Source organism: Crinia signifera, chromosome 6 (genome assembly GCF_055691185.1).
Source record: "Crinia signifera chromosome 6, ASM5569118v1, whole genome shotgun sequence".
In the NCBI taxonomy this organism is placed as follows: Eukaryota; Metazoa; Chordata; class Amphibia; order Anura; family Myobatrachidae; genus Crinia; species Crinia signifera.
Genome location: NC_139222.1, coordinates 158,952,875 through 159,241,232, shown reverse-complemented (window position 1 = coordinate 159,241,232; position 288,358 = coordinate 158,952,875). Strand labels below are relative to the sequence as shown.

The 288,358-nt window shown below is 43.8% G+C and overlaps 5 protein-coding genes across 8 annotated transcripts; 2 read left to right on the top strand and 3 right to left on the bottom strand.

The window, feature by feature from the left end:
- The first annotated feature begins 53,793 nt into the window (after nt 1–53,793).
- Nucleotides 53,794–90,875, top strand: TGM2 (transglutaminase 2). The gene is made up of 13 exons (XM_083147807.1): nt 53,794–53,920; nt 60,025–60,204; nt 64,102–64,344; nt 68,392–68,510; nt 72,692–72,820; nt 73,064–73,241; nt 73,320–73,455; nt 73,670–73,773; nt 74,369–74,608; nt 79,376–79,660; nt 84,974–85,134; nt 89,722–89,858; nt 89,960–90,875. Exons 1-13 carry the CDS (start codon nt 53,911–53,913, stop codon nt 90,114–90,116), a joined length of 2,079 nt encoding a protein of 692 aa, XP_083003933.1. The 5' UTR covers nt 53,794–53,910; the 3' UTR covers nt 90,117–90,875.
- A 5,608-nt stretch (nt 90,876–96,483) lies between these two features.
- RPRD1B (regulation of nuclear pre-mRNA domain containing 1B) lies at nt 96,484–151,942 on the bottom strand. Its single transcript, XM_083147806.1, has 7 exons — nt 151,462–151,942; nt 138,600–138,729; nt 125,673–125,809; nt 111,836–111,945; nt 102,226–102,352; nt 101,587–101,762; nt 96,484–97,191 (listed from the first exon to the last, which is right to left on the bottom strand). The coding sequence occupies exons 1-7, from the start codon at nt 151,730–151,732 to the stop codon at nt 97,042–97,044; spliced, it is 1,101 nt and encodes a 366-aa protein (XP_083003932.1). The 5' UTR covers nt 151,733–151,942; the 3' UTR covers nt 96,484–97,041.
- TTI1 (TELO2 interacting protein 1) lies at nt 151,763–164,379 on the top strand. 3 transcript variants are annotated; one of them, XM_083147804.1, is made up of 8 exons: nt 151,763–151,893; nt 153,619–155,859; nt 158,821–158,976; nt 159,214–159,347; nt 160,728–160,868; nt 161,038–161,242; nt 162,081–162,168; nt 163,801–164,379. In XM_083147804.1, exons 2-8 carry the CDS (start codon nt 153,666–153,668, stop codon nt 163,973–163,975), a joined length of 3,093 nt encoding a protein of 1,030 aa, XP_083003930.1. In that variant the 5' UTR covers nt 151,763–151,893; nt 153,619–153,665; the 3' UTR covers nt 163,976–164,379. The 3 variants fall into 3 exon arrangements, with proteins under 3 accessions (XP_083003930.1, XP_083003931.1, XP_083003929.1); XM_083147805.1 differs by lacking the exon at nt 151,763–151,893 and adding an exon at nt 151,957–152,136; XM_083147803.1 differs by lacking the exon at nt 151,763–151,893 and adding an exon at nt 152,843–153,377.
- A 1,818-nt stretch (nt 164,380–166,197) lies between these two features.
- Nucleotides 166,198–218,299, bottom strand: VSTM2L (V-set and transmembrane domain containing 2 like). Of its 2 annotated transcripts, none has more exons than XM_083147802.1 (4): nt 218,075–218,299; nt 176,710–176,879; nt 172,120–172,164; nt 166,198–168,247 (listed from the first exon to the last, which is right to left on the bottom strand). In XM_083147802.1, exons 1-4 carry the CDS (start codon nt 218,163–218,165, stop codon nt 167,975–167,977), a joined length of 579 nt encoding a protein of 192 aa, XP_083003928.1. In that variant the 5' UTR covers nt 218,166–218,299; the 3' UTR covers nt 166,198–167,974. The 2 variants fall into 2 exon arrangements, with proteins under 2 accessions (XP_083003928.1, XP_083003926.1); XM_083147800.1 differs by having other exon boundaries at nt 172,120–172,167; nt 218,075–218,291.
- Nucleotides 218,300–233,517: 15,218 nt separating this feature from the next.
- Nucleotides 233,518–265,085, bottom strand: CTNNBL1 (catenin beta like 1). The gene is made up of 16 exons (XM_083147799.1): nt 264,424–265,085; nt 247,369–247,539; nt 245,750–245,856; nt 245,493–245,632; nt 245,164–245,261; nt 244,962–245,055; nt 242,403–242,494; nt 241,853–241,925; nt 241,509–241,567; nt 239,468–239,616; nt 238,105–238,286; nt 236,594–236,691; nt 236,408–236,488; nt 234,859–234,996; nt 234,451–234,523; nt 233,518–234,006 (listed from the first exon to the last, which is right to left on the bottom strand). The coding sequence occupies exons 1-16, from the start codon at nt 264,451–264,453 to the stop codon at nt 233,918–233,920; spliced, it is 1,674 nt and encodes a 557-aa protein (XP_083003925.1). The 5' UTR covers nt 264,454–265,085; the 3' UTR covers nt 233,518–233,917.
- Nucleotides 265,086–288,358: the final 23,273 nt, after the last annotated feature.

The following is a 288,358-nucleotide window of genomic DNA, read 5'->3' as shown; positions in this document are numbered from 1 at the left end:
TTTAAACATGTTACCTCAAACCATATTTGATCCTTATTTTTATGTAAGGATATCAATATGCTTATCCCAAGCATGTTTAAATTGTACTACTGTATTTGCGTCTACCACCTCTGTTGAGAGGCTATTCCACTTATCTACTACTCTTTCTGTGAAAAAATTCTTCCTCACATTTCCCCTGAATCTTCCTACCTCTAGTTTCAGTGCATGTCCTCGTGTTCTGTTGCTCCTCTTCCTGGAGGTTATTCTGGTTGGTGCGTAAATTTCCGAATTCTTTCGGAGCGGTCCGCACGCCACGCTGTGCGGTGGTGTGCGGATATCGTCCGTAGAAACGCCCACCGGTCCTCCGCATTCGGACGGACTCCTTCTCTAAGAACAGGACGTGTTCACGGACGACATACAAACCATGCGTGTGCGCTGGAAACACACAGAATCTGCACGGTTTGCCCGCGTATGCACGGCCTTCCCGCGTCAGAACGGACGCGAACCGGCCAGTACGCACAGATGCGGTGTACTTACGCACAAAACCACACTACTCTTATCTGAGTTCCCAAATAGATCACATGACACACTTAGGCAATTATCAAACCACTTTGAAAAGGGATTGTTGCTCCTGGTCATCTATTATTAATCTAATTGATCCTTAAACACTTACAAGCACTATACATTAACCCTAACATTCCCTATGGGGATAAAAATGTGATCTACCCTTTTGCAGCGTACATAACTAAACATCACCATGATTTTATTTTATATGCTATTTATACTTTTAATGTAAAATACTAAAATAACACACAGACAACTTCTTAATTAAACGGTAACTTTTATTATCAAAATCATAAAAAAAAAATAAAACTCTTAATCCAGGAGCAGGTCGCAGAGGTCCTGCACATGGCCAGCCATCCGCATGAGGTCCTCCCGCAACCTCATGAGGGCCCCTCGCACACCCTGGGCTGCCTCCTGGTAATCTGTGGGCATGAGAAAGGGGGTACAACATTAATTATGCTCAGTGGCGTAACTAGATACATGTGGGCCCCATAGCAAAAGTTTTTAAGGGCCCCTATTTATCACCTAATGCTGAAAAATGTATTTAGCATATGATGCTTTGACAGGCAAAGTGGGCCCCTTTCAGCTCTGGGCCCCATAGCAGCTGCACCCCCTGCACCTATGGTAGTTACGCCCTTGATTATGCTACTCAGGTACACCTTGTACAGTCAATCCTAAGTACCTACACCATGAGAAATCATACATACAAACAAATACTTAGGCAATCCTGTATCTAATGGCAGCAAATATATGATCATGATGCTGCCACCACACACACATACACACACACACACACACACACATACACACTTGTGTGACATATACATTTCACAATGTATATATCAAAATCACAACCACACTTGAGGATCACTCACAGTTGTCCTGGCCAAAGACTCCCCAATCTACTCGAAACCTACACCCACTACAACATGCCACATTCAGCCATACATATATACCTGCATGTTACTGCTTAATAGCTAAACTGCATGATAGATAGATAGATAGATAGATAGATAGATAGATAGATAGATAGATAGATAGATAGATAGATAGATAAGAGATAACACATTAAAAGCCTACGCTAGTCACTCTAACCTATTACTTCATGATTCCTTGTCACATTGCCAGACAGGTGAAAGTGCATCACTAATCTGCTTCCATACACCAAACAATTTCTAAGTTCAATACATCCTACATAAGTACATTCAAAAATACATGGCAACAACACAGGACCACTGGCTACAGGGTGGCCCAGGAGAACTGGACACTTGAGACTCCGTTAGAAATCTTGCCTGCCGATATTCCATTGATGTTTTGTTTGTCTTCTATACAAAGACCCTGCTTAAAGAAACACTCATCACCTACATGAGCCTGCACATTGCACGGTTGCAGCATGGCCCTATAAGGCCAAAGTGTGTCAGTTGTTTTACATTTCTTTGGACTACTATTTACTCTATTATACCAAAATTTCATCATCTTTGCCACATAACTAACTGTCCCTAAGTTAGTCATGAGTCATTACGTCTACTTACCCCTGCCAGACACCTCCACCGGCTCTTCTTCCTCCCCACTTGGAGGCGGTGGCAGCTCTTCAAGGGGTACGGCCTCTTGAATACACGGGGGGGGAGGTAGAAAGTGGAGGTTGTTGATTGGCTAGGGGGAGGGGTGTGTGTAGGGGTGGTGGAGGCGAGGTATTCCACCTCATGGTGGCCCTCAACCTCCTCCTCCATCTCCACCTGTCCCGCCTCCTCCTCCTCCACCTCAACCTGGCCCTCAACTTCCACCTCCAGGGCGACCTCCTGGACCTCCAGGGCGTCAGATGTTTCCTCCTGGGCCACCTCGGCGACCTCCTGCCCCTCATCTGAGGCCTCCTGCCCCTCATCTGAGGCCTCCTGCCCCTCATCTGAGGCCTCCTGGCCCTCCTCGGCCGCCTCCTGGGCCTCCTCGGCCGCCTCCTGGGCCTCCGCCTCTCTGGCCTGTCTGGCTCTCTCCCGTGCTGTGGGTTAACCAAACAAAAAGGGTCAGTGTCATTTGGCATTGTAATTGACCAAGTACATATCCTAACCACATTATATATGTGTTATATATCACACATATAGTATATGGAATTTCTATGTCATAAACACCCAACTGACCTCATGTAATGTTATTAATCAATAATGTGAAAATGCAAACACTCACTGGGCTAGATGCACTAAGCTTCAAAAGTGATACAATGGAGAGTGATACACAGGCAGCCAATCTGCTCCTTCCTGTCATGTCACAGACTGTAGTTGAAAAATGACAGGTAGTAGAATCTGGCCCACTGTCAATTATTTGTTTTTTGCGAAAATACTTACAGCGTTGAAGACGCCGCCTCAGAGCCTGCAGCCGCTCCGGCTCCCGCCTCCGCAGGTCGGACCATCGCCTCTCCAGTTGGGCGATGGTCCTTCGCACATTAGTGTGGGCGAATATGCGGTGCCGGGCCGCAACATATGCCCGGCGCTTGTCCCTGTTGCTGATGAAGGGGCCTGCCTGCCCCAGTCTCCTCTCCATGACTGCCACCAGCGACAGCAGCTCCGCAGTGGAGAAGGATGGTGCTCGCTGGTAGGCAGCCATTTTAGCAATGGCACATGAAAATACTTCCTGTCCTGTGATTGGTTGTTAACTTTACTATTTGGTATTAACTTTATTATCCATATTGACATGGACGTTGTGTATGCGCCCAAACATCGGCGATAACATCGCACCGCCAAGCAACGCGTGCTATAGCTTGGCATCGCTTAGCTGTACTTCGCATTACTTACTGTATGCATTTATGTGTATGCGTACATTTATGAGAAAAAACACATACACATACTAGCACTTCTCCTGATTATACCATTATATTGGACACCTGCCTGCCTGCCTGCCTGCCTACCTCCTACTGCTTAAATATTTTGAACTAACCCCCCAAAATCAACATATATATATGTGATCATAAAAAATACATCTGAACCAAAAATTTTCACACACACATCCCACACATACATGGTGAAAAAAGTAAGAAATTCAATGTACTCACCAGACTTGGATGATAAGCTCAGCTAAAAAAATTAATACATGAAATATGATTTCAAATCTATGGACAATACGTGCAATATTGGCCTTAACCCAATACACCTCAAACACAATACTTAGTGCTATTGCTATTGCCATTAAGAGGCCAAGCTGCCTAATGTTTAATTCGGAGGACACAAAATTTAAGTCATTGTCAACCTTGATGGGGATAATAGATCCGAAACATGTTTGGTCTGGACAACATTCAGAAATGTACCTGAAGTATCTCAGGGCCACAGAGTCCCGCAGCTGGTATCCATGTCTGCTTTCCTGGGAGCGAAATGGGCGCATGGGCGGGTCTTGCGGCTCAGATGGAACCTCCCACTCATCAAAGGGTATCTCACGCCGCACAGCTATGTTGTGAAAACAAACACACAGGCCCACAATCCTCGACACCATTTCAGGCGCATACTGTAAGTCACCACCAGTGCGGTGGAGCACTCTAAATCGATCCTTCAACAGGCCAATTGAGCGCTCCACCACTTGCCTGGTGGCAACATGCGCCTTATTGAATGCCTCCTGTGGGCCAGGTGCTGGGGAGCTGTACGGCGTAAGTAGCCAGGGCGTACATGGGTAACCGGAGTCACCCAGAACCCACGCATCACGGCCTTCAAGCTCTTGGAGTCTTTGCCAAATCCCGGTTTGTCGGATAACATGCGAGTCATGGGCACTTCCGGGAAACTTCGAGTTGAAGGCGAGAATTTCCATGGATGGGCCACATACCACCATCACGTTCAGTGAGTGGAACAATTTTCGGTTCCTATAGATCTTCTCACTTCTTGATGGAGGCACAAATGGTACATGGGTGCCATCCACAGCCCCTATCACATTAGGGAAGCCAGCAATTTGATGGAATGCCTGCTGGCTTCCGTGAAGGGTCTCTTGTGCAAAAGACATGGCCACGAAGTGCCCCTTGCGCCTAAACATGGCTGACGTCACACGCCTCAGGATTCGGCTGAAAGCCGGCTGAGATATTCCAGCAAGTACTGCCACTACTTGTTGGAAGGATCCCGAGGCGCAGAAATGCAACACCGCCAGCAGCTGTGTGTGAAAGGAATTGCTGTCGTGAGCCCATGAAGAGGTTCTAGATCACTCTCAATTAAAGAGAGTATATCTAGAATTACATGTGGGGATAACCTGTACCTAGTAAGTACCTCATCATCGGGCATCCCAAAGAGTGTCACCCGTGTGCGGAAGATTCTAGCACGTCCTGGCCTCCTTGGGCGACGAGTGGGGTGAGCCGCAAGTGCCCTTAGCCTCTCACCCATGTACTGCATGACAGCTTCAGCAAGCTACAACAAAAAGTTAATAAATAAGGATAGACCTATGCAAAGATTGTTGATGTTCCAAAATTTGACACATTTGATGAAAATATACGTACAATGCAGGGGCGCCCAGTGTAGTCCCACAGATCCATATTAATCTATAAAGAAGTTACAATAATATTAGCTCACCACACACCTTGTTAAAGACAAATGTCTTTAAAACATGTAAGAAGTAAACACAAAGTAAGTATTACAGGTGTGCTCAACAACTACATAAAAACAATTCAAATTACGCTGGGACATGTAGTTCACAATTATATGGTGCCACACACGTTTAACATCTGTCAGTTAAATGGTGGCCAGGTAACATGTTTCTGTAATGCTGTACCAACAATCTGGAGCAGCAGAATGCTTACCTTACAACCTGGCCCAATACAGCTCTGGAGACAAATGCACCTAGCTGCTATGCACTATTTATAGGCCTAGCACATGTGTTGTGCATGACATCAGTGATCACTATTGCATGACTTCTGGGCCGGATTTGAAAATGGATTGGGGAAATTTATTTTTATGGACAATCTCCAGACTAACACAGTGCTACTGAACATTGACAGATAGCATTTAGGATTGCATAACGTTACAGGTGTTCATGGCAACAAATCTTTAAACAGGTCACCTACATTACAGTTTGATCTGACGCCAGGTTTTGCACAAGCGAGTTACAGCTACTATGGGCGTGGCCTATGCGCCGCACACACACCACGGCGTACGCTGCCGTACGTGACGCTGCCGCACGGAACGCAGGTTGTTGCTGATTTACGCCTATTACACAAAAAGTATTTAAAGTTGTGCTACAAAGGCACACAGTTGTTTCTAACATGGCTGGCTCTGAATCAGAGGAAGACCAGGTGTTGCAGAACCTGTTAGCCCGCATGGAGTCCAACACCACCTTTGTCCCCCTCAACCCAGACCAGCCAGTGGGAGAACAGCAGCCAGCTGGGCCATCGACATCAAGCCAATCGGCAGCAGGCCCATCTTCAGCATCAGCAGAATCATTGGGACCACAACAGGTGGCTTCCCAACAGAGTAGCCTGGCCAGCACTTCGAGTACAGCGACAGGTGGCCGTGGCCGTGGGCGTGGCCGAAAGAGGACAACAGAGGAACCAAGCAGCAGGAACATGGCATACGAAGCGCAGGAGCTAGCCATTCTGGTGCCCCGGGCACGGGATTGGATCGACTGTCCACAGGACAAGTTGACACACACAAGGAGATGGAAGATCTGGGAGGACATAACGGCGGAGATTAATACGGTGGCTCCACAAGTTCGTGAGACGGAGCACGTTAAGAAGAGGCAAGTTCATGTGTGTTACATTTGAGCAGTACAAGTCCAGTAATGTTTACATTAGATATTAGATGGAGTTGGTCAATGGCCGGTCACGTTGCTTGGAGGCACAGACATGTTTGCCATGTCATTGAATTGATAGTTATTGTAGGGTGAGTGTACTGTAAGTGTATGTACTAAGGGTTGGTTTTCAAAATTTATATAATGTAAGTTTGGTGTCAGGAGGCACATGTTGTATTATGTTGCAGATTGCAATGGGTGCTACAGCAAACATGAGGAGTGACATGTATTAATATGTATACTTTTGATTGCAGGTGGCATGACTTCAAAGCGAACCTCAAGAAGAAATTGACCCAGCGGTGGGAACACAGCCACACCTCTGGGGCTGGCCCCATGCCTGGAAAGCTGCAGCTCACCCCCCTGAAACAGATGGCAGAGTGCTGCATTGCAGTCGAGGAGCTCCGGGGGGTGAGCACCATGGACAGCGAGTCCCCAGCGGAAGTCATGGCTTCTTTGCTTGAAGGTAATTATTTGCCATGGCAGAAGTAGCTGGTTCTAATTTGGCATGGAATGTGTTGTAATTGTAATGTTCTCTTTCAACAGCATCCCCACCGCTTGGTCAAGCATCTCTTGAGGAGGTTGAGGAGTCTGTGCCACCTGGCCCCAGTAGCAGGCCCGTGCAGCAGCAGCAGCAGCCAATGTCCGCGGCTGAATTGTCCACGTGGGGGCATGTGCTTGGCAATATTCAGCAGCAGGGAGAGTCGGCATCAGAGCGGGTGCGTAGGACCGAGGAGGTGTTGCAGGGTTTGATCAGCAGCCAGCAGAGTATAGCTGAGAGCCTGCAGGCTATGAGTGCCAGCCAGCAATCTATTGCTGCTAGCCTGCAGGTGCTGGCTGATCAAGCCCTGCGGCAAAATGAACTCCTCCTCCACCATAATGATCTTATGGTGGAGCTAGTTACCAGCAATAGGGTCCTGATAGCATCCGTTTCTGGTGCATTACCAACATCAGCACTCCCTGCTGCCAGAGGGGGAAGAAGATCCACCCCCTCCCCAGCATGTGCTCCACCTGGCCCACCATCTGACCGTGGCCGTGGCGGAAGAGCTGCTGCACGTGGCAAGGAGCCTGCCAGGGGAAAACGTGCCCGCAAATGAACTTGTGTCCACATTAATCTCCACCCTTATGTCTTCCCAAATCTTTCATTGAGCTGTGTGTGTCAGCTTCCTGTGTCCAATTCCGTGCCGAGGGTACCCACATTTGCCCTCGCTTCGAATGTCATGTTTGGTTCCCCTGTTGCCCTGTTTCGGCTACCATTACTGTCTGCTGTACTTGAAGTGTTGGTGCTATACTTTTGTTGTGAAGCCACCTGATGTGTTCCTAATGATTCTGCTGTGGCTATGTATGTCTATAATACATTTATTATATATTATTTACTTTTATTGCTGGTATGCTACCTTTTATTTTGTGATGATTTCTAATTTATTTTATAAGTTCATTTAATAAATGTTTTTTTGTTTCCCCCAAATGTGTGATTTAATTGTTACATGTAGAAGTGACATGTGTATTTGTATTATTTATATTAAGTTGGGTTCATTATTTGCAGTGTAAAAGTGTGTGACAAGTGCAGCATGTAATGTTCTCTTTAAGCTGCAATGGTTCCAATTGAAGCAGTAAGAAGCGTGTAATTAACAAGTAATGAGTAAAGTAGGTGATTGTATTAAGTTCAGCTGACATTGGTTGAGGTGCGTCCGTCCTGATTAGGCGTTCCGATTGCCTAGCGCATGACCGAGTGGTGTCCGCAAAGCAATACTTGCTTATGGACACCGCACATTTCTTGCCTTTTTGTTCGCGTGCATTCGGCGTGCTGTCCGAATGCACGCCCACCAAAATAAGTGCACTCCCACGTGTCCGCCCATGTTTCCGCCCTGTTTAGCCCACTTTGAAAGTACGCCCCCTGTGTCATTCCGAATGACGCCCATAACACGCCCATATTTCCCGAGTGATTGCGGTGCACATTTCTGTGCGGTATTAGTGAGTACAAGTACGGAGACCGTGCGTGGCACATGCGCATAGCGTTCCCCACGCATGCGCAGATGGCTAAAATACGCCATCCGAAAGAATACGAGAAAGTACGCACCAACCAGAATAAGGCCCCCTGTGAAGAATGTCTCCCACCTGTACCTTGTTAAAGCCCTTGATATATTTGAAAGTTTCTATCATGTCCCCCCTTTCCCTTCTCTGCTCTAAAGTATACATAATAAGATCTTTTAGTCTTTCCTGGTACGTTTTGTGATGTAGGCCATGCACCATTTTAGTTGCTCTTCTTTGTACAGTCTCTAATGTATTTATATCCTTCTGGAGATATGGGGTGACATTCTATGAAATGAGAAAAATAGACTTTTGCAAATTTTCTCGCAAAAACGGCCGAAATCGCATTTTTTTTACATTTTCGCATATTTAATGAGGTCCGAAATTGTGAAAAAAATGCGATTTTTGCCCACAAGTTGGACACACTGGAAATGCGATGGCTGCTTTTCGCAGCACATCGCATCCAGATGTTTTCACATGGAAAAGTATACAAATCGCATATTTAATGGTATGCGATTTGTATAAAGTGTGACTATAATTCGCCCAAAAATCAGACCAGGTTCTGATGGGCGAATTAGCCTGAACCCTGCACAGATCGCAATGTTCTGTGCAGGGTTCTGGTGTAAAAATAATAAAAAAAAACAGTTAAAATAAAAAAAAAACGAGCGCGGGGTCCCCCGCCAGAGCATAACCAGCCCCGGGCTCATTGAGCCGGTGCTGGTGACATAAAATCAGGGTCCCCGACAAATAGGGGTCCCCTGGATTTAATGAAACCAGCACCAGGCTAAAGGTCCGGCGCTGGTTCCCAAAATACGGGGGACAAAATGACTAGGGGTCCCCCGTATTTTAAGAACCAGCACCGGACCCAACCAGCCACCAGGGTAATGCCACAGCCGGGGGACACTTATTATATAAGGTCCCACGGCCAAAGCATTATCCCCGTGGCTGGTCAGCATGGGCAGGGGTCCTGGGGAAGTGGGGACCCCCCCAATGAAGGGGTCCCCCCCTCCAGGACTTACCAGCCCATGCTGAAAGTCCGGGGCTGTCCCCGATGCCCCTGGGCGGTGGGCATCGGGCTGATGGATTGTGTAAAAAAAAAGAAGATAAACTATTGTTTTCTACTGGCGAACTATGAGTCCCAGCAAGCCTACCCCGCATGCTGGGACTTGGAGAACCACAAGTCCCAGCATGCTGGACATTAAAGGGCCCGCTGGCATTTGTAGTTCTACAGTACAAAAAATAGTTAACAAAAACACACTGACACCCTGTAAAATAAAAGTTTAATACACACATAACACACACATACTGATACTTACCTACCTTGAGCCCGTAGGTCGGTCCCTGGATCCTGGGTCCAGGCTCCGGTGCTCCAGGGCTGAAGAGTCCGGTTCCGGGGCCTTGGTCCTGGTTCCGGGGCTGGTCCTGGGGTTCCGGGGCTGGTACGGGGTCCAGGATCCGATGAAGTCCACAGGGGTACCTGAGGAAGGAAATCCTACTCACCTGGTCCCCGGCGACGACATCGGCATCCTCTCCGGCAGACGCGCTGCTCCCGGCTGCTGTGGTACCTGCTCTCGGACTGAAGAGGCGCAGAGATGTTAATCTTCCGGATGATTCTAATGGCCGGCTAGCGGCCAATCAGGAGCCGAGAAAGTCAGCTCCTGATTGGCCGCTAGGCGGCCATTAGAATCATCCGGAGGAAAGGCGCGGAAGATGAAAATCTCTTCGCCTCTCTAGTCCGAGAGCGGGTACCACAGCAGCCGGGAGCAGCGCGTCTGCCGGAGAGGATGCCGATGTCGTCGCCGGGGACCAGGTGAGTAGGATTTTCTTCCTCAGGTACCCCTGTGGACTTCATCGGATCCTGGACCAGCCCCGGAACCCCAGGACCAGCCCCGGAACCAGGACCAAGGCCCAGGAACCGGACTCTTCTGCCCTGGAGCCCCGGAGGCTGGACCCAGGATCCAGGGACCGACCTACGGGCTCAAGGTAGGTAAGTATCAGTATGTGTGTGTTATGTGTGTATTAAACTTTTATTTTACAGGGTGTCAGTGTGTTTTTGTTAACTATTTTTTGTACTGTAGAACTACAAGTGCCAGCGGGCCCTTTAATGCCCAGCATGCTGGGACTTGTGGTTCTCCAAGTCCCAGCATGCGGGGTAGGCTTGCTGGGACTCATAGTTTGCCAGTAGAAAACAATAGTTTATCTTCTTTTTTTTACACAATCCATCAGCCCGATGCCCACCGCCCAGGGGCATCGGGGACAGCCCCGGACTTTCAGCATGGGCTGGTAAGTCCTGGAGGGGGGGGACCCCTTCATTGGGGGGGTCCCCACTTCCCCAGGACCCCTGCCCATGCTGACCAGCCACGGGGATAATGCTTTGGCCGCGGGACCTTATATAATAAGTGTCCCCCGGCTGTGGCATTACCCTGCTGGCTGGTTGGGTCCGGTGCTGGTTCTTAAAATACGGGGGACCCCTAGTCATTTTGTCCCCCGTATTTTGGGAACCAGCGCCGGACCTTGTGCTGGTTTCATTGAATCAAGGGGACCCCTATTTGTCGGGGACCCTGATTTTATGTCACCAGCACCGGCTCAATGAGCCCGGGGCTGGTTATGCTCTGGCGGGGGACCCCGCGCTCGTTTTTTTTTTTTTAATTTGCGCTTTCCTGCAAACGTGCGATTTTCAGACATGAAAATCGCACGTTTTCAGGACTAAAGACATCGCACCACCTCGCACCTATTTGCACTATTTGGCCCGTTTTTCGCATCTCATTAAATATGCGAAAAACGGGCCAATCTTGCGATTTTAAAAAGGGTGAAGTGGTGTGATAAAAAAAATGCGCATTTATGACAATCCATAGAATGTCACCCATGGCCTCCAGAACTGAACACAATACTCTAGGTGAGGTCGTACCAATGACCTATACAGTGGCATTATTACTTCTTTCTTTCTACTGTTGATACCTCTCCCTATGCAACCAAGCATCTGACTTGCCTTCTTCATTGCTTTGTTACATTGCCTACCTGCTTTTAAGTCCCCTGAAATAGTGACACCTAGATCCCTCTCTTCCTCTGTAGTTTCCATTATAGTGCCATTTATACTATATTGAGTCTTTGGATTTCTGAGACCCAAGTGCATGATTTTGCATTTTTTGGCATTAAACTGTAGTTGCCATTCTCTTGACCATTTCTCTAATCTGCCTAGATCCTCAATCATTTGTTTTACCCCTCCTGGTGTGTCTACCCTGTTGCATACCTTTGTGTCATCTGCAAAAAGGCACATTTTACCCTCAATTCCATTTGCAATATCACCAATAAAGATATTAAAAAGCACCGGTCCAAGTTCTTCCACTCTGCCAAAGAATCGCTTACAGAGTTTCCCATCTCTACAAAATCAGCCTTCCTAAAATCTAACACCTTTGTTTTTGTGTGCGATGAGTCAGTCTCTGTCTTTATTTTGAACCATACTGCTTGATGGTCACTGGATCCCAGATTTTCACCCACATTTATGTCAGATATTCTGTCACCATTTGTAAGTATTAAGTCTAATATTGCGTCCTTATGAGTGGGCTCCCTCACCAATTGCTGGAGGGATGCTCCTTGCAAGGAATTCAGCATGTCCCTACTTCTGGTGGAACTTGCAACAGGCAGCTCCCAGTTTACATCAGGTAGATTAAAGTCTCCCATGATTATCACCTCTCCTTTTAATGCCATTTTATTGATGTCCTGCAATAGGCTCTTGTCTAGTTCCTCTTCCTGACCTGGTGGTCTGTAGATCACCCCTATACGAAGAATCGCCTTCTCCCCTGTTTCTATGGTCACCCAAAGGGCCTCCGTTTTTTCTTCAATACTTTGTATTAAGGTAGTCTTTATATATTTTTTCACATATATTGCAACCCCTCCTCCAATTTTTCCCATTCTGTCCTTCCTAAATAAAGTATATCCTGGTATAGCTATGTCCCAGTCATGATTTTCATTGCACCATGTCTCTGTAATAGCCACAATATCCAGTTCATCCCTTGTCATTATTGCAATTAGTTCTGGGATTTTATTTCCTAAGCTCCTAGCATTTGCACACATAGCTCTTAAAGTTGTGTTTGTGCTTCTCCTGCTGCTAGCTATGTTCATCTTTCTGCCTATATCTATTCGTTTTTGATCGGCATTATCTTCTGTTGCAGTGGATAGGCTTTCTGTTCCATTTGCCTGCAGAGACAATACCTCTAGGTTGGGGGAGCAGATTTCTTCATTCTTATTTGGTTCACTGCCCCCCTCTGCTAGTTTAAATAGTTGCTTATGAAGCTTCCAAACTTCTCACTTAATATTCTCGTTCCCCTTGAAGATGGGTGCAGTCCATCACTTTTATATAAGGCTCTGTCTTGCCAGGTAGCTTGACTTTGACCTAAATATACAAATCTCTCCTCGTTGCACCAATTCCTTAGCCAAACATTGAAGTTTCTAATTCTCAGAGTTCTATCTTCCCCTTGGTGTACTGGCAATACTTCTGAAAAAGTTACAGTGGTTGCCACCTGTTTTAGAGCAGTTCCTAACTTTCTAAATTCATCTTTTATGGCCATGACTTCAGCATTAACCAGGTCATTTGTGCCTAGGTGGACGATGACATCCACCTCCCCATCTTTTCTTGCTGCCTTTACAATTCTTAGCATGCGTTCTTTATCTCTTGGAGCTGTGGCTCCAGGTAAGCACCTTACTTGTTTCTCTACTTTAGTAGCATTTCCCAGATTAACTCCTCTAATTATGGAATCTCCCAAAAGAAGTGCAGTCCTTTTTGGAGGTGAAATTTTCCTGGTCCTACAGTTAGAAGAGGTAGAAGTCCTCATATCTTCCTGTTCTTTATTGCCTATGTTGGTCATACATTCCAACCCTGCAAGAGCAGCATATGAGTTTTGCAGTGTGACCACTTGGGGAATGTGTCTGATGCCCTCTGTCAGTCTCTGCCTTTCAGAGCCCACAGCAGTCCAGGCAGAATGTCTTCTGGGGGCTCTCTGAGGCAGTGGTGGTTGCAAGAACACAGACATCCTACGTAGCTCAGCATGCAGTTTAGCTATCTCCTCCGGCAGCAAAGAAAATTGTTTGCAGATTGGACAGCAGCCGAGTCTCCAGAATGTCTCCCTCAAAACAAAACAAATGATTGCCACAATTAATTTTAGATGTGTGGGCTCCCCCTTTTGGCAATCCCAATCAAAATCGCCAATCGATTGCTTAATCAGGTTTTTAAACATGCTTAATAATCTGGTACTATCTGCAGATCTTTTTTATATGTGTGGGCATTCCCAATTCGTCTTCTTCATCTATTTACATTATGAACAGCTGAAATGACAATAGATTGGGCAATTTCCAGATATGAAGATGCAATCTTTAGATGGAAAAAATTTGCCGATCACTGAAATAAATCTGTAATGTGTGGGCAAAGTCAGATAGATTGTAAAATCCATTTATCTGGCCAAAAAATCCCTGGATCTGGAAATCCATTAATTGTGATTGCTGATGTATGGGGCCCATAATCTGTGTATGCCAATATCACGTCAAAATGACACTGCCATAACTCCTACAACTTGTTGGACCCACTTCAATCAGGCTTTCGCTCTCAACACTCCACAGAGACAGCACTGACTAAAGTGGTGAATGATATGGCCACTGCTAACTCTAAAGGCCATTTCTCACTTCTTATTTTTCTAGATCTCTCTGCTGCCTTTGACACTGTTGACCACTCTCTTCTCTTCTCATATCCCTTAGTCTTCAGAACACTGCTTATTCTTGGTTCTCATCCTACCTATCTAACCCCTCTTTCAGTGTTCACTTCTCTGATTCTACCTCCTCTTTACTAATTCTCTCCAACATGACCCATTCCATTAGGTACAAAATGCTCTGTTCCTGGAATTCCCTGCCAGTGCAGTTACAGAGGTTGGACTCCAGCACAGTCCAAAATTCAAAGAGGGGGAGTCACATCAAATGCCAGTGTGTCCAAGACAGTGATGTTTGGTGTGGCTTCCCTATTTGAATATTGGACTGTGCTCAGGGGCTGGCTGGCAACTTTTAGCCTAGGGGGCAAGTCCAGAGCGCTGGCCCATACCACCCCCACCCCCCCAACTTTACTGAAGACAGAATGCTTGTGCGCGTCTCCGGTGCGCTGAAAAATTAGGCGTGTGGCCTATCATAAGGGGGCGTGGCATGTACCGTGATTGTATTGTGTACCTGCAGATTGCACATTGTGATGCTAATTACACATTATGCCGCACACCTTGATGCCCATTACACCCCATACTGTGATGCCCATTACACCGCACAATGTGATGTCCACAGTGCCAGATATGCCCCCACAGTGCCAGAGATACGTGCCCCCACAGTGCCAGAGACACATGTGCCCCCACAGTGCCAGATATTCCCCCACAGTGCCATAGACACATATGCCCCCACAGGGCCAGATATGCCCCCACAGTGCCAGAGACACATATGCCCCCACAGTGCCAGAGACACATATGCCCCCACAGTGCCAGAGACACATATGCCCCCACAGTGCCAGATATTCCCCCACAGTGCCAGAGACACATATGCCCCCACAGTGCCAGATATGCACTCACAGTCCCAGATACACAAATGCCCCCACAGTGCCAGATATTCCCCCACAGTGCCAAATACACATATGCCCCCACAGTACCAGAGACACATATGCCCCCACAGTGCCAGACATTCCCCCACAGTGCCAGATATGCCCCCACAGTGCAATGGGTTACTGCCAAAATATTCAATATTCTCCTGTAGTGCAAATCAGATATATTTACCACTCCCAGGAGTAATTTATATTCTCCAATACGTCAAAGCTCTTCCAGCAATTTACACTGGAACCAGTTTTGTGCCCTCAGGTCTGCAAGCATCTGCCGCGCATGAAGGGATCGGGTGCTGAAGTGCTGACCGGCCGAATGTCAGTGAGCAGAGAATGACTGACGAAAAATCCCTGGAGACACGCAGGCGGGGAAACGCGTCCTCCTGCGCTGGCTGCGGCAGCCAGAACACGGCCGCGGCTACAGAAAAATGGCCACCGGCCCCCTGCACTGAGGACATCAGTGCAGGGAGCCGGCGGCCATTTTCCTGTAGCCACGGCCGTGTTCTGAAGCTGCGGCCAGCACAGGAGGGCTGGAGGAGGTGGTGATCGCAGCCAGTGAATGGGTAAGCGGCCCGGGGGGCACATGGCACCCTGCCCCCCGGCCCAGCCCGCCCCTGACTGTGCTGCAGCCCCACCTCTGCAACTGCCACTGGCAGGGAAGTCCAGAAACAGAGCATTTTGTACCTAATGGAATGGACCATGTTGGAGGGTGTGCTTACTACCTCTGATTAGTGCCGGATTATCCACGGGGTGACAGGGGCCCCCACACCAGCACTACTGCGGCAGGTCTCTCCTCTCCCCCATTTCATCTTGAATGTCATCTCGCCACCTCAAACTCAACATTTCCAAAACAGAATTAGTTATATTCCCACCAGCCAAGAGTAGTTACCAACCTGATATCTCTATCACTGTTGAGAATACAACAATCAATCCAATTTCACAAACTCGCTGCCTAGGGGTCATCCTCAACTCTGAACTGTCCTTTGTTCCACACATTCAATCTGTCAATAAATTATGTTAAAAAGGATGGGGGGTACGTATAATAAAGTTGATGTCGGAGTACAGCGCGGGTAGCTCCCAATGGAGTGCTGGTAAAAGCTCGGGTAAAAGCACAAGAAGATGCTGATGATGCTGCAGTCGGAACCGGCAGTGACGTGGTTCATCTCCATGGCCACAGTAGACTTCTTCTGCCATCGGAGACATCTTCCTCTTCTGCCACCATTACGAACATTCATTTCAAGTACCCCCAACCGATCTGCAGTGTATCCGCCAGTTTGAAAACCACTGAGCTATGGGAACTTACCGCAGCTAATTGGATAGATTTGTAAAGCAAGCCCTAATATTTAACACCTTGTTCATTCTTCTATGGATAAAGATAACTAAGATTGAACATTCTAGGCAGGGGGAGGGGATTTACTAAAATGGGAGTTCTATTTCTCCTGTGATGTTGCTATGACCAATCAGAATCTACTTCTTATTTATTTAGCACCTTCTAGAAGATAATAGATAGTATCTGATTGGTTGCCCATAGCAACATCCCACGAGAAAAGAAATCCTATTTTAGTAAATCCCCACCCCCATGGTATCTAATAGTTAATAGCATTAGGAGAATCCTCCCCCAAAAAATACATGACCAATCTAGCACTAGAATGGGCAGATAAAGGAAGATTTGCAAACATTCTTACATTCTCCAGACTCATGCTCCTTGTTGCAATGGTTTCACTCTTGCCACTTAAGCAAAAAACTCTGATACTGTGCTACATTCCTAGTTAATCTTACCAGGGCCGAAACTAGGGTTTCTGGTGCCCGGGGCAAGACATTCATTTTTTTCCGCTATGAGGGCATGGTCAGCTCTCTAAGAGCTGTAGCCACATGGGGTGCGGCCATAGAAAATGGAGGTGTTATACACATATGCCCACAATAGTGCAGTGCCAGATACACATGACCCCAAAAGTGCAGTCCGTGATGCCCAATATACCTATGCCGCATACTGTGATGCCCATTATAAATATGATCCGCACCGTGATGCTCCATTATACATATGCCGCACACCGTGATGCGCCATTATACATATGCCGCACACCGTGATGCCCATTATACATATGCCGCACACTGTGATGCCCATTATACATATGCCGCACACTGTGATGCCCATTATACATATGCCGCACACTGCGATGCCCATTATACATATGCCGCACACTGTGATGCCCATTATACATATGCCACACACCTTGATGCTCCTTATTAATGAGTGGGTGGATCATGGGTGGAGATGTTTTACCAAAGGCATAATGCCATGACACCACAGGCTGCTCCCCCTGTACAATAATAATGACACCACAGGCTGCTACCACAGGCTGCTCCCTCTGTATAATATAATAATAGTAATGCCATGACACAAATTATTATACAGGGGGAGCAGCCTGTGGTGTCATTGCATTATTATTAATATACATTAAACAACAGATATTTCGTTTTAAGTGTTTAATATTAACTTACTGTGTGTAATTTCAATTCCCACGCGCTCCTGTCCTGCTGTGGCTCCACTCCAGGAATTTCAACTATCCTGCGGTCTGCGGCCTCCTGCTGCGGCCCCCACGATTCTTCCTGCAGCCTGTGCCTGCCTGCCTTCCTGCACTCTCTGCAGACGCGTGGGTGGGAGGCGTCATCGTCATGACGTCCCCACCCAGCGTCTGCCACTGCCGCTGGCCGGGGAATAGAGGAGCCGTGGAGCCGAGGCCGGCGACCATGTTCCTGTGGCCACGCCGCATACACATCATGTAAAGGACCACAGGAACATGGCCGCCGGCAGACAAAACACTGTAAGGCGGCCTCGGAAACGGCCGCGGCCCGCGCAGACCTGCCAGTGCGGCCTGGGGGGCAAATGGCACCCTGCCCCCCGGCCCAGCCCACCGCTGCTGACAGCGCCCCCCCCCCCCCCCCCCTCCAGCGCCCGGTGCGCGTGACCCCACAGCCCCCCCTAGTTACGGCCCTGATCTTACCTGGTAGAATGTAAAAGTGTTTACATATACGTTTTGTACAAACAATCTCCTTTTTCTTTCTCTTGGGGAGGGATTTGGATTGTCCTAATAGATATGTACAATTGCTAATTGTTGGCAATGGAACACATACAATAATTCAAAAAAAAAGTTTAATAGAAGCTGAGCACTAAAATAATTTTTCTGCGTCCATCGTCAATTATGTGATTTCATTATCCACTTGTAACATGAGGCTCGCACAGCTGGATATACATAGGGGAGGAGAGTACTAATTAATTCCATCCTTGTAATATTATGATTGTAACATGCTTCAAGCATTGAAATCCATTCATATACTGGGTTATAGAGAACAGTTATCCTATAAAATGTGATGGCTGGGGCACTGGATAAAAGAAATGCCAAGGATGGATATGGAAGGAGGTTATGACTGTATTTATGTCTATTCAAGAATACAAATCTGCTATATACCAGGGTTATCAAGCAGTCTCTTATGGGGCCTACACATGGGGCAATTTTAGTGCATTTTCTAAGCGATCGAACTAGATTGTTTAGGAAATGCCCCTACATCGCTCCATGTGTAGGAGCATAGCGATAGTGATGCACGCCGTTATTGCCCGGCGATTATTATCCAGCATGCTAGTAATATGGACCCCCTTGTCAGATCATTATGGATAGCATTATTTTTGGGGGCCACACCATGGATGAACATAACATGAGTTTCTACAAGGTCTTCAAAATAATCCATGAATCAACAGGATGCAGTCAAAATCCCGACGGGCAAAATCCCGACAGGGTGAAAATTCCGAATGGGTCATATTACAGACAAAAACCCGACATTTAAAATCCAGACAAGGACAAAAATCCAGACATTTAAAATCCCGACAAGGTCAAAATACCGACATATAGAATGTACAGGTGAAACAGTCAACATGACTTTCCGTCGACAGGTCGCGAGGTTGACATGGGTTTTTTCACTGTTTTTTGACCCGACATGTGCTGACAGGCGGTATTTCATGCTAGGGCGTGGTGGGAGAATAAAATAGTGTGTGGTGGGAGAATAAAATAGTGTGCCGAGCGCAGCGAGGCACCATGCCCGAAGCAGCAAGGGGCTGAGGTTCACTTCCAACTGTGTCCATGTCGACTGTGTTGACATTCGGGTCAAAAAGCAGTGAAAAATCCCATGTCGACCTCGCAACCTGCTGACGGAAAGTCATGTTGACTGTTTCACCTGTACATTCTATATGTCGGGATTTTGACCGTGTCGGGATTTTGTCCTTGTCGGTATTATGACCCATTCGGGATTTTGACCCTGTCGGGATTTCATAACGAATCCGAATCAACATGCAGTTAAACTCCAACAAGTGCTGCTTCACATTAACGGAGGTCCTTAACCCTTTGAGTGTCAATGTTGCGGTGAGAGATCTTCAAAATATCTGATTCATGGATTCTTTTGAAGACCTTGTAGAAGCTCATGTTGTGTTCGTCCATGGTGTGGCCCCAAAAAATAATGCTATCCATAATCATCTCACAAGGGTGTCCCTCAAAGCGGTACTTCATGCAGTGTTAGAATCCTTCACTGCTAGCGCATATTACATATGGCAATAGGTGGAAAGTGTACTTGCCCACAGGTATCATGAACATGGTGGACATAGATGATTCTTTGTCCAATGTGATTTAACAGAGGGGGTCATTCTTGTTGACTTGCAAGGCTTAGAATTCGCAACCTTCGCAAACCCCGCCCAGTGAATCCCCCCCCTAACAGCACTGGGTTCACCCGCACTCTCTGCAAATGGATGTTTAACATAAACATCCATTCGTACACTCTGGGGACACACATCCATCATTTGATGGTTGACGCCTGTCCGTCATGCCATCATCACCATAGGAACGGCCAGCTTTCTCATGGGAATGCCCATAGAATGCTCATTACCATATGAGAACGCAGAGCATTCCCATATGGTAATGAGGCTGCCTGGCGCCCCCCACCCCTCTCTGTCCCCCGCCCACTGTGTAGGGTACGTGCACCCTGCTTATGCACACAGCCCATTCATCAGTGAGGATGCGAACCCAACCAGAATGGGTTCCAGAGTCCAAATTTGGCAATTGGAGTGATAAATATCTGCATTTGGCATATCAGTGATTTCTTTCTCTACAGTTCTGAGGGGGTGATGCAGTCAATGACAGAGCTTCGTTCAGATGTGCAGAGTCAATGGACAATTATACCTCAATATCTTCTTTTTACTTCAGCACGCATAGCTGACTCCCACGGGTTGGCTTCTACCACTGGACCAATGATGCTCAATGCTGTCATTCGATTGAACTTTTCTATAGGTTTGTCCATCATGACCGGATTGACATGTCAGGAAACACAAACTGTGGGAGAACAGCCTCATTTATATGTATGTAATAAATGACTGGAAGTTTCCTAATGGTATTACATCACTATATTTCCCTTGCTAATATACGGTAATCACATTTCTTTGCTAATAGTTTCAATCTGGCAGCATAAGACGGGATACTTTCAAAGGGGCTCAGCACAGCAATGTTAAAAGCATGTCTTTCCGTTATAACATTTTTCATTGGTAGACAATAGACAAATATGTTTGTTTTGTCAATAGCTTCAGCACCAGTCAGGTTGTTCCTTTAATTGATTTGTCTGAGAGCCCAGCAGAGCAGTATACGCACCATTTTTTCTATAACTTGCGCTATGCAGCCACTATAAACCAGCAGATCTATATGTTGAAAATCTTGTGCCTTGACATGACTTCTCATATCATGTAAAGTAGTTTGTGTGCAAATCGCCACAGGATTCTGAAGAACTGCAGAAGTGTAACTTTACTAGCTGAACTCATGGAGAAAATAAGGTATTGCTTGTGATAAATACAGATGTTATACCTCTTCTTCAATACAGAGGACATAAGTGGTTAATCATAGTGGCTACTTAATGCTGCTTTCTATTTTCTCAATACATAAAAAACCTAATTACCTATTTTCTCCCAACTAGATGCATCTCAGTATAATCACTGATAAGAATTTATGAGAAAATGTTATTGAATCTATTATGTTTCAGGGGAATCTCTGAGCTCAAGATCTTGTTTTACATTTCTAAACATTTAAACTCTTAAAAAAAAAAAGAGCATGCAGCAACATTGAGGGCCTGATTCAGAGGTGGATGCAGATGCGTCTATTGGTGGTCACTTGTCTGTGACTTTATGCAAAAGCCGCTGCAAGCACTGAGACTTCCACTATGTGCATCTGTAGATGCAGTAATATCACCTGATGTGTTTTTAGAAATCATTGTTGTTTGCATCATCGAAAAATGTACTATCCCCGCAGCAGGTGCAGTTTTCCTGTGTGAGTATGGCCACAGCAGCTGCTATAGGGCCTGGGGGCTTGGGGGGCCCAGCAGGCAATCTCCTGAACCCGCTAGTTGTTTTCTTTGGTATTTTTTAGAACTTTAAATAGTGCTGCGCAGGTGTCCCCTGCCCCATCAGCAGTGGCAGGAGTAGGCGACAGGTGGCATCAGAAGCAGGAGACCAGCGGCAATTGAAGCCAGGGACATGGCGACCTGAAGACATGTGATCATTGCCGGCACTAACCGCTTAGGTTAGGCATGCAGAACCGGGGAGCCACCAGGAGGGAGAAGCAATCTCCCCGCTCTGCTACGCTGCTGATGTGCACAGTCGCTGTTGTGAGTAACTTTCCTTTAACCCTGTACTATCTGGGCCATGCCCCCTCTACTGCTCCTACAGCAACACAACTTATACCCCTTTTTTACTAAAATCCTGCATCATATCCAGGATTTTGGCAGGTCCCTACTGACATATCCCCATTTCCACTGCCCTGTTTTAATGGGTTTTTCCCAGGTTGACACCGTTTCCATTGAAACAGAAAAATCGGGAAAGCAGAGCAGCGTGCGGGCAATGACAGGTGGGTGGTCAGTGGTGGGCAGGAAAGTAACTGGTGGGCAGGCAGTGGAAGGTGGCTGCACAATGGCCAGCCTGCCCTGCCCGAGTCAAAAATCCCATTCAAGAGCGGTTTCCATTGCTCTTTACCCGGGAAAGACACGGTAAATTCCCTGCTCATTACATGGGTAAAAATCACGCATCCCTTTACCCGGGAATTTGACCTTGTTACCTTTCCGAGTGACAAAAATCCCAAGTAGGCGCGCTTCATGTGCACAAACCTGGGATTTTTATGTCAATGGAAAATAGGTAATATACTCCATATGACAAAGGCTATTCCCCCCAACTAACACAAACTTATAACCCAAATACTGGAATCTTTAATATTATATTTATGCCTCAAATATAGAAATTAAACATAACATCTAATCAATAAGCTATGGCTACAACAAAAATAGGTGTTCCACATGTTAACCCCTGCAACCCCTCTCTCTCCCTGACACTCACACTCTGATATCCCCTCTCTCTGCCTTTCGCTTCCTGACACTCTCTCGCCCCCTTCTTGACTTCTCTCACTCCTGCACGCACCCCTCCCTCTCTCTATTGCTCATCCCTCCTCTCTCACTCCTCACTTTCTATCTTTCCCTCTTTTTTTCATAAAGCGGCCTAATTTTTTCCTAATATCCTCTTTGCCTCTAACTCTTTATTCTGCCCCCCTAATGGGCATTGTAGGGATAATGGGGGGGGGGGGGGCGCTTTCAAGAGTTTGCTAATGAGCTCAAAAAGTTTTAGCTATACCCCTGCACTGCTCTCTCTCCTCTACAGCTCCAAAATAATCCCCCCTCCCTCCCTATTTGTGGTATCCCCCTCTCCACAACTTTCCCTTCGAAGTCAAACCTTCACTTTATGAATACATTTCCTTTACAGTTCTCTCAATCAACACTAAAGCTGGGTACACACTTCTACAATGATATTTTAACAAAAATACTCTATTTGATTCCAAACCAGTAAAATTAAAATAGTAGGTTATTCGTATATAAAAAATGCTTTTCACTTCTCCAAACATGTTTTGCTCATCCAATTTAATTAAATATAATGACTATGTGGAATAAAAACGGATACATGAGCCAGCAAGAAGGGACACTGAGACTGAAGAAATCTTGTATGTACTCCCAGTGCCCACATTGGCCTCTATATTGTTTGCTGCCACTGCTCAAAAATACACTGGCAGGTTGTGTATGTGTGGTATCTACTCTGTAAACAGCACATATTATAATAATGTTCTTTCAGGGAGATCTGGAGAGGACTACTCTACATGGAGGGACTGATTGGGACCTGTTCGTACAGGATCGAATTTGGCTACTGGCTCATGGTTTGTTGACTGCGCTTGTGCATTTGCGAGGTCCAGCTGTAAATGCCATTAGTAAATTTCTCGGTTTGCAAGGCACTCGCAGCCTGAGTGACAGGGCGTGAGCACCCCGATGTTCCATGGGCGTGCCTGCAAAAACGGTGGGTGTGCCCAATGTAACACTGGGATTGCCTGGCTTGTGTATGCCTGCTACGAGTGATCAAATAATTTTTAATCTGTGCTGCCCCATATGAACAGATGTGTACCCATACACATCTGTCCGCAGCCCTGCAAGTCACCTCATAAGGTGAGATTTGGCAAGGTAGGGGGGCTACTCACAGCCTAGTGAGCAGGTCTGAATCAAGCCCTAAGTGTGTCCAGTACTGTGTGTAAAGAGATCTCCCTGTAGATTACCAGAGAACTATGGAGAACTGCAGAATTATAACTTTATTGCTGCAAGTCATGCTGAAAAAAGGCTGCAGAGGAATTGGTTTTGAACATCAGGCAGTGGTATGCCCAGCATTAATTTAATCTAATAAATCCTCTCATAATTATCTCAATATAATGTCCCACCAAACCTCCTCCCATATCCACCTTCTAACCCGCATACACAGGGTCCTCAAGAGGGGGTATAAAGTACCCAGTCCCTCTCTTATGCCATACAGTAGAACGCTCAGGATGATCTATTTTATTTTATACAAATGCAAATTACTTACCTCACAGTTAGAAGATAACTATGGTGTGAAGTAAAGAGAATGTTGCAGCTACATATGCATGACACACTCACCAACACTGTCAACTCATCTGAATGTTGGTGGCACCATCCATTTTGAATACTGTATATACTCAAACTGTGCTTATTATGGTGTGTCACACGTCTGTGACTGTAAACTCTATTGGGGGACTCAGTGATAGAACTTGTGGTTGTGGGCCCTGGTGAAAAAAATATAATTTGGGCCCCCTTCCTCCACCCCAACCCAAGATTACAATATGCAACACGGCAGTGGGTGACAGGGAGATGGTGACAGGGGCAGCAATGGGCCCCGCAGTCACATTTACTGAATTCATGCGCACACCTTAACTGCTTAATAACAACAATAAAAATGTATAAAAATGTTTATGTTATAAAATAAAAAAGTGTGTTTATTCACTATTACATAAACAGGATATAAAAATCAATTGATGTGTCACATTTCAATAATATGGGGAAATAGTGCCGCCTAATACCGGTATACACTAACAAGACAAACTGACAAGAAACATAAAATTGTCTATGGCCCAAATAAATACTGGGAATCCATACAGGTGGCCCAATTTGGTATTGGCAGTCCAGAAGGGCGTATGTAAGGGGAGATGTCCTGCCATAGGAGTCCTGAAGAAAAAAAGAAGAGGGGTTACCGTATGTCCAAACACCCGGGTATCGATATCGTCTGCCGGCAGACTTTACTCCTACTGTGATGTTCTGAAGACAGATAGATTTCTCTGTGCTTCAACGCGTTTCACATGTCAACCAGGCTTCGCCAGGAAAAAATTGCAACTCTGCAAGAGGATATCGATACCCGGGAAGTGGGTGTTTCGGGACTCCTATTGCAGGACATCTCCCCTTACATACGCCCTTGGACTGCCAATACCAAATTGGGCCACCTGTACGGATTCCCAGTATTTATTTGGGCCATAGACAATTTTTTTCTTTTTATGCAATCAATTTTTATTGAGGAAGAATTGCAAGACAGCATCAGCATAAGGCATTGCAGTGCATAGCCAAAAAATACAAAAGTATTAGTATAAACAGTGTGCAAATAGGACAATAAAATGCAATTATATTGAACAGTAGAGTCAAAAAGCAACCTAGTATGGGCCATAGACAATTTTATGTTTCTTGTCAGTTTGTCTTGTTAGTGTATACCGGTATTAGGCGGCACTATTTCCCCATATTATTGAAGTGTGACGGATCAATTGATTTTTATATCCTGTTTATGTAATAGTCAATAAACACACTTTTTTATTTTATAACAAAGTGGCTATATCTTTTTATTGTTGTTATTAAGCAGTTAAGGTGTGCGCAGGAATATCCACGATTTCTTTGTCTATGCTCTCGTAACTAGGGTGGTATTGTAGTACCCCCCAGGATTTCCTGCAGCAACCATTTGATATACTGCGAGTTCAGCACAGTCTTATTTTCTTTTCCACATTTACAGAATAGCATTGCATAATATGTTTTTGTTATGTAAATTAATTGTTTATAATAGCACTTTAACACATACAATGAGGCATACGTTTAGCTCCAATTAGCTCCTATCTGTCATTTTTCAAATGCCTGTAATGTGGCAGTTAGGTTGGTTGGTACTTTATCTTTCTCCATGCATTGATGCACATGCTACTGGCAGTCTCTGTATTTCCAATATAATTATTGATGTTACAGCCTGGCAGTCTCACAGCTAATGTCCCCTTCGTTCTCCCTGCTAGGGTGGCCGGACGCCGGGACACCAGTATTTTTTTTACACCCCCACCCCGGCCTTCTGGCTAGGGCCTCTTTTTATTTTCTTTCTTTGATTTGCACTTTTGAGCACTTCACGTTTTTCGTTAGTTTGTCACGTTTTTTTGATTTGGGTAGTGCGGCTGTCCCTAACGGGCCTTCCGTTCCCCAAACGTGACTGGGACTCTTCACCTTTTGGGGAGAGTCCTGGTCCCCTCGAGGGCAACCCCGAGCCGCAAGGCGGAGGGAAGCCTATGCGGGTCTCTCCAAACCTTCGGGTGCGGAGGACCCACCGTCCAAAACCCTTCCGGGGGTGGAGGAAACGCGGGTCTCTCTGAGCTTCGGCGAAGAGGACCCACCGATCCCTTTTTTCCCTTCCTCGGCCTTATGGTTGAGGGGGGTTAGGGGAACCATGGGGCCTTTCTCCTTTGGGAGAGGGTCCACACGTTCGTACGGCTGCCCCCTTTGCACGTGTTTAGGCACAGCACTGGTGGGAGCACACCTCGGGCTCCCTGAGTTTCTTCAAACTCAAACACCAGTATCGGCAGTCTTCCCCAGTGGCATGCAGGCACGACGTCTCCCCGCAATGTCTGTGCTCAGCTTTGGGGGTGCCTTCAGCCGCCTCCATCTTTTTGTGGCATTCAGTCTCTTTTCCCTGGGCCAATTGTCTGAGCCCGGGACGTTTAAAGTCTGTGCACAGATTCAAGGCTGAAGACAGCACAATGCTATTTGCCTGCTAGATGCAAAGGTGCAGCAGCATGAGCTCCTACTATCTTCACATCTATCCTGTAATATTGGGGTAGAGTGATAAGGGAGAAGAGAGCCAGAGAAAACGTGGCCCATGGCAACCAATCAGCACTGAAGTAACATCTATAATTTGCATAATATTATATAGAGCAGCTGATTGGCTGCCATGGGCCACTTCTTCTCTGGTTCCCTTCTCCCTCATCACTGCTTTACCTCATTATCCTTCAGCTCCGGTCTAAGTTTCTGGTTATTCTCCGGATAAAGTTATATATTATTCTTCAGCTCTGGACCAAGTATCTGGTTATGCTCTGGATCAAGTTATATATTATTCTTCAGCTCCAGTTAAGTCTCAGGTTATTCTCTGGAACACGCTATATATTATTTTTCTGCTCTGGTCCAAGTATCTGCTTATTCTCCAGATCAGGTATATATTGTTCTTCAGCTCCAGTCTAGTCTTTGACTATTCTTCAAATACATATTCGTTTTCAACACCCATCTATCCTTCAGCTCTAGTTATTATTCACTTTGGTCCACTCAGTCTGGAAGATTATTCTAAACTGTATCATCTGTGTAACCACTCAGCCTGGTCCTCCATCATCCAGGGGCAAACGCAGAATTTTCAGAAGGGGGTTTCCAGAGGGGCGGAGCAAAGCAAGGAGATGGAAACTTAGATGACCCAGTATATGCCGTGTCAGTTAAAGTATTATATATAGACCAAATGTATATAAATAATAATAAAATAAATATATATATATATATATATATATATATATATATATATACATACAGGGGCGTCAACAGCAGTGTAGACCCCTGGGCATAGCAATGTATTGGGGCACCTACCAATCCTCCAGCGGTAGGGGTGGGGGAAGCTTTGATACTGCACAGATGGTGGGAGAAGGGGGCATTTGGCTGAATGAAGGGGCCCTGATACATAACTTCCAGGGTGGTAGAGGATGTTTAATATGCAGAGGAGGGGTGTATAGTGGAGTGGGCTTATTATTCATAATTTTCTGTTGGGAGGACAGCTTGCTTGACTGAAGATATCTCCAGTTCTCATAAATAGATTTCTACCAAATGGTGTTGGGGACTAGGGGATCAGAGTTCAGGAGGCAGAGCAATCTGCCATGAGTATATAAAACTACATACCAGGTGTGTGGAGCTGGAGCAGTAACCAGCTGCTGGAAGGCTGATATCTCTGGTTCTGGGAACAGTAGAAACAAGCTGCTAGTGTCCATCAAAGGGGGAGAGTCCCAGCTTTTGGAATATATCAAACTCTAAGTCAGACAGAACCTGAAAAATCTGACTGGGAACAGCAATTAACAGGCTTGGATGGGGACCACTGCTTTGAAATCATAAATAACCCGGGTCCCAAGGGCCGATTTTTAAAATTATTGTACCCATGGAAAGAGGGGACCCTCAGCTTTCAGCCTAGGGCTGTTAGACTCCTGGGGGGGGGTTTCTGGGTACTCAGAAACCCCCCTGCGTGCACTACTGATCATCAGTTACCCCTAAAGTGTCTAGGAACTTCTTTTCTCATAGCAAGTGGGCCCAGGCGGGGGGGGCCACAACCTACATGCCAGGGCAGCTAAGTCCATACTACATTTCAGAGATTCCTGATGAAGACCACCCATCATCATAGACTCCATGTCCCCACTCTGGGTCTAGCCAAACCCCATCACTATCAGTCATACCTTTATGCGCCAAATTTACATCCATCCCATCAAGCTACAAGTTCATGTTTCTGAACCTACTCCAACCCAAGTGCCTCAGCCAAATCCACAACAAAACACTCACAATGATTTTTCCACTACACTTATTTAATAAAATACACTTTAAACAGTGCTTAGTAAAATATATTTACTGGGTATTCTTAGGGTCCAATGGATAATTCCCAAGTGAACAGGTTTCCTGGGGCCCAATGGATGATACTCTAGATCAGCGTTTCTCAAACTGTGGGTCTTGATCCCAAAGTGGGTCCCGACCTTTTCACCTTGGGGTCACGAGTTCATGTTGCTGACCATCAGGCTGATGACTTTTCTAATCTCAGTCAGTGATTCAAGGTGTCTGAAAAATCTATTTTGTCTGTTATTTTAGACTCCTCCCATCATTTTGTGCCTCCACAATGCTGCCATGTATGTGGTGTCTGCTGACTGCACATGTGATGTGATGACCTTCTGCGGTAACTTGCTGGGGTCCTGTAATTATTTTTATTGTCTGATGGGGTCCCAGAGCAAAATAGTTTGAGGACCCCTGCTCTAGATCAGTGGTTCTCATCCTCAGTCCTCAAGACCCCCACACAGTTCACATTTTCCAGCTCACTTCGCAGGTGCACTCATTACTCACTGACACATTTTAAAAGATCCACAGGTGAAGATAATTATTTCACTTGTGATTCTGTGTGGAAACCGTGGGGGTCCTGAGGACCGAGGTTGAGAACCATTGCTCTAGATGAACAGGAGTGTTCTCTTGTGCCAAGCCATGGTTCTGCAAATTAAAACATTTCTCTCAACACAGCATCTGCTATCTGAGCATTACTCCTTTTATCATTACAAGCCATGCATTGTACTAGCAGGAAACAATATCTCAAACTAAATGTCAGTTTATCAGTTTTTATGGCAGTGTTTCAGGAATTCAGATACATTAATCCCATGCAACACAAACCAGCATTTAATTCCCCTCTTTACACTCTTCTGTTTGTATTGTCTGATTCACACTTGTTAATTCCTTCATATCGGTTGATAGGAATGTATTAAGGCAGAATATCTAACACTTGACCTTTGATGGACACATACAGACTGCTGTGGGTGCAATGGGTGGGTTAATTACTCCTTTACAGACAGGTTCTTGTATAAACCAATGACTGCACGATTGTGTAGGTGAGAGTCACACAGGATGAGACACAGAGAAAGGTGCGGTTCTGAATCAGAGACCAGGCTTGAAATAAACAACCAAGTCTAGCTTGTGTGTGAACACTACAGACAGCGGCATACAAGGAGTACCTTGTAGCATGCCCTCAGTCTACATTACCTTTGTAAACAGCTCTACAAGACCAAATTAACTCATTGGTATCTCAATGTTTCCCATGTAACTGGGATACAGTTGTGCTCCCTGCGTCCATACACATCTCATATACTCAGAGATCAAAATGGATTGAAAGAGGAAGATATCATGGGCCTAATTCAGACCTGATCGCTGGGCTGCTAATTTTTAGAGCCCTGTGATCAGGTATACGCCGCCCCGCCAGAGTGAAATCCCGCCCCATGCAAGCCTGCAAGTTGCTTAGAACGGCTTTCGAAAAGTAGCTGGAATCAGCAATTAGCTGCAAATCCATTCACCACCTAATGATTTTTCCAATGTGTGCAGTCTGTGTAGCCCTGGACTTACGTGGCGGGTGCAATAGAAACAGGCTGATCAGGGCCCGAGCGAACGTTACATGCCTACCCCTGAAATGCCTGGTCATGCCTGCGTTTTCCCTGACACTCCCAGAGAACAGCCAATTCCCCTCCCCCCCCCCACTATTGTGTCTTTCTGTCAATCACTTTATTGCAGGATGGCCTTGCGCATGGGTGCTATGGGTCATACACATGTGCAGAGAGGGATTGTGGGCACTGGAGGGTTTTTAGGCTCCTCCTCTGTCCACAGGACCTGGCGCTTTATATGATACGTTTAAAACAGGATTCAGAATGAAGGACAAGAAAAATATATATCTCTAAATTGACAGCTGTGTTAGTGAGTCTGCTGAGAACTCACCATAATAGTACAGAGAAGGATTGTTAACACTGTGCGCTGCTCAACTTAGAATAATGCTTGGTGAACTACGCTGAATAAAAGGACACTTGGACACACTGTAATCCTTAATCTTTATGTTTTATATATGAAGAAGCATATCGATAAAAGTAGAATATACACACACAAGTATAATATAAAATAAACACAGTATAAACATTGCAACTTCCCATATAGTGGACAATTGCAATAATAGAACAAGCGCTTGAATAAAGCAATATATATGGCAAACTCTATTGAGGTCACGAGTAGCAGGTAGATAGAGGGTTAATTTTCAGAGCAATATGGAGTCAATAGTGGGTTAGACAAGCCAGAGTGTTGGTAATGGAGTGGTTTGTTAGACGGGTTATGCACGTGCAAACAAAGTCAGTCAGGTGACCAAAGCGATCAATATAGGTGTATCCTGTTAGCGCATATAACGCAAAGTTGCAGTCTTTCAGGAACACAAAAGATCCTTAAGTAAATGCTCACCCTCCTTAGTGGTGTAATCTGGAGGGCCGGGGAGCCCGATGACACAGCGGCTTGACCCTGTATACGTAGCGTGGTCGACACTCCAATGGGATGCGGCAAATGGAAAAGTCGTAGTAGTAGTACGTTTATTTATAAGGCGCCGCAAAGTGTCCGCAGCGCCGTACATAGCAAACAAAAAACAAATGACAAGGTAACGTACAGGGTGTGTTGAAAAATACAGTATAAATAGGGGTATAGCTGTTAGAAATAAAATCAGCATCAGTTCAGAAGTAGGTGTCAAAATTGTCGAGGAGACTGAAGATGAAGTAGAGGAAGGGAAGAACAGGACAGGAGGACAGGTGAGGTAAAGAGGTAGGGTGAGTATGTGAGGCAGGAGGACCCTACTCATAAAAGAGTTAACATACTAAAAATAGGTGGGTGGACGAACGAAAAACAACAGGATAAGTAGGAACGTAGGGGAACGGAGGCAGGATAGGAGGATCAAAAGAGGTTAGGAGGAGGGATAGGCTAGTCGAAAAAAGTGGGTTTTGAGGGAGCGCTTGAAGGAGGTAAGGGAATCAGAAAGCCTGATGGGTGGCGGGAGGTTGTTCCAGTGCAGGGGGGCAGCGCGAGAGAAGACTTGGACACGGGAGTGGGAGGAGGTGATTAGGTGAGAGGTCAGTCGGCGGTCAGCGATAGGATGAGACCCCTGGTGCTGGTAACTGGGTGTTGTAGCGAGCTCCAGTGAGTTTGCAAAAGTGGATGGAGCAAGCCGGCTCCGTGTGAGGGAATCGTGACCTCAGAGATGCGTTGTTGTAAGGGCGGAAGTGACGTTGACGCGTTTCGTTTCCTAGGCAACTGGAAACTTTTTCAAGACGGGTTGCTGGCGTCTACCCCTGTACTATTTTAAAGGCATATGCGTAACTTCATAATTAACACATAATTAGTCAAATATCGACATATTAATACCAGCAAGTGTGTCCAGTGTCAGAATACTATATAAAGATGGAATACAGATCTATAAAATGAACATATATTAAACGAGAGGGATGAATAATAAAGATGAGATATTAAAAACAGTTTTATAGAGAGAAATGGTTCAATTACGATCATTTAGAAGCTTAATAATAATCACTCTGGTTTGTATCATGATAAATATTTTGTACATCAAGGCCCCCTTATTAATATTAGTGTATAACACAAAGTCACATGTGAAAGAGAAGGGGCTAAGTTTTTATATATCAAGTGAATTAACAAGGTATAGTTCAAAGACTGATTAATTGGTTGGTTAGCAGACCTATATGTCGGAATGGTCTCAAAATCAAATGAGAGTGCTAACTAGTATTCATTGAGTATACATAGCGATACTTCATTAGCTATTGTTTGGTGGATAACGATTTATAGTAGATATGCTGAGAGATACATGAGAGCAGAAGGAAAATATACACAATGTTAATTATCTAAGATCAAAAGACCATTACATAGTCTGATAACACATATTAGCCAGTCAGGGTTCGCGGCGAGTCTGTAGGGGGTGGGGAAAGCGGCGACTGCAAACCCGAGGTGTCATGATGATATCACGTACTTTAGGTAGAAGACAGTTACCCCCAGCCTGTACAGAGCAGTACAATACCCTTAGGTTGTATGTAGTTTAAATGGATTAGCCCTGGGTAATCTGTGACTCAAAAGGACTAGATGTTTTTAGATTGTCTTATAGGGACGAAGTGGGAACATATGTATGGAATTAGACAAATAAAAATAAATTAGTTTATCCCCAATATTCCAATTCGCGCTAAAGCCTATTACACAAAATATGTTTACAATAAGATTTCACAGTTATAAACTCGGCAGCCTCACCACTGTGTTCCCTGAGGGATAGGGAACGAACAAAGCCCAATATTTTTACCCAATAGTGGTATGGCGCCTAAAATAAAGTCCACAATGCACTCTTGCAAGATCCAAAATCCAGTGAAGTAAACAGGAGGATTGTCAAGGTAAAAAAACGCTTGTAGAGTACCAACGTGTTTCATCTCATAGAGACTTCATCAGGGGAATATAATGGTCTTGTGATCTTGAATTTATGAGATCAGAAGAATGAATCCTTCCTTATAGAGATGCTTTCCAAAGAGATTTATTTTTAAATATAAGGACGTGGTGTCCCTTGAACCTATATTAGGGATATACAACATTAACAGTTGATTGGATATTAGTATGCCTAAAATGGTGGCCTATAGTTTAACAGGACTAAGTATTCCTGTTAGCCTCCTCTGTGTCGGAGCTAGAAACGTACCTAAAACACAGAGGATAATCCTTCATCCAATATAAAAGCAAATAAATCTTCAATGAGACTTCTGGTTGCTTCAGAGAGGTTAGATCCAGGACTTCATTAAGGCCTAAGGGGCTAAGGGTGTCGAGTTTGAAGATCCAAGAAGATTCAGCTATGCATAATTTTCTAAACCGGTCACCCCCTCTTTTAGTATTAATAAAGTGATCAATACCCATAACTGTGAGGCCACTAAGGTCTCCGTTATGGTGCTCGGAGAAGTGGTGCGGGATGCTATTATTAGCGACTTTTGAGGATGTTATTACGGTGTTCCCTGAATCTTGTTTTTATGCTCTGGGTCGTTCTCCCCACATATTGTAATTGACATGGGCATTCAAGGATGTAGACACAGTATTCTGTATCACAGTTCATGAATTGTTTAATGGCAAATGTTTTATTGTTTGAGGAGGATACTATCTTATTAGTTTTGTTGCGCATATGTTTACATGTTAGGCATACATTTTTGTTGCACCTGTAGTTGCCTAAGATTTGTTTGGAAGCCAAGAAGACTGAGGGTTTTGTGAAATTGGGGGTAGAAGGCTGGGTGATATGTAGTCTTTTATATTTATATTCCTTTTGAATACTATTCTAGGTTAATAGGATAATTGGAAGAATTTTGTCATGTTTAAGAATCTCAGAGTTTTTCAGAATAATCTTTTTAATGACTCCATATTGCTCCGGGAATTAACCCTCTATCTACCTGCTACTCATGACCTCAATAGAGTTTGCCATATATATTGCTTTATTCAAGCACTTATTCTATTATTGCAATTGTCCACTGATGGGAAGTTGCAATTTTTATACTGTGTTTATTTTATATTATACTTGTGTGTGTATTGTCACAGATCTGCTTAGTCAAGCTTATCTGAATGTTGATTCTGCTCTGTGTCTCAGTCTGACTCAGTTCTGTCTCCATTCATGCTGCCAGACAGTCTGTGCATTGCTGGTTCATTGATTGGTGCACCTGATGGAAATCCAGACAGAAGCTGGAATCACCTGTAACCCTTTGCTCTCCTGTTCCATGTGGCTCACCTGTTTAGTTCAGACTGAAGTATTCTGGATTCCTGCCTCAGATTGCAGATTGCCCTCTGTCATTTCCTCCAATCAATACAAGGCAGGGGGGATAAATATCTTGCTCACAGAGGCAGAACTGACTTCAGCAACTTGTCTTCCTGCTGCATGTGCTGGATGCTCTGTGCAGTTCAAACCTGCTTCCTGGAATCCCTGCGTGAGTCTTCAGCGTTCAGTTCCCAGAGGCTCTGCTTTTCCAGCGCTCCCGGTCTGGTCCACAAATTGTCCAATTCCTGCTCCAGTTCCTGCTCATCTAGTTCCTGTGTTTATACTCGGTTTTCTTCAGTTATTTGTTATATGCCAAGTCAGCCATTTCAGTTCTGTTATCTCCGTCACCTGTTCCTGTGTCAACGCCAAGTCGCTACCCTGTCCTGATACCAGTTTCCTGACCTGCCTGCTACAAGCTGCATCCAGCTATTGTGTGCTATGTCTCTGCTGTAAGCTTCCAGTAATTATGTCATTCAGCTGTATCCTGATCCCAGCCATCCAATCTTCAGTCATCCAGCCGTCCAATCTTCAGTCATCCAGCCGTCCAATCTTCAGTCATCCAGCCGTCCAATCTTCAGTCATCCAGCCGTCCAATCTTCAGTCATCCAGCCGTCCAATCTTCAGACATCCAATCGTCCAATCTTCAGTCAGCCAATCGTCAGTCAGCCAATCGTCCAATCTTCAGGTATCCTTTTCTCTAAACTCAAATCCTGAACATTGCCTTATCCTCCCAGAACTACCGGCACATATCTTGTTTATTTTGAACGGACTGCCATCTTGTTTATTTTTGAAAAGGACTGCTATCTTTTGTTACTTGTTATTTATCAGAGACTTGCATCTATTTATTATTTGTCCAATCAAGAAGTATTGATCCTGGTTACATTATCTGTTATATGAGTTCCTTCAATAAACCTGTTTGTGTTAACCCATCTCCGGCTGGTCACGCCTCTCTTCCTGAGATCCGCACCACTCCATCAATCCACCATCTGACCACTCCAGTCACGACTGATTCCACACACCCATTTCGTGACATGTATATTCTACTTTTATCGATATGCTTCTTCATATATAAAATATGAAGTTTAATGATTACAGTGTGTCCAGGTGTCCTTTTATTCAGAGTGGTTCACCAAGCATTATTCTAAGTTCAGCAGCGCACAGTGTTAACAATCCTCCTCATACACATGTGCAGTCTATAGATCGTGAGATCAGGTCTGAATTAGGCTGCATTTTGGTGAAAATGACACGACAGACAGACCTCCCCATATTACATTACTAGCTGACCCACCTTGTGTTGCCCGGTAAAACCTTGAGGGTTTTAAAATTTCCAAAATTTCTGTAAAGTTTCGTCTTATGCTGCTACAAAGGCCCAAGATAGTAATTTGTTAAAACCTCCACCATAATGTTAGAATGTGTTTGCATTGATACTCAATGACAGCAATAAAATCAGGTGTGGTGGTGTTGTATGAAAAACACAGCTCCTCACTTGATAGCTTGTGCGTGTTGGTGAATTCCACATCCACTCCTGAGATTTAGCACCTATGATGCATTTATTTTTTGTGTGTTTTCCATGTTTGCTGTACTAATTTTGTGTATGAGTTGTAGTGTATGTGGGTGTGTGTTGTACTGTGTGTGGTGTGTTATGTATGTGTTGTGTGTATCTGTCCAATGTGTAAGTGTGTGAGGTGCGCTACGTATATATATGTGTGTGTAGTGTACTGTGTGTATCTGGGCAATGTTTAAGTGTGTGTGTATGTGTGTTGTACTAAGGGTTACCTACCTGGCCCTCTCCTTCAGGGAGAAAATGCTCCGTTCCTGGACTTCCCTGGTAATGTATGATTGCCATCACCTGTGGTGAAACACCTTTCTTATCAATTACCTAGCTCCCGACAGGTGATGGCAATCATACATTACCAGGGATGTTTGCGTGCTAGGGGGTTCAGCGCCCTCCTGCAAACTATAAATTTGCGCCCACCCAAACTTTACAAAGGGAGGGGCGTGGCCTCACAATAGTACTCCCACTCCAAATTACAGTAGCACAGTATTATTCACCAGTGCCGTAACTAGCCATTTTGGTGCCATGTGTCGAAAAACAGGGAGATACAAAAACAGAGTGCAGGTGTTATTCCCAAGTGGCGCCCTAATAAGAAGAGTACGTCCCTGTAGATAAAGGGACGATCCTCTTCTCCGTAAATGTGAGATATAATATAATACCAACACGCTCCTTCTGAACGGAAAAGGGGTCCTCTTCTCCGTATCAGACAGACCAACAAGCTGATTGTGTGTTCCTGGACAACCCGAAGGTAACCAAATTTCCTCCCCGATTATGGATACCGTAAAAAATGGATAGAAAATGGCACATAGAGTAATACCATTTATTCAACAAGAGCAAAAAAATACAATAAGTGAGGTAGACAGTGGCTAATTACCAAGTTGGTGGAGAACTAGGACAAACCAAGTTCTCTAAAGCGCATGGAAAGGAAGGTAGGTACCCGGGATGTACCTCCACGTCCAGGCTAATCGGTAATAGATCCAAAGTCCAATCCTCAATAAAAACAACAGGCAACAGGAGCTCCAAGCGCGCTTTCGATCATCCACTGTGATCTTCTTCAAAGGGAGTGCTCCTGTTTGCCACTCCTTCCTATTTAACATAACAGCATCCAATCATACTTAAGCAGTGTGTCTGGCCCACCCTAAATATACACCAATAGAAATGTAGCAGCTTAAAATAAAGTCTGTGCGTTATATATATCTGTCCGGCCCGGAAGTGCCCCACTTCCGGGTTGCGTTCCAGTTACTCATCCCATAGACGCTAGACCGGAAGAGACCGACTTCCGGGTTGCGTCTCATACACTCCGCTCCCCAAGCCTCAGGGAACATTGTTGTGATGCCGCGTCACTTCCTCCGGAAGTGTGGCTCCGTATGGCACTCAGCGCCATCTTAGGGGTGGAAAACGGCAAAACGATCCTAATATGAGTAAAAAAAGTGTCTCCTCTGTGCTCACGGGCGCCATTTTGTTGGTTGGACACATCACTTTATATTGTATTCCATACGTCCCAACTTAGATGTTTTCATTTGGTCTGGAGACACATCAGAGTGAATGAGGTTTTGATCATCACCATAAAAGTATCCCAATGGGGCAAATGTCCTCAGAAAAACAAATATAAACAATAAGGTCAGAAAGTGCACTTAATGTGCAAAATAGCAAATAGTATAAAACACATCACAAATAAATATGAGTTTAAAAAGATGAGTTTAAAAATATGGCATAATGCATATTATTTTATTATTTTTTTTTAAATAGAATAAAATATCAAAGAAACCATTTCACTTCAAAGTCCATGTTAAGTCCACCAGGTGTGAGGGTATTCAATTCATATATACATTTCATTTCTTCCCTCGCTAAGGTGCTTGCCAGATTTCTATTTCTAATATTAGTGTTAATTTGTTTTAACCCCAAAAATTTAACAATATGATGGCACGAAGAATTATATTTGGTTTTAAAGTGTTGTGGTAAGGAATGCGATTCCAGACCTTTCTTTATATTATTCAGGTGTTCACCTATCCTTTTTTTCAAAGGTCTGGAGGTGCGTCCGATATAAAACAAGTTGCAAGAACATTCCACAGCATATATAACGTTCTTACTATTACACGTGATGAAATCATCTATTGTGAAGGAGACCCCATTAATGGTCACTGTAGTATTACTTTTGATTTCACGACATCCTACATAGTCCACACCTGTGAAATCCTTTTGTCAGTGTTCTCCCCTTATTTGGGGCGGTTATTAATGCACTGCGGACAATTTTGTTCCTCATATTAGGAGCTTTCCTATATATAAATTTAGGGCGATCTGGTAGCCCTAAATTTATATATAGGAAAGCTCCTACTTTGAAGTGAAATGGTTTCTTTGATATTTTATTCTATTTAAAAAAAAAAAAAAAAATAATAATATGCATTATGCCATATTTTTAAACTCATCTTTTTAAACTCATATTTATTTGTGATGTGTTTTATACTATTTGCTATTTTGCACATTAAGTGCACTTTCTGACCTTATTGTTTATATTTGTTTTTCTGAGGACATTTGCCCCATTGGGATACTTTTATGGTGATGATCAAAACCTCATTCACTCCGATGTGTCTCCAGAATACAAGTGTTCCAAAGACCAAATGAAAACATCTAAGTTGGGACGTATGGAATACAATATAAAGTGATGTGTCCAACCAACAAAATGGTGCCCGTGAGCACAGAGAAGGAGACACTTTTTTTACTCATATTAGGATCGTTTTGCCGTTTTCCACCCCTAAGATGGCGCTGAGTGCCATACGGAGCCACACTTCCGGAGGAAGTGACGCGGCATCACAACAATGTTCCCTGAGGCTTGGGGAGCGGAGTGTATGAGACGCAACCCGGAAGTCGGTCTCTTCCGGTCTAGCGTCTATGGGATGAGTAAGTGGAACTCGGAAGCGGGGAACTTCCGGAATTACGTCCACTCTTCTAGTAACTGGAACGCAACCCGGAAGTGGGGCACTTCCGGGCCGGACAGATATATATAACGCACAGACTTTATTTTAAGCTGCTACATTTCTATTGGTGTATATTTAGGGTGGGCCAGACACTGCTTAAGTATGATTGGATGCTGTTATGTTAAATAGGAAGGAGTGGCAAACAGGAGCACTCCCTTTGAAGAAGATCACAGTGGATGATCGAAAGCGCGCTTGGAGCTCCTGTTGCCTGTTGTTTTTATTGAGGATTGGACTTTGGATCTATTACCGATTAGCCTGGACGTGGAGGTACATCCCGGGTACCTACCTTCCTTTCCATGCGCTTTAGAGTACTTGGTTTGTCCTAGTTCTCCACCAACTTGGTAATTAGCCACTGTCTACCTCACTTATTGTATTTTTTTGCTCTTGTTGAATAAATGGTATTACTCTATGTGCCATTTTCTATCCATTTTTTACGGTATCCATAATCGGGGAGGAAATTTGGTTACCTTCGGGTTGTCCAGGAACACACAATCAGCTTGTTGGTCTGTCTGATACGGAGAAGAGGACCCCTTTTCCGATCAGAAGGAGCGTGTTGGTATTATATTATATCTCACATTTACGGAGAAGAGGATCGTCCCTTTATCTACAGGGACGTACTCTTCTTATTAGGGCGCCACTTGGGAATAACACCTGCACTCTGTTTTTGTATCTTGTTCAAATTTGATATTGTAGGGATATCAATTTGGTGTAATTCCCCTTAGGCTGCCCAGGCGCACAGAAGGTTTAGTCTCACTCCACTTTGTTCAGAAAAACAGGGAGAGTGCGCAAAATTGGAGAAACGTGGCTTCATGGGGAATTGGCATGGTCACATAAAAGTACCAATAACACCATAATCCCCATAACACATTATGCTTCACACCTCAAAGCCCATTACACATTATACCACACACAGTAATGCACATTATTGGTTATGCCACACATCATGATGCCCCTTACACATATGCAGAACACCATAATGCTCATTACACGTTATGCCACACACCATAATTCCCCTTACACGATACGCCACACACTATAATGCCCATATGACATTGACACACATTATGCTACACAATGCCCCGAGTACTCCTGCATATGCCCACATCTGTAGCGTTGCTTATTCATAACACCCACACCAGTTGCGAAAAAGTAGTTGCTCTGCTTATACGTAGTGCCCACACCAGTTGCCGAAAGTAGTAGCACTACCTATATGTAAAGCCCACACCAGTAGCACTGCATAACGATATGCCCAAACCCATTGGTTACATTAGTAGCGCTGCCTATACACGTGCCCACACCAGTTGCATGAAAGTAGTTGCTCTGCTTATACGTAGTGCCCACACCAGTTGCCGACAGTAGTAGCACTGCTAAACCATATGCCCACACCAGTTGCCGACATTATTAGAGTTTTCTATACACATGCCCACACCAGTTGCCAACATTAGTAGCACTGTGTAATCATATACCCACACCAGTTTCTAACAAAAGTAGCGCTGTCTATACAAGTGCCCACACCAGTTGCCGACATTAGTAGCGTTGCCTACATACATGATCACACCAGTTGCTGATAGTAGTAGCACTGCCTATACACGTGCCCACATCAGTTGCCAACATTAGTAGCACTGCCTATACACGTGCCCTCACCAGTTGCCAACATTAGTAGCACTGCCTATACACGTGCCCTCACCAGTTGCCAACATTAGTAGCACTGCCTATACACATGCCCACACCAGTTGCCCACATTAGTAGTGCTGCCTATACACATGCCCTCACCAGTTGCCAACATTAGTAGCACTGCCTATACACGTGCCCACACAAGTTGCCAACATTAGTAGCACTGCCTATACACGTGCTCACACCAGTTGCCGACGTTAGTAGCGCTGCCTATACAGTTGCCCACACCAGTTGCCAACATTAATACACTCACACTTTACAATGGTGGCAGCTTGTCCTCTCCTGTTTCCTTGCGTCTTCAGTTCAGTCAGTCTTCTTGCTCCCTTGTATTTCCGCCCCTTCTGGACCGTGTAGCCACGTCCCCTTTCAGTCACTGCCTATGACCAAGTGATCAGTTGCTCTGTGTCTCCGACGCTGCTGCCTGTGATGAAGTGTGACAGGCGCAGCAGCAGCCAAGGAGGACAGCAGAGTATGTACAGCAGGGAGGGCACCTCTCCTGCCCGGCACCTCCCTGCTTTGCATCCTCTGCTGAGCGGGTAGTGCCGGCCCTGAGGGAAGTCCAGGAACAGAGCCTGGATGTACTGCATGTGGTGTGTTAAATTTTGTGTTTGTTTGTATCTGACCAATGTGTAAGTGTGTGGTGTGCGTTATGTACTGTATACTGTATGTGCGTATGTGGTGTACGTGTGTGTGATGTGTGGTATATGTGTAGCCACAAATATTCCTAATTGTTTAAAGCCTCCATCCACCATGTTATAATATGTTTGCATCAGTGGCAGAACTCTGGGAGGCAATGGAGTCATCTGCCGCCAGGCTCCTGCACTCAAAGGGGCATCTCTACTCCCCTGAAAGTTTAAATACACTAATTGAAAGCCATAAAAATAACTTCTGTGGCTGAGTTCTGAAATAGATATGCGCTCTCTCTCTATATATATTTTTTTTTTCATAAGAGGCATAGGTGTATATGTATAATTATATAAGGTTGTGTGTGTGTGTGTGTGTGTGTGTGTGTGTGTGGATGTGGATGTGGATGTGTTGGGGGGCACCAATATACAGCTTGCCTCCAGGCAACTGGGATGAACTTACGCCACTGGTTTGCATTCATACTTCATGACAGCAATGAAACATGTTGGTCCCTCATCACATGTTTTCCAGATCATCTTTTTCCCAGAACATCAATCAAGGCAAATAGAAATTTAAAAAAAAAACCCACCAAGGTTCAAAGTGCAATTTCCCAAAAACAGCTTTGAGGCGCACATCACCGGGTCCAGAGGTACCTTGTTGCCACAGTGTCTCCAAAATGTGACGGACACGCACAGTGGAGTAACTATAGTCCCGCAACCCCCGCGGTGGCGGGGAGGCACTGAGAGTGTGTGGGCGTCGGGGGGGGGAGCGGGGGCTGCGGGACTATAGTTACGCCACTGTTCAGCTGGTGGTAAGGAGGTTGGGGGACCTGGTGGCACACATGGTCAGGGCTGCTGCTGTCTGTCTTCTGCCAGTACCACCACCACCCCCCCCCGGCCGTTACCTCTGACTCCTGCTGCCAGCTCTCCTGTCTGTGCGAGTCCCGGCTCTCCCGGCCATTGATGCTTATGATAGGTGACACTCGGAAAATGGCTGCCCCCATACAGCAGACCATTTTTAAGGTTGCTAGAGGAGGCCACTGCCTCCTTAAAAATGGTCTGCTGTATGGGAGCAGCCATTTTTCGAGTGTTACCTCTCATCAACAGTAGCCGGAAGAGCCGGGACCCGCACAGACAGGAGCACTGGCGGCAGGACTCAGAGGTAACGGCCAGACCGGGGGGCGGGGTCACGGGTTTGTGTACCCTATGGGTGGGGGTGGGGCGCTGCCAACATTTTGTAAATTATTAGTTACGCCACTGGACACGCACACACACTCTTCAACTTATTATATAGATGTAACACTTTAAGCACATAGGTGCTACTTCTTAATAATGAAACACCTAACATTTGAATCTCTATTTCTCACTAGTGTTATGCCTTGGGGTGGTTGGATTGTGCTGAACTTGAACCTTAGGAATATTAGAGATCAGTGGATGATTTTACCTATGGCCTGTAGGACTGCAGCTCCCCCAGTAAAATCAGCTATCTTGCTCAGTGTCAGGAAGTGGCTTCCAGCAATTGGGAGCTGGAAACCACTCCCTACCTTGCCATGCAGCCCTACCCAGATTCTATGTGCTGCAGCCGTTGCAGGTGTTCTATGCAAGTCTGGAATGGAACCGCAATAGCATACCTCCCAACATGACCCTCTTTAGGGTCAATCTGCTCTGCTGATGGGCTTCCCTTTTAATTTAGGATTGCCATCACCTGTGGTGAAACACCTTTCTTATTACTTAACCTGTTGAAAACAGGTGATGGCAATCATAAATTAAGAGGAAAGTCCAGGAGCAGACCATTGTGTCCCACCTGGCATGGGTCATGTTGGGAGGTATGGAGTAGACTTTGATCACCTAAAGGGAGACAAATATCCAGGGTGCTGAGGAGCAGGGGCGGATCCAGGACAAAATGACAGGGGGGCACCATGATAGGAGAGGGGAGGGGAAGGTAGTGGGGTGTTAGTGGTGCCAGCGTATATGCTCAGAGAGCGGCGAGAGAGGGGAGGAGAGCAGAGAGAGGGCAGGAATGGGATAAAAAAAATAGGCCCTGGCATTTAAAGTACACAGGCCCACCTTGGTGTAGAAAGTGAAGGATGCAGCTCTGTGCGCGAAGGTGCTCCGGAAATGGGTGCGTGGCCACTCAAAAGGGGGCATGTCCTTGGGTGTAGTGTACCACACCATATACTACATATATACTTGCCCCTTACACATGATGCCAAACGGAATAAGACAAAATTCACAAAATGCCACACAGATTGAGCCAAAATTCACATTTTGCTGTATGGGTTGAGCCCAAATTCACAGAATACTACATGGATTAATTAAAGGTGCACGTAAAAAATTTACATTGTAATGCCCATTACGTGTTAAGCCACACACCATAATGTCCATTACGTATTACGCCAAACACCGTAATGCCTATTAAAAATTATGCTACTTAAGTGCTGCTTACCTACTTGCTCATTACCGGGGGGTTCCATGCTCATTGCCAAGGAGGAATACATACTCGTGGGAAACTGGGGGACAGCCGTTGCCGGTCAGAAGTGACAGCCAGCGGGGGGGTTGTCCGTCTGTATTCAGAGCACTGCAGGTCCCGGCTACTGGAAATAATACCCCTTTTACACCAGAAAATGCAGGGTCTTACCTGGGAATATGGTCCCTGGATCATAGCCTCTTTCTCACTCATTTTATAGTGAAATAACCAGCTATGTTGTTTAACGGCTATATCTTCAGAACCAATGGACCCATTTACACAAGACCAGTATCATATTAAAGAACTTTCAAGTTGGGTTCGAATGATACTGGTCCTGTTTTGTTCCAGAGAAATCTGCCCTCAGAGAACATGAACAGTCTTGAAATTACATTTCAGAAACAAAAACAAATCGGTTTACGTGCAATAGCTCTGGAACCAATTGACCCACATGGACTAGCCTGGTATCAGATTTAGGGCCTGCCGATTTAGGTTCGAATGAGCTTCTGTGATGCTGGGGGGGAACCAGCAGCCGTTGGAACCGGGTGGGGGTCGGAATTCGCGAGTACCATGTTATCCTATGGGGAAAATGTTCCAGGTTTGCCCGGTGGTATCTCCGGTTCCCAAGGGTTAGCAAAACGAGGCTGGGCTCGTTGGAAAGCCCTGGTCCTCAGCTACAAAATGAGAAATGACAGGGGACCATGTGCCCGGGTGCCCCCCTCCCTGAATCTGCCACTGCTGAGGAGTGCAGCACTGCATGTGTACTTCAGCAGATGTACAAGCAACTTCCCTCTTGGCTGGACAGTCTTTCTAGGCAGCATCATGACGGGATCGGATCAGGAATATACTCTGACCAGCCATTGGTTACTGGTAGTCATCTATTCTAGTTCGGATGTGCGTTCATTGGGAAATGACCGAACGCAACGCACGTCGGACCTTCAAAGAACACACTCCTACATGTCATCCGCATCCGTTCGGACGGACTTTCAAAGAAGAGAGAGTGTCTTCGGACTGCATCCACACGTCCGTGTGTGGTCAGAACTCAAAGATTCTGCACGGTCCTACTGCGTCTGAACGGACGGTAAGCTGACCATACGCACCGAGTTGGCGTTTTTGCCCCCCACCTCACAAATCTGTGTGTGCTGTTTCACACTAATGTAATCGCCAGATTTACATATAGATTTGGGTAACACAGTTGTGTCCATTGAGTGCAGTGTAAATGTGGGCGAGATACCAACAATAAAGTAAATGTGTTTGCACCATATATTCAACTATTTTGTATTGCCCCATTTAGCCAGCAATAACTTAGTTGTTCCAATTGAACGTGTGGAATGTGTTTAATTAATCACTAATGACCAGAGGAATGGATTGTATCGTGCTCATCTGCGAGTATTTAAGGTGCGGGTGTACTAATTGGGCGATCCGAATGCCTAGCGCATGAACCATTGCCTTCCGAGAAGTGAAAGCTGCTTGTTTTCACCGAAGATTTGTGCCATGTTGGTTTGCTTGCGCTCGGTGTGTGGTCTGAATGCATGCCTACCTCTGTTCGTGCACTCCCACGTCTACACCCAGTTTTTCCCACTTTGAAACCGCGCCCTTATACACGCCCACATGACGCCCATATTTCCCGAGAGTGTTCAGTGGGCATTTTTAGACTGTATTGTTGAGAACGAGTGCGGAGACACAGCGTTGCACATGCGCATTGCGTTGCTTACGCATGCGCAGTTAGCTAAAAGTCGCCGTCCGAAAGAATTCGGAACAGTCCGCCTTAACCAGAATAAGGCCAAGTGTCACATAGCGCATAGCAGCATGGATTTCAAAACATGGCTATAAGAAAGTCAGAAAACTTTGAAACCAAAGGTAAGAAACTGAGCAGATATACATGAAATAAGTCAGGTTTGTGACACTATACCTTTGTGTTGAGTATCCAATTAAACAAATTCCTGATTTCTATGATTAGCTGTGCAAAATGTAATGTGTTTCTTGTTGTGAGATGTGTGCTCTGAAAGGTAATCTCTCACACTTTAAATTCCCCGCTGTCCCATCTATGTCAGGATTCAGTTTAGGAAAAGGTGACTAGTGGAGAGAATAAGCCAATTTGTGTTCTTGAGTTTCATACAAATAAGTCTGTTGTGAGTGTTTAATAACCGCGTACAGCCTTCATCTTTCAACAGGATGTTGCCTCTCATTGACGTTTCAGGTCACCTCAATAACCAATTGTCACAAATATGGGCTGGTCATGCAGCTGAAGAAATCAGTGCAGCTCTTTTAGAGTAGCAAAAAAAATAAATTTGCCAGAGCTCTGCTTCATAAAAGGGGAGCACCAGAAACAACTGTTTCACAGTTAACTTCAGTGTGTTCCAACAAGAAAAACAGAGTCGTTTGGTGAAAATATATAAGGATACTTCCCAACTGTCCCTATTACAGTGGGACAGTCCCATTCCCCGGCTGGCAATATCCCATGCGCAGGGGGCAATCGGGAGGAGACTGTGGATCAAGTGCATGGCATCTCTTCAGTGCAGATAGAGAGAGGGGGAGGGAGGTCCGGGAGGGGTCTGGGGCTTCTCAGTTGTTACTGGAGTGCTGGGCACACCCCTGAAAACGATGTAAAATGTGTTTGTGGCGCTAGGCCATGCCCCTGCACCATGCCCCTGTACCAGAGATTACACCCACTCGCTCGTTGTCTCCGCCTCCTTTTTGGGACTTGGACGGTCCCAATTTCAGCAGGAAAACAAGGTGGGAGGTATGTATACACTCCCAAAATTAGAAAATAAAAATAAAAAACTACACCATAGTTGCTAACTTTTTAGCTGCTCTCTCTGGTAGAGCAAAGCCAGGTCAGCACATCAGGAGAGGGGTTGAAAGGTGGTGTTGTGACTCTTCACAAGGGGTGGATGACATGGCACTGCAGATGAGGTGGTACAGGGAGTGTGGTGGCAAACCTGGCATATTGGCCACACCCCTGCTATAGGGGAAGCGGTCATCTATTAGAATGAACTTAGGTCTTCAGTCATTAGGTCGACCCCACTAGGTCGACTGGCAGGAAGGTCGACCTGACTTAAGGTCGACATGACTTAAGGTCGAATTTGCATAAAGGTCGACATGAGAAAGGTCGACTGGTCATAAGGTCGACATGGGTTTTTCACTGTTTTTTGATCCGACATGTGCCGACAGGCGGTATTTCATGCCCTACCATCCACTAGGGCGTGGAGGAGGTTATTAAAGCTGTGGCGAGCGAAGCGAGCCACCGTGCCCGAAGCATTGCGAGCAAAGCGAGCGATGCGAGGGTCCGATTCTCATTGCCAACTGTGTCCATGTCGACTGTGTCGACATTCGGGTAAAAAAAACAGTGAAAAACACATGTCGACCTTATGACCAGTCGACCTTGGCCCATGTCGACCTTAAGTCCGGTCGACCTTCCTGCCAGTCGACCTAGTGGGGTCGACCTAATGACTGTAGACCTAAGTGTGGTCTGACAGATGTACCGATTCCTGCTATAGAATGTGTGGCTACGACAAAGCAATTCAGTGAGAATTTCCTGGACCGCTCATTTCACTTGCAAAGTGGCCAGTCAGGGACTTGCCCACTCTTCCGTGGGGCCAGGAGGGTAACTTACTAGGTTCTCAGGAGCCTCTTGGCCATCCAGTAGAGAAGTCGAGTATGTACTACAGAAGCAGTGAGAAGTCTGGCAGTAAGAGCTCAGTAGCTAAGAGAGCCAACTATACAAAAATAATGCTGAGAGACTTACTGGAAACACAATTGTGAATAAAAATCTTTGTTTTTGTTGGAAAACTCACAAGGATTATTTCACTCACTGTGTTTCAGTGAGTGAAACTAGACCGTACTTTCTAAAAGGAATTAGATCTAAAAGTGTATACTATGCTATTACATAGTAACGTATGTAGGAAAGACTGCTGCTAAAAGTTTAGCCACTTTTGTTGTGCAGACAGAGCCTCCGCTGTCATACGCCAGTATAATCCAGAGTTTTGCGTTTAAAGATGATTAAAATAACACAGAGAAGATATTTCTAACTAAAAATATCATCTTTGCTATTCTAATCAATGTTATAGACTAAACTCACCAGCAAATCATACACGCGTGTGTAAATGTGGTGATAGCAGGGCTCGATTAAAGCTTTTATGTGTCCTAGTCTAATACACATGCAGCTCCCCATGTAATCAGGGCCGGCGCCACCACTAGGCAGCTCTAGGCATTTGCCTAGGGCGCCGGCCACTGGAGGGCGCCAGAGTGCAGCAGGGAGCAAAGAGGTGAGTGGCACCGGCGGCCCCTATATCACCCCGTCACCCCCCCCCCCCCACTCCGGGAAATGACGCGGCCGCCTGCTGCTGCGTCACAACGGGCATAACCCTCGCCCGGAATGCCGCGGTAGCCTGCCGCTGCAATCACCAGCACCCCCTCCTGTACAGCGGCCAAGGGGCGGGTGAGCACCGGAGCGCCCCCCCTCCCCCCCCGCGCGCCTGGGGCGCTCTGGTGCCTCGCACCGGCACTGCATGTAATGCTGCTAGACAAGGGTGCTCAGTAACTCGCTATTCATACTGCACATGTGCATTCAATGAAGGTTATATAACTGGCATGTAAGATCTAATGCTTGTAGTGTGTGAAGGAGACTTTGGCATTAGACTGCCCAGCTGGTGCTGTAGCACAATGTACATAAAGTATTGTTTCTATCAGTGTTAAGGTGTGTACACACGGCAGGATATGCTGTGAGATGCAATCTGATCGCGCCGGGACTTGCATCGGGACTTGCAGCTCACGGCATGCTAGAGGGGCACAATTTACACTGTATAGATCTGCACTATATAGTGTTGCCTGCCCTCTCTATCTGGCTGCCAATTTGTGCGCATCGGGCTCACAAGCCCTAAAAAAGCATGCGATTTGGCTTCCGATGTTCGGGAACATCGGAAGCCAAATCTTTTTTTTTTATTAAAGTATTTTTCTAAAATTTTTACATAAACATACAAAACACAAGATAGACTTATAAGCAAGCAGTGCAAGGCCCTCCATCATACTATACACATACAATATATAAGAAATAAGGGCAGATACGGATACATAAAATATCTCGCTAGTAAGAAAGTATCAACCAATCCACCTGGAGGCGCCATCCAGGTCGGACAGGTTATATATATACACAAAGCGGTATAAAACGAAGGATTATGCAGTAAAGTGTACATAAGCTACTGTTGGTAAGGATAGGCAAATTAACACTGCACTGACTCATGAAGCAAGGGATACTGCAGTCTATCAACATAAAAAACAAAAACCATACCCCAAAAGCAAAACAACCCCCCAAAAACGCCCAAAGTAACCCCCCCCCCTCAAAACCCCCCACCCTGTATAACCTAACCCCAACTTAGGATATACCTGGATCCCTAAACTTTAACCCTTAAACCCACTAAAGCTATATCTATATAGAGGGAGTAGATTAGTGGTATTTAGCTAAATCCAAATTGAATCTGCATCAAAAATAGGATATGACCTTACTATCTTAGCTAACCTATACCTAAAAAAAACTAACATACCCCCTCCCACCCAACCCAACCCACACTAAACTAAACATACACCCCCCCCCCTCCCCCATATAAAGGAAATTAAACGGATAATTGATAGAGCCAAAGTAACAGGATGTTCTGAGCCAGGTGAAGACCAGCCCCCCCTCAGTTAAAGGGCACAATTAAGTGGGTCCATTCCATTCAGGGTATAATGGTAGAGTAAGTTATAGGCATTCCGTACTAGACACGAGAAAGTGCCGTAAAAAAACGGTAATACCACAACAGGACAAAGTTATAATATACCAGCACTGCCTCTCCACATCCAATTGAATATATAGCATGTTAAATAAAATAGCATTTGACAGAACCATATGTAGCAGGTATAATATATACATAGAGAATATAACGAAAGTGAGAACGGCAACCCACAAAAATATCAGGCAGTGGTCTGGTCAGAATCACAAAACAATATTTTAGACCAGTGGTTCCCAACCTTTTTTCGCTCCCGTACCCCTTGATTAGGCTTTTCATTGATGAGTACCCCTCCTCTCAATATGAAATATAGACAGAACTTATGAGTAGAGTGGAAGTGAGCGGTATGTGTATCCTTATATTAAGGAGTAGCGGATAGGAATCGTGCCCTTTCATGTCTGGCTGCTGGTTGTGTATTGTCTCCAGGGTTCCCAATTACACCTGTAGGATTAATGCCGCTGCTTCCTCCACCTGTGTCAGTGCAGGGCAGATGATTGCTGAGGGCAGCATCGGAGTGGATTGCTAGTCAGACAAAAGCACAAGGAGACACTGATGACGCTGAAGACAGAACCGTAAGTGACAAAACATGGTTCTTCTCCATCAAAATACTTTTTTTCATCTTCCGCCATTACCAATATTATTTTCAAGTACCCCCAATTGGTATGCAGAGTACCCCCAGGGGTACTAGTACCCCAGGTTGGGAACCACTGTTTTAGACAAACACAATAAGTAAAATATTGGGGTGAACAGAGTCATTGCACTAGTTTACAACAAGTTATTAATCTGGCCAATATTCAGTCCCATGGGAAAGCAAAGCGCGTTTTTTGTAAGCAGGACTAGTCTCGTAAGGACAACCATAGAGATAGCTGGAGCAGGCAAAATACAGGGGCCAGGAACAAACATGTCCAGTCACTTGGGATTGTTCAGAAGTAGAGAAAGCTGTGAACCTTGAGAATGCACTGTCGCTAATAGAAAAAATAAATGTGATGGGACCGCATCCTCATTTAAACAAGCAGCTTCAGGGTACCAAAGAGTCACAGAGAGTCCCACCAAGGCATATGTATGGAAAGATGCTGAAGAAGGAGTCTCAGGGACATGGTGTCTAGGCAGAGTCTTCTTATCTTCAATAGTAGGCTTATCAGAAGCACAGCACATAGAGGAGACATCATTCTGCACAGCGTCAAATTTATTAAGTAGCCGTTCCGTGGTAGCATGTATTGCCATCAGAATATGATGGACAGTCGCTTCCATATCAGAGGTTTGAGCAGACATAGCTGCAGGAAGATCTTGAAGGAGAGCCTGTTAACGACCACTGGAAGATGTGTAGTATATTGCAGCAGCGGCTAGCACACTGCCTGGCTGGAAAGGGCAAACGGTGAATTCAGTATTTCTCTCGCTGCAGCGCTGTATATGTAGGTGCCCACTCACCGCAAGTTTGTGCAGGCTGGAAGCAGGGAATGAAGTCTGCCACCCCACACTAACCAAAATGGCTGAAGTTCCTCTCCCTCCGCAGCGCCACTCGGCGGAACCGTTCTGACCGGGTGCCAATATATGGGTCGGGGCGTGCAGAGCGGCACCGCTGGATATCACTGCTGCCCAGTGCCAAGCAAATCAGCAAGCGAGCCCAGGAGTCGGGAGCACAGAGGGACGACCTGTAGAGCCTGTGGAGCCAAGCAAGAGCCTGGATCAGCAGAGGATTGCAGGGGAAGTAGCTCCCAAGCAAGGAGCCGCACTCACAACCACAGCCGACAGTGGAGCACCGCCCAAGCTTCAGCGGCACCTCCAACAATGCAGCAGCAGCAGGGCAGGTCCAGGCCGGAGCTATGCAGCCGGGAGAGGTGGATCTAAGATGGCTCCCGCGGCCGGCGGAGAGGGAGCACGGAGCACAGCAGGCCCAGATATTAGTCACAGTTCCCACAGGCCGTCAGCGGGTGCCGAGGCCGACACAGATGATACAGGAGGGACTCCGGAGGACGGTAAGGTGAGTATAATATACCAATGGACCCTGGGGCAGGATAATAAATCAGGATTTAAACTGAGCTCTCACCCACCAGCGTCCGCTCGCTAGCCAGGTCAAGCCACGCCCCCGGAAGCCAAATCTTACCGTGTGTACACACTATTACATTGCACCAGACATCTGGCAGTCACCTTAAGAACTTTACTCCCAACATCACATCGGGACGGTTGATAGCTAACAAGCATGAAATAAATTAGGCCTTCATTGTATTCCTCGTCTGTCACCTGCAAGGTGCCCCCCTCATTCCTGGCACCCTAGGCAGCAGCCTAGTCAGCCTATTGGTTAATCAGGTACTGGGTACTGACCACTACCTCACCAGCCATGGCCCTAACTTCACTGTTCACTTCACTGTGTCTCATCAATGGTTACGATCAATTGTGATGTGGTAAATAGCCATTGATGATTGCCAACTATGCAATGGATGACCTTCGATCATTTCACCAATCTTCAACCATTGCCCGATCAGAACCTGGCAGCAGAGCTTCACAGGTGATGGGGAGGAGATATGCTGCATGTCCTGGCATTCATGGCAGAAGCATTTGACGGTGGCCACAAACCATTGATGATTACGAATCAGTAGGTGATTGAAATGAACCCAGTAAGCAAACCCCACTGTGTCAAGGACACAGTGGGCAGTGGGATGTCTGGATTTCTCAGTCTGCGGATTCATGTGTTTGTGATAAAAACTGATCCCAAACTCTATGCCGTGGCACCGTGGGGTGCCTCAGGACCCTTGCAGGGGTGCCTCAGGATGGTGGTCCAGGACATATTCAAATTTATTATTCTCAATGTAATAGGTTAAAACCAGCTTTTGGCTGCCAGTCATAAATTATGTGGACATACAAAAACAAACATTGTCTCATACTACATAAATAAACTTAAAGATGTAATATACAGTAAATACAATTTATTTAATTAGTCAATAAAAAAAACTTTTAGCATAAGGGGGCCATGTATAAATTGGGATACCAATGGTGCCTTGGTTTTAAAAAGTTTGGGAACCACTGGCCTAGTGTGTAGGGCTTTTGAAGACGTATGCTAGCAGATCTTTCCCTGCCATTAGAATGCGAGACTGGCGTCGGTGTACACCTGTGACCTCAGGCCATGTAGGTGCAGTCGTCCTGCATCACCTTGCAAACACTGCTATTGCATTGCCCTGATACTACAGTAACCACCACAGCATCGCCCTCCAATAAATAGGCCCATATGTGAACTCAAAACTCCCAGGATTAAAATACATATAGCAAACCTTCCACCATTTAAAATGTCAGCCAAGGCTCCCAAAAAGGGGGAGTGGTGCCACTATTGCTAGCCACACCGTCCTTTTGCCATCACTGTGGGAGCATTTCAAGCTCTCAGTGAACTGGTGGTATGCCCCCAGTCTCTCTGTCTATCAATGTGAGTATCATCTATTCACAGCTGCACTGCTATATAGAGCAATGATGATAAAAGGTACAGCCAACTGTCAGAGATACACTCGCATACCTATTCGCAACCCTGGAAATTTTTCCCATACCAAATAGCGGTGCACCAGGAGAATACAGGATTGTCCCAGGGGACTAAGTAAAAACCAGACCCGGACAAGACGCCAGAACGCCAGACCGGACATCAAACTCTGCAATCTGGAGACGGGGGGTGTTCCGTCTGGGGGGTGTCTTATCCAGGGGTGATGCCTGTGTGATAGCTTTCACTGAGGACATAGGGAACAGCCTCACCATGTGATCTGGACCGTTCTGGTTTTTGCTACATGCCCGAACCATACAGGGAGGCTTTATTCTCTCCCTCCTCCTCTTTCTGGTGACAGCTGTCACAGACAGCCCCTCCCTGGTCTTGCATTCCCGGGTTGTGTCCGGGTCTGCTTTTTACCCACCCCCCTGTCCCAGGAACAGTAAGCATATTGTACTGGGATGCGGTCATTTGGTCTACAGCACGATGGTCGACAGTCATTAGGTCGACGGTGAAAAAGGTCGACATGGGGTTTTCACTGTTTTTTGGAGCTGACGTGCCAACAGGCGGTATTTCATGCCCTACCATCCACTAGGGCGTGGTGGGAGAATAAAATAGTGTCCGACGCATTGGGAGCGATGAGATTTGGTGCACTTTAAACTGTGTCCATGTCAACTGTGTTGACATTCAGGTAAAAAAAAAAAAAATCCCATGTCGACCTTTTAACTGTCGACCTAGACACTGTTGAAGTAACGTCCTGTCGAACTAATGACCTTTAGACCTAGAACCATGTTGACCTTTTCCCAGGTTGACATTTTCCCATGTCGACCTAATGACTGTCGACCAAATGATCCCAACCCTTTTTTTTCTCGTTTATACAATGTTAACTTGATGAAATAGTCTTAATATTACATGTTCTTAATAAAAAGCTGGAGCAGGAATAAGAAGTGAATACGAAGCTAACTTCAGCCTCGTCTGTGATCATCTCTGTATACGTCTGCTTGCTTAGACCTATATGCAGGTTAGCGTGTAACAATTCAAACTGTATTCTGTTAAACCAAAAGATTTAGAACCTATGGTAAAGTTATATAAACTGTGGGATCTTTTCTATCAATGTTTAATGGCATGCTTGTAAATGCTTGCAATAGTTTACTTTGACTTAATGCACTGCATGGGTTAATATAAAGTCCCCCCTCCCTAGTAAAGTGTCACCCTGAGCTCTGTGAGTAAAGTTCTCCTTGGGCTGCCAGTCCCACCCCCAGGGTGTGTGCAGGAGGAGATGTATAAAAACACATTGCTATAGTTAGGATGTCATTACTTTACTACGTACCAGGAGTGAGCTCAGTGAGGGACCTGGACCATGGCAGAAGGTAACACATGGAAGACTTTCTGTTTGTCTTTTGTTATGTAGGCAGTTTGCGCTAGCTGGAGCAAACAGTGCTGCATACTGACAGTCATAGGATATAGCACAAGACAGTCATAAGATACCATAATTATATAGATAAATACACATTTAGAAAGATATATATCCACAATTGGTGCGCAATTGTGTTTGGCTTGATGAGCAGGTATTTACCCTGCCAGACAGTCCTTAGTTAGGACTGAAATGTGTGACCGTTTCAGCCTTGCTATGTCTCCTATCAATGATTACTGCTGTACAATATACTGCAATGCCCTGCACTTCTGGACTTTGGCAATATATAGACGACATAAGGTGTACTCTATATTACTGTGCTCAGAAAGTGACCATTATAAATAGCATGTGTATGCACTAAAATATATATAGTAAGACAGTACTGTATAATCACTTTCTAAACTCCCGAATTATGATTTTTGATAACGAAGTAGGGTGTTGAAGCATTGCAGTATATTTTTCGACAGACACTGTATGGAAATGTCAACATTTATCCATAGAAATCTGATTGCGGGTGCTTTATCACACATACATCAGCGATCAGATATATAATGTAGTGTTGGGAGTCTGCCTTACCTACATAGATACATCTGGATAAAGTGATGTAGACTTGCAGTACTGTAATGTAGTATCAGTGTTGTTACTTTGTGGATGATTCTATTGTGGGCAATGCAAATGGAAAAGCCAGTGATGGCACGTCATATCACAACAATTGCACCCCAATTTCAGTCTGACGTCACAGGTATTAGTTTGCAGCCCTTCAGTCGGCACCCAAAAATAATCCATGGTCTCAGGACTACCATAAGTGCAGTGTCAGCGTCCACTTACAGGCCTTGCCACCTACAATTCAATCAACTCAAGTACAGAGGATTTATACACTTTCTGGGACTTAAACCCATACACACGTTGCGATGAAGGCAGGCGACATGCACAATAATTGTTAATGAAATTATTGTGCATATCCTTCCGGGTGTACGAACATTAATGACACGCGCACCCGTGGCCCGTTATCTACCCCATTTCTCATCTGTGGATACATTTTGCCTATGTCGTTTATGACTAGTACCATATAGTTCAGTATGTACAAAAGATAAAGATACAATTTCAGAGAACAAGATGGTCAGTGGTAAAGCAAACAAATTATCTTTTGAAATCGCTCAGTGTGTATGCTCTGTATCGTTCATTCTGTAGCTCTGGGAAGGTCAAGGGAAATCGTTACTATTGTTGTCTGCCTTTTTCAAATATTGTGTATAGGGCTCTGTAAACGACATATATAATACTCCTTTCACATCGCAATGCAAGGTTGGAGGGTCCGGCTCTTTTATACATTATACAAATTATACAAAAGGTTTAACCTTTTTTATAACCCAGCTTGAATTGCTGGGTTGGTCATCTTGGGTTATAAGCTTTGGTGCTTTCACACTGCACCTAGACCCAGGTCGACGCAACAACCACCCGGCAATTACCTGGGTCCGAGGTGCGGTATGAACGAGGTATTAGTAATCCCTTCGCTCTGGGTGGACATTCCTCCCACCTGTTGTTCTGTGGCAGGACATCCTTATGAACCCAATCCCACGGTCCCTCCTTCATTCAGATCTGTATAGAGAAACTCCTTTACTGCGTATCCAAGTGATGCCCTCTACTCTATAACATAATCCAGGTTATGTATGCTTTGGTGATGTACTTATTGCTCTGCATAGTAACAGGGGTTTAAAGTTTGGGCTTAAAGTCTACAGGGGTCCATGAACAAAGTCTGCCTTTTATACAAACTCATACACCCTAAGCGCTCCTCTTAGGTGAGACCAATTGTAGAGGATATGTTTTTAGTATGTTTCAGTGTGTACAGGTAGTAGGTGTCCTGATGGTGGGAATGTGAATCTCCATGGTTCCTGTTGATAAATCTAAAGATTCTAGATAGACCGCCGAAAGGTCAACACGGTCAAAATGTCGACATGAAAAAAGGCAGACATAAAAAGGTTGACATGATGTTTTTGTTTTAATCCGGTTTGTTCTTAACTTCACCATCCATGTCGGAGGGAGAATATATTAGTTTGGTGAGGGTACGTGTTACACTTATTGGGGGACCTTGTTGACAGTCGACAATTACAACAACAAAAAATATGAAAAACTCATTTCGCCCTTTCCGTGTGTCTACCTTTTTCATTTTGACATTTTATCCTGTCAACCTATTGCATGTTGACCTTTTGCCCCTGTTGACCAATTGCATGTCGACCTTTTGGGGTAGACCTATTGAATTAATCTAAACACGGTCTATCTAATAATCCGCCCCTGAATCCCTGCTATGTGGAATAATGCATGTTTCTGCAAATGCTCTTTTGAAGTTCTATAGAAAAGAAACACAAGCAAATATTTCCATTAAAATTCCACACACTGAACACACTAGGAGCAGTCACAGTGACTGAAGACCTCACCATCTCTTAACACCACACAGAGGAATGTTAAACCTGTCACTGGATAAGACCTAGGACACAGACAAGAAGGGCAACCTGTTGGTGCTGGGTATAGGTCAGAAGGGATGGGTCACAGCAAGGATAAATAATTACACAGCTGGTGCACAAAGCTGTACACAGAGCTTTCCTGTTTATTTAAGCTTACATTATATATTCATTTTATTATATGGTTTTCATATCAGGATTGGGAGTAAGGTATGGGGATTTCTGTGCAGTCACTGTACATAGCCATCTACCAACAGATGAAGCACGGGAGTTAGGGGGTTATTCTTATCAACTCACTAAGCAGCGAAGACACATCCCCTTGAATGCCGCCGCGGCTGCAGAAGAAATCATTCGATGGTCGCAAATCTGACTAGGTCTACTTGGAGATTTTACTCATTCTTAAAATATGTTTGTTAGTATTGTCTGTGTTACTGCTAGCCATAATGTGTTTTAATGTTTAATAAATAATCAAATTATTCTGCACAGCGCTGGTTCAATTGTTTATGGTCACTTGCAGGTAACACTGCAACAATGTGCTCCCTATCAAATTTGACCCCTAGTGTCTGTCTTCTCCAAGGCTCCGAGACCCCTTGGCAATAAGCATTAACCCCTGGCAATGACCAATAACCCTTGGCAACGAGCACTGACCCCTTGGTTGTATGCAGCAGCTGGATTGTACGACAGATTGTGTGTACAATGTGTCCAAAAACCACCAATTCTGCAGGGGAGTTGAAGGAAAATCTGAACACAATCATGTTTGGTTCAACTAAAGCTGGCCATACATCAGAAAGACCTACAGTCTAATTAGATGCCTAAAGACAGTCAGACCACATCTAGATCGACAGTAATGGAATTTAGATGCCAGAGTTAGAGCGTCATGTGAATAACTCATGTTGACCATGCAACGTCTAGCACGCTCCTATCGCTCTAACGCTGGCATCTAAATTCCGATCTAGACTTGGTTGACTATCTTTAGGCGGGTTCGACTAAGGGTGGTCCACTATAACATGGTCTATCTAGACATTGTAGATCTGTTGCCCGGATACCCTTGTCAAATGGTGGGGCCAGTATACAGGAGGTTTGAGGTAAAAAGTGCAGACCTATTAAGGGGGAAGAAAAATAAAGGTCTACAGATCAGGCAATGAAGATCAGGGCCGTCTTTTCGTATGGGCTTAATGGGCACTTGCCATGAGGCCCCAGGTGTAGAAGGGCCCTATGCTGATAGCTGAGGATCCCCTTTTTCCAGGGATACCAGAATTTTGAAAATCGGCCCTGCTGGGAACTGGAGATCTCCAACTTCAATGCAGCAGTCCACATCCGACCTGTTAATTGCAATTTCCAGTCACATTTCTCAGGTTCTCTCTGACTTAGAGTTTTTTTGAGAGTATATTCCAAAAGCTGGGATTCTCCCCTTTCTGTCGACACTAGCAGCTTGTCTCTATCATGCCCAGAAGTATCAGCCTTCCGGCAGCCGGTCCCTGCTCAAGCTCCAAATGTCTGGTGCACAGTTTTATATTTGTCAATGGATTGCTCTGGCTCAGTCCTGATCTCTGATCCCCAAGTCCCCAGCACCTCCTGAAAGTTAGGACTCTAGGTTTTTATACTAGGCTAAGAAACGTATTTCCAAATGATGACGATATCTGCAGTCAAACAAGCTGCCCTTCCACCGGAAAATTACGAATATTAAGCCCACTCCATTATCCAACCCTCCCTGTGTATAAACCCCCCCCCCTCTAACTCCCCTCATTCAGCTCAGTGCCCCCTTTCACACGTTAGTGTTCACCCTCCCACCACCTGTGCAGTAAAGAAGTAATTAGCAGAAGTTACTGCTCCAGGTCCTACATGTTGAATGGAAGATAGAGCACCCCCTGCCACCCGTGGGACATCAAAGCTGCTGCTGATAGCACCCCCACACACCCCTCGGATGGGGGGGAATGGTAAGGGCCCCAGTGCATTGCTTTGCCCAGGGGCCTACACTGCTGTTAAGACGGCCCTGATGAAGATAGACACAGAATCCAAATACATGGATAGATGGAGGGGTATGGGTCATTGGGACAACCTGCATTAGGACAACCACTGAAAGTCAACATGGTTTAGTTTGACACCTGAAATAGGTCGACACCAGCCTAATGTTGACAGTGGCTCGGGTAACAGTCAAAAGGTCAACGTGTGCTTTTCACTTTTTTTTTCCCCGAATGTTGACATGGACAACTTATTGGTGCACCGCTGCACTCGCCATGCTTTGGGCACGGTGCCTCGCTACGCTTTGCATATTCTCCCTCCACACCCTAGTGGATGGTAGACCATGAAATACCGGCACATGTCTATATAAAAAAAAAGTTAAAAACCCATGTCGACCTTTTTACTGTCAACCTAATGCTTGTGTTGACCTTCCATCCATGTCGACCTTAGGCATGTTGACCTATTTCAGGTGTCGACCTAAGCCATGTCACCAATCTGTGGTCAACTTAATGCATGGCGACCTTTGCTCTGTCGACCTAATGACCGTATACCAGATGGGGAACTGGCATAGGAATATGCTGGAGCAGTCACAGTGCTGACAATAATATGGTCATTTGTTATGATGCAATGTGTAGTGACATAGATGCAGTGTAGAACATGCTTGTTAGTACAGAGCACTGTGTATGCCTTGTAGCGTAAGTGTATTCTGTGTATGCCTAGTACTAGAAGTTCAGCCTGTGTACGCCAGGCTAGCACTTGATGTCCTTCCTGATTGAGAATGACATATTGGAAAACTGTGCATTACCCTAACACCCACTAATCCATTATACGGTGTCCAAGTGTCTATAAACTAAGGGTGTGTACCCAACACACTAAGGTCTCTCTACTTACAGATGCCTCCTGCTTTCAGACATGGGGCAGATGTGCTAAGGCTTGGAGAGAGATAAAGTGAATGGAGATAAAGTACCAACCAGCTTCCAACTGTCACTTTTTTTTTTCAAACACCACCTGTAATATAACAGCTAGGAGCCGATTGGCTGGTACTTTCTCCACTTTACTCACCCTCCCCTCAAAGGCTTAGTGCATTTTTATTTGGAAATTTCAAATTGCTGCATTTTTTTAACCTAAATATCTACAGTATGTAACTTATTTTCCTTTCCAGCATGAGCATTTAGATCATTAATATTAGTCCCTACCTAAGCTACATAATAATGTACATTGTGATTTACTTTCTTTACAATGCATATTGGTTGCATTTGGTATATTTTATGGCTAATTATTCAGTGTTATAATCACATATCCAGTAATATACAATGTTGGTAAGACCTAAAATCTAATGACATCTTTGCTGAAATAATAAATCACTGGGTAAAGAATATTTATGTAGGTGCACTGATCAAACCCAATGCCATCTCTATGTGAGATTTCCATGCTCCAGAGGTTACTAGCCCATCTCTAATGACTTCGTCTAATCACTTTTTTTTTTTCATTAATTGAATTTACTGGGTAACATTCTCATTTTCTCATTTAGCAGAAACGGTCATTGCGTAATAATTTGTGTGAATGGTCATTTCAAAAATAGCTGTGTGCACAGGAAACCTGAATATATGTGTACATAATACTTGTTTTACTTTTTTTGTAGCTCTAGTTCTGGAGAACTGTGACCTGGATTGTAGTTCCAATAACCGCAGCCACCACACCGGGGAAATCGGATGTCAGAAATTGGTTGTCAGGAGGGGCCAGGCCTTTCATATAAACCTACAGTTCTCTCCCCGGGGATATGAAGAAGGAGTGGATCAGTTGACACTCATAATTGAAACAGGTACTAATTGTGGTTCTATTAAGATCTATTATGTTTCAACACCGAAAAGTTGTGTGGTATATCACGGCATATCACAGCAACATGGAATGACTTTTCAGGGCTGTCAGGAGGGGCCAGGCCTTTCATATAAACCTACAGTTCTCTCCCCGGGGATATGAAGAAGGAGTGGATCAGTTGACACTCATAATTGAAACAGGTACTAATTGTGGTTCTATTAAGATCTATTATGTTTCAACACCGAAAAGTTGTGTGGTATATCACGGCATATCACAGCAACATGGAATGACTTTTCAGGGCTATCTATTAAAACTGTCAATTGACAGGACAGTAGCCATGATAAGAACCCAACCTACTGGAGATGACTAAGTAAAGTGATATCTATTACTACCACTTTGCTGCAGGGATCAGGCCTGGCTGACATAGTGCCCTGCAATCTGGTGCTGCAGGCACACAATGGGGTGTATTCAATGCCGCGGTGAGCGGCCAGCGAGGGGGTTAAACGGTGAGGACTGCAGAAAACCAGCGATCCTCGCTGTTTAACCCCCGCGCCGGCCGCTCGCTCTATTCAATGTTCCGGGGGAATCCTCGCCGTCACAGAACGGCGAGAATTCCCCAAAACAGCGAGACCCGCGGCTAATGCAGGAAACTCGCAGTATTTAGCCGCGAGTCTAGCTGGTTCAGGAGCCGCATACGCCAATTCCCCCTCGCTCAAAAAATGGAGCGAGGGGAAATTGGCGTATGAGGGAACTGCGTTGAATACTGTCAGGGTGAGTGGTGACAGCGAGCAGGAAGCTCTGCTCGCTGTCACCACTCGCCCACAGCATTGAATACCTGCCAATATCTGCCAGGGCAAAGCATCTTACAAGCTACAATGGTTAAAATCATCTGAGGATGGCCCTATCAGGATCAAGCTCCACAAAGCCAAGCTTTTGTAGCTTGGGGAATTACCACTAAAAAATAATGGGGACAGCAATACTGAGCGGTAATTTGGTTAAAGACGTATCTGCAATATATATTGCTTTAACCTATTGGTACATTGCCACAATAGAAATATTTGCCTTAATCATGTAAAAAACTGCTGTTTTCACATTCTTTATGGCAAATACATCATCCTCACAGATAGACTGCTTTGTGCCATAGGTTTTTAATGGAGACAGATTTTCTAACTGTGAGGAAGTAGTTGCCATATGGAGCATGCACAGCTGACAGCTGTCTCTAATTTCCAGGTGCAGCCTTAGGTTTTCCACATTCCTTAGGCAGAGCTTGCCTCCGACAGTGCCCTATGACATGGCCAAACGAGAGAGAAAGGCAGGTGTGAAGGCCCCTATACATTACTGCGACTTCCCTCAGGGGAGAAGAAGTCGCAGCCGATCCCCCCCTTGAGCCGCCCAGGACCTTCCCGGGTGGCAGGATCGCATGCGATATATATCATGCAGTGCTTTTGTATTCAAACTCATTGCTGATGGGAGCTCCGATCTCCCACTCCGATCCACATGGGGCAGACATTGGATCTAATCTAGCATCCAACACATGCAATTTGGACACTTTTCATCCATTTTCTCAGCTCGATGCGTCACAATCAGGTGAAAAGTGGCCAAATCACACTGTGATAAAATGTAGCAAATAATATCTCAACCAAATTACAACCTTTCTCGAAGTGATAGTTGTTTGGTGAAAGCCATGGGCCCAATGTATTCTCTAATGACAGGTAAATGACATGCAGTAAGTATACAAAATTACCGGTTGAAGCAGTGGAGGGACAGACTTTCTAATCAGCTGACAGATAACAGCTGTTACTATGGGGGTTATTCTAGTTCATTCTTTCTGACAAAATCCTTCTTAGATGGACAAAACCATGTGCACTGCAGGGGGGCAGATGTAACATGTGCAGAGAGAATTAAATTTGGGTGAGTTATTTTGTTTCTGTGCAGGGAAAATACTGACTGCATGATTTTACACTTCAATATAGATCTCACTTTGAAGAAAAACCCCACCCAAATCTAACTCTCTCTGCACAAGTTACATCTGCCCCACCCGCAGTGCACATGGTTTTGTCTATCTAAGAAGGATTTTGTCAGAAAGAATGGACTAGAATAACCCCCCCCATGTGAGGATGTAATTTATTTTGGTGTGGGGCAGCTGACAGGAGTCCGTATGGAGAAAGAAAATTTGTGAACATTTTTGACTCGCATGGGGATAATGAAATGTCTGGTTATAAAAAAATTTTGGGGACAAAATCACAATATCTGATGTGGTAGGTGAGTGGTTTAGTGACTTTAAGCACAACGGAATATGCTGCGCTATATAAGAAACTGTAAATAAATAAGGAGTATGGCTTTGTAATGTTATTATTGAGCCCTGTAGATTTCGGTTATTTTATACTTTCTCCTTTATTTTCCATTTGCACTACCCTAGGGTGAAGTAATTTATTTACTTAAGTTTTTAACATAAATTCAGGTTTGAGTTGGAAAATAAGTTATTATTAAATCGCAGTGAGGTATATCCTGAGATGTGAACATACAGTACTTTTGCCATTTCCTAATTGTGGCCAGTGATTAATGTAACGCATGTAGCTTCATACGTCTGTGTTAATGACTGTGCATAGGTTAAGGAGGGGGGAAGAGTTCATGGCCAAGTTATTTCATTTTTTTGTATCACTTCCCAGTCCCATAAGACAATGTCAGGAAGTAGAGAAAGACAGGGTGTCACAGAGTCACATCTGGTGGTTAGACTGCCTCTTATATTGTATGAATGGTAAAAAAAAAAAACACCTCATTGCAGCTGCTTATATCATATAATGGCATTAATTAATGGACATTATAAAAAAGTACGGTACTTGTGTAGTATCACGGCTCCCATTGCATGCCATCGCATGCCATATGTTGTTTTGATCACAAAATGCATCCAAATGCATTTAAATTAGTAGGAAACCTGTTAAATGCACCCCAAATGCCATTTTTCACACTGTATCACCCCCACTATCAACGCCAACCCGAAGCGTGGCGAGCGGCGGCGGTACGCGTCCTATGACCTTTACATACCCCCACTATCCATGTCGGCGTGGAGTTGAGAATATAAAGTGTGGCGAGCGCAGCGAGCCACCAAGCCCGAAGCATGGCGAGCCCCGCGAGGGGACGCGGATACCTTCCCAGGTATCCGCGTCCCCTCGCGTGCTTCACAGGTGTCCGCGTATGGACCTTTTAGGGGCCCTTGACAACAGATCAAAATATTGATTTGATCTGAAAGTTTTCTGAAAAATTCCAAATGATGGGGGGAAAAAAATGATCAAACTATACAAGACTCTACTGAGAAAACACTATATTGATGTAATGTACCCATTAACAACTTAAAGATTCACATTATTATTTCCATAATTTGGACATAACAAGTTTGAGTGCCCTAGCACTGATCTCAATCTATTGCCTCAGTGCCGGAAGTCCCTTTATCAGACAGGGTGGTAAAGTATTGGTACAGTACATGAAGAGATGTTTGGATGGGAGTAAAGAATCAGCAGTTTCTATATTTGATAACTTAAAGTTACCCAAAATAAAAGTACATAATATGAAAAAAGGGTAGTTTAGTCAAAACAATATTGCAGCGGTTCTCAAACTGTGGGTGTTCCCATGGCAATTTGCTGATGATGAAAAGTGCAAACCAACCGTGTCCTAACTGCCATGTTACACAGGATGGGTTTGAAAAAAATGACAGTTATTTTTTAAATTAGTTATAAAATGACAGGAGCTACTGTAATTGGTTGGTACTTTTTCTCCAATCCAAGTAATCTCTCCCCAAGGCTTAATAAATAGGACCCCCAATCTCTTGAGTCTAATTGCTAGATAATTCATTAAAAGTGAATATATGATTGCCTTTACCAGCAGAGGTTTGTTGTTCATTTAGGTCCTTGTCCCTCTGAAGACTCTGGCACTGAAGCTCACGTTAAAGTGACAGACACCCTACAGGATGGAGTATGGAGTGCAGCTGTGAGCAGCAGCGAGGGGGAGTCCCTTGTTCTCTCTATCTCCAGCCCACCTGATGCTCGCATTGGAACATACACCCTTGCCCTGGAAACTTCCACAGGAATGGAGGAGAACAGCTGCAGTGTTGGGGAATTTATTCTTCTGTTTAACCCCTGGTGTCCTGGTAAGTTACTGAAGGAGTTATTTATGGGCAGCTAAGTATCTACTTTGGTGACACAGAGGGCCTGATTCAGAGGTGGCCACTGCTGCATTCGCACTTGCATCTGGTAGCGGCTGCTGTAATATGCAAATGCTAGTATCAACTTTGCCCTGGCGTAGTAGCCAGAATTTAATTGTTCTAGGCCTGAGATAATCACTTTCAGCACTCTCCCATTATCGATTGACTGCACATGTGTGCGTGAGGACAATCGGAAAAAATCCAGTGTCTTTTCTGATCGCAAGCTGTCCGAAGTCGACTGACAGGAACTAAGTGTTTGTGGATGGTAACCGTCTGTTTTCTTGGAGTGTCATGAAAAACGCAGGTGTTCCTAGGTGTTTGCAGGCATAGTGTGTGGCGTTAGCTTCTGGGTTACACACAGACTGGGACAATCATTTGATGGGGAGTGGCTTGTAAATGGATTTGCAGCTAATCACCAAACAGCCTGATGTTCACAAGCCATTCGCAGCCTTGCACTCTGCATTCTTACCACATTCCCAACTGATATTGGCACAACTATGGGAACATTGGCATTGCTTGCACTTCTGAATCAGGCCCAAAAGGCAGACAATATACAATGGTATGTATGTATCTATCTATCTGTATACACACACACACACACACCTGTTTTGCTTGGCAGTAATAATAACAACAAAAATAGTTGTGAGACGGATATAATATAATTCAAATACTTGCTGTAATTGGACTAATATTTTGGATATTCAAGTATTAGTTAGAACAGGCATGTCCAACGTTGGCCCTCCAGATGTTGTGAAACTACACATACCAGCATGCTTTGCCACAGTTTTGCTATTAGAGAAGGCTAAATCTATTGCAAAGCATGCTGGGATGTGTAGTTTCACAACATCTGGAGGGCCAACAATGGACATGCCTGAGTTAGAATAATCCATTTCTGGATATATCTTTAATGAAATTGGCAGCTGCTGTAATTTTATTTTGGTATATTACTAGCCCATGTCGGTCAATCCAACAACTGTTTCAATCATATTGATTTACATCAAGGGCACATATTTTATACAAATTATAGTTTATATTGTTTTGTGGATATTGCTATCCATCCATCTATCCATATATAAAAATGTTGGCTCTCTTTTTCTCCATTCATAATTAGATTCAAAATCTCATACATGAAACATTAATATAATCACATACTCTTCAGTCTTGACACTTCTTTGCAATTTTGTTAAATATTAAATATTATGATCTGAATGACTCACCGTCAAACAAAAAAATATATACTTTAAATAGATTTTATCATTAATTAAAATGCTAAATACTGTGGATAGGAGTTAATAGGTTTCAAATAACAAACCAGTTAATGTATTCACTGTTCCATTTGCTGTGCGGTGACATTACGGTCATGTGTTATGTACCAGTCCACCAAACGGTACAAGGCATTCCCACCTGTAATGATAGACACAGATATAGCTATGTGATATTACAATACATTATATTTATTTAATTGTACAATTATTGCGTGGGGCACAGGGAGCAGAGAGCAAGCTGATCACCTCTCCTCCGCTGTCATACCATTACAGAGACATGGAACACTGTGCAATGTGCTTTCTGCATAGAATTAAGCATACGGTATCTGCTTTTAGTGATTGAATATAACATTCTAAGGGAGCCAACACACGGGTAGTTTTGCTGAGCAATGCTTGATCGTTTAGAACGCTCAGCACACAGCGATGTGTCAGCGTTGTGTGCTGAGCGATCTGTCAGCGCCAGTGTTCTCCAGTAAGAACACTGGCCCTGACAGGCGATCTCATTAGATTTATCCTGCATGATGGATATTGATCACCAGGCGATAGCGGCACACAAGGCTGTGCATCGCTATCGCTAGGGCCCCTACAAACGGAGATGTAGGAGATTTTTCTAAGCATTCTAGTTAGATTGCTTAGAAAATGCCCCGAAATCATGCTGTGTGTTGGCCCCATAAGTATTAGGACAACTCCACGGGTAATAAAATCACATTTTTACAGTGAAAAACTCTATTCCTCATACAACTGCCACCACTAGTGTGACCGATTCATAATTAAACCACAGCACAAAATAAACCCCATAGATAATACTGTCAAAATAGCTGCATCTTCTTGTATCGTTATCCTTAATAAATCAACCTACTTGTAAAGTCAGTAATGGAATCGCCTTCCATGAGACAAGTTAGTATGAGTGTGTGTGTGTACGCAAAATAGATAGATTCAACTACCAGAATGAACTCTAGATTTTCATAATTTTATTGCAAGATGCGGACATCCTGTGGATGCATCTACATAAAATCGGCAATTTGTGTAACATGGTCACATTTTTTTAACCACTTTACACCCCCCCCCCCCCCCCCCGCCACTGCTGCCATTTGCAGCAGTGAGCCCCGCTCAGGAAAGTTCGGGGGTACTCGTAAGTTTTGGCACCCGAGCCTGCAGCCTGGTCAGTCCTGTCTGTGAATGGCGACAGGAGAAAAGCGGTGATCCGGGGTGGGGAGTTGGGACTACACTGGCTTGGAGATGAGCAACAAGCCAGTGTAGTCAAAAGTACCAGAATCACCAAGTGGGTAATAATTATTGGGCAGAAACTAGGATCTTTGTCACCCTGGGCAGGCAGTAATTTGGTGGTAAGTTCCCTGTACAGACTCGGTCACACAAAAGTATATGAGTATTGCATATCAAGCAAATCCGCACCATCATCTTATGGCTAAAATGCCATTTGGGGGAAAAAAAATGCAAAAAAAAAAGACACTAGCAGAATTGCACAGGACTTTGGGGCTCACTTGTGCCAGGTGCCTGGTGTCACATGGCGTATTGAGGCTAGTTGTATGAGGACACATCTGTAATCTGATTTAGTTTACAAAAATATGGTTATTCAGGTACCTCAAATTACAGCCTGGTAAAACATTTTTTATCATCATCCCTTTTAAAAATTCGATATTACATAATCAATTATTTTTTCACCTTTATCAACAATGGAATGACCTTTATGTTTTAAATTCACCTGGTGGCCCAACTTGTCTTGAAAAACACTCGATAACCTTTTTCCTTTTCTATTGTTCATGAGCATACGTCATTTGTCAAAACCAGTATATTTATATGTATATCTATCTATATATACAGTATATCAGTATATATATATATATATATATATATATATATCAGTATGTATATATATATATCAGTATGTATATATATATATATATATATATATATATATATATATATATATATATATATATATATATATATATATATATATATATACACCCAATATTCCAATTTGCGCTATGCCTATTTACAGAATATTTTCAGTATAGCCTATTTTACAATTATGCGTTAGGCAGCCTCAACACTAAGTTCCCTGAGGGATAGGGAGCAACCAAAGCCCAATGTTTTTTACCCAATAGTGGTATGGCGCCAAATCGAAATTATAAATGTCCAAATACACTAATTCAAAAATCCACATCCAGTGAAGTGAGCCGGAGTTGTTTTTTCCAATATTTCTTTATTCAGCTTCACAGGATTGTCATGATAAAAAACGCTTGTAGAGAATCCCTGTGGGGATTTTCTACAAGGGTTTTTTATCATGACAATCCTGTGAAGCTGAATAAAGAAATATTGGAAAAAACAACTCCGGCTCACTTCACTGGATGTGGATTTTGAATTAGTGTATTTGGACATTGATAATTTCAATTTTGCGCCATACCACTATTGGGTAAAAAAAAAAAATATATATATATATATATATATATATATATATATATTATTTTGTGTCACACATTACATACCTATGTTTATATTACAATGAGATTTATGATGCAATTAAGAACACACCTATGAACTTAAACAATGCGAAAATAGTGGCATATACAAAAGTTGCAAGTAAGCTTTGTTTTAACAATATAATTTGTTTTAATATGCAATTGCGCTTATACATTTAAAAATGTAGATTGCCCATTACTTCAATGCAAATCTTCACTCCATTCTAATTATCCCCTTTTCTCAGCGGATTCTGTGTACCTGGAAAATGAGGAGGAGCGGGCAGAGTATGTTGTAACTCAGTTTGGGATGATCTTTATGGGGACCAAGGACTCAATCACATCTGTTCCTTGGAACTATGGGCAGGTAAATTATTTCTTACCAACACACAATTTTGAAGTGTAACTAAAGTCATGAAAGTAAATATTAAACTAGACTTATGTATTTTGCCATGATAATGAAATATCGTCAGCAATGCCAAGAAAGGACTGAATCAGAGTAAAAGTTAGCATGTAGATGGTTACATATAGTTCATACATCATGAAAATAGAAAGTTTTACTGACCATACAGTATTTTCACCATTATCATGCCCTTAACCATTCCCTCCCGCAGCCTAAAGGTGCCCATACACTAGTAAGATTTATCTTCAGATCTGGCTGGTTGGAACAAAAACATGGTTATGGATTAGTGACAGTTTGTCAGTTTTCCAGCATTTCCAAGCAAATGGTCAACTGTCATTTGCTCTCATCCATTACCATGTTTTTGTTCCAACCAGCCAGATCTGCAGATAAATCTGCGTGTGTATGGCCACCTTAACTCTATCCGCAGCCTAAAGGTGGCCATACACACGCAGATTTATCTGTAGATCTGTCTGGTAGGAACAAAAACCTGGTTATGGATGAGAGCAAATGACAGTTGACCATTTGCTTGGAAATGCTGGAAAACTGACAAACTGTCACTCATCCATAACCATGTTTTTGTTCCAACCAGCCAGATCTGAAGATAAATCTTACTAGTGTATGGGCAACTTAACCCTCCCTTCTAGTGCCTAACCCCAAGGCCATTACTTATCTCTTTGATCCTGGCTGCTGGGATTTTCACCATATCCCATATGAAATGGCCTTTCTTCCTGTCATGGTCGACCTCCCGCTATCCCATCTAATAACATTCTGCATAAACATCTATATTTCACTAGACACAAAGAAGAATGTTTTGTGCATTTTACATATACAATTTAGAATATTGCTGATCATTTTAATTTTACTTCCTCTGTTTTATACCTCTGGTCTTAAACTTAACCTCATTGAATATTATCACAGTGCTGCCTAGTAAGCACACAAGATCCTTCATAGAGTACATACAACAAGCAGTGTTTGTTCTCCAAGGACTCTCAAACTGTAATCGTATGTGTCCTTAATGTACTGACCTCAACTGCCATCAGTGTGTGTGTAGTATGGATGCTGGATTGCAATGACACACAGCAAATATTCAGTGTAGTTTTTAGGATTGATGATAAAGTCTGTCCCTTGTATTACTTATCACAAATGCCTCAGCATTACCCCCTCCTGAGGCTTCTTATCTCCCTAACACATGCTGCAACATTCTGTCCCTGCCCTTCCCTTTATGTTCAGTGTTTTCTCAGGACACATATCAGCCTGCGTCTAAGACGTGCAGCAGGGACTCATGGATTTGGCATCTTGCCACGCAGAGAGAAAGCGCTTTTATTCCATAAAAGGTTTAGCATAGCAACAGGAGTCACATTGGGTTTATCCATTGCGATGTTAAGGTCTCACTAAGACGTATGACCGTTTGTTCCACTGTTAGTTTCTTATATTATAGGTTGAAGTAAATGTAGATGTTAGGGTGTATACTAAATACATTATACACCCACTAAGGGCAACTAGCTTAAATCATACTGGTGTATTTACTGTAGACACCAATGACACGAAGAACAGGTTAAATGAGCCAATATTTGCAGCACAAATCACAGGGCAGGGTGCACAGCTGACCACACATCAGACCAACTTTCATCCAACTAGTTGGTTGGATGGAATAAAAATCTGGTACTGGATGGAAGCAAATGTAATTTGTAAATCAGTAATTTGCTCCGAAAATCTGGAAACGGACAAAACCTGTCGCTCAGACAAAATACTGTACTGTTGTATCGGATTTAAATAATTTCACTGAATGTTTTTGCCCATTTTCCTGGGTTTGTGAGCAAATTGCTCTTTGTCATTTGCTCCCATCCAGAACTAGATTTTTATTCCATCCATCCAACTAGTTGGATGAAAGTTGGTCAGATGTGTGGCCAGCTCTGCTGCAGACATGATTGGTGACCGCTTCTACACCAGCACGTGGTTCCTGTAACAGACTCTCATGATAAATTACGTGTAGCATGTGGTATACTTGCGCAGTGACAATATCTTTGGGTCAAACTGTAAAACTCATTTGACAAGCGTGTTTCTACACATCAGCAAGATACGATAGTCTAGAAAAGAATTGAAAAGATCTGTGTTTAGAGAATACCTGTGTGTAATATATGCATACATTTATCAAACTGTATATAAAAATACAATGTATTTACTCATTAAGATGAAAAGTAAAATAAAGCATTGCCTGTATAAAGTGGAGACAGACATCTTGTGCCAAGGCCTAATTATGGGTTCTAGTGCCCTAGGCCAATACACTTCTAGCCCAACAACTAGAAGTGTATTGGCCAGTTTAGGTATAACCATCCTCCAAGCTGTTCTTAGACAAAACCAAGTTGCAGATTAAAGCTGCGATAATACATATATCTGCATTTTTTTGCACAACACAATTGGATACAGAGATTAAAAAAAAGTGGAAAAAAGGCTAATAGGATATTGTCCAATGCACAGATGTGTCCACTCCGCATACTGTACTTCTATCCTCTGTGCGCTGCAAGTTGCGTTACACATCTTTGCATGTGCCTCTTATATTAAAATGCGTCTTATAAGCAAAATAAAGCACAAGCACTTACTGATTAAAATATGCCTGCGTTGTGGGTGACCACAGCTGTATTGGAATACAAAATGCTTCATTACATTGTTACACTGTAACACTGCATGTCATATGCCGATACAGCCACACACAGGAGTATAGGCGTGCCGCATTTTTGTTTAAATCGGCAACAGCTGCTTGTGCAAATAAGATGCATTTTAACTAAAAACAGTTACCCGTAAAGCCACTAAAAGCCATGACCGGAAAGGCTGTTTAATGCGCAAGGAGGCTTGATTTATGTAGACACATGTATTATACTACTGTGTATACTCTGCCATCAGGGGTGGATTTAGGGGTCAGGCCGCCCCTAGGAATAACATTTTTAGCCACCCCCCACCACCACCATATTATGCATGTGGTGTGATACAGTAAACACATCCTGCCCATCACCTTCTTTATCTGTCAGCCCCTGTGCCACTACTGATTGCTCCCAGGCCAGAAGCCGCATAGACACAACCAGAGCCCCGGCCTGCAGTAGGACAGCCAGCGGCAGGAGTGGGCCCCGGGCTGCCATAATATGTAGTGTGGAGAGCATGTACTCCTGTAGCACCGGAAGTGCACAGCCTGTGTACTTCTGGTGCTACAGGGGTCAGTGCGGCAGCCTTTGTATCACAGACAGCAAGCTCCTTTCTTCAGTGGGGTCCTTCCTTCTGGTGACCCATGAGGGGAGGGGAATGCCTTGCCGCCCCCAATAGCTGCCACCCATAGGCCCGTGCCTCACGGGCCTAGTGGGAAATCCGGCCCTGTCTGCCATATATTCCACTGGGACAAGATGTCCCTAACACAACAACTCCAATCATTCAATGGCAGGCCCTCCTTATTGGCTGACAGAGGACAATATTCCTCTATGCTTGTTCTGCCTCCAGTTTCCTTGATAACTGGTGGTTTGCTTGACACTGTGAACTGTACAGGAACAGCTTTACACTCGACCTTACATACAGATCTCTAGAACATAATGACCCCTTTTGCAAGATGGCAGCTCAACCAGAAAATAGAACAAAGGGAGGTTACATCTGCCAAAATTACTTCTTTGCTTACTGATAACTGTAGTTGTTTGTTATGGTGTGTACACACCGTGGGATTCCTTTACTATTCGACTAAGTTTCGAATCGGGATAGAAAGCTTAAAAACATGTTCATCTCCATTCGATGTCTATGCGATTCCGATACGATTTTGACTATATAGCCCAAATAGCCCGAAAGTCAAATTGTACCGTGTGTACACAGCATTACACTAATAGTGGGTACACAAGTTTACCAGTTTCAGCTGCACTTCCACCAGCATGGAATGAATTAAGTCTTTGTTTTATTTCCTAGTTCAGAGTTTTGATACAAATCAATTTTTTTAATATACCATATAATATACCATACCATGATATCAAAGATATATTGGGAATTGGGACATGGTCTACTTGAAACAATATTTACATATGGGTGCATATTAAACAATTGTGTTCAAACCCCTTATTAGCTGAATTTATAATGGATACCATTTATGTTTTTCATTCTCTTTCTATTTCTATCAGTTTGAAGATAGTGTTCTGGAAGCCTGTCTCCAGGTGCTAGATGCCAACCCCAAATACAATGAGGATTCCAACAAGGACTGTTCCCGACGGAATGACCCAGTGTACATTAGCCGCATCGTCAGTGCAATGGTGAGTGCATAAGCAGTGTTAACATTGTAGTGTTATACGTAGCCTTGTAACTTGTTCTACTGATACCGTATTTCTGCTTTTTGTGCTACATAGAAGTATGATCTTAGATAAGTGTCTGAACCTATATTGTAGTTTGGTGGCTCCAGGAACGCGATTTCAATGTGTCGCACCTTTTATGGTATAGAGCCTTACTGGGCAAGCCCAGCATGTTGATACCTTTGAGATTCGCCCATGGTCCTGCAGGTGAACTTTAATGGTGACAAAGGAGTCCTGTATGGGCGATGGGACAACTGTTACGACGATGGATTCAGCCCCATGTTCTGGATCGGCAGTGTGGATATCCTGCGGCGCTGGAGGAAGTTCGGGTGTCAGGCGGTGCGATACGGGCAATGTTGGGTCTTTGCTGCAGTTGCCTGTTCAGGTGAGAATATTGACAAAATGGTTACAGTACGGTTATTCATTATACTGTAAGGTAATTCATGTTGTATTTTTGTTTCAGTTTTAAGGTGTCTCGGCATCCCAGCACGCGTCATCACAAACTATAACTCTGCCCATGATACCAACCGGAATTTGTTGATAGAACAGTACATTGATGAGCAAGGAGGAACACAGAAGAAGCAAAAAGAGATAATCTGGTAAGGATTTGAGTGGCTGACATTAGAAGCATGAAGGCACTGTTCTACATACACATTCTACATAGATAGACATCACAGAATGTACAATATACTACTACTTTATGAATACTGTATATTTATTATGAACCATGTACATGGTATTATGGATAAAAATCAATACAAAAATATTGCTTAAATGATATGCAATACATTTTCTTTCCCACTTTCATTGAAGGAACTTCCACTGTTGGGTTGAAGCCTGGATGAGCCGTCCTGACCTAGGTGAAAAATACAATGGATGGCAGGTTATCGATCCAACGCCTCAAGAGAAGAGTGAAGGTGGGAATGAGACCTGATTATCTCTTCTCACTGTGGTTTCAGGCTTTTTCTCCTGATCTGGACATAATTTCCTTGTGTCAGCTACTGGCAAGCTATCATATATTGATATTGATGTGATATTGACTCTGCCGGTAGCTTTTCTAGCAATAGTGATTGAGGGGGAAATTTACTAAAGGAAATTTGTAAAAAATAGGTGTATTTGTATCCAGAAATACCGTTATTTTTTACATTTACTATCCCGAAAATATGGCAATTCGTATTGATAGCACATCAATACGAATTGCCGTATTTTCGGGATAGTAAATGTCAAAAATAAGTGTACTGTATTTCTGGATACAAATACACCCATTTTTTTACAAATTGCCTTAAGTAAATTTCCCCCTACATGTCTGTTTGTTTTAGGTCTGTATGAGTTTTGAAACACAAAATTGGTACACCCCGGTGACACAAGGTTTTCTCAGTCTACAATCATTTATAGAAACCATTTTGAGTGTCAAATCCTACCTGGACCTTTATTGGTAGAATAGTGTGGATTATATTGATATTTCCCTGTATACTGTACTTCTTTCTAAAAATAGCATTGTCAATCTTGCAGGCGTTTACTGCTGTGGTCCTACGCCTGTTATTGCCGTTAAGGAGGGTGACCTTGATCTGAAGTATGATGTCCCATTTGTATTTGCTGAAGTAAATGCGGATCTGGTTTACTATGTGAAACAAAAAGATGGTACCAACAAGCAGACAATCTACACCGCGCAAATTGGAAAAAACATCAGCACTAAAGCAGTGGGGAAGGAAAGCAGAGTAGACATCACAGACAACTACAAGTATGCTGAGGGTAAGTGAAACAATGTGATAAACTCACACAGTCCTCAGGGGTTTGGGCAGATTTCATTCTGTTAAGTGTAATTAATAACTTTACTTGGGAAATAGGAAACCTAAGAGTCCTAGATATATATTATTAGTGTTACGGTGCCCATACATTGGTGCGATTTGGCCTGGTTTTGATCAGATTCCAATGCATCTGGAAGAGAAATCGGATGAAAAGTGGCCAAATCACGGGCCTTTGAAATCTGAATGGATCTAATGCATGGTCCCGTGCACATCGGATCTGAGTCAGAGGTCGGACATACAGCACATAGGATAAATCAGAATAGTAGCCCTCTGTGTACATTGTGGGTGCTTTTTAGCACATGCTATGTATTGCATCCGAATTCCCTAGAACTCGACTGGCACCTCCCCGGGAGTCCTTTTACATGCGTTAAATCCAGGGTTTAAAGTGAGGGGGAACGGGGTGGAACAGAGTTCCACCACCTCTAATGGTGAGGTGGAACATTTTAAGCTCCACATTGGCCTTGCACAGTAATTCTCATAGTATAGCACTCTATTTTGCACGGGACCATGCATTAGATCCATTCAGATTTCAAAGGCCCGTGATTTGGCCACTTTTCATCCGATTTCTCTTCCAGATGATGAGATAATGAGAGTGGGGTAATTAGGTGGCATAGAGAAATTAGTTCCCCCACCTCTGCATGACTCTTTTAAGCCCTGGTTAAATCACATGCGATATATTCGATGTAAAAATGGCACATCAAGTGCCAGATCAGCTGTAAGCTCTCCTGGGCCCTTATTCTGTTTCGTGCGGTACGGCCCGCGTGCGGCCGTACCGCCGATGTTTTTACTCTGCACATGCGCAGAGGTCAATCTGCGCATGTGCAGCCCCCTTCGCCGCAGACGTATTTCGTCCGCCGCAAAGGGGGCGTATAGGGGCGTGAGAGGCTTCATGCCCTCATTTCCCTATGTGTACGCCCCGCGTTTCATGGGCGTTCCCATGCAAACGCGGGGCGTATGCATGGTTATGAGGGCATGACGCAACTCATGGGGGCGGAAAGCTGACGTCGCCGGATGTCAGCTTTCAGCCCCCATACAAGCTACCACACGGACGATTGTCCGTGTGGTCTCAGCTTGCGGGAGCTGCCGGGGCGTGCGGACCTGCCTTCGATGGTCGACGACCATCGAATGCAGGGGGCAGCTCCCACCATGGTGGAGGCGTACGCCTCCACCATTTTTATGCGGATCGCCAGCCGTCCGTGTACGGACGGCCGTGGCGATCCGTAGGGTGGGCGGGGATTGGTTTGTGCGGCCGGAGCCCCGTGTGCGGCTCTGGCCGCACCAACCAGAATAAGGGCCCTGGAGAGCTGCTGTTGAAGTTCAAGGGAAACTTTCAGACCAGTGTATGGGCATCTTAAGAGCAGTAGCACAAGGTGGCAGCAAGATGTATCGGAGTGCAACTAGTATCTGCCCTATAGGAACACAGGTCTGCCTGTGCCCGGCTACTGGGAAGGCTACACTGTATACCAGTCATCAAATGAGTGCAGTGCTTTATGCTAGAAGGTGCTGTTTTGGGCTGTATAGCATAGTAAACTACCTAAAGTGCCAAAGTATGTATAACATATGTCTGCAGATCAGTGAGTATGGAGAAATTACCTCTCTGCTGTGGAATGTTTAAATAAGTGTCAGAGTTGGCTTCATGGAGAATAAAGCGAATGGAGCTGGAACTTTAGAAAGGAGACATTATACTCTGTTCTATTCTGAGCTGGCAGCAGATTTATTTTTCTGTTTAAAACACTCACATGACAGAGGGGCTTGTTAGGTTCCTCAATGTTTCAGCAACCAGGTGCCAACAGCTGTAAAAGTCTGTTTTATGATTTATTTATTTTTCTATATGCTGGTAAGGGTCAGAGTGACAACAATACTTGTTTTGTATAAGCATTATTACTGTACAGTAGCTGCCAATAATTGGGAACATTCGGCTACATCAATGAACATCTGTCTAGGCAGTGTTATGTATGGACTATTTCACTCTACTGAAAATCAGGTGTAGTATTTGATGACAGTAATCAGGTGGACATGAGAATGTCGGCATGGTCGAACAGTCTACATTCATCTGTTAGTGGCCCTGGTGGCCTCTTACATTACCCAGTGGCTTCCTGTTCTTGGCGGTCATGTGACTGTTACTTCAAGGTCAAACTTCTGAGGGACCAGCGGTTTTTGTAAATATTTCCACATTATGCACTAATCCCTACCGCTAATGCCTAACCATAACTGTTGATATTTTACATGGTAACTGTGAACTATGTATTCATATCACTATTCCGAAGAGGTAGAGATGTTGCTGATTGACCATATAGACATTCTAATGTTGACATTTTTAGATCAACAAGGTTTATGTTGACCATATGACCACACGCGATACTCGGCACTCTCAAGGAGTGAAAATATTGTCACTTACAAAATGGTGGATCTGCTTAATTCTCAGATTTATGTGCTGAAGGAGCAATGGTAATATATCTGGTATGATGCTCAGACAGTCGGGATTCTGACAGTCAGTATAGCAACATCAGAATCCCGACTGCTGGTACTCACACAGGGAGGTGAGCGCTAAGATTGCCCTTCCAGGCTCGCTGTGCTTGCCACAGGTTCTATACTCCCTCTATGGAGGTTGTGGTCCCCACGAGGGATAATAGCCCATCAGTCAGGATCCTGACTGTCGGGCATTTAACAGTCTGAATCCCAACTGTCGGAGCATCATCTGGCACCCATATATGTGGTGTTCTTTCTAGCAACATGGACCTTGTAAAATTATTGCAGTTCCTCCTTCCTGCCTAGAGTGTGACTGTCTGCTGTAGTACTTCTAGCTCAGTCTGGTTTGTATCTCAGTGCTGAGATACAAACCAGACTGTGGTAGAAACACAACAGGCAGGTGCCAGGACAAATTTTTTCAGTTTGTCATTATATAGTAAGAATGTAACTTTATACACACTGTGTTCTCGGCAACCCCTGTACTGTGGGATGTATGTTGTAGATTACTGTGGTGAACACTTGTCAATAGATTAACTATAGCTTGTTAATAAAATGGAATCCATGTTTATTTCTCTATTGTTTAACAGGCATCAAAGTTTCACACCAGGGGTTATATTTATATTTGATCAATATATATTTAAAGCAATAAGGGTAAACTACACAGTATTAATAAAAAGTAATGTATACAAGGTGTCAGCAAAGGGGTAGGAGGACGTTGAGTCTTAGGAGAAATTTACTAAGATGAGAATTCTATTTAACATGGGATGTTGCTATGGGCAACCAAATAGAATATAATTATTTATTTAGAACCTTGTAGAAAATGATAGATAGTATATGATTGGTTGCTCATAGCAACATCCCATGTGAAATAGAACTCCTATCTTTGTAAATTGCCCCATTACCGCCTAATGATTGTTACATTTCCCCATACCACCCCTGAGGTCAGCGTTCAGTTAGCAGAGGCTGCTCCGAAGTGCACTGCAGAAAACTGGAACTGAGGGGGTGATTCAGAACCACTCGCTGCAGGCCGAATTTGGTCCCCATGCCAATGTTTGGGGATGGCATGAATATGCACCTGTGCACACCCCTGGAGAAAACGCCTTTGGAGAGTTTCACACTTGGCGTTCACTCCAGGATGGGTGGGCAGGAGGTGGGCATGGGGCGGAAGCAGGGAACGCCCAGAGTTATATGGGTGCACCCATAGAAACTCTGGGCGAATGAAGGTGTGCCCATTCCTGCTTGGGGCGGGCGGTTGACGTCACAGGACATCTATGCCCACCCCAAATTCATTGGGAAGCGCGTGTTTGAAAAGTCAGTGCAGGCTCACTTTTCTTTATAAGCGATGGTGAGCGACCACATGCATGTGGATGTATAAGTGTACACAATCACTTACATGCTAGTGCAGGGACTTGCACGGTGGGAGGGGTGGTGTTTACCTGCTTGCTAGGCAGTGAATATACACAGGTCTGAATCAGGCCCTTAGAGTGCACTGTGCACGCATTTTGTCAAGTATTACAGATACAAAGCCTTGTGCTTTCCAGTGTTCTTCCTAAACCATTTCCATAGTATACATTGCCACTAACACTCGTTCTTTGGTAATGAGCAGATATAGGGCGAGATTTACTAAAGGGAAAATGCCGTAAAACCCCCGTTTTACGGCATTTTCCTATGTATCAATCCCCGTCCGCCCCGTTTTCGCAAGGCTGGGTATCGCCATCCCCTGGGTGGCGATACCCTATAGAAGCCTATGGGCTTCTTTCGCCTCCCGCCGTACGACGTCCGCGCGCCCCTTCTCCCTCCCGTCCTCCAAAATCTCCTCAGGAGACACAGGGGGACGCTGCCAGCCACCGGGAGGTGACGGAGACCCCCGCAGCCCACATCACAGGTATCGCGGGGGTCTCCGTCACCCAATCCGATGCTGGCCGCATATGATAGTACATATGCGGCAGCATCGCGGCGGCGGCTGCAGTGCGAAGGGCGGCGATGTATGTTAATACATCCCGCCCATATTGCTTTTATATAGATAAAGGTGTGATCTGAAGGGAATGATATAATTATATATTAGATTAAGAACTATAGAAAACCACAATTAATTGTAAATTGCATATTGCCTACTCTAGATACAACCCATTGCACCATTTAGAGATCAAATGGAAGGTTTAAAATGTTACCCAATCAAGTAATTTTATTCTATCAGGTATTTTGCTGGTCTCCTCTAATTCTGTCCTCCTCTTGCCCCCAGGCTCTGAAGATGAAAGGAGGGTATTTGATAAAGCAAATAAATTCTCTACTGTACCATATAGACAGGCAGAGGACGTTCCCTCTGGGATCAGCATCAAAATTAAAGTATCGGAGGGGATGAACAATGGCTGTGATTTTGACGTATTCGCAGTTATCAACAACAACACTGGGGAGGAAAAGGAGTGCAGACTTACGTTTTGTGCACGGACCTCCAGCTACACTGGAGAGGTAGGACCAGAATGTGGAATGAAGGACCTTCTCAATCTGAAATTGGAGGCAAATGAAGGTAACTCACTCAGTTCATTTCCTAACTGGTGTAAAAGAAAATATTTTTTTTTGGGGGGGGGGGGGGGGATCTATTTTTTGTGCCTGTTCAGGGGAATCGGGCTGCCCATGATGGGTGTGTTTTTGCTTCCAAAATGTAGGGAATTAATAGCATAAAGCAGCTTCTCCCATAATGAGTTGCCATTGAGGTGACCAAAAGCCCCATTGGAAAAAATCCAAAGGGCCCGGTGCGAGAAACAATTGACTAGCTCCCAGTCAGGTTTTGATGGCACGAAAAACCCTTACAACAGGAAAGGTGTAATGGTCCATTTACATTATGAAAAGTAGTAACATCTGAAATGACAAATCGATTGAGGTGATGTATGGGCACTTTCCAGATATGAAGATGCAATCTTTAGATGGGGAAATCTGCTGATCACTGAAATAAATCTGTGTGGGCAAGTCAAATAGATTGTAGAAACCATTTATCTGGCCCCCCCCCCCCCCCAAAAAAAAACACTGGATCTGGAAAACCATTAATTGTGATTGCGGATGTATGGGGCCCATAAGATCTTATATCTGTACACTTTTTAGCCGAAAGCTCCAAAAAATACAACTAGAAACAAATACAATAAAAAATACTGCTGCTCAGCAATACGGTTCCACAATGAGATATGGTTGCCAAGTATTTCCCCCTAACAATTTAATGAGGATCTCTGCTATTCAATTGGGTGCCAGGAAAAAGAGGTGAAAGAGAGGGATCATTTATAAATGCAATTTAATGTACTTTAGGTATGGTACTCGAAACATTCTCAGGAGAAAGCCAAGCCTCCAGGATAATAGATCCCTTAGCTGTATATGTCTGTATATAAAATGTGTGTGTGTGTGTGTGTTTTTTTTTTTTTTGCAAAAGTACTTTCTGAGCAGAACGCTTGTGAGAATGTGCTCAGGATATGGCTTGTGCATGGAAATATTATTCCTCAAGCACTTTGACCTGTTTTTCCCATCACTTAACAAATAAAACAGTTTGTACTAGCTACATATTGTTTCTCTAAACTTTTCTCCATGAATTTAGAGTTCAAATATTATTCAGTTTTTATACATTTCTACTTCATATGTTAATTTATTTAGTACTTTGGTTAACATGCCAAGGTTGGTTTTATTTTTATATGTTTATTTCTGTTTCCTTTCCTTTGTTGCATTTTTGTTTCCAGTTGCAAAAGGAAATGATGTGCATGGTTTGATTATCATATCTGTCAGTCCCCACACATGCACTGTCCAGCTCATGAGAGGTTCTGCCTTTCCCACACTGCACAGTGCCTGGATCCTTCTACCTAATATGGTCACAGATTCAGAGCAAGGAGTTTTCGGTCACAAAGCCCTCTTACATTCAGTTTCTGTGGAGTTTCTGTGAATGTGATAAGTTATCCAGCAGCACTCTGTATTTCTATACTTCATACCATTCATAATTGAAATAGTTTGTTAATGTGGATTTGGGGCAGATTAATTTGTACCTTGCATGCAATGCACAGCCATAGCTTAATGCTGTATCCTGGTAAGACTGATGTGTATAACAATGTACGCTTAGCACAGTCAAAGGAAGATAATCAACAGATACTACATGTGTCCCCATACATCATTGGGGATACAGTCAATTGGCCGACATGACTGAAGGTCAACACAAGCATCAGGTCGACATGGGGATTTTCACCTTTTTTTTTTATACCTGACGCATGCCGACAGGCGGTATTTCATGCCCTACCATCCAGTAGGGCATGGTGGGAGAATAAAATAGTGTAGCAAAGCACCGTGCCCAACAACTGGAAAGCGGACGCAGTGCTACATTTAAGTGTCCATGTCGACTGTTAATATTTGGGACAATAACATAGGTGAAAAACCCCATGTCAACCTAATGACCCTGTCGACCTGGTGGTGTCGACCCAATGCTTGTCGACTTAGTTCATGTCTATGCTATGATCCATACCATAGTTGTCGATATATGTTTTTTTCTGGTGGGTGCTCAATCCAAAAATATAGAGGAGTGGCTTCATGGGGAAGGGGTGTGGCCACAAAATAATACCAATTTATATTATGGAGCACAGTTGTCTCCAATATTCAGATTACGGCAACAGAGTTCCACATACATAAATGCCCCCACAGTGCAGGTACTCCGCGGACAGAATACACTCTTCCCGGCATACTGTTTCTCAGGTGGCGGGTCCGGCGATGTGGGTGCTGCAGCCGCAAATTAGCAAGTTAATACAGCGGCCCAGCAGCAGGACTCAGGCCCGTGGGTGCTCATCAATTTCCGTGGGTGCGCGGGCCCTTGAGCACCCACAGAATCGGCACCTATGATCCATACCCCATCACTACTGCAGTTACACCAAAAAACCTATCTCAGTGCATTGAGAGATGAGACACTGCTAGTATTGGCAGACTTTTTAGTCAACTCCAATGCAAAAGAATGGATGACCGCTGATCTTACTTCCCTTCTTTGAAGCCATAATGCATAACACAAATTCAAGAAATAAGTTAGTGTTGTGTATCATTTGTGTAAGAATTACTTTATTGTGGATTATGTAGCTTTGAAATAAGACATTGGTACTTCATTGTCTATTCTACTGATAATGTGCAATAAAATATTGGTATTAGAATCTATAGGTTAAGAAAATTGGAAGTAAGCTTCTTTCAAATCCATTTCAAATGCAGGCCCAAAAGCCTAATACAGATTAATTTAGAATAAGCAGTGTCATCAGGAAGTTCTTCTAATGCCCCGTACACAAGATTCAGTCTATTTTTGTAATCTATTTTGCTTTTATAAGCAAAATTGAATGGACATCGAACGGTTTTCAGCTGCATTCGATGCCAATTTGATATCAAAATCTAATAGAAAAATAGACTGGGCAGGTAAAACTATGTAGCACAGACCTGTACCATATAGTCTAAATCAAATGTGTTTTGCTTGCTGTTCGATTCGATCCCAATCTATTTGGGATCGTATCGCAAGTAAAATCGCTCATTGTGTACATCCAGATTGCACTGGTAATCCATTACGGTGGTAACTAGTGGTGTATTATAAACAAACATACTTCATGTCCTGGTTTTTAAATACAAAAAGTTCCAGATAATCTGCTCCATTTAGAACATTTGGTACTTGTGTATTATCACGGCGCCCATCACATCGCATCGCATACCACTAATTAAGGTATGCGATGGGACCCGATTTGAGCCTTTCCCCGGGCTGAGTGTACAATTTTAATATCGCTTCACATCGCATGCCATTATAATATGATAATACACAAGTACCGAACATTTTAATTTGTGATTTCATTGGAGGATGGAGATTCTTTTATTTAAGGCATCCTTTGATGGTAAGAGTGATTTTATAGAAAGAAACCTACAAGTTGTGCTACCAATTGAAGAGATGTTTGACAGACTGCTAGTGCCCAGTGATGCTGTAGAGTGTGACAGACTGCTAGTGCCCAGTGATGCTGTAGAGTGTGACAGACTGCTAGTGCCCAGTGATGCTGTAGAGTGTGACAGACTGCTGCTGCATTTTGAATGCACTATTTAGTTAGTAAGAATTCTCCCTTTTTATAGGGAAAAAACAATTTACAACCAAATATATTAAATAAAAATGGTAAAATAAATATTTAACTATTGTGCAGCTGTTCATTCCTCACTCTTCTCCCATCTACCCATACCTTCCATTCTTGTTCTATTCCTCATATTGTTCTACCTCAATGTCCCTGCCTCCCACTCTTCTCCCTCCCCCCCCCCCCCCATCATCCCTTCTATCTTAAGCTAATTATCCCCCTGCAGCTACATTGGATCACTGCACATTTGTATTACAATATGCTGTAATCCCATAAAGCCAAGTTAATTATGTAATGTGCCTGTAACTGTATATCATAACTACTGTCCACGGTGACTGTCTGATCAGGATGATACCTTCTCCACTGGTACTTCCTCAGGGAGTGGAATCGGTACATCTGACCAGACTTACGTCTACAGTCATTAGGTCGACCCCGGAAGGTAGACTGGCCCCAAGGTCGACAGGGTTAAAGGTCGACATGGGCCCATGTTGACATAGGTTTAGGTCGACAGTTATTAGGTCGACATGAGTTTTTCACTGTTCTTTTACCCGAATGTCGACATGGACACAGTTGGAGTTGAACCGCAGCCCCTCGCTTCACTCGCAATGCTTCGGGCACGGTGCCTCGCTATGCTCAGCACACTATTTTATTCTCCCACCACGCCCTAGTGGATGGTAGGGAATTAAATACCGCCTGTCGCCACATGTCCGCTCAAAAAAAACAGTGAAAAAAACTCATGTCGACCTAATGACTGTCGACATAACACCCATGTCGACCTTGGGTCCAGTCAACCTTCCGGGGTCGACCTAATGACAGTCGACCTAAGTGTGGTCTGACAGATGACCGTTTCCCCAGGGAGTGTATGCAAGTGTCCTGTGCTGCACAGTGCATGAGATTATATAGTATCTTGCACACTGCAAGAGATTATAGTACATTACTCACGCTAGCGAGATGACAGCTAACATTCCAGTCACAGGAATTTTCCTAGCTTTTGTAGGTGTCTTATTCCAAAAATATCCTTGCTTATCTTGTAACCTTCCTGTGAGTTTTATTCATGTTTAACACATTATAGTAGTTTGGGAAAGTGATCTAGTACTACAGAGCTGACATAACGTAGGGTTCATCTGGTTTTCGAAATAATATACAGGAAATGGGAGTAGTTACTGTAAATGCCAAAGTTTGGCTATAGCATACAATCTCATCAATGTTAAAATGAAACAAAAATGATAAAGATGGAAGCACTTTAAAATTGTCTATCTTCTTTTGGGGTGCAGGATGACCAACAGTCTGGAGACTGATGTTGGAATCCCGATTTAAAAGCACGACAGTCAGGATCTTGACTTACAGGGCTATTCTCCCTAGTGGGGGGTCCACAACCCCCTATGAGGGAGAAGAGAACCTGTGATGAGTGCTCACCCAGTGTCAAATTCCTGGCAGTCTGGATTCCGATGTTGTCCTAATGCCAATTAGAATCCAGACTGTTGGGAGATCATACCACACCGCTTCTTTTGATCAAACATTTGCTTCCGATTACTCTAGCTCAGTGATGGCTAACCTTGACACTCCACCTGTTGTTGAACTACACATCCCAGCATGCCCTGCAACAATTTTAGCATAGCCAAATAGTAAAACTGTTGCAGGGCATGCTGGGATGTGTAGTTCAAATACACCTGGAGTGTCAAGGTTAGCCTTCACTGCTCTAACTCATCCCTTTGTGTATCTCATTTATGTACCTACAGAGAAGAGAGTGCCTCTGCGAGTTCTCTATGAGAAGTACAGCTGTAGTTTGACACAGGACAACATGATCAAGCTGATGGCTCTTCTCCATGACTACTCCACCAAGGACATCCTACTTGCCATGCGAGACATACACATTAAAAACCCAGACATCAAAGTGCGGGTGAGTGCAACAATTTTGTTATTTCTGTACAATCCCTCCAATAAACAAATGAGACAACCTGACCAAACTGTATTAAATTATCAAACAATTTACCCTTATAGGCCTTACTATAGGTTATCATTGCCACCCCCTTGCTCCCTCACATGTTTCACTGGCTGGGAGACTTAAAGCATACCTTCTAACTGTGCCACTTTCCGCGGGGCCATCCCATTTTTTGGGGGATGTTTCCACGACCTGCCCATGGCTGGCGGTGTCCCATGGCGGTGGGCAATTGAGAGTTTGAGAGTCCCCCTGGTCCCCCGTGAATAGACGCTGCCCACATCGGTGAAAACGGGGGGGGGGGGGGGGGGGGGTGTGTGTGTATCAAGAGTATATGCCATGACCATGGGAGATATGCTTAAAGACAAAGCCAACTTTCCACCTCCTCTCCCTGTGGCTGATTGGACAGGATTATTTCCTTCTGTCAGCAGCTACTAGTGACCCCCCTGAAAGAATGGAGAGATGGCAGAGGGACAAAATACTAATAATAGTATAGGTATGTAAGCTTGCAGCAGGGCCCTCTAACCGCCAAGTCTGTCTGTTGTTACCAGGTTTGTTTTATCACTGTCTACTATTGTAAAGCGCAACGAGATCTGCTGCACTATATAAGAAACTGTAAATAATTAATAAATAAATAAGACTGAATGGATGTGGCTAGATTTGTTGAGCCTATTTGCACTTTTGCAATTTGTTGTAAAGAACAGACAGGTGTCAATGTTTAAAAGAAGAATTAAAACACCCTACTTCTGCCACAGGAAGTGGCAGAAGTACAAATAGAAAAAAAAGCATTAGTAAATTCAGTAACGCAAACGTTACATGTGTACGTGTTTCTATCAGCTCTTTTGAATACTTATAGTAAATGAAGTCTTACCTGCCAATAGTTCCACATTTCCTTAAGGTGTAATTTTCCACCGCAATGCCAAACTTTGGTTTCTAAAGATATGCTGTAAAATAATGTAATCTGAAAGAGATTGTAAGAGGGCTCAGGTTTGTAGACTTGAAGAGTAAATAATACACAATAGCACTTTGTGTCTGCTTATTTTTAGGCTGTAGTTCATGTCAGACAAAATATGTAACACTGGAACTAAAATTCGAGGTGGTCTATGTAGCCAAAGCTCAGGCTGATGTTTGGTATAACTCCTACAGTTTTTAGACTAGTTCACATGCTGCAAATACAGAATGCTTGGATGGAGAGCCCAGACAGCAGTCCTAGCATAGATGTTTCACCGTAGTCTACTCACTTTAATACAATTCTCCCAGTAACTCGTTACAGGTTACAAACGGGAAAATTCAAATATGTATACTTACCTTCCCTCGCCCCACTAACCCTCCTTACCCCATAGAGCAGGGGTGGGGAACCTTTTTTCTACCGAGGGCCATTTGGAAAATTTAAAAACCCTTCGGGGGCCATATAAAAATTATCAATTATCGGCATATACGCGTGGGCATTATACACAGGGCAGCGGCATATGCATGTGGGCATTATACACAGGGCAGCAGCATATACATGTGGGCATTATACACACTGGCAGCAGCATATACATGTGGGCATTATACACACTGGCAGCTGCATATACATGTGGGCATAATACACAAGGGCAGCGGCATATACATGTGGGCATTATACACAGGGCACCGGCATATACATGTGGGCATAATACACAAGGGCACCGGCATATACATGTGGGCATTATACACACAAGGGCAGCGGAATATACATGTGGGAATTATACACAGGGCACCGGCATATACATGTGGGCATTATACACACTGGCAGCGGCATATACATGTGGGCATTATACACACTGGCAGCGGCATATACATGTGGGCATTATACACACTGGCAGCGGCATATACATGTGGGCATTATACACAGGGCACCGGTATATACATGTGGGCATAATACACAAGGGCAGCGGCATATACATGTGGGCATTATACACACGGGCAGCGGCATATACTTGTGGGCATTATACACACGGGCAGCGACATAAAAAGTGACAGTGTGGAGGAAGGGGGGTGTCACCCCCAAACAGGTTAATGTGATTATGTCTGATTATAAGAATCAGACATAATCACATTAACCTGTTTGGGGGTGAATCCAGGGGTAAATGACAACCCCTGGATGTGTCAGTCACTGGGGAAGGGAGGGTGAGAGAAGCAGCATTGCGGGCGCATCTTCTGCATATCTCCCCCGCCACCCGCCCGGCTATATTACCAATTAATCAGCTGCCCGCCATCCCGCCCGCCTATATTACTGATGTACTGTATCAGCCGCCCGCCCGCCTATATTACTGAGGTATCAGCCGCCCGCCCTCCTATATTACATACCAGGCTCCGGGGATGGCTGCTGCTGCTGCCGCCGGGGAGATGTGTAGAAGACGCCCCCTCCAATCACAGTGGCTGTGGGAGGGGATGCGCCGGCAGTGATTGGCGGGCGCGTCTTCTGCACATCTCCTCGGCGGCGGCAGCAGCAGCAGCCATCCCCGGCGGCTGGTATGAAATGTAGGCGGTCGGGCGGATGATACTTCTGTAGTATTGGCGGGCGGGCGGCTGTAATAAAGGCAGGCGGGCGGGCCGGACAAACTGAGTGCGGGGGCCGTATCCGGCCCGCGGGCCGGAGGTTCCCCACCCCTGCTATAGAGACTAAAGCTGGATAGTTATCTGTCCAAAACATCCGATCTGTCTGGTGGGAACACAAATCTGGCAATATATATCGGAGCAAATGACAATCAGCCATTTGCTCGAGAATGCTGGAAAACATAAATACGATTGTTCAGATAAATTTATTAAAATCAAATGGCTTTAGTTAGTCTGAATGACCATTGTCTGTTTTCCAGTGTTTGGGTGCAAATTTTACTTTTTATATGCTCCAGATTTTTGGTTCCACTAGAACAGGGGTGGCCAAACCGGTCCTCGAGATCTACCAACGGTCCATGTTTTCCTGATCACCTAGCTCAATACTAATGGTCACATTTTCATACCTGCTGCATTCATTCCTACTATAGATCCACAGGTTGCCTGGAAAACATGCACCGAAGGTAGATCTTTAGGACAGGTTTGGCCACCCGCACCCCTGCAGTAGAACATTGGACCCCTAAATCTTTAGGGGTGTACTCTGCTTTGCTCAAATGGTGCCCATACATGGTGTGATGGTGCATCATGCATCTTAAACTAGATCGCATTGTTTCTAGTTCAAAATGCATGCAATGTGCTAAAGCACCGGGTGTTTTGAACTAGATGCAATGCAGTCTAGTTCAAAATGTACAGGCAGCACATAAAGTATGCACTGTGTGATGGGTTGTGCCTAACCCAAAGCCACCTCCTGACCTGCCCATAACATACCCCACATACAAACTATTGGAATGCTGGCAGTCAAGATTTTAGCCTCAATGTCTCCATCATTGTTGGGATTCTAACTTCAAGTTGGGATGCTGGCATCCTATCTGCATAGATTTTAACCACATTATATTACATTTATTGTACACAACGTAAACCCATGGCCCATATACACTAGACTGATCAGTGAAAGATAGGTGAACAACTTCCAGTATCATGGACAAACAATATTGTACATACACACTGAATGCTATGCCAAATGATGAAAGATCTAGCTAGCCTAGTAACATGCACATTTTTGTGAATGACAGTCAAAATTGAGCTGCAAGTACAGATTACAGAAACCGTCTTTGACTACTCGCGGAAGCGTGCACAATTCAGTGCATACACACTGGCCGATATTTTGAACAGTATCGCTCACAAAAGGGCCAAAATGAGCAATATTGTTAAAAATATTGCCCAGTGTGTACACACCTTCACAATTACATCATTGCTTCGGTGTTAAATGAACTTAGCCTTTTACTGTTGATTGAAACTATTTAGTATTATTGTATTGGGGCTCACTGACACTTAAGAACATTTTACCCACCGGTCACTTACCATTTTGAAAATGTGTGTGGGTATAAGCCAATATGGCATAGAGCCACAGGGAGAAAGGTTCTCAACTTTTCCTGCTCATACATAAACCACAGGGCAGGTTACAGACATGTACAAAAATGTTATGTTTGTATTTGAAATCTTTATTAAACCAGTAACTAGACCTGCATATATCACTCAATTCATGAGATAACAGCAGTCTGGTGAGATATTTCTCTTTTTTAATTGAAATCACATTAATCAGTTGATGCAGAATTTAATTAAAGTAATACAATTCATCTTAATCGTCACAAAATCAGTGGGAAATACGAACCTAGCTAGGAACAGGGTCATGTTGACATGTCTTCCAGTACCAGCAGTACACATAGTACTCCAGTACAGAATTCTTGTAAGAGCTGGTTCAGCACAAAGTTGGAAACATCATGGCCATAAAGCAAGGCAAAACATTGTGAATGTTTCCCATCTCTCCAGGCAGATTTGCGAGAATATTTAATAGTAAAGAGATTCAGGTTTGAGCAAAGGTCCCTTATTGATATAGGATCGAAATTTAGATCCAATTTGGTGGTCACTTTGGTGTGATGACATTACTAGCTCTAATCCTTCCCTCGTCAGGTGATTGGTGAGCCTAAGCAGAATCGGAAGCTTGTTGCAGAAGTTTCTCTGAAGAATCCTTTTTCCGAGCCTCTAGTTGGCTGTTGCTTTACTGTGGAGGGAGCTGGTCTGACAGAGGGGTCGGTGCAGAAAGAACTGTAAGTTAGGGTGAAGATACCAAAAAAGAAGGGTTGGCCAAAATATGCAGTGGAGTGGTAGTAGCGATCACAAATTATAACAATTGTCTCTTTTTCTACAGGGATGGTCCTGTGGAACCTGGACAGGATGCCAAAGTACGAGTGGATCTCATGCCCCAGTTACCTGGGCTACGCAAATTGGTGGTGGATTTTGAGAGTGATCGTCTGAAAGGGGTAAAAGGTCATAAGAACGTCATCGTTGCTCCTCTTCCAAAGTGAAAGATGCAGACACTGCCGCACAGGCTAGTGCTCAGCTCCAGCTATCATGTTACATACTGGTCCTGTAAAGTGAGACTGTTTAATCTCTATGAAAGCTATATTTACTCTGCACTCCGCAGCTAGTACGTTACGCTCTGTTCATTAAAACACTCTGCCATACAAGTCTGAACCACATAATGATGTTTTAGGGTCTTGGCAATGAAGAGGTCAGATCTCGTTCCTCTTTGCAACCTGCACCTAGCTAGCCTGCTTGCCTGGTTCAAACGTATACAGGAGTATTTCAAATCAGGGGATACAGATTTGTTGCTATGCTGTAAATAACATTTTGTATCCAGACATTAAAAAACATTTATATAAAAATGACACAAGAATCTGCAAGCTGTCATCTTTTCTTGAGTCCTGACCTTCCCTTGCTCCTGCAAGTGATTCACTCTATTCCACTCCAAACGCTATTACTGGAAGATGTGTGATAACAGGAGTCAGCCTGGGATTCTGGCCACTTGGAATCAAGATACAGAGTGACCGCAGGCCTGCCTGGCTCCAGTACAATTTAGGCAGGTGTTCTGGAAGGCCTCATGCATCCCCAGCACAACCTCCCCCACTTTACTTCCAAACATTCTCCTGAAAAACCAGCAACTAAATCTCCCCCACAGTATTAGTATTGCAGAGAAACTGAAGTTTTATCCCTAGTCTGCAATTCATATAGTACTGGTCTCTCCCTCCTATTTGTATCCCCTCCCTTCCTGCATTACTTTTGGTTTAGCAGAGATGTCCACAACACTTCATCACTGTTTATATGATATAAAACATATGGAAAAAATTATTTTTAAATGGCCTTTGTAATACAGTGAATCGTTCAACACACCTCACTCACTACTTTTATTTCAAAATGTACATGAACATCTCCAAAGCATTCATCCTTACACTTTAGGGCCTATCTATTAACCCTATGAGTGCCAAGTGAATTAGTCAAAATCGGTGTGAAAATTGCCAAGCAAACATATATATATATATATATATATATATATATATATATTCATCATAATGACCTGTAATGTTTACGTTGTATAGGAAATATAATCTTTACACTACATTTTACATTTGAATTTCTATAACAAATGTGAGAGACCATGGCATTTCTAGCGGATACTTTGCACATCTCTCACAAAGATGTTGGCACTCAAAGAGTTAAGCATCTCACATCTGAACATCAGGTGAAAAATGGTTATTTAACTAAAACTGAATGCAGAAGGGGTCAGAGATATCTATTTACACTCACTTGAGTAATTCAGGTTGCAACAATTCTCACTTTTTTTCATTTCAATCAGCCTTCTCCAATTTATCAAGCTCGGAGAAGCAATCATTGTGGTTCCCACCGGGGCATTCCAGAACTGGCACTGTGACACCCCTTTCACACTGCAGCTCTTAAACTGTTTATTGCCATTTTTTTTGCCTTTTAAAACTGTTAGAGCTGCAGTGTGAAAGCTCCAGGGTGCTTTAACCGTAGAAAATGCCGCTATTTTTTCTGAAATGGTTTAAAAGCAGGGGCCTAGCAGTTTCAGAGCCGTTTTATGCAGTGTGAATGGCTTTATTTCTATGGCTTGAAACGTGTTCCTTGGGGGTTAAACGGATTGAATGTGTGAATGGTACTTACATGCTATTTAAAACGGTTTTCACCTGCAATGTGAAAGCGGTTTAGTGGCTCAGACCCGTTTGAAATACTGTTTCGAAATACCGGGTCTTAAACGTTTAGGCAATGTGAAAGCAGTATGAGGGAGTCCGTGGGAACCGAAAAGTAAAGTTGTTGTATCAGCGATACTTTGCTATATAATCTTCCATAGACTGGGCTCTTATCAGAGCACCTGTAACAGCAAGAGAATTTAGATGTATTGGTCTGAAACATTGTTCCTTGTTGAGGTTTTGTAAATAAGCCCCTCTGCGAGCTAAACAAGCAAAAAACTTGACATGTTAAAAGTTTTCTATTGGACACTGCCCATTCACGATGCTGCAAAGCACCCTCAGATTTAATTTATTGAAGTTTATTAGACTAATTGAACTACTGCTTAGATAGGCACAGTGGTTAGATTAGTTCCTCAGTTCTCTGGTCATACATTTGATTCTCTGGTCATACATTTGATTCTAGCCATGGCTTCAGCTTTGCTGGGTGCTTATGTTCTTCCCAGGATTCAGTGCACAGGATTATAATGTGTGCTAGGGGACTGTAGACTCCATCGGATATGAATAATTTGTATGCAGGACTGCATAATATTGTGGCACTATATTAATGACAATAATTCAATCTTTAACCCCTGCATTTACAAGATACCCTTAAATTTAGATATGAATGTCATAACTACCCTTAGTCTCACAGCAGTAGGAGAAGAGTGTACAGATCTTGTCTGTTCGGTTACAGACTGCCTCATCTTCACTGACTGTTGTGATGAGGAGAGGAAAGAAGAGAGCATGAATCCACATCATAGATATTTAGCTGAATGCACAGTGTTCCCAATAACACAATAAAGTAGCAGCGTGGGGCCGTGACAAAATAATGTGAGAAAACCAGCATGCTATATAGATGAAATTAAATTCATAAATCCAATTCTAACAATACAGAATATTGCATAATATCAAAACAGCATTTGACAGCAGATAAGAATCACTCGGCCCATATACTCTGCCTATGTACATGGCTTAATTGTACTGCATTATGTCATTCCCTTAAAAACAATAATAAGGAATAAGGCCATGTAAAGTTTTCATTTTAAATGCACATTCCCAACTTGATAGTTTGAGTTACCTTTTTTGCTACTGTAAAATGAAAAATATATATTTTTTCTGTCACAAATATAAAGGTTTCCCAAATTGTGACTATTGCAAATGATCAAGTTCAATATATGAAACTTTTTGTCAATTATATTGCAACACTATACAAACTTCTCATATCAGCCTTGTACCTGTCGCCTCCATTCCCATTGCCCTGCCCATGTGTCACACATTCTGATTCAAGGGGACTGTTCAGGAGACAGGATGTTGTTGTTGCTAAACATGCCAGTGGCTGCACACAAGCGCAGGGGGGGGGGGGGGGGGGGAGCTACTACCACTGTACAATCGCCACAATGCTATTCTCAGCTCAGAAATATTGGAACCTGGCTCCCTTCCATGACGTACTGTAGCTTGACTGTCATCTATACACAGTAGCAGCAGCCGCCATTTATTTATCTTCACTCTTTAGATGTAGCAGAAAAGTGCTTGCTACCCCATAGAGCTGCAAGCAATTTTGGGCAAATTAGATGTAAAACCAACCCATGAAGAGCACAAAATTTGGCGTCATTACTGGTATTTAAACCCCGTAGCAACAGCCACGCATATAATAGGATCATGGTTAGCATGGTTAGGATATAATGGTTAGCATTTATTGACCCGCAACATTAACTCACGGGCACTATGTTGAATTTGCATTTTATTCTGCCCGTGCTTGTGTGGGCGTCCTCCAACCATCCTTAACACTGCGATACTGGTATGTCAATTGGCTGTGTAATATGTAAGTGTGTGCGTGTACATGTGTTCAGGGCAGACTTGTTAACCAAGTGTTTTTTATCCGATGTCAAATTCTATGTAACTAGCAGTAGAAATGGCAGAACATGCTCTTATTATGCCAAACTCCCACACTTTCCTTTGTACATCTTCTCATATCTGTGCACACTTCAGGATTTACACATTGTACACATCAATGGAAACAGATGAAGGTTTTACTTTAGCTTTATGTGACCTGCCAACAGCTTTATCCTGTTTCCCAGCTACAGTGTACTGAGGGCACTGGAAAGAAGACAAGGATTTTCCAGGCACAGACCCAAAAGATATTAAATGGGCTAGTGAGGAGGATGTGTGCCTGGGAACAATGCAGAATAGAGAGGGGAGAGGAGGACATAAGTTATGGCAGTAAAAAGCAAAGGGAAGAAAAAGGCAGGAGAGGACACAGTCTGCATGGAAATTCCTCTGGCAATAGAGAGGTTAAACTAATATATTGTATACTCAGATACACAGATGGCAGAGGGATTTCAGGGCCACTAGTGTGATGTGCATCTTACCAGAGGAGATTGAGCCTATTTAATTAACCTCGTGGTATCTGTTGGTCAAAACCAGCAAAGGCATTCATTGAAGGCACAGCTGCTCTTTACAGCAGTGCCATCTACTTACACTGTTCCCACTGCGACAGATTTTCTTTATTTGATGTAAAATTCATGGTCAACTATTTCACAGATTTAGCTCTCAAAGTAGTCTTTACATTGAAGACAATAAAAGTTATGCTGGTAAACAATGAACCTGATTCCGTATTATAGGAGCGTGTTAACAACAGCATTGCTTTGTCAGAACTGTGCTGATTGGTTTGTGTATCAAATAAATCCAGGGTACAAAAAGGTATGACTGATGGGTGCGCAATAAAACCAAAGTGCTGCTATAGACAGATCCACAGAGTAGAAACACCTTAGACTTCTCAAGATGTAATACAAGTGAAAAGAAGTGAATATGGAAAAAATAGCGCTCAGAGGTAGCTAGGTTCAAAGGTGAATAACCTTGTGTAAATACAATATAAATATACAAAACCAGAAACAACTCGTCAGAGATCACACAGGGACTGTATACAATAGATGGAGTGGGTGATCCAGATTAATCCATCAGATTCTCCCCTAATCAACATACAGGGGAGACATAATAAAAAGCAACATAGTGCAGATCAATAAGGTATAAAAGGTTTTAATTTGAACAATGCACTTACAAAGTAGTGACTTGTTTAAAAGGCATAAACAGTAGGTCACAGGCAAACAGTAGGCATACAGATGTAAGGGGTCGTCCTTCAGTCTGGGTCCCTTGGTCCGGAAGCAAGGGGTGCTCAGTCCAGGCTTCACCGTTGCTGCACACCGTCTCCGGGAAACCACACGTCTATATAGCAGTGGAATCACGCTTAACGCGCTTTGGAAATAATTCCTTCGTCAAACGAGTGTGAATTATTTCCGAAACGTGTTAAGCGTGATTCCACTGCTGTATATACACACACACGTGTGGTTTCCTGGAGACAGTGTGCGGCAACGGTGAATCCTGGACTGAGCACCCCTTGCTTCTGGACCAAGGGACCCAGACTGAAGGATGACCCCATACATCTGTATGCCTGGGACCTACTGTTTATGCCTTTTAAACAAGTCACTACTTTGCAAGTGCATTGTTCAAATTAAAACCTTTTCTACCTTATTGATCTGCACTATGTTGCTTTTTATTAGGTCTCCCCTGTATGTTTATTAGGGGAGAATCTGATGGATTAATCTGGATCACCCACTCCATCTATTGTATACAGTCCCTGTGTGATCTCTGACGAGTTGTATATTTATATTTTATTTACACAAGGTTATTCACCTTTGAACCTAGCTACCTCTGAGCGCTATTGTTTCAGATTCACTGCTTTCCACTTGTATCAAATAAATCCACCAATCATAGCACAGTGCAAATTCCAATATTTTTAACCTGTGTAAGTTCATATGAAGGAGGTATTTTCAGCAGTCAAAATGGTTTTGTTCGTTCACATGGGTTTTATGCTTTAGAAAAAAAACATTTAAATAAAAATCGCCCAGACTCCACATCCACCCTCCTCCCCTACAGTTTCACTTTGTGATGTACACCTCTTTGAACCTACAGAATGTATATGTATCTGGAACTTCGGTCCTAAAAATGGGAACTTATCAGTTTTTACAGCAGAACACAATAAATCTGCACTACAAATGCCATCATTGGTAATATAATAGATGACGGACGTCAGCACTTCTCTCCTTTATCATGGTTTTGGGAGAGCGCTAGTGGGAAGTAGAGAGAAGTAGCCCAGCATGAACGATTCAGCTTAAATCAATCAAAGTATGCATCAAAGTGACGATCACCCTAAAGGTGCCCATACACGGTGCAATGAACTCCGTGCTATTAGTACTAGATTGCATTGTATTTAGTAGAAAATAATCCAATGTGCTTTTTGTACTAGATATGATGCAATCTAGTACTAAAAGCACAGGCTGCACAGACTTTCTGTACTGCGAGCGCATCACACCCGAAAAACTCACCATGTATGGGCACCTACAGAAACTGCGACCCATGGCTTGTACCATGAATGGAATAGTTGCAGGGATTGCCTTCATCTATCTGAACGGCGAGTGCGGTTACTTCTTGACGGTGTACAGCACATGAGGTATTCAGACACTACCATGTCGTCAGCCAATTGTGTCACAGTGTTCGCGTTGGTGTGAGAAGCATATGGCCCATACCAGACGGAGGGTCATAATGCACACATTCCAAAGTAATCTACAATATAAAAAAAGCTACACAAACAAAAATATTCACCTTTTTTAGATTCAATCTCAGTAGCAATAAAAAGTTATGTACACAGATACCAGGACACAGTTGTTCTGAAATGACACACACTATATTGTGTATTACTCCTGTCCAGCAGCACATTACAGGACAACTAGCCATACTGCCTCTGAACACAAATTCATTTCCCCATCTCTTGAACGGAACAGGAAAGATAAGCTGCCAGAGAAAGCTGGTAAACAAGCAGAATCTGTGCACGAGCTCCATAAACAAGTCTCTCTAATTAAAAAAAAAAAAATAAGAAAAAAGAAAAAAAACACAACACAGGGAAGATGATGAACCCCAGCAACTGCCCTCGTGGCTTGGTCCATCAGCAGCGGACACTACGTGTGAGTCAGGAAGAGGGGGGACCGGGTTGCCATTACTAGTAAACTGCTACAATGTTAGATGCAGTAGGGACATCATTATTTTGCACAGAGAGGATAAAGTTCCAGTCTTTCTGTACTCCACTTCTCCTGTGCTAGTGTATGCTGATGGTGTATTCGGATAAAGAGGTCGCCCAAACATGGGATTGGTCCTAATCAGTAGAGAAGAGATCCCCAGCAGAAGGAAGTGGTGCCAGACCCCCTGTGACATTGGGAAGCAGTGAGAGGTCTGGCAGACTCTGAATGTGGGACTTCAGCTCCTTCCGTACCTGCGTTACCCGAGCTAGCTTCTGCTTGTATTCCTAAAAACATGGAAGAAAATGGTAAAATATGATCATAGCCGTTTCATCCAATATCAACATTTCACATGTCATCTGCAGTATCACTGGTGTTATTTCAAAGCGTTCCAATTCATAGCACATTTGCTGTCCGTGCCGAACCAATTATCAATCATGTGTAATAATTCCAAACCTGGGCTTCCCTACAGATGGTTCTGTTCAGGTCTGACCCATATCAGGTACCCAGAATTGTTCTTACCGTAACACAACGTAAACATCCTATAATCATTTAAGCGAATATTGTTATTGTTGGATATGAATGCTGAATATTTCCCAGTGTGATCCTTACTGGGAATATATCAGAGTGGAACATTTTGCCCTCCCTACATATATCTTTCACTGTTCTGGAACAAATAAGAAACAATGCAATAACAAAAAAAAAAAAACTGAATTGTGACCATCTGGACTTTTAAATAACTTCCCAAAAATGTCAACATGTCTGCAGGAAAGAAATACAAAGAAGATCAGGGTGCGCTAAGGTAAATTACACAACTTTCTCATTAAAACATAAATATTTAATAAAAAGCCTCTGATAAGGCTTAGAATAAATCAAATCAAAAAAAGAGTTACACAGCCATTTCATAGAATAATTTAACAATCCACAGTATGGAACAGGCCCAACGCGTTTCGTCACCCACGTGACTTCATCAGGGGCGCTTTGGATGTTGATTGAAATAAGGTGCGATAGCACTTCTAGGGGTGTATCCAATTGGTCAAACCATAGATATTGTATTCAAGCAAGACCCATACAGATATATATCTTCTTGGAGCGTCTCTAAATGACCAAATAAATAGCTGTGTACTTCAGCTAAAGTTGCACAGATGTAAATATATCGCCAAATATCGGAACAAAAAATGCAATAGTCCAGGCGTATGTCACCAAGGATCACGTTTCTCACACCTTTTATATCGGTGTTAACATCAAGGACCAATGAGCAGCTTCAAAAAAATATAAGGCTGGGAGGCCAGAAGTTCACTCTAGTGGATCCAAATGCAGAAAAGGTCTGCAGGAAAGGATGTCTGTAGTTGTATTTTTATAGGAAAGGGGGAGAGCGTAAACACTTAAGATTTTAATGGCAACAGCAGAGAAGGAACTAGTAGAGTCTTAGATTACAAGTGATATGATGACGGATGAAACAGATCAGAATACATGTAGCACTGCCAACATAACCAAAGTATGTGCTACAGTAGCACAATGTGTGCCTGACGGACTGGGGAGGACTGAATCACAGTTCAATGTGCTGGACTACAGTTCTATTCAGTGATCTTGGTCATTATAGAAACAGACTGTGTGTGTGGGGGAAATACAGGATGGCAGGACAAGCTGGGTCCAATGAAGATCCACCAGTATCCTCTGTTAAGATGTATAGAATAAAAAAGGATTTTATTTTGCACACAAGGAGCGTGACATTATTGTCTTACTCCATCTTCCCCTGACTTCTTATAATGACATGGGGCTAAATGCTTAGGAAATGTAAAGTTATATTTAAAGTGAAGATTTTTTTCAACAGCAAAAGAGATTTTCCTTTAAAAAATTTGCTGTCTTGAATCCCACTAGAAGACGTCAGAAAATGATGCACGTTTGCCAAATTGAGACCTATGCCTGTATTACAGATGTAGCAGTGTCCGTTTTAGGAAATGCATACTAGACCCTGGCTAGTGCGCCAACTGGCTGCTACCTGTAACCAGTATACAATCCTTAGGCCGACATGGATTGTGTTGACCACTGATGGTCGACATAGCTATGATTGAAACATAAAATAGTTCAACATAGCTAAGATCGACAGGGTTGGAAGGTTGACACAATCATTAGGTCAACAATGGCTATGTCGACAGTCAAAAAGGTAGACATGGGTTTTTCACTTTTTTCTTTTTGAGCAGACAGATGGTATTTTCTGACCTACCACCCACTGGGGTAGTGATGGCTAACCTCGACACGCCAGCTGTTGTTGAACTACACTTACCAGCATGCCCTGCATCAGTTTTACTATTTGCCCATGCTAAAACTAATGCAGGGCATGCTGGGATGTGTAGTTCAACAACAGCTGGAGTGTCAAGGTTAGCCATCACTGCACTATGGCGTGGAGGGAGAATAGAATAGTGTGCCGAGCTTAGCGAGCCACCATGCCCGAAGCAGGGCGAGCACAGCGAGCAATGCAAGTGGAAGCGGAACACTTTGACGGTGTCAATGTCGACATTCGGGACAAAAAAAATAAATAAAAAAGGGAATACCCCACGTCGGCCTAGCCATTGTCAACCTAACGCTTTTGTCGACCTTCGCTATACCAACATATATCATGTGTCGACCTTTAGTGGTCGACCCAATGACTCGTACCCCTGTAACCAGAACCAAGATTTTACATTCTATGTAGAACTGGATAATGAAAGAAAGGATATACCGTTGTCACACCTGCACATAATCTGTCCTTTCATATGGAGTGTGCACAAAGAGGTTAATCAGATTCATTAGAATCTATGGCGTCCTATGATATCCACCCTTTTCACCACTTGTCATCTCAAACATATCTGTCTCCTGAGAACTGAAGGACGGATTATGCTGGAGTATAGGCCAAAATTCCAGTTTTGCACACATGCTCATGTATTTTGCACCCATGCAGAACAGTGACTATGTCTACAGTTATGTATTTCATCATATACAGACAATGTGATTCAAGGAGTCCAAAGTTCATGCACACATTTTACCAGGAAGACCGTCCACTGCATTTGTTTCTTACAAATGCATATGTCGAAAACCTTATAGCTACATCCCCCCTGCATCTGAAAAAGTTTGTGGGAAATAAATCCAATGACCCCTGATAAAACATCAGAAGTGAAAAAAAAAACCCGACAGAAGTGGAAAAAAAAAAAAACGACAGAAGTGGAAAAAAAAGACAGACAGAAGTGGAAAAAACAAAAACAAACACCCAACGACACATTTCGCTGTGAAAACACACAGGTTCAGTAAAACCTAGTGTTTTGTCTGCTGCAGCCTCATTTCAGGCTGATTTCTAGGATTTTGCTACACTTGCCTCAGACGAAGCCGGATTAGCCACGGATGACCAATTGGAAAGCCCTCAGCTGGACAATTGCCCATGATCATCGATCATGGATAATTAGATAGCGCTCTTTGGGCTTGATTCAGAGTTGATCGTAGAAGTATGGAAATCTCTATGCAGCAATTTCCACACTTCTCCGTACGCATGGGCCTTGAAAGCCGACAGGGGTTGGTCATGGACCATTTTTAGGAGCGTGTCCAGATCAAGACACCAGACGCCACAACTCGAAACAAGGCCGACCTGCGTCTGGCTTTGCAGCTAGGCTGCACAACCAGCGGGGTAGCCGACGATGTGTGAATGCTTTGAAGGGTAGTTTGGCAAAATTACAACCGAGTTTGAATCAGGCCCTTTGTTTGAATCATCAAATGCAAAACTATGCCATGAGAGTAATTTCTGGTGCAAACACCTGAATGGTATAACTAAGTGCATGGTTTCTGGTTTCAAAGCAATAAACAGATTAATGAACTGTACTCTAGCTTTGCTGACTTCTTTAAAACAATAAGTGAAACAATATTTGCAAAGTGTTGTGCTGTGTATAGTCATCATGCAATCATGTGTGTCCAGGTCACAAGCCGCTGTGTGATGTGTGGTGTAGGATGGCTTCCTTATTACACTTATATTATCTTCAATGTGCTCAGGTTTCCTCTCTTAATGCATAAAACATAGGGCCTTATTCTAGTTCACTGACAAAATCCTTCTAAGATGGACAAAACCATGTGCACTGCAGGGGGGCAGATGTAAAATGTGCAGAGAGAATTAGATTTGGGTGGGTTATTTTGTTTCTGTGCAGGATAAATACTGGCTGCTTTATTTTTACACTGCAATATAGATCTCACTTTGAAGTAAAACCCCACCCAAATCTAATTCTCTCTGCACAAGTAACATCTGCCCCCCTGCAGTGCACATGGTTTTGTCCATCTGAGAAGGATTTTGTCAGAAAGAGTGAACTAGAATAAGGCCCATACTGACAAGTTAATACTATAGGTTTCTAATTAAAGTGGCACAATGTGTAGGTGTCTCTTGTGTGCCTGTGATGGGCAACTAAACGGCAAGTTCTATATGGGAAGGAAGCATTGTACATAAACAACCTCTGGTTTTAATGTGCAGTGTCATATAGGTGCTATAATGTAAAGAAATAATGAAAACAGCTTTCACAATTCTCAATGTGATCCAAATTACACATCACCACTCAATACCCCAGGCATAGAAAAAGGACTAAACGTGTGATCATCCTGCGGACTGGATACCACAGACGGGATCGTTCTCTGAGGAGTAAACACATGCACAGTAGGTAAGTTTTTACCTCCAGTTTCTTTTCCTTGTTAGTCAGAGCCTCTTTCTGAGTCTGTGTGTACTCCATTAGCATCCGTGCCAGCTGCCTGCGATCATCTAGTTCCGCTGCTAGCCGCCCATTATACTCTGCCAGCAGGAGGCATGCCTCATCCACCGTCTTTGAAAGACGTTCTGCCGCATCTTTGTCTGAAAAGTGAAGAGTAAAGTTTAATGGTTTCTGCTTACAGCACTTTATTACACATTAAACCAGGGATGGCAAAACCGGTCCTCGAGATCTATAAATAGGACTGTTGGTACCAATCCTACGGTTAGGTTTTCCCAGATGGACTGTTGGTAGATCTCGAGGACCGCTTCAGCCAGCCCAGCATTAAACCATTTAGATCATGAAAGCAATAAATAAAAAATAAATGCTAGAATGCAATATTTACAACCATAAGAGGACACCAGCCCCAAGGCCAATCAGAGACAAATGGCACTGCAGTTTCAGTGGCGACGTCAAAGGATTAAATGTGCGGAAACCAATCTCGTTTAGGGCAGGAATATATATCTTAACACACACACACACACACACACACACACTGATCCTGACATGCATATAGTTTAGTAAGATGTTGGAGAGTTCCATGTAAATACAACAAACAGGGCTTACCAGTAATCTTCTCCAGCAAGGACACATCCTGTACCTCTTGTGGGAGGGATGCAATTTTCTGCCTTACAGCAGCATCACCTGAGGCAGCATTCTCCAGATCCTGCAGCGCTTTAATAAGATCCTCAGTCTAGGAGAGAGAAAAAACAAAACAAAAGAGAGGTGCTTACTGCAAGAAAGGATTAGGTGGAGGGGGACAGATTAAGCACAATAGCTCAAATTTAGTGAGATCAAATTGTAGCGGTAACCAGGGCAGCATTGAAATGATGTTCAAGCAGCAAAAGGAAAGTGTACACATAACTTTCTGGATCATATACATTTTCATCATTGTGGTGTTTCTGTTACTTTCATCCACAATTTAGAGAGATACAGCTGTAGGCTATACAGTACTGCACCTGTATGATGCAAGTATCCTAAAACATACTGATGTATAAGATACAGAAGATTCAATTAGTGTAAAGCTCGTTCTAAGTACAGCTGCAGGCCAGTAATGCAGGAGTGCACTGCTACACACAGCAAATATCTCCAAAATAGCAGAATTAGTGCAGTAAAGTTGTTGTCTTTTTAACTGCGTGTGGGCGAGAGACACATACACATCATGAATTCAAAGTCGCATCCCATGGTTACAGAAAATGAAAACCCAGTAGTCTAAATATACTGAGCTGAAAAATATATGTGAAACACTGAAAGAAACGAAATGAATGAGCCACATTAAGTAGGTGTGGTGGTCTCAAGGTCAGACAACCAGCAGAAAGTGTGACAAGATTCAGAACCTACTGTAGTGGTGTCCAGTTCAGGGATCATGTGCCCTTCCCTCCCCGAGCCCCACATAGGATAGTGGGCACTTCTTAACCCTTTAAGTGCCAACTGTGCTGTGAGATGGCAAAACTGGTAGGCTAATTGGCTCACAACAACTTAACCCTAGAATGTCTGTGTGCGCATATGGTAGGGAAGATAGATTGTAAGCTCCACTGGGGCAGGGACTGATGTGAATGTTCAAATATTCTCTGTAAAGCGCTGCGGAATATGTGTGCGTTATATAAGAAACGGTTAATAAATAATAGTAAATAATTTAAACACTGAAAAAAGCACCCGAATTAAGCTGATCTCACACTCTTCGTTGGGCTGAAATTGCTAAAAACGGTGCTAGTTTCTGTTCTACATTTTATATATGGATGATGGAGGAGGAGGAGGAGGAGGAAGACAATATCCCCTCCTTCTGTGGGTGGAGCTTAATTCCCATCAGTGACAACAGTGTTCCCCTTGGCTGAAGATACAATGTGTATGTTTTAAGGATGTAAGGGCAGATGGCAATAGTAGAAATGCTAGAAGTGCCTAGTTAGCCACCAGATTAGAATTTCAGTCTATGACCACAACCATTATAGGGGATACAGTCTACAGCACTAGGTTAACAAGCATTGGGTGGACACCACTAGGTCAACATGATGTTGACATTCAGGCAAAAAAAAAAAAAAGGTAGTGAAAAAAAACATTTTGACCTTTTGACTGTCGACCTAATGTCATGTCGACCTAGACGCATGTCGACCTAGTTGTTGTAGACCTAACAACCCACACCCCATTATAGAAATGTCATAGTTTAGTTATTAATATGAGTACATCACAGGATAGGCTGCTATTCACCATGGCGGGGAGCTGAATAACATGGCAATACAGAGACAGAGCTACACAGAGTTAATATATGAACGGCGACTTGTACATCACAATAGAGCAGTGTCTATAGGGTCAGTACAGAAAAGAGAAAGGAGCCCAGCTGCTAAGTGATCAAATCCGTGTGTGCTCATTTTATTTCAGTATCCGACAGGTAATTAATCTTCCTTTATTAGTCTCAACATGCCCCATGAATTTATCATTGCAAGAGGCACGAGGCTGTCTGCGTCTGGCACTTTCCAATGAATAAAGATAGATAAGTACATAGCCATAAGTCTCACCTTGAGCACTTCACACTAGCAGAGACGCAGAGATAACAGACACCTGTGTGCCACTACAATAAGACATGTGACTCTACCAGAGCCAGAAATGAACTCTCTGCATATTATGAAGGATCCAGTTTTCACTCTTACATGGTTTTCTATTTTTCTTAACCAAGTAAAATCATTACTGTACTTCCAAACATTGCTCGTGAAGTCTGTAAATATGTACTCATCCACTATATAGCAAGGTGGCAGCCATGTTGTGGTCACACCAATATTAAACCTGTAATTTAATGAGAAACTAGCGACATCACTGTAGCATAAAGTACTTCAAGCCCCATTCATTTGTAACAATGCTAACTCCTAGCATACTGACAGAATGGGTTCAGGGTACTTTACCATTAACTTTCTGGACTATTGCCCGAATTATCTCTTGACCCCCCCTGTTCCGTTGCTAAATACAAAAGGAATAGAATAGCATTACATTTCCTTTCTTTCTTGGCTGTATTCTTATTAGACTAACAATTGGGTGAATAAGACATACCGCTCACTTTTTGGGGGGAGATTTACCAAAGTTTTGAGAGCGATAAAGTACCAACCAATAAGCCTCTGTTACTTTACAGGCTGTGGTTAAAGTGTCAGCTTGATACCAGATCTTTCGCCAAGTTTTGATAAGTTGTCCCCCTTGTTCTATTATTGCTCTCAAACAGTATGCATTTATTTTGCATTGCCATCAGGCTTGCTTTTGTGGACTCAGCTTTTGCCCTCTATACCTCATTGTTGGCTACTCATGCTGCTTTCACATTGCAAAATGAAGGTTTGCACCGGGACTATGAAAAGGGTCGCTGACATCACCGGGGGGAGACGGCTGCGGGGCCCTATTCAATGTTGTCTTCCCCGACAGCATTGAACAGGGGTTCTCGGCAGAACGAGCCCCACATCACAAGCCATCGGGCTCGTTCTGCCAAGAAAAGCCGGAAATAGGCGAGCTCCCGGCCGGAGCTCGTCTATTTATTTTATTTATTTTTATTTTTATTTGCAGTTTCTTATATAGCGCCGTCCTTAGCTCGCGGCCACGCCCCCTTCTCGCCGCTCGGGACATTGAATCCCGACTGCTGAGCTCCAGGCGAGCAAATTGAGAATGGGACAGGGGCACGGCTGTCACGCTAGCTCGACAGCCGTGCCCCTGACATTGAATACCCCCCTTGAACTTGGACATATATGGTTTTCTCATTTGTGATTTCCACTCAGTTGATCTAACAAAACCTTACGCCACAGGTTCTCAAAGTCGACTAGGACCCCACACAGTGCATGTTTTGCAGGTCGCCTCACAGAATCAAGTGAAAGAATTAGCTTCACCTGTGGATCATTTAAAATGTGTTAGTCAGTAATGAGTGCACCCGTCAGGTGGCCTGAAAACATGAACTGTGTGGGGTCCTTATGCTAATCCCATCTTTTGCACCACATAATTATATCACTTGCCTATCAAGCACTTAATTTAATAGGTGTTAACAGTTAAGCAGCCCATACACGGCCCGATACAGGCGTGCGTTGTGGGCTGCAATAGCAGGAATCACATTGCATTGCATGTGCATGCGTTGTGCATGCAATGCGATGCAATTTGATGAAACCTAAGTACAAAAGTATGTGCAAGCACATACTTTTTGTACTGTGCGATGAGGTGCGCGGGAGCGCGCACCTCAAAGCACACATCGGCTCAGCACGCTTAGCAGCGTGTATGGGCAGCTTTATCCCCTCAAACTCCACTACATTGCATTCAAAAGAACAAAGGATCAAATAGGACTGAGGTTACCTAAAGCATACTTTTCGGTTGTCAATTGCTAGGTTTCCACCTTCCTCTCCACTGCTCCCTGTTACTCCTTTAACACAAATCCATTTCCTGCATGCTCATCACTATTAGTCTGTGGCTAGGACACGCTATAAATGGGGTTTATCAGAAAGCAGACATGAAGAGACCAGACAGGGAGGTAGGAGTGATGGAGAAAAAAAAAAGCAGTTCTACACCAGCAACCTGCTTTATCTTAAAGTAAGCATAAGCCTAACAGGACAGCCTGTCTGTGAGGCTGAGCTGCAGGAGAGGCTCTTCACATGGTTAATACCAGACTAAACTGCATTTACAATCAGACAAGTGTTCCAAAACACAGCTATGTTTTGGCAAAGGCCACATGTTTGAAACATTTTTGTTTTATCAAAGTGAATTATCATTTCCTAGTAAGGGTAGGTTTTATACAAGCGATATCCATAAATATAGGCCAGTTGTGTTTGTGTATACATACACAGCCACACACCAAGACATAATAAATGATGCCCTTTCCCACTGCAGCTCTTAAACGGTAAAATTACCGTTTTTTCCCCACAATTTACCGTTTTAGGCTGCAGTGGGAAAGCGCCAGAGTTGAAATACCAGTTAAAGTTAACCAGCATTTCAACCCTTTTAAAAAGTACACGTTTAAATACCGTTTTTAAGGCAGTGGGAATGCAAGCACATACTTTTTGTACTGTGCGATGAGGTGCGCGGGAGCGCGCACCTCAAAGCACACATCGGCTCAGCACGCTTAGCAGCGTGTATGGGCAGCTTTATCCCCTCAAACTCCACTACATTGCATTCAAAAGAACAAAGGATCAAATAGGACTGAGGTTACCTAAAGCATACTTTTCGGTTGTCAATTGCTAGGTTTCCACCTTCCTCTCCACTGCTCCCTGTTACTCCTTTAACACAAATCCATTTCCTGCATGCTCATCACTATTAGTCTGTGGCTAGGACACGCTATAAATGGGGTTTATCAGAAAGCAGACATGAAGAGACCAGACAGGGAGGTAGGAGTGATGGAGAAAAAAAAAAGCAGTTCTACACCAGCAACCTGCTTTATCTTAAAGTAAGCATAAGCCTAACAGGACAGCCTGTCTGTGAGGCTGAGCTGCAGGAGAGGCTCTTCACATGGTTAATACCAGACTAAACTGCATTTACAATCAGACAAGTGTTCCAAAACACAGCTATGTTTTGGCAAAGGCCACATGTTTGAAACATTTTTGTTTTATCAAAGTGAATTATCATTTCCTAGTAAGGGTAGGTTTTATACAAGCGATATCCATAAATATAGGCCAGTTGTGTTTGTGTATACATACACAGCCACACACCAAGACATAATAAATGATGCCCTTTCCCACTGCAGCTCTTAAACGGTAAAATTACCGTTTTTTCCCCACAATTTACCGTTTTAGGCTGCAGTGGGAAAGCGCCAGAGTTGAAATACCAGTTAAAGTTAACCAGCATTTCAACCCTTTTAAAAAGTACACGTTTAAATACCGTTTTTAAGGCAGTGGGAATGCCTCTTAAACAGTATTTAAAATCCCACACTACTTCACCCTCCCCTGGCACTTACCTGCGTGGAGGATCCGGGCAGCGTGGTCCGGCATGGGCACAGCTCTTCAGGTCCCTCCCTGTGGCTGATGGATGCAGGGCAGTGGGGAGGCAGCGGGGTGGGGTCCATTTGGGATCCGGGCAGTCCCTGGGGCTGATGGTAACTAGTAGTTCCCACTATGCACATGTGTTATGAGCGGCTCATTTATATGCACTGCGCTCATTACACATGCGCATAGTGGAAACTACTAGTTACCATCAGCCCCAGGGACTGCCCGGATCCCAAATGGACCCCACCCCGCTGCCTCCCCACTGCCCTGCATCCATCAGCCTCAGGGAGGGACGTGAAGTGCTGTGCCCATGCTGGACCCCGCTGCCCGGATCCTCCACGCAGGTAAGTGCCAGGGGTGGGGGTGGGTGCAGGGCAGGTACCAGGGGAGGGAGGGGGGGGGGGGTCCAGGAAAGGTACCTGGGGAGGGAGGGGGGTTATGAAAAAGACAGGCCCTCTCTTTTAAATGGTTCACTGCGATGTGAATAGTACTTAAACAGTATTTAAAAACGGTAATCTAGTGCAATGTGAATGATAATACCGTTTTAAATACAGTTTAAAAATACAGGCTCTGCAGTGGGAAAGCAGCATGAGAGAGTATAAAAAAAATATATAAAAAAATATATATATATATAAAAAAGTGGGTACTTGTGTACTAGCACAGCGCCCCGATAATTAGTCACCCGATTTTTTAATCGCATGCCATACACCCGATGCGATTTTAACGCATATACGATATTAAATTGTATAAGCACCCTAACGTGTGCTTTTAAGCACCCTAATGGGTGCTTACAATGCTTAAATGCACGTCCACGCCACCCCCCCAGTATAAACGTGAACCCGAAGCGTGGCGAGCGCAGCGGTACGCGTCCTACAACCTTTTCATACCCCCACTATCCATGTTGGTGTGGAGTTGACTTTATAAAGTGTGGAGAGCACAGCGAGCCACCAAACCCGAAGCGTGGCGAGCATAGCGAGCCCAGCGAGGGGACGCTGATACCTGTGAAGCCCGCGAGCCTTCACAGGTATCTGCGTCCCCTCGCTGCGCTCGACACGCTTCGGGCTCGGTGGCTCGCCACACTTTATAAAATCAACTCCACGCCGACATGGATAGTGGGGGTATGAAAAGGTCGTAGGACGCGTACTGCTGCGCTCTCCACGCTTCGGGTTCATGTGTATACTGGGGGGGGGGGGGGGGTGGCTTGGGGGTGCATTTAAGCATTTTAAGCACCCATTAGGGTGCTTATACAATTTATAATCGCATCCCATCGAATTGTATGGCATTGTATGCCATATACAATGGCATACAATTTTAAAATTGTATGCCATTGTACAACATCGGCCGATATCGCATCGCATGCGATATGGTCTGCGATGCGATGGGCGCCGTGATAGTACACAAGTACCAAAAAGTGGATTACTTTACGTACCACAAACCTAAAATGCAAAGTGCTAATACCAGTCACAGCTATTTATAATACAGGAGACCCCACCCATACTGACCCCCAATCCTGCATTGACTCTGGTTGAATCATTTAATTTCTGCCGTACTGCTCTACTAACCAGCCACCTCCATAGACTCTAATGTGATGCAGCTTTAAAAAGTCAGCCTTCACATAGTACCCACTAAACAATGTATAATTCACATTTTCCATTTCAGAACACCATCTCCTCTACGGTGATAAGGACATTCGTCTGCTAGCATCAACACTGAAGAGTTAGAGGATAGTGGGATTTCTTTTGGGAGAAGCTTTTTGTACCTTAAGAACCCCACTTATACCGTTTCTAACAGATGCACACATTACCACTTCCTCGTATGCAGACCGTGTTATTAACCATCATCTGTGCCTTACGTTTAATTTCTTTATGTGTTTGACCAGACCGATCTTCAAAACAAAAAGACACAGTATACAGATAACCGGAGTATGGCCAAGGCTAAAAACAGGCTTCAGACAATAAAAAGGTGCCTGCACAGTGAGATGGGAGATCGATACGTTTTGTACTACATAGCATCTAGTTCAAATTGCATGCGATACGCTGTGTGTGATTTGAACTAGATGCGATGCAGTACAAAAAGTAATGCTGCACATACTTTATGTATGCATCACATAGCAGGAACACTGCGATTTGAACTAAAAAGTTTAAAACGCAACAGCCCATTGCCATGTGGGCACCTTTACACTAAGCAACAGTGTTTCAACCCAGCAATTGTAATTACTGCAGGCAATCTGAAATCAGAGTGACAAATCTAAACATCTAAATAATAACATAACGTCCCACTCGTTTACAGGTGTCCATATATGGAAAAACAAGAAAGTCTCTTATAAAAAGTCTTATACAGACCTCGATCCATTCTCTCCTGAAGCAAAGACACATTTATTGGTACAAAAAAAAAAAAGCCTGTATGTCAGTAGACCTGAGGGACACAGGTTCAAGAAGATGTCCTACACAGCCACCAGCTCAATACAAAGTTTAAAGGGTCACTCCATTCATCAAAGGAGAACTATGTTGTAAGGGTTATCTTGCTTTTTATGGAGACATGGTTATTTCACGTAAAGTGGAAATAACTCTTTGAATACAACATGGGAATTGTTTCCATATAAAAAAGGACATATGTAACATGGGAAGCTCCTGAGTGGGAAAATTGTTTTTCTATACATATTATTGCTTTAAAAAAGGGAAGGGGGAGCACCTTCTTGGTCTACTGTATGCATGATTTTATTATTTATCTATTAACAGTTTCTTATATAGTGCACACATATTCAGCAGCGCTTTACCGAGTTTTTTCAACATTCACATCAGTCCCTGCCCCAGTGGAGATTATAATCTATATTCCCTACCACATGTACACGCACACAGACATTCTAGGGTTAATTTGTTGGGAGCCAATTAGTCTACCAGTTTATATTTGGATTGTAAAAAAGATTGTCCTTTGAGGGACGGACAGGCGCTGGTATGGGTTAGATTCCCAGCTGCTGCGCAAAAGTGGGTTAGTTAGTCCCACAATAGGAAAAAGATATTGGGTAATGGCACAGCTCTAATTTCAGGAGGAATGAAATTTACTAAACACCATGGGATGTAGGATAGAAATACTTATTCTTACTAAAAGAAGACTTAGTATTAATAAGACTTTTTAAAGGCAATAATATTGGCAGCAATTGTATGGCATTGTTCCCATTTAGATGGTACCGTACAGGCTGTTTAGTTTGTCACAGTGACTGTCCAATCTGTCACAATAAAGGTGGTACTTGTTAGCACAGGGCTGGGCAACACCGGCCCTCCAGATGTTAATGAACGACACATCCCAGGATGCTTTGCATTCATTTTGCTATGTGGCCATGCTGAAACTGATGCAAGGCATGCTGGGTTGTGTCGTTCATTAACATCTGGAGGGCCGGTGTTGCCCAGTCCTGCGTTAGCATGTCGGTCCCGTTCCTAATGTGACCTTCAATCCATAGTGGGGGGTACAAAGGGGTGCTCTCTCCAATAAAATCCCACTCACTCACTACATGTGGATCCTCACTGGCCAGATGCATTGTAGGCAAGGGGTTCCTGTAGTGAAGGGGTGCTTTGTATTCAGAGGAGATCCTGACGCCCAAAGATGTTGTCTCAAGGTGAATAGAGGAGGTCTGGTCCTGAACTGGGTACCGTGGTAGGCGGGTCAGATTGGTGCTGGTGTAGGAATACCTGACGCGTTTCACCAGTTCAACTGGCATTATCAAACTGATTTGCAATTCAAAACAGTCTGGTATAAATGTTTAAATTAATTGTAATTTATTTATTTATTTTTGTATTCAAAAATGGTCTACATTGAATGATGTTAAAGTTCTTATTTTAAAGTGGCTCACCATTAGATCTGCTACTAACGCTAGGGCTGTTGAGCCTGACTAGACATTGGACCTGTAAGGGTTAAAACTCTTTTAAAAGGTCCGATATCCTGTTTAACTTGGCTGTATCCATCATAAACTTCAATTTGAAATCTAGCACACTGACCTGAAGTTCTTTAGCAGGCTTTGTATTTACAGTAAATGTTAGGACTACACTAGATTAATCTAACACTTTTTTCCCAATTAGGGCAAAGAAGAAAAAAAATATATAGTGTCCTTGTATGCCATAATGGGGTCATCTAAAGACGATGCTCTTGCCAGATGAATTAATGTCTCTGTAGACAGCAACATATGGGATAAACTAGGGTTAAGGAGCCTTGTCAAGTATTTCTTTTAGGGTTGTGCTGGAGATGTGAGGACATACCAGGAGAGGACCAGTAGAAGGGTCCCGCGGGGAGTAACTGCCCGGATAATCATCATCCTCATCTTGGATCTGCTGGAAACCACGTTTCAATGATATCTTCTCCTCTGTCACTGCAAAACAAGAAGCTGATTATTCACAGGAACCAATAAGTACCCTCAGTGAATGTCATTCTAACAGATTCAATGAGCTGTAATGAAGATCTATTGGGAAAAAAACATTTTAAACCATAAATTTCCCCTCTATCTTGTTAACACCTTCAATGATGTCGCTTTGGGTATGGGTCGACTCAGTTTATGTTGACATGCATTCAGGGCTTGCGTCGACACCTGAAAAGGTTGATGCAGCTAACGTCGACAGGGTTGCAAGTTCGACAACGACGATAGTCAAAATGTCAACATGAGTTTTCCCACTTTTTTTGTCCCGAATGTCGACATGGACACCAGCAAAACGTACCGCTGCACTCGCCAAGCTTTTGGTACGTTGCCTCGCTGCACTCGGCACACTATTTTATTCTCCCGCCATGCCGTAGTGGATGTTAGAGCATGACCTGACATACTGACACAAAAAAAAAAAAAAAAGTGGAACCTCCCCTCATGTCGACCTTGCCATTGTCGACCTATTGTTTGTGTCGACATTCCAACTCTGCCAACCTATTTAATGTGTCAACCGATACTTGTTTCCTAGCACGGCCACACCGATGAAGATCTTGGGCATCGCAGGTAAAAAAATCGCGTCGGTCGCATCGCATGCGAGCTAAAAAAAAAACATCGCATGCGATGCGACCAACGCGATGCCCGCGATTTCCCATAGGGAACAATGTTAAATGCCTCAATTTACCCAAATCATCATAGGGAACAATGTTAAATGGGCCAGAAACCCCCCAAAACACCCCTGAACAGTGAAATGGCCCCCCCCAAATTAGTTAACGCCACCCCACGATCAACGTGAACCCGAAGCGTGGCGAGCGCAGCGAGCCCGCGAGGGGCGGCGGTACGCATCCGCCGACCTTTTCATACCCCCACTATCCACGTCGCGTGGAGTTGAGAATAGAATAGTGTGGCGAGCGCAGCGAGCCACCGAGCCCGAAGCGTGGCGAGCGCAGCGTGCCCCGCGAGGGGACGCGGATACCTTCACAGGTAAACGCGTCCCTTCGCGGGCTTCACAGGTATCCGCGTGCGCTCGCCACGCTTCGGGCTCGGTGGCTCGCCGCGCTATTCTATTCTCAACTCCACGCCGACGTGGATAGTGGGGGTATGAAAAGGTCGGAGGACGCGTACCGCCGCCGCTCGCCACGCTTCGGGTTCACGTTGATCGTGGGGTGGCGTTAACTAATTTGGGGGGGGGGGGGATTTCACTGTTCAGGGGTGTTTTGGGTCGTTTCTGGCCCATTTAACATTGTTCCCTATGATGATTTGGGTAAATTGAGGCATTTAACATTGCTCCCTATGGGAAATCGCGGGCATCGCGTCTGGACCATTTAAGCCTTTTTTAGCCGCCTGCGACCAACGCGATTTTGACTTTTTTCAATGCATTTCAATGGGAAATCGCGGGCATCGCAGGCCACTAAAAATTACCCGCGATTGTGGCCGTGCTAGGAAACAAGTACCTGTCAACCTAAGCCCAGTTGACCTTCAATATAGGTCTACCCTAAATGGGGTCGACCTAGTGACCATATCCTGTGGCTTTACCTCCATAATTAGCATTATCTCCATGATTAATAGCACCATCTAGGCTGTAGTAACTATAAAAACATTCAGTTTATATCAAGAACGATGTAATGATTAGTATTAGTGCCTCCCAGCACGGAGGTCATGGGTTAGTCTCCCTGTGCTTGCATGGGTTCCTCCGGGTACTCCGGTTTCCTCCCACAATCCAAAACTATACTGGTAGGTCAATGGTCTCCCAGCAAAGTGAACCCTAGAATGTCTGTGTGTGTGTGCGTGTACATGTGGTAAGAAATAAAGATTGTAATCTCCACTGGGGCAGGGACAGATGTGAATGTTCAAATATTCTCTGTACAGTGCTGCGGAATATGTGAGCGCTATATAAAACAAACCTGCTAATAAATAAGAAAGTAAGGCCGCATCGTGCAGGGGATAAGCAAGAGCAGCAGAATATACAGACTGTTATTTAATAACATGTAATTATAACACCACCACTGTCCTTTCACTGTCACTTTTACTTGTTGCTCCTGGTTACATAAAAAGATGTGTAATTCCTTCCATGGCTGTATAATGTTGACATTAGCCACCCAATCCTGACACAGCAGAGTTGAGCAATTGTTAAACTATATATCCGTATTGCTTGGGTTGTGTATATGTAAGCTATTATAGCTTTTACTGCACGTTCCACAATACAGTAGCTTAAATTAAAACTCAATTTTTCAATTTAAAAAAAAAAGATTAAACAAAATCAGTCGGCACAGTTATATTACAGGCAAAGGCCTAGGTCACAGAGAAGATTAAATCCACATTCCGCTTTCCCCTCTAGAATAGATTCCTACTAGATGTATTTTTCTTTCCACACTAATTTCCCTGTGCACCTTTAAGCCAATTTTAGAATAAAAAGAGTGCGAGGACCCCCATTAGTTTCCCCAGCAGTCATCATGCTTCTGTTATCTTAGGGGCAGTACAATATACACTGGTAAAAGCATCCAGATGCTGGTTAGCCTTATATGTAACAGCAGGGAGAGTCTGTGTGCTCTCCATCACAGAGGCCTACCTGAACGATGAGCCTGCTAATTATACAAGCTGTAAAATAACTGCAGGGAACACAATGCATGACTAACCTGTGAGTCACTGCTTTTATATACACACTGTCAGTGAACACATTTATTTCATTTTGTCCTGTGGGTACAACCTGACAGAACCGTGCTGTAAGAGATTAAGTCTCTGCCAATACAATTTTGACTGCATGGACATCTTTCCTTCTGTGCAGTTAAAGAACAGAGACTAATGCTGCTTTCAGACCGCATAACTGGCTTTGACCCTGTATTTGAAAACGTTTCCAAAAACGGGTCTGCCAGGTAAAACCCCTTTCACACCGCATCTCTTAAACGGTGTATTACCATTTAAGTGGCATATTTTTGACGCTGGCAGACCCGTTTTTGGAAGCTTTCCAAAAACAGGGTTAAAGCCAGTGCGGTTAAAACCAGTAAAGTGATTGTGCACCTTTCAGACCGCACAGATTACCGTTTTAAAATGGTTAAAAAAAAAAAAAAAAAAAAAAATCGGCAAAATACCGTTTTTTAAGTGCGGTCTGAAAGGGGCATTACAAGTTTTGTAAACCCCAAACTGCACAAATGAGTGTTTGAACTAATCTATCTATAACTTCTATCAGAATTAGTATATAAAATTTATTTTTCAAGGTATAGTTGTGATCTCTGCCATTTACTGTCAGCACTGATGGTGTGTTCTGTACTCCCCAAAACAATATCACATTTTCATTTTGTGCATTTTTCCAATCATGTAATTATATGGTAGCCCACGGGTAGTCCAGGCAGAGAATTCAACACTTTGGGAACCCACCTCTATCTATATAGTATTGTACTCATCTACATTACTATTGAATGGCACAGCAGCGGTCATTTAGTCAGAGGTTGAGAAATAAATAACTGGAAAAACCACAAGGAAAAGTAAATGCAGGAAAGAAAACTCAACCTAAAATTGAACTGTAATACTTCCCCCAGGCACCAGAGTAAGGGCTGAGGCTTCTTTCAGCATAAATATAATAATTTTACAGTTTTAATTTTTTACAACAATGATGTTGCTATACATGGGGCTGACAAAGCCGCTTGACAATACTTTCAAATGAATCATTACGGATGAGAAAGAGTTACTGCCCTGGCATGCAGGAAACAGACTGGTCGCTTCTTCCAATCAACGCAAGGAGGAGGAGTTGCTAGGGGTACTGAAATTTGCAGAGATTAATGGACATAAATAGTTTTACATTTCATCAGTAGGCGTGTTATCGGTTCCCTTTGAGCATACTGTAGACATGGACATTTCTGACAATTGCTAAAGTCAGGTCACTTGTTCCAACAGCTGCTATCCCAAACTTGGCAATCAGTGAGTGCAAGGGATTAGCAGCTATATTTAGCAAATTGCAAAATGAATACATTCAGATACAAGAAATAAATACATTGGTGAGGTAGCCCCAAATACTATTACTTCTCAAAATAGGGCACCTTGGTGTGGTGTGGTATAGCAGCCCAACAGTTTGGATTCCGATGGTCAGTATACAACATCAGAATTCTGACCGCTGGTACTCCACAGGGGAAAAAAAAGGAGCGCATCAAAGCCCCTTGAGGCTTGGTGGCTAGCCACAGGTTCTATCCCCCATCTAAGGGGTCATGGAGCCCCAAAGAAAGAGAATAGCCCCATTAATAGGGACCCCGATTGTCGGGCATTTAACAGTCGGGACTCTGATGTTAGGATACTGACCATCAGATTCCTGACTGTCGGGAGGTCATCCGGCACCCACCTTGGTGGTGGTGGTGCTAAAGATCATTTGCGGGTGGGTGATATAAGCATAGGCCAATGCTGCAAGATGTAGTAAAACATTAACAGAGTCTTCACTTGAATATGTGTGTGTGTGTGTGTTTATTAACTTGAAAGGCCAGCACACCTCAAATTTCAGCTGTAGCGGTGCCTTCCCTTGGTACTCCTGGCATGGAGATCCACAAACAGTATAGCTGTCGGTCGGCACTCGCAAAATAACAGACTCTTTAAACGCAGAATTTTCAAGTCAACGTTTTTAAGCCAATTTATTAATGCTTCATCAGGACACAAAAGATAAATGATACAAACAGCTTCATATACATACCAAACCCCCAGTGCAGTGAGGACGCCGGCACAGCCTTCAAGACCTATTGGTCTTGAAACGCGTTGGCGAGGAGGAATTTGGGTGGACAACGTCAGACCTATATCGGGTGAAGCTCTCAGGGACGCCTGGACTTTGTCATACTTGCTTTTGTTGTCTACACTTGTGTTGTGGACCAACACACTCGGTGAGAGTCTGCTGTGTTATACCCATATTGCTATGTTTTATTCTTAATAAAAACGGTATTATACTATACCAGTTTTTCTTTTATATATCGTCTGGACAAGCATTGAATCCTTATGGTGACATTACCGCCCCTTAAGGACACATGATATGTCTACCCTAAAAAAGTAGACCACCTTAACGGGTAAGAGTCCAGTCTAAACCATATCCTGGAAAGAGTTTTATTCATTTGGTGTCCTATATTGTATTTCACTATTGTGTGTTCCCTCTTTTCCTTTTTGGGTAAAACCAAGAATACAAGGAAAAAAGTGAATCTCTCTGCGCCCAGGAACTGTCAGTATCTTCTCTGTATACATTTTTCGTATGATTGGTGTTTTCATACAACTGCACAATTTCATAGGCTGCGACAAGCGCAAAGGTTTTCTTCACAATTGTTTTATATTTACCTTAGAGCCTTGTTGGAACAGTGTTGCCTTATTATAAATGCTGCACCTACCACCACAGACACATCAGAGGTGTAGACCACAGAGCTTATAAAACAAAAATAAACAGAATGTCCCAAGGCGCAATGAAAAAGTCTGTGCTGCCTCAAAGTTGATGGAGAGTCACTGGAAACTCCTCCTTTGGAAAACGCTGTACTTGGAAAAACAACAATGATGGCGCTTGACTCCAATTGAAAAGTGATGGTGGACCAATTGATGGTGTATATATAAAACAAAAATAAGAAATTGTGTCATGTATTTATTCTCAACAAATAAGTGAGCTGAATGGAAGTGGAGATTAGATTCGTACCGAACTCACAAGGTTAATTGTGAGACTTCGTGTGTAAAGGTTTCTTTAGATGGACCACCTTCTGTGTAAAGACACTATGAGTAGATAATGTGCTGCGTACCATACTCACTAGTAAATAGAATTTAATACTCTTGCAGCAGTTTCTTTATCTCCCATCAAACCATCCAATTACACTACATACATGATTATACATGGGTGTATCGAATGATGGAAAAAGAAATAAAAATATATATGTGTGATTCAGGACCGTATTAAAATCACTTTTACGATGGGGTATAGTAGGGACCCTTATGCGTACCAAACACACAGAAATTAGTAATTACGTGTTCATAAAAAGGTATCTTTAAGGGATATCACCATCTGTGTGGGTACATCCTTTCAACAATGATGCGTACCGTACTTACAGCCAAATAGAATTAAAAAAGCACATCAAGGTATCTTTGGGTGCCAGATCATCAGACCAATCGTTGGTCTCTTGAGCGGGGGTGTATTAAAAATAAATATAGGAACAGTCTTAGGGTCACATATAAAATTTATTACAATACAAAATAATAAAAAATAATTAAAAACACTTAAATACCTGTGTAGGTGGCTGGGAGTGGGAAAAGCCACAACCCAGGTGAAAGCAAGATCAGTCACTCTTCACTAATTTGTTGAGAATAAATACCTGACACAATTTTTCTTATATTTTTGTTTTATATATACACACACACCTCATCAATTGGTCCACCATCACTCTTCAATTGGAGTCAAGCACCATCATTGTGGTTTTCCAAGTACAGCGTAGACCACAGAGCAATTACAGAACTGCACTAGTGATGGCTAATGTAAGGAACGATTCAGAGGTGGACATCAAGCTGATATTTGCACAGTTGCCTGATGTTTGTTACTATGCATGCATCTGTGCACTGAACAGGGCATGTGCCACAATAGTGTTTGTAGTGTGGATTAAGATGACGGATCAGTGACTGACAGATAGGGACCATTTCTCTGAGGTTAAAATTACCCCTGTAAACATAGGGCTTGATTCAGTGTTCTAAACAAACCAGATGGAAGGAAGACCGCATTTACAGAATGGATCCTGCATTGTTGTATGCATTACTGCCCAAGTTGCAGCATTTGTTGGCAGGGAGGAGGTGGAGTCAGGCAGCTTTGCTCAAAACAGGAGCATCTCCCTCGTGTCCTAGGGATGCTGAGGTTAGGGTCTGCTTCTTCCAACATAGATATACTGGTCTCGGACACAGATCTGAGATAGCCACTCTGAGTAACCTGAGGGTGACCCATACACACTGCATGAATTCTAAATGTTGCTATGAACAATATATTATTCAGTGTCCAGCCATGTTGTTACATCTGATACGCTGAACATCAAATATGATGAAGTCGATGAGAAATTGCATATACACATTAGTCGATGTGTTCGATATATTGTTCCAATCCACATCAGCATTATATATGCCTGATGTGTACCCAGCCTTACTCAGGTAGCTGATGCTGTGTTTTTGGACACAGCAGTGGATAGCTGAAGCTGGGAGGAGGCTACAGTATTTGCAGGTTTACACACATCAGCTGCTTTTAATAAGGCCACAAATGCTATTAATTTGCACATAAACACAGCTGCTAACATTTAGGGTGGGATGTATTAACATACATCACAGCCCCCTCGCCACACCCCCGCAATGCTAGCACATATGTACTAACATTTGCAGCTAGCATCGCGGTGATGGAGGCCCCCGTGATACCTGTGATGTGGTGTGCGGAGGGTCTCCGTCACCTCCTGGGCTCTGCTGCTGTACAGGGTGTCTCCCCCTCCACCCGGAAGGACATCCCCGGCTGTAACATGCTGTTGGGGGAGGAGAAGCAGCATGGAGGATAGGGAGGGGGATAGGAGGAGATGGTGATAGAAGACCATAGGCTTCTATAGAGTATCACCACCCAAAGGTGGTGATGCCCTGCAATGACATTACAACTGTAGAATTTATAGGATATGACCTGTGATTGCGCACTGCCGCCTATGAACTGTACTGACCCCGGATATCTCCAAATAAACCTTGATATACCATACAATATACACAAATGGGGATTTCCAACCACAGGCGCAAGATGGATCAAAGTGTCCGTGTCTTCTTATATTTTTCTAAATCTTCAAAAGTATTTCTCAAGCATACAGTATATGGGGAAATTCAGAAGAGAGGTTGTTGGTTAGATGTTACTATCCCAAATCTTAGAAGAACGGAGATGAATAAACGACAAAAGAAGATGGGAGCACTCTACTTACGGTGAGTAGGGCAGTGTAAAGACCTGTAGCGGTTTCTTTTCTTCTTCTGGTATCTCTTTTTTCGAATAAGTTTCTCGTTTCCGTGGATAAACGTGTAGGAAGAAAAATAAAGATTTAATGTGTAGATTTGTATTGTGTTCACTGTGTTTCAGAAACCCTCCATGAATTTAACATCAGATAAGAAGAAGTGTTAGGTCGTACCTTACTCACCAAGACATATATACGTCTCATTATCCTAAAACACAAGTTTACACACGGTGGAGGAAATCGGTCTTCTGTAAAGGATACCTTTATGGGAGTTTGTTTGCACAACCAAGTGTGAGTTATGGTACGATATGAGTACCCTTTGGTCACTATAAACAATGGATACAGTCACTCTTACATATAGATATTTATACCTTCTTTATTCTAAAGAGTTATATTACCACTCTTAATCAATCTGACACAATTTTTGTTATATTGTTTTATTACTATCACACCATTGGAGAAAAATATGGTCTGTTGACTTAAAATTGAACCCCACAAAAAAAAAAAAACACGCTACATGTATAAAGTCACATCTTTCCACGTGAGTAGGGGTACGCCCATCCATTATTGGTCTCCATATGAAAAGTCACCTTTAAACAGAAACCTTTATATGTGTACCTTACTTTATGTCTTGGTGAGTAAGGTACGACCTAACACTTCTTATCCGATGTTAAATTCACGGAGGGTTTCTGAAACAGTGAACACAATACAAAACTACACATTGAATCTTTATTTTTCTTCCTACACGTTTATCCACGGAAACTAGTAACTTACTCGGAAAGAGATACCAGAAGAAGAAAAGAAACCGCTACAGGTCTTTACACTGCCCTACTCACCTTAAGTAGGGTACGCCCATCTTCTTTTGTCGTTTATTCATCTCCGTTCTTCTAAGATTTGGGATAGTAACATCTAACCGTCAACCTCTCTTCTGAATTTTCCCATATATGGTTGAGAAATACTTTTGAAGATTTTGAAAAATATAAGAAGACACGGACACTTTGATCCATCTTGCGCCCTGCGAGGACATGGCGGCCGGGTATTAGTAAATTTGAAAATGCTGTAAAACGGGGGTTTTACCACATTTTCGTTTGAGTACATCCCACCCCTAGGATTTACAATCCCTTTAACACTTCAAACCCAAATGTAAAATCTTCATTTAAGGGGTAACAAAGTGATTAAGAAGTTTAGATCTTTATTTAGGCTTGAAAATTAATTACAGCAGTGATTAATTTCTCTACGTACAATTTCTCTTATACCAAACATATATATTTGAGTCATTGGTATTTGAAGCAGTGTGCAGTAGAATATATGTTGTGGGCAGTACTACTCTACAGTACTTCCCAGCAATGTGAAATGGAAGCAGGAAAGCAGAGTGAGCTGCAGTTTGCGCATACCATACCTTTTTCAATGGCATATCGAATACAGAGATCGATCTTCATTTGATAAGCTTCCCACGTAGTGGGAAAAACCAGCACTGCATATAAACAATTACCACTGGAAATAGAGGGAGGACGGATATGGAAGAATGGGGACACATAAAAATTACTCTCTGGATGGAAGGCATGAAGAACAAACAACTGTCCCTGTACTCAATATCCAGCGGAGAAAAAAAAAAAAAGTAGAGGAGTTGGTAGTAAAACAATGCGATAATACAAGTAACTTGACTTAAGAAGCCCAGTGGCATAGCTAGAAGTTTTCCTCCCCCTGCCCCCAATAAATTTCGGCACTGCTGGCTGAGGTGAAAGACGACCCAGCGAGACCTGCTCATTAGATATACTGGGGTGGGGACTGCACTGCACTGGGTCCCCACTTATTAGATATCTACAGGGCGGGACCAGCTCAGTGCTCACTGCTGCCTGGGTCGCCTGTCAGCTCAGCCAGCGGCGCCCACCACAGACCCCGATGGCGCCGCGGGTCACAACTGTCATGACGTCCCAACAATCGTGACCAAGGTGACAGTTTATGCATGCCGAGAATTAGTTCACAATGTTAGCCAAAATGTACAACTACTGACAAATGTATCACCTTCTCTAGAAAGGAGGAAATGGAAACCTTCGGCCCTCCAGCTGTTATTGAACTACACATCCCAGAATGCTTTGCTACAGTTTTAGCATGGGCAAATAGCAAAACTGTAGCAGTGCATGCTGGGATGAGTATTTCAAAGGTTCCCCATCCCTGCTATACGAGTTGTAAAAGAGTTTATCCAAAAGGTACAAAGTGAGACATGACCATTATAATGCACCCTTTTAATGTTGAGGAAAATAGCCCCTTCTCAGTGCACCAGGACACAGGAGACCCCGCCATGCCTAGCTAAATGTGACAAAACTACTTTGATGTATGACCATTCCGTTGTAGTTCTGCTGAAAATTTGTACAGGTTTAAAATTAATTCCCATGTGGCTAAAAGTTACAACATACCAGCTCTGGTACAGAGCCATGTTTTGCAGAGTTTGCTAAGCAAATAAGATGCAAAATGTAAAGAATAATACAGTACGCTACACCTCAGTGTTTCCATTGCACCTAATGGCGAATAGATACTAGATTATGAGGACATATCTGTGTGACAAATGGTAATAGCTAGTTTTACAGATGCTAAAATACTTACCATAAAGAACGGCTGTCCCAGTCACATGCTTACTTATGTATACAGCACACTGTATAACATGGAGCCAGATGAACTGTACATATCACCATGCCTGTACTGCTGACCCAAACTAGGGGTACATTTACTAATATGGGAGTTCTATTAAGGATGGGATGTTGCCCATTCCAACTACTTCTTATTTAAGATTTTCTAGAAGATAATAGATAGGTTCTGATTGGTTGCGATGGGTGACATTCCATTTTCAACAGAAATCCCACCTTAGTAAATTTACCTCTTAATGCCCAAAGTTCTCAACCGGGGACACATTTTCTCTTAAAAAAAAAAAAAAGTCCATCTGCTTAGTGACCACTAATGAAATCTACTTCATGTTTTATATGGTTGCAGAATGACTGTGGATATACAGTAGATCTAGTTCCAATTATTGCAATGCATTAATCTTTGAAAGATCTGTGACGCTGCATTTAGTTACTGTAACTAGGCCGTTTCCCTGGCCACCAGAGGGAGCAATATAAAATCGGATTACAAAGATCTTTTCAGTCAGAGTAACACAAACATTGCAAAGCCGTAAACTCTAGAAAACAGAGGATTTCAAAAAGGGACCGGTCAGGAATATTAATCAAATGTGTGTTAAATTAAATGATAGTTAATACAGACTTGCAGGGTTAAATGTGAAGTTGACATAAGGATGGATGTGAGCATTTATTTTCACATCCCACACTGCAAAGAGAACATTGCTGATTTGATAAAACATTCTGCACTCCACTAATCAGAAGATAGACATGCAAGATCCCAGAGAATCTCAACAATTCATTTTGATTGCTTAAGAGACTACAACATGAGACTCTGCTCAATAAGGTCATTTTTAGTTCACCTCCAACAACCACAATGACCTGACTTCCAGAGCATCCTACACATCATAGGCACACTCAGCAGTTGGAGGCAATGGTGTAAGACAGAAGACAATGAAAGGAGAATACTCAGGGGAACAGTACAAAGTTCATTTTCACATTATGTGGCAAATTTCCCTTAATAAAGATGTGTGTTGCCAAGACATCACTTCTGCTGGAGAAAATCACCAGGCACCTACTATTTAATGCTTTAATAAAAGAATACAGATGGGCACTCATATCATGCACTGCAAAAAGTGTTGGTCACTACACAATGCGACTATGATGCACCAGGTGACTGCAAGGACTCACGCCATATGCATTACAGGTTGAGTATTCCGTATCCGGATATCAATTATCCGAATTATTCCAAAACCGTAGGTTTTTTGGAATAGTTCACATTTCCCCCCCCCTTACCCTTCTTTTATACTTACCTAGTCCCCCGGCGTCCATGGCAGGCCTTCAGCTTTATCTCTGGCGTCTCCAGCGGTCCCAGGAGTGCATTGACGTCACCGGCGCGCCTGGGAACTCGTGCAATGCACTCCTGGGACCACTAGAGAAGCCGGAAATGAAGCTGAAGGCCTGCCATGGACGCTGAGGGACCATCGGGGACAGGTAAGTATGGTAAAAAAAATAAAATAATAATAATTCAAAAAAAACCCGTAAAATTCCCTCATCCGAAATGCTCGTGGTCCCGAGCATTTCGGATAAGGGATACTCAACCTGTATTACATATTTGTGCGCATTGTGGTGCAACCAAGATACATTTTCAGCAAAAATAATAAGCCTGACGCTATTAGACTCTTACAGGGTCTGGTGCACTGAAAGGAGCGGCTTGGTATTATTATTATTAGCGCCGTATAAAGGAACAATACAGGGAGACAAAACTTGGCCTAACATTGAATAAATAACAAAAATAGAGTACAAATAAAGAGCGCCACAGTTCAATACACATTACAGCTTAAATATAAGTATGACTACAGCAATGATGTATGAGGATGTATGCAAGTCCACTTAAATATTCGATTTAGCTCCTCATATTAATCATAGAGCCCATTGCCTTATACCCAGTGCAACAGCACAGCAAAAAACAACGCAACTTCACTGAAGCGGTGTGGCTTACGGTCCTCATGGTAGTGGAGCGTTATGCAAAGCGGTCCTCAAAACCGCTTGTGTGCTGGTAATACCAGCAGATGAGCGTCTCTGCGCATCACCGTTCACCCCTGGGCCATACTCACTGGGCGGCTTTCAGCTCAAAGTCACCCAGTGTGTATGGGCCCTTAAGGACAGAGCTTGGAATACATGTTCATAGATTAAACTGGTAATAAAAGCAAGAGCACAGGAGTATGCTACGCTAAATATTAGTTGTTTAGACTGTTAGTTACAGTGTTAATAAAGTAAGTATTTGACTATGGGCAGTATTGCAGGGGCGGATTGGGCCACCGGGAAACCGGGTCATTTCCCGGTGGGCCGATACGGATTCAGCTGATTTCCCCCCTGGCCAGGCCGCCGCAGTCTCACCTAGCCGGGCCACTAACCACAAGTGGAATGACTGGGAAGGCTGCCAGTGATAAAGATGGTGGCGGCCGGTGGTCCTAGAGGAGATCTACTGCCCATGCCCAATGCAGCAGCTCCTCTTCCTCCTCCTATGCGGTGCTCCACATGTTCGGTCCTGCAGCCTAGAGTGGGGGTGCCCAGCACGGTCTCCACCCTGCTCCAGCTATCAGCGCCAGGACCCCTGCCGCCACTGAAGAAAAGCAGCTGTTAAGTGAACGTCTCCAACCCGTTATCAACCACCACCCCCTCCCCCTTCCCCCCTCCCCCCCCAGACAACACTCCAGCACCGGTCCTCTAGGATTTCATTACCAATCCACCCCTGGCAGTATGGTCTATTTAATGCAGTGCTCTACCAGATTTAAACCTACAGATTTCATTGTAATAACTTAAAGTATAAAAGCTTTAGATACAGAAATGTAATAGCAATAATTGCAATCTGCTTACAAACTAATAACACACTATTTAGTAGGAAATAAGCTCTATAACACACACACAAACATGTATAGATTTGCAAAACAGTGACACAACCTGTTAAAAGACTGTGCATTAATATGAATGTGATGCGGGCACCTGTGAATGAGGAGGGGTTAATAGGTTGTGCTCCTCAGGAAGCGGTGCCGCTCACATCCATGTCTCAAGAAAAGCAGAGAAGATCATTGTCACATGGGGTCCCTCAGGGGCGGTGTACCTGGAGGTTCCCTAGGGCTGTCATCTCCATCGATTGCCAGTCTGAGCTGCTGGATGAAGTCGGCGGTGTAGACGCCACGCTCCTGCCAGATGTGTAGCAGCCTCTCCAAGGGTTTCCGGCAGCCATCGTCTGCCTCACTGCATGACAATAACAGAGGGGCACAGGAAAGATAGAAGTGACATTAGCATTATAAACCACGTCATTCAAAAAACCCTTAACCAAAAAAAAACAAGAATAGATTATGGAGGGGGGGGGGGGGGGGTACAAAGAGGTAAATGAGCAGAGGGGAACAAGGGGAAAGCTTTACAGGATATATGGCCCAAGGGACCTAGAATAAGGGGAAAAACTGTAATTAGAAAAAAAAAAAAGTTGGAGTTATTCGGTAAATTACTTCATGAGGGATTTTTTTTGTGTATTCTAGACGAATGCTCCCACTGAGCCTTGAATATAAGCCCATGTTTGCAGAAAACCTGGATCTTGTGATTTATCTGAAAGTTGTTAACTGCCAAATGCTGCTGGCAAGCTATTATCTTTACTTCCTTCAGAATTTTAAGTGTGCGATTTCTGCATTACAAGGCAGCATTTAACGCTAAAGCCGTAAAAGCACCTTCATGCTGTAACCAATAGCATCCACTATAGGTTTAGAATTAGTATATCATTCATTTTCTAGCCACCCAATGCACTAGCTGTATTATAATCAGATCACAATATTGTCAGTTTCTGCTTGTAATCACTCCAGTGTTCAGTTAAGGAATAAATAAGAAGCGTTAAAAATACAGGACTGCACAGCAGCCGTGCAGAGATCTACGGAAAGATTTTTAAACATTGTCGATTTATGTGAAGGTGGTGTTAACCGGGGACACAACTGATCACGTTATACTAACTACATTTACAATGGATACAATTATTGGATGACACTATAGATACAAAACTTGTCAAGCAGATAATGTGTCTCTAAACGTACTCTGCACAACTGATTTGTAATAAATACTGCAACTCATTATCGGCCGTGATCTCCAACATTGCAGTGTTTCTGAAGTGCATGGAAAAAGAGTGGGAGAACACCAAAAATGTGGTAAATAACATAGCAGGACAGTGTAGTGTAGTTAATAGCACTAACAGCTATTAGTGGCAGTGAGAAAGTATTGGAGGCAGCAGTTTTTCCAACTTTTAGAAATTATTGAAAATTAATAGCAAGTGTATGCAATCAAATAAAAGGGCGGACAAATTATTTTTTTATTTATATTTTTAAAGTGGACAAAAAAAGGAGAGAGATGTGTGAGGAAAGCCACCTGTCGCAGAGGCCAGGAGATCTGTCCTATGACTGACATCCCTGACCGTTTCCAACCACCTAAAAACGCAGCTAGAAACATATTTTCAGAAAGAGAGGCCAACCCAGCTCCCAAACGGCCGCAGACTGTCAGTCACTGACAGTCTGCTACCCTGCTTCTGATGTTGCAGGGCTTGGCTGGTTCAAGCACCCGCAGAAAAGGTCCTGGGAATGTACAAAGTACAGATAATCGGTACTTTGCAAAGAATATCGCAGGCGGGACTGCATCTAAATGGCCCTTAATACATCTGGTAGCATGTCATGTGACAAGGTCAACAGGTCATTACGTCGACACAAAGATTAAGACGAAATAGACTAGGTCAACATGGGGTTTTTCACTTGACATGTGCAGACAGGTGGGATTTCATGCCCTACCATCCATTAGGGCATGGTGGGAAAATAAAATAGTGTGCCCGAAGCATGGTGAGCCATGCGAGGGGACGCGGTGCACTTTATCCTGTGTCCATGTCGACATCCACGTAAGAAAAAAAATGAATGCTTGTGTCAACCTAATGACTTGTCGACCTTGTCCCCTGTTGACCTAGACTCATGTCGACCTAATGACTGTGGACCAACTTATGGTCGACCAAATGATCCATACCCTGAGTACTATTGAACATCTATGGAAAGAGTGGAAATTTGCAGTCTGGAGAAAGCATCCTTAAAATCTTAAACAGTTAGAGCAATTGGGGCGCACTACCAGACAGAAAGGCAGGCAGAGATGGGGAGAGAAAGGGAGCAGTGGGTTACAGCCCTATACATCAGTGACATATTGCCACATTGTTCTGATCCCCTGACGGCCGGGTCGGGGTTTATGAAATATCAGACAATTTAAAAAAAATTACCACTCAAAAGGGTTAACCAATCTGCATCCAAGGGAATTTGTCAAAATAGGTGTGAAATTGCCAAGCAAACTTTTTTTATTAACATTTTGAGTGCCAACGTTGCTGTGAGAGATCCTCCAAATACCCATTAAAAATGGCAGAGCCGCTCACAGCAACTTTATTTTTGCGTGCAATATTTAACTCAACTTCAGTTAATTGACTGGATGTATTTATAGTTTTTTTTTTTTTAATTGAGTCTTTATTTTTCATTTTTCAACAAACATATAAAATATAAAAAGTAGACATGACAATACAAGGTAGAATACAAAACGATCATTATACGGAGGCAGATAAAGAGAAAAAATCTGGGATAATAGTTACAAAGAAAATGAACAATAACAGCAGATACAGGAGGACATATACAGACGGTGGAAGTGACGCCTGGTGTCAAGCGACTGTTAAAATTTTTGAATGCGGAACACTAGGAGATATAATGTTGGAGAGTTACTCAACGGCCCATCTATGAGGCTTACTAAGACAGAGGTTAGTAGTTCTGGCTATAGGTAAAGTAGTGAACTGAGAAAAAGACCAAAAAGTTATAGTGATAAAGAATAGCTGGGTGAGAAAAAAGGGGCTTACGACATGTGCACGTGATTTCTAGAGAGTTTTTTATAAACCTCTATTACGGGTATAGTCAGGGAAAGTGCATAAGTGCAGAAAGTGCAATGTGCTGATATGCCTGGAATTCCGACACAACTTTATATATCCCATTGCTCCACCAGGGTGTACACGTAAAGTAAAAAGAAACAACAAAAAAAAGAGGTTGTGTTATTGTTTAAAGTTTAAAGTGCTACGTGACCAGGGTCTAAGACCCATTTGAAGCCCCATTGAGGCACACTATATGCACATATATTTAATTTACGTGAGTCCATACGAGGTATTCAAAACCTAATATGTTAGCAAGTGCTGCTATATAAGAAAGACCGGTAAACCCTTCATATGTGGGGCCAAAGATAGAAAAATTGAACTATAAGAAACTTGCTAGGATCAATTTGCGTGAGTCTATCCTGTGAATTGGTAAAAAACAGAGCTATACCAGGGTTGCCAGATGGAAAAAAATTTTATACTACGCCCTGTAGAAGCATAATGGAATTTCTCGTGTTCGAATGTCGCATTCACCAAATTGAGCCATTCATTAAAAGGCGGCCCATTTTTTGCCATCCAATAGCGGGCTATAACTACTTTCGCGATAGCAGTAAGATGCAGAAGGAGAAGGCTCAAGTCGCTAGTCATTACACCCTCCTCCCATAACCCCATTATCAAGTTGATGTCGGTAAAATTGACCTGTGCCACTCCCAACCCGGAGAGTACCTGGCAGACCCTTTTCCAAAATCGGTCTACTTTGCCACACGTCCTCATTAAATGCCAAAATGTTGCCCCATTTTCGCCACATTTTGGACAAGTGTCGACCCCAGATCCCTTCATCTTTCTTAATCGTACTGGAGTCAAATAAGTTCGATGTATGATATTGAACTGAACTTGTTGTACACGTATAGAATTTGTTGCCTTCTTTTGGACTGCTAGGGCCGCCTGCCAGTTACTCTCTTTAATCTCGGGAATATCTACTGCCCACTTTTGCATGAGCTGAATTAGCCCTTCATCGGGAGCGATAACCGTTAAATATTTGTAAAGTTTTGAGACTCCTTTACGTAAGGTAAGTTTTTTCAAGAAAACCTTGATAGGGGTCTCTGTTAACCATTGTTCCCTGTCCCCTCCATGCTCGGAGATCGCACTCCTCAGCTGTAAAAATCTGAAGAACATTGACCTTGGTAGGGCATACTCTGCCTGGAGCTGGGCGAAGGATTTAAAATTACTACCCTGAAATACTTTATCCAATGACCTAATTCCGTATTGCGACCATAGCCTCCCCCCTTGCTGTCTAGTGATCTCCGAGGCTATGGGAAGGAGAAGGAACGATGATTCTGGATCCTGGCCCACGTAGTTCTCCAATTCGCATACCCTTTTCCAAATTCTTACTGCTTGAGAAACTATGGGGGGATAGGATCTATTCAGTGACCCTGCTAGAAGGATCTGCATCGGGGTAGCATTTGGATCTATACACCTTATAAGCCAAATCAGTTCGCAAGGCTGTTCGTCTGGTTTCACCCACGTCCTCAGATGGAGTAGCTGGGCGGCGAAATAGTATCTCCTGAAGCTTGGAAGAGCCATACCCCCCTTATCACGATCTCTACATAAGGTGGCAAGTTTAACTCTCGGGCGCCTACCGCCCCAAATAAATGAGGACACCACACTATCCAAGCTTCTAAAGTGTTCGTCCTTAATATATATTGGAGAATGTTGGAGCAAATACAATATTTGGGGCAGGATTACCATTTTAATTAAGTTCACCCTACCCTGCACCGTTAAGGGAAGCTTGGTCCAGCACTTAAACTTAGCCCTTGCCTCCTGTATCGCTGGAGTAATATTATCTTTTAGATAGTCCTGTGTTTCTACCGACACTCTAACCCCCAGATATTTAAAACCTGTGGTTTTCACCAATGGTACGCCGAGCTCACCGCCACCCGAGGTATCCTCTCCCACCACCATCAAGTGTGATTTACTCCAGTTAACGGTGAGCCCCGAGAGTTCACCGAAATGGCTGAGTTGCTCGACCAAAATTGGGAGATCTCTATTTGGGTCAGCCGTGCCGACCAATAGATCGTCAGCATAGAGGGATACTAGATTGTATTTCAGGTCTCTTCCCACATCCTCACAGTGTAACTTGGTTCTTAACAGGCAGGCCAGGGGTTCTATTGCTACGGCGAAAATCAGGGGGGAAAGGGGACAGCCCTGCCGCGTCCCTCTAAACAAGGGGAATGGCTGGGATGTATACCCGTTAATTGAGACTCTGGCCCTAGGATTCTTATACATGAGTCTCAACCATCCGACAAAGCCCGGCCCAAACCCAAAAGCCTTCAGGGCGCCCCATAGGTAGCCCCACTCGACGGAGTCGAACGCCTTGTTCGCGTCGAATGAGGCCACCGCGGCGTTCAACCCCTTAATCTTCATATGTTGGATGTAGGAAAAGACCCTCCTAACATTAATTGTGGTGGATTTTCCTCTCATGAACCCAGATTGATCAGGGTGTATTATACTCTGGATCACGGTACCTAAACGATTAGCCAAAACTTTGGCAATTATCTTCGCGTCAGTGGGCATGAGCGAGATGGGCCTATATGAGTCTACGCTCATGGGGTCTTTACCCTTCTTTAGAATGAACACTATAGATGACTCCGCCATAGAGGGGGGAAGATCCTCCTCAATCATCACAGCATTACATAGAGCTACCATGCGGGGAATCAAGGCCTTATCAAATTTTTGAAACATCTCCCCTGGCAAGCCATCCAATCCGGGGGCCTTACCCAAGGGGAGGGAGTTAATTACGCTCTCCACTTCTTCACTGGTGATTGGGGCATCTAAAAGGCTCTGGGCGTCCTGAGTCAGTACAGGGAGTTGTAAGTCCATGAAAAATTGACTCAGGTCCTCCTCGCTGGATCTCTGGACTGATTGATAAACTTTTCCAAAGTGATTAACAAATTCTTCCACAATATCTGGGGTTGATGACAAAATTTGACCTTGTTCGGTTCTGATGCTAGCTATAATATTAGAGGGCTTATCCATCCTGAGCAGAAAGGCCATGAATTTGCCCGCTTTATCAGAGCCAGTGTACCATTGGTGAGAGCCCACTTTGAGCCTACGATAATTAACTTCCTGTAGGTATTCTAGCCACTCTCTCTGTATCCCTTGCCATTCCACCCTATCGGATTCCAAGTTACTAGCCTGATAGACACTTTCTAATTCCAGTGTTCTTGCCTCCAGATCGCCTGCCTTTTTACGGTGGAGTCCCTTCAGAAACGAAATTTTTTTGACAAACACCCCCCTCAGGTAAGCCTTAAAGGCATCCCAAATAATAATGCTGGATGATGAACCATCATTAAGCTGAAAAAATGATCGAATTTCCTCCTCGATCTCTGCCTGATCGAACTGACCGAGCCAGTAGGGCTGAAGCTTCCAATACCTGTACCCCACTGGCTCCGCCAGCTCGAGCCGCATGACCAGAGGGGAATGGTCCGAGATCCCGCGGGCCTTGTATTCAATTTGGGTGATCCTGTTTAGCAGGGTATCCGATACGAAAATTAGATCAATCCTAGAGAATACACCATGGGTGGCAGAGTAGCACGAGAACTGACGGGTTGCCGGGTGCCGCAGTCTCCATGGATCCCTCCACCCTATCCCCTCTATAAATTCTGCGAACCTGCTCCCCCCTTTACTAACAACTCTATTGGATTTTCCCCATCTATCCATTTGGGGGGACATTATGTTATTAAAGTCTCCTAGACAGATCAGATGATTGGTGGGAAAAGAAGTGGCAAACTCCACTGCAGCCCTCATTACATCGTACGAAAAGGGGGGGGGGATGTATACCGCCATCAGACTCACGTCCACATGATTGATACTTGCGTCTAAAAAGATGTATCTACCCCCTGAATCAATCTTAGCTGTACGAGTTTCAAAGATCACTGATTTCTTGACTAAAATAGAGACCCCTCTAGACGCTGTTGAGCAGGGGGCATGAAAAACTGAACCCACCCACGGGCGTTTTAATGAGAGCAATTTGTCCCCACACAAGTAAGTCTCTTGGAGGCAGATGATATCGGCGTCCAAGGACTTACAATGATTTAAAACCAGTGAGCGTTTCACTTTGTTATTGAGACCTCTGACGTTCCATGTTAGAAATTTAGTCATCCCCGTGGTACCTTATCCATATTTCCCATAAGTTGACCAAATAGACTCTCCTCCCATGCTTCCTCCCGACTCTCCTTCCTCCATTCAAATAGACTACCTTGAGACACAACACATAACACATACAGGAAAACATTACAAAAACCCCAGCCCCCCACCCCCACCCTGTACAACCTAATACCCCTGGCGTACCTGGATCCCTACTCCCCCCCTTCTTCTATAGTCTACCCCAAACTAGTATCTCTGGGGCTAATCAATTAAAGGCCACCCACGGCGTGACCGGCTCTCCCCTCTCTCGTTGAAACAGGATATATATCTTTTATTACCTTCCCCGCTGTTCCCCCCCTCCCCCCCCCCTCACACACACCAGAAAACTCAGCAAAAATATCAAAAATACATCATGTAACCAGCAGGCTGCTGCACAATAGGGCAACATGAAAAAATGAGGAAAAAAAATAAAAAAGAATAAAAGTACATGGACATATGGCTCTGCTAGTTGGCGAGCGGGCCCACCCCAGGGTAGGAACCGTCAAGCCAGCCCGCGGCATCGGCAGGAGTAAAGAAAAATTTAGTCGTTCCGTTGACTTCAATCCTCAGTTTCGAAGGATAAAGCATGGAATATTTTAAATCGAGCTGTCTGAGTCTTGCTTTAATATCCCTGAATTTTGCACGTTCACGTTGGATATCAATGGGAAAGTCCGGAAAGGCCGAGATTTTCTTGCCCATATAGCCAAAGTCTGCCTTGTTCCTGGCAGATCTCAGGATACAGTCCCGATCTCTAAAGTTGAGAACTTTAGCTATTATTGTGCGCGGTGGTCCCCCTGGAGGGGCAGGGCGGGACGGCACCCGATGGGCTCTTTCGATTACAAATTGCGCGGAGAATACCTCTCTCCCGAATTCCTGTACTAGCCACGTCTCGAGAAATTTTTCAGGATTGCTTCCTTCGACCCTTTCTTCGAAGCCAATGAATCTTATATTGTTACGTCTGAGTCTCCCCTCAAAGTCCGACATTTTAAGATGCATATCTGAGAGTTGGCCAGACATAGATTTAACTTGATTTTGAAGAGGAGCAATGGCGTCCTCTATTAATGAGACACGGTTCTCCACTTCTGTAACTCTTTCCCTAATTACTTGTGCATCCTGCCGTAGCAGGGAGATATCAGCTTGAACTTTATTGATCTGTATCATCAAGTTAGATTCACAGGAATTGACTGCATCAAGAACTTGCTGTAATGAAACCTCCGTAGGCCGGGACTCGGTCGACCCTTTAGATGGAGTAGTCTGTGGGGTATTGATCTGGGAGCTGTTTGCTGCCTGAGTCTGTGACCGTGCGTACTTTTCCAGACGAGCTGCAGCCGCAGTCTGGCCTGTTTTGCCCATTTTTATAGATATTTTAACTCTTCCTCGCCGCTGTTGTTATCCCCTTTGTATTCGCCTTCCCCTCTCCCCACTTTATGCCGCGACCCCCCAGCTGTAGGTACCTCCTCACAGTATGTTATAGGAAGTTCAAAAGACCAGGTGCCCACACAGCTGCAAGAATAGCTCTTGATGAAGACCACGTCAATCAGGGCCCTTGCATTGGCCTTTAACACACTTTAGGGTACTCGTGACCCTAAGGGCGACAGTATGCCTATATCAACTTGGTACAAATAGGACAGGTCCTAATACTTCGTCCACCGTCCAGCACAGCAGCAAAAAAAGAGAGAAAAAAAAAAAAAAAAAAAAAAAAAAAGAGGAGTAGTACCTTTGCCCGAGGGGCGATGAGTCTGGGGGGTCAGGTCTGTAGTGGTAATACTGTTACTTGCTGTGGCAGAACGCCAGAGACTTTTCCTCTCTCCTTCCCTTCTTTTCCCTCTCCTTATGAGGTAGGATGTGCAGCGACGATAGGATGTTTGCTGCTGGAGACAGGGGGGAGTCAGGCAATCCTGCACCCTGGGGTGAGCAGGGGCCTGTGCAGGTACTTCCACCTGCGGCGATAGCAGTGCCAGGGGTCAGGGAATTAGCACAGGGTTTCTCTGCACTGAAGACGGCTGATATCTCCGGCAACACTACTGCAGACAATCAGAAAGGAAGCAGGAGTGACCGCAGAGAACTCCTCTCTGCCTCTGCGCCTGTGTGCCTCGGCGTCTCCCAGCAGCAGCAGTTCTCCCCCGGCAGTGACCCGCACAACGTGAGGTCAACCCGGAAGAAGCAGGAGCCCGCGCGTCCCTTCAGCCACGAGCAGCTCCGACACCACGGCAGCCGGCTAGGTCACGGATGGAAGCGGAAAGGACCCGAGATACAAGATCGCGGAGTTAGCGGCATGAGAAGGTGAGAGGGACTTTCGCCTGCTTGCTGTCGCCGGTCATAGGAGCCCTTTAGCCGGATCACCTGTACATGTGTGAGGCGGAAGAGGGACGGAGGTCTAGGAGAGAGCCGGCATCAACCTCCCTCACACCAACGCCTCCGTAGCCACGCCCCCCGTGGTGTCCCGGATGTATTTATAGTTATTCTAAAAGAATAGGGTACTCTTTACCTAGCACGGCGCCCACGATTTTGATCGTGGTCATCGCAGGTAAAAAAAATCGCGGGCATCGAATGCACTAAAAAAAAAAAAAAAAAAAAAAAAATCGGGTGCGATGCGACCAACGCGATGCCCGCGATTTCCCATAGGGAACAATGTTAAATGTCTCAATTGACCCAATTTTCCTGTTCAATGCCTCAATTTACCCGATTTTTCCATAGGAAACAATGTTAAATGGCCCACAGAGGCCAAATAGCCACCCTGAAGTGTGAAGTGGCCCCCACAATTGTTAACGCCACCCCACGATCAACGTGAACCCGAAGCGTGGCGAGCGCAGCGAGGCGGCGGTACGCGTCCTACGACCTTTTCATACCCCCACTATCCACGTCGGCGTGGAGTTGAGAATAGAATAGTGTGGCGAGCGCAGCGAGCCACCGAGCCCGAAGCGTGGCGAGCCCCGCAAGGGGACGCGGATACCTCCACAGGTAAACGTGTCCCTTCGCGGGCTTCACAGGTATCCGCGTCGCCTCGCTGCGCTCGCCACACTATTCTATTCTCAACTCCACGCCGACGTGTATAGTGGGGGTATGAAGAGGTCGTAGGACACGTACCACCGCCGCTCGCCACGCTTCGGGTTCACGTTGATCGTGGGGTGGCGTTAACAATTGTGGGGGCCATTTCACACTTCAGGGTGGCTATTTGGCCTCTGTGGGCCATTTAACATTGTTTCCTATGGAAAAATCGGGTAAATTGAGGCATTGAACATTGTTCCCTATGGGAAATCGCGGGCATCGCGTCGGTCGCATCGCACCCGATTTTTTAGTGCATTCAATGCCCGCGATGGGCGCCCTTCTAGGTAAAGAGTACCAAGAATAGTTGCTGTGAGCGATGCTGGCATTTTTAGCGGATGTTTTGAGGATCGCTCACAGCAACGTTGGAACTCAAAGGGTTAAGTCTGGTGAAGTGATAAAGTGGAAGGTGATAACGCTGCAGCCAACCACCTTCTAATAGTAATTTTTCAAACCCAGCCTGTAACTTGACAGTTAGGCGCTGATTAGCTGCAGTGTTATTACATTCCACTTTATCACTTCACCAGGCTTAATACGTCAACAGTCGGGATTGGCAGACTGGGAATTTTTAAAATGAGGAAATTTCCCAAAGTCCATCAACAGCTGCCATTTGATCGTTTTGGGTCTGGGAATCAAGGAAATGGGATTTAGAGGGGGGTGAGGGGGTCTCTAGGAGATCTGTCACAGGATTACTAGAATGTGTAATATAAAAGTTAGCTTAAATTAAGGATTTTCCCTACTTTTCAACTTGTCTGGAGTCTAATTGAGACTTCATTAACTTGCATTTCTAACTGTCTAGCACAAACCTCTGCCTGTGGGTTTGTAACTTGTATTATGCAATTTGCATCTAATGAATGGCTAATCTGCCACTATGATGTACATGTTATATGGTATGAGAAGCCAGAGGCCTCCTGCAATTCTGGCTTCTTACACTCTATTACATTTACCCCTATATGTCATTTTGAATAACACAACAACTACACATGTTCAAACAATAGACAAAGTCAGAAACATTTCTTATATAAACCCGTGAAGGGATCAGTTTTAAGTAGACATTTCCTACAACTCTGTTCAAAAAGTATCCACTCAAGGATACAGTCAAATGTTCTCACACCCGGCAGTCACTAGAGGGCGCCCAATCGAGCTGTTGTAATGTAGCTTTAGTGTGGGCATGTCCGGCTGCTGGCGCCAGCATTTCAGCCCACACCCCTTAGAGGAAGATTTTTGTGGCGCACCCATTTGTTTGGTCAGGTTTTGCCGCTATTACCGGCAAAACCCGGCCTTCAGGAGCATGAAAAATGGTACTTGTGTATTATAGCGGCGCCCATTGCATCGCATACCATAAGGCATGCGATGCGACGCGATATTGTACAATGTCATACAATTTAAAAATTGTATGACATTGTGTATGGCATACAATGCGATGCGATTAAAAATTGTATAAGCACCCTAATGGGTGCTTACAATGTTAAATGCACCCCCACACTATAAACATGAACCCGAAGCGTGGCGAGCGGCGGCGGTACGCGTCCGCCGACCTTTTCATACCCCCACTATCCACGTCGGCGTGGAGTTGAGAATAGAAAGTGTGGCGAGCGCAGCGGGCTTCACAGGTATCTGCGTCCGCTCGCCACGCTTCGGGCTCGGTGGCTCGCCACACTTTCTATTCTCAACTCCACGCCGACGTGGATAGTGGGGTTATGAAAAGGTCGGAGGACGCATACCGCCGCCCCTCGCGGGCTCGCCACGCTTCGGGTTCACGTTTATAGTGGGGGGGGTGGCGTGGGGGTGCATTTAACATTGTAAGCACCCTTTAGGGTGCTTATACAATGTTTCATCGCATAGGGTGCCAAAATCGCGTCGCATGCCATCGGGTGCATGGCATGCGATAAAAACATTGCACTATGTACATCAGGGGTGCCGCTATAATGCACAAGTACCTGAAAAATAAATAATTTGCATTTCACCCCACAATTTCCTGTCACTTTAGATATTCGAATATGGCCATTTATGTTAGGGAGAATACTAAAACCATTTGATATAAGTATCAAATATGTCAGATTATTAGAATGATCTATGACATCACCCACAGGAGTGCACAATCAGGCATACACACTGGCCAATACGCGCAATGTTTACTTCAGATATATTGTGCACATATTAGTGTAGTGTGTTCCCAGCCTTAATAGAAAACCTATTACACTAATTGCTAGTCTTGGAGATGGATTTGGGGCGCGGCTCCCCTTGGGTTGGTGTAACCGAGTTGCTTTCGGGGTGGCACACCCTAACATTTATTTAGCACTATTTATTTTCACTAATATTATACTTTCTAGCACTACACTTTTTAACCTCTAGCTCCTGCTTCTTTCTTATTAACACACATTTATAGCTTAGTTTTTCACTTGTGTGCTGCCCTGGGGTGACTGGCTTATGCTGGCCTTTTTGGGGTTCCGCGCCCCAGATTCTTAGTATTAGGGACCCACTAGAAATGAGGCCACCGTGAAGCTGGTTGGTGGGCAAATATTTCTTGGCCAATTAATATACCAAGAGCCTCTATTATTGATTTAATAATATGGAGTGTGCATCTGCACCACATGTCTTTCTTTGCAGAACTACAAGTCCCAGCATGATAGCACCTCATGTAAATCGGGTGTGCATTTTAAGATCCCCCCCCTTAATAGAAAACCTAGGCAGAGCTTTATCTTTAATAGGGAGTGCCCCTAAAAGTGGTATATTGTCAGACTTCAAGTTTAACAGTTTAATGGTTTTATAAATAAAGCACAAAATATATATATATATATATATATATATATATATATATATATATATATATACACACACACACACACACACACACATTTTTCTCTCATAGAAGTGGCACCGACAAGTTTGATGTACCTGGACACATGTGAAAAGGCATCCAGCAGCACATTCTCAAATTCACGTGTAAATTCTGGTCCCTTGCGCTTACTGTTCTGGATAACATCATTGGCCAAGTATAGAAAAGTCAGCTTCCGGCTTGGTTTGGCTTAGGAAAAAAAAAAAAGGATTAATCTTCATTGATAAACCAAGTACAATCATGACAAATAGCTAAATATCCAATGACTGCCTGCTGACAGAGCTTAGACGCCATTTTCATGCCGGATATTTATTGCGGGAGGAGAAAAGTCCTATGTGTGCGGTTTCACGGTCTATCTATATGAAACCCTTTAACCTGCACCTGGCCAGACGCATGAGAGAGTGGAGTGTGCCAGCATATAGTTACATATATATATTTTTTATAATAATAAGTTGCTGAGTGCAATAACTCCACCTCTAAAAACCTGAACTTTAGCAAATGTACCCCATAGCTTAAAACCTGCCTGGGAAAACTACCTATACAACACCAGCATTTATCTCAAGATGACATATTGGGCTAGATCAGGGGTAGCCAACTCCAGTCCTCGAGAGCTACCAACAGTTAACGGTTTCCAGGCCTCCTCACAGAATCATAAGTGAAGTAATTAGCTCCACCTGTGGATCATTTATAATGTGTCAATCAGTAATGAGTGCACCTGTGAGGTAATCTAGAAAACGTGAACCGTTGGTAGCTCTTGATGACTGGAGTTGGCTACCACTGGGCTAGATGCACCAAGCCAGAGGTTCCCAAACGCGGTCCTCAAGGCACCCCAATGGTCCAGGTATTAAGTTTATCCATGCTTGGCCACAGGTGACTTAATTAGTAGCTGAGTCAGTCTGATTTAACCATCTGTGCTGAGCCATGGATAGACCTAAAACCTGGACCGTTGGGGGTGCCTTGAGGACCGCGTTTGGGAACCTCTGCACTAAGCTTCAAAACTGAAACTGTGCATATCGTTTATGCAACTCTGACACATGTACCCATCTTTATAAAGTAGCAGATGATGCATAAGCTATCGTGGTGTGAGGAAATGCTCCAACTGCCGGCATCAGAGCCCTTTGTACATACCGCAAATACACGTCCAAGTGTAGTATACGAAATTCATCAGTGTATGCTTCCAATTTAGCTAAATCCCTTAAATGCTTTTCAATTATGCAAATAAAGATGCACATTTTTAAGTGAAAAGACCATCGGTGCTGCAGAGTCACACGATACCAGATGAGCCAAGAGGGGCCAATTGTCATGACTGGAATAACAATAAGTAAAGATGCATCGTTACAGAAACCATTTAGCAAATTACTGATTAAAATTGGTCAGGGGGTATAGTTAAACCAATTTCACACGTAGCTGAGAACCCGGGTTATTGCCAGGGCCAGCTAGCCTTGGTGTGAAATGGTTTCCAGGTCGGCTGCAGAGTGTCATGCCTGACAGGCTTAGGAGCGTTTGGAAAGGACATCACCTGTGAACGGCGACCACCCTGGATGATATGGCAATGTGAAAGGTTAAGTGTACCTGAAGCATTGGATGTCCCCCATGGTTCAGTATCCCTGGTCGGAACCGGAGCTTCAGTGCCAAAAAGGGGTATAACAAACACTTTTAAAATAGAAACTTAAAATGTTTTAAGAATAGAACTAACCATATTCTACTTATTTCCTAGAATATATTAGATGAATAAGCAGAATCTTATCAGTTGCTATGGCCAACATCTCCGTGTGTCATTGATGCACCCCTAAATTCAGTTGTGGAAAGTGTAGGCGGTATTTAAACAAACTGCTAATAACCATTAGAACTACAACTCCTCACCTCTGTCAATGACAAATTAACCACTGACTACTGTTTATTAATATTCACATCAGTCCCTGCCCCAGTGGAGCTTACAATCTATATTCCCTACCACATGTACACACGTGTGTGCAGCAGTGTATGGCTATCAGACCCGGTCCTTTAACATGCGATATATATCACATGCGACCCTGTTCCCCGCCGCTGGAACGGAGGCGGAGACAGAGGTCAGACAGACAGCTGGTCCGACCTCCGGCTCAGGTCCGATAGCATAGAATCGCACATCAGACCCAAGGGCAACATCAAACACATGCGATTTGGGCACATTTACTGTATCAGATTCAAACAATGGTGCTTCCAACGCAAACAAACAGGCAATGATGTTGTACACTATTGCAGAAAGAAGATTTTCACAGTCTTTAGCACAGTTCACAGTAGATGGCTATTGCCGATTCTGTACACACATTGCAATTTGAACTCACTTGCTAAGCAATCTAACTAGGTACTGCATGCACACAAGATCTGAGCCGGCGATAGCAACGCGTGGGACAGCGCATCACTATGTGATGTACACAAGGAGCGATTTGTGCTTCATCACGAAGCGATGTAGACAGATTGCTTAGAAAATATCCTAAAAATCAAAGAGTGTATGTCCCTTTAGTTAAAGAATCTCCTTATATGTGCCAGTTTCTGGAAATGTCCTTAATGACTCTGCAGCACAGTTATCAGACAAATTGTCATCACCATTCAGTTACCTGATCAAACAGTTGCTATGGGTTACAACTAAAATAATATTAATTACAAATAGCTTCCTTTTTGCTACAATAAAAAACAAAAAGGCAAGCTGGTGAGCCCTTATGTCGGACTTCATGTAATAGGATAACATGTTAAGCTATTTTATTATTGTCCAAGCTTTGAAACAGAAAATACAGTTCAATTCTCAAAGGCATTTCAGCTCTTTGACTGCTATTAGCTTACGATTGCAGCAGAAACAGTCATTTATTATTACAAAGCAGAGTGCAAATGTCACAATTGGTACTTGATTCATCAGACATTGCAACATGATTGGAGCGATTGTATTGCCATGGCAACCACCAGCAAATTACCTAACTGAGAGACATTAAAGGCTATTAGGATAAAAATTGTGCTGTATTGAAGATTATGCAAACTACAGTACAGTCTTTGGAGCATTGCTTAACTGAGAAGCCACTGACTATTGTAATAATGCTCTCAACACTGATGCACTGATCACAGAAAAAAATAAAATAAAGGATTCAATCCCCCCCCCCCCCCCCCCCAAAAAAAAAATTAGGACTAAAATGCCAGGCAGGCGCTGTGCTCATCTATTTGGCAGTGCCATGTATGTAAGCAAGCACATAAAGGGTCAATGCAGCGTAAACATTTAAAGGACATCTTTACGCACCATAGAAAAGGTGGAATCTAGGCTATAAATAGGGATAGATAGGCCATTGGTGGAAGAAGTCTACAGGAAGAAAAACGGATCTACGTATAATAGGAGTGTATTATCCGTTTCACATATCCCCTAGTGTCCAAAAATGGAGCGCCTAACATCTGAGTATTAACCCCTATCTACATTGTCTATTCAAAGGAGACCTAGGGTAGTTCTCCATATACCCAGGATTGGCAGATCCTCGGTGTAGCGCCAAGTTATCCTTCAAACCCCACACTCTTCTACTATAAAAAGGGACACGTTCACGTAGCAAAGATCAATGTGCTTGCACTGACGCAACAGCCATGTAGGCTTAAATCTAAAAAAAAAAAGAATTGCTTGCATCAAGTATAGTTTGGTGAAAGTGCACAGTGATGGGAACTAGCGGGCATATAAAAAGACAGCAAAAGCCAAGTGAACGTACGATCTAATTGTAGCCGTTGTTTGTGACACATGCTCCTCATAGTAGATCACTAGTGCCGGGCTCTAAGCGGTGGGAGAAACCAAATAGTGTTTTTCCTGCCCCAGGCGAGATCTGCAGGGCAGCATGGACGGTGTAATGGTTACCGTTACTGACTTGCAGCACTGAGGATCGGGTTGGAGTCCCACCATGAACCTCTCTGTGTGGAGTTTGTTTATAGAGTTGCATCATAAAATATCTTGGTGATGGATTTCCCACTAGGCAGGTGAGGCATTCCTAGGCATGTGACAATTGCTATTGAAAACAAGGTAAGTAATCTAAGTAATACAATCTATATCTGTATTGCCTTGATATTAAACATTTATTTTACATAAAATGACATGATAAAATCAACAATAACAATGATAATAAAAATACAATGCAACTTTAAATGAAAGTTCTATTGCCCCTCACTGGTATTTTAGCTGGTGTATTAGGCTGGTGGTTGTTATAAAGTCTCTCCAAAGATAACAGGATATAAATAATTGGTCAAATCTCACCACTTGGACTTTTGGGAATCTTTCCGGGCTCGGGTCCGTTGTCCTCACTAGTTGTGCGGTGTAGAAAGATTTTTGGTGCCGCTGGAGGAATGTCAAGCAATGTGACAATTGCTGCCTTGCATGAGAGCAGGGTTACGCTGCTGGCCAAATAAGGGCAGAAGATCACTAAAACTTATTTTATTTATTTGCTATGGGGGGTGTTGATGATCATTAAAATTGTGATCTTGAAAAGGGGGGGGGGGGGGTTAGATTTTGGCAGGCCTTAAGAGTTGGTACCAGTCCCAACATTAAGGGTACAGTGATGTCATGGCGGGGTGACCAAAATGTGCTAGTGGTAGCTTGACCTCTGAATTCACCCCTAATAAGATACTTGGCTTCTGACAAAGTGTGAGCAATCTCCATGGGAGCAGGCACTGGCGCGAATTACAAATGATTATGTGTAATACTCTGTGGAATGTGTGCACGCTACACAAATATGTGGCAACACTATAAGAGTAGGCACGGTGTCAGGCCCTGGCTCAGCTGGCAAGTTACAGGCCCTGGCTCAGCTGGCAAGTTACATACAGTGTTACATGCTGGCTGCAAAAAGAGTGATTGTACAGAAAAATAATAAAATTAGACCGCGATACAACTGTGGTTTTTAAGTGGTGGACAACCAATCAATTTGAACACCAATATTTCCTATTAAACCCTTTTTTCTAACATGTCAAGATCATGAAAAATAAAAAAGGGTTTGTGTGGGCACACTAAAAATGTAAACTATGAAGAGAAAAGGAGATCATGGCCACAGAACAGGCAGCACCAACCCACGGCTCTCCTGCTGTTGTGAAACTACACATCCCAGCATGCCCTGACCCAGTTTTAACATTCTCATAGCAAAACCGTCAGGGAGAGCCATGGGTTGGCTAGGCCTGCTGTAGAAGGACTTCTAGATCACATGACTAAAGGACAATAATATGGTGCATAACTAACTAAACATGTTGTCAGGTGTCTACTTCTAGGTAAAACAATCATGCCCACCTCCTCTAAATTGTACCAGAATTCACAGATTTTTCTACTTAAATGGGGATTGTTTCTTTAACCAAGCTCTGCAAGTGGTAACAATTACTGTGCAATTTAACCCTCACACAACAGCATTATAGGGAAACAGCCACATGGGTGCTACAATCAATATGAAATGCATCAGTATCAATAAGACTGTAAAGTATTTTTTTTTCCTGTACAAGTCACTTTTTCTACTGCGTTAATAGGAAGACTGAGCCATCGGTACAATGTTTTCTATGGCACTGATTAGTGCAATGACATCTACGGCCTAACAGCAGTTACTGCACATAATTAAATACAATTAAAGCATTTATTACTTTCAATTACAAACTTATTTGTAAACACATTTTGACATTAACTATTTTTAGTTAAATATAATGGAGAATACTAAAATGCTTATAAATGTTATTTAACCAACTAAAATTCCTCAGAATGCAAAAAATACAGTCATTTTTTAAATAGAGATTGAGTCACCGACATTCAATGTGGGCGTTCCTCTCATGTCTATGGGCGGTGCTCAAATAAACAAAAGTGTTGAGCCAACTGACCCAGAGTCTGGTGCTGAAAATATGCATGGGGTCGCTCTGTGGAAGGAGGAGATCTGGAGTCAACTGGAGCATGTAAAGGACTTTTATTGGCAGAGATCAATACCTATACTATGGCTTCATGTTAGGTGTACAGAGGAGAGTGAGTGAAGGTAGAAAGTGCCAACAAGTATTTCAAGTTTGCCATAAAAAACAAGCATGCTTTGCAGGGTTCCTTCTGGGAAGCACTCCATTTATAATACAGCCAAAGGGTGTGAAAACGTAATAGCTCTTGCCAAAAACACCTGTGCTTTACCCTCCAGTGAGTTTATATTCTGCAGTCTATGGGTCCAAAGACATATTATGGTAAGACGGCCAAAACCACAGCACCCCTCTAGTTATACTGCCTACGGCTTTGTAGGCTAATGCTGGCCACACATCAGACCAACTTTCCTCCAACTAGTTGCTTGGATGGAATAAAAATCTGGTACTGAATGGGAGCAAAGGACAATCAGAAATGTGCTCACAAACCCAGGAAAATGGACAAAAACATTCAGTCAAATGGTTTAAATCAAACAGGTTCAACTCCAGTACCGTGTCTGAGCGACAGTTTTTGTCCTTTTCCAGGTTTTGAGAGCAAGTTTCTGAAGTAAATATTACATTTGCTCCCATACAGTACCATATTTTTATTCCAATCAAGCAATTAGTTGGATGGTTGGAGGAAAGTTGGTCTGATATGTGGCCAACAACACATTTATAACCAGTCTTTGAAAGGTCTGCGACAAGCAATCATTAAAATCAGATTCAAGTCAGACTGACTATCCTTTGTGTGGAATATTTTCTGCTATATGAAAGGAGATTTCTTTACATCGCTCTATAAGGAAGAACTATGCCTGCTTATTAAAAACACATATTGGGCCTTAGGCCCCCATACATTAGTCTGACTTGTCATAAAGACAAGTCTGACCTGATTGTCCCGGCAGCTCCCCGGGAGGGATCACATGCGATGGCACTTCATGTGCCTAGTTTTGCATGTGATAAATCGCATGCAACTCCTGGGGAGCTGCAGGGACAATGGGAGCGGGGTACAGCAGCGGGGATATGCCCGCGACCAGAGATCGGGGGGGAGCAGGGAGCTGGGCAAGAAGCCGCTGGGTAGGAAGCAGTGCAGAGTACCAGGCAGAAGAAGACGCGAGTCACAGTGGCGGGAGCAGCAGAGTACTTTTCATCCATTTAAGGAATTTGCCTTTGCGAGTGAATCAGAATAAGGGCCTAAATCCCCATGTATGCATTAAACCTGTCAATTAATATATCTGTAAGTGCATAATCCATGCTATGTGAATTAAATCAATAGTATATGCCTAAAGTTGGACCTCTAAATATACAAGTGTCTATAAACATGTATTTAATCCTCCTGTAAATTGTTACTAGTACTCCCAGGGGTGCTTTAAGGGAGGATTAGGCCTGTGTGCAGCCCCCTCCTCTCTGTCAGCAGCAGCACCCTGCTGCTTAGTGCAATCGAATCTGAGCCCCACTCCGCATGTGCAGACCTCCAAATAAATTGGCATTGTGGCCATTTTTTGACTGTTCCAGCAGCACTACTGCCTTCATCATGGGACTCTGAAAGACTAAATATAAAAAAAAAAAAAAAATGGGTGCAGTGTGGGTTCCCCTGGGACTCAAGGGCCTGTGAGCACAGCGCACATTATAAATACAGGACTGAGTACTCCAAGGAATAAGAACTGCACTCTATTAAGAGACCGACGTCAGTACCACCTCAAAAGGAGTAATCTTGTGTACACACTGGCTAATATATCGGCTGTTCAAGCAATTTATTGTGAGCTTGTCAGTGGATGTGTACCCCCAAACACCTTTCACAAAAAAAAAAACCCTTTCACACAGTAAACCAAATTACTGAGTGAAGAGGTTCTATCCAGTAATTTTGCTGAACACCATTGGTCCTTTTTCTGCGTAAGAGTGCTAACCCGGATCAGAAATCCTGGGTCTCCGACCCTGGAATTTACACGGAAGTGTTGTTCAGCAAATTACTGGATTGAAATTTTTAACCCGGTAATGTGCTGTTCAGTGTGAAAGAGGGTCAGGCTGCTCCTAATAAAGTTACCTGGCACTCTGATGTAGTTCACAGGCATATCATTTTTGGCTGTGCACCTGGGATTTGGACACAGGTACGTCCTGGGAGCGACCCGGCATCAGTGTGGCTTGCGGATGTCATCCGGGAAGTGGGGCATGGTTGCGGTACATCAGGCAGGGGGGGGGGGGGGGGGGGAAGAGATAGAGGAGGCAGCACTGAGGTGAAGCTGCTACCTACTCCACAGAAGTGAACGGTACGTGGGTCACTCGATCCGGGTTACCGGTGCTCACTGCCCAGCAACCCAGGTCCGATCCGGGAATAACTTATTTAAATTGCTTTTATCCCGGGTCGGATTGCTGGACCCAGGATATTTGCAGTGTAAAAGGGGTATGAAGGGCAAATGCTGGGTACACACAACGATAAATTCGTTGAGCAACAAGAGATATATTTTAAAGGTAGCGGGAAGGTGGGTGTGTGGCCTATAAATGTATTACTTCAGTGATTTTGCTTTGGTTGATAGTTTAGTCTTATAGGGAGGGAAGTTTAACGAATATTTATTTTTATTTTATCTTCATCTTAACATTATCTGCTACGTTTCATTTTTTATTTTATGCCTACTTTTCAAATACAAATTTTATCCATACCTTTACAAATCACCCATCTACTAATGTATTTCTGAATGCATTTCAAGTCAGGTATTAGTTTTATCTATGGGCCCTATTCATTCATAGTTGCAAATGTTTAGACAATTGATCAATTATTGTAAGTATGCAAGCAGTGAGAGCTCATTTGCAAGTGACTGACAGGGAGTGGCTATTTTGTGGCAGGTCAGGCGTGTCAGGGCCTTTTTAAAAGTGGATTGAAATTTTTAACCCGGTAATGTGCTGTTCAGTGTGAAAGGGGGTCAGGCTGCTCCTAATAAAGTTACCCGGCACTCTGATGTAGTTCACAGGCATATAATTTTGGCTGTGCACATGGTAATGTAACAATCTTTGAGTCAAAAACCACACTTGCAGCGGGATAAGCTAAAAAATAATATGAAAAAATATGAATCAATGGGGTTTTCACTGGGATTCGCCAAGAGTGTATTCAATGCTAGGATGGAGAACTGCTTTCAGCATGATTTTCGCCATGATTCATCATTTTGCATTCAACATCTTTTTAAAGGTGAACTGGAATGTGATCTTTTAAAATAAAAGTTGTTGGTTTTTTTGGTGTAAAAAAAAACAACAAAAAAAAAAACAGTAATTTTATTCTGTGAAGGGGCATGCCATTTTTTATATATGTGCTTGCAGCACATGAATATATAATTTTTTTTTTTTTTTACATTCACCAGCAGGGGGCGGAGAGCCGCTCATTAGATATTCACTGCACACTGGTCCCACTCATTAAATAAGCGCGAGCGGGACCAGTGCAGCGGCTCCCTCCAAAGCGCCCCTGTGTCACCTCCCCCACCCACACATTCCGGCACAGGCAGGGAAACTTCCATCTCCTTGCCTCCCACCGTCCCCCGGCTCTCTGCGTTTGCCGCAGGGGTTAAAAATCGCTGTCAGGGGCAGCTAGCCCCTGAGGTGTTGAATAGGGTGGCAAGGAGGGGTGGCAGCTAATGATCCAGCCCTCCAGAACGCGGCAAACCCTAAACAAGATTCGCTGCACACGCCAAAAAAAGGCATTGAATAATGCCCATAGTATATACATGCAGCAGCCTAGATTAATGCTGCTTACTTATGGAGCCTACAAAAGCGGTGAACTCAGGGCAATTTCTAAGCGATCTAACTAGATTGCTTAGATAATGTCCCAACAGCGCTTAGTGTGCAGGGGCCATAACTATAGCAATGTGCAGCCTCACGTGATGCTATCGCCTGGCGATACTATCCAGCATGCTGGATAAATCTAGTGAGATCACCAGTCAGGGCCATTGTTCTCAATGGAGAACCCATGTGTAGGCCTCTTTAACCAGCTACTCATTGGCCATATCACCTCATCCATGATTGATTAACCATGACGGTCTTCAACAGCCTAATAAAGTGCTCCATCTCTTTAAAACAGGGCTGCAAATTCACATACAGAACTCTGCCCTTACATTAGAAGGGGTGTGGTACAGGATTCCGACAGTCATTAGCCCGACTGGCCGGACTCAGACAGCGTGGCGAGCACAAAAAAGCCCCTTGCGGGCACGGTTACTCACTGCGCTCGCCACCTATTCTACTCTCCCTCTATGGGGGTCGTGGACCCCCACGAGGGAGAATAGCCGGTGGCCGTTGGAATCCCGATGTCGGGTAAATGACTGTCAGGACCCCATCCGGCACCCAATTAGAAGCAGGCAATCCACAACAGTAGAACAGCATTACAACTGGTCCCTATAGTACCTAGTTCCCAGAACAGTGGGATAAACTTATGAAGCAGTGAAAAGAGTGATGATGTGTACCAGTGGTTGCCATGGATAACTTATCCACTGGCTCACTTCTCCACTATTACAACTGCTTCATACATTTACTCCAGACTTCCATAATGCTGGACTTAAGTGATGCCACCCCATTGTATCCAAACTACAATTAGAGGACAGCGTACTAAACTGAAATAAAGTGCTGATACGGCACTCAAGAGAAAGGGAATTACCTCAAAATTATTGTGGAACAGCAGATAGTACAAATACATATTCAAACCAGAAGTGGGTATGAGATAAGGGTTGTTAAATGCAGAGGCTGGTTATCAGCAAACAACTTATGTCAAAACACTAACTAGGCTTAATGGATAAAAAGGACCTATCAAAATAACTTTATTTGAAGCGTACTTCACAAAGCTGTAGGCATATGACAAAATCTAACATTCTTATGCCCTAAAATCATTGTGTACTTTCACAAAAGGTAAATCTTTCAAGAAATAGGGTTGTAATATATATTGAATTTTAATCCTGATCAGTCATATAGTGCTGCTTTACCAGGAGAGCCCAGCAAGCAAGAGATGGTGTCCTGCCATCAAACAGCCAAACATGCACCATAAAATAAGTGGTACCCTTAGTATCAGGGTGGCAGCGCTGCCGCCTTACTTCTGTCATATACATTATCAGCGTGCTACGCTGACTCCTCCAAGGCAGCCCAGCGCTGCTACTCCTAACCTCCTGTGAAGTGAGCGCCTCGCACAGCGCTTGTGCCCGCATGATATCCTCTCTCTGTGGAGAGGGCATCATGAGGGCGCCGGCGGAGAGGCGCTCCATCTTTGTGATACGTAGGAGCGTCTCAGACGCACCAGCAGCAAGGCAATGATACGCTCCTGCCTCTGACCACTAGTAGTAGCTATTGCGCAGATGTATGATGTGGCATGTTTGAATGTGTTCCTGAAACACCCCACCATCCCGAAGAGTGGCGAGGGGCGGCATTACGCGTCCAGCAACCTTTTTATACCCCAACCAGCCACGTCGACGTGGAGTTGATTGTATGTAGTGTGGCAAGCGCACGAGGGAAAATAGACGGCGGCCATCGCGAACCCGGCTGTCGGTGTTTTGACAGTCGGGATCCCGAAAAAAAAAAAGGGGGGGGGATTCAGGGTAACTTGGGCATAGTTGCGTGTTCTCAGGGTTGTCACAGTGGGATAAAGGTGTTTGTTTAATTACAGTAGACCTTGTTATCTCCTATAGAGGATTACTTAATATACAATTTCACTCCAATGCACTCTTTAGGCCGGGGCTGAATACAAGACTGTAGCTACTCACAGCACAGAACAAGAAGTCTCAGGCGGAGTACACAATGAGCGATATATCGTAAACAATATGGACGAGATATAGAATATATATATATATATATATATATATATATATATATATATATTTTGTCCAGTCTGTACATTCAATATCGTTAACGATGCACGCAGCCACAGGTGTGTGTATGTCCCCTGTCTGTACATTTAGCTCAATCTGACAATATCAGCAGCGCCTGCATGTACAGAGCGGGTGACGTCACTGATCAATATTGTGGTGTACACTCAATATAATTCTCCCGCGGCAACATCAACCAACGGCGGGAATCGTCTAGTGTGTACCCAGTATAAGGACATAGTTTGAACAACAAGAGAGTTTCTTCTAGATTTGTTTCATTAAACCAAACAAATGTTCTCTACACAGCACCTAGAACACTTAACTGCATATATTGAAACAATCTTGTTTTATCTGAAAAACATTTTTTGTCCTTATGCTAGTACAGAAGTCTTTAGGCCACAACTGTAAATATTTTCCTAACTGGGAAACCAAATATTTTAAAAATTCACATTTAAAAGATGATGAATACCTAGAAATGATCAAATTTGACTTTACATATTACATAGACATGTATTAAATGCCAATTTATGTAAAAATACTATGGAGGCCATGATTGATCACGATATACCATTATTTTTCTGGAATATGCATTTCATGGTTATTATTACATCCTTTTTAATAAACAGACTGCAGAAGTTCAACTACAGGCCAGGCTAATGCAACTTCTAAACTCCACTACACTGGTTTATGAACTGATATGTGCAGGTTACAGCAGGCCTTCCCGAATATACTGCTGCATCCTTCAAAATATCAACATCTCTTACTAATATTCCAATAAATCTCTCTGCAGGAGCAAAATAAAACTGCTTAATCCCATAATAAGCCCGGCCTGTGCTCCAAACTGGCCTCATGGTGAATTACACAAAGTTACACTAGATACAAAGTAAACTGAGCTGAATGCCCTGCTCAGGTGGGGGATACACATGGGTATAGCAGTGTGCATGCTGTAGCTGGCATAGGATGCATGTGCAGTAGTGCTGAGGGCAACATGTCCCGCTCTGCACGAGTGGCGACCTACTGAGGCACCTGTGCCACATGCGGGTCTCGGCGCTGGAGGCGGGCGCGCTGCCTGGCCTACACATAACACGCCAGCTCTCAGCCTGCACACAGAGACCGGGCACAGTCACCCAGTGCTCAGGGTATATATATAGGAAACTACGGCCACTGCAGGGGCTAGGGAACTACGGGCAGATACCTCTCCGGAGCTCCCGCTGCCAGACACCAACGATGGTGGCTGCGTGCTTCCGGTGATGGATCAGCCACAAGGACAGGGTCTGGACGCTCTGCTGGGAGTTGCTCAACTCGGACAATTTCTTCTCCAGGGCCGGCTCGGTAAATGACGCCATGTCTCTCCGTGGGGGCCCCGGGCCCAGCGCAAGATGGCCGCCTGACCTCTCACCCTCAAGCGAGTCACGTGTCCCGAAACGAAGGGACGCGTTACCTTGACTACGAAGATTGCGGCGCATGTTCCCTCACGTCACTTCCGACATGTGAAACCGCCCTATATGCTGCGTTATGGGCTGAGGGGAAGAGAGCTTGCGGGAATATTCTCCCTGACAGCGGTACGTTATACATAGCCACAGCGGGGGCGGGGCTGATAACACCACCACAGGGAAGACTTATGCTGGTATGTAGCTTATATACGTGGTGGCTGTAAAGCACAGTCCGGCTCACATCATGGGGCACATAGCAGCCTGTCTCACCATGTTGAGCAGCACGTCTGTATCAGACCCTTCACCCACATGCTCTGCTCCCGCACCTCCCCCTCTTCTTGGTGATTGCAGTCACCTGTGTTTTTCATCCATTAATTAGCCCAGCACAGGTAGCTGACATCAACAGGTGATGGCGAAATCCAGGGGCAGCACATGAGGTACCTGATTGAAGGCATACCTCCCTACATGACCCACCCTATCCATGAGGGATACAATGCTCTGTTCTTGGACTACCCTGTTAATTTATGATTGCTATCACCTGTGTTCTAACACCTTTCTAGTTAGTTCACCTGTTCAAACAGGTGATGGCAATCATAAATTAAGAGGGAGTTCCCTCCAAGGGACATGTTGCCTCCCAGTTTAGCTGTAGTGTTTTTGTGTACTTAAGGTGGCCATACATCAGAAAGATATTGTACCCAATCATACAATCTCAACTGATTGTAAGATGGATTGTATGCAGATTGTGTGCACATCTTATGTACATAATCATACAATCTATCAGCAGATGGATTGTATGACTGATTGTAAGATGGATTGTATGCAGATTGTGTGCACATCTTGTGTACACAATCATGCAGTAGATGGATTGTATGATTGATTGTATGATCGATTGTGTGTAGATTGTGTGTCCAAAAACCACCAAGGACTGCCGGGGATTTCAAGGGAAATTGTACACAATCATGAGCGCAATCGATCTTAAGATCGATCTTTCTGATGTATGGCCAGCTTTACTCAGACAAAGGCCCTTATTCAGATCTGATCACAGTACAAATTTGCTCTCATAATGGGCAAAACCATGTGCACTGCAGATTTAACACTGGCTGCATTATTTTTACACTGCAATTTAGATTTCAGTTTCAACACACGCCACCCAAATTTAACTCTCTCTGCACTTGTTACATCTGCCCCACCTGCAGTGCACATGGTTTTGGCCATTTTGAGAACACGTTTGTACTGCGATCAGATCTGAATAAGGGCCAAAGTATATTGATTTCGGACTTCCTCATCTTTGCGACCACCACTTACGCTACGGAACTTACATACCATACGGTGCAACCACCGTCTATTACCTTTAGTAAAGTTGTGGCTAGCGGACGATGATGCTATTCTAAAAAGCGTCTAACGTAAGTGGTGGCCGCAAAGATGAGGAAGTACCATTTATTTCACATATTCAACAATCAGATAGAGGTTGTGTGTAGTTGGTGGGTGTGGTATGACCTCCCGATAGTTGGGATTCCAATTTTCATTAGACGGACAACGGAATCCTGACTGCAGGGTCTCTGAAATTCCTGGGTCCAGCAACCCGGCATTCTGACCCAGGTTAAAGGAAGAGCTTCACCCCGCAAATACTGGGTCAATCCTGGGATGGAAAGGGGTAACAGATGTTGGCACTCAAAAGGTTAATACCTGTAACCAGTTATAGTGGCAGATGCCGATTTTAAATCTATTTTAATGCATTTTGAGTCACTCCACTTTTTCTTTAGAAAGTACTCCAAATAGAGACAGCAGTGGGAAATATTGATATACAATAATTAACTGTGAAAAAATTATTTTGGATATATTTAGGTTCTTTTCAAAGTATTTATTTTACTGTGACATGCTTATTTATTGCATACATTTTTATATTCTAATACATTTAGGCAACTATTTTCATGGTACTGCATATTTTGAGGCCACCAGACCCCGAATGGAAAACATGGCATCCAAGGATTATCCACATGGTGCCTTCAAGGTTCTTCGACCATTCTGTGTACAGCTGACCATGGAACAGACAATACAGAATGTAAAAAACCTGCAAACACAGATTTCTTCTACAGATGTCACTGCTCTTCAAGCCCTTCTGGATTATGTTCTGTTTCCTCTGCGCTTTGCGCTGAAAACACCTAGCCCAAAAAAGCCAGGATTAGTGCAAGCAGTACTAGAATGTATTTCCTTTCTTCTCTCAATCACTCACTTAACAAGCCCGGTCTCCTTACAGGAGATGTTTAATGAACTCTGCAGTTGTCTCCCACCTGACCCACTTCAGCCAGTGCCAGAGGAGCTGAAATTAGCGGTAGTCTTAACTTTACAATCTCTTCTCCATGCATCTGGTGCAGATGTGTTACCTGTCCTGTACAAACCATCCATGCTTCCTGAGATGGGATTCACCATTAGTATGCTCCTGAGACTTGCAGAACAGGAGAAATCACGAGAGATCAGACTTGAATCTTTGAACTGTTTGGAGATATTTCTAATGCCAAAACTCAAGCAGGACACGTCTCTTGCTGGTCTTTTTGCTTCCTTTTTACCTGGAATCTGCACAGTGCTAACAAGGATAATTTGTGGAGACCCCAAGCAAGGATACAGAATAACAGCAGCTGCAATCAAGTTATGGGCTGAGGCAGTTAGTTTAGTGATGTCTGATGACAGTCTGGAACAAGTGACAGAAAATAAACCATTGTACCCAGGATTATCTGGACGTGTAGCAGAACTTCTAGTGCACAGAGACAGGACTTGGGTAAAACATTCTGCTAGCCGTCTGTCTGTTCATTTAGAAAAAATCTCTGAGCACTGCACGTCCAACCCTCACTGGAAAGTGAGAATGGCACTTGTAGACTTAGCGTATCTCTTGCTTTGTCACTGCTGGAATTCTCTAGGAGAGGCAGTAGGGAAACTTCTTCAGATATTGGTGGGACATATGAGTGATGATAGACCTGAAGTAAAGGCCAGAGGATATGAGGCACTGCTGGAGGTAGCGAAGGAAGGGCCAGCTTCACGGACACTATGGGAGGTGCTATCAGAAAGCCTTCATTCACTGACTATAACTCTTCCAAGACTGCTGAGCTCTCATGATGACCAAGGCAAGCTGCACACTTTAGCTCTTCTGTTGGGCTATCTTCAGTTGCTTGGTCCAAGGCTTGCATTTACTATGCAATCTCCTGCTCACCTTCAGCGCCTTTCTGCTGCACTTCTCCAGACACTAGAGTTAGACTTTTGCTCAGTCAAAGTTGTAGAAGAAAGACTTCCCTCTTCTGTTGCCAGTCTCAAACAGCAGGACCTCGAACATACTGGAGCTCCTCAGAAGACTTTCCGCTTTTTCAGGGACACACGTATTCTTTTCCATATTCAGAACATCTGTAGGCTTTTGGGGTATTATGGAGATTTCTACTTGCTGACAGACCACTTTTTGGGACTATATCGGGCGCATAGACTACAGGCTGTGTTAGTATTGAACCAGTTAGTACTAGGGGCAGCTGGAATTGAGGTTGAAGTACTCAATGGAGATGTTCATGCACTTCCAGCCAATGAAGTTTTGGAAGCTGTGCGCCCACTTTTTGAAGAGTACACCGACCCTACCAATTGGCATCTACAGACCTGTCAGGACAGTGATGCAGTAGCAAATCAGTTGTCCGTACTCCATATTGGCAGTCATTCTAAACCAGCAATTAGTGACATGAGTGCTAATGCTTGGAAGCTTTGTCTGCAGCTGGAGGGTATTTCTTGCTTTGCTAATGCTCTTGGCACTAACTTCCGCCCACTCCTTATATCTGCTCTATACCCAGTACTCGAGAAAGCTGGCGATCCTTCCCTAATGGTCAGTGGAGCAGCAAAGGTGACTTTAGGAAATATCAGCCAAGCGTGTGAATACAAAGACATCAGCCAGCTAATCGAACTCAATGCAGATTATTTGGCAAGTGAAGTGTCTGTTGGTCTGCGCCGCCTTCGAAAACACAATGGAGGTGCGGCCCATGTATTGCATGCCATGTTGGAGCATTGTGGGCCCAGCCTGCTGCCACTACTGCATGAACTTGTTCAAGACCTACTTCCAGCATTGGACCAGTCCCAGAATGAAGGTGCCAAGATCCTTTTCCCTGTGCTCAATTCTCTTGTCACAAAACTAGGTAATATATTATGGTACTATATTATCATTTACGATAGTTATTAGTCACTTGGTCATTTGCAACATGTTTGGCCTGGTTAGCCTGCCTTATATTAGAGTCTCAGCTATGCATTTTCTGTGTTCTCCTATTCACATAACTTGCATCACTGACAATTTATGGGATGTTTTTCTATTGTTTGTATTTGGTTGGAGGGCGGGGTAGGCGATGTTGCATTTGAAAGTAAAAAATAATGTTTACTTTTTGTAACCTCCAGTTCCTGCATATAAGTTAATTTCAATACATAGACTATGGAAAGGAATCTTGCTACTCCTATATTAGTACAATTTTAATAGAGTGGGTGTGCAAATTCATTTATACATTCACTGTTTAGTTCACTACTGCCAGTTTGCTGACTTTTCTTCCTGTGGTTCCCACCCTGTCTGCGTGGCCTATATGATTTCTGCACTGTCAATCCTGATTGTCTCCTCTATATCTGTTTGTGTTTGTTATAGTGTGTACACACTGTTAGATTTGGCTTCCGATGTGCCCGATATAGGGAACATCGGAAGTCAAATCGCATGCTTCTTTAGGGCTTCCGAGCCCGATACGCGCAGGCAACACTATATAGTGCACATCTGCACTATATAGTGTAAATTGGGTACTTGTGTAATATCTGGGCGCCCGATTTTTTTCATTGTGTTGCATTGCATCGTATTGCATGCAATATAGTGGCATACAATTCATGCAATGCGATTTTTCATTGTAAAGACCAGATTTTTTTATTGTATAGTCACCCATGGGTGATTTCATACCCCCACTATCCAACTACGCATGGAGTTGATTTTATATAGCGTGGCGAGCGCAGCGAAGCAGAATACATGTAAAGTAATCCGCGTCCCCTCGCGGGGCTCGCTGCGCTCACCACACTATATAAAATCAACTCCATGTGTAGTTGGATAGTGGGGGTATGAAATCACCCATGGTTGACTATACAATTAAAAATCAGGTCTTTACAATGAAAAATCGCATTGCATTGCATTGCATGCCTTAAGTAGTGGCATGCAATGAAAAAATCGGGAGCCCAGATAATACACAAGTACCGTAAATTGTGCCCCTCTAGCATGCCGTGAGATGCGAGTCCCGATGCGATCTGATCGCGTTGGGACTCGCATCTCACGGCAGTATCTGCCGTGTCTACACACCTTTACTTACTACTGTTATATACAACTCTTAAAACTAACTCTGTTCCCTGCTATGTATCGCATTTTTAATACATTATTTTTGTTGTATATGACCATGGTTGTAAAGGTAAATATTGGGTGCAGAGACCATAGGAGGGAAAGCACTGTGTTGGGTGAGGGTATTAGAGGCAGGAGGATGGAGCACTGGGCCTATATTTTATAGTACAAAGAAGTGTAGGACAAGGACAAGGGGAGGAGAAGGTTGGTTATTAGGTGCAAAGGTCAGGACATTGGAAAGAAGACATTGTGACCAATTGAATGCAGAGACAGGGTAGCGGAGTGTAAAGTAGCCTGTTTGGTGCAGAGACCATTGAAAGTCGACATTTTGAGAGAAAGTACCAGAGAAGGTGCAGGCTGCCATATCGGGGGAAATTTACTAAAGTAAATTTGTAAAAAAAAATAGGTGTATTTGTATCCAGAAATACACTTATTTTTGACATTTACTATCCCGAAAATATGGCAATTCGTAGTCGTATTGATGTGCTATCAATACGAATACGAATTGCCGTATTTTCAGGATAGTAAATGTCAAAAATAAGTGTATTTCTGGATACAAATACACCTATTTTTTACAAATTTCCTTTAGTAAATTTCCCCCATCATGTTAGGTGAGGTTAGGGAAGACTGTGTAAAAAAAAAAAAAAAAAAAAAAAAAAAAAAGCAGGTGTCATTGGAGGAGAAGGGAAATGGATGCTTTGTCCTGAGGATGGAAAGGAGCCAATGGGATACAAGGATGTAAAATGGAGGCAACCCTTTGTGTGCAGGAATTGGCCATGGTAAGTTGTCATTTGCATATGGGCCCAGGGGTGATAAAGAAGCTTGATGAATGTAGCAATAAGAGGATAAAGGCTTGGTATTTTAGAAGCAATGAGAAGCTGTGTTCTATACTTTTCATATACTAGTTTTAAAATTCAAGGTTGTATTATTGGCATCATCTTACTACTACATAACCTAATACAGAGTATCCCTACCTACTGCTTAATGTCCTGGTCATCCCTGAAATGCTCACTTCTTGCCTTCAGCCTTCCTTACCTGCAACTCATGTTGCCGGTGTCTCCCCCTCCCTCTAGACCAGGGCTGGGCAACACCGGCTCTCCAGATGTTGATGAACTACACATCCCAGCATGCCTTGCATCAGTTTCAGCATGGCCACATAGCAAAACTAATGCAAAACTAATGCAAAGCATCCTAGGATGTGTAGTTCCTCAACATCTGGAGGGCCGGTGTTGCACAGCCCTGCTCTAGACTGTAAGCTCCTTAGCGCAGGGCCCTCTTCCCTCCTGTTCTCACAGCCCTCTTTTCTCACACATGAAACACAGCTTCCTTAGCAACCCACCATCTATACCCACATCTGACAACTTGCCCCTGGTAACATGCAGACTGCTTTTCTGCTTCCCTACATCTCCGCTGTATTGTGTACTAAGAATTGTGCTGCTAATTGCTACCTGTGCTTTGTTTTTGTTTTCAGTTACTGTTATGTTTAGTCCTGTGTACCCTCTATTATTCTTATTATTTGCCCTTTGTAAGGCCCTGCAAACCACTTGTGTCACCTTATAAATAAAAAGTAATAATAATACTTCAGGTAACACTTTGTTCAGAAATCCACAAACAACTTTTTTTTTTTTTCGTTAAGTGAGTGGTATCGTTATATACATGTCCTCTGGTGACATGATTTATATTGCACTATTCCTCCATACAATTTAATGGTTTTAATGTACCAACATTCTTACCTTGTCTATAGGGAAGTGGTTTCCTTCACCAAAGACTATAACAGCCGAACCATTACCCAAAGAACTCAATCATAGCAGCATTGTACAGGAGGTAAAGGAATTTCTGCAGGATCATATAGAGCAACATCGCAGGGCAAGAGGAGATGTCCAGGAAGAGGATGGCACAGGTGAGTGCTTATTTCACGGCATAGTGGTAGAGCAAGTACGTAATGGCAAATTCACTTGGCACTTAAAGGGTTAATTTAGTGTTTTTATAGATCATCATGTATTTATTCATAGAAAAATTATTTTATATATTGTACTAAAAGTAGTTCCAGGATTTGGTATTTAGTTTACTTTCAGTGTATGTCATCCTCGTGATTTAACTTTCCTGTAAACACCTCATCCCTTTTTCTACTGTGTAGATGAATCACCACCACAAACTGGCTCTGTTGATGATGAAAAACCACAATTGCCCACCCATGTTAAGATATCCAAAGAGGTGGCTGAAAAATGTTCACACTTCCTGTCACACAGCGACACTCAGATTCGAATACAGGTATGACACTTTGAGAAACAGCAATATGCAACAAGATAAATGAATAGCTCTGGCGCAAGACCATAAAAAATGTTTTCAACAAATGTGCATGATATTCTTTAATTTCCAAATACAATAAAAACAGATGATATACTTGGTATCAGGACCATGTGCCAAATTCATGCAGTCAATGCCGGGTAATAAACAATTATACCTCACAGATTATTCAGCCTGAGGAAGGAGAGTGGACCTCTCCGGAACGCGTTGCTATTGGACACTGATGCACTTTAGGGACTCAGCACTTTTCATGCACCAGCACTTTGTGACCGGGAACCAGACGCCCTAAGCCCTCTGCGGTGGTGCCGCAGACTTGGACGCAAGCATAGCCCACCGCAGCCCAAACTCAGGGTGAGGTATAATTGTTTATTACCCGGCATTGACTGCATGAATTTGGCACATGGTCCTGATACCAAGTATATCATCTGTTTTTATTGTATTTGGAAAATAAAGAATATCATGCACATTTGTTGAAAACATTTTTTATGGTTTTGCGCCAGAGCTATTCATTTATCTTGTTGCATTTGTACCCAGAGGTGGTGTACCTCTTTATGAATTAGCTGGCTGCATCACTATAATTAGTTGCGCAATTTCCCCACTACCTTTTGTAGAAACAGCAATATAGCTGACCATATGATAATAACATGAAGGAAAGGAATAGTGTCTTAAAAGCAGTATGTCCTCTCCATTCCACCATGTAGCTTTCATAATGCACATGGAGGAACTGTAGTATCATTGTCACATAGGCCCTTATTCTGATTGAGTCGGATGGCTCCGAGTGCGGACGGACAGCCGATGGTTGGTGTTTGCGCATGTGCAGAGGCGTATCTGCACATGTGCAAACGCCTCACGCGCATGAACACGGCGTGAGGTCCGTGCAGAAAATGATTGTACGAAACTATCCGAGCAGGGGGTGGAGAGGGGCGTGAAGGGCTGTTTGGGCTCATTACCATATGCGTACGCCCCGCGTTTCTTGGGCGTTCCCAGCTGACATAGCCGGATGTTAGCTGCCCGCCCATATCCCTGCTTTCATACGGAAAGGGACGGCGACCATCGGAGGATGGGGAAGGTTCCCACTGATGGAGGAGGTGTTCACATGAAACATCCACTTGCGCTCCGTTCGGTCGGCGTCTTACCATATTCGGACGGTGTGAGCAATCCGTACGATAGGCGGGGCTAAGAACACTCGGTTCCTGTCCGAAATACACATCCGTCCGATTCAACTACATAAGGGCCATAGTATTTGCAGTTAGTTTTTGTACCATGGGTAAACTGATATTTTCACATTTATCTTGGTCTATGGGTGACATGATACTTATCACACTACTCTACTTTTTCCTCTAGGCACTAGACACACTGTGTCTCTCTTTACTACCGTTAAATTCTCAGGAAGATGTGCTTTTTCCCCTTGCACATAAAATCTGGCCATGTTTGGTGAAAAGACTGTTACAGGATGAACCACTTGTCCTTCTACGAGCCTTTCAGGTACAGTAACATCTCTGAGCATCTGCTATCCCACCTCCGTTTCAGGGTTTGGTCACCACAGTTTGAATTTTGTCCTGAGTTAATGTGTTATTGTCATGTCACATGTCTATGCATCTTTCATGTCCCACCCCACTATTGCACCCAGCTTAACAAGAAGTCTCCATTTTAGGTGCTTGTGACACTTGCTTCTTCATGCAAAGATTTCCTCCGTCAGCGTGTGTGTAAAGATGCTTTACCTGCCTTTCTAACATCTTTACGTTCTCAAGCTCTTGTGAGCTGTCATGCTGGACCTGTGTACAGCCACACCCTGGGCTTCAAACTACAGAAAGCCATACTAGAAGGCTTGCAGACGCTCTGCGTCGACATGGCACTAGGTAAGTCACTGGCAGAGTTTCTGTACCATATTTTGTAATTTTACTTACCCTGCTGTATTTCCCTGTTGTATTCCCCCCCCCCCCCCCCCTTCAATGTATCTTGTAATCTGGAGACCGGTGCCTCCATACAGGTCATCTGCATGTTTAATACACTGTGACATGCTATATTTTCTAGCACATTAAAGTGTTAGGTTAAGCACAGGGTGACTAGCAGCTTGTGCAGACCAAGCAATCGGATCTGGATTGCAGATCCAAAAGCTAGGAAATAAAAAGTAATTTAATGTACTTGAGGGCATCATAAATGGGAATGGGCCATAGTAAGAACCCATTTTAAAATGTACTGTATGCTGGGCTCCTAACTCCACCTTAGTCATCTGCTGTGGAACAGATGGTGTAGCATGCTGTGCATACCTTGTGTATAAGAAATTGAAAAATGGGAACAAAGAACAGAATGGCAACCAAGACAAAGCATTGGTCTGATGTAGTGGGGCAGAACTGTACCTGAAATGAACTGTATTGTCAGTGTTGGGCTACATTTATTCCCAGTTTCAGTTTAAGCAGATGCAGACACACACTTTATATGCAGTATTTAAACTGGAATACAATGTGGAAAAGAGGAGTAGAACTCTAGAATTATATAAGAAAGTGTGTGACTTTAGGCAATGTGGTGAGGACATAAGCTGTATGAGGAACTGTGTCTGGCACTACCTGGCCTATGTGAGAATGTGGTGAATGATACCTGCTAACTGAGGTTACGGGGAACTGGGTGGAACATATGTACACAATGACAGACTTGTCTTCTGATTCTCCTCTGAATACGTTTTTTTTGTTCCTATAGGTGACGGTGATCTGCTGGAGGTGATTGATTCCTGCATGCTTTATCTAAGCGTACGGCAACCAAAACCACTCCAAGAGGCTGCCATCAGGTGTGAGACACAACGCCATCTACACATTCACCCTCTCACCATTGTCCGTGCACAAACATTTTATTTGAACACCCTTGTGCAGGGATTTCTGTCTCTGGTTCTTAAATGTACTCCTCCTGCCAAACAGTCCACATTTTAATGCTGTGTACACACGGGGTGATATGGACCATTTGACTATATAGTTAAGATCAATAGCAGATTAGTGCAAATGGCACTGTGGTTTTCCGCAAACGTTCGCAATTCGATCCCGATGCGCAGACCCGCGGCTTTGGAATCAAAAGTAGAAATAGACTGTGCAGCACAGTCTATTTGTACTATGTTTGAACGAGGGCCATGCTGCTCAATGCACAATAACTCCTCATGCCACGCGGCCCCTCCCTCCTTGCCAGAAGATGCCGGCCGCCGATATCAAAGGCCTCCGGAACGGCACGTGTGTACACACCTTAAGGTAATCAGGGCCTCAGTGTTTTTGATGTAACAGCCTGTGCTCAAACATGGATGGCCTTAAAACTTGGACTTGAACAGTTGAGAACTATTTATTTTAAGTAATATTCCTCAAGTGGTGTCTGTAGATAGTGTATGGTTGAAAACCTTAAGATTTATTGCTAGAAATTACAATATGTGTATGTTAACCCTTTTGAGTGCCAACATCTCTGTGAGAGATGCACAAAATATCCAGTAAAAATGCCAACAACGCTCACATTTATTATATGAATTCAGATTAACCCTTTAAGTGCCAAGTGGATCTGTCAAAATAGGTGTGAAAATTGCCACGCAAACATTTTCTAGTTATCATAATGACCTGTAATGTTTATTTTATATAGAAAATATAAAAAAAATATTTGATAAAACTTTTTTTATTTGAATTTATATAACAATTAAGAGCGACGCTGGCATATTTAGCGGATATTTTGAACATCTCTCACAGAGATGTTGGCACTTAAAGGGTTCAGAATGTGTTTTAAAAAAAATAATTATGGGTGAAATGTAATAGGGTGATAGAATCAGAAAGTGAGAGATTTGGTAAGAAATCTCCAGTTTTTTAAAGCAGCAATCATTTACACTGCAAAACCAGTTTGATTTTGCCGCTTTAAAAAAACTGAAGATTTCTTACCAAATCTCTCACTTTCTGATTCTATCACCCTATTACATTTCACCTTCTATTTCCTATATAAGGTAAAAATTACAGGTCATTAAGATAAATACCAATGTTTCACACCAGTTTTGACACATTCACTTGGCATTTAAAGGGATATTTTATTCTCACATTTCTGAATGATCTCTTGACTTGGGGTGATAAAGTAGAAGGTGATAATGTCAGCTTCTATCATTTTTAAAACCCGGCCTATAACTTGACAGTTAGAAGCTGATTGGCTGCTGCGTTATCACCGGCCATTTTATCACTTCTCCAGGCTTAATACATCTGCCATATTGTTTACATAAAAAGCATTCTATGACTTCATGTAATGCATAAGCATGGTCAATTTGAGACCTTTTTAAAACCGTTTCAATCATTTATTTAGCAGTACATTTTTTTTTATGTACCCGCACCCCTGTGTGTTCAGCTTTTTCTTCTTTCATTATATTAGATATTATCATCTAAGTAACCTGTCTACTACTTTTTCCCTGCAGAACGTTCCTCAGTCTTTCACAGCTGGACCCAGACATTGTTTGGTTGTATCTATGTGACTGGCAGAGCCCACCAGAAGCTCTCCACTCCTCTCTCATATCCCTTCCTTGGACTGCCAGACCTCATGATGAGTACACACAGAATGCGTGCAACCTTTTACAAAAGCTGCAAAAATGACATTGTGTTGTGCTGACAGCCAGCATGTTCTATAGTATTCAGCCTCTTTAGCGAGCCCTCATTCGTTCATGCCAAGGATGCCTTACCACCTCTTCCTTCCTCTGCTTCCACCTGCAGGCAGGTGATCTGGATTCCCCAGTTTTAGCCCTTTCTGTGCCCTATTCCTTATGATGCAGACGTCTCTGAAAAATGCATCTTGAGCAGGATTTTTTCCCCATGGGAGAAGCACAGCACAAGATTATATTGAGTTTAAATATCTTGTTCTGCTTATGAAAACTGCATTCCCTGAGCACCAGATCGCTGGTTATGGTCTTCTGTAACTTTGTTGTTTTGTGCAAATAATCCATTTTCATGATGAAGTGTGTTGTTACAATCTATGAAACAAATACACAAATCTGACCTAATTTGGAACTGTGAGAAAGAAGCTTGTGGAGGTGATTTATACTTTAACAGTCAAAACACGTATCTGATGCAAAAATCAATTCACATATATAAATTAGGAGTCTGCTAAAAATCTGTTACTTTGCCTAGACACTTCTCTGCAGTCATTCAATCCTAGGAGGTTATTCAGACCTGATCGGTTCTCTGTTAATTTGCAGAGACCTGCGATCAGATAGCTGTTACCCTGCCGGAGTGAATTTCCACCCTGGGCAAGGCTGCGAATGGCTTGCAAAAATATTACAGACAGGCGAGTAGCTGCAAATCCATTTGCGACTCACTCACTAATCATTTTTTTAGTGTGTGCAGTCTCCATGTAATCCAGGATTTATGCTAGGTACACACCAGAATGATGCAGATCATCTCAAAATCTGTTGAATCACACCATCTGCATACGATACAATCCCGACCCAGTTGAAGGGGTCATTTTCAAATCCTACCTGCTGCAAGTAGGATCTGATAAACAACCAGCAGGACACGCATCGGAATCGGATCAGAAATGGCCCAAACATGCCCAATTTACATACAATCTGTCACGATTGTATCGAAATCAGGTAAATTGAGGCCAGATCGTTCTGGTGTGTACAATGCAAAACTCGGCCATTGCAATAGGAAAAATGCCTGGAAAAGCCTGTGTTTTCCCTGACACTGTCAGAGAACAGCCAGTTACCGCCCCCAGGCACCGGCTTCCTTTCTATCAACTTGTGTATCGCCAGTGATTAAAAAAAACTGGATGGTCTTGCGCATGTGTACTGCGATCCATATGCATTTGCAGTTGTTCGATTATCGCACAACCTGTGTATTCACAGTCCAGTGCTCAGGTCTGAATAAGCACCCATAGGTGAATCTAGAAATATGCTAATGGGTTATCCCAGACTAGAGATAATGGAAGAAAAATAATTAAGGGGTGTGGTCTCATTTGAGGGGTGCGGCTTAACAGAGGCAAGTCAATCCATTTTTTCACCGCAGGGCACTGAGAAAGATTACAGTGTTTTTGTTTTTTTTAGAAAAGCCATTGCTGGGCACGGCCCCTGCCCAGTGCCAGCCCAGCAATGGCTTTTACAAAAAAAAAACACTGTAATCTTTCTCAGTGCCCTGCAGGGCACTGAGAAAGATTACAGCGTTTTTTTTTTTTTTTATAAAAGCCATTGCAGGGCACTGGGCAAGATTTTTCACAATGCAGTATAGAAATCACAGCAGTGAGTCACTCACACTGCTGCACTTACTGACACCCAGAGGGAGAGGAGTCAGGACTCCAGAAGCAGTCTCTCTCAGATCATGGGAGATTGTCAATTCCCGCTGCCGCGTGACCCGGGGCCCTGTGCTGGCTGGGCTGCTGCGCCACAGAAACACACATGCGTGCTAGCCCCCACCACAGCAGCACATGGAGGAGGACACAGAGGGAGCCGGCGCCACCCAAGGTCAGGTGGACCATGGGAGCAGCGGCGGGCAGAATAAATATTTAAAGGTACAGGTGCCGGGCAGTCTAATGGGTGGTCCAGTGCACGCCCGGACCACCCCTTAGATTTGCCTATGTAACCACCCTAGTGTGGTGGTGATCTACAAAAGGATAGCCTCTGTGCATGTAACGGTATACCATAATGTAGTAAGCTTATGCTATATACTGCAGCATTAGGCGCTGTAACAGAAGTGCTTCTCCAGAAGACCCCTTCTATATTTTAAAGTATGTAAAAGCACTTTTGAAATACAGTGAATGAGGCATTGACATTACTGTGAATTTCCTGCTTGAGATAACGGCTAATACAAACAGATTCCACTACTAGTTCTTGGGCAAACGATAAACTTTATTTACATCCAGAAAGGAATCAAGTGTTGTGGAAGGAGCCAGAATAATCACTCGCACCTAGTGAGTAGAGAACATGACCGCTTCTCAACACAGAATTGCCTCAGTCACATTTAAACAATATGGCATTGATAGAAAAGCTTCCCATGTGTGTAATCCTGAATCATGTACAGGTATGGAAGCAGTATTTAAAGCACACACATAGTAACCCAACCATAGTGCCAGTTACAGCAGCCGTTAAATGGCAAATGACAGCTGTCACAATTCTTGGCAGCTACTACTGTATTTAACAATGTCAGAGATTTTCACTGAATCAGCACATTTTCTTTGACACAATGTATTGTTCAGCATCCCTATATAGTGCACAGATTCATGGTGCAGGGTGATTGTTATCAAACCTGTTATATCTCCACAACTTATTGGTGGCAAAAGGGGCATGGTTGTATACGGGTGCAGACAAGTTTGAGGGCCAGTTCCTGGACCCAACATATTTAATAGTAGCATGTACAGTCCCTTTAAGGAATGTCTGGCCTAAAATGGTTCTATATCCCCCAAAAATGGTTATTTTGAGAATCATGAGCTTTCCAAAAGGTTTTATGTTTTTGTTTTTTTTACTGCCAAAATTACCAGTGTATCTTTGTGCTGGGATGTAAAATAGCTTAAGAATCACAAAATAATGTGATTATGGACCCAGATGTTGCACATCTCTGAATGAAAACACATTAAACCAACTCTTTGATTAGATGCAGCTACTAGGCCTTATTTTGTAAGTGTTTATAATGGAAAGATGGATTGTAGGTGGGTAAGAAAGTATCCCTCAGGTTCTCTCAGGGTTAGCTTCTGCTGTAGACATGGTGCAGAGTCCAGCTTACAATGTATAGTAGTTCATCATATGCACACTTTACCTTCTAATGTTCACACAAGTGGCTGAGATGAGAAGCAGGAAATTAGGCACATATTTAACATTCTGCCTGCAGCAGTGACAGATGGAAGGACCAGGCATGTTAGGAGCAAACGAGGCAAAGTTACCGATGGTGATCTTACGTCAACATCAAATAAAAATAATGCACACGCGTATGTCTGATATATATCACTTGTGTTTGGCAGAATCATATTTTCGGACAGAAAGGCATTAAATTAGAGAAATACATGTACAGTATATTACACATCTAGAGAATAAAAGCATTAATACCACAAATGGTATCCAAGTTTCTTGGGTTATAGGTTGAAAAGGAACAGACTCGGTTAGATAGTGTTACTACTTTGACCACCACAGGATGTTAATGAATCTTGTCAAATATTACACTGAAAAGCGTTCAAGTCAATGAAATGAGTTCCTTATGAGGAATTGTCTTGTACCTACTTCCTAAGTGTTGCCATCTCCACCGCAGCATTCTGGGAATTTACTTCCCAATATGCTAAGGACTTGGATGAAATGAGCAAGTTCAACAGGCTGCGTTATGAAATGTATGTGAAGTATGATAGCGAAGACCATTGCATTGGCTATGATAGGTAGCCAATGGGAGAGGACTACCCCTCTTAGTCCATGGAGATAAGTCTGTCCAACTACCCTCTATTTCCTTCACAAAGAAAAGGGATACGTTATCACATGATGGGATTTTGTAAATAAAGTCATTATTGTCCATTGACCACTCCAGCTTGAGAGGTGACAACAATTTTCAGATGGAGAAGGGTGGGAAGCCTCTCATGCACTCCACTGTACATCAATGTTATATCAACATTATCCCGCAGACAGTCTAGACCTGGCATTGCTCACAGGGTCCTGCTGCTCGTTTTTTCAGCTCTTTGACTTGAAAGTGGCGGTGAGTGCTGGTATCCTGCTGGCGGTGAGAGATTGTGCTACGGCGGCCCGTTTCTGCTTCAACACGCAGGAAGGCCTTGACACGGTGTTGACGACCTTTTCCATCACTGTAATCCAACACTCTGCATTCATACGTCCCTTCATCAGAGATCTTCACATGAGACAGGCGGAGCTTGTGTGAGATGTTGCTGCCAAAAACCTTTACCACCTACACAGAAAGGATAAAGGTCAGGTTATATATATAAAGGGCCTTGTAACAAATACCCTTATTACACCAAAGTCAGATTCCAATTAAGAATTTTACACAAAGTTACCGTCAAATACATTAAGGTTTAAAGCAGCAATTCGTTAATAGACAACTCTAATAACTATCTTTCCAGAACCATGCCATCTTGGAGTGTTATATTTGGCCCATGGAATTAAAATTGAATTAATGAGAAACTTAACACTGATCAATGTAGATCTTTTAAAAAAGCAAAAAATTAGCATGTGGTACAAAACATTGTTTGGCAAAGGGAGCAAATGCATTTATATTGTTTTTGTGCAGGTTAAATACTCTCTGCTTTTACATATAGCCCACATATGTTAAAACAGCTTTGTTTTTACAGTGCAAATTAGATTTCAGTTTTAACACTCAAGTCAAACTCTACTCTGAGGCCCATTTATCATGTGATGTGATAATAGCGGCCAAAACTCACAATGCGATAATTTAATACATTGCACAGATAAAGCACTGTCCTTGTGATGGGTCTTTGCAGCACTATTGGGGTATTTTTCACGAGAAATACCCTGATGCTGAACTGCACATGTGCTATCGCCGCCAATACCGGCAACAACCTCCTCCGCTTATTAATACTCACCAACCCCCAGGGATCGGCTTCTGCAGGTCTGCCGGTCTTCCTTCTCCTTTGACCACCGATGCTGCAAAGTGACCTGTCGCTTTGCAGCATCACTTTACTGCACCAAAGGTCACAGCGCAGTAGAGGCCTGGAGACACGCAGTCCACACCAAAGCAGGGATCCCCGAACCTTGGGGATACGAGTGTTTTTTTTTTTTTACACTGATCATCCTGTTTGTTCATCGGTCACAAACAGCTGATCGCTCTGGCCCTGCACAGCTTGCTCTGCCTAGGATCAGAGAAAGCTGTGCAGAAGCCCAGAATTTGCATGTGAGCCCTGTGATTCGCCAGCTGAAGTACATTCAGGTGAAACTAAAATAATATGAAAACCCTTTATCATATAATTTGAGTAAAAATAATGTTAGTAAATGGGCCCCATAATATCTGCCCCACCTGCAGTAAAACATGTTTTTTGCCCATCTGCATGTTTTTTTTTTTTTTTTTGCTTTAATAACAAAGCTAAAGCAGGCCCATAATCCGAAAGCAACTACCCCTACTGTGAAATATTGAAGTGAGAGCTTAACAATACGTGATGCTTGTCTACTTCTAGGACCAAAATAGAGCGCAAAGTGGATGAAGCAAGATACAGGGAAATCAATTCAGAAAACCTGCTGCAGTCTCGATCTTGGGAGATTCGTATACCAGCAGGGAGTGGAGTGCTCAGAGTGACCAGGTATTAACCAAATATGTAGTATCGTAGAACATAGACAATATTTTGAAACTTGCTGTACACCAATGATCTGCAAGCTGATGGGCCTCAAGATGACTAGAATGTGTGAAGCTTGTATGGACATTCCCAAATTAACTCACAGCAACTAAGGTGTTTCTGCAAAGTGTTAATAAAGGAACAAATGTTTTATATGCAACTAATATATAGCTTTAGAGTTGTTTTGTTATGTGACATGGCATGGTGGCATATTATTTTGTACAGCACAGCAGGAAGAATTCATGATAAAAGCCACTTCCATTCCCCGATGTATAAAAACAAAATCCTAAAAGTGAGGAGTATATATTATAGCCACTCTATGTAGACATTCAAGAGCAGCAGCCAGCAGCTCTCAGCTTGTTACTTTATTAAGTAATCATTTAGCACAGTAACGCATTGACACTAAGCAAAAAGTGGGGGGAAAAGTTTTCCACCCACACGAAAATAATCAATTCAAATGGTTCCACATTCGCATTTGTGCTGTGTATGAAGCAGAGTATTGCACTACAGCAGGGATGGGAAACCTTCAGCTCTCCAACTGTTGTTGAACTACACATCCCAGCATGCCCTGCAAGTTTTAGCATCACAAAATAGCAAAACAGTAGCAGGGCATGTTGGGATATGTAGTTAAGCAACAGTTGGATGGCCAAAGGTTTCCCATCCATTTGCAGGTCACCCAGCAGGTACACAGGTGCAGGGGAAACCATGGTTGGCCCCACTGCCTGAGGGCCCACCCCCCCCTGTAGGGATCGGGTTCCAGAATGTGCACTTTAATTTTACATAATTCAGTTATTATATTATACTGCACAGGGCTATGGTGTATTTTCTGCGGTGCATGGCTTGTACATTATCATGCAATTATTAGATTTACTATATGCATTTATCATTGGCCCTGACCATGTACTCTCTAATGGTCAGCCAAGCCCCAGCTGGTCACACCCCCTATAAAAATAGCCCCACCCCTAAGTATGGGCCCTTACTACGGTAGTGCATTCCCCTGGTGGGCCCTTCATGCCTCAGTCACTTCCCGCCAGTGATGCTCTGTAAGAACAATCAGGATTACGACCTATTCAGTATCATGGTTTCCAGGAAGATGTATCAGGGGCTGAAACTATATAAACACTTGCTCGTTTTATACACCGGCCTGAACATTATATTATTAGTCAAGTTGTGACTATAAGAACCAGAGTGAACCGAACTACAATTAATCACAGGCTGGTTCTCGATGGTCACTATAACAGCAACCACAACACAATTACTATTGGGACCTTGAAATGGATGTCAGACTAATGGAAAGCACTAAGGGTTATTTACTAACCTGAAAAATATACCCCCTCTGCACATATGCCATTTACTGGCATCCTGGGATATATATATATACTGCACACAGGTCGGAATGTCTAGACCAGGGATGGGGAACCTTCGGCCCCCCAGCTGTTGTTGAACTACACATCCCAGCATGCCCTGCTACTGTTTTGCAGTGTGGCCATACTAAAACTGTTGCAGGGCATGCTGGGATGTGTAGTTCAACAGCTGGAGGGCCTAAGGTTCCCCATCCCTGGTCTAGACAATGGTGTATTTAGGAAATACCACAATTTAATCAGGGAATGATAGCGATTATCCTAGCTATAAGTGGGAAATCAAACACACAAATCCCCCACACCCCCTAAACAATTCAGTTCCAATGTCCACTTGATGTTTGAGCAAACAAGGCAACATCTAGTTTATGATGGGTGTGGTCCATCCAGCAGTACGCATTGTAATGACATCTGTCATAACCCTAAATGCAGGATTTGGGGCACAGTCCCAAACCAGATCAGACCTTGGTCACCCCCTTTTACACTGCAGCTCTGACTGGGTAATTCCCAGATTGGAATTATTAACACTGTAAATGGAAGTCCTCTCTGCAGCAGAATTAGCCCCAGCACGGGTTCCTGCTCTGGCTCCTGATATTGTATGCTGTAAATGGGAGCCGGGTTCCGATGAAGCCGGGTTACCTGTTTATACTGCCACTTAACCCGGGTCCATCGAGGAACAACTTGAGTTGTGTTCCTGAGTCATTGCACCCAGGTTAACCCTTTTACACCGAGCCGTGACCCGGGTTAACCCAACACTCTGGTAAAAAGCTTGATGTAAAAGGGGTATCAGTAGAAATAGCGCTTGGTGCAGTGATTATGATACTAATCTTTATATGCAGTCAAACAGATCTAACCAAACAAGTCATTTACTAATTAAGGGCCCGATTCAGCTTTTGGTTAAAGGATTCACAAAACTAGAACCCATGAGGATAGGCTGCAGGGGGGCTGCCAAGTACAGGGAAAAGCTTCTGTGCATGCTGGGTCCCACCCCGTGATGCAAAATTTAGCGCTTTCATTGTCCAAGTGCTTCGCTACATAACAAAGTGCTCACACATCACAGGTAGCTCCCTGGTTACGCACCACTATGTCTGGACTATAGCGCTGTCATTGTTACTCACACTTATCTTAGTGGCTCCTTTCTCAGGGGTCCCCGGAAGAGATTTCTGCTGTACAACAAAAGAAAGACACAGCTTTAAGACATGACAGTGGCAAAATTGTCAGTAAGCAGGCCCCATCTCTCTATTATTGGATACTGGTCCAGCTGTGGCTCTAAAGCACCTAGATAAGTAGAAGATGGCACTTTCTAGCTCTCTTCTAGCACCATTATCTTTTTTCTTATCCTTATTGTTTTAGTGCAGGTAAAAATGATCTGTCCAATTGCCTCTTTCCCCTGTTCTCTGTGAATAGGTAAAAGCGAAAAGAGGTCATTTCAATGATAACAATATAGGAAAGTGACAAAAACATAGTTTTAGAGAAAATGGGTTTGGTATATTAGATCGACAGTCGGGATTCCGACAGTCATTAGTCAGACGTCGGAAACCCGACTGCACAGCGTGGGGAGCGCAATAAAGCCCCTTGCGGGCACCACCTATTTCATTCTCCCTCTATGGGGGTCGTGGACCCCCACGAGGGAGCAGTCGAGATTCCGACGTTGGAGGAATGACTGTCGGAATCCCGACTGTCGGGGAGCCGTCCGGCACCCGAGAAAACATAAGATTTGCTTTTTATCTGCATAGTTCAGCTAACATCAACCCACTACTGCAGATAGTGTTGGCACCTCTGCCCGCTAAATGGACTTGCATAAAGCTTTGCCCCAGTCCCACTTCCTCCTTTCCTTTAGCCAACATCTACTGTATACATACATTCTAATATATTTGAGTACAATTCGAGAAATATCAGTTTCTGAATGAAATTATTGTGGGATAGCAAATGCATTGCCAACATCGAAAAAGCCACGTTGTCACTTCAATTATTGACTCAACATATATCTAGTAAATTTCTTTGACATGATATCCCAGCAGCAAATCCATGTGGCTTTGGTTCTTACTTTATTTGACTTTAAATAGTCAACAATGTATTTTAGGTTTAGTGATTCTATTGATTTGCCTTCATTGTGAGATTGGCAGGTTTATGGTTATCATATACTGCCTTTTGTTTAGTGGAACATTTGCATTTTACAATCACCTTGAATCATACCTGTCAGCAATTGGACTAAATGTTTTGTTAATGCCACCACAGACACGGGGCCTAATTCAGATGTGGTTGGCGGGAGTATTACCACATGAAACACACATGTGGTAATGCAGCAGGAAGTGCCCTGCAGGGCTGAACTGGCCCACAGAGGCAAAGGGAAAAACCACTGTGGACCCCACTGTCTGAGGGCCCACCTCCTCCTCTAGGGATCAGGTTGTGCACTTGAACTATATTTTATACCGCATAGGACTATGGTGTATATTTTACAGTGCATTGCTGTTATTAATCTGGTATCTCTCCCCTTTGGTAACAAAAGTCAGCCTATACTGACTTTTATTTCCATCGCTGTTTGCCAAAGACGGGACGGGCGCTGACGTAATTTGATGTCAGCCGCCCGCCCACCTGCTTCTACACGGGACACCCAGTATTTTTATGGGGATGCTCATAAATTGCTGGGCGTTTGATTGCTACCGCCAACTCCACGCCACCGTCCCCAAGTGTGTAACTCCCCAAAGCCATTCGCTGCCAGGGTTTGCAAACCCCCGACCATCGGGGCAGGGACCGAATTCAGATCACAACGAGCGATCCTGAATTGGCCCCACTGTGTGTCCTTTAAAAGCAGGTGTGACTTTGGTGTATTACGCTAAACATATAATTAGGAAAGCACATGTATGATGGTTATTTCATCATAGTTTTGTCATCATCGCTTATCACGTCTCTACAGATAGCAGTGTGTATTATGATAATTAATATGCACATAGATTGTACTATGGTTGGCCAACCTGGTGAAAATGTCCTACCAAACTAACCATGTGACAGGTCTGGTCTGCAAATCCTGTCATCACTCCTTAGTGCACCCTCTGTTCCTCTATCCTTCTCAGATTAATTGCAGTTTGAGTTAACGATATGTATCTGGACCCTGCTGAGACAGCGTCTCTCTCATTAAAATCCCCAGTACAGGGTTTCTATTACTGGCTGTGTTATCCAAGCACATGGTTACACACACAGAGAGACAGGAGAAGAAATGGGAACCTAGCTGTAAGGAGATTAGAAAATGAATATTTATGACTTAGTCATTAAAGAGACATTATCACTGGAAAGGAAGAGTGGCGGTGTAGCGTATAGCACTGTGAAATGCCTTCTGTAGAAAACTTGGCTAAAAGTGATCAATGCACCAAATGTCAGTGTCTTTTCCTATACAGGAGGAAGTTAAAACCAGCACACCGATAAAGTACTGTAGTGGGTAAAATTATATAGTGTGGGTTTATAGAAGCGAAGATGTTGCCCTTAGCAACCAATCAAATTTTAGCTATCATTTAGAAGGTGCAAGAAAAATTTAGTAGAATTATGTGTATAAATTAATAATTATTAGGTGGCTGTGCAAAGGGGACTGTACACTGGCGGCTGTACTTCCTAGCTTTATACTGGAGAATGTACACTGGAACTGGCGGCTGTACTTCCAAGCCTTATACTAGAGAATGTACACTGGAACTGGCAGCTGTACTTCCTAGCCTTATACTGGAGAATGTACAATGGAACTGGCGGCTGTACTTCCAAGCCTTATACTAGAGAATGTACACTGGAACTGGCGGCTGTACTTCCTAGCCTTATACTCGAGAATGTACACTGGAACTGGCAGCTGTACTTCCTAGCCTTATACTAGAGAATGTACATTGGAACTGGCGGCTGTACTTCCTAGCCTTATACTGGAGAATGTACAATGGAACTGGCAGCTGTACTTCCAAGCCTTATACTAGAGAATGTATACTGGAACTGGCAGCTGTACTTCCAAGCCTTATACTGGAGAATGTACACTGGAACTGGCAGCTGTACTTCCTAGCCTTATACTGGAGAATGTACAATAGAACTGGCAGCAGTACTTCCAAGCCTTATACTAGAGAATGTACACTGGAACTGGCGGCTGTACTTCCTAGCCTTATACTGGAGAATGTACACTGGAACTGGCAGCTGTACTTCCTAGCCTTATACTGGAGAATGTACAATGGAACTGGCAGCTGTACTTCCAAGCCTTATACTAGAGAATGTACACTGGAACTGGCGGCTGTACTTCCTAGCCTTGTACTGGAGAATGTACAATGGAACTGTACTTCCAAGCCTTATATTAGAGAATGTACACTGGAACTGGCAGCTGTACTTCCAAGCCTTATACTAGAGAATGTACATTGCAACTGGCGGCTGTACTTCCTAGCCTTATACTGGAGAATGTACAATGGAACTGTGAGCTGTACTTCCAAGCCTTATACGAGAGAATGTACACTGGAACTGGCGGCTCTATATGCTATTTTTGTACTGGAGACTACACTGCAACTGGCAGCTGTACTTACTGTCTTTGTACTGGGCACTCTATACCGGAGCTTGGAGATGGTTTGTTCTGGAGCATAGAGTTGTTCTGGGGATTATACATTGGTAGTAAGGGTTGTACGAAACATAAGAAGCACTTGGCCCATCTAGTCTTACTCTTTTTTTTTTTTTTTATGCTTCAGGTAATATCAACCTTTTTTGATACTTAGGGCCTTATTCTAGTTCACTCTTTCTGACAAAATCCTTCTTAGATGGACAAAACCATGTGTATTGCAGGTCGGGCAGATGTAACTTGTGCAGAGAGAATTAGATTTGGTGGGGTTTTACTTCAAAGTGAAATCTATATTGCAGTGTAAAAATATAGCAGCCAGTATTTACCCTGCACAGAAACAAAATAACTCACCCAAATCTAATTCTCCCTGCACATTTTACATCTGCCCCCTGCAGTGCACATGGTTTTGTCCATCTAAGAAGGATTTTGTCAGAAAGAGTGAACTAGAAAAAGGCCCTTAGTTCTTTGTAAGGATATTCCTACGCTTATCCCAAGCATGTTTAAATTGCTCTACAGTCTCTCTTAGCCTCTATCACCTCTGACGGGTGAACTCCGCTGAACACAATATTCCAGCTGAGGATGTACCAATGGCCTATACAGTGGCAATATTTGTTCTATTTTCCTACTACTAACTCCTCTCCCTACGCGACCAAGTATCTCACTTACCTTTCTCATTGCTTTGTTGCATTGTATCCCTGCCTTTAAGTCACCTGAAATAGTGATTCCTAAATCCTGTTCTTCCTATTATGCTAAGCAGATTTGTACAGTGGAAATTAGAGCTGACTATTTGGCAGTGCGATACGGTCAAAATCCATGCCGGGGGCTGTACACTGGGACTGGGAATTGGCCAGGTATGATCTGGGGACTGTGCAGTGGAATTTGGAGCTGTTTACTTGATAGCTTTGAACTGGAGTTTGCACATTGTAATAATGTATTCACTAAATGAACCTATTAATATATGTTCTACTTCTTGTTATTGCTCAGAGATGGGGACATTTAGAATTTTAAAATTACAATAACTCAGGTGAATTTCAGTTGTTGCCAAAAAAATATATAACATTTTAGGTAAGGATCTGAGATAATTCAATATCTGCACAAGACTACATCAGATATTACCCAGGCTTGTCTGAAGGACTATTACCTGGCTGTTTGCCCATGTCTCCTTGTTCGCCCAGTCCTTGTGACTGCGGGTATACCACCATTGGATTTCGAGTGAATAAGGAATGTCACCACTGCCACGGAAGGAACATGCCATCTCTACATCTTCTCCAGGCTGTGCACTTACATCTTGCGGTATTTCTGTGAACAGCGCTGTAGCATAAAATATTTGCTGTTAATGCTTCCAATCGTACATTGCAGTAAAATATGTAAATTACAGTAAAATATATTCCCCTGTGCAACAATTCGTTTCCTTGATTAAAGGAAAAATAAGCCCTGAAATTGAATTTCAGTTACAAAACATGAAAGTAAAATGCAATGTTCAGGTGTTCACCCTGAGATAGTGGATTTTCCCATCCATCCTAGGTCAACACAGCTAGAGCCACAGTTATTACGTATGTTAAAGTGGTGCTGATAATAGACTACAAAACTGAAATGACAAAGCGTACACATGCGGTTATGCACTAGCCCAGTGGTTACCAAAAATGTTTGAATCACAGCGCCCTACAGTATCAGAAATGTCTTCAAATATATGAAAAGTTACCTTTTTCAGTCTTTCGGGGAAAAAATACAAAAAAAACCCCCGACATTAACCCTTTGAGTGCCAACGTTGCTGTGAGAGATCCTCAAAATATCCCCTAAAAAATGTCAGCGCAGCACACAACTACAGTGCTTTTTATATAAATAAATACATATATAGCAAAGTCATTTAATTGAAGTTTAGTAAAATATCATCCCCCCCCCCCCAAAAAAAACAATTGCTGTGAGCGACGCTGGCATTTTTAGCGGATATTTTGAGGATCTCTCTCAGCAACGTTGGCACGCAATGGGTTAATAAAATGGTTTATATCCAGTGATGGCTAACCTTGACACTCCAGTTGTTGTTGAACTACACATCCCAGCATGCCCTGCACCAGTTTTAGCATGGACAAATAGTAAAACTGTAGCAGGGCATGCTGGGATGCGTAGTTCAACAACAGCGCGAGTGTCAAGGTTAGCCATCACAGATATAGGTCATCCTTAGGCAATTCTGTTTCGTCCACATATTTTATGATTGGAAGCCCCGAGCACTAATATTGCCCATAAATAATTTGTCACTGTACTACACAACTATCCAACAGTGATAAAAGATATAGAAGTACTCCCTTCATCATTTTTGTTGTATCTGCTTTCTGTAAGTAGGAAACACAAATCAAAAAGGAGCTAATGGTAGGTACCAACTTTTGTATTCACTACTTTCTTCCTAGTAGGACACCATTATTTTTCATTTGGGAAGTGGCACGCCTTGTAGCTTGATTGTGTATTCCTCTACCCAACTGCTGGACAGCTCCCATTATATATTTTTTGTTACAGGGTATTGTATTGGGTGTGGTATAACACACCGACAGTTGGGTTTTCGACAGTCATTAGCCCGACGTTGGAATCCCGACTGCTCAGCGGGGGAGCGCAACGAAGCCCCTTGCGGGCTCGCTGCACTCGTCGCGCTGCGGGCACGGTGGTGTAGCTGCGCTCGCCACCTATTTTATTCTCCCTCTATGGGGGTCGTGGACCCCCATGAGGGAGCAGTCGGGATTCCGACTTCGGAGTAATGACTGTCGGAATCCCGACTGATAGTAAGACGTCCGGCACCCATTGTACTTGCAAGTTCTTTGTGGTCCATTAAAATAAGCACAATTGTAGCATTCAAGTTGGAGATTTCAGCTAAAACTTGAAACTTTGTGTACCTCTAACAACATTATAATTATAACAACTACTATTATTTAAGCAGAAACGCTGGTTAATCAACATATTCTATAACAAAGGGTACATTACCTGCAGCTCTCATACATGTATTTAACGCATTTAGGGCCAAATGTACTAAACTTGAAAAATGATAAAATGGAGAGCGATAAGCCACCAGCCAAAATGACATATAAAAGCTTAGTACATCTCGCCCTTAGGGAGTCTATTTACTAAAACCTTGAAGAGAGATACTGTATAAAGTGCTAGACAACTGGCTCCTAACTGCCATGTTAGAGGCTGTGTTTGAAAAAAATTACAATTAATGGTACCGGACAATTTCATGAATTGTTATGCTTATAAAAAGATAATGTTCTCTGTTTTTTTAAAGGATAATTATTTTAAGACCAAACGGGTCTATAGAAGGTTACTAATTGTTGTATGGTCTGATATCTTCAGCATACGCACTGTTATGTTACTCCATTTGCTTTGGCACAATCAGCATAGTGAAAAATGGCATATTGATACAGCTAATGTATCAGGCTGGAGGTAAATGATAGCTGATGTGTTTAATAGTCATATCATGTCTAGTGTCCGTGAGTCTCCAAAACACTACCATCTGCTGGCAGAGAGTGAAACTGCATCTCTTTCTCACACATGCACAAACATAGAAGGTAGCAGACTAGCTTTTGAAGCTTTTGCTTCTAGTGGGCATACTAGTAGGGAACATATGAATCTAATATATGGGGAATGGGATAATATCATGCATGGGCTTCATTGGTTCTCTAACGTTTGTGGAATTGCTGCAATGCTGTAGACTGCCTAAACCTAGAATATAAGATGACAATACTAATATGGTTAATATAGTAAATACAGAACATATTACATTTTTATGTACTGAAGAAAGCACATTTCACATAGTAGTTATTGGAGGCATATGAATGTCCTTACAAAGAAGGAAGGATCAAAAAGGTTGAGTTATACCTAAATGATAAACAAAAGGGGCAAACTAGACTGGCCAAGTGTTTCTTTTCTGCCGCAACATTCTATGTTTTTATGTTTCTATGTTATATGCAAATTATTTACTTCTATCCTGCAATAACTACTGCTGTGTCTCAAAGATTTACATTAATTGCAATGGTATTTTACGTTTCCATTTTTGGCTATGCTCTACTGCATTTATATATATTTTCACCATGTTCCGCACCTTACTGCACAGTCCACATAAATTCATTATTACCAGTAATTTTTATAGCGAACATATATTACGCAGCACTTTGCAGAGAACATTTGAACATTGACATCAGTCCCTGTCCTAGTGGAGCTTACAATCTATATTCCCTACCACATGTACACGCACACATAGACATTCTAGGGTTAATTTTTTAGGAGCTAATTAACCTTCCAGTATATTTTTGGATTGTCGGAGGAAACTGGAGCACCCAGAGGAACACCACTCAAGCACAGGGAGAATATACAAACTCAATTAGGGCACTGATGGAAATCGAACCCATGACCTCAGTGCGGTGAGGCAGTAATGCTAACCATTAAACCGGTCGTGCTGCCTATAACTGTGTGTCAACATAAAAATTGGGCTGCATGTAAAACCACCTCTGCGATGCACTACATTGTTTGCAGGGATCACACTGTAAAAGAGAAATCTCTGGGCATTTCCCCCTCTCTGTTCCTATACACATTTTCATCTCTCTTGCCTACCATTCCTCTCGCTCTCCTTCCTCCTCTCCTCTCCCCCATTACTCCCCCCTGTCTCTAGCTCCTTAGCTGTAGTATTTAGTTTCCCTTCAAGGGCCGCAGCGCACCATCTGTCAACAGAGCCGTAAAAAGCTGATACATGCAGAGGGGGAACAGCCTGCAGCATGGGGAGAAGGGGGAGAGAGATACTGGAAAGAGTGATAGGGAGAGATGTTGTGATAGAGTGAAAAAGAAGTATTACTGTCTGTAGAAGTGTAAGGCAAAAGATCAAACATTATATTCTGCAATATCATAAGTAGAGAATGATGTGACAGTGGCAGATTAATAGTCTGCGGTATCGGGAGAAGACAGTAGGTGAAGGTATACTAAAATAGTGTGGGATTAGAAATAGAGAGGGATAAAGAGATGGATGCACTGAAGTCTGCAGCAGCAGGAATGAAAACTGCCTCTATGAGGGAAGAGAAACAGAACTTATGTACAGAATACAGAAATATCTATTGGAGTATAACATGAGACAAAGAGAAGTAGACAAAAATAAGGCACAGCCAGTGAAAAAAGATAGAAAACTAAAGGTTACAAGAAAAAAAGGTTTGAAATTATCACTTTCTTTTTTCTTATCGGTGCTATTGCCAGTTGAAGCCCCTTCATTTATTAGACAAAACCATGTTTTCTGGCCAGCATGTGTCGCAGGCACTGGATTTGAGGGGGTGCTGAGATGGCTGAAGCTCCCGATACATCTTTAGCTGCTGTCTGGTCGGTCCGTGATTGTGACTGGGCTCTGTGCTTGCGCCAATGGACTAATCAGCAGGGCAAATGCATAGAGGGCACATAAAGTATTTTTTCCCCTATCTGTGATGACTGTGTGACATCATGATCAAGGCAAAATTACTGCCTTGCCCTGGGGACAAAATCCAAGATTTGGCTCATTAAAGCCTATAGGCTACACATCACACAAGTAACCAGCAGTGGAACCCTCTCCAGCAATTGCAACCATGCATGTGTGCTCAGTGGGACTACTCGTGCCAAGGGTTCACGAATTAAGGCTGTTAGCACTAAACTTCCTCCATGTAACCTACTGAATCATCCAGTCATTCCAGCTGCATGGAGCCTTTCCATTCCTAACATTTGTGGTAACATAGCAACAGCACCATGAATAGATACAACGGGGTCTATTTGTGTAAGTGAAAATCATTATTTTAATATTGGAGCTATTTAAAAGAGCCTGGCACACGTAATCCAATGCTGCAGACCATAGTTGCCATTCTTCTCAATGGAAACTGTAGTCTGACCTTTTTTATCAAGCATCCAAAAAGCATTTTAGATTTGAACACAGATAGCCAACATCATCTTCAGGTGATGTTTGGATATTGTAGCCTATAGGCTACCTTGGGTGCCGGACAGGGTCCCGACGTCGGGATCCCGACTGTCAAAACACCGACAGCCGGGTTCCCTGCGGCCGTTGGCTATTTCCCCTCGTGGGGGTCCACGACCCCCATAGAGGGAGAATAGAATAGGGGATACCGACTGTCAGACCCCTATACCACACCCGGCTACCTTTATGAGGGAGGGGGGTCATTAGATCCTTCCCTGGCAACCTGAACTTTGGCCCTGATAGCTGTGCATTCCTAATAGGTAAGTTTGGTCCAAATTTTGCAGTAATGTGATTGATTCCTCCTAGCTCCAAAAAGATGTGTTTGTCATTGTGAATGCTTATCACAGTAAAACAGCATTGTATCTTAACAGATTCCTAAATATTTACACACCTATGGCCTACACGATTATTTTTTCTTACCATTAACTTCAACTGCGACATGCACTGGCTTAACAGTTTGCTCCACAATTTTCTATCTCCACTTGAGATTGTTGCTCCATTCTCCTGAGTGCCCACAAATTTGTCTCTAATGTTTACTCCTATTTGTTGAGTGGAGAAACTAGCACTCATTGTGAAGCCTCTGCAATAAATGGGAATCTAATTTGTTATACGGAAGAATGAGGCTTGGTCTACTGATCTGGGTAAATAAAGCCACTCATCAGTCAGCAAACAAGATTTCAACAAATTCAGACTATAATCCTCCATAGGGATTACTGGACTCTGGTTTGGCTGGCTAGGGATGGGAAGAAGTATTGCCCTTAGTGTGGAACTCCCGGGGCAGTTTTTTTGCCTTCTGCTATGGGCCTGTCCTGAAATTTCCAAATTTTGGTACTTAGTGCTATACTGGGTGGGCTGATACAGTTAAACACTGGGCGACGTGTAGCTAAAAGCAGCTCCATTTACTTGTCTGAGCTGCTTTCAGCTCGAAAGCCGCCCAGTGTGTACAGGGCAGCGGTGAGTGCTGATACACTCTTCCGCATCATTGCTGGCGCGGGCCGCTCATCTGCTGGTTTTACCAGCTGGCGGAGTGGATGGTTTTCATAGCGTCCTTCTATGGAAAGACATCCACCCACGGGAAAATCACCAAAACGGGGGGAAAAAACAAAACAAAATGGGGAAAAAAAGCCCAATGTGTATGGACCTTAAAACACAATTGGCCAAATGTAATAGGGTGTAAGAATTAGAAAGCGAGAGATTTTGGCAGAGTTTTCCCCTTTTTTTAGAGCAGCAATCATTTACATGGCAAAATCAACCTGGTTTTGAAGTGTAAATCTCTCCCTAAATCTCTCACTTTGTGATTCTCACGCCGTTACATTTGGCCGATTGTGTGTAACTGTTGCAGCCCGCCCAGTATAACACTGGCTTACTGACACATTACTACTAAATCTCTCTCTAAACAAACCCCCTAACCCTTATACCTTAAGCCAAACTGGTAAATCAATATCCTATCCCTAATACCCTAACCCCATACCCCACACTAACCCTTTCCCCTAATCCAAACCGCTAAAACAAGCCTAATACCCTAATCCTAATACCATAACCCCTAACACAATCCCTAATATGTTATTGAGCAGACTGGATATATGGTCTTAACTGCCATCAAATGATATGCTTTATATAAATGACAGGTAATAATAATTACAATTGTGTATTGTGTTTCTTGCCCAATGATGTCACTATCTCCTTTTGAATTTATAGACTACATAATCATTAATCCTATATAAGGGCCAGTGTATAATAAAGGCCATAATCATTAATCCTATATAAGGGCAAAGGATATATTATGTATGCTATTTTATATTGGCTAACATACAGTGAAAGGAATAGCAAGATAAAAACAAAGAATACAAATGGAAGCAAAAAAAAGAACATTATAGAAAGTGTCATGAAAACATGAGGGACATACATATTGTGGCAGAGGGAAGAAAGGTGGCATGAATTTTAAATCAGAGGACAGTAAATGAAGAAAGAACATAACCGGGAAAGATATCAGTTTATAGTATATAAAGTGCCACACTAGATCCAGAAGAGCTTTATAAAAACAGCAAATAATTGATGAGAAAAAAAAGTAATGAGCAAAAGATTACAGCAAAGGTTGTGGGGTTGAGCGCATTGTGAAACAGATGGAAGGGAAGATGAGGTAAGTAGGGAAACAGTAAAGGTTAGTGAGGCGGAGGGAGGCTGAGGAAGGTAGACGGGAAGGAAGAGAGTGAGGTAAGGTGAAAGAGAGGGGAGAGCGTGCTTCAGAGCAGCAGCAGGCAGATTGGAAGAGACAGCTTCGGAATTACATATCCAGGGAGATTTAGGGGAAAAAAACAATGTGACAGGAGAACAGAGACAGAAGCGGGTCCATGCAGCGACTTCACAAGCTATTACTGAAAGTGGCTGTATGCAAGAGCAAGGGATAGAATAAGAAAAAGAAGGAGAGATGAGGAGAGAGAACAAAGTAATAGAGGAACAAGCAAATGGGAAATAAAAACAGATAGGATGTAATTAGAGTGCAGCAAGACAAAGAAAACGTAATTTTTTGTCAGCACATATCACAATGGTAGAGGCACAGGCTCCTGCTTGCTCCTTATATCTAATTGCTAATTCTATTTATATATCACCACACCAATAATAGCTTAATGCACACACCCAGACTTGGGAAGCATCTGGAGAGAGTTTTTCTGCTGATTTTTTTTTTTATATTTCACTGAAGGTTTGCAAATACATTGTCATGGCTGCTTTGCTAACATTTGTATAGGTCATTCACTGTATTTGTTTTTAAAGAGGCTTGTGGAGATACTGGGAAATATTTGGTGGTACAAAGTCAGTATTAAAGCATTTCACAAACTGTTTTAGAATGTCTATCCTAGTGCATCCTCCTCCTGGCCACTGCAGGGCCTATGGCCTTTCCGAAAATAAATAAAATTTTCATCCAAACCTAGCCTTAAAGCCAATGCCTAAACAGGCTTCATTATTCTCTCTTTTGAAAAATGCTTTTGGCAAGTCAAGAATAACTCATATAGAAGAAGCAAATCAATCTGAATGTACAAAAACAACTGACTATATCTATGTGGCTGAAGAAAGAGATTTAAGAGATAATCTGAACATTAGATGGAAATTGAGCATAGGGATAATTTGCCATTATGCTGAGTGAATGTGCTGTATAGGGCTTGGAGCCAATATCGCCCTTATATTAGATGAATTCTCACTGCCACGTGCAGAGTCTCAGTCACTGGTAACTAATTAGCATAATTCTGGCATTTTCACACATTAGTAAAATATCAACATCGTCTATCTACCCACAGGCAACAGACATGGAGGTAGGTGGGGAGAGCATGAGACGACAGATACATAGTTAAAGGTAGAGAGATGGGAAAAAATCTGGGAGCAGAAGCAAACAGAAAAACTATCATGAGAAATCCCTCACACTGTTCATTAAGAACATTAGTTGTATAAGGAGAAAATAATATCTCCTTTTTCGTGGTCACCCACTGTCCTGCTGCTATGACCTCTATGTTAGGGCATTATCTTCAAGCCACCTTCTAATGAGCCCCCTCCCTCGATGAAATATATAACCCCCTACAGGACCTGGAGTCTGATAACCCCCCTATCAGTGCTCCGCAAATGAGCCATCACAAGTTCATTAGGTTGCAGCGTCTCCTTAATAGCCTGCTAATTAATATTTAGCTGTCTAATTAGCTTGCAGTGCCCAGATGTGTTCTTTATAGGCAGCCTGGACTTACCATTTCTAATTAACCCCAGCAGTGCTGAAATACTCTGTTACAATGCTAATACAGATACATACTGTAGATGCTTATAGTCTTGCTCTATAAATAAGTGTGATCATTTTCCGCATTTGTTGCCTCAATTTATTCTAACTCAAGTCTATTTTGTTTTGAGGTTTTTTCTCATAGCAATATCCAGGGCTAAATTGTTATACTGTGAGTATTTCAAATAATTTTGTTTACTCAGGACTAGCACAATAGGGAATTAAGTAGAGCAATGGATATAAAATATCCGTTCACCATCAGTGAACTGGGTTTGTAATGTCCATTAGCCACCATTTAATGTTGTCTATAACCTTTGAAATGTCCCTGCACTATCAACTAGCCACTGTCACAATCCGGGTAATTAAACAGACATTCTGTTCCAGACTGTCCTTGCGTCTCAAGCCAGGGTGCTGTCAGCGCCCTGTGTGAGTGTGGCCGTCCTGCGATCTTCACTGTGTTTCCGCCAAGTCTGTGGTTGTGCAGCATGTCTACCGTGCCACGCTGGCTGGCAGTTCTCAGCTCCCTGCATCCTCCCAGTGCGCCGCCATCGCTCCTGACCACAAGCATTGTGTACAAACAAACTTTCCCACCAGAGCCAAACATGGGCACTGCCATGTTTGCTCCAGTCACCTGTTCTTCTGAGCCAATCCTGTGATTTCCCTGTCATACTTTCTCAGCCAATCCCCGCTTCCCAATGCTGAGAAAATGTAGTCCTAATTGCTAGTGCTTCAATTGGCTTCTGCAGATACAATTGTGTCTCTCTGCTGCGGTGTGTTTGCTTCCAGGTATCCCTGCGCTGTATATGATGGTGACAACATCTGGAAGAAGAAGAAATAAGAAAAAGGAGGAAGAAGGAGGAAGAAATAAGAAAAAGGAGGAAGGAGGAAGAAGACGAAATAAGAAAAAAGAGGAAGAAGGAGGAAGAAGAAGTAATAAGAAAAAAGAGGAAGAAGGAGGAAAATGAAGTAAGAAGAAAAAGGAGGAAGAAGAAAAAGGAGGAAGAAGAAAAATGAGGAAGAAAAAGGAGGACGAAAAAGGAAGAAGAAAAGGAGGAAGGAAGATGAAGGAAGAAGAAAAAGGAGGAAGAAGAAAAAGGAGGAAGAAAAAAGGAGGAAGAAGAAAAAGGAGGAAGAAAAAGTAGGAGGAAAAAATGAAGAAAAGGGAGAAGGAAGAAGGAGGAAGAAGAAGGAAAAAAAGGGAGGAAGAAAAAGGAAGAAAAAGGAGGAAGGAGGAAGAAGAAAAAGGTGGAAGAATGAGGAAGAAGAAAAAGGTGGAAGGAGAAAGAAGAAAAAGGAGGAAGAAGGAGGAAGGAGAAAAAGGAGGAAGAAGGAGGAAGGAGAAAGAGGAAGAAGGGAGGAGGGAAGGAGGAGGAGACCGCAGGCAAAGCATACCCACATTAGCTCCCAGGGGACTGTCGTCATCACGAGGCACAACTAGGAATGGACACGTCATTTGACCTATGGGTGATTATACTATCATATAATAAGACTGAGCTATAAGTCACCGATTTTATGATTGTTTTGTATTGACTTATATTTAATATGTTTATTAATATTTTTTTGGTACTCTTTACTTAGAAGGGCGCCCACGATTTTGATCGTGGGCATCGTTAGTAAAAAATCTCGGGCATCTCGGGGATTGAATGCACTAAAAAATCGGGTGCGATCAACCGACGAGATGCCCGAGATTTCCCATAGGGAACAATGTTAAATGTCTCAATTGACCCAATTTTCCTGTTCAATGCCTCAATTGACCCGATTTTTCCATAGGAAACAATGTTAAATGGGCCACAGAGGCCAAATAGGCACCCTGAAGTGTATAATGGCCACCTGAATTGTTAACGCCACCCCACGATCAACGTCAACCCGATGCGTGGCGAGCGCAGCGAGCCCGCGAGGGGCGGCGGTACGCGTCCTACGACCTTTTCATACCCCCACTATCCACGTCGGCGTGGAGTTGAGAATAGAAAGTGTGGCGAGCGCAGCGAGCCACCGAGCCCGAAGCGTGGCGAGCGCAGCGAGCCCCGCGAGGGTACGCGGACAGCTGTGAAGCCCGCGAGGGGACGCGGATACCTGTGAAGGTATCCGCGTCCCCTCGCGGGGCTCGCTGCGCTCGCCACGCTTCGGGCTCGGTGGCTCGCTGCGCTCGCCACACTTTCTATTCTCAACTCCACGCCGACGTGGATAGTGGGGGTATGAAAAGGTCGTAGGATGCGTAACGCCGCCCCTCGCGGGCTCGCTGCGCTCGCCACGCTTCGGGTTGACGTTGATCGTGGGGTGGCGTTAACAATTCGGGTGGCCATTATTCACTTCAGGGTGCCTATTTGGCCTCTGTGGCCCATTTAACATTGTTTCCTATGGAAAAATTGGGTCAATTGAGGCATTGAACAGGAAAATCGGGTCAATTGAGACATTTAACATTGTTCCCTATGGGAAATCTCGGGCATCTCGTCGGTTGATCGCACCCGATTTTTTAGTGCATTCAATCCCCGAGATGCCCGAGATGGGCGCCCTTCTAAGTAAAGAGTACCATTTTTTTTCTTATTATTATTATTATTGTTAAATCATGTTGTTTTAATTCAAATGTTGTCACCATCATATACAGTGCAGTCATCCCACACCCCCTTTTATTTGTTTATCGTGTATGGGAGTGACATCCTCCTCTTATTGTACTGCAGCTTGGCACAGCGACTCGCCATCTAGCACCCCCCTTGTTATTTTTTTTGCTTACATCTTGTAACATGGCTGTTAGGAGCCAACTGGCTGGTTCTTTATATCCATCTACTATCTATTTAAGGCTTAATAAATAGACCTCAAAACTACTTGTCCCTTCATGAGTTTTGGTAGCAGAAGATAAATAGTGAGCAATGTCCGGTATTCAGAAACCAATAGGCAGAGGGCACATATGACAGAAATAAAGGCAACAGCAGAGTTGGTTTCAAATCACCAATGCACAAAGCCATCTGTATCTGAAAATTGTCTATATGTGGACATGGAGCATATGCATATAGATTGTAAGCTTGCAGCAGGGACCTCCAACCTCTATGTCTGTCTGTTATACCTAGTTTGTTCTTTCAATGTTGTCAACATTTGTAAAGCGCAATGGAATCTGCTGCGCTATATAAGAAACTGTGCTAGAGAGTGTAGCAACCAACTATAATAATAATGTAATGACCAGTTGTGGGTGCTAACTTAAGACTTAAAGGAGTCTGCAATTGCCTAGCTACTGCACCATACACAGATAACCTACTTTGAAACACCTTAAGCTATAGCACAGTTATTATAACAGAACACTCCCTTAAACTAACCATTTCCAATACATTTCTGAGACAGCAAGTCTCAATCACGAATATGCCCCTGTGCGAACCCTCCGTGGGATACATATGATCTGCAACATTTTAGTGACGCATGTGTAGTTGAAAAGAATATAAATTTCCAACTCATGGTATTCATGGTACTGGTAGGATGTGGCTGGACAGCGAAAGTAGAGATTACTAGGGTGACCGTAGTGGCAGATTTTGACTGGGGGACTGTAGCACTGGGTAATTTATGTTGCTGAAAATAAACTACCCTGCTGCTTATTTCAGATCATACTTGCCTACATGACCCTCTCCTTCAGGGAGAAAATGCTCTGTTCCTGGACTTCCCTAGTAATATAGGATTGCCATCACCTGTGGGGAGCTAGGTAATGAATAAGAACAGAGTTTCACCACAGGCCATGACAATCATACATTACCAGGGAAGTCCAGGAACAGAGCATTTTCTCCCTGAAGGAGAGGGTCAGGTAGGCAAGTATGTTTCAGATTTATTTTTTAATTGAATTTAGACTGGTGACAGGGTAATGTATACAGGTTACCATGGATGTGGGCACAACCTACATAGGTGTTCCTTCATTCGAGTGCAGTATTTCACAGCTTTGGTCTTCAAGAAACATTAACAGTCTAGATTCTATGGCTATCCATACTAGATCAGAGATGGTTAAAGACAAATAACTGTGGTACTGTACTAATTAAGTCAACTGTGCTCAAGTATGGTTATCCGTCAAACCTGGACTGTGAAGTTGTGTACACATGGTGCAATTTTAGCACATATCGCTGGCAATATGGTTGCTGAGCGACCATATTGCCAGTGATTTGTATGTGCTGTGGGCGATAAATCGCCGGGTGCGCGCTCCCGTGTTCAGACCCTAATGGTCGCTGGTTGCAGGAGTATGCTCCTGCAACCAGCTATTTCCCCCTGCGGCTCCCCCGGCAGAGTCTCCTTTTCATCAGCGACCATCTCTGGCCGCTGATGAAAACGGGACACTGAGCAATATATTGCACCGTGCGGACACAGCTTTATAGTGATCTTTAAAGAACGAGGTTGGGAAACACTGTATATATATATATATATATATATATATATATATATATATATATATATATATATATATATTAGATCTACCTGTGTAACTTAAGGAATCTCCCTACACATGAACAGCTCCCACAGAGCAGAGTGTTAACTAATTTAAATGTCTTTATAGTTAATATTTAAAAAAGATGTAAAAGACAAGTCTGCTTTCAGATTCGGGTATATATAGCAATGTGGTGTCTCGCATCGCTGAACAAATGGGACCTCTAGAAAGGAATCACTAATTTTCTGTGCTGCATCTTGTCTGTTCTGCCACTGAATCATTATACCTTTGCAGTGTTCCCTGTGTATAATTTGATATGATAGCTCCAGTAGTAGTCATTTTTTAGTAATGTCTCAGTGTCATCTGTGACTTGTTATAGCAGGTAGAATATTTCCTCCATGTAATGTCACAGTCAGTGCTTGATCCTTCGGTAAGCGAACATTCTATCCTTGGCTCAGGACATTTTTCACTGACAACTACCATTAAATTTGTTCAATTTCTGTTGAAAGTATACACTGTACAGTAGATGGATAAAGAGAAGTGGTAGAAGGGGAATACATAATTATAACTAAGGATACACATTTTTCCTGTAAAGTGTGGGTGGTGTAATAAACTGAGAACGTTACAATAAGGATGCAATGTACTTAGCACTGATATTTTAGCAATTAAGTGCAGCCACAGCTCAATCCTCTGTTAAGGAGGAGGGCTGCCACTATGCCGACCAGCCCCCCCCCCCCCCCCCTCCTGCGCTACTACCGCTGTGGGTCCCACGCATGTGCAGTAGATTAAGGGTCCCGGGTGCATGCGCAGTATATTCCTCAGTACTGCGCATGCACGGAGCCCGTTTCTTATGCAACCCATAGAGGCATCCCGGAGGGAGGGAACACCTCCCAATGGGACTGCCTTGGATGACTGGCAGGTTGGACTTTTAGTCACATTGAAGCCAGTGCAGTCTCACAGTGGCAGATTTTACCTGGGGGGGGGTCTGCAGCCCATAGGTAAAAACCGCCACTGGTAAATTGGCTATTTGTAGTCTAGGCATGTGTCAAGTTAAACTTCCAGCAGCGGTCACAGTTAATATTTTTTCCACAAAGTGAGTGACAGGCAGGAGGCGATTCTGGAAGGTAATGGAAGAGTTGCTGCTCAAAACATTTTGAGGGAAAGTCGCAGACTGCGATTGTGATCCCGAATGACCATAGGGTTACTCAGAACCCAGATAAGCAGCTTATCTGCTTACCCGATGTTGCCTCCTTGTATGCAATCGCTGCATATTGGTGCTACATTTGCATATTATCAAACAGACACTTCGTACACATACACAGTAGAGGTGGCATTAGCTTCCTTCTCTGAATGAGGCCCTTAGTGAAGTACATACCAAAAAGATACAATTGGGTCTTTTGGCAAAGTTAGTATAGAAATCTAGGCAGAGAAGAGGTTAAGCATGCAAGGTACTACTGAGGCATGGCACACTGCTGCCCACCCATGTGTGTACATGCCCTTCCTCAGCTCACATTACATTCTGACAGCCCCATAGATTTCCAGCTAATGTGAGCAGGAGGTATAGGTTGCAGGTCATGGTTTGCAGGTTTTAGTGTCAGTGAGAGGGATTTACGGGGTGGCTGAGTTCTCCCCTGTGCTGACTGGAACAGTGCCTGCTTTATAGACCATAGGCAAGAAAACAGCAGGGCATGGGACTAAATACATGGATATTGCTAACTTGGACACTACGGCTCATGTATGTCCCAATCCGCACATAACCAAACAGCATAGTCTAATGAATGCAGACTAGTAGCAACAGTGCAAAGAGGTATACTAGGCCGTGCAAAATTATTTTCTCCAACAGAAAAACACTTCTGGTTGCAAAATCCACATGTGCCTAATGGGTGTGGCATTTTAGGTTGACAATGAAGACATAGTTTGTAGGTGACTGCAAATGGTCGACATGGTAAAAAGGTCGACACATGCAAAGGTTTAATGTGCAAATGGTCCACACACATCTTTGTTATTGGCTTGTTGTTGTTTTTTTTTGTCAATTTGAGTACCTGATAGGTTGACAGCACCTAGATCGACACCAAATGGTCGACATGTACAATGTCAACAGACAAAATGTTGAGAACATTTATACTGAGAACAGTATAATGCCCCTTTCCCACTGCAGGTCTAAAACGGTAAATTGCCGATTTTTCAGCGCAATTTACCGTTTAAGGCTGCAGAGTTGAAATACCGGTTAAAGATAACCGGTATTTCAACCCGTTTAAAAAGCAGAGTCCTACATGGTTAAATACTGTTTTTAAGGCAGTGGGAATGCCTTTTAAACGGTATTTAAACTCCAGGCAGTCCCTGTGCCTGATGACAACTAGTAGTTCCCACTTTGCGCATATGTCATGAGCGCAGTGCATAATAATAAGCCGCTCATTACATATGGGCATATGTAATGAGCGGCTCATTATTATGCTCTGCGCTCATGACACATGCGCAAAGTGGGAACTACTAGTTCTCATCAGGCACAGGGACTGCCTGGACCCCGTATGGACCCCCGCTGCCTCCCCACTGCCCTGCATCCCCAGCCTGGATCCCCGTGCAGGTAAGTACAAGGGGAGGGGAGATGGGGGCACAGGGGGTTAGGCACTCTTTTCACTTGGGGGGGGGGGGGGGTTTAGGCACTCTTTACACTTGGGCATAGTTGCCGACTTTTGAGCTGCCCTCTGTCAGGCAGGGGGGCGGGCCATTTCCAGGACTGGAAAAAGAGGCGGTCCGGGGGCATGGCCACACAGATGATGCCCTGTTGGGAGCATGTCTACAGCGTCACGGCATTTTAGCCCCGCCCCCCGCCGTGCAATGCCGGTATTTCAGTCATTGCACTGCGGGAGGCGGGGCTAAAATGTTGCGATCGCTGGGGGGACACTGGGGGGGATATGCGGGAGGATTGCCACCCTTTCTGGCCATTCCGGGAGGGTAGGCAACCCTGCACTTGGGGGGGGTTAGGCACTCTTTACACTTGGGGGGGGGGAGGGGTAGGCACTCTTTACATTTTAAACGGTTCACTGCAATGGGAATGGTACTTAAACAGTATTTAAAACGGTAATCTGCTGCAGTGGGAATGCTAATACCGTTTTAAATACCGCTTAAAAATACCAGTACTTAAAACGGCAGCATAGATGTTCTGCAGGGAGGGCTGTCCGCACTCTGCACAGTGAACAGGCAGTGCGACTTGTATCTGACCTATCGCAGGTATCTTCCTTCCAGTGTGACTCCCCTCCCTGTGGTGCTTTTGGACCCTGTAATGATACGGTAACAGGAACAAACCTGCATATGGGGAACAGGGATCTACTATCAGTGTGTCAGAAGCTCATCTCTAACCCCTATCCAATTGGTGAAGATGGGAGGAAGCACAAGGTGCTCATGACATCATGTTGTATTTTTTCGATTCTCCTCTATTTAGATTAAAACATTAGCCTTAGTTATTAATTGATCTACTCATTGAATTTTTGGCATCAGTATTTGTTTGGTATTCTGGGTTGGCTCATTATATTGCCACCCTGAATGTATGCCCCCATTTCTGTAGATTTTGCTGAATATACCTATCCTATATATAAATGAAAATCCGGTTGGAAGTTATGTGGAATGAGATTTGGCTTCTTCTGCCTATTTTGCATCATAAATGATTAACGCATTTCTGCAAAATTATTATAAGAATACGGCTAAGGAGTTGTGTTTTGGATTGCTATTTAATGTATGTGCATAAATTATTCATCGACTGCCTGTTCTGCTGCTAAATATGCTCTTATGAGAGTTATTCAGATTATCAACAATATTCAGATTATCAACAATAACCTTATTATCAAACATATAGGGCCTTATTCTGGTTTACTCCCAGAGACAAATTCCTTCTCAAATGGACAAAACCCTGTGCACTGCAGGTGGGGCAGATGTAACATGTGCATAGAGAATTAGATTTGGGTGATTTAAGCCCCGTACACACAGGGAGATAAATCGCCGAGCGATATATCGCTCAGTGTCCCGTTTGCATCAGCGACCAGGGATGGTCGCTGATGAAAAAGAAACTGCCGGGGGAGCCCGGCAGTGGAAATCAGCTGGTCGCAGGAGCATACTACGGGGGAGAAAACGGGAGCGCGCACCCGGTGCACACTCCCATCGTGGACAATGTGGTCACTCAGCGACCATATTGCCCACGATATTAGACAAAATCGCCCCCTTGTGTACACAGCCTTATTTTGTTTCTGTGCAGAAAAAATACTGACTGCTTTATTTCTACACTGCAATATACCGTAGATCTCAATTTGAAGAAAAACCCCACCCAAATCTAATTCTATCTGCACGTTATATCTGCCCCACCTGCAGTGCACATGGTTTTGTCCATTTGAGAAGGAATTTGCCTCTGAGAGTGAACCAGGATAAGGCCCATAGATCTCACGTAATTTGATTATTTTTATAATTTGTTGTATGTTTCACTTTATTTAAGGAAAGAGGAATAAAGGTTATGTTTTAATGGAGTTTAATTACTATGTTATACAAAAATGCCACACAAAGGAATCCTCTTCTAATGATCAGTAGGGTTTATACACAAACAGTCCTGTGCTTACACATTTGTCATTCATCCACCCATTGGGTGAAATTTAATTGGATGAGAGATTCAGAAAGTGAGAGATTTGGTAAGAAATGTCCAGTTTTTAAAGTGTCAATTATTTACACTGTAAATGATTGCCGCTTTTAAAAAACTAGAGATTTCTTACCAAATCTCTCACTTTCTGAATCTCTCATCCTATTAAATTTCACCCAATATGTCTGGCCAGCAGGCCTGTTTGAATATGCCCACCCACTGGTTATGTCATGTTCGGTGGATTCCGTAGCCAATACAGTGTTCGGATGAACTCCTGTATACCTAGGAAGATGTACCGATATATCTGCATCAGCTGTGCTACATGGGCGACTTGATATGTCTATAAAAGACATAATTTACAGATATATCAGCTGTACACATGGACAGAAGCACCTATGATATATCACTCATTATTTGTACAAACGATATATCGCATAGTGGGTCTGATTCAGATGTTGCTGGATCATGAATCACCACTACTTACTTGGAAGTAGCAGCAATACTCAGATATATGAATGCAGCATGAGGCATCTTTATAGGTTGATGGACCTTCATGCATGTGTGATCCAGTGCCATGCACAAGAATGCAGCATCAGATCAATTAACACACCATCTGTATAGTCAGGGTTAGGTGATGGGGGGTGTATAGTTAGGGTATGGGGGTAAGGAAGGTGTATGGTTAGGGTTAGTCGGGGGCGGGTGGAGGGAGGTGGGTCCTGATGACACTGAAGGTTTGAAGACATTAACCCCAATGTAGTCACTACTAACCTGACCCTCTTGTGGCTTTAAATGGGCTGCTTGTGGGCAGGATACTCTGTATTTGGGCAACCTATCAGGGACGTTCGGTTCCTGGGATGACTTTCAGGCTTGGTTTCCTTCGTGTGCACAGCGTCCCCTGCTTTTATTATATGGGCGGGTGTCCACACCATCGCCGGTCAGCATATGGGCAACCTGTATCAGTTTCCAGCAGTGGACAGGCCAGCCTACACAGAGACAGCGCCAGGAGTCAAGGGAGGTCCCGGAGACTGTAGTGTTGCAATGGCAGTTGGGAGCCGGGCAGCAGTGCTGGTTTGGGGCTCCAGAGCCGGGCTGCAGGTGAAATCCATTTCCAAACAGAAGAAATGCTCTCTCCCCCGCCCCCCCCCCCCCCCTCCCATTCCCACACACAGTGAGAGCCAGGCCCTGATCATGGGCAGGGGTGGAGCATCTCCTCTCCCCCTCCGTGGTGGGGGCTGCATCTCCATGCCTGTGACTGTGCACACCACGGGAGGAGCTGCGTGCTGCTGCGCATGCGCAGCAGCCCTCCCGTGGCCATGTTTGCACAGGGCAAAATGCCATTGCCGCACTAAAAGCTGAGAGCGGTGGCACAGTCCGTGGGCCAGACACGTGGGGGAGAGGCCAGGTCTGGTGAATTGTGGGGCGGCCCTGCCCTGGTGTAATGGCAGTATGTTCCTGCTCTGATGGGCCGTTGTCTCTGCTCTGGGTCACTCTGTGAGTGCTTGTATGACCCCGCCCAGACTCCACCCAGCGTTATACACACACTCACAGATTGACATTTCTAGGCTATTATATAAGAGATAAACCACAATATAAGCAGCAGTCACTAGATTTATGATAATGTGTCCACTGCTAGTTATGGGCCTAATTCAGCATTGATCACTAATCATGGAATTAGCAATCCAAACGATTTTCGAATGGTTGCACAAGCACAGCATTTGCACTGCCAATTAGCAAATAAATATCTGTACTCATAGCAGTCACATAGAAGTCGCAGATTGATTGACAGGAAGCCAGCATTTAGGGGTGGAAACATGGCATTTCCTGTTGGTGGCTGCGAAAAAACGCAGGTGTGCCCAGGCAATGACCACTTCCAGCCTGATTCTTTAGCAGATTAGTGGAAGCCCTAGACTGCCGAAGATGGGAAAAACAGTTTGATGGTTCAGTTTTTGCAATGGATCTGTGAACACACTCTTATTTGTGATGCATTTGCAATTGGCAGTTATTCCTTCTTTCTGGTCGGTGACTTTTTGATTGTAGGCAAGTGCTTTCTCTCTAACTAGAGATCCATGCTGAATTAGGCTCTATATAACTGTATCAAATTGAGATTGTACAAGAGATAATATCACAACTGAAAATATCCGGAGATATAATGAGCACTTGTTAATTTATGCAGGTTACAAATTAGACAAGCTCGCCCGAAACAATGATATATCAGTCCTGACACACACACTCAACCGTACATTTTGCGACCAAATTTAGAAATCGGGTCATCGTTGACAGGCTCATCCCACTGGCACGCCCAAGACAGCGCAGCTAACAATCCAAAGGAGCGTGCAATAGAGGGTACACACAAGACAATATGGCAGATACATTATTTTGATCCAATATATTGGACGATAATGTGAGCCCATATAAGAGTGCGTACAAACTGTAAGATACACACACACACCGGGCGATTCCTGTTATCGGCAGCATCGCTGCTTACACACTTGCTGATGTTGGTGGAGCATGAGGGCTATGATGCATTCTACAGCATGGTCTTTATTAACGATGCACTTCCTTGTCTATATATGTAAAGGCAATGGAGGGGGTCATTAAAGACCCACAACAGTATGCATCTGCCATCTCATACAGCGTACACAGTGAGCTGTATCGCTCAGAAGGGCTAAAATGAGCGATATCGCTAATTTTATCGCCCAGTATGTATGGGGTTTATATTCAATTCAAGCATACAATACAGCAGGGGATAATTTTGCCATGGTCATTTTAGTCAAATGAGCGATGGGCATGAGCAAAAAGGGCCATGGCCGGGGACCGAACACATAAGGAGCCGTCATCAAGACCTTTCCACAGTCTCACTTTCCAGTACTTCCTGGGTAACAACCTGTTACAAATCTTTGTATCGTCTGTAAAAAGACATACCTTCCCTTGAATACCTTGCTTTCATTTATTACCATAAACTAGGACTTGCTATGAGTTATGGTGTGTACACACGGTGAGATTCCCTTGCTATTCAGCTTACTAATGGTGTGTACACACTTGTACAATGTGCATGAGATTTTGACTATATAGTCAAAATCTCATCTGGATCTCATACAGATCGCACAGGTTTTAACCCTTGCGATCCCAATGCGTGCTCCAGTATCGCAGCCAGAAAGTCTTGGCTGCATTGACTATATAGTGCAGATCTGCCCTATATAGTCTAAATTGTATGCAGATAGTCTAAATTGTATGCAGATAGTCTAAATTGTAATATAGTCTAAATTGTACAAGTGTGTACACACCAGACTCGACTGCTATACAATCTTTGCTAACTCTGTACTATCTACATACAATTCATGCTATTTACATTAGATTTGCACTATAAAGTCATTGCAGCCCTGTCTATCTGGGTTTCGATTTGTGCTGTCACGGGAGCACGCACCGGGATCGCAAGGAAAAAAACCTGTGCGATCTGCAAGCGATTTTGACTATATAGTCAAAATCTCATGCTGGATTGTATCATGTGTGCACACCATTAAGGTGTGTACACACGGCAGATCCTGCCGTTAGATGCGAGTCCCGATGCGATCAGATCGCATTGGGACTCGCATCTCACGGCATGCATGAGGGGCACAATTTAGACTATATAGTGCAGATCTGCACTATATAGTCTTGCCTGCCCTCTCTATCTGGCTGCCGATTTGCGCTCACAAGGGAGCGCGCATCGCGCTCGCAAGCCCTGAAAAAGCATGCGATTTGCATGCGATATGGCTTTCGATGTTCACTATATCAGGAACATCGGAAGCCAAATCTTACCATGTGTGCACACTATAACTGCACTGCATATGTTTACTTTCATGTTGGTAAATAAAACCGTCTGGAATAAACATTGCATTTCCTGAGAACTACCTATTACATTGCACAATTATCTCCTGCCCCATCCACCTAACAAAACAAAATGTGACAAGGAAGAGATTGACTTTCTATTCAGCAACCCAAACATGGCTGGTTCCCAACTGGCACATAGTCAACAAAATGCCACTGTACTAGACATTTGTAGGAGCGCTCTCTGAAACCTAAATGTTTGTTGGACTGTGATCAGTTGCTGCACACTAATGGTAGTCTCCGTGGAGCAGGGCCCCCTTCCCTCTTGTTTTTACAACCCTTTTTTCTCGCACTTCAAATACAGCTGCCTCCTGCTCAGCACCCCTCTATACATGCATCTCCCCTCCCTCATAATCAGTTGCCTCTTCCAATAGCAGCCCACCCTTAAGCCATGTACACACCGTGCGATTTGATCAGGCAATTTTGCACCTGTGGCCAAATACACACAAGTCAAAATAGCGCAGTGCACTAAGCCAAAATCGCTCAGTGCACTAAGCCAGCAGCCTGCCCGGGTGTACACCCCTTTAGTAGAATGTGGACAACTGCTTTGCTTCCCTATATCTCAGCTGTATTGTGTATGACAATTGTGCTGCTAATTGTTACCTGTGCTCTGTTTTAGTTTGTCAGTGACTGTAATGTTAAGTTCTGCGTACCCTGTATTGTTCTTATGTGTGCTATATGTACGGTACTTGCAAACCACTTGTGGCACCTTATAAATAAAATGTAATAAAAATAATAATCTACAGATACATTAGAAATATAATGTAAGCATGTTTACTCAAAGCCTAGCTGCATATAAAATAATTAATTGAAGCATTCTATTAACTATCTTCTGAACAGGTATAAAATATTCATGAAAAAGAAGAGTAAAGCTTCCGTCACAATAGCTTTTGAACAATCATAGCCACCACGGAAATGATGCAGTAGCAACTAGGGTGGCTGATCCTGGGATTTGGCCCCAAAATTGCTGAGATTTCAATCCCGGGATTAGAGTTTCCAATCCCGGGAAGACCGAGCATGTGCACAGACGCTGACTGACTTCTCCCATCCCCAGTGTACAGTTCTGCACAGCATGATGTGGTCAGAGGTCACGCAGTGCAGGCCCGCACAGCAGCTCCGCCCACCCGTCTCACTCTTCACCACATTGCCCAGCTCCCGGCCGCACAATCAATCTGCCCAGCTCCCTGTTGCACCACCCTGCTCCTGGCCATACCGACAACCCGCCCAGCTCCAGGCCGCATCACGTACCTGTGCGTTTGTTTTATTAAAGAAGCCAATCCCCGGATTGAGCATTTTACAATCCCAAATCCCAGTATCCCTAGTAGCAGCAGAAAAAAGGGCAGGGGCTGGCTGATTGCACCCATATAGCTGCCAACATTGTTATTTCAGGCCCTGTTGCCCATTTTCATCTTAGACAGACTTGATGAATGTCTTAAATGGAGGTGGTTTCCCATTTGGCAGTGGTGGAAGGTATATGATACATGTGTCCATAACTTCTATTAAGTTACAATTTCAACACTACAAGGCACGGACATTTGCATCTTTGTGCTATAACTTCCAGTATTCTCTACTGACGCCCGAAGATATAGGCTAGCTTAGAACATACATGTTGTCTGCCTGATGGTTTTAGTCTCCTCTGACCTGAACCATAACATGTGCTATATAACCTGTCTCGGCATGTCTCCTTTCATTACATAGTTCAACCTCAGATGTATTTGCTGCCTGTGCCTTTATATTATATTACATTATCTCTAGATTGATCTACTTTACAGTGATTGTGCTGGTCACAACAGCTATGCATAGGTGGTCTGTATATACAATGTCCATGTTCATTTATACCCTGAATAATCCTTCAGAATGCACAGCTTGTGCATTGTGCATGTGATTCTCCCACCTCTATCCTCTTCTGTCCCCCACCTGCCTGCTCATTGTCTGTACACAGTTGCAGATTCATGGTAATAAAATATTAATAGGGGATTTTCAGTACACAGACTGTCTACTTCTCCCGGCAGAGCCAGATCCTTCGTACAATAAATGCAAGCCCCACAGAGGGTCTGATTAACATGCTGGCGGCATTACAGGAACCCATACAGGCATCTGATTATGAGTGCAGATCAGATGTAGATAGGAGAAAACCGCACTGCCTTTCCTTAACCCGCTCACCACCAAGGAACCGTACAACACTTTGAAGAAAAGTCATCATCGGTCCTGATAACCTGCATTTTGGAGATATGTTAGGTACAGTAGGAGCCTAGTACTGTATGATCTACATTCAAGAGATCAGAGAACACTAGATAGAAATCCAGCACTGTCTCATTCAGTGCCGATACTGCGTCAGGGGATCAATGAACATTAGATAGAAACAAAGCACTGTCCGATTGTCTCCTGATAATCTGCATTCAGGAGATAACAAGTACATTACAAAGAAACCTATCATTGTCTGCTCCTATTCTGATGATCTGCATAATACATACATATAAATACAGCGCAGACGGAACATGTATGCATAATCTTTAATCAAGCGATCCCTGAACATTAAATTAGAAGCCAGTACTGTTCTATCCTGTCATGATAATCTGCAGTCAGGAGATTACTGGACGATAGACAGACATCTAGCACTGTCTGGTCCCAAAATAATAATCTGCAGTCATCATGGCACAGGACATTAGATAGAAACTCTGCACTTTCTAATCTTGTCCAGATAATCTTCATTCAAGAGATTACCGAACATTAGATAGAAACTCAGCTAGTATAATCCTGTTCCGATGATATGCATAATATGTACATTTTATATATTAGTATTATCTGATAATCTACAGATAATCTTTATATCAGGAGATCACTGTATATATGAAACATAGCACTGTGATACTGTTCTGATCATTTGCAGTCAAGAGGTCACTACATTCAATAGAAACACGGCACTGTCTGACCCTATCCTGATAATCTGCAGTCAGGTCATTCACTCACTCTACATTATGTTGAAACACAGCACTGTCCGATCTTGTCCTCATAATCTGCAGTCAAGTGGTCACTGGACATAAGAGTGCAACCTGGCACTGTCTGATGCTGTCCTGATAATCTGTAGACAGGAGGTCATTGTACATTAGATAGGAACCCGCCACTGTCTGACCATCTGCAGGCAACAGGTTACTGTACATTAGATAGGAACCCACCACTGTCTGATCATCTGCAGGCAATAGATTACTGTACATTAGATAGGAACCCATTACTGTCTGATCATCTGCAGGCAACAGGTTACTGTACTTTAGCTAGGAACCCGCCACTGTCTGACCATCTGCAGGCAATAGGTTACTGTACATTAGATAGGAACCCACTACTGCCTGATCATCTGCAGGCAACAGATTACTGTACATTAGATAGGAACCCGCCACTGACCATCTACAGACAACAGATTACTGTACATTAGATAGGAACCCACCACTGTCTGATCATCTGCAGGCAATAGGTTACTGTACATTAGATAGGAAATCAGCACTGTCTGATCATATGCAGGCAACAGGTTACTGTACATTAGATAGGAACCCGCCACTGTCTGATCATCTGCAGGCAAGAGATTACTGTACATTAGATAGGAACCCACCACTTTCTGATCATCTGCAGGCACTAGGTTACTGTACATTAGATAGGAACCCACCACTGTCTGACCATCTGCAGGTAAGAGATTACTGTACATTAGCTAGTAACCCACCACTGGCTGATCATCTGCAGGCAACAGGTTACTGTACATTAGATAGGAACCGCCACTGTCTCATGATCATCTGCAGGCAATAGGTTACTGTACATTAGATAGGAACCCACCACTGTCTGACCATCTGCAGGCAAGAGATTACTTTACATGAGATAGGAAATCAGCACTGTCTGATCATCTGCAGGCAATATGTTACTGTACATTAGATAGGAACCCACCACTGTCTGACCATCTGCAGGTAAGAGATTACTGTACATTAGATAGGAACCCACCACTGTCTGATCATCTGCAGGTAAGAGATTACTGTACATTAGATAGGAAATCAGCACTGTCTGATCATCTGCAGGCAACAGGTTACTGTACATTAGATAGGAAATCATCACTGTCTGACCATCTGCAGGTAAGAGATTACTGTACATTAGCTAGTAACCCACCACTAGCCGATCATCTGCAGGCAACAGGTTACTGTACATTAGATAGGAACCGCCACTGTCTGATGATCATCTGCAGGCAATAGGTTACTGTACATTAGATAGGAACCCACCACTGTCTGATGATCTGCAGGCAAGAGATTACTTTACATAAGATAGGAAATCAGCACTGTCTGATCATCTGCAGGCAACAGGTTACTGTACATTAGATAGGAACCCACCACTGTCTGATCATCTGCAGGCAATAGGTTACTGTACATTAGATAGGAACCCACCACTGGACCATCTGCAGGTAAGAGATTACTGTACATTAGATAGGAACCCACCACTGTCTGATCATCTGCAGGCAATATGTTACTGTACATTAGATAGGAACCCATCACTGTCTGGCCATCTGCAGGCAATAGGTTACTGTACATTAGATAGGAACCCACCACTGTCTGACCATCTGCAGGTAAGAGATTACTGTACATTAGATAGGAACCCACCACTGTCTGATCATCTGCAGGCAACAGGTTACTGTACATTAGATAGGAAATCAGCACTGTCTGATCATCTGCGGGCCGAAGGAAACCGTACATTAAATAGGAACCCAGAACTGTCTGGTCACTTCCTGTATCCAGCACTGTAAGATTATATACAGGACAGGACATGTCAGAGACATATTTTACCTCATTCATCACCTGCAAACTCACTTCCAGCAACATGCACAAATAGTTTTTAAAGATGGCAATAATTAAGGTCACAGTACACCAATTCGTTGATACGATCTGCTGCTTTTTTATTTTTTTAATAAAGAATTTATCAGTATTACACGTTTAGCCCACTTCATTAACTGTCAGAACTGTGTCTCTGAATTTACATGATAAAAGTCAGTCTCCTCACAGTTGTGGGACCTGGACTATCACCTCACCTGGCACTTTGGCAACCATCCATTATCAGGCTGTACAAGGATTTCAAACGTAAGAGCTGCTGACAATTTTATCGGTCAGAGGTATTAGATTACAGCGATAGGCAGGAGATAAATTGTGACTGACTTGTGTCAAGTGTCAGCAGACAGTGAACTATGTCAGAAGAAGGTAAACAGTATTCATTGCATTTTTCCTTTAATCTCAGAATTTTTTTTTATTAGAAAATCATTCAGAAGTTGTCCATAATCATCTTCACTGACTTTAATCAATACATTGCCCAGCACAGTAGAGCAACCTTCTCTATGATTTTTGCAATCTTTTCTAAAATAAAGACTGTCTAGTGGTGCCTATTTTAGGTTGTTTTCTACAGTGATAGGGATGCTACGACTGTCAATTAGGGGTGGATCTACTATGAAATTAATGAAGTATAGGATTCAGGGCCCCTACTCCCGGAGGGGCCCTGAATCAACTTTTTATATATCTTAGTGAATTTTTGACTAAAATTCGATGGAGTGTTTTAATTGTGTGTTATTAAAATAAGGCTATTTTAGTAATAGAATCATCACTCAACTCTCCTGTGCATTTTAACCTCAAATATAAAATTTTCAACTCTTGTTGTTACAGCTTGGATGCACTTTGCTTAGTACAAAAGCAGCTGCTGGAAGATGTGATCTAGCTTTGTGATTTGCCCTCTGCAATAAGCGTTAAATGTGTATCCATTTCTGAATTACAATTCCCAACAGCCCGCAGAACTTCTAAAGTTAAAGCATGTCACATGGGGGGGGGGGGGGGGGAGCATCAGGACCCACCCCCAAAAATAGGTAATGCTTGTGATGCACAGGTCTACAGGTAGGGTGCAGGGCTAAATGGCAACCAGGTAGGATGCGGATTGAGAGTCACCTACCCTTCTGGGGCTGCGGTGTGCTATCCTGAATATTGGGAGCCTCCTGCAGCTTCTGGGAGAGTAGGGAAGTATGGAGCAATGAAAGATGAGAAGGAGCCCGGACAAGGAGGAGTCTAGCAAAGTCATTTTGTTGGTGCTGTGCAGTGTGTGGCACACAACATTCAGCACCAGCAAAATTACCTAATTAGAAGCTATATTGTGTGCTGTCAAGTGTTTATTAACGAATGGGCAGAAGAGTGTTCTATGATGGGATTAGCAGGGGTTCTGTGAGATCATAATGAAAAGGTCGGTGCTGTTAGGTGTTAGGTGCTGAGAAGTAGACATTTGGACCTTGTCAGATGTTACCCTAGTGTTGCTGATTGTCCCCCATAACAGTTCAAGATTTAGGATCTCAAAAATGTAGATCGAACACTGCTGGCAATAGCCCCGCTAGCAATAAAATACATCAAGTTTCACCTATTGAACAAGGTACCACTGCGATCCCTGTACTGTAATCACCATCTAAAGTTGACAATAGCACAAGAAAAATGATTTTTTTTCAGTCTTCAGTGGAGTTTAAAAATATATATATTTTTAACATTTATTTTTTGGCCACATAATAGTACAGGTGGGGTATCCCTTACCCAAATATCCATTATCCAAATTATTCCAAAAACCATACATTGTAGAAAAATTCTTGCTAAAACCACTACTGGGGACATGACATATAACTGTCACTAAATATGTGCCAGACAATGATTGCTTAGCATTTAAATTCAGGACCTGAGATAGAACACAAATTTTGTTTCAGGTTTTGAAACCTTGTTTTATGCACAAATAAAATATATTTGTGTGTATTCCATGTGTTGGCATAACATAAATACCTCAAGATACAGCATTGAAATATAAAATGGTTCTGAAATACAGAATAATCCATTATCCAAAATTCTTCTAGTCCCGAGCATTTTGTAATACACTTTAACTGAATTCTAGGGTTCAGAATTTCCTGACAGACTGATAAATTAACCCTTACTGCTTTTTAAGCCAAATATCGCTGAGGCAGCTTTAAATAGGTTTTAGTAAGTTTCACTGCAAGTCAATGAAAAAGGCTGTAAACAGTATGTTTTTTTGGAAAACAGCAATGTTTTAATGCAAAGTAAGAAGATCAGGATAGTGGAATCAGCATAAAAATGTAGTCTTCATCGAAAAATGATGCAGTACGGGTAAGTTTACCATTCCTTCTTGAAAACTTGTATGTGCACTCTTTTTAGTGACAAATGTGGAGTCTAGGCAGAATGTCTCTGATGTCTGAGGCAGTACAGACCCTTTCTAGCTGGATTCAGCTGCCTGAAGCTCTTTTTATTGATCCAGTTCATGGCTACTATTATAGTAACCATTAGGAAACAGCCTGTACAGTTAACCATTCAAAGGCTGCTTCCTATTGGTTATTGTTAAAGCAGCCATTAAATTGAGCCACAGGTAGCCAGACATACTGGTGAGGAAATCTGTGTACTAGGTGGGCACAACAGTTGTTGAAGCCATGCACAAAATAAGCCCAATTCTTCATATAGGTCCTTTTACTGTATTCATACAGAGATGACATGTTTACCACAAACTGATTAGTCTAAGGGTCCCCACCCACTAGTGCGAGGTATTGTATGCGCATGTACCTCGCATGTTATATCCCGCCAACTCACCCAGCAGCTTCCGGGTGGCTGGACCTCATACGATACATCATATGTTGTCCTTTTTCCATACAATATATTGTATGCGATCCAGGTCACAACGGCAGGATCCTATAGATCCTTTTGGCAGCCCCTGAGATCTGCGAAAAGGATCTACAGATTGCAATCACAGGAAAAGGATCTGCAATGTGACCCTTTCCGTGCAATCCGTCGCAACAATTCGTCTGAATGGCATGAAAAATGTCCATATCGCACTAGTGGAGTAGGCCTTAAAAATGAACATGGCTTACTGTTATTGCAAGATGCTATGGGGGATATTCAATCCTGGGCGCAATTTCTGACAGTGGACACCTGCTGCCTACTCAAGGCTGCCATTTCCAACAGCATTGAAGGTGGATCTCGACAAAACTGATCCAACTTTCAAACCAGTCTATTCAGCCTATCCATTCACTAGATACTATTGACATCACTGGACTACTAAGTACTACAAGACCAATACATATGAGACTCTACTCATGAACACTGGTTCAGGCCACAACATTCTATGGGACTGGTGCAGAGTTAACCACAATTGCACCCAAAACATTTGGTGTAAAACGTGTTTAGTAAAGAAAAGCTGCAACTACAGTATGGCAATATGCAAGGTTGAAGCCACTAAAAGATGATGATCAACACCAGCACTACATTTGCTGGGTTTACATCCACAGACACACACACACACACATACACATATACAGTATATATGTAGTCCAACACATATTTTTCTTATGTAAACTTTTCTTACCATCCTTTGTGCTGGTACCTTGGATTTTTAACCAGACAGGCATAAGAAATACAAAATGTGATCTGTTTACAAGCAGGGACCTGAGGCTGCAGCTCACTACTCCAGCCTTCATAGCTTCTATCAATGGGGGTTATTCAGACCTGATCGCTGCTCCGTGCAATTGCAGAGCCCCCTGTGATCACATAGCTGCGCCATGCCAGAGTGAAAGCCCGCCCTGTGCAAGGCTGCTAATAGCTTTTGAAAATCACGCCTTCAGGTGAATAGCTGCAAATCCATTAGTAACTCACTCATCATTGAATGATTTTTCCCAGTGTGTGCAGTCTATGCGTAACCAAATACGTATTCTACTTGTGTGATAGAAACAGGCTGATTGAGGCCAGAGCTGATGTCACACACTCGCCCTGAAAACGCCTATGCATGCCTGCATTTTTCCTGACACTCCGTGAAAACATCTGGTTACCACCCCCATTTCCAATCAATTTGCGTATGGCTAGAGATCAGAATAGGCACTGGATTTTTCCACTGAATGGACTCTTGCATGCACGCCACAATCCGTACAGATGCACAATTGTTCGGTTATGGTCTGCCTTACGTGTGATCCTTATTGCACTATGGGCCTGATTCAGACCTGATCACACAGATGCGAATGTGTACGCTGTGCAAATGGATGTGTATGACTGCACATGTTTGTACCTGAGCAAAGATGTTCAACACTCAAACAGCCTCACAATTATTTTTACACTGGCCACAACTCTTCACAGCCGCGTAGCCCAGGACTTGGTGGCTGCGATGAATACAGGCACAGCCGGCCTGCTACTGATATCACACACCCTCCCCTAACAGGCTTTGGCATGCCTGCGTTTTCCCTGACACTCCCAGCGGTTTTTCCAGCATGCCCACCTTTTTTTTGCCACTCCCCAAAAGCAATCAGGTTCCACTCCCTGCCAATCACATTGTGAACAGCCAGCAAATAGAAATAGTTGCAGCAGTTCATGGCTTCGCGCATGTGTACTGTGATCCATATGCAAGCGCAGTGTATCAATAATCGCCTGCTGTGCGAATTTGCAGCTGTGTGATCAGGTCTGAATCAGGCTCAATGTTCCACCTTACAGCTGACTGGATAAGATGGACATTTATCTGTGCTAATAAAGAAACCTCAATCGACTGATGCAGACTTAAGGTCCCCATACACTAGTCTAACTTGTCTGAAGGGCAAATGGGACCTGATTTCCCTCGAACTCCTCACGAGTGCTTCCATCCGATTTGGCACTTGATGCGCCATTTTTTACATGTGATTTATCGCATGCAATTTATCACATGAACAAGGACTCCAGGCGAGCTGCATGGGGAGATCATGGGAATCAGATGCGATACATTGCAGGTGATAAAAAGCGATGTGCTCACCACAACACGCATCGGATCGGATTAGATGTCAAACACCTGCGATTTGGCCAATTTTCACTTGATTTCTTAGACCGACCCATCAGAATCAGGTGAAAACAGGACAAATCGGACTAGTGTATAGGGGCCTTTAGACATATGTCTGGTTTTAATCAGCAATTCTGTACTGTACATAAACAGATATAAAAGTGTGGGGTTACAAATGTAGTATAATACGTTAACAGTAATAATGTTGACAAACCATGCCTTTTAAATTATTGCTCCCTTAAAAATGTCTGGCCTCCATAACACGGGGCCTCTAAACTTGGCTGCTATTATCTCCCCCTTTAATAACTGGTGGCCCAACTGTCACTTACCTGCTCCTAACAGGTCACAGTGACTTCCAGGTCCCAGTGGTCATGTGACCTTCACTTTTGGGCTAGACCGCCAATAAACCAGCATTCCAGTAAGTATCCCTATAATCTCTATCCCCAACCCTCCCTTTAGTGCATAACACCAACCCTCCAACACTAACCCTAAAGTTTGCATTCTGATAATGCAGGCATTTCACAGTAAATTCTCAATTCAAAAAAGGCATGTTGACATCAGAGCTCTCGGCACTGTGGTGTCGTTATTGCCATTGATGTACTTTTGTTCCCCATGCTAAGCCTATATATATATATGCAAATTTGATAATCGTGCCTCCTTACACTTGAATAAACAGGATAGGGGTGGGAAGTACAGTAAGAGTATATTCATGTAATTGTGACTGAGTTAGACTAGCATGGAGATGTGTTAATTCACCTGTCAATAGCTGCATCAATTAGGGTGCCTTGGAACTGATGCAAGTACTTGCTAATGATGATCATCATTAGCACTAGTAACAGTTTCTGACTGGCTGTGCATTCACCTCTGAAGGTGATAAGTGCTTCCTTTCACTGCAATTTCAGATGAAGAAGGTACATTATATGTGCATTTATAGAGTTTTTATTAGACCTGTAGTAGTACAGGTTGAGTATCCCTTATCCAAATATTCGTTATCCAAATTATTCCGAAAACCATACATTCTGGAAAGTGAACAAATTTTTTTCTTCTTCCTAAAAGCACTACTGGGGACACCTGTAACAGCACTACATCAGGCATGATATGGAACTGGCACTACTGAGGACATGATATGTAACTGGCAGTAAATAATATGTGCAAGAAAATGATTGCTTGGCATTCAAGTTCAGTGTCTGAGATAGTACGGAAACTTTGTTTAATGTTTTGAAACCTTGTTTTATGCGCAAATAAAATATATATGTGTGTGTATTTTATGTGTTTGATGTGTTTATACAACATAAATGCAAGATACCTCAAGATACATCATTGAAATATACATATATTCTGAAATACGGAATAATCCGTTCTCCAACATTCTTCTGGTTCCGATCATTTTGGATAAGGGATACGCAACCTGTAGTAATATTAAATCAAACACATTTTTTTCTTATCGTAGTCAAAGTAAACAACGCCTACTTGGTGCTTATCTGGTTGTCTGGAAGTATCTGTGTGTATGATTACCTGACATCAATTGGTGCACATGCATCTGCTGCAGTGCTGGATGGACCTTGAGCTGGCTATGCCTCAGTATATTGGCATACATACACTATTGTTACATGCAGCATTTTACAATTTATTTAATGCATGTGTCCAATTTACCTCAGCATCCGTCCAATTTATTTTAAACTCGTCTTTTTTCCCCCTCTCTACCTCATCTATACAACCTATTACATCTGTGTGTATTTCTTTATCCCATACTTGTCTATAAGTGACTTACCTCTTGTACTTCTCAGACTCTTCAACTTCTATCTCTTCATCTCTCTTCCGAAAACTTATAAAGGAAACAATGATGTACTAAAAACCTGCTGTCCAGGTAAGCTAACCTTCACACAGTATGTTGGCCAAGCTATTGAGATCCACCTGACTAACCTGCACCCCAGATTCTATGTTGTTTTCCTTTTTCCATTACCAAACTAATTGCAATGTTCAAATTCACTTTACCTTAAAAAGCCTGAGGATAGAAATCCCATTTGCATATTTATAATGCATCGATGATACCAACATATATTATAGTGCTGCATACACTGTACATAAAACCCGTTACCTTCTTATTCACAAAATGTTTTATTTTCTGTGTGACAAATAAAAAACTATGCTCCTCTGTTAAGATATGCCTGCTATTCTCTTAAATAAATATGGAAAGCTGAGCTGACCCCCTTCTCACACATATTTTTATCTTCTGAACAATTGCTGCAATTACACCCACAGAGTCACTTCATGCATATTGCAATGCTGTGCAGCAATCCATTATGCAGCTCCCAGCATCTCATGAGTTTATGTGTAAGAAAAAGAGATGGATAGATAACGATAGATAGATAGATAGATAGATAGATAGATAGATAGATAGATAGATAGATAGATAGATAGATAGATAGTGTGAGGACTCCCGGGCTCATGGGTGCATGGAGGGGCCTATCGCTCGTATCCGCCTTGAGAAAGGCAGTGTTTACAGCATTTGCACAGTCCCGGGAGAACCTCGGTTCGCGGATCACACAGTAAGGCCACCAAAAGCAAGGTACAAAGCGCACCTTTATTTCATATTAACAGTACATGAAAACCATAACCACACCACTAACACTACACAATACAGGTAGCCTACAATATACACAGCACACACTAACTATATCAGAACCACACAAAGGTGAACACCTCCCCTTCCCTTCCACAGTCAATAGTCACCTTGGGCAGTCTCTGAGCTGAGGCTGGTGGGGCCTTGGTGAGGGGGGAATGCGGAACCCCAGCGGAGGTACGGGCTCCACTGAGCCAAGGCCGATGCCCGCTGCCGGTCCTGCAGGTGATGAATCCCAGCCGCTTGGCCTGTGGGTGCCGTCGGGGTGCTGGCACGCTGGAGGCAACCGCTGGCTGTGGTATGGGGTCCACTGCGCCAGGGCCGACTGCCCACTGCTGGTCCTGCAGGTGATGAATCCCAGCCGCTTGGCCTGTGGGTGCCGTCGGGGTGCTGGCACGCTGGATGCAACCGCTGGCTGTGGTATGGGGTCCACTGCGCCAGGGCCGACTGCCCACTGCTGAAGTTCTGGTGGGGTCTGGAGGGAACTCAGCTTCCTCCCCTGGGATCCTGCCTCGCCGGGTCAGGGATCCTGGATGGATGCAGAAAGTTTAACCCAGAGCTGTTGTTTCAGCCCATTTTATCCTTGAGTTCTGCGACCGGATTGGTTGTTGCTTGAAGCCTGAGATGTAAATGCACCTGAGTCCTGTGTAGGGATTGGCTGCTGCTGTAGCCCTGCCAAATTGCTGTTCTCTGGGACTCTCTGGCCCCCTGCTGGTCTGGTGCCGGCCAGTCTATAACAAGTCCCCGGGGAGAACAAAAGGCCAGGAACCATTGCTGATAAGGGGGCGGCCCAGGTGTGAAGTCAAAACAGACCCTGTTGTTGGTTGTGAAGTCTCAGCCTATTCAGCTTGCTGATGCTTCCTGTGAGGGGGATGAGATAGGGGGGGGTGTCGGCTGTCCGCATTTAGACAACAAGATATTACACACATGCAATAAACCATACATTACTGTGATAGAGACATATCAGGCTCAGGAGTATATGCCCTGATGGGCGCAATACTTATAAACACGCGGTACTATTTCCCATCGCAGGCAGACATCTGGTATGTAATAAAGTCCGGTCCTAGTACTATAGAACACACAGTCCTGTGGAAGGCTCTATTAGTGTGAGAGGCACGGCTCCCATGAGATGGCAGGCAGGGAATTGTATTGGGAAAATGTTGTTAATTCAGGTAAGAGAGTGTCTGGGTCTCTGGGCTATATTTAGGAATCTTGGGGTGCCTACCCCCTCATGATCCAGGTGGGGGTGCCCAGAGGGGGGATCATGACATACCTCCCCCTTCCTAAATCCGGTCCGAGGGGCTGGCTCCCGGATCGGAGCCAGTCAGGACGACCGGGCCCAGTGGTCTCCTGGAGGCGTGATTCCGCTCCTCCTGCTCTGGATGAGGGGGGTCCGAGGTCAGCAGTTCACCATGTGTAACCCGCATTCCAGTACCCCAGTTACAGGGTTTGCCCCTGTCATGTGGAAATCTTTCCTTCTCTCCTGCCTGTTTGGTTGGCCCTCCTCCCTCCGCCTCTGGCGCAACTGGGAGGGGCCCGATCGGTGTACACAGGCTACAATCCGGAAACCTGGCTGCGGATTCTGCTCTTAACAACAGCGCCGACGTTGGCTGCAGGGGAGCAGTGGGTAACAACGATGCTTCTCCCAAAACATCAGAAGCCTTCACCGTCACCCCACTTGGGCCTGAAACCTCCCCCAGCACCTGAAGCTGCTGGGCCTCCCCTGGGCAACCTTCCATCCATGTCTGTTCATCCACCTTGCAGGGCCTCAGCACACTCTGCCCCCACCTGCCCTCCGCAGTAGGCAGTGGCCTAGGGAATTCTCCTTCACACCATGGCTGCAGAAGAGCAGGGGGTATCCGCAATCCTTCCCCGGCTCTTCCCTCCACAGCCCCCACAAACACCTCCCCCAGTTCTAGATGGTCCTCTGGACCCTTACGTGATGCTTGAAGGGCCATGCTGGTGGGATCCTTCTCCCCCACCTCCCAGGGCCTGAGCACACCCAGCCCCCACCTGCCCTCAGCAGCAGGCAGCGGTCCTGAGGATTCTCCTTCACACAATGGCTGCAGAGAAGCAGGGGGTATCCGCGAGTCTCCCCCTGATTTACCCACAATCCCCCCCCTTGGGTCGAACACCTCCCCCAGCCCTTTGAACAATAACTGCTGGGCCTCCCCTGGGCAAACTTCCATCTTCACCAGGGTGCACTGCTTCCCCAGCCTGGCTATGAGAGGGACTGGTGGGGTGGCATTGTACGGCAGCACTGCTGGCATCTCCCTTACAGCCCCAGGTGCAAACTCACATTCTCTTGCTCGTGCCATGCTGGGTGGTGAGGTGTCTTCCTCTGAGGCCCAGGGGGGTGATGAGCTATGCCTCTGACCATCCCCTCCATGTTTGCTTGCTTGGCTGCCTGATTGCTGCAGCGGCTCCCCGGGCACATAATTACAGTCAGTCACTCTTGCAGGGGACTCACAGAAGCGCTGCACCCCAGCCTCTACTCCCTGCTCTGGCACCCCGGTCACATACCTGCCTTTTGACTTCAGATCCTCCTGGCTCTGATGGCTAAGTGGGAACAGTCCTGGATAATCCTCCTGGGGTGGTAGAGTGGCAGAGAACACACCAGACACATTTCCTTCCATCTCCCCCTGCTGAATATGCTGGGGCTCCTGGGGCAAGATGCCCTCATTCGCTGGGCCGCTGGTGGTCATGTAGGGGAGAAGTACTGCCCCCTCTGCTGGGGCACAATCATTGTAGACCCCCTGGCCGCTAGTTTCAAAGTCTCCATCTCCCACATCTGCAAAAGGGAAGATGTACTGCCATTCTTCCTGGGGTGCCATTTTTGGGTGCACCCCCATCCTTTGGCTAGCTGCTTGGAGCAGTGGCTGACCACTGCTTTGTACCTCCTGTGGCGAGGACTCCGCCATCACAGTCCCAGCCTCCAAGATATGCTCTGCTCTGGGGCTATTCTCTGGGGCAGCCCCTGCACTGTATACTGGCACTGCTCCATCTATGACAGGCTCCGTGTGCACCAGTCTATCATCACCATGTGGGGCCACAGTGCCCAGCTCCGCCACACTACTTGGCAAAATGCAGGGGGAATAAATATCCCCTCCACGATATCCATCTGCCACAATCACAGTCCATGATGTTAGGGCTCCTTTAGAGTCCGGGGTCCCTGGTGCGAAATCACAGGGACACTCCACAGCTAGTTCCTCATTTCCCAACTCACTGAATGGGAACAGTTCTGTGATTTCTCCCTGTGTCAGTGGGGGATCTAGTTCTGTGGCTCTCTGAGGATGCATAAGCTGCAGCAGCCGACGTTCCTCTGCCTCCACCCTCTGACACTGGTCCAGCCACTCTGGAGAATTCAGCTGTCCCTGTGCCAGGGCGACCCTCTCTGCATTATCATAACAGTGCAGGAGACACTGTAACTGCTCCTGGACACTTCTCAGTTCTCCTGGACACAGGACCCAGTTCCTATACACGCTGAATGCATGTAGGGGGTTCTCTTGTTGCTCATACACCCACCGAATAAGGGTTCGGTGGGAACAGCCGTCGGTGGGGAGGCTGCATCGTAGCTTCCATTCTGCAAGTAAATCCTCCAGACTCATTCTCGCTAATGGAGCTTCCCCTTCTGCATGCCGCAGTTCTCCTGTAGTGGACCCCTCGGTCATCCTCCCAGGTGGCACCATCAGCTCCTCTTCCCTCTGGGTTCTCTTCATGGGTTCCTTCCCAGGACCCAGATCACCAGGTGCTGGCGCGCTGGCCTCAGCTACCTGGCTTCTCTGCATTATCTGCGACATGGAGTTACTCACTTCCATAACAAATGTTCTCCATTCCAGAGTTCCTGGCAGATTTCTCACGTCAGCATCACTTTTACACTGCACAAATTCATCTATTAGATAGGCAATTTTCTCCCCTATAGTAGCTCCAGTCCACAAGCTAGTCCACAGGCACGCTGCCTCCCAGTGCTCCCAGAAAGGCTGCATCTTTGTGGATGGACTCTTCAGGTGCCAGTCCTCAGCCCTGAGCTTCACTGCTCTAGGAGACTTGGGGCACTGCTTGCCTCTCCTCAGGCGCTTCTCTCCCATTCCTGGCGCCATTCTCCAAAACGTGCTGCACAAGTAGGGCTTGGTCAGCGTCACTTGCTGGACCCCTCACTTCCGCTTCCGTTCCCGGGCCACGGCACACTCCGCCGTTCCCTCGCTTGCAGGGATTGTCCCCCTGGACAAGCCGGCACTTAAGCGGAATTCTTCCCTCGCTTACTGCCCTCACACATTATCCTTTTTCTTCTCCCCGGCATCCCTGCTAGGGTTACAAGAGCTCACCTCTGTGTGGTTCTATACTACTGGTTATGGGCTATTGCGCCAACAGAACCTGGCCGTATAACGATACGGGCCCCTGGTTCTGCCTGGTCTACAGGACTGTGTGATCCCCACTGCTTGCCACCAATTGTGAGGACTCCCGGGCTCATGGGTGCATGGAGGGGCCTATCGCTCGTATCCGCCTTGAGAAAGGCAGTGTTTACAGCATTTGCACAGTCCCGGGAGAACCTCGGTTCGCGGATCACACAGTAAGGCCACCAAAAGCAAGGTACAAAGCGCACCTTTATTTCATATTAACAGTACATGAAAACCATAACCACACCACTAACACTACACAATACAGGTAGCCTACAATATACACAGCACACACTAACTATATCAGAACCACACAAAGGTGAACACCTCCCCTTCCCTTCCACAGTCAATAGTCACCTTGGGCAGTCTCTGAGCTGAGGCTGGTGGGGCCTTGGTGAGGGGGGAATGCGGAACCCCAGCGGAGGTACGGGCTCCACTGAGCCAAGGCCGATGCCCGCTGCCGGTCCTGCAGGTGATGAATCCCAGCCGCTTGGCCTGTGGGTGCCGTCGGGGTGCTGGCACGCTGGAGGCAACCGCTGGCTGTGGTATGGGGTCCACTGCGCCAGGGCCGACTGCCCACTGCTGGTCCTGCAGGTGATGAATCCCAGCCGCTTGGCCTGTGGGTGCCGTCGGGGTGCTGGCACGCTGGATGCAACCGCTGGCTGTGGTATGGGGTCCACTGCGCCAGGGCCGACTGCCCACTGCTGAAGTTCTGGTGGGGTCTGGAGGGAACTCAGCTTCCTCCCCTGGGATCCTGCCTCGCCGGGTCAGGGATCCTGGATGGATGCAGAAAGTTTAACCCAGAGCTGTTGTTTCAGCCCATTTTATCCTTGAGTTCTGCGACCGGATTGGTTGTTGCTTGAAGCCTGAGATGTAAATGCACCTGAGTCCTGTGTAGGGATTGGCTGCTGCTGTAGCCCTGCCAAATTGCTGTTCTCTGGGACTCTCTGGCCCCCTGCTGGTCTGGTGCCGGCCAGTCTATAACAAGTCCCCGGGGAGAACAAAAGGCCAGGAACCATTGCTGATAAGGGGGCGGCCCAGGTGTGAAGTCAAAACAGACCCTGTTGTTGGTTGTGAAGTCTCAGCCTATTCAGCTTGCTGATGCTTCCTGTGAGGGGGATGAGATAGGGGGGGGTGTCGGCTGTCCGCATTTAGACAACAAGATATTACACACATGCAATAAACCATACATTACTGTGATAGAGACATATCAGGCTCAGGAGTATATGCCCTGATGGGCGCAATACTTATAAACACGCGGTACTATTTCCCATCGCAGGCAGACATCTGGTATGTAATAAAGTCCGGTCCTAGTACTATAGAACACACAGTCCTGTGGAAGGCTCTATTAGTGTGAGAGGCACGGCTCCCATGAGATGGCAGGCAGGGAATTGTATTGGGAAAATGTTGTTAATTCAGGTAAGAGAGTGTCTGGGTCTCTGGGCTATATTTAGGAATCTTGGGGTGCCTACCCCCTCATGATCCAGGTGGGGGTGCCCAGAGGGGGGATCATGACAGATAGATAGATAGATATTTACCTTACCACTTCTAAATGTCCAAAAATGTAAAAAACTACTGCTACTAAAAAACTACCAGTATTAAACTCAGCCTTTACCATATTGCCTGTACCGATCACACTATTGTGTTTTGCTATTAATATCAATCATTACAAACTTTCCCACAGTACCAGATCACTCAATACATTTTTCTGTACACTAACATTCTACTGGATTCTGTTACTAATTTTGTTTTACACAACTGGCAGAATAATAAACATTATTGACTACCTGGTCACACAATTAAAGATCACTGTGACAATCTGGATCACACCATTCCTACAAACTATAGCTTACTACTTATTCATACTGTGTCACTCTATCTATGCCAATCAGCACAAGTTATACTACTACTACTATCAATACACTGTAACAGGATCAATAAATGCACTCAGTATTGTACCAGGACTCTTTTATATAAATCTCCATCGATACCATTTAATGTATATTTAATCATTTCCACATTATCCATTACAACACCATATTAGTTATAATACCACCAATATTGATCAGCATGATTTTTTTCCAACCAATCATCACAATGTTTTTCCATGAAAATCAATAATCACATTTTAAGACACCAGATTTTTTTTTTATCTTAGCAGTATGATCCCGACTAATATCTGATATTTCCCAAGCCATATATCATTCTATACATACATTTTGCTTTGGCTACTTCTCAAATACGAACATTTAAATGTAGTATTACAGAACAATAGAATACTTTTTACAACACACAAGTGACCCAGACAGGATGCACTAAAGTGCAGAACAATTTGAAATAAAAACCGTTTGTGCTTTTTAACGTCTACATTTCCATGCAGTAACCACGGGATTCTGTATTGAATAGCCCCATAACTAGATAGCACTGCCACAGCAGCCACTGACACTTTCTCCGACCTCCTCCCTTCTATAGAACCCAATACATGTTGGAACCATTCACAGGTATATGTATTTTCCGATTGCTCATCCCGTTACCTATTACATATTAATCATGCACGAATGAGATGGATGTGACAGCCTCAATCACAACATGTACAAATACAGCGTGTGATGGGTCCCCAGCAGCACCCACAGGGGAATCAATAGCCAACATGACATTTTACCCACAGAATGGCAGTCGCTATAGCTATACTGTGATACACATGGATACATGGCAGCTGACACCCCTGTAACATGGAGCACTTCTCTGACATACTGTATCCATGTTAGGGCTCAGGCAGCTGGAAACCTTCAGCCCGGCTCCATGGACCCCTGTCTGCCACTCACACGCCGCTTCCCTGCCCGTGTATTAGGGAGCACCCACAGAACCTTATAAACCACTCATCAGGCAGATGTGCACAGAGGCTAATTAGTATAGCAGATCGCCACTGGGGTGACCCCATTACAGGTGACCTCGTGTAACAACGTGTATATAACTCAGGCACACGGAGCTGGGGCACCCCAAAACTAAAAACCCCTCCCCTAAGACAGATGAAAGAGGCCATCAGTAATACCATCGGCTGTGCTTTGTTTGTCTCCGACGCTGAGATGGATGTAGACCCCCAAGCAGTGCAGGACCCCCAGGCTTAGTCCCCAGGCTCCCATAGCGCTGTCACCCGGGGGGCTCCGGCCGCTCTCCCTCTGCAGGATGCGCTCTGCGCGGAGGGATCTACTGGCACTGCTGAGCTGATGCTGGCGGAGGGATCAGACTCTGAATAAAATCCTCCTTCTTTAAAGAGACCGCAAATCCCACTATGGTGAATGTCAGAGATTGGGGGTGTGAGTGTGTATGTGGCAGAAGAAAAAAAACTGTCAGCCACCCCTACAGCTACAGTAAAGCGTCATGGTCACTAACCCCTTGCAGCTAAAGTGGGTCTGTGCAGCTAAATGAATAACCTTACTAAGTTGGTGTAATGCAAACCTTATTACCTTATGCATACATCCCCCTGGCTGTTCTACATAGCAGGGGATTTATCTCTGCAACCTTGTACTGCTAGAAAGTCTTTAGTGGTACAGTCATTCTCCAGCTTTCGGTGCTCTGTCCAATCATAATACAAATAGACATCGAACAACACTTGTAAATTCCCGAGAATAAGATGCGGTCACTCAGGCAGTGAGGGGCACCTGTAGGGCACGCACCCACAACAGGTTACCGCTCCGCTGCTGTGTTTTGCTGCTGCATGTATTGTACAGTGCCTGTTTCATCTTAAATGATGTGATTTGTATTCCACTGTAGCGATGTCATTTGTAGAACACAACGGGGGGTTCTTGTGATAAGGGATGACTAGCTATATCTATGTAACTCATTCTCAGGCAACCTGTGACTAGAGTAGCTGGCTATTGTAGAACTAGATGTCCCAGAATATTTTTGACTAGCACTGCAGGCTGTTGATCCAAAAATGATTGACACCACGATGGAGGGACGTACCCATTCCCTTGATTAGGATTTAGACTCAAATGTTACTTACACCAAATCATCTTTAATAATCAATTTAATCACTCTACCCTTCATGGTTTTCCTTGGGTAAATACCAAGACAACCTAGAGATAACACTTTGCAAAAGTTAAATGTCCTGGTTAATGACATCTTGAAAACATGAGCTGTTGGGGGGGCACTTGAGAACCCCTGCTTTGCTTATATCCAACAATATCCTCTATGCACCATGTGAAAATGTTCAGAGAATTGCAGTTCCAGGTATTGGTTTAGATTTTATTATTATTTTATATATAAAACACAGATCAAGGCCGTTATAAATTATTATTATATATTCCTTACTGGTACTTTGTATCTAATGGATCAATAAAGTGTAAAAAAAAACACTGAGTTTTTCTGACAAGTTAAGGACCTGTTAATGTAACATGTTAATTCAATGTAATAATCCATATGGAATAAAACTGTAGTATCTACTGTAGCTCATTATAAATAGACTACAAAATACATACGGTTGACCAGTGGTGTGGATGCTTCTGGTCTGAATAAAAATGCCAGCATCCTGAAAGAGGTTATCCTAACAGGGGTCTGGTAAGTATACTTACCTTCCCCCTGCCACCTCCAAACCTTACCCATCTGCTAGTAGCTCGCCCCTTCGTCATAACACTGGGGCAACTGCATTAAGCCTGGCAAAGAGATAAACTGGAGATAAAGTGGAAGGAGATAACGCACCAGCCAATCAGCTGTGTTTGAAATATGACAGTTGGGAGTTGATTGGCTGGTGCGTTATCTCCTTCCACTTTATCTCTTGTTTATCTCTTCTCCAGCCATCATACATCTGCCCCACTGACCTGCCCCACGTGCTTACGGTCGGCATGCCGGCAGTCAGGATTCCAGCGGCGTTATCCTTAGCAATGCCAGGATTCTAACCCCGGCATCCTGTTTTTAAGAAGCTAAAGCATCCGCCAAAGACATTTATTATGAGCTGAAAATTAAAAGCCTGTCAAAATGACGGCTTCTGCAATGTACTTTCACTTTGAGCTGTGACAGGATTTTACTTTCACTTTGAGCTGTGTCAGTTTTTAGTCCACAAACCCTCCACCCCACCCCCAGTCTTTCGAGGGACCTCAAGGGTCAGTGATGGTACTTCACCTCATAGAGGTGAGGGTTAGTTAGACTGATCGATAGATAGATACCTTCGGACAATTTCAGCATAATGGGGGCATCTAATTACACACGGTGGGGTAACCAGGTTATCAGGGATTTTGTTTTACCTACCTCAGACATGCAATACATATCCATGAAAACCGCGAAATCAGGTCAGAAGCCAGTCAACAATGTTCCTCTGTTTCACAAAGACCATTCTGAGATGGCATTGCGTAAAGTAAGGGTTTTGTTTTACTAAATAGCAGAAAAGGTTAAAGTGCTGTAGGGCATTGGCTTTCTCTCTATGGTGCACTATTGTTGGAATGGTGTATGAACAGTTAATCTTTTGATACTTAAATTATGTAGAAAGGTTTGTTCCCAAATGATTTCGTTAGAAATGTGATGACTTTGTGTTTGTCTGTCCATGCAGTCTGTCAGTGTACAGTTGTCTGTTGTGTCTATCTTTTCTTAGGATCCACGTTGGTAAGGTTGGTATTGTTACAGGGTATTGGCAAGGTATTTAGACCTTGCGTAATGGATTATGTGGCTTCCAGCAGGGACTCGGTCCCACATAGCTCAGTTACAGTCAGTACTGACATTTGTCCTCATTAGTGAATTCAATACATGTTAACAGCTCAATAAAACATCAGCAGAACAGCCAATTCCTGGTAATGCACTGCAGGGGACAGCGGGAGATCCCCAGGGGCTGATTTGTCCCAATAACATACCCTAAAACCTAATTCTTTATCCAGCTACCTTCTCTCAGTATGATCCACATCACCATCAACCAAACAGGGCAGATATTTCTCTAATTAATTGTACTGCAATCACAATTCTTGTAGCTAAGCACAGCTTTGTACATAAGGGCTAACCCTGACCAATGTTGTGGCTTAAGCTGGCCATACATCTACAGATTTTGGGCCAGATGCATCAAGCTTCAAAAAGTGATAAACAACCAATCAGCTCCAATAGATCATTTTTCAAACCCAGCTTGTAACGTGGCAGTTAAGAGCTGATTGGCTGTCTGTTTATCAGTCTTTATTTGATCATTTTTTGAAGCTTAATACATCTGGCCCTTATTGTCAGCTCTGGTTGGTTGAAACAAAATCCTGGTAATGGGTGAGAGCAAATGACAGTGGACCATTTGCTTTGAATTGCTGGAAAACTGACAAAAACGATCATTCAGATATTACCAGGCTTTTGTTCCAACCAGCCAGATCTTAAAATCAATCTGTAGATGTATGGCCACTGTTTTAGCCAAGATTTTATCTGGAGCCCCATAAATTGCAGGCCAATCGCACTACTAAACATTGGGCCTGAATCAGAGCAGCATGCTATGCCGAAGTTCACAGAATTGAGGGGTAGATGTATTATCATAGTTGATCCGGCCATTACTTGAACAGACCCGAATCGTAGGGATGCAGGTTCAGATAACAATGTCATGTCTGAAACCCTGAACTGACGAAAAGGGAGAGCATTAACTCGCCTGCCCAGTGAAGTTTACTATCGGCCTGTAACCGGTGCTTAAGTAGCCTCTGTGCATCTTTTCCAGATGGGAACTGTGGCATTTAAAGAAATCCCTTTTTTTTTGTACTCACAGTCCCTGGCTGTTGGATCATAACATGCGCCGATACCAAGTCTCCCCCATAAAAGACTTTCATACATCTGCCCCTGTAGCAATGATCTGTATCTACTGCGCTTACATGAAAATCCCAAAAAAGTCCCATAGTATATGCATCACACAGTGTGTATGCACAAATGCACTGTTTCAATGGAGAATGGTATTCACTTCTTTTTTTAGCCAAATGTCGGCACAATCGAATGGATACTGAAACGTAGCACTGCGTCCCCTCGCATTACCCGCAAGGCTTCGGGCACGATGCCTCGCTGCGCTCGGCACACTTTTATTCTCCCTCCACGCCCTAGTAGCTGGTAGGGCATGAAATTCCGCCTGTCAGCACATGTCATGTCGACATGGACATGAATTGTAGAACTGCGTCCCCACACATGGCTCGCTGCACTCGCCATGCTTCGGGCAAAGTATTTTATTCTCCCTCCGCGCCCTAGTGGATAGTAGGGCATGAAATACCGCCTGTTGGTACATGTCGGTAAAAAACCTTTTGACTGTCGACCTTGCCCATTTCGACCTAACCCATGTCGACCTAGACACATGCCAACATTACAGCTTGTCGACATAATGGTGTTGACCTAATGCTTGTCGACCATTATGCTGTAGACCAAATGACCGTATCCCAGCAGTCAACTCTGAATCAGGTCCAATGTGCTCACTCATATAGAAATGACAAACTAGATTTGGGGCTGAATAAGTAACATTTTAAAACGAATTGCATATGATACATTTTGATTGGCTGAAGCACTATTATCACATGCAATGAGTTTCAAAATTCAGTGCGTTTCATAAAACTCTTTGAAAAAACAGTCCTACTTACAGTATACTACACAATCATGTCTCAAGTTCACATGATTACACCAAACAAAATGACACTATATTTCCTTGTTGGCAGCTTTCGCTGATGTGGTCAGGTGGGCTGCTGCCGGCTCCTCCATCTGTTTCCTCCCTGGTCCTCATGTGGTGGCCATTGTATATTATTGCAAACTATATTAGTATTCATTTCCATATTACTGCTCATTTCAATTGACTTGCCCTCTTCACACCATGTTGTCAAATTGCCATTGCAATGGCATGGAAACTCTTGGAACTTGCCCCCCTCGAGGCTCTACATTGACCCATTGGAGCTGCAAATAAAAATCTCCAAAGCCAGCAGCCTATAGGCTACACTTATACCCAGCAGTAAATCACAGCTAATTAGACTGCCCCCTTAGTTTTAATTCCATAATGTGATTTTGGGAAAATAGGAGAAAAGATATTTTAAAATACAGCAAACTCCCAAACCTCCACCCATTAACTGCACAATATTTCTTCTCTGTTCCCCCCAGCTGTCCTCTCACCGCAGGATTTGCCCTTTCTCTGACAGATGAAATCATTCCCTTGATATATTGGAAGCTGTGAGAGCTTTTCCCCGCTGAGCGTCCTCCACTGGTGCTTCATTACTGGGAGTTCAGCACCTTGGACAGCTACAGAGAGAAAAGAGAGACAGACAGAGGCTAGGACAGTCTCTGACTGGCAGAGAGAGAGAGAGAGAGAGAGACAGAGAGAGACAGAGATGATACTAACTAGAGAAAGAAAGAGATGTGCTCTTAGAGTGCCATATATGAAGACATTACATACAAAAAGACTGTCAATGCCATGCGGAAAGATAGACATCCATAACAGCAAGAGAGCATTGCTGGCACACACAGTCATGTCTGACAAACATTTAGTGAAAGATAGCTTTGACAGCCACACATACAGTAAATCATTCCTGCAGCAACTGCATAGCCACAAATAGCTACAGGTTTAAAATGTGATTTCCAGGTAGTATATCACACCTGCCATATACAGCCCACAGAACTTACAATCTACGATGCTTTAGACATTGGTAACAGAATAATTAACACCTTCTTGGCATGCACAGATAGACAGCAGAAAGAGCAATTCCTCAGTCACTGGCAACAGTCCTGAGATTTGTTCTTCTAAATGCAGAATCAATAAAGAATTTCATTTCCAAATAAATTAAAGTAGACAGTAAAATCCTTCACTAGAATGAGAGGAGCAATAATAGGTGGTGAGGAGAGAAACTGAGGAAAGGGAGTGAGTGAAAGAGGGAGACAGGTGGGTAATAATGAGAACACACACACACACACACACACACACACACACATATCACTGCTGGATAGTCTTAATGGGTGAGGAAGAAAAGGTGTGGGATAGAAAGATAAAAGAATAATAAAACCTGGAGAGAAGTAGTTAGGACAGATATGGAGAGAGAAGGATAGAGGTTAACATGTATCTTCCTGCAAGTGAGAGGAGCTAGATAAACCTCTTACTAAGAACACATTGTGCTGGTAACCTCTTTATTACGCCTTATCACTGCAGCGAAGGGGGGAGAAGAGTAGGATCTGGGTGGCAGGCAGTCAGGAAGAGGATATTAGCATGTTCTTATCGCCTCCTGGAGCGAGGAATTATGGCTTATTGCCACTTTTACAAAGGCTGGTGGTAACGAAACCATCAAACTATCCTCTTTTATTATTAGCTACCACGTACCAAGTTTTCAACAAAAACAGCATGTGGGCAGTAAGAAAATACATAACCTCTGAAAACCTTATACAGTGTCCCCCTTAGGCATGACACCTATCCCTTGTTACATTTGACATATGTAGATGAATGTTTAGGAGCACATACATAGATTTGTCATTAGGTTTAAGGGTATGGGTCATTGGGTCGACCCAATTTAGGCCGACATTGGGTCAACAACTGAAGGTCTAAAGGCCTTACGTCGACACCTGAAATAGGTTGACACGGGTGAGGCCAAAACAAGCATAAGCTCATGAGTTTTTTTACATTTTTTGTCCCGAATGTCGACACAGTTGGCATGGACACCGTCTAAGTGTCTCATCACCTGGCTCGCTACGCCCGCCTTGCTTCGTGCACACTATTTTATTCTCCCACCCCGCCATAGTGGATGGGTGCGGCATGAAATACCGACTGTCGGCATGTTGGCTCAAAAAAAGTGAACAAATTCATATCGACTTTCCGATCCTTTCAACCTTAACCATGTCTTAACTAAGGCCTGTCACCCTTAATAGGGTCAACCTAATTACAATATACCAGATTTAATACAGACACATATTGTGTCTACTGGATTCATCTTTTTTTGTTAACTCCATAATAATTATAAAGCTAAATACAACCATGCTCCATTAGGAAGAAATGAAAAAAGGCAACTTGATGACACCGACTGAGAGATTAAGAAATTGTATTGGCGATCTGTGAATAGGAGTGCTCATGTGGTAACCAATCTTCAAATGTATACCAGCTATGTGTTTGGGTTTGCATAATCAAATTCATGTGAAATTTATATAAGACATATACAGCTTCATTCCACAAGTCCAACTGATGGGAATTATCTCTCAACCTAGTCACATCCAACCAAATTCAAACAAGTTTAATAATTTAAATCAATTACTTTCTTTTTTTACTTCAAAACCTTATTGGACATAATTGAGAATACTGTACTTTATATAGTTTGGACTATGTATGTGGTTTAGTCTACTACACAGGTTCTCAAAGTCGGTCCTCAGGACCCCACGCAGTGCATGTTTTGTAGGTCTTCTCACAGAATCACGTCAAATAATTATCTCCACCTGTGGCTCTTTTAAAATGTGTCAGCCAGTAATGAGTGCACCTGTCGGGTGACTTGGAAAACGTGAACTGTGTGGGGTCCTGAGGACCGAGTTTGAGAACCACTGGTCTACTATATACATTTCCTATCCTTTGGTTGTCAAAGCAGTAGGGATGCTCAACAGTATGTAGAGTATGCATACCGTCACACCGGAGTATATAGTTAGACAGACTACAGATGGAAACCGGCTCATGAGAGGAGGGTCTATCCCGTGGTGCCAAGGGAAATGTATGCAAAGCATCTAGAACAATGCCTGCCTGTATTGGGTGTATAATGCATGAGAACTTAACTCCAACAGGACTCAAGATCCTTGAGTAATGTTGGAGAAAAAGCACTAAATAAATCAAATGATAAATTTCACTTGAAACAGAGCCAGCGGTGGCACCCATAGGTGAAGTGGTCGGTGATTTATTTCATGGTGATTACCGAGAAATGCTTCCTCAACCAATATCTTTGCTAAACAAGTAAAGGTATTCATTTTCTATTGTAATAAGACAATATTGTGCATAATTGCATACCGTGGTGATGTGAGAGTGCACATCAATACTAATGATATTTCCCCCGAGAGTATCTTATACTGCCAGACAGACTGTCAAGGTAGACATGCAGTGAGGTGATAGCACTGAGCAGAAACCAAGAAGCTAGGGATGCAGGGGGAACAAAGTCCTCGCACTGGCAATGAGGTTACTACGGTTATGGAGAAGAACAGGAAGACTGCCGAACAGGAACTATATTTTACAGTGAATAAATATAATGGTTAAAATGCAATACCACATGGATTTAAAGCAATGGATAAGGGAGTAGAAACATTGAGCACAAATAAGAACTTAATATACATTTATAAAAATAAACACAACTTCCTCCTGCGCAAAATAGGTTATATTTCTAATCAACAGTTAATCGCTCCTCTTCCAGGCAGCTCCTCAAAGGCTTTGGGCCAGATTCTCTAAGCTTCAAAAGTGATAAAATGGAGAGTGATAAACAGCCAGCCAATCAGCTCCTACCTGCCATGTCACAGACTGTGTTTGAAAAATGTCAGGCAGGAGCTGATTGGCTGGCTGTTTATCACTCTCCATTTCATCACTTTTAAAGCTTAGAGAATCTGGCCCTGTATCTGTAAAATTATGGTGAGCAAAAGGGTCACACAATACTGAAGACCGCTTAAAACACAATTGTACCGAAGGTATAATAGTAGCAATCATTAAACTGTAAACTAGGCTGTACATCACAGTAAAAGTATGAAACATCGGGTCCGATTCGTCCCCAATGGTGAGAAACTGCCAATGCGCATGTGCAGTCCCCCGCTAGGAGCGATTTTGGCAATATTTTTAATCGCATGATTGGCAGGCGGGGGCATATCGGCGTGGACACCCGGTGTTACATGGGTGTGCCCACAAAAATGGTGGGCATGCCCCAGGGAAAGCAGGTGTTTGTCTGCCTGCTTGGGGGTATGATATCAGTGACCACCCCCAATTCGGAAGAAAACCATGCAGCTGAAAAGTAAGTCCTGGGCTACCCTTCAGGTGCATGCAGAGGAAAAGTCATTTGATGGGGAGTAACTATGAAATAGGTTTATTTCTCCGTCCAGCCACTTGCGAGCGTATGTGTAAGCATATACATCCACTCGCAGCATAGTGAGGGGATTCAGGCGGCGGGGGCGTGCATTCAGCTGGGCGGCAGTAACCTAGTGAGCAGGTCTGAATTACCCTGATAGAACGCTCCGCTCTCAGTGCTGAAATTCCGGATATATATAGATAGATAACTAAAACTGCAGTTGGTAATCATTGAATTTAATAAGCAGGAGAGCAGAATAGGTGGTACTCTTTACCTAGCACGGCGCCCACGATCTTGATCGTGGGCATCGTGAGGTAAAAAATCGCGTCGGTCGCGTCGTATGCGGGCTAAAGATGCCGGACGCGACGCAACCGACGCGATGTCCACGATTTCCCCTTTGAAAACCATGTTAAACATGGACATCGCGTTGGTCGCGTCGCGGCCGGGCATAAATGTGCACACGATGGCCGCGACGCGATGCCCACGATTTGCCATAGGAATCAATGTTAAAAGGCCCGATGGACACGATTTTCATGTTAAATGGCTGAATGGACCCGATTTTACCATAGGAAACAATGTTAAATGGGCCTTACAGCCCAAATACTTACCCTGAACTCTGAAATGGCCCCCCCAATTGTTTACGCCACCCCACGATCAACGTCAACCCGAAGCGTGGCGAGCGCAGCGAGCCCGCGAGGGGCGGCGGTACGCGTCCTCCGACCTTTTCATACCCCCACTATCCACGTCGGCGTGGAGTTGAGAATAGAATAGTGTGGCGAGCGCAGCGAGCCACCGAGCCCGAAGCGTGGCGAGCGCAGCGAGCCCCGCGAGGGAACGCAGATACCTTCACAGGTAAACGCGTCTCTTCGCGGGCTTCACAGGTGTCCGCGTCGCCATGGACACCTGTGAAGCCCGCGAGGGGACGCGTATAGGTGTGAAGGTATCCGCGTCCGCTCGCCACGCTTCGGGCTCGGTGGCTCGCTGCGCTCGCCACACTATTCTATTCTCAACTCCACGCCGACGTGGATAGTGGGGGTATGAAAAGGTCGGAGGACGCGTACCGCCGCCGCTCGCCACGCTTCGGGTTCACGTTGATCGTGGGGTGGCGGTAACAATTGGGGGGGCCATTTCCCAGTCAAGGTTGCCTATTTGGCCTCTGTGGCCCATTTAACATTGTTTCCTATGGCCACATCGGGTCCATTGAGGCATTTAACAGTAAAATCGCGTCGGTCGGGCCATTTAACATTGATTGCTATGGGAAATCGGGTGCATCGCGTCGCGGGCATCGCGGGTACATTTATGGCCGGCCGCGACGCGACCGACGCGATTTCCATGTTTAACATGGGTTTCAATGGGAAATCGCGGGCATCGCGTCGCGGCCAGACATAAATGTACCCGCGATGGGCGCCATGATAGGTAAAGAGTACCGAATAGGTTTATATTACAGTACTGTACCATTAGCAACTCATTTTACAACCCAAAATGTTCATCTGCCTTGGCAGTGTGTAAAATTGGTGACCTATGCCAATTTGTGACTATGAGGATGCAATTCTCTGTAAATGTCACCTGCTGGACAAGAAACAATATTCTGCATGTATCATTGTACTGAGGGAGTTAAGTATATAGCCTGCAGCCTTCCAATTCTTCTCCTCTCCCCTGCAGAAAAGGATTAAACCCTGCGTAGTTAGGACTTAATATGTGCAATGTTTCATAAGGAAGCTATTCCCAGCATTCACTAGAGCAAGAGCATTACTCACTTTATTATTAAAACAATTAATAATTAGAGGGCAAAGTTATCTTTGTATTGTGAAAGAAAGATTATGCCAGGCTGTAAACTCACTATATCCATAGATGGCAAGTAGCAATGTTCTGCAAAGCAAAACTACTATATACAGTACCCCTTTCACACCTGCAAAAAATATCCCGGGTTTTTGCACACGAACGCGCATCAACCCGGGATTTAGCTCCGTGTGAAAGGGTCTTGTCACCGCATCCCGTGTTCAGCATTCCGGGATTTCTACCCAGGTCCTGACCTGGGTTGATTCCGGAATCGACACAGGATGCGGTGAGTGTGAACGGGTATTCCGGGTCAGCGTAACCCAGATCCCATTCACTGCAGTGAAAATGTGCCGCTGGGAGGTGCTGACATCTCCCAGCTCCGCCCTGGCCAAGCCTCCAGATGATGCCACCCGCCTGACTTCATTCTGGGTCGGGTGGCCAGTGTGAAAGCACCTGCAAGCCGGGTCGTACCCGGAACTTAGAACCTGGCTTGCAAGTGTGAATGGGGTATTCGTGTTCCCTGGCAGATCTTTGTCAGTACTTGTTTTGTAATTATCTGCTCCTCCTACACTTTCTACAAGGGTGCACATGCTCTGCAGAGCAATACATTAAGAGACAATGGGTACAGTGCTATTATGGTATCAAGTCAGCATAAGAATCTTAAATTGACACTAGAATGTCAATTATGATGTTGACATGCTTAAACCATAGACATCTGCAAAATGTAGACACTTAACATGTCAACTTATGGCAAGTCGACAGTGTTGCAAATAGAAATGTTAACATTAATACGGCTTGTCAAAATGGTGAATTTAGACAAAATGTACCATACCCCTCATTATATAAGGAAGTAATACTCTGTAGATCAGTGATGGCTAACCTTGACACTTCAGCTGTTGTTGAACTACACATCCCAACGTGCTCTGCTACAGTTTTGCCATGCTAAAAATTATGTAGGGAATGCTGGGATGTGTAGTTCAACAACAGCTGGAGTGTCAAGGTTAGCCATCACTGCTGTAGATGTTCCTGTATTTGTTAAAGTCCATGAAGTGATGCTCTGCAGATCACCACATCCATTATGTGCAGGCAGGACACATATAAATGAATGCTAAATAGAACGCTATTTAGCTATAGTGCAAAGCAAGAATAATTAAAAGCGATGTTGCTGCAGATCTGAAACCATTACGTGTCCAAAGGTATTACCATCCACAACCTTTGCAGAGGTACTGTTTTTCAAAAGGAAGTAGAACTGTTTTGCAGGTGTACTGTAAACAGGCAATGCTCTGCAGGTCTCCTTGGTTATATTTAGCTCTGTTCTCTGAAGGTCTATTTAGCAATGAATCTGTCACAGCGACAAAGGAAGAGGAGGAGGAGGGGGATCATTAGCGTCTGACGCTCATCACAGGAGGGGTAGGAGGGGGTGGAGGTTATTAGGACAATGAATTAGACACTGCATTGGCCTATACAAATTGTGGCATTGTGCCAGGAAGGGCACAAAGCTGGCACTGCATGTAACCCTGCACAAGAGAGATAAGAGACAAAGCTGAGAGCAATGCACCAATAATGTCTCACACAAAATCTTTAACCATTTCTTTTACAGTGGCCTGTAGAAGCGGAGACGGCCAGAGTTGTAGGACTTGCTTGTAGATACACTTGACTAAAGCTTCCGAAGATGCGTCTCCAGTCACAATCCGCATACTATGTCCTCCATGAGTATTATGACTAATGACTGGAACCATCTCTCCGTTCTGGCATGGTTATCAATTAGGCAAGCTGTCCCAATCCACTGTACTAACGGGGTGGGGAGGGGGGTAGCGAGACCAGGGGCTGCAGAGAAATGCTATTTCTAACAAGGAATAAAATACAGGAAAATTAATCTTTTTTCCACTTGACAGATTAAATCAGGATTAAAGCACATAGACAATAAGCGCATTATGTTGCAAGTGACTTGAGATAATAACTATATTCAACATTTCAATGCCAAAATAATTCCCAGTAGCAAAAGCTATGCACCAGTTCCCATTAATACCTAGTATTTCACTATATTAGTCCTTGCGAATAATTGCTCACTGCAAAAAAGAAAATCGGCTATAAATAATTTCCCATTATCAGGTGCAAGTATGTAGAAACACAGATCTTTAAAGAGAATCTGTCACCGTAAAATTAGAATACTTGACATTTTTTTTTTCCAGATCTGTCCATTTCGTCAGGACATCTAGAATGTGCTGCCATTTTACAATTGGACTATCCATAATCCATTATCAGTCAACAGTGCAAAATAGAACATAAAGTGATTACTACATATGAGCAAAGTGACTGGGAAAGATACGGTAACAGAAACAGATAGATCTTAAGCTGTGTACACATGCTTAGATTTTTCCCTGTTTTCGATTCGCTTTTGCCTATAGAAGCAAAATCAAATCCACATTGAATGGTTTTTAGGACACTTTCGATCTGCAGTCGATGCGATGCACCCTCCCATTTTCTCAAAATCGAATAGAATAATCTACTGTGCAGCCAAGGAAATCTCGAATTCGATCCAGTAAAATCAAATGAGTACATTGTGCCTACACTGTGAAATCGAATTGAATGCAAAAGTACAGATCTAATGCCAAATCGAATGGGATGATCTAATGCCAGATCTAATAGAAAATCGAATCTAACATCAAATCTAAAGCAAATCTAAGCGTGTGTACAGGACTTTACTTGTGACCTTGACAAGTGTAAAGCTATGTACACACACTTCGTTTTGCTTTAGATTCGATTTTCTATTAGATCTAGCATTAGATCTCCCCATTCAATTTAGCATTAGATCTGTACTTTTGCATTCGATTTCGATCTCACAGTGTAGGCACAATGTACTCATTTGATTTACTGGATCGAATTCGAGATTTCCTTGGGCTGCACAGTCTATTTTTCTTTTCGATTTTGAGAAAACGGGAACGCCCATCGCATTGAATGCAGATCAAAAGGGTCCTAAAAACCATTCGATAGGCAAAATCGAAAACGGGGAAAAATCTAAGCGTGTGTACACAGCTTTAATGTTACTTTACAAACAAAGTTTCTAAAAATGGTGTTGCCCACAGCAACCAGATTGTAGATATGATTTCTCTATATCATTCTGGAAAAATGCTAAACAAAATCTGATCAATTGCTAAGGGCAACACACCTCCACTTGTCCTTTTTAGAAAGATCAGTTACTCTACCCCTTATTTTAGATAAAGTGTAAAATATCCTGACCATTAACCCCTTAATGACCAGTTATTTGCGCCACTAGAATAAGGCTCATTTTCATATGTTAACATTAACATATCCAATAGCAGCTTGATTTTATAATAAATGGCAAGCAGAGCTGATTTAGGAATCTTGCCAAGAGGTACTAGTGATAAGCACTGCACATTAGAAGCAGGTTTCAGTTTTGGAAGCTGTATAGGCTTTTGTTTGGCCAGAAAAATAAATTAATGCAAACACTCTTAATGACTTGTAGTATAACTAGTGATCTCAGAATGTTCCATAATATATGGCAATTTAAGGACATGGCATCACTAGAACGCCATTTTCTAAACAGACTAAAGAGAATAGATTAAAGACCAAGGGCTGGTTGCACACTTTATCCTCTTGTGCTTTTGTGTCTGAATGGTAATGCCCCTGGTGTACAGGCATTCATCTGACTGTGCAAGAAATGGGACTTTGGTCATCTTTCTACACAACAATCCCACTTGCTGCATCCATAGACTCGACCATCAGACGCATGATTTAAACTTGCAGAATTTGAATGCGTGGCTTCCAATGTAAGCATCTAATTTTTCAACCAGTAACGCCACGGCGAGGGGTTTTCTACAGCAAGGATGGCTTTTTTTTCAACGATTTTTTCTTGCCCATATTAAATGTTAGGGAGAAAACCTCTGCAATCCCCTTGAACACTCTGACGGTGAACTATCGGCACTGCTCGCCACCAAAGCATTGAACACCCCTCATAGTTTTACTCGCCCACCGCCACATCAGTGTCAGAGTATCAGCCATCAAATTACCAATGCCTTTGTAGATTATATGCACAGGTATCTGGGTGTGGATTGACAAAGCTGAAATCAATCAGCTAAACGCATTGGTAGGTTCAGGAGCTTACACCAAGGCACCATCTCTTCTTGGAGTCCTCAATTCACTTCCCAAACAGCAGGCAAGAGATACAGCACTTCATCACACCACAGAGTGGACATCCACAAAAGCTTCACCTACAAGGTCAAGAATAAAAAACACATTCTTGTGAGGACATTTGGACCCAAGCCATTCTCCAGTGGTGGGACTCTTTCCAAATGACCATAATGCCTGCCACCTTTGTGAACTAACACATGAGGACCCAAAATAATTTTGAGAGCTTAATCACTCCTTTCTGAGGTTCTTGCTCCTAAGTGACTGGTTAAAAATACCCAATTAGGATCATATTTTAAGCAATAATTTCACTGTAATTTTTTGTTTATTAATTGTTTTAATAAAATGTCAATTTGAATTTTACAAACAATCCAACTTTCAATGTAGGGCTGCTTTAATCTTAGTTGATCTATGTTCAACCTTTTTCCTGTGTTGACAATTGCCATGTCATCCTATTGCCAACATCCACCTATTGAGGGTCGACCCAACAACCGGAACTAGACATCCTCACCATCGCACTAATCAGTTTGACCGAGGAAGATATTTAACATGTTAGTGTAGCCACTGCCTTTAATAACTTAAGCAAAAAGGCCAACATTTTCCAATCATGGCACATGTTTACTTATATTTAATATTACACAACTTATTAAAAGTGTACTGTGGCAAGTATTTTATAAACATTTTCAAAACAAGGGATAAAATTGATGAAGATGTTACAGTATTTTACCAACTAGTAAAGAATTTGAAGAATCAAAACTGTTCAAGGAAGTGGTATTCTTGCCTTAGGTGTCATGATTAGAAACAAAAAGAGCCTATTACTTTATTTATAAGCTTTATAGAAAAATAAGACACACATGCAATTCTGAAGAAATATATTCAGAAAACATCCTCTTTTCAGAGTGAGGATGAGGATCATGTGTGATGCAAAAGATGCCAAAATACTATGTACAAAACATCCCTAAAGCCCAGCGATTGCGCAATGGTCAGGTCTCATTTCATAGAGTCTCTAGTAGATCCTGGATCCGCTTTTGTTCACTCTCTCGAAATTCTGCATTTTTTCCATCACCAATGCTCTCAGAATATTCTGGAAAAAAAAGCGGTAGGGATCTTTGGTTAAAAGCTATTCATTTTACCCTTATATTTTAGTACTACCTCATCTCACCTACATAACCTACTAAACATACCATTACATTGCCCACCTTATCCTGCTGCACATATGGCTCCCTATTCTCGGTTTAATCAATACCCATAAATTCCACTTGCACAGATCATTTTTTTAGTTTGAATATATTTGCCACTTCTGGGGAGTTATCCAGCCACCAGCCCCTTATAGCAACTTACATCCTGCACTGCAACAGAGTTGCACAAGCTATTCCAGAATTCTGCATTTGCTGTTAAAAGCCTGGGCAATAGAGCACATAATAAACTATACTACCCAGCTAAGAAGTACTAAAAGCTTCCAACTTGGAAGCATTTGAAGGGCAGCACTATAGCAGACAGTTGGGGCAGAACACTGCTTTACACTTACCCTTCAAGATATGTCTCATTATTTTAATGGAACTTCCCCGCATATTCAAAATTTGCATCACTCTCTGTCGAACCTAGAAGAGAAAAAAAAAACAGTGAGTGGGCAACAGTGAGGCAAAAGCAGGAACACAGATCAATTGTAGCCCAAATGACAGGTTGCATAAAGTTTTTATTTTTTTAAATCTGACTAGAAGTAAGAAAAAAAAATGGTGTTTGCAATTACGGGAAAGCCATTAATAATTGCTTATTATTGAGAATTAATTAAATGATGTTAGGTTAGGGTCTATATTGTCATACAGATCCAGTGCTATCAATGTTTCTGCTGTACATGACATTAGTTTCATAAGACTGCAGGCACAACTAAAGACAAAATAATGAGACCCCGCTTTGGTCTGCTTGATGTGGTTACCTGTGGAAGGTTACTGTTGCAGATCTCTGCAGTGATGTAGCACAGAAGCTGAAGCAGAAAGAGACCAGCATCCAGTCTACGCATGTAAAACTCCTCTTCCAAATCATCATCTAGAATGTCACCACGACGCACCATGTCCTGGTTGGAAAAATTGTATATAGATTATGATACAGAGGGTAGCAAAATAAAGAGAAGGCAACTGACAGTGAAGGAAAGGGGCTACTACACACAGCTTGCTATACAGCAGTTGGTAGGGACAGTGGCCCTTATTCTGGTTCACTCGCAAAGGCAAATTCCTTCTCAAATGGACAGAACCATGTCCCTTATTCTAGTTGATTCGGACGGATGCGTATTTCGGACAGGAACCAAGTGTTCTTAGCACCACCTACTGTACGGTTCGCTCACAGCGTCTGAATGCGGTAAGACACTGAGCGTACGGACCGCGAGTGGATGTTTCATGTGAACACCTCCTCCATCTGTGGGAACCTCCTCCATCCTCCGATGGTCGCGGACCATCGAATGATGGACCGAGCGCTCAGGCAGCACCGAGTGCTCCAGACCAGTCAGACATTTTTCCGTATGAAAGCAGGGATATAGGCGGGCAGCTGGCATCCGGCTATGTGTTGTCTATCCCCCACACGTGCGTCACTGCCGCATTACCATACGTACGCCCAGTGTTTTCATGGGAACACCCATGAAATGCGGGGCGTATGCATATGGTAATGAACCCAAACAGCCCTTCACGCCCCTCTCCACCCCCTGCTCGGATGGTTCGTACAATAGTTTTCTGCACGGAGCTCACTCCGTGTTCGGACGTGCGAGGCATTCGCACATGCACAGATACGCCTGTGCACATGCGCAAATCCCAAACATTGGCCGTCTGACCGCACACGGAGCCGTCCGACATAGTCAGAATAAGGGCACATGTGCACTGCAGGTGGACAGATGTAACATGTGCAGAGAGTTACATTTGGGTGAGTTATTTTGTTTCTGTGCAGGGAAAACACTGACTGCTTTATTGTATACATTGCAATTTAGATTTCACTTTGAAGTAAAACCCTACCCAAATCTAATTATCTCTGCACATGTTACATCTGCCCCACCTGCAGTGCACATGGTTTTCCCTTTGCTAGTTAACCAAAATAAGGGATTCAGTATGAAATCCCGGCGGTCGGGATCCCGGCGTTCAAAATCCCGACCGCCGAAATCCTGACAAGGGGGGGGGACGTGGATCGCCCCCCCCCCTTGCGGGCTCGCTGCCCTCGCCACGCAGCAGGCCCGCTGTGCTCGCCATGCAGCGGGCCCGGTGCCACGCTACGCTTGGCACGCTAATTAATTCTCACTCCAGGGGTGTCGTGGACACCCACGGAGGGAGAAAGTGTCGGGAAAAGCGTTCAGAATCCCGACCGCCGGGATTTAAACTGCATCCTAAAATAAGGGCCAGTGTGTGAGTAAACAGATCAAGGATTAAGATTGGTACAGCACATATCCAATGCAAAAGATTTCACGAAGTGGTGTATTTGAGGAGGAAGAGACTACAAAAACCAACATGTTTTTCGCCCTCTATTTTCTTGTCAGCTACACGCACAGCATCCAAATACTTGAAATACAGCTCCATAAGACGATCAACCTTGGAAATAACAATAAAGCAAAAGAAGATTTGAAATTAGGCACAAGCAACACAAAACAATGGGCACATGAGTAATAACAGGAGAGACATGACCTACACACTGACCTTTTCACAGTCACTCTCGATGAACTTGTTGAGAAGTCTGGTTCTCTGCTGACCCTTCAGATTACGAAGCAAGGAAGCCAGGATAGAACAGACATGTTCTGTACAGGGGGGAAAAAAGCATGTCCTTGAAGTTTCACACAATAAAATAAAAACCAATAGGACATGTTTAATAAAAAGTTTGACAAAACTAACAGAAGTTTGGATAAAAATGTGCAGGTGATCTGTAAATCCTGTCAGTAGGTGTTTATTGTATTATACAACCTCTCTTCTCTCCTCGTTTTTCAGTCAGGAAAAAAGCATGTAAGAAACTGAACACATGCTTTTCATGACGAAACTAAACTTTCATGAAACAGAGTTTACTGTATTGTATGTATTACTATAAAACACTCTCGCACTACCGCAAAATGAATCATCTTTACAGATGTATGCCGGAACACAGCAATCAAATGTAAGTTGTGCATGAAAGCAGAAACATGCAGTTTGATGTAGTGTCTGATGAGAAAGCATACATTTGTTAATAAAGATTTCATTTTTTTTACACTGCATTTTATTAAAATTCCGAAACAGACTATATTATTATATTATGTAGCCGTCGTAACAGTGTCTGGTACTCGGGAGATTTTATAAAAAGAAAAAAAAAGGGAATGAAAACGAACATGGCAGTGCCTCATATAAAAAGGTCAGAGCCAGAATGACAGGACATTTGCTACTGGGAAAATAGCAGCAATACTCAGGGCTTTTGCTTCCAGTCATCACAAACTGACTAAGGGCTTCACTTGGGACTGCTGTCTACAAGTAACATATGCAGGTACTCCTGGGTAATCAGGCGGATTAGTCTGCCTATGGAAACGACTGTAAAACCCCAGAAGGACATATTGCAGATGACACAAGAACTTCAGCTTAGCATTCACAAGAGATTATTGTGCTTATACTGTACATGATGGGGACTGTCATTTTCTTTGTTGTACAATTCACCCTATACTTTTAACCTTGAATAAATTAATGGTGGGGGGGTGAGGTTTCAAATGCTTGCACTGACAGCTGTCCCTGCCGGGCACCCAATGGAGATTAAACTGCCGCTCTGTTCAGGCGTGAACAACTGCTGGTACCGGATTTCTGCTTGCAGCCCCCTGGGTTGGCGAGCAGACGTGTGCTAAAAGCGACCAGTTTTGACACCAAGCAGTTTGTGTCGCACCTACAACTTTAGGTGGCTCAGACCTACACTTATGGATGTGATGAGCACGTAAAAATAAATAAAAGGCAATTGAATCACGCCACCCTGTTCTCCCATCACTCTAGACAGGAGATTGGCCACACACATACAGCTGAATCACCCCTTAAATGTTTTCCCCAGAAGTCTGGACTACTCTACAGCATTGCAAAAACTCTGCCTTTTTCACATGCATACCTGTATGTGAGCGCAATACTAGCTTCTTTCATTGCTTCGTTCAGAAGTGAGGAGACACTAGTATCATGCAAGGAACAATACCACATTCTTTTAGTGTTCTCACCCTCGTGTTCCTTTTCAGATACACCACTCTTCTTCATCTTTTTGGGGGATTTCATGAAGAGTGGATAGATGGTCCTGAGTCCTAATATGTCCACAAACTTGTGACAGTTGTCACTGCCTTCAGGGCCAATCATGGCATGATCTAGCACACGGAGTGCACTGCAACGGGACATTTTCTTCTCTCTGCAAAGTATTAGGAGATCGCTTTTAGCATGTTCAAACTAGAGAACCTAACCCACACATTGTCACCCTGCACCCCATGTCATACCGCAAACGCAGCCCATGTCAATCTGTGCCCCATATCACGTATGTCAGTCTTCACTCTTTGTTATTCAGAGAAACCAGGATTCTGCATGTGAGCCTGACCCACATGCCACAACATAGCCCACATCAGTCTGCGCCCCGTATCACGCAGTGAACCCTGTGTACAGTCACTTTTTTCCCCATTTTATGCAGAGAACACAGCTGACATCAGTTTGCAACCTAGGTCATACAGACGCAAGCATACTGTATGTCACTCTATGCCTAATTTCATGCAGAGAAACCAGCCATTGTCTGACTGCACCCCAAGTCACGTAGAGAAAAAAAGCCCACATCAGTCTTCACCCCATATTATGCAGTTAGCCCAGTCCACGTCAGCCTGTGCCCCATGTCATTCAGAGAAACCAGTGATCTGAAACACATGCTATACCCAACAGGTTCAAAGAGGCCCACACATTAGGGTAGTACTATGGCAATTTAGCATTCAGGAAAATCCACATGTTGTAAAACCTTGATTCGCCTATTCCAACCAAAGAATGATCAGGATTGGCGAGATGTCAAATTTTAATATACCAGTGGTTTTGTCGATATGGACTGCCAATCATCGATGTCCGCGGATCGACAGAACAGGTAATCGCCACATATATGCAGTTCTTTCCGTGGTGTCCTAACAGATTGCCATCATCAATGTGTGCTAGTCAGGTGTTTTTAATTTTGATTGCCATTCAGTTGCCGAATTGCCTGCCTGATATATGGCTGCATAACTCTCTAACCAGTACCAATAAAATCAGGTAATATAGGCCATACATCTGCACCCCGATTCCCTGTTTTGCAGGTTGGCAGACATCAACAATTGGTGATCCATCAGGGGAACCTGCAAAAAAACAGCATGTTAAAATCCCCAATTTGAGAATTATGATAATTTTTGGTCAGAATAGTGAAATTGAGAATTTACAACATTCTGGATTCCTGATATTCCCTGACCCAGACATCAGCAAAATGGGGACCTTCCCCAATACCTGCCAGATGTATGGGCCCCTTTGAAGCTATAAAAAAGTATCAGCAATGCACCAGTGTTTTAAGTGTCCTTAATGATAACTCACCTAAGCATAAGGTTCATGAGCTGCAGTCCCTCTCCCTTCAGAAATCGCTCTCTGTTGCTGCTGAGCATTAGACAAGAGCAAAGTGCATCAAACAGGTTCTCCATCATCTCCTGCTCCTCTGCTGTGCCAGGGTCATGTCGCTTGAACACCTGAATGCAACATAATATTAACAATAGTTTCTGACAAACCCGCTTATGCTTACACTCATAAAGGGCAGATGTATCAAGCTTTAAAAGTGATAATATGGGGAGTGATAAACAACCAGCTTCTACCTGCCATGTTACAGGCTGGGTTTGAAAAAAAATTTACAGATACTAGCTGTTCCCCTGAGCTATTCCACACTTCATCCATCTTTCTGTGGCGTGATTTTAATATTAGTTTTTTATTGTGTACCATATTGTGCATCCATTGTATATTATTTATATATTTGTTTTTTACTGCAGTAAAATATTATCTATTTTTCATCAAACTGGTTTAAATTTATTAAGCGCTGCTCACATGCCTTGTGCGTGATTGTTTTGTATGCTAATCATCTTATCTTAACCTACCACGTGAAGATATTTGGACGGCACAGAGGTTAGTCCTGACCTTAACAGCACTAGTGCCATGAGCATGGTGTGACATCTGTGTAGTGTGTGTGTGTCACACAGATTTAAACATACTGTAGCTATAATGGTGCAGGGACTAATGTGAATGATTCAGTACTCTGTAAAGCACGGCTAGTAAACAATATTATATATTTAAAATAAGATTTATTGTGTAAAATAAACATGCTGCCAATCATAATGAAACATACTGCAGGAATCCTCCCTTATGCCACCTTTCACACCTGGGATATTGCTGGGTTGCTGATGTAATGTGCAGTGTTAAAAGCACAAACCCCTATACCCCGGGTCGAGCAACCTGGAAATTCAACCCAGGTTATAAAAAGGGTTAAACACTGGTGGCTCTCTGTATAATGGACGACCTACAGTAGGTTTAAGTGTGAACGTGATCCCGGGACCAACCTGGCTTTGCTATGTGAAAGCAGAATTCATTTTTAATAGTTGAAAGCCAAAGACAATTGTTTGTACGAAGGTAACAAAAGTTAAATACAGGTTGAGTATCCCGTATCCAAATATCCGTTATCTGAATTATTCCGAAAACCATACATTCCAGAAAGTGGAAAAAAAAATGTGTTTAGCTAAAAACTCACTGGGGACATATGTAACAGCACTACTGAGGACATGATATGTAACTGGTACTATATATGTGCAAGAAAATGATTGCTTGGCATTCAAATTCAGTTTCTGAGATAGTACACAAATTTTGTTTCATGTTTTGAAACCTTGTTTTTTGAACAAATAAAATATATTTGTGTGTATTTTATGTGGTAATAAAATATATTTGTGTGTATATTATGTGTTTATACAGCATAAATGCAAGATACTTCAAAATACATCATTGAAATATTAAAATATTCCAAAATACGGAATAATCCGTTATCCAAAATTCTCCTGGTCCCGAGCATTTTGGATACGGGATACTCAACCTGTATAATTTTAAATCTGCGTAGCTCTGTTATAGCATGGGGACATTTACATCAAATTACATCTACAGCATTTGTAAAGTAGCTTTGATATTACATTTTCAATTTGAAAGTGAACTGGCCCTTTAAAGCAAGTTAGGATTTATTGCCACTTGAACTACTTGGGATGACACAGTTCTAAGTGAAGAGAATTCAGGAGCTATGCTGTGGGAAATTGCAGAGATATGAAGTAGGAGTAAGAAACAATAGGAAGAACCGTTGTGATGTGCAGAGATAATAAAACACAAGTAGGAGTTGCCCTATGAACGTGCACTGGGTAAAGAGAAAGACAGCGGACATGTAGGGGGAGCTTCAGTACTGAAGCAGAGTGGGTGGCATAGGTTTGGCACCAGAAGACAATGATACAAGCAGGAGTGCATTGACATTTTCGTGTAACAGCTGATGCAGCAGTCTGCCACCGTATGCTCGGAGAGATGCCAAGGTGTAAGAGGGCAGGGAGTGGGAGGCTCTCACCGATAACTGCTGAAGCAGCACGTCTATTCCATCCAGCTCCCCCAGGAGTTCCCGAGTGTCTGAGAGATGGGAAGATAATGTCAGCACAGAAGAATATATCCATCAGCAGAGAAAATCAATACACAGTGACAGAGGGCAAGATGGTACATAACACTGAGGAGGGAGGAGAGGAAGGTGGAAATGGAAACAAAGGGACTGAGAGGGAGAGTCAGGAACAGACTGGATGTGATGAAAGTTATAAAATGATTGAAAGTAGTCTGCTGAGGAACATATGCAGTCAGTGAGGAAATAAATAGGAAATGACAGTAGAACTAAATAATTCAGTAAGACCATAATCCTCTTACCATCATTGTTCTGTAGGAGAATGGCCAGGATTTCACTACAGTACAGCTTGTTGGCATCAAATGGTAACTTGGCCTGCATGACAGAAAAAATGTGGCAGTAAAAAGCCAAGACTATTAAGTGGAACAACATGTGACACTCAGTGAGCAGCAGGGAAACTGTGGGGTAGAACAGCAGCAATGTAAGAGATTGTTAAAAGGAAGACGACATTTTCAAATAAAATATCGTAAGGGCAAGGGTAAAGCGGGGGCGTTTTAGCCAAAAATTATAGCCACCCATAAACCGCTAGTTGTAATAATGGAAAGACCAAGTAAAAGGAATGGAACCTGGAAATAAAAACATTAAGGGAAACAAATACATTTATCCATCACTATATATCAGGAAAGTGTAAATGAAAAAAAGAAAAGAAAAATGGTGTACACTACTTCTCCTCTGCCTTGAAACCAACACTTTTTACTATAACCCCATGAGGTGCATATTAAAAAGGCAGACGTAGATTTATTCCAGAAGATAAGTACACTAGAACGGTATCATAGCAATCCAGTCACCTACCTTTAGCCGCTTTAGTAGCCATTGCAGCAGGCCTTGCTGAGCTGCATCAGAACAGATTTCAGGACGAAATTCTGTCATGTTCTCTATAATTGCTGTGGGAAGAAGGAGAATGTTAATCCTTCTACAAATCCCTGTGTGTTCTCAGGATGCATAGACCAAGATTTACAAAATCATTACACTGGCCATCACTGCATTCCACAAATTCCGCTGTACTGTACATTGGAGAATGGAGTTTAGCAGTTCCATGTAGCCTGACTGGTGCCAATTCTTTTAGGGCATTGCTATTCCCCTTGAAGGGTGCTGTTGCAGCAACTTGTAAACCCTGTCTGAACTTTTACTCCTCACAGTCCATTCTAATACCAGACTCAAACTATTTTTTGCTCAAAGTCTTGTAGGGGTACAAAATAAAATCTATGATTTGGTGGTACTGCAAGTGTAGCATGTAGCCTTCATTACTCGCACCTGCAAATTCATTGCAGGTAATTGGATTCTCCCTTCTGACTATACGGTTAAAGTTGATAGAGCTACAGCGTCTAGATAAATGGACAATAGGTTCACACAAAAATGTCGAAAGAGCACATTTTTCTGGACTTTCATACTTTATCATCCACGGGGACTACAAAGTGTGCCGAGCGAAGCATGGTGACCAGAGAGAGGGCACTAAATGGGGGTCCATGCAGGTATTACCACAACAAAATTTGTGAAAAACTAATGTTTGACTGTATCTAGACCAGACATGACCAAACTCTGGCCCTCCAGCTGTTGTGAATCTACACACCCCAGCATGCTTTGACATAGTTTAAGTATTCCATAATAGCAAAACTGTGGCAAGGCATGATGGGACTTGTAGTTTCACAACAACTAGAGGGCCATAGTTTGGACATGCCTGATCTAGACACTGTCTATATAAAAGGTGTGGATCGTTTGGTCTACACCAACTAGGTCAACATGATATTAGGTCGACACCACTAGGTCGACATGACATTAGGTCGACATGGGCAAGGTCGACAGTCAAAACGTCAACATGGGATTTTTCACAGGTTTTTTTACCCAAATGTCGACACAGTTTGAAGGGCACCGCTTCGCTTGCAATGCTTCGGGCACTATTTTATTCTCCCACCTCACCCTAGAGTATGGTAGGGCATGAAATACCGCCAGTCGGCACATGTTGGCTCAAAAACCAGTGAAAAACCCCATGTCGACCTTTTGACTGTCGACCTAGACCCATTTAGACCAAATGCTTGTCGAGCTAGTTAGTGTAGACCTAAAGACCGTATCCCTTTATAATGACCCACACCCGCTTGCTTTCATACGCAGATGTATACCAGCTTGTTCTAATAAAAATGACCACTCTCTGAGTTCATTATAAGGATGAAGGGGACAGCATTTTGTTACGGTTCTAGAATGTTAGAGATAAAAGATTCATTAGAACATTAGGGAACTATAGTGAGCTGTGCGAATTTAAAATAAGTTAAAATGGTTTTCAATCATTTACACGCAAGATCTATAAAGCACATCCTATTTTATTCATTCAAATCAACCAACGTCTTATTCCAGATCTAAACATTACACGTGGTAAACTACAATTACGTTCTTGGGATGACAACCTATATCTTAGCATAAGAATTCTTTCTTGTCATTAAGAAATGGTACTTGTTTCCTAGCACGGCGCCCACGATTTTGATCGAAGTGCATCTTATGCAATCGCATCGCATGCAATATAGCAGCATGCGATTTTTAATTGTACAAGCACCCTAATGGGTGCTTACAATGTTAAATGCAACCCTATTGTCAACGCCACACCCACTATCAACACCAACCCGAAGCGTGGTGAGCGTAGAGAGCCCGCGAGGGGTGGAGGTACGCGTCCTGTGACTTTTTCATACCCCCACTATCCACGTTGGCGTGAAGTTGATTTCAGATAGTGTGGCGAGCGCAGCGAGCCCGGAGCGTGGCGAGCGCAGCGAGGGGACACAGATTACTTTACATGTATTCTGCGTCCGCTCGCCACGCTTCGGGATCGTATTCCGCATCCGCTCGCCACACTATCTAAGATCAACTCCACGCCGACGTGGATAGTGGGTGTATGAAAAGATCGGAGGACGCGTACCGCCACCGCTCGCCACGCTTCGGGTTGGCGTTTGATAGTGTGGGTGGCATTGACAATGGGGGTGCATTTAACATTGTAAGCACCCATCAGGGTGCTTGTACAATTAAAAATCGCATCGCATGCCATTTGCTGGAATGCAATGCTAGGTGATATTTCATTGTACAAGCACTCCTGTTAATTTAACGGGAAGATCGCATCGCACACCACTAAATACGGTATGCGATGGGCGCCGTGCTAGGAAACAAGTACCTAAGAAATTACTTGCGACTTGGTAATAGAATCAGAGAGCAGTCAATACTGACCATATTCATATAGCATTCACTACACAGGCACTGCTACATCACATTGTAATGGTTAAACAAAGGGAAGATGATATAGTAGGTCATATTAGGAGTGCTGTGTGAATCAAACCCTGCAGTATATGAATGCGCTCATAAACACAAACATACCAAGAGTGTTGTGTACACCATCGGCTTCCTCCTTCACAGACTCATCCAATCGCTCCAGATTCTGCACCAAGAGGGCAATTAATTGGCCCTCCACCTGAAGACAATGACAAACAAGCACAGCAAGGCAAGTAAGCGTCATCTGCAAAACAATAATATCTTTATGTAGATGAAGTAGTAAATAAGTTAAATTGTGATTACTCACCAAAGAATCTATAAGAACCTGGGCCCCCTCCTCACTTTCATGTAAAGTGTCAATATCTGTCAGCTCTTGCAATAGGTCAACCACAGCAATACATACATGTGACATGCTAAGGATAAAAACATACTGAACCAGCATAAAGTTTCATCTATTACATACTGTATATACACACACACACACACACACTTGCATTATGGGTGGGGAGGATACACATGTAGCCCCCCCCCCCCCTCACACACGCAGCTATTTCTCCATGTTACATATCTCATGTACATTGCAGGCTCTCACTCTCACATGTAGTAAGGACAAAGCATTTCTAATAGATAGGATATCAGAGTTTTCATGTCCCAAGAGGCCCAGCAAAGACTGCACTGCATTGAGCTCGACCAGCAGATGATACAGATCTGGGATTGTGGCGATTACATGCATCTCCTGTATAATGTCATTCAAGTCAAGTTCTGACTCCATGAACCTGAGCAGGTGGAAAAAACTGTTTTTAGTTTGCAGAGAGGACACAATATGGCAACCAATCAGTGAGACTGTAATAGCTTAGTCAGCCAGTTACGCTAAAGAGACAAAGTCGCCTTACTTCTCAGGGTTGTCTGGGAACTTGATACGCAGCTCTTGGTTCTTGTAGGAACGCTTCTCAAAAGTCAAAATCATTCTTTTTACTGCGCCCTCATCCAGTGGCTCCACCTACGCAGACAAGAAGCACACAAATCCTATCATTATTTTGGGCCTTATTCTGGTTCACTCCTGGCTAATTTCTTTTTAGATGGACAAAACCATCTGCACTGCAGGGGGGGGGGCAGATGTAAAATGTGCAGAGAGAATTAGATTTGGGTGAGTTATTTTGTTTCTGTGCAGGGAAAATACTGGCTGCTTCATTTCTACACTGCAATATAGATCTCACTTTGAAGTAAAACCCCACCCAAATCTAACTCACTCTGCACAAGAAACATCTACCCCACCTGCAGTGCACATGGTTTTGTCCATCTAAGAAGGCATTTTCCAGAAGGAGTGAACCAGAATAAGGCCCTTTGTCCTAGAGCAGAGTGTGGATACCATCACACTCTATGCAGATGACAGGTTACTCTTTCCTTTGGACTCTTGGGAGTCTGCATGCTATCTTCTGAGGCCTGTAGACCAACTGAGCTCTTTTTAGGTTTGTGTAATAACAGTACCAAATAACATTTTCTGTCTGAGATGTGGTCACCTCGTAGAGAACACTTAATGTGCCCATACACTAGTAAGATTTATCTTCAGATCTGGCTGGTTGCAACAAAAATATGGTTATGGATGAGTCACAGTTTGTCAGTTTTTCCGCATTTCCAAGCAAATGGTCAACTGTCATTTGCTCTCATCCATAACCATGTTTTTGTTCCAACCAGCAAGATCTGAAGATAAATCTGCGTGTGTATGACCACCTTCAGTAATCCTATGCAAAGATCTGAGTATATGTGTTAATTGCAAAACATCAAATTATAATGGGCTAAACGGTCATTTGAAACCAATTGTTTTAATGCACATGCAAGTCTTTATTTTGCTCCAGGTGTTCCAAGGGATAGATAGAGAAGCATCATCTCTGATTTGGGTGGACAGTTGGCCTAATACAGGGCTGGGCAACTCCGGCCCTCCAGATGTTGATGAACTACACATCCCAGCATGACTTGTATCAGTTTCAGCACGGCCACAAAGCAAAACTAATGCAAAGCATTATGGGATGTGTAGTTCATTAACATCTTGAGGGCCGGTGTTGCCCAGCCCTGGCCTAATATAAACTTAGCTAAGCTGTGATTTTCAGGTCTTCAGGTGCAGTTTTCCCTTTTGCATTTTAGAATAAATTGAAAAAAAAAAAACAGAATAAAATTCCATTTCATTAAAAGAAAAACAAGGGAGTGGTAAAACATTACCTTTCAAAAACAAGTCTAAATCAAGATACATGATACATAACTGTTCCAGATCCAGGAACTGCTAGTTCCAACCGGTACACAATCCATCACCCTTACGATTTATTGAAAAAGCATGTAAATGTCACTTAATGTTTACTTTTAGAAATGCATTCAAAAGGGAATAGTTTGGGAGACATGGCCCAGAGTTTATTTGGATGGGGAAGCAAACTGAAGGTCATGTGATCACATTGGTCTGTTCATTGTCAAGATGAATGAATGCAAAGGACGCACATATTTATTAGTACCCAATGCTCACCTCATCATCCTCAGTATTACCACCTTCTTCACCAGTCTCTAGTGTTTTCCGCTCATCCTCTTGTACCCCCCTGTCTTCCTCACGGTGCCAGTTCCGACCACCTCTCTCTTTCCGTTGAACTTTCAACTCGTCTGGGTCATCTTCCCTTCCCCTTTTAGTGCCCCTGTCTGGCTGTGTAGGGAAATAAATTAGAATTCTGTGTTACAGGTAATTGGATGTGCAACAAAAGTGTAAATTAATAAGGAAAAACCTTTCTAAAAGTCCTCATGATTTGCTTTTTTTTTTAAATTGTAAGGTAAACCCACATTTGCTTCCGGTCATGCACTTACGGACTATAAAGTGCCATACACTGAGCAAAATTCTAAATGACATCACTCATTCTGACCCTCCTGAGTGAAATAGTTTGTAATATTGTCTAGTCTATGCTCAATATTGTTAGCCATATACACTTCTGTGGGTTGATAATGACCCCCCCCCCCTGTGTGTTTTCACAGCCAAGCGAGCAGGTTAATGCCACCCGGTGCCGCACGAATCCCTGCGCTGGGATGCGAACAGATGTGTAATCATTGGTTCGCATGTGGCCGCACAGAGGAGAAGTCATTAGATGGTTAATTACCACAGAGTGATTTCTGATATTTTTGCAGGCACGCCCATGATACGCTGGGGGTCCACCCCGGAATGCCCTCTGCCTGTCACTCAGACTCTTGACGATGGGAAACTTAGCCGAAGGTGCTCGCCACTAGCACCATTACATTACAATGCAAATGCACAGACTCCAAAATATTGGAGGGGGGGCGGAGTTAGACCCGTGTGGACAGGTCGCAATCGGCCCCTATATCCAGCTTCTGCTCTGCCGGCAACTGCAGCCACTTTGCATGTGACACAGAGTCAGACCCAAACTGTGGTTGCATGAGGTTTGAGAAGGAACATTTTAGCGCACTTTTGGTTTGATTTTTGTATGCGCAAAAGCTGCTACAGTACCAATATAGCATGCAGCGACCAGGTTGTATCGTGGTTATTGCCGAGAATAATCTGGTGCTTTGGAATGACAAACAAGAATAAATTTAGCTGCTTCTAACGGTCCCATTAACCGATTTCTTGTGACTCACGTTGACCAGCACACAATATCTAGCAACATGCTTTCTTGTATATATTTATAATGAAATGTAGCTAATTTTATTTATTTATTTTGTACATTCTGAGGCACAATGATGCAGGCGGTGTACATGACACGGTTCCAAAGTTAAAACCATAATATACGGCTATTTATTTACATTTTCTTATATACACCGCAGAAGATTCCGTTGCACTTTACAATTGTAGACAGTGATAAGAAACTGGGTAACACCAGACAACAGGAGGTAGGAGGGCCCTGCTGCAAGCTTACAATCTATAGGGACATAGGAGGGAAACACAAGGACAGGCACCAGTAATAGCATAGCAGTCCCACCAAGTTACAAGTCCAGAAGTGAAGCTGTAAAATACATAAGTGCCTCAGAGGGTTATGTGTGCGGTATCTAAATTTAATAGACTTGCCTGAAGAAAGGAGTTTTCAGAGAACATTTGAAAGTTTGGAGGCTATTTGAGAAAGCAGCGAGGAGAAGCCGTTTTAATGTTTTCCGTTATACATAACCTTGCATAACAAAACTGTACGTCCACACAGCAATCACATTTGTGGGGTTACAGAGCAAGGCGAAGCCTTGTTCTGGAAGCAAATGGTAATTTGCCAATTAATAATTTATGGCCCTCGTTAGACATGCACTAATCTTGCCATGCCAGCTTACAACGGCGCTCATATGAAGTGCTGGGATTTGGTGTATAAGTGGATCCCTTCTGTCCGCTCATCTCCCAGCTCTGAGGCCAATTTACAGGATTTAATTAAAATTATTAATTACAGAGCACGAAAAGACCAATTTTATCTTCCCGAAGACAGCAGGAAGACAGATTTTTAAGACTGGGCAAAACAGATGATATTCTTCTGCTCTTGCTTTCTGGCTTCGTGTGCCCCCTCCCCATGTATAGTGTTGCCTCCAACCCATATTTCCTTCATGAAGAGTCTGCAATAAGCTCAGAAAGATTAACATTTGAACCTATAATTTCTGTAATCAGCTTTCAACTCTATACTGCCCTTGGTGAAATCATTAGGTAGTAAATTATTACGAGGCAGGAAGTGCAAAGTAGGGAGTACGATTTGACAAAGAATTTGAACACCAGGTCACATAATGAGGTCTACTCTACGTACAAAAAAATTATCTTATGCGTTAGAAAAAGATACACTGTCCTTTTTACCTGATGTACACTGAGGGGAAAGAGATATAATGTACCAATCAGCTCCTAACCGCCAAGTAAGAAGTTTGAAAAAGGTGTTAGGAGCTAACTAGCTGGTATTTTATTTTTCTCCACTTTAGCACTCTCGAAGGCTTAGTACATCTGCCCCTCAATTTTTTATCATCCATTTCCCTGTAAACTTTCTGAAATACTACATACATACATTATAGACATCTGGTTTTCACATGTATGAAAAAAAAAAAAAAAAAGGGTGAAGAACAGACAGAGCTGGAAAGGTGCATTCACACTGAGAAATTTCCCCCCTGTCCAGCGACTTTCGCCGCTGTGAACGGCTTTTCATAGAAGGACACTAGGGAAAGCTGTTCAGTCTGCTGGCAATGCCAGCAGAAAAACAGCGGCCGCCGGCGATGATGCGGAGTGAATGTCAGCACTCATCGCCTATCCATACACGCTGGGCGGCTTTTGAACTGAAGGCAGCTCAAATGGCAAAAGTGAGCTGCTGTTAGCCCAAAACTGACCAGTGTGTAGGAGCCTTAAGCTTGTGAGCAAAAGCTGACTCATCAACTGGTCTCCCCGCTGGTGTTGGAGCTATATGGCCTAATTGTCCAGTGCAGACATACCAATGTGTATTATAGAATTCAAAAGGAATACAATCACTGTATATAAAATAATAAGAGCATACAATACAGTTATCTGCTGCATTCTGGAGTTCTCTTTACTATCCATATGTACTTTTAAAAGCTTTCATGCCAGTACATACCTCTTAACATGACCCTCTCCAGGAAGGACACATTGCTCTGCTCCTGGAATCTCCCCTTAATGTATGATTGCCATCACCTGTGGTGAAACACTTTTCTTATTAACCAACCTGTTCAAAAACAGGTGATGCCAATAAGAGGATTTTGGTACTCACCGGTAAATCCATTTCTCTGAGATCAGCAGTGGGCCAATTTCCTCACTAGGGGCTGATGGGTCTTAGAGGAAAGGAGCTAGTCTTCCCTAAAAAAAATTAGTAGTGCCTTGCTCCCAGCATTCCCAGCTCTAATACCCCGATGTGAATCCAGTGGACCCTGCTGCATGTCAGAGAAAATACATTAAGAGGAAAGTCCAGGAGCAGAGCCTTGTTTCCCTCCTGGAGAGGGTCATGTTGGGAAGTGTGCCAGTACAATACATTATTTGACCTACCAACCCTTTAGGTTTACTATATTTTTGTACCTACTGATCAGCTCCCTGGGGGTAAGAAATTAGTATAGTTAATCTTTCTCCACCTCATGAACATTAGAACCGTTATCCAGCAGTGATACCAAGCTGGGCACACACTAGCACAAGCATTTCCAACTACGGTCCCCAAGGCACACCAACAGTGCAGGTTGTAGTGATATCCAGGCTTCAGCACAGATGGCTAAATCAAAATAACTCAGGTACTAATTAAGTCACCTGTGCTCAAGCTTGGCTATAACTAAAACCTGCACTAGGCAACTTCTCCAAGAGGAGAAGTCTCATCCAATTCCCCGTGAGCCATCCAGCAGCTTCCCAGGAGGCTCACTTGCGATATGGCACTTAATGTGCTATTTTTTACATGGGATAAATCACATGCAATTTATCGCACGTAAAGACTCCCGGTGGGTAAGAGCACTCAAAAAACCCTTAATGAATGGGTGGCTGCTTATTCAATCGGATGTCATACACATGCGATTTGGGCCAATTTCTTGGCCCGATCCACCGCAATCAGTCCCAAATCGCATAGTGTATGAGGGCCTTTAAAGCTGGGTACATACCTCAAGATTTATCTGTCCAATTGGTCTGGTGAGAACAAAAATCTGGTCATGAATAGGCAAAATGACAATCATTCACTCCCAACTGTTAGAAAACAGACAATTGTTGTTCACACAAATTATTTAAATAGGTTTGATCTAACAAACTTATTTTTTTTTAGTCCATTTTCCTTAATTTGGAAATGGTTTATTGTCATATGCTCCCATACATTACCAAATTTGTATTCTTACCAGACAGACTGGACAGAAATATGTAGATGCGTACCCAGCTTTAGTGTGCCCTGAGGACAGAGGTTGGGAATGCATGCACTAGCAGATATAGAATATTGAGTGGAATAAGGGGGAGGCAGCTAATTGGCTGAGAGAAAGAGCACTCTCAGCCAATCAGCGGTAGGCATATCTTTTGAATTTTTATTAAAATTCTGCCGCCGCTGTCCGCTCAGAGCCTCCTCAGACCCTTTATGTTAGCAATCTGCTAGTAAATCAGTCCAGTCCTGCCACAGGAAAGAAGACTATTTTAAGCGACTATTTTAAGTTTGGATGATGGAACACCGTACGCGTAATTTCAATGTAATGATAAACAGCTAGGTGGAAGCACTCAATATATAGAAATTCTGCAGAGTCAGTGAAGGGGAACATAACTTTTATATCAAAGCTTATAATATTTATATATATTTAAAAAAAAAAACGTCTTAATTTAAATTGATGAGGTTGCAGTTTATCCAGAATGTTTATGCTCCGTCTGCAACAGTCCCTGCACTTTCTTTATCTACTGCAAGCTGTGAATGTGGATTTTCAACAAGACAGAATAAAACCAAGCAAGGAAAATAGATTAGCAGACAAACATCTTGAAGGGCTTTCAAGAATTTCTGAAGATGGACCATCATCTGTTTGAAAGATGAAACCATTCAATCCAGTTTTGATTCCTAGCAGCAGCCTCGGAGAATAAATTGTGCAGACTGAACGTGTAATTTTCTTCAGTATGCAAATAAGCAATCACAGATATTGGCGTTACTGTTCAAATTCCTGTTAATCTAGTTAATCTGTTCTTGAGTTGCACCGTTTGCACTTACAATTCTCAATATAATTATAGGCTACAAAGCATCATTACTGCCCAGGGCCCAGGCTGATTATTTCAACAAGTTTAATTATGGGATTTTTTTTTCAGAAATATAGAAGAAGAAGAAAAAAAAAAAAAAGTGTATTTGTTATGAAGATGCTGCACTGGGCTGCTTATGTCTGTATTTTGAACATAATATAACCAAATCACCATGCACCGGATTTAGCTCCAGACGTAGATGCGGCTCTTGCCATAGAGCAGCAATGTGCAGTTCTTTGAACAGGTGGGTGCAAAGCAGCAACAGTGACCGACCATCTGCTGCTGTTTGGGGGGGGGGGGGGGTTTGCCGCCATTTTGGGCCAGTGAGTAGCCCAGGACCTCTGTTGAAAGACAGATTTCTAAGCTTCTTTGTACGATCTGCGGCAGCTGACTTGCATGACCCTATGTCCTAGGATGCAGCACAGATCACTAATGCAAGCAGGAAGCATAGGACACCTCCGCCTTTATTAATATATCTGTGCTTTTGCTGCTAATTCCATGTAAGGACCCATGTGATCAATTACAGAAAGGATGACATGCTGGTGTTAGGATTGAACAACTCATCCAAAATGTTAATAATGAATTTAAATACATGAATTACAATTAAATACAGTGAATTACAGTAACTCAATATCAGTACACGCTCTCCAATGACATCCAATCACTGTTTTAAGTGCAGTGAGCTGAAGGGAAGTTACATAGAGGGTGAATTCTCTCCCCCAAACGAACACCTGTGAGGGGTTTCACACTTGCCGGGGCATTCGCTCAGTGATAGGCGGGCGGGGGGCAGACACAGGGGACCACCCACAGTTTTTTGGGTGCGCCCATAGAGAAGCTGGGCATACCCCTACGGAAGCAGGCGTACCCGTGCAACCTCGGGGCAGGTAGCTTACGTCACATGAAGTACAGACTTACTTTCCAGACTGAAGACCAGAAAAAAAAAATAATAATTTGATGATTAGCGACCATCGACTGATTTTTCCTCCATGCAGCCGCATATGAGCAGACCCAAAAGTTCTCTCAAAATAAGTACAGTAGAATACAAAGGCTAATGGAATACCAGGGAGTGAGCCACCCATCTGGTAAAAGGCAGACAAGGTAACATTAACACATGACTAATATTATGCTAAACCACAAGAGAACACAATAATGTACAGTTTGGGAGTCAATAGAACAGTTTAAAAACTAAAGTCTTGGAGCCCAATTCAGACAAGTGCAAAATAATTTTTTTCTCAAAGTGGACAAAACCATGTGCACTGCAGGAGGGCGAATGTAACATGTGCAGAGAGAGTGTAAAAATAAAGCAGCCAGTATTTACCATGCACAGAAACAAAATACCTCACCTAAATCTAATGGGCCATACACACGGGGCGATTACAGCCCCATTTCTAGCCCCAAGTGACGTTGATGGGAGGCCCCACTCACCGCTATCACCTGACTAGATTTACACTGCATGCAGTATAAATCTAGTCATCGCCAGTGTTCTCTAAATTGTGAGCACTGGCTGTGACAGATCCCTAAGCACACAGTGCTGGTGCAGTGCTGTAGGTGCCCACACACACTGCGATTATCGCATGCGTTTTGTACTTTTAAAGTACAATAAATAAAGTACAATAAAGTACTTTTTAAAGACCTTATGTGCTGAGTGACCTTTGCTTAACTAGATCGCTCAGCACACTGCTTCGGTCACCCCGTGTGTATGAGGCATAACCCTCCCTGCATTTATTACATTTGCCTCACATCCAGTGCAGCAGGGTTTTGTCCATTTGAGAAAAACAAAATGCTTTTCTTTTAAGGGGGATATTTTAATTAGAGACAATTTTTCATCTAGGCAAAAAATAGCTGCTTTTTGACTAATGTGTATGGTGCATTTGGATTGGCCCTATTCAATTAAAGTGCCAATGTTTGCCTACAAAAAATCTGGCACTGTAGAAAACCACATGGGCCAACATTCAGAGCTGATCACTGGGCTGCGGATCTTCAGAGACCAGCGATCAGGCAAACACAGCCTCGCCAGACTCTATCCCTGCCCCGGTGCAATACATTTACAGCCATGCGCACAGGAGGAAAACTGTTTGCAATCACTCACCATGGAATTGGTTTACCCCTGTTCGCAGCGGCCGAGTAAGTCTAGATTCAGCGCTGCAATGGCCATGGGGAGATGGAGGCCGCTGCTGAACGTCTGGGCGCCACCTGCATTTTCCCGGTCACTCCAAATGGCTGCCAGAACTCAATCACCTTGTGAATGGCCAGCAATGTCTTAATTCAGTGTTTCTTAAACTCGATCCTCAGGACCCCACACAGTTCTTGTTTTACAGGTCACCCGACAGGTGCACTCATTACTGACTGACACATTTTAGATGCCCAGGTGGAGCGAATTATTTCACTTGATTCCGTGAGCAGACCTGCAAATCATGCACTGTGTGTTTTCCTGAGAACCAACTTTGAGAACCTGTGTCCTCATTCACAGAAGGACCCCACACATGCACACTGCCCTTTGTCCAGCCCTCAACCTTATTTATTAACTTCACGCTAGTCTGCAGGTCCAAGAACTGCATGCAAACCGCCTAGCCTTCACCGATTTGTTATATTTGCGTTTTTCATTGATTAAATGTATTTATATAATTTACTACAGTAATTAAGACAAATGCATTTATAGGAATTCTCCTGGAGTGTATTAATTTGCCCATCATTGCTGTGCTAGTCAGTGAAGCAGGGTGACCATTAAATATAGTATATATATATATATAGCATACTGTAGTAGAAACATGAGAAAGCCTTCTTGTAGAGAACTATGCTCTGTACAGTAGGCACCATTCTGTTTTATCACAGCATAAAATAAATAGATGGACTGTCTAATGGCTCACTAAACCTTTCTTAGTATGGACTAAATTAATTGAAAAAGCCCTGTCAGCTATGTGGGGAAGAACATTTGACATAGCTTGCTCCAGAGAATGCATCTTCAAGAGTTTCTTTGCGCCACTGGGGGAATTGGCGGAGACCCCCAGGGAACAAGCAAAAAAGGCAGCATTCATGCCATTAAGCAACAAGTTACAGGGACAAAAATGGGAGACTAATATATTATCATTTTCAAACACATACATAACCTGAAAGTCCTTTACAGATTGAAGCTATTGCTGCACATTATTGAAAAAAATGCTCTTTAAAATGGCTTCAAAACAGAAATTGATTTGATTAGAACAAAGACAAGTACAGCATGAATGTGCAGCATATCCAATGAAGTCCTGCGGCACAGGTTAATAAATCTGTACTGCAGTGGTGTTAACTAGTGACCTGAGACTCACTCAGCCCTATTATAAAGTTCACATGGGGCCCTTGTATCCAGAAGTAATTTCCATTTTAGGGAGCTGTTAAATGAGCAATTAAGATGTAATTATTGAGGCAGCAATGCTAATCACTGTGCTGCTCACAGTGCTGGGACCACAAGACCTATTTGACAAGGTTACCATCTATGTGCAGTTTGTATTTGCTCTCTATGTTTACATACATTTCCTGAGGTGCCCTGGTTTACTTACACAACCAAATGGCATCCTGCTAGATTAGTATTGTGTGCATTAGTGTGGCAGAGAATTCAGACTGTAAGCTTCAGTGCAGTAGGGACAGTTGTAAATGAAATATTCAAGGGCTACGTAATATCTTCAAAACATTTATAATTATTAGTATGTAAAATGGAAAAGCAGCATTTAAGCTGTGTACACACTGGGGAGATATATTGCTCAGTGTCTCCTTTTCATCAGCGACCAGAGATGGTCGCTGATGAAAGGGAACCTCTGCTGGGGGAACCACAGAGGGAATCTTGTAAGCAGGCCAACACAAAAAAAAAAAAGTTTGCCTTTTATCAAACCTATGACCAACAACAACAACAACTATATTTAGAAAAAGTTATTCCTTGCCAAAGCCGTAGTGGACACTATTTATTCCCAACATGCAGAGGAGTGTGATGTACTGCACTGCCAATACAAATTTGAAAAATCTGATAAAACTAGTTCAGCTTAATTTAACTCCATCAGTGCTCCATCAATATGGTATATGTGAATACCACACCTGTCCTACCTACACAGAATCTGTATGATATTCTAATAAAGTCCATTTCAATTACTTAAACGTCTAAGTACAAAAAATGAGCCTGCTTTAAAATCATTGTAGGGCTGAAATGGATCATTATCCATTCGCAGGACAGGGGGAACCTCCCACATCTTTCGATGGTTGGCGACCATCGAAAGTCGCCGGTGATCGAAAGATGTGGCGAGTGCACGCATATCAAAAGTGACTCTCAGGTCACTCAGATATGCATGCACATTTGGGAGGAAATGGGCAGGCAGCTGACATCAGGTGACGTCAGCTGCACCTCCCCCAGCAATTACAATAGGAACGCCCAGCGTTTTCATGGGAATGCCCATGAAACACTGGGCATTCCCATGGGCAAGTACCCTGGCCCACAATCCCCCACCATGTTGGGAGCGTGCACCCGGCGAACAGTCTGTTTGCTGTTGCCGCGCGCACCCGGCATATGCCCATACGCAGAAACGCCAAACATCGATCCCCGTGCGAACAGACCAGATTAAGGTCCAGTGTTTGTGCCACCACTCTGCTGCACTTGGCTAATGAAAATAGATTGACTGTTTGCAAACTACAATTCAACCAATAATACACGTACCAAATCATACCCATTTTAGTCACGCTCACCCAGACTCATGAAAAAGGAATACTGGTATCTTTGCATGCAACATATTTCAGATTCTCTAAAGGATACACAGATTAATAGGATTTGTGCAACATATTCAATAGTGTTTTTAACCTAACATTTCTAAAATATACTTTGATTCATAGAATCACTTTCAGATTTTCTAGAATAAGCATTTTAGAAAATATCTGAGTTTATTAGCGGGTGCCGACATCGGGACCCCGACTGTAAAAACACTGAGGCACGGGTCCCAGGCGGCGACCGGCTATTCTCCCTCGTGGGGGTCTATGACCCCCATAGAGGGAGAATAGAAAATGTGGCGAGCCACCGTGCCCGCGTTCGCCACGCTGTCTGAGTCCAGCCAGTCGGGATCCCGACGTCGGGCTAATGACTGTCGGATCCCGACTGTCGGAACCCTGTACCATACCCTTTATTAGCACTATTTTGTGAGTGAGGGCTTTATATGAGAGGATGAGAAGTATGACTTGACCTCTGTGGCAGATGGAGAGCCAGGGAAGTAGCTGTCAGGGGAGTGAGGCAGACACAGAGCAGCGTAAGAGGTAAAGAATATAGACAGCTGCATTAAGAACAGATTTAACGTAATATAACGTCACAAAGATTTTACAGAACATGCATGGCAAGAATGCTGCTTAAACAAATGTACATGCACCGGTTAATTGTAATTAATTCAGATCGTTGCACTGCCAGCGGATGTAAATTGCTGTAGGTAGCATTTCACACTTAAGACCCCCTTGTCTGCGTTCCAGGATCTCACTAGAGCACGGGTGTCAAACACAAGGCCCGCGGGCCAAATCCGGCCCGCCAGACCTCGTCATGTGGCCCGCGCGAGGAGATAGCACGCAGGGGCAGTGTGTCTAAAACAGGAGTGCTGCGGGCCGCGTTCGCGGCCACCTTACCTGTTCCTCCACTGTCGGCGGCCATGTTCCTGTAGGCACATATGTATGCGGTTACAGAAACATGGACGCCGGCATCCACGGCTACGTGGAGGAGGGCCCGGCCGCCTGTTCCCTCTGATGCCCGGCAGTGACAGACACTGGGTGGGGACGTCATGACGATGACGCCGCCCGCACGTCTGTAGAGAAGTAGGAACAGGCAGGGAAGCTGGACCGGGAGTCGGGGACAGTGTGGCCGCAGCAAGCAGTGAAGAAAAGCTGGAAGCCTCAGCAACTGCAGGACAGACGGAGAAACAGTAAGTGAGGTTGAGGATCACACTCACAATAAAAAAAATATATATATATCTGCTGTTTCCTGAGGTGTCCCCATGTATAATAATAATAATAATAATAATAATAATAATAATAATAATAATAATAATGCCATGACACCACAGGCTGCTCCTCCTGTATAATCATTTATGTGTCATGGCAGAACTTTTATTATATTATACAGGGAGAGCAGTCTGTCATGGCATTCATTTTATATTATACAGGGGGAGCAGCCTGTGGTGTCATGGCATCTCTTATATATTTGGCTACATCTGTCACTCAAAGTGGGTGTCTGTGTCTATAACGCTCTGTTCCTGGACTTTCCTCTTAATGTGTGATTGCCTTCATCTGTGCTGAACACCTTTCTGAGCAATTAACCTGTTTAAAACAGGTGATGGCAATCATACATTAAGGGGAAGTCTAGAAACAGAGCATTGTGTCCCTCCTGGAGAGGGTCATGTTGGGAGGTATGTGACAGAGAACCAGCCCAGTGAGCCCACAGACAGTGCCAGACACCCACTGCCTTCCCATGTTGCCCAGCACTGCTACTCCACAGCCACCAGGTGAGCGCCCCCCTCCCGCGATTTGCGGCAAAACCTCCCCCCCGCGCCCCCCCCCTCCCACGATTCGCGTCAAACACCCGCTCCCCCGCGACCCCCCCTACCGCGGTTCACAGCAAAAACACCCCCCGCGACCCCCCCTCCCGCGATTCGCTGCAAAAAGAACCCCCCCCACGACCCCTCCCGCAATTCGGGGCGGCACCCCCCCTGCGACCCCCCTCCCGCGATTCGCGGCACCCCCCCCCCGCAATTCGCAGCAGCCCCAGGATTAAATGGCACATGCAAAACACTGACATGGCTATGGTCGACAATGAAAAAGGTTGACATGAGTTTTTGAAGATTTATTTTAAATTTTTTTAATTTTTTCATATTCATTGTCATGTGTCGACATGGACACCAATGAAGTGGCACACTTATGTCAACATTTACATGTGTTGACCTTTCTGTGTTGATTTTTTCTTGTGGCGATTCGCGTCACACCCCCCGCAACCCCCCTCCCGCGATTCGCGGCAACCCCCGTGACCCCACACCTCCCGCAATTCGCGGCAACCCCCCACCGGAACCCCTGTGAACCCCGCCCTCCCGCGATTCGCGGCACCCACCCCCGCGACCCCCCCTCCCGCAATTCGCGGCACCCCCCCCGTGATTCGCGGCAGCTCCAGAATTAAATTGCACATGGAAAACACTGACATGGCTATGGTCGACAATGAAAAAGGTTGACATGAGTTTTTGAAGTTTTTTTGTCATTTTTTGAATATTTTCATATTCATTCTCATGTGTCGACATGGATACCAATGAAGTGCCACACTTATGTCAACATTTACATGTGTTGACCTTTCTGTGTTGATTTTTTCTTGTGGCGATTTGCGTCACACCCCCCCCACCACCCCCACTCCCGCGATTCACGGCACACACACACACACACCTCCCCCGCGATTCTCGGCACCCCACCCCGTGACCCCCCCCTCCCGTGATTCACGGCACACCCCCGCGACCCCCCCTCCCATGATTCGCCGCAACCCCCGCCCCGTAACCCCCCCTCCCGCGATTCGCGGCACCCACCCCCGCGACCCCCCCTCCCGCAATTCGCGGCACCCCCCCCGCGATTCGCGGCAGCTCCAGAATTAAATTGCACATGGAAAACACTGACATGGCTATGGTCGACAATGAAAAAGGTTGACATGAGTTTTTGAAGTTTTTTTTTTTCATTTTTTGAATGTTTTTATATTCATTCTCATGTGTCGACATGGACACCAATGAAGTTCCACACTTTGTCAACATTTACATGTGTTGACCTTTCTGTGTTGATTTTTTCTTGTGGCGATTCGCGTCACACCCCCCCTGAACCCCCACTCCCGCGATTCACGGCACACACACCCCAGCGATTCTCGGCACCCCACCCCGTGACCCCCCCTCCCGTGATTCACGGCACACCCCCCGCGACCCCCCCTACCATGATTCGCCGCAACCCCCGCCCCCGTAACCCCCCTCCCGCGATTCTCTGCAATCCCTCCCGCGATTCGCAGCATCCACCCCCCCACAACCCCCCCTCCTGCAATTCGCGGCACCCCCCGCGACCCCCCCTCCTGCAATTCGCGGCACCCTCCGCGACCCCCCCTCCCGCGATTCGTGGACACCTAAGTTGCAATACAGGGCATCTTTCATACAATTCTAACCATATTTCTCATATACAAACGTTCACAAATTAAGGGGGCGCAGCCCCTTACGACGGTGTGAAGAGCGCCCGTAGGGCGCGATGAATCACCTAGTTATAATTATACAGGGGGACCTACAGATACAACCGGCCCTTTGAGGGTGACCAAACTGCTGATGCGGCCCCCCGATGAATTTGAGTTTGACACCCCTGCACTAGAGCTTGTTGAGATTCTGTCAACAAACCAACCACTTTCCTCACTGACATGATGGTCCCATTCTCTCACCTACTTGAACATCACACTTGCCTACAAATTCACCAACTTCACGCACCCATGGACAAACTATGCCTAATACAAAATTGCTTGGATGGGATGGGAGATGGCAAATGTGCCACATAATGACATCATTACATCTGTGCAAACACACAGGTGGGGTAGGTACTAAAAGTTCCCAATAGCCTTCAACCTGGCATCTAAAACTCAGAGGCATCCTAATTTCAAAAAGGGGAGACGATGACAATGCAAAATATGGAAAGTATTAAAAAGGCCAGAGATGGAGAAGCTGACATGATCTCCCAAATTCTGCCTTCCATAAATTCACATGTAACATAGGACTCAAGACCACAAGGCACCCTAATAGCCCAGGTTTTAAAGGATGTCCATACCTAAGAACAGGTGAATTAAATACCACAGTCATTTTGATTTAACCCTCTGATCTCAGCCATGGATACCCTTAAAGCCTAGTCTATTGGGGTACTTTGGGAACCAATGCCTTACGATATTACTGCCTAACAACAACTACCTGCACAAAACAGTGATATCTCCAATACTGGCGATAGTAATGCTGGAGAGCGATTCTTTTGCAGCTATTCAGATGGGTATCACAATCCAGATCATGCAAACACTTATATAATAAATGTAAACATAAATACATGTTTTCTGCTATAGGGGCAGATGTATTATCCGTCATTATGGGGGAGAAGGGTATCAGCGCACGTATGTATGATAGAACCGGGATGCGGTAATGGACAGGGGCGCTATGCTCCCCTGTCCATACCGTTCCGCACGAAGCCTGCTTTGGCTTTGCCAGCATCAGGCTGGCGAAGCCCTATCTAAACAGCAGGGACAGCGCTGTCCCTGCTGTTAGGTCTGGGCTGCGCTGGGGATCTCGCGTGAACAGCGAGATCCCGGGCATGCCCAGTGCGGCCAGCCAGGGGACAGGAGATAGCGTATCAGTATTAACTGATGCGCTATCTCCAGAAAGGGACATCGCCGGAGGGGGGAGTTAACGCTCCCCCGCTTCAGCAGACAAGATGTTAATACATCTTGTCGATGTCCCTTCCTGCTTCGCCTCGCTATTGAGGCGAAGCAGGAAGTATCATAGCGGCGCTTATCGCGCCGCTATGATACATCTGCGCCATTGTGTACTACAATCCTGTGTTAGATAAGTAGCTTCATGTAATTATGTAGGTCAGGCCTGGCCAACTTCTCCACCTAGGTCAGGCCTGGCCAACTTCTCCACCTGTTATAAAATTACACATATTAGCAGAGTTTTCAAAATCTGGAGAGCCACAAGTTGGCTGGGATGCTGTAGATCAGTGACGCGTTTCGGCTCTTATGCCTTCTTTTGGATATGAAACAGAGAGATGAGCATGTCCTGTTGTTTATAACTATTGTATCTATTCCTGGACAGGAATAGATACAATAGTATCTAAACGCGTTGGAGGGTCCAGACTACTATCAACAACATTTCCAGAAAACCAACAAATCAGTACCTGTGAAAACCCCATGGCAAGGAGAACGGTGGGTGCACACGCCGCAAGAACCAGAAGCCGGAGAGAGATCGACACAAAGCGGGTGTAACGGCAGTGGTGAGTACCAGAACGAGGAGGAGCAGGGTGAGCCAGCAGGGTCCTGTAACGAGGCAAGCAGTCACCGCAAAGGACAGCGAGGCACCCTGAAGCGGTGAGCTGCGACACCTCATACAGACAGGGAGCAGCGTCTGAGATCACTGAAGCCCGGTCGGCAGTGCTCTGCACGTAGCTGCCGGTGCTGAACAGGACACATACGTAGCACCAAAAGTCCAGGACCCGGGCTCTTCAGCCACCTCAATCAGGAAAACCACCACCGAACACGAAGCACTGGGATCCATTGAGAACTGAGACATTAATGTGTACACAACTTCCAATCTGAGTGTACACACCATGCAATTTATTGGACGAACAATATATGCCAGTATATTTTTGTGTATATATATATATATATATATATATATATATATATATATATATATATATATATATATATTTTCTTTTTCCCTGTATTCAGGCACATTATTCATGTACCATTTTGTTTGTCATATAGTATTTTTAAAGTAAAAATTGACCTTGAAGGAATTAACTCTTCTAGCCACTAAAGCAGTGGTTCCTAAACTGTGTGCCTAGGCACCCTGGGGTGCCTCAGGTCACTTGCAGGGGTGCCTTGGGTTGGTGCACCAAGATCAATTCATATTATGAATGGTCAATTTAACAGGCAAAACCAGTGCTTGTGGCTGCCAATCATAATATATGTGGACAAACAGGAGCAAATCCTGTCCCTCACCACATAACTTTGACATATACACACAATGTACTTAATTTAATATATTTTTCTGAATTTATCGATAAAAAGCATTTGGCCTAGGGGTGCCTTGAAAATGTTTTGATGATCTAGGGGCGCCGTGACTCAAAAAAGTTTGGGAACCACTGCACTTAAGACTAGACAGTTTATTGAAAAGGCCAATTCTCCTGTTTGTGTACACTCAGGTACATGTACATTAATCTTAAAAAAACAAAACAAAAAAAAAAACACTTTATTTTGTCAAACAACTTGTAGAATTTCAGTGACAGTGTGCGGCACAACAACCCACTTTTCTATAACTGTCAACAAGTTATGGCACACTCCTGTATGTGTATCGGTAGCAGAAACCCATTGAGTTATATCTGCAAAAACTCACAGCAAGGAATATGTTCTAATGTAACTTACTTGGGATGCAGTCATTAGGTCAACAGTCAAAAGGCTGACCACTATTGGCTGACAGTCAAAGGGTTGACACATGAAAAGTCAACATGTATTAGGACGAAAAGGTCAACATGAGTTTTTCACTTATTTCACTTATAAGGACTTGTTCATAATTTACCATCTCCATGGACTTGGAACATAAAAGTGTGGAGAGCCATACTGGTGGACGTGGTACACTTATATGGTGCCCATGCCAACATATACAAAATAGTGAAAAACTCATGTCAACCTTTCCCCACGTTGACCTAATGCATGTCATTTTCGATGTGCCAACCTTTTGACTCTTGACCAACACACTGTCGACCTAACTACAAGCACCCATACACTTCACTTCTAATTAAAAGCACCAGAGCTCGCCAATCATCTCTGTATTATTTATGGGGGATGGGGGGAGGGATATCGACCCACCCTACTAGTGCATCACATGTTGGGGCTATGCAGAGACTTCTGTAAAGGAGATGAGGACACCGGTGAGGGACAGGCACACGCTGGTAGCAACACTGTGCCCTGTAGTAGGTTCTGTATCCCAGTCTATAGCGGTAAACCCCGGGGGAGCAATATGAATAAAGCTTTGTGCCTACACGAGGAAAACAAGAGACCCAACCATCACACATCCAGATGCTTCATAAGGTCTCCCGGACATCACCCCAGCACTGCTCGCTCGCCCAGCGCATCCCCGACATTACCTGATACCGCAGCAGCTCCCCCACATCCATATCTGCCGGCCGGAGTACCACCACGCTGCAGTAAAGTGCGAGAGTCCTCTTCTTTAACGTAAATTGCAACACGAAAACTCCGTTTGCTTCACTGCCGTAAAACACGAGCTGTCGTAAAACGTTCTTTGCCACACTGTCATAAAGCGCAACCTCCGATTAGGCTTGCGGTTGAATCAGATTTTCGGTATTTACCCACACTTTGGTGACTTGGGCTGAGCAGTGCGTAGCAGCCTCAGGTAGCATGAAGGGACTTGTAGTTCTCCAGCAGCCAGTGAGCTTCGTTTTATATTGTTACTATGTAATTGCAAGTTACATTAGGTATTATAATTTTTAAATTGCCAAACCAGTGTTGTCTTCTGTTTCTAATGCTGAGTACACACAAGCACGATGCTGCTTGTGAGCGGGTCGTCACAGGAACGTAAGACCCGCTCACGAGCTGATGGAGCCGCCGACCCGCACAGAAAAGGCACCTGATGTGATTGCAATCCGATCGCGACCCACACCCACTACAATGGTCGTTTCTCAGATCCTACCTGCTGCAGGTAGGATCTCAGAAAAGACCTAACGACCTGTGGGGCCGCGCATCGGATCGGGATATATACTCAATAGCCCAAAATCCCCTTCTACAAACGCCATGGACAGTTTGGCATCATAGGCAAATCTAGAAATTTGGTAAGGGGTTGTCCCAGATCCAAACACTGAAGCAAGTTGGGCCTTTGCGTGGCAAGAAGGGGGCGTGTCCTTGGGGAAAAGGAGCCATGTCATCACAAAAAGGGGAGTGGTATTACACATTAGACCACACACTGTAATGCCCATTGCAAATGACCCCACACACCGGTGATGCCAATACATATTATGCCATGACATATAAGTGCCACTTACCCACATGCTCATTGCTAGAAGATTCATTCTCAATGCCAGGGGCTTCATGCTTGATGCCAGGGGCTTCATTTTCGATGCCAAGGGGATCTCATGCTCGTTGTCACTGGGGATTACATGCTTGTTGGTACAGGGGATAACATGCATGAATGGAAGCGATGGGGAGGGAGCACCAAGATAGCCATCATTAGTCAGGAGGAAGGAGAGGGGCCTTTGCATGGGCTAACCCCTGCAGGAGTGGAGAGCAAGAGCAGGCAGCGGGTGCTGGCGGCTGCGGACTCCCCCATAGTGAAGTGGGGTCCTCCAAGGCCGCGGGAGTGATGCGGAGCCGGGAGCCGCCACGGAGCTGAGCAGCCGGCCAGGTGTATAAATCGAGGCCCCAGCTCCGTTAATGAGGTAGGCCGCAACCGGGTAAATGGTCCCCCTTCTCTGCACCAAGCGTCGGAGGGGGCTGCTGGGTAGCAAAACAGGGGCAGCATTGGTAGTATTGGTGGCGGCTCCTGAGTGGCTGCCGGACCGCTAGCTCCTATTAGCTCACAGTCCAGCGGGGGCATTGAAGCTATAGACACTGGAGCACTGCCACTGCTTAACTTTGCCAGTAACTATACAGCCGGGCAGCGCACAGCTCTTGCTGCCCGGCTGTAATTTCTTTAAATTGTGTGTTTGCGGCAGCCGGTGGTCTAATGGGTGGTCCGGTGCACCCCCTAGATTTGCCTACGCGAGACATAAACATAATCTGAATAGCCACCATTCTCTATTTTTGCCACTAATAGCAAACCCAGAATTCTTAGAAGGTCAGGCATCACAACCTTTTACATCGTGGAAAATAAAGGGATTATACATGTCAAGGCCCTTGTAAACGACACTGTATCAGCCCCCTTGAGGGTCCAGGACATGGCTGAAAAATACATACTTCCTCGATCACAGGCTTTAGCTATGTATCAAGCCCAACATTATGCGAGCTCAGTTCTAACACATCTTTCACCCACTGACAGGACCAATGCCTTAGATACGCTTCTGTTTAGACCAGTGGTAGCCAACCCTAGCCCTCGAGAGCTACCAACAGTTCACATTTTCCAGACACCCTAGCTGCTGCACAGCTGCACTCATTAATCACTGACACATTTTAAAAGATACACAGATGGAGCTAACTAGCTCACTTGTGATTCTGTTAGGAGATCTGCAAAACATGCACTGTTGGTAGCTCTCGAGGACTAAGGTTGGCTACCCCAGGTTTAGACTGACATCTGGTAGATGAGCTATTATCAGACATTACACATGGCAATCACCCCTAGATACCATACGAATGGGTATATATACATGGATGCAGATCTTTCCTCAATATTCAATGACAGACACATCTGTTATGCTCATTCCATTATTCCTGGAAAACATTACCTTCCTCGTGTCACGTTCTGTGGATCTTGCGTGGGAGTCGCTGGAGAGAAGCGGAAGCTGGGCTCCTTAATATAGCTATGCTGCATGGCATAGTGACAATATTAGCTCCCCAATGCGAGTGGCGAGAGCCTTTGAGGTAGGCGACACAGTAATACCGGTAGATGGTGTAGTTAATGAAGATGATATTGATGACGATGGAGATAATAATGAAGATAATGATGAAGACGATAATGAAGATGATAATGATAAATGATGATGATGAAGAAAACGAGAATGATGATTATGAAGACGATAATGACGATGATGATTGCTGAGTGAGGTCGCTGCTGATATGTATGCCGGGATCACTTGAGGTTGTCACCGGTGAGGGCCACCATGGGAACGGAGACACCGGACACCCACCTTTGGGGTGAATGCCCAACGTCAGCCTCAAGTCCAGTGACGGTAGTTGTGAGTCCGTGAGCAATACTATTCTAGAGCAGTAAACGACCAGCAAAGTCGAAGTGGTGGTGCCTTTAATGAGACACCTGGGAAGTCAGGCTGCAGCAGAATGGACCACTGCAGTAATTGCCTTTCAGTAGAGCTGAGAGCTGCTACCTAATGGACAACATTGCACTGACTGACCTGCAGACCCAGCCTGCAGGAATATATATGCTGAACAGAGCTGAGATTGGATCCTTCTGCTATGACATCATAATTAGGGCAGTCAGAACGGATTACAGACTCCGAAAACATGGCCGCCCTCTTGCAGGAGACACTGAGCGGCCAGCAGAGGGAGAGATTGAGTATGATGTAAGCGCCGGGACTCCCCCACGCCAGGAGGAGAGACCGACGCCGACATGGAGACCCCTGCCACCCGGACCCAGAATGCTGGCACAGCGCGGACCGGGACCAGCGGCAGAAGTGCAGGTAAGTGCCACACACGGTGGCCGTGACACCTCGATGTATAGGGAAATGTTTTATAATATCTATCATAATGGCTATCTCTCCCCACATAGACGTTATGTCATAGGCATATCCGAAACTGATACATGCCAAAAATGCGGCAGCTCAGGAGCAACATTTAAACATTGCATGTGGGATTTCCCTCTTATATTCCCCTTTTGGAAACAAGTGCAGGGATTTTCTGTGACTTACCTATTAAACATCCTTCGTTTAATGGCGGAATGGGCCTTGCTGGGTGTATTCTCCCCTAACACACCAATACTACCTGATAGTAAAAAAATAATGCTTATAATCTCAGCAGTGACCCGCAAATGTGTCCTACATCAATGGATTCATGCGGAACCTCTTACCATTCAATTTTCCAGGGCAAAACTTTTTCACATCCCTTCAGAAGGAAGAACGCACAGAAAGTATTTTTTGAATATTAGGAGGGCTTTATTGATTCTTTATCAAATGACCTCAAAACGCAAATGTATAAATGCTTTCGGTCCACACAATGGTATGAAACTAGGAATCTCTTAGGTGACGCCCCAATAGACCTCTTAACACACCAATAACTGTTCCATGTTTTTATGATCCTCCAGCCGTGTTCGTCCACATAAATATACTTGTCTGTTTGGTAAAGACAGAAAGAAATGACAATTTAATCTAATAAAATCTGAACCCATATAGTACTTCATTGTTGTAATAGACACAACTGCATTTTGTTGACTGTATTATTAGAATGCTCAATCCATAATAAAAAATATTTTGAAAAAAAAATATATATATATATCTAAAGCCTTGCGAGTCCACCAAAACATACATTCGGTTCGTAGCTTGACCATTGAATGATTTCTACAGCGCTCGCAGACCTAAGACACCTCTATTGTGTCTTAGGACTGCGGGTGCCCTGTGCGAGAAGCGGACAGCAGCTGATGTTAAAAGGATATGCGCATGCGCTGTTGCTTAAAGGATAAACGCTGTCGCCAAACATCGCTCTCCTTTGTGAATTTGCAACGTTGAGTGCCAACCAGAATAACCTTCTATGTGTACGCAGCACAATATTGGCAGTGACAGGGACCTGATGGGGTGCCGGCATTGGTAAGTTCATACACACATCTAAATGCTGGCAGAGTTGAACGACAGTGGGGGGCCATGCTGCATTCCACATTACACTATAGTGATATCTTCCATCACTCTGAATGTACAGACATCAAAGCAGGGGCGGATCTAGACTTTTTTCTTAGGTGGGGCAATTTAATAATTTATTGTGACTCCTTCTCTTCCTTAACGCCTCCATTTTAGGTTGTCACAAGGATTATTCAAATGTATATATATATATATATATAAAATCTATGTTTATGTGTTCACTCTGTACATACACATTATACACAGCTAAAAGTATACACAGCTAAAAGATCATAGCAGATGTACAGATAAGGAGAGGAACAGACCGTAACCTCTTCAGTGCAGGGCAGGATCCACCAATGCAGCAGAGGATATTGGCAATGACCCGCAGGAGCGCACATCATTAACAATATAGTGTGTAAAAAGCTAGATGATATGCACAAAAATAACACTAATTTTCTCACCTTCAGTGTATGCACAATTGAATATGCCCCTATGGTTTGACAGAATGCATGCCACTCCATCCTGAAACTGAAATCTTGATTTATCTTCTAGCTAGTCAGAGGACCCCATGGACACCTCAGATTATCAACCATATTGCACACAGTCATAGATAAGCCAGTCACAGGGGCATAATTCCCAGAAGCAATGAAGATGCCTGGATCTGGGCTTCAAGCACTGGATTGTACCAGCATTTACATTAATTAGCACCTTTGTTGGCTCACAGTGTTCTCTCACTGATCTGCTGCTCTTCCAATAGAGCTTTGTGGCACACCGGCTGCTGCAGTGTTCATTAGCTCTGTCTCTGGAGCTCTGCCAACACCTGCAAAACAGGACAGGACAGCTCCAGCCTGGTGCACCCACCAATGCTGCTACACTGCAAAATGGTTCCCACCAGTGAAAGCTGGTACGCTACCTCAATTACCAGATATTTTTATTGTCCCTGAAATACCTTATGTAGTACACAGATTACAATATTACATTGGATATATTCTCTTTGTTGTACCACCACAGTGAGGATAAACAGTGTTCAAAGTCTCCCCATATTTATTGTAATCATTGTTCCCCTACTTTAATTCTCGACATAGCCCCCCCAAGCCAGTGTATGTCTCATGTTATCCAGCCTCTGAATGTCTACTGCCAACTGCAGAGACAAATTCTCAAAACTCCCAAGCAGGCCTAATGGAACCTGTGATCACCGGTTGGGGGTGGCAAGTCCTATGCTGTAGAGACTGATGGGTGTACTTACTAAGCACCTTTGTTGAGTTCTTGTCAAAACTGAGGGCATGTTAGTGTTGACAAGAACTCAACAAAGGTGCGTTCTTGTCAACACGAAAACTAAAAGTTCATATCCTTCTCTTCTGTATTGAGTTGGAATATAAGAGTGTACACCAAAGGAGCGGTGTGTTCACACCGGTTCAGATGTCCCCTTGGAACCACACTGAGCTGAGTGTAAAAAGCTTGCATTGTTGAAAACAGCCATTAGATAGTCAAATCTGCTGCATTTTTCGACAAACTACAAGTGGATCGGCAAGTTCTTCAACAGTCATACATGTTTTTTGTTTCCCATGAAATGCATCTTATGTGCATCGGTATGGTAACTAGACGTGGATTTTGATGACAAAAATGATATACAGCATGCCCATATACTGTATGTAATTGTGACTGTAGGCAAACTGGAAAATTATTTGTAATGCAGATACAAGTGCATAACATATGTTCCACTAGTTGGGAAACAATACTCACTATTGCATATTCTGGTGGAAAAGGTTGATGTAATATCAGATTATGCAACAAACAGCAACAGAACACTGGGCCTTATTCTGGTTGGTGCGGCCGGGCCGTACGCGTACGTTCTGGGTTTTTTAATGATCTGCGCATGCGTACCATCTCCAATGCGCAGGCGCGAACACTCCACAACGCTTACGGACGGGTCTCTACGTGCGAAAAAACCTGTACGCGAGAGTACGGGCATTGGGGGCGGCATAGGGGCGTGATGAGGGGAGCGGCCGAAATAATGAGGGAAAATGGGCGTAAATATGGGCGTACACGGGGGTGTGCACCAAAAATGAACGGTGCTACTACCGCACGATCGCCTAAAGCACCGTTCATTTCGGACAAAAAACAGGCGCCCGCCAACCGCCAGCTCAGACCACCCCTACAGATACCGCATGCCAGCGTGCGCCTGGGTTTGCTAATTAACGCTGATTACTACTCAAACACATAAACCTAAATGTAATAACCAATGCTGCAGTCTATTAAGTCCAAACCATGATTTCACTACCTGCAAGCCACACACAGCACTCAAACACATTGGAAGCTTATCTTTCTATACTTCTCTACATTTAAAGGTTTGTTTAATTTAAGGTAAGAATCTTTTTAAGACCTGCTTATATATGCTAAGGTAGGTATTTGTTAAACAGTTATACACATTCACTACGTGCTTTCATAGACTTTACACAGTAGCACACTCAATCTACACAAGTCGACATGTGTCAACGTGTTCACTCTAATACAAACATAGGTTTTGTATTTATGATACAATAACATAAACCACATCTAACACCTACAAAGGATGTTTCAGCAATGTTTTAAGGCCATGCCCACTATTTTGCACACAATCTTCAATTGAGTTAATAGAAAACAATAATTGAATAACAATTAGAATAATTAATTAATTGTCAGAATTGTAGTTGAAAGGCAAGATTTGCAGGTCCATATATGTGAAGGGTATGCCAGCGTGCATGGACGTACGCTCACTCTCACGAGCGGTGACATAAGCTGAGTTTTCTATTGAAAACAATAGGGACCCGTCCGTGCAAGCTGGCGTACGCTCAGATAGCCGCAAGAAGTCGGTGGGAAGACGGAGGAGAGACGTCCGTAAACGGTGGCGTACACTCTGTTGTACGCCAGTTGTCGGAGTGTAAGGGCTGGTCCGTCCGTGTACGTTGGCGTACGCTCAATTGTACGCCACTCCCCTTCGACGTTGTTTCTGGCCGTACGTATGCGGCTGATTTGTGGGTGGACTTAACTCCAACGGCCGCGTACGGAGAGCGTACGTTAATAGTGAACGTACGCACGTTTGGCTGCTCCGATCAGAATAACCTCCACTATCAGGCACAGTGGTTTGATTAGATAGCAACATTCTGCCAGATTTATCAAGTTTCCTAAATGTAGATATTAATAGTCCAAAGGTGTGTTGTGCACCAATCAGCTGCAACATAAAAAGCATCTATTCCTAATATTCCATAGGTCTCCCTCAAAGTTCTCATTTGTCAAGTCATGGACTCCACAAAAGTTCTGAGATGCCCTGTGGTATCTATCACCTCGATGTTAGCAGCAGGTACTTTAACTCCTGTAAGTTGCGAGATAGGGCCTCCATTGCTGAGCCTTGTTTTTTCAACATATCCAAAAGTCAATCAGATTGAGATATGAGGAATTTGGAGGCTATGCCAATATCTTGTGATTTTTCTCATGTTCCTCCAACCATTCATGAAATTTTAGGGTGTGACAGGGTGCATTATCCTGCTGGAAAAAAACCCCACTGCTTATAGGGAATACCATTGCCATGAAGAGATGTACTGTATCTGCAAAAAAGTTAGGGTAAGTGATATGTGTCAAAGTAACGGCCATATGAGTGCCAAGGTTTCTCAGCAGAACATTACCCAGAGCATAACACTGCCTCCGTCGGCTTGTCTTCTGCTCAGACTGCATTTTGAAATCATCCCTTTCCAAGATACACAAAACAAAAACCTTTAGCAGTTGCTCCATGGACCATTTCAAAAGCCCCTGTTACCAGTGGCGTAACCAGATTTTTTTAAATAGTGTTGTGCCGCTGCCCATACCCCCTTCAGCAGTGAAGCAGGGAACCCTCAGTGGCAGATGACGGGCGGCTGTAGGAGGAGACCAGCGCTGGGCCGAGCGGAAGACTGGCGTGGCCGACCTGGCCTGGCACAGGGGACCAGCGCAGAGTGGAGCGCAAGACCGATGCGGCTGGAAGCAGAGGATGGTGCTGTCGGGAACACGAGACCGGTGCCGGGCAGGGCGGAAGACTAATGCGGCAGGGGACCAGCAAATGCAGGAGACTGGAATGGCTGGCGATGTCAGGAGCAGATGAGCAGCACAGAGTGGAGCACACGACTGATGCGGCCGGAAGCAGGGGGATGGTGCTGTCTCCTTTCTCTCCCTGACACCTCTCTTTTGCTCTCTCTCAACATCTCTCCTCCTGACACTCTTTTTTCCACTCTCTTTACCTCCCTGACATTCTCTCTCCTGAATGTACCCATCCCTTTCTTTCTTGCTCATCTCCCTCTCTCTTTTTCTCTCTGACACCCTCTCTCCTCACTTTCTCTCATTCAATCCTTCTCCATAAAGCCTTTCTCTCCCTGACCACCTCTCTCTCAATCCTCCGTATTTTTTTCTTTCCCTGACACCCTCTGTGTTTCTCACTCGCCTCACTCCCCCCCCCCCCAAGGGGCATTGTAGTGACAATGGTAGGGTAGGGGGCCCTTTCAAAATGTTGCTATGGGGCCCACAATGTTCTAGTTACGCCTCTGCCTGTTACCGTTTATGGCAGTGGACAGGGGTTAACATGAAGTTCTGTAGCATAGGACCAGGCGGCTGTGCCTTTGTTCCCCATGTTCATCAATGAGCTTTGTGTGCAGTTCATCGTTTATAGGGATGCCAATCCCCAGCGGACCTGGCGTGCGGCAGTATGGCCTGGGCAGCATGACCTCTGACCATGTCACGCTGTGCAGAGCTGCATGCTGGGGTTGGGAACAGCCAGGCAGTGTCTGAGTAGTCTAATCCCGGGATTGGAAATTCCATTCCCAGGATTAAAATCCCATCAATATTGGGGCCAAATCCCAGGCCACCCTAATTGGTTGTGCCTCCTTGGACCACTTTTGGTAGCGTGGTGAGACAGGGTTAGTTTCACCAGGGAGTGATTTATTTTCATGGTCACAACTTCCCAGTAAAGGAGTAAAGAAAAGCCATCCAGCCTCAGAGAAAGGGCTGTGTAGCCAGGTAAGAGAGCCTGGTTCAGTGCAAAACCAGGATAGGGGCAGGAAATGGGAAAAACCATGGGGCAGGAAATGGGCAAAACCATGTGCACTGCAGGGGGGGCAGATGTAAAATGTGCAGAGAGAATTAGATTTGGGTGAGTTATTTAGTCTCTGTGCAGGGTAAATACTGGCTGCTTTATTTTTACACTGCAATATAGATCTCACTTTGAAGTAAAACCCCACCCAAATTGAATTCTCTATTCACAAGTAACATCTTCCCCCCTGCAGTGCACATGGTTTTGTCCATCTAAGAAGGATTTTGTCAGAAAGAGTAAACTAGGCCCCATGTTTTTTAACACATTTTGGCATTCTTTTTGTAATGCACTGAGCACTGAGGTCATGAGTTTGATTCCCACTATGGCTCTAACTGTGCAGAGTTTGTATATTCTCCCCGTACTTGCGTGGGTTTCCTGCGGGTACTCCGCTTTTCTCCCACAATCCAAAAATATACTGGTAGGCCTGGTAGAATGTCTGTGTGTGCATGTACATGTGGTAGGGAATATAGATTGTAAGCTCCACTGGGGCAGGGACTGATGTGAATGTTCAAATATTCACTGTAAAACACTGCAGAATATGTGTGCGCTATATAAGAAACTGTTAACAAATAAATAATAAATAAGGGTGTGAGGTATGTTTGGGGTCATTATCTTGCTGTAGGGTGAACCCACAGCTGATAAAGCATGTGCCAGAGGGAATGGAGTGACACTGTAAGATGCAATTATTGTGTTTCGAGTCTATGATTCCTTCTATTTTCACCAAATCACCAATGGATCAATTTCTTAAACAGCCCCAGACCATGATAGAGCCTCCTCCATGCTTCACTGTAGGCTCAATGCATGCTGGGACCCAAACAGCTCAAACTTTGATTAGTCTGTGAAAAGAACCTTCTTCCCATCCTCAGATGACCATTTCTTGTGCGCTTTAGCCCAGAGTAGCCTCTGGGCCTCTGCAATGGTTTACGGGATGCTACATACCTCTTTAACCCTGCGAATTTGAGGCGGACAAAGTGTAAACGGCGCTAATGGACTATAACGCAAGTATCCTGATAAAAATATTTATTTTTCACAATAACAATAATAATTCACAATACCACCGGCCGGTGAGACAATATCATACACTTTAGACAAAATAAAATTCAAAAATAAAAATATATATATTAAAAATATGTCTATTTATTATGCTACAGCATACACAGCTTTATGGGTTGGCTAGTAAGCCTAATTTACATGCGCCCAATCGGGCTTTGGCAGCAAACAGGAGGCTTGATATTTGTTAGTATAGCCACGTTTAGTACACTCAATGCAGCTGTTAGACTTGACCCCGCAATTTGGGTAAAACGACGAGTCACAATGACAAGCAATAGATTAGTATTTCAGCTTTTAAGCATGTTAGTCAATCACACACAGAGTTCATCTATGCGGGACCCTCAGGTCACCTTGCAAACAGTGTCAAAGCTGGAGGCGCCCATTCATTCATGAAATGCTGTAGAATTGAAAAGTTGCTTTATACTTTTCCGATATCTGGAAAATGGTTTTATTTGTAATCCACTTGGGGTGACAGTCGCACGCCTGGAGCGGGTCCCCAGCTGCTGGTCTTACCAATGGTGCAGCCTTCTCAAGGTCTTCTGGCTCCGGCTTCAGTCTCCCAGGCTCTAGTGGTTTGTGGCGACAGGCAATTAGTTGATGACGCGTTCCTCGCCTCGCTCCTCGTCAGCGGCTTTGTCAGGCTTTGAGGTGGCTTATGACTTACACGCTCTTCTCTCATGTTGTTATGACTACAGCGTGAATCTGTGGGGCTGTTTTGAACCTTTCTTATATTTGCCCTCTTCTTTTGTGGTCACACGGGGCTGTCCAGGTCGCAGTTGGTTTCGCCATGATTCCAGGGTCCACTGCACCTTACCAAGGGAAAAATCTTCTCATGCCTGCGATTTGTAAACTAAAGCCTGCCTTTCTCAAAGTGATGATGGCAGATCGTTTTGCGATCGATAACTCCTTCCTAAGAGCCATTCATAAAACATTGGTTGTACTCACAAATATATACTAATACATTAATGTGTGACAACCATTAATTACGTTCATCTTTCCTTGAAAATAAAATTCATTGAAATGAATGGCCAGTAGTGTAGTAATCTAATCTTCACTTGCTGCCTATTATATCCCAGCCCTTGACAGATGCCATTGTAAAGAGATAATCAATGTTATTCACTTTACCTCTCAGTGGTTTTAATGTTATCACTGGTCAGTGCATATGCCTCATGTACAGCAGAAGTGTGCAGAAGCGACAATGAAGTCAGCAGCCAGGAGCAAAAGCCATAGGCAGAATCACCTGTGTAAATAGACAGACATGAGTATAATCATATATTGTTTTGACATTGTTTTTAACTTCAGTTAAACATTATAGGAAACTTACCCGGCAGCCATCCCACAGGCATTTGTTCTACCTCAAACATCGCATAGATCATCACACAAACCAGGATAGCCAGCTACAATACTCTTTATTTTTTTATTGCATCACACACCGACTAACCATTCTTGTAAATATATACACTTATTGGTACTTGTTTCCTAGCACGGCCACAATCGGGAGTAATCGTGTACCTTAACTTAAGGTACACGATTACCCCCGATGGACCCGATTTCCTTTGAAATCAGGTCCATTTGGCCGGCTAGGATAAAATATCGGGGGCATCGCGTCGGTCGGGACCGTTAACAATGGTCCCGACGCGACCGACGCGATGCCCGTGATTTCCCCATAGGCTTCAATGTTAAAAAATATTTTAACATTGAAATCGTGTCGGGAAAGGTAAAATATCGGGGGCATCGCGTCGGTCGGGACCATTAACAATGGTCACGACGCGATGCCCCCGATTTTTCCATCGGGTTCAATGTTAAAATATTTTTTGACATTGAAATAGTGAAAAAATTTGAAAAATGTGAAATGGGCCAATATGACCCATTTCACATTATAGATGTCCCCGTCGTCACCCCACGATAGACGCCAACCCGAAGCGTGGCGAGCGCAGCGAGCCCGCGAGGGGCGGCGGTGCGCGTCCTCCGACCTTTTCATTCCCCTACTATCCACGTCGGCGTGGAGTGAGAATAGAATAGTGTGGCGAGCGCAGCGAGCCACCGAGCCCGAAGCGTGGCGAGCGGACGCGGATACCTTCACAGTTATACGCGTCCCCTCGCGGGCTTCACAGGTGTCCGTGGCGACGCGGACACCTGTGAAGTCCGCGAAGGGACGCGTTTACCTGTGAAGGTATCCGCGTCCCCTCGCGGGGCTCGCTGCGCTCGCCACGCTTCGGGCTCGGTGGCTCGCTGCGCTCGCCACACTATTCTATTCTCACTCCACGCCGACGTGGATAGTAGGGGAATGAAAAGGTCGGAGGACGCGCACCGCCGCCCCTCGCAGGCTCGCTGCGCTCGCCACGCTTCGGGTTGGCGTCTATCGTGGGGTGGGGTGTACGACGTTAAATTTGGGGGGGGTTGGCAATATTTTACATTGAATTCAATGTAAAATCGGGTCCCAGGGACCCGATTTACATTTCATAAAAAAAAAAAAATCGGGTCCAAAATCGGTCGGTCGCGTCGATCGCATCGCATGCGATCAAATCGCATGCGATGCGATCGACCCGATTTTTCCGACACGACCACCCCGATGTAAATCGGTGTGGCCGTGCTAGGAAACAAGTACCCACTTATTTTTAGGAGGTCTCATGCATGCCTGAAAAACTACGCTTAGTTTTTGCCACTGTGACTCCTGTATGAGGAAAGCATATGTATGTATTGTAGAGGTCTTCAGGGTTGCTATTGCATGTGCAAGATGGCGGATTAAAGTTGGCTGTATCCAGCATTGTGGAGGGGACTGGTTACAAAAAAATGCAGAGCATACAGCAGCTTGTTCCGTCCTGGAACAGCATGTGAGAATGCAGGTTCTGTCTCAGTTTCTATCCCAAGCTGACCCTTGACAAGTTCAGGGCCATTAAGTTGTGGCGGTTGAAGCAGTACATCTGTATGACCTCACCCTCAGGCACTGAATTGAAGTTTAACCAAACAAGAAAGCATCTAGTCCTGCTTAGACTTCTGGCTCCTCCCAGTCAATGTGGTGTTGTGCTGAGGGGATGAAGCTGGCACCCCAGTACACAGGGTGCTGGCAATTGAGGTACCAGAATCCAGGCTGTTGGCATGCCAAATGTAAGTAGGCCATGGAGGTTCTGGTTGGGGGAAAGGAGTTTAGGTTAAAGGACTAGGGGGTGGGTTAGGGTAAAGCTGTGGAGGCCGAGGTTCAAGGTTAGGCACTAAGGGGGGTAAGGTTAAGGAGGCTTAGGGAAGTTGGTGGAGAGAGTTTGTGTACTTACCGACTAGGTGTTGGGATCCTGACCCTCACCATATCTAACCAGCAGCATAGTAAGTTCCAGAATCGTGTACCCAACTCATGCTGAGTATAGCCTACCCTAAAGGTAATTTTTCCTTCACACACAGTTTGCCACATTGTGGTGTCTCTTTTTTAAATAAATATAGTAATGGAGCTTTCTTCAATAGAATGTGTTTTTCATACTCAAATACGCATCTCAGATGGTAGTCAATTTGCGGTTCCTTTTTAGTCAGTTATGGTTGGTTTTGTACACTTTATGTAAAGTAATGGATTGCTGGTCCAATTAATATTATTGTCTTTATCCCTATATCTAGAGTACATAAATACATTGGCAAAACAATAACAAAGTTACGTACAGTTCAAGACAATGTAGGACAAGTACAGGTTATATAACATTAGCAAACGACACTGAAATAAGTATGAGGGTAGCATAAAATGGATTTGTTGCTGTCTAAATCATATGGAGTACAAGTATTACATACTAAACGGGAGGGCAGATGGTTGACATGGATGGGGAAGGGAGCGAGCACCAAGGGCCTTATTCTAGTTCACTCTTTCTGACAAAATCCTTCTTAGATGGACAAAACCATGTGCACTGCAGGTGGGGCAGGTGTTACTTGTGCAGATAGAATTAGATTTGGGTGGGGTTTTACTTCAAAGTGAGATCTATATTGCAGTGTAAAAATCAAGTAGCCAGTATTTAACCTGCACAGAAACAAAATAACTCACCCAAATCTAATTCGCTCTGCACATTTTACATCTGCCCCCCTGCAGTGCACATGGTTTTTTCCATCTAAGAAGGATTTTGTCAGAAAGAGTGAACTAGAATAACCCCCCAAATGTTCTGTTGTTCTCTAAAATTGGCCGGTCAGTTTTTCATTGGTTTGACTTATAGTGAATGAGTGCATTGCAAAAAAAATGGCAAAATAATCTAAACCAGCGGTTTTCAAGCTGTGGGTCCTGACCCCAAAGTGGCTCCTGAACTTCTCAGCATAGGGTCGAGGCGACTCCATGTTGCTGACCATCAAGCTGATGACTTTTATAATCTCAGTGAGTGATTCAAGGAGACTTAAAAGTCTGTTTAATTGTCTGTTATTTTAGACTCCTCACATCATTAAGTGCCTCCACAATGCTGCCATGTATGTGCTGACTACACATGTGATGTGATGACCTTCTGCACTAAATTTCTGGGGTCTTGTAATTATTGTTATTGTCTGATGGGGTCCCAGAGCAAAATAGTTTGAGGACCCCTGATCTAAACCATTGATTAGTAAATATATTCCCTAGTTTCTTATCACTCTGGTTTGACCTCAACTACAGGAGCAAATTTTCAGACATTGTAGTTGAGGAAACAACTTGTGCTAGGAAGTTAAATAAAAAAAAAATCCCCCCCCCCCAAAAAAATATTGGATATTTATATAACACAGTAATATTTTAATATAGGTTGTCTATAGTTAACAAACCAGAGACTCTCAGATTTATAATAATTAATATTCAACTCCGTGTTTCAAAAGTAGAGTAAAAAAGTATATAGACTAAACAAATGTGTCAGAAACCACGGTGCACGTTCGCATCTGTGCACGCGTCCGCGTTCCTTACCCGCTCGCTGGTGTGTCTTTCGGCGCAGGCCCCTGTCCTGTGCCGTCCCCGGGTACTCTCCATGGCAGGATCTGAGTGGCGTTACCCTGAACTCTTGCCAGGGTGCCACGCTGGTCCTGGGCCAGGCCCACGCCACATGGATGCCGCAATGACACCTGCAATCACATGACTCTGTTGTCCAATGATTTCCCTGTGACCTTTTTGCTCTGACCCATGTGAGCAAAGGTGTGCACAGGTACTTCCTGGACTTAATTGCTTCTGCGGCTTGCAGCCAATCACAGAGCAGCAGGGGGGATATAGCTGAAGACTCTGGCTCATGTTTCCCTGCCTTGAACAACTTGTCTGATTCCTGTTTATATCCAGTCCTCATCAGTCTAGGTGGCCGTACACACGCAGATTTATCTGCAGATCTGTCTGGTTGGGACAAAAACATGGTTATGGATGAGAGCAAATGACATTTGCTTGGAAATGCTGGAAAACTGACAAACTGTCACTCATCCATAACCATGTTTTTGCTCCAACCAGCCAGATCTAAAGATAAATCTTACTAGTGTATGGGCACTCCAGGATCCTGTTCAGAGTCCCCATGGATACCCTGTGCAAACCCCTGTGCATTCTGCTGCTGATATTAAAGCTCCCTGGCTCTCCTCACCTGCCAGGGTACCTTCCTCTCTCTCTACCATCTCCAGCTCCCAAGGGAAGAGGATAGAATACTCCAGAAATCCTCAGCAGAGTTTGATACTGAACTTAAAGGGAAATACCATCTGCAACTCCCAAGCCGACACAGGTGTCAACTCTGCAGTTCCTGTATTCCCAGTGTCGGTTCCCAAGCCATCAACTCATGTGTCGACTCCCAGGTTATCAACAACCGTGTCGGCTCCCTGGCCATCAACAAGCTCCTGTTGACTCCCAGGTAGGGAAGACCCCTCTGGCTCCCAGGCCGTCGTCTTCCCTCCGGCTCCCAGGCCGTCTACAGTACCGTGTTGATTCCCAGGTTGTCAACACTCCCTCTGGCTCCAAGGCCATCTACAGTACCATGTTGACTCGCAGGTCATCAACACTCCCTCTGGCTCCCAGGCCGTCAACACTCCATGCCAGCTCCCCATCGTAAACCCTCCGTGATGGCTTCCAGGCCTTTGACTATTCATTGGCCTCCCAGGCCAGCGCAGACCAAAGTTCCACGCTCCAAGTTCCAAGCTCACTGCCAGTAGTCACTTTTCATCTCCTGTGACTGGCCAGTTAGCTGTGGGGAACTCAGGTCAGAGGGTCACGACCTCGCCACCAAACGCAGCGGAGTCCAAACCTCCTTGCGGGGGTCCCTGGTGAAAACCATTGGTGGTGTTAGACTCCGAGCCTCTGACCAGAGTCTTGTCAAGTCCCCCACCTAGCTGTGCCCGTAGTGTCAGTGTTACTCCTATGAACTGTCCTTACCTATAGCCTCCCGTGTTCCAGTTCCCAGCATCCACCACTGGCCCACTGCTGCCAAAGTCAGGAACACCAGAGACCCGAGCCCTGACAAAATGTATTCTGTATTCTGTGAGAGATGTGTAAAATATCCACTAAAAATGCCAGCGTCGCTCACATTTGATACATAAATGCAAATAGAAAATGTGTAAAAAAAAGATTATATTTGCTATATAAGGTAAACATTGCAGGTCATTAGGATGAATAAAAATGTTTGCTTGGCAATTTTCACACCTATTTTGCCAAACTCACTTGCCACTCAAAGGGTTACATTTATTTATTTATTAGCAAAAGAAATATGATTGACAAATCTAATTCTAATACTAATTCTGGTTTTACTCTTTTGCCGCATCTCTGGGACTTGATGGGACAGTGTCTTGTGATATTCACCAGGGCAAGGGAGTAACTACTATAGGTGCAGCTGCTATGGGGCCCAGAGCTGAAGGGGGCCCAGCTATACTCTTTAAGTAATGTTTTACACACATTTATCACCATCAGTTGCTAAATAGGGGGCCCTTAAAAACCTTTGCTATGGGGCCTCCAAATATCTAGTTACACCCCTGCACCAGGGGATGGCAGCCTGTAAGCTCTTTTGCATAGTAGCCTGTTTAGAAAGTCACACCATATTTAAACTGGGAAACACCGCTACAATATGCCTACTACCAAACTGGACTAATGGCTGTCAGGGACAGGACACCATCACCCGCTCCTGTCTCAGCAGCCTACACACTGCATAAAAGGCCGGTTATCGGGTCTCATGGTTAATAGGCAAATTTAAAAACTAGTAGAACCAACAGGTGACTTCGAATGGGTGACTGTCGGCAGAGGGTACAAACTTGTAAAGTTGAAATCGGTTGGGGATAAGTCAGATTTCCCAAGGACCAGACAAGTATGTACCAAGCTTTAATTCAACCTGTATTTTTGCTGGTTTTCTATGGTATCCACCCACCGACAGTGCTAAATCAATAAGTATTAGATTCTGATTGGTTGTCCATAGCAACAGCCCATTGAAACAGAACTCCCATCTTAATTAATTTCCCCCCATGAGTTTGGTGACTCAGCAGTTCACCGCAGGGATTGATAGTATAGCATATCTGTTTTGTGCACAGCACATACCTATTAAGGCATTAATAGGGCCTTAATGATTGTAATTACATTGCATTCCAAGGCATCAATAAGGCCTTAATTATCGCAATTACATTACATTTTTGAGTTTGAGTTTAGAGATTTTGTAGTTTTATAAAATTCCAGATGTGTAAGACATCTGGAATTTCTGCAGTCGCAACAAATAGTCCAATATACAGGAGCATCAGTTTGCCGGCAGACACCCTCTCCCTGTCCACTGTGGAATCAAAATGAAGTAATCACAGCCTATGGAAAAGAAAACACTGGGTGAGCATAAGCACTACTAAGTGCCCTGCCCACACAGGACAAACTCCACCAACTTCAGGTAATAGAGTAAAATGCTAATATAGCTAAATACACTCAAACACATTTGTAGCCTTTTTTTGTTAAATGTTGTATGCTGGTATTAGTGGCATATAATTATTTTTAATAATACATCTTTTATACTTTTTATAAATTGATTACAACATATATTTTTACTCTCCTTGCTCCTAATGACTTTGGGCCAGATGCACTAAGTTTCAAAAGTGATAAAATGGAGTTACCTGCTCACACTGCCAAGAGTACCAAAACCTGGGTCAATGACCGTGGGATTATTGTAATTAATTGGCCAGCCAACCGGCCTGACCTGAACCCCATAGAAAATATATGGGACAATGCCAAAAGAAAGCTGAGAGACATTAGACCGAACAATGCAGAAGAGCTGAAGGCCACAATTGAAGCATTGTGGTCTTCCATAACCCCTCAGCAGTGCCACAGGCTGATAGCATCCATGCCACACCAAATTGAGGCAATAATTCATGCAAAAGGAGCCCAAACCAAATACTGAGTACATTTGCATGATTAGACGTTTCAGAGGGCCGAAGTTTCTTATTTATATAATTTTTTTTATTGATTTCATCAGTGGTCGAAGTGGGGCGGTATACGGGGGTATGGCATACCCCCACTTTAATCTGAAGATAAAAAAAAAAGTTTTTTTCCCCCTCAGAATGCTCTCTGATCACTCAGCAGCACATATTGTGCTTTTGTAATACCCCTGTACAACGGGGCAGTCTGGCAGGGGACGTTGATGGACAGGGGGGTGTCCGAAGGTGCGCACTATATTCACTCTTTACTTTTCCATACCCCCACTTCAAAATTTCCATACCCCCACTTCAAAATTTCCACTTCGACCACTGGATTTCATGTAATATTCAAATTTTCTAAGATTTTGGATTTGGGGTTTTCATAAAGCGTAATCATCAAAATTATATATAAAGGCTTGAAATATCTCACTTTGTATGTAATGAGTTGAGTTTAAGTTGAATTACTGTAATAAATGAACTTCTGCACGATATTCAAATTTTTTGAGTTTCACCTGTATTTGTTTTTTGTTTTTATTTTTTCTAAAAAAAAATCTGGATGTGTTTTTGAATGTGCAATTTGTAGACAGGTCAAAATGTGTGAATTGTAGCACAACAATTGTTACTACATGTGCGATTATTGGAAAATTTGCGATTTAGGCCCTTTTTTTACCAGTAGGTACTCACCTGTCCCCACCTTCTCCTGCCTCACCTACTAATAACCCACCTGTCACTGGGTGCTCACCTTTCCTCAATCCCCCTGATACTAGGTGGCCCCATGCTCTCACTTTCAGTGCACTTCCAGCAGCATGTGAGAGGAGGGGAGGAGGCAAGACTAAGTAGCTGTACCTGTGCACCCAAAGATGGTGTAAGGGGGAGGAAGAGGTACCCTCACCATCTATACAGTATGTATATTTGTGTATAAGTGATATGTATGTGCGGAACTATACTGTAAGTATGCTTGTGTATGTTTATGATGGTTTGTGATAATATGTACAGTATATAGAACAGTAGGTGATAAGTAAGGCTCAGCATGGTTCGTCAAAAATAGATCATGTCATACTAATTTAATTGGCTTCAATGAGGAAGTCAGTAGAGGGCTGGACTTAGGGAAATCTGTTGATGTAATACTGCTTGATTTTGCTAAAGCCTTTGATACGGTGCCTCATAAAAGGTTATTAATAAAACTAGGTAATTAAGGGTTAGGAGATAACATTTGTAATTGGATTAAAAACTGGTTGCACAATCGGGGACAGAGAGTGGTGGTAAATGGCATACATTCCAGCTGGGGTAAGGTCTAAAGTGGAGTCCCGCAAGATTCAGGGGGAAAATTACTAAGGGATTTTCATAAAAAATAGGTGTATTTGTATCCAGAAATACACCTAATTTTTACAAATTTGTATTTTCTGGATTTACCCGCCGGAGGTTAACAAACTCCTCTTCCATAGTCCGGTGGTTCAGGTTTAGTCGGTTTGTTATTTTTCTTCTCCCCGGGATGCTACTTTACCAAAGAGGACGTGATCTACGCCGGAGGACCCTGGTAAGTATGGTTTCCTTCCACAGGTACCCCTATGGATTTCTTCAGGACCGGACCGATGGACGGAGGGCGACCTACCTACGGACTCAACAAAGGTAAGTATCAGTATGAAAGGGCTCCATGTGAAATAAAGCTTTATTATTCTGCAGGGACTTGTGGTTCTCCAAGTCCTTGCATGCGGAGGAGGCTTGCTGGGACTCATAGTTCACTAGCAATATACAATAGTTTTAATCTATGTTTACACAATTAATCAGCTCAATGCCCACTGCCCAGGGGCATCGAGGATAGTCTGAGGCTTAAGCATGGGCAGGTAAGTTCTGGAAGGGGGGACCCCTTCTTTGGGGGGTTTCCAGGACCCCTGTGCCCATGCTGACTGGTCAGGGGGTGAATGCTTTGGCCAGGGGGGCTGGTATAAAAATCCCCCCCTCCCCCCCCACCGGCTGTGGCATTAACCTGCTGGCTGGTTGGGCCTGGTGCTGGTTCTTATAATACAGGGACCCCATACTCGTTTTACACAATGCAGCCTGCACGGATCTGACTGATCTGTGCAGACTGCCAATACGAATTCGTATTAGCGGCCGTACTAATACAAATTAATACGCCATCGGAAAATACAAAGCAGTCGTATTTGACTACTTTGTAAATTACTGTCTAAAACAGCCGTATGCATTCGTATTCATTCATATTAAGAATATGAATACGAAAAATCGTATTTCTATTCTTCGTAAATTTCCCCCTCAATATTGGGACCCACCTTGTTTAATATATTCATTAATGATAAAGGAAGTGACATAGTGAGTAAAATTACAATATTTGCAGACGACATGAAATTGAGTAAGGATACTAACTCAGGAGAGGATGTGAATAGATAGATAGATAGAATTCCTTTATTCGTCTCACAATGGAGAAATTTACAATACACTACATAGGGACTTAATCAAACTGGAAAGGTGGTCGGAAATGTGGAAAATGCAGTTTAACATTAATAAATGTAAAGTAATTGTCAGCATCTGGGTTTTCTGTGTTCCTGGCTGTGACCTTGGGGGCGCAGGGAACTGAAAGCAGGGTGTCTTGAGGTATGGAGAACTCATGCACTGGGCCATCAGGAAGAAACCGAACCAGAGAGTTGGCGGAGACCAGGAACAAGGGTGCAGAGTATAACTTGTTAGCGGTATTCACCAGGGAGCCATCATCAAGCAATACTATTCAATTATCCATGTTGGTTAATACTAATTAAGTTATGAAGATCTAAATATTTTTGGATACCATCCCTTAAAAACCCCTCAACTATTTTACCCACTATGGATGTTAGACTCACAGGTCTGTAGTTAGCTGGGTCGTCCCTTTTTGATTTTTTGAATATTGGTACTACCTCTGCTATTCTCCAGTCCTTTGGTACCCTACCCGATGAAAGTGAGTTTTCAAAAACATAATACAGAGGGGTCGCTATTTCCTCCCTTAATTCCATTAGAACCCTAGGATGAATCCCATCTGGGCCTGGCGATTTGTTTGTTTTGATTTTGCTGAGTCGCGATTTTATCTCATCTGTCGTGAAATCGATATTGAGATCTAGATTGTTCGACCCATTTGTGGTACCTGTATGCTCCTCTGTCTGCTCTTCCCTAGTAAACAGTAATGACTAAAACTCGTTTAACAGTTCTGCTTCTCCTTTATCCTCTGTACAGCTTTTTACGTTGGTACTGATTAATGAGCCTAAGTTTTCTTTAATTATTCCTTTACTATTGATGTATTTGAAAAACTTTTTGGATTGTTTTGCTCTCGTCAGCTATACGTTCTTCATTCTGCCTTTTAGCTACTTTGATTACCCTTTTACAAATTGTATTTAATTCTTTGTATGAACGCCTCTTCATTCATATCATACTTATAAAATGTAAATGTTTGTGTCTTATTGTTAATTGCTGTCCTAACTTTTTTGTCCATCCCTGTTTTTTCTTATTGTTAGATGCGCCCCATTGTTTTGTCCATTAGAGAGTGATTGAGCCTTTCCGAATGAATCAGAATAAACCCCAAGTGAGAGATTGGTATAAAGAGGATTGACATAACAGTGGAATATAGTAGTGAAAGAGTTAATGTGTGTACCCATTTCACAGATGCTGGGTAAGGAAACCCCCCACAGAGGGCGCTTTATATATTACACTTTGGACTTAATGGACTGAAGTCACTGAACATTTACAGAGATGTCAGGACTTCTAATTACAGCTGTTAGAGCACATTAGAGGAGGGGGGCAGAGGAAAATGAGAAAGAAAGGAGAGCAGGGGAGCTGCAGAATAATGGCAAGGGAATCAGAAGCAGAGAGTGGGTAAAGGGCAGGGCGGAGGAGAGAACTAGATGAAAAGAGTAAAATGGGACATTAAGGCATGGTTGTTTGTGATGCAGAAAATGAACAGGAACAATTAATGAACAGAACTGTGTAGGATGAAAAGAAAGGTGGTGTAGTGGGCCGAGGGGAAAATCAGTCAGAAGAAAAGCGTCTATGGTTAAAAAAGAAAATATATATGTGAGAGGTGAACAGAAAGAATGATGAGGGGCAATAAGGAATATGGGGCTAGAAGGAGGAGTGATTTATAAGGAGGCAGTAGAGTTACTAGGAGAAGGGGGGAGGGGGGCACTGACGAGAAGTGGAAGATTTTTTCATTTGTGCTTTAATTCACTTTTCATCTCCAGTCTGGAGATCTAATTCCGATCCAATAATTGTAACTAGCTGGCAAAGAGCAGCCAAGAGAGGGCAAGAATTAAATCAGCAAAGAGCACTCATAGCCCCCACTTCCTGAATGTTAATAGTCTCAGTAACCCTTTGCTTACTAAATGTCTATGCCACGAGTGACCTCCGTCAGCCAGCCATTGAGTGCACATATCTATTCTTTTCCTTACCATATTCTATTTTCTAGCTCAATTTTCTCTCTCATACCTCTGCAACAATTTCTTGCTGGATTGAACAGATCTCAGCACATTGTATTTTAATGTAGGAAATGGCCTTTGTGATGTGCAGGGACAATTTGTAAAATGTCATGCCATTACAGCTAGTACATGGGGATCATTTATACCTCTTTTTCACTAGCAACGTGGGTCAGACCCGGTAATATGTACTCGGAACGATACTGGGTTGGACATGGGTTTAAGACACATTTCCACTACAGTGCTACCCGGCAAATTGCTGGATCAGCCCCGTTTATACTTAACCCAGGTAAAGCCTGTTTTTTCCTATAGATTACATAACAAAAGGCTTTTTAAAAGGGCTTTACCAATGGGAGGTCACAAAACAGGGCCACCATTACCCCAAAGAGCCACCATTAAAGAAAACATTTCCTGATTAAAGAAGAGACCACAAATATTTATTTGAAAAAGTTTGTGCTTTTATTTTAGTCCCAAATATTCAATATGAAACCTTTCCTCACACAAGACACGTAAAACTTTTGTGAAAACTGTTGTTTGCAGCATACCTGAGCCATTGGTGTACCTAGACATGTAAAAAGTGCACATAAACATCTACAAAATGCACATGAAAATACCCCAGAAGCTCCAATCAGCTCTGTTTTTCAAATATACC

What these genes read in the sequence shown, in the direction of transcription:
- TGM2 (XM_083147807.1), top strand. An exon ending in GCCGCATCGTCAGTGCAATG is followed by an intron (nt 72,821 to 73,063) that starts GTGAGTGCATAA and finishes ATGGTCCTGCAG; the next exon opens with GTGAACTTTAATGGTGACAA. An exon ending in ACCCAGACATCAAAGTGCGG is followed by an intron (nt 85,135 to 89,721) that starts GTGAGTGCAACA and finishes TTCCCTCGTCAG; the next exon opens with GTGATTGGTGAGCCTAAGCA.
- CTNNBL1 (XM_083147799.1), bottom strand. Translation starts at nt 264,453, where the DNA reads ATGGATGTGGGGGAGCTGCTGCGGTATCAG. An exon ending in GTAATACTGAGGATGATGAG is followed by an intron (nt 245,857 to 247,368) that starts GTGAGCATTGGG and finishes TTGTCTGCGTAG; the next exon opens with GTGGAGCCACTGGATGAGGG. An exon ending in AATGAGACATATCTTGAAGG is followed by an intron (nt 234,007 to 234,450) that starts GTAAGTGTAAAG and finishes TTTTTTTTCCAG; the next exon opens with AATATTCTGAGAGCATTGGT.
- TTI1 (XM_083147803.1), top strand. Translation starts at nt 153,344, where the DNA reads ATGGAAAGGGGTAACAGATGTTGGCACTCAAAAG. An exon ending in ACACTCAGATTCGAATACAG is followed by an intron (nt 159,348 to 160,727) that starts GTATGACACTTT and finishes TTTTTCCTCTAG; the next exon opens with GCACTAGACACACTGTGTCT. An exon ending in CTGCGTCGACATGGCACTAG is followed by an intron (nt 161,243 to 162,080) that starts GTAAGTCACTGG and finishes TTGTTCCTATAG; the next exon opens with GTGACGGTGATCTGCTGGAG.
- VSTM2L (XM_083147800.1), bottom strand. Translation starts at nt 218,165, where the DNA reads ATGGGAGCCTGGGGACTAAGCCTGGGGGTCCTGCACTGCTTGGGGGTC. An exon ending in CAAACAAAGCACAGCCGATG is followed by an intron (nt 176,880 to 218,074) that starts GTATTACTGATG and finishes TTTATGCTACAG; the next exon opens with CGCTGTTCACAGAAATACCG. An exon ending in AAGGAGCCACTAAGATAAGT is followed by an intron (nt 168,248 to 172,119) that starts GTGAGTAACAAT and finishes CTTTCTGTGTAG; the next exon opens with GTGGTAAAGGTTTTTGGCAG.
- RPRD1B (XM_083147806.1), bottom strand. Translation starts at nt 151,732, where the DNA reads ATGCGCCGCAATCTTCGTAGTCAAGGTAACGCGTCCCTTCGTTTCGGG. An exon ending in CAGCCCTAGGGAACCTCCAG is followed by an intron (nt 111,946 to 125,672) that starts GTACACCGCCCC and finishes CTTGTTTTGCAG; the next exon opens with TGACAGAGGAGAAGATATCA. An exon ending in CTTGCTGGAGAAGATTACTG is followed by an intron (nt 101,763 to 102,225) that starts GTAAGCCCTGTT and finishes TTCACTTTTCAG; the next exon opens with ACAAAGATGCGGCAGAACGT.